This window comes from Colossoma macropomum, unplaced genomic scaffold (assembly GCF_904425465.1).
Source record: "Colossoma macropomum unplaced genomic scaffold, Colossoma_macropomum, whole genome shotgun sequence".
In the NCBI taxonomy this organism is placed as follows: Eukaryota; Metazoa; Chordata; class Actinopteri; order Characiformes; family Serrasalmidae; genus Colossoma; species Colossoma macropomum.
In genome coordinates, this window is record NW_023494800.1 from 21,634,685 (window position 1) to 21,923,042 (window position 288,358).

Sequence of the window (288,358 nt, forward strand, 5' to 3'; positions counted from 1 at the left end):
AATTGTTCAAAGCTGTGTTTGCTAGTCATGTACTGGCTGTTGTTTTTTGAGTTTTGCTCAAAATAAGCTAAAATTGCACTACCAAAATAGTCAGTACCAAAACATTTGTTAAAGTTTCAGTAGTGTTATGATTTTGTTTTGTTAGTGACAAAATGCAATGCTCAATGATTTGTTTTAATAAAACAAACTTCATTAAGGTTTAGTGTCACTCAAGCAAGGTCCAAGTCCGTTAAAAGTCTGAAATGTGTTTTCAACTCTTTATTAATCAGACACTCCACTGAACATGTCAAACTAATCATGAGTTTGTGTGGCCTGCGTATGTGTTTGCTCAGGGTAACACAAAAATCCAACAAATGTTTTCAAGTATTGTTTTACAGTTCTTTACAAACACAGATACAGTACGCAATTCATTAGCACTACAGACACATACTTAATGGAAACATCCAGCAGTACCTTTTCATGTTTTATGTTGCTTACATACATGTACTCAAATTGAGAAAGTATCCATCTAGTGGGGACCTTGTCCATTTAACTTTTTTGTTAAATTAATTACTTAATAAATACATAAATATCAGGCCAGATTAATATATAACTAAATCTATGCATGTAATGAAATAAATCATGTGTAAAAAGGGGGATAGTGACTGTCTACTAGAAAGAAAAACACTTTTTCGACTAGGACTAGGCTCTGCGTCTGGAAAGAACAGGCCCTGAAAGCTTCTATCCACTGTTGCGCAGCTGAATATTGAATGTGCTCTATTCTTTAGACTGACTGATGAATAATACATATGAATGTCATTGCAGTTAGTTACAATGGTATAAACAAGACATATTTTTCTCATCTATCTATATCCCAGTCACACCCGTGTGAGTACTGCCATCATTTCAGCTCCTCTGATGAAGCGCTAAGCTCTGCGGTCTCCTGCAACACAGACACATCATTAGTCCCGAAGCGAATGGAGAGAGGGCAGCAACACACATTCACGAAGCTCAGAATAAACCAGCAAAAAAGAAAAAGCGCACTGATTGGGTTAAAACAGAAGGGGTGTACAGGGTCCAAGAGTAGCATCTGTGGCTGTGTGATTCCTCTCTGAGGTGGTGCAAACCCACACACTGATGTGTGATGACATGTGTTGATGTGTGGCTTACCTCCAGCTTCTCCGTTTCTGGCTTCGCCGGGAGAGACTTCTGTGGTGTGTGAAAGGCCTGAGGCAAGGAGTAAATGATTCATTAGACAAATGGAGTTAGTATTAAGGAGACTTCAAAAGCACACTCTCTCGCCCAGTCTGTCTCCCTCTCTTTCTCTCTCTCTCTCTTTCTCCCTATCTGTCTCTCTCCTTTTACAGGTGGGCAGGGTTGAGTAAGTACCCACTCCAAAGGGTTGTCTACCCACCCAATGAAAAGTTGGGGGAAAACAAAGTCTTTGCTTTTTTCTATAATGGACAACTGAAAGAAACCACCAGCGAAACGATTCTCCCCTTAAAGGCAAAGTGGGATATGAGACGTACTTGCAATGTGTAGGTGCGAGCAGGCGGGGAAGGTTGGAGGGAGGTTAGACAGTTGTTCTGCTGATTGCTGATGGTGAAACAACTCTCCTCTTAGAGGCGCCAACATCCACGCTACATGGAGAGGGAAGCCAATTGTCTGGGGTGGCCAATCGGATTTCAGTGGGAAGAAAACCCCTTTAGAACTGCACATGGTGTTACCGTGTTGTCTATGACTGTAGAAAAGATGCATGAGGCTTCCTATATTGTTGGATGTATTGTGATGTTTTTCCTGTGAGAAAGTGAGCTCCTTCAGAGCACAGTGGAGATCAGTAAGCATTTAGTGTCGACTTTATAAGAGTAAAGAAGAAACACGACTGGTGCGCAAAAATGTACAACCCCATTTCCAAAAGAGTTTGGACACTGTGGAGAATGTAAATAAAAATAGGATGCAATGATATGCAAATCATATAAACCATCTTTTTAAAGGAAATACTACAAAGACAACATATTGAATGTTGAAACTTAGATATTTTATTGTTTTTTGAAAAAAATATTTGCCCATTTTGAATTTGATGCCAACAACATGATCCAAAAAAGTTTTGATGGGTGCATGTTTACCACTGTGTTTTATCACCTCTTCTTTTAACAACACTCTGTAAGTGTTTGGGAACTGAGGATACTAATTACTATAGTTTTGAAAGTGAAATGTTTTCCCGTTCTTGTTTGATATAGGATTTCAGCTGCTCAACAGTTCTGAGGCTCATTTGTCATATTTTTCATTTCCTAACCCTCCAAATGTTTTCAGTGAGTGACAGGTCTGGACTGCAGGCAGGCCAGTTTAGTGCCTGGACTCTTTTAATACAGAGCAATTCTGTTGTAATACATGAAGAATGTGGTTTGGCATTGTCTGAAAAAGACGTCGTCTGGATGGCAGCATACATTGCTTCAAAACATGTATAAATCGTTCAGCATTAATGGTGCCTTCATAGATGTGTGGGTCACCCACGCCATGTGCACTAATGCACCCCTATACCATCACAAATACTGGCTTTTGAAGTGTGCACTGATAGCAAGCTGAGTGGTCTTTAGCCCGGAGGACACAGTGTCCATGATTTCCAAAAAGAATTTTAAATGCTGATTTTTTTGGACCACAGGACACTTTTCCACTTCCCCACGGTCCATTTTATATGAGCTCAGGCCCAGAGAAGGTGGGAGCGTTTCTGGACCATGTTTATGTACAGTTTCTTCTTTTTAGAGCGTTTTAGAGTTTTAACTTGCATTTGTGGATGCAGTGATGAACTCTGTTCACAGACTGTGGTTTTCAGAAGTGTTTCTGAGCCCACACAGTGATTTCCTCTGGAGAATCATATCTGTTTTTAATGCAGTGCCACTTAAGGACCCAAAGATCATGGCCAGCAAATACTGGTTTTTGGCCTTGTCCCTTGCATACAGAGATTTTTCCAGATTCTCTAAATCTTTTAATGATATTCTGTACCGTAGATGATGAAAAGCAAAAGCTCTTTGCTATGTTACGTTTAGAAATGTCATTCTTGAATTGTTGCACTATTTGATGAGGCAGTCTTTCACAGAGTGGTGAACCCCTCCTCATCTTTGCTTCTAAAAGACTCAGCCTCTCTTTGATGCTCATTTTATACCCAATCGTGTTACTGACCTGTTGCCAATTAACCACCAGGTGTTTTTTTTAGCATTACACAACTTTACCAGCCTTTTGTTGCCCCCGTCCCAACTTTTTTGGAACATGTTGTTGGCTTCAAATTCAAAATGGGAAATATTTTTCAAAAAACAATTAAATTTCTCAGTTTCAACATTTGATATGTTGTCTTTGTACTATTTTCAGTAGAATATAGGGTTTAAATGTTTTGCACATCATTGCATTTTGTTTTTATTTACATTTTGCATGGCATCCCAACTTTTTTGGAAATGGGGTTGTAGTTTGTGAGACAAAAATCTACAAATTTTCAGTTTTGTTAGGTCACTTTCTTTTCGTATCAAATAAACACAACAACAGCACCGAGAAATTGCATTATTAAAGGAGGAAAGAAGATTAACCAGAAGAAATAGGTGCTTTTTCCCATCTACTTTAAAGGTCAGTTTCCAGCTGGACTGCTAGTTTGCTAACACTGTGCTTAACTTTTGTTGTGTGTTTAGATTTCCTTCTATCTTTTCTTTCGACAATTAAGAATAAATACGGCTTATGGCTTATTCAAAAACATGTACAGAAATCTCACTAATTCTAAAACATACAAATAGTGCTATTTACATCTGCATCTCTAAATCCTAACAACACCAATCCTGCTCCTTGCTCTCCCTCTCTCTTTCACTCTCTCTATCTCACTCTCACACACACAGATCTCTCACTCTATAAGGGAGATTTGATGTCATGTCACTAGGTGGTGCTGGACAGCCACAGAAATGATTCTTAAAGAGGGAGTGACACATACTGGCCAGACAGTGGATATCTTGACTTAACTCTTATTTAAATAACCACACTTAGTCTCTATCCAAAAACACACAACTACTTGATATTTGACTTTGATTCAATAAAGGTCAATGATATGTCCTGGCAAAAGTTTGGTGAAAAATCAAATTTATACAATTCTCCATATATCCCTAATATATTTGCTCAGGCAAGACATGTTTAGAGTTTTTTTTTGTTTGTTTGTTTTATTTTGCTTATTTAGTTTAGTGCTGAAAGGCTCATGTTGCTAACAAACACTAGAACTCAATAGTCACCCAAATTAACCAAACCATTTCCACAAAAACACATCACTGAAACTTCTCTGACCCCTCTCAGATTTAACTAACTAAGGTCACATAGGCTCTTTACAGTTACAGGGCAGCCATTTCAGACAATGCCAGGGCTGGTATTCACAAAGCATGTAAATTAGAGGACTGTTTATGGATCAGATTCCATTGCCACTTCTACTCCTGAGGCGGTCTGTGAATACAGACCCTATTATTTCAAACAGCTTCCCACAGCATTCATCTACATAGTATGGTTTTGTTTATTTTTCTAGTTTACATTGTCCGAAACCATAATGGCAGGTCTGTGGGACTTTAATTAAGACCTGGATGCAGTTTAAGTGGGTTGAGAGATGTTTTGGTGATGTATGTTTTCAGAAACAATTTGGGCTTTTTGGGTGACTATTACGTTTTAGTGTTTGTCAGAATTTGGACTCAACATGTCTTAATGCAAACATGTCTTGGCTGATTGACTACATCTAAGATAGGTGGAAATATGTGTAAATGTGTTTTTTTACCAAACTATTCCTTTAAAACCTGCATTGGTTACTCTTAGTAATGTATTGGGTATTAGAGTGAAATTAATACAACTACAGTATAGTGTCCAATGGAAATGGGCTCCATTACCTTTTTGGCTTGCTGCACCTCATCTGTGGACTTGGACCTGTTTTTGACCGTCTGCTTTTGTGGGGAAGTGGCCGATACCTGCAGAAGAAACAAAGCAACCTTGCAATACCTCTGACGATGAACACTGTACCAAATCCTTATGGATCTCTGGCTTAGCTGGAGCCCACACACCACTGTGGCTCATCACTTCAGGTACTCAAGCCCACTCCACTCACTTTATTCTCTGCTTGTTCCATGACTGTGGTCTTCTCCCAAGATCAGATCAATCAGGTGAGGCTCTGAGACCTGTGATGTGCCAGCAGGCGGTTCACTGTGAAGGAAAGACCAAAAAAGATACAGAAGCACTGGGGGTTTAACCAGTCATCTCTAAAGTAGAGATGAGCCATGGACTACATGCATCCAGTGCTGGAAGTAATTGGCCCACAGAGATTCCTGTCAGCCTGGTTTAGTGGAAGTTTTCAAAGAGTGACAGTTTACTCTCGTTCACTTGCTCTAGTGCTTGGCCCCACTGCAATGTTTGTCACCCAGTAAACTGATTACGAACCGCTCATGGCACATAGTCCAAAAAGGGTGGGTTAAATATGTATCTGAAATTTTCATGTGACCTATGAGGCTTGGCCAAGAGGAAAATAGTGCGCCCTATTTATCCCCATATTGCAATATACAAGGATCATACAGAGGCCATATGGAGATAAACTGCTTTTGGTGTCCTCCAATCAAGGAACACCAGATTCAAGTAATCCTCATCCCCATACACAAATCCTGCTCATAAAGGCCTTGGTATTTAGTTGGTGAGGTGGATCAGCAGTGTTTTGGCAGAGAATAGTTAAACAGGGCACTGGGTCCCAAAGACTGGTGCTGGTGAAACAACACCCAAAGAAACATTGAGCTTCTAGGTTAGTGGTTCCCAACCCTGGACCTGGAGTTCCCCTAGTCTGCAAGTTTTTAGTATTATGCTCTAGCACACCTGATTTGACTCATCAGCTAATTAACAAGGTCTTTCTGAGTTGACGTGGGAGTGTTACAGCAGGGAAAACATTAAAATGTGCAGGGAGTAAAGTGTTGAGAACCACTTTTCTATTTGAATTAAAATGGAAGGCCTCCGTCAGGGTGAGGAGATCATGCTAGGATAGTCATTTAACCGTTATGTGGATCATAAAAGATGATCTGCATCTGATATTTTAGGCATATTTGAATTAACATACATAACAATGCAACACTCATTGTGAGACATATCCATGTTGTCATCTGTTTGTGTCTCATTACTCTTCAGGTCTATTGCATGTTCAATAAAAACATTATTTACAAATTACAATATAATACAAGGTATATTTCATTCTTTTGTAGACACTGTGTGCATTTATGTGTTTAGACAATACTGTGCAAAAGTCAGAGACCATTCATTTAATTTCAGGTCAAAACAGCTATTAAGTACATGTTCCAGGAGATGTTTCTGAGGAGATTAAATAGGAGATAATCCACTATGAAAGAGGAAAGTCAAATGAAAATTAGTGGTAAAAAACAGGAATTTCCAAAACAGAAAATGATTAAAATATATAGAGAAAATGGATAAAAAGAAGGAAATAGATTAAAAAGAAGAACATTTGCAAATGAAAGAGAGAAGTTGCTGGTGTTCTCAGACCACTCCAAAGGCCAGAATCTCAACATCACTGAATGCATTTGGGATTATTTGGATTGTGTGAAGCAGAAAATGAAACCATGAGTAGAAAAATATTTCTGCAGATTTTCTGTTAAATACATGTTTTCTGTTTTTTCTTGATGCTGTAAAATACAACTTCCACTTAATGGCTGTTTTGACTGGAAATGAAATTAAATGAAGGATGGTCTCTGACTTTTGCACAGCACTGTAAATGGTATGGATACCCCTTTATTAAAATAACCATGCTCATCGGTAGTTTCAGTAGTACTGCACAGAACAACCTGAAAGAAGAGAAGATAAGAACTCATCCAAATAACCAATTAATATGACTTTTAAGAGCTGAGTGCAATTGTTAAATCGCTTCTGATTCAAATGACCTGACAAACTGAAGCAGATCAGCCTGTGAACAGATACCGCTGAGGTGATGAACCTGACCGTACAACAGAGTGCACCTTGCTTGTTGTGAATAAACCACCTCTGACTTTGCAGTGCTTCTTATGACTCAAGCAATTCATACTGCCTGTTGAAAATGTTCGAAGGGCATTCACATCCAAGCCTCTGCCCTGTTCACTGTGACAACACCTAGCGCGAGCATTGCAGGTCTGGGCTGTATGCGGTCTTTCTGTACATGGCACTTAGTGTTCAGCAGTTCCTTCAGAAGTATGAGTCATCAGCATTCACTACTCTCAAGGCTATTTTCTTGATAGCTCAGCAGCAGCTGCATGCTTAAGCACTTTATTGCAGTTCAAGAGCTTTGAATGCATGTGGTGGATATATAAAAACTTCATTAACGTTGCATGAAGCAGTGTTTTAGAATAATACAGTTCCTGTTCCTGTTCCTGTGACCTGAGGCAGTTGCAGTATAGCTTTTTGTGTATTTGCCTTACGTTGACTTTTAGATGAATTTTGAGTGAGTTGACTTCCAACCAATTTTAATTTTGCTTTTGAGCAGGTCTTAAACATGCTTTTCAGATCAATGTGGCTATTTTTAAGTTATAAGAGCTGCACTGAACAGCTTCAAATCAAACAGCTCTGGCATGCATTCAAATAGGTTCATGTATGCTTAATGCAGAGAAAGGCAATAAAAATCAGTCTGGGCAGCACCAGATTTCAATGGCACTTCACAATGAGCAGTCGAATTCCGTGTGCAGAGGTGAGTAATGCACAAAGCAAGAAGTTCATGTGCACGTCACCGTCTAAAAGAGGATGGACAATGACTCATCTACCCATTACCTCCTCGTACAGCACCAAACAAGCTGTGCGACAGAGAGAGAGAGAGTGAGGGAGAGTCTACATTCATTAGCTTTCTCACTGTGTTGGCACAGTAAGTGCCAACAATGCCATTCAGCGGTTATTCCAAACACAAATATGTCAGGTCGCCAACCGAGCCAAAAGCCCAGCCAGCGATGGTGCCAATGACGAGTCTCCGAACAGCCTGCATCACCAGACGGTATCACCATGGCAACAAGCAGGCACCCGGAGTCTGACAGATGAAGGAACACGAGTGTCAGGCGCTGTCCCTCCGGGGCGCATTTAGAAGACACCGACCCCATCTCCAAACTCTTTTTTCCTGCCTGACTGACTAATACATTGGGCGTACTAGAGACTGGAACTTGTGGAAGCATGTTGATTCATCTTTTGGAGAACTTTTAAAAGTCCAGGTAGCTCTGTGGGTTGGGTTGGCTTTGCTAGAAGGTTGCCAGTTCTGTTCTGGCCAAACACTAGACATAACTGACTTACAGGGTCTAGACCACTGTTCCATTCAAAAGCTCATAAGAAGAAGACGAAGGGGTGTTTTACAAAGCTTCTCTCAGCCAAAGAGCTCCTACTGGATAACCCTCAACTTTGAGCTCAAGTAACTAGCTTGCTGTTTATCTCCTGGTCGGAAATAGCAGAAATAATCAGACTTTTTTGCCCAAATTACGTCCAACTCTTAGAAGAGTTATTGGTAGAGTTATTTGAGTGTTTCCCAACCCAGTTCACCAAACAGTCCACATTTTTTATTCTAACCTCATTCCCAACACATCAGATCAAGCCATTTAGAATACTGAATACCTAGTGAAGGCATACTTGAGTTCAAGTGTGGAAATGTGGGCTGAGAAACACTGATCTTGAGAATGAACAAGGCTCTTAAGGCTAAGCTGCTCCAGGGTAGGTGTTCTTTCACCACTACCCCTGACATCTGGAATTTATTTCTGCTTGTAAAAAGAAAAGAATATGGTCTCCTTGTGCTTTCCCTATAACATGAAGCTCAATGTTTCTCTCTCTCATTACACATAATAGGGGTGTTCAGTTCTATCCTGGAGGGCTGGTGCCCAGCACAGTTTGGTGAATACTTTGCACAAACACCTGTGCTAACTGTCAGGTTTAGTGAGTGCATTTGAGCAGGGAAATCACCAAACTGTGCTGGACACTGGCCATGCAGGACTGGAGATGAACACCCCTGGCGTATACTAGTGTGGACAATGTACCTCCAAATTAAACCTCCCTAAATGGTTCTTTGCTTGAAACTGTGATTCTAAGAAATATGTTTTGGTTTAATTGGTATGACATGGAGGTTCTTCAAACACTAAAAGTTTCTTCCTACACAATCATCTCCTTTACAAAAATGACCATCCATTAAAGGTTCTTTAGGGAATCTAAAGTGGTTCTTCTGACAATCGCTCCAAAGAATCCTTTTTGGCTTTATTTAGGTGTTGGTCTGTGAACGTTACTATGCAATCCAGTGTTGGGTGGTGGATAAAGACAGTCAAGCCACAGTGAAACTGGAACAAAAATGAACAGGATTACAGGGATTCAAGGGTGGCAAAAGAAATTTCTTCTAACTCCAAAGCAATTCTAGCTCATGTTATGTTGAGAGCCAGGACCTTCATACTGGCTGACATTTATTATGTTCTAAATCACAGGTTAGTCCATGAACTCCACTAGCTCTAATCAAGGGTCTGGGCAGATCTAGCTGAATAAATACAAAGCCTTCCAGGAGAGCTGTATTTGAAGCTAAACTGCAGAAATGCCTTTTATATTTGATATATCTAAATCCATGGAGGGAATTATACACAGCCAAAGTTATCTGATCTAACAGGCTTTGATTTGACATCCAAACAACCACAAGAGAATACAGCTCTGGATTTAAACTAGAAATTCCAAATTCATTTAATTGAGCTGATCCAAGTATCAGTCTAATACCTCTTCAAGACTGATGGCCATGCTTTTGCAATGTAGCCTACAATCCAGTCCAATTCACTATGAGCAATAAGCATGTCTACTGAAACCTCCAGCACAACCTGTATACTGAGCACTTCCAAAACACAGGAAAGCAACGTGTTTCTAAACAAACTGCACAAAAAAATTGCCCAATATTCATTCAGAAGTGCAATATCCAAAGTAAAGATCAGAGTAGATGTAAATTGCTACCAAGACACCTGGCTCAGAGAGGGTGTACCTAAAAGAGTTGTACCAGCAGTGTGATGCATTTGAATGCATGCAGGAGGTTTTCCTAAATTTCAAAGAAGAAAAAGCACACAATGACAGCAAGCAACCATGTGGAAATCTGCTCATCTATCACTGTCTCATTATAGTTGCATTCAGCACAGCAAGACCATAGCAGCAATTATCACAAGAAAGCAAGCGGAGTTGACGAAAACCACTCAAAGACACTTATGTGTTTCTTACTGGGGAACAATGACACCAAATAGTGAACTTACAACACCAATAAGTTTTGAACTGAACTCTTACCTTGCTGAGGCTGTGCTGTTTAAGTCTAACTTGCAACTAGTGAGAAGTAGAGATGGAGACAGCACAGTGGAATGAGTCTAGCACAGCATTTAGAAGTGAATTGGAACAGTGAGTTTGATCTCTATGGCAAAATGCTAAATGATGAGAGAAAGAAACCTCACCTTACAGATACTCCTTCCTCTCTCTGTAACTCTCTTCTGCTAATCTCCCTTTCCTCTTTCCCTCTCTCTCTTTCTCCCTTCCTGCCCCCACCTTCCTCTCACACTCCCTCGCTCCCTCCCTCCGTCAGCTGGAGAACTGCAGGATCGTCTGAAGCTGTGAGGGTTGATTCTTACTCTGAATTTGATTAAGCCTTACCTCCTCTTCACTGTCTGTTCAGGGTGACATGAATATGTAGAGCAAAGAGACTCTCCTGAAAATGACTTTTTTCCTAGGGACAAAAAAGTGCTCTGCTTTGTGACTACTGAGAGAGAGAGAGAGATAGATAGAGAGAGAGAGAGAGATAGAGAGAGAGAGAGAGAGAGAGAGAGAGAGAGATAGAGAGAGAGAGAGAGAGAGAGATAGATAGAGAGAGAGAGAGAGAGAGAGAGAGAGAGAGAGAGAGAGAGAGAGAGTCTGCATTCCTGTGTCCGTGTTCTTGTGTGTGTGTGTGTGTGTGTGTGTGTGTGTGTGTGTGTGTCTGAGTGTGTTTTTATGCATTATCAGACAGGAAAGCGCCACAGGCAGCCATCAGCATCAGCCTGCCACCCAGATCACGCACCATCCATTATCTCTCTACCTCCTCCACTCTCCTCATTCTCCTTCTTTTGTCCTCAAGCGGTTGCATGTGAAAGAAGAGCCATCTTCGGCAGGACACAGGAGGACACATGCAACAAACTGTATTATGTAGTTCTGTGCAAAACCCTTTCTCTCTCTAGTCTTCTGCAAAGATTTCTGCTCTTGCACCTTTGATGACCCTCCATAAAGTAAGGCTACAGTTAACAGTACATAAAGTAAGCCTTCAAGTAACCCTCCATAAAGTAACCCTACAGGTAGCCCTTCAAAACAGGTCCATACAAGTAACCATTCATAAAATAAGCATACAGCAAACTCTGCATAAGGTAAACCAAAAAGAAACTCTTGATAAAGTAGCCTTCCATAAAGTAACTCTACAGACAACACTTTATCAAGTAACACTATGCATAACCCTCCATAAAGTGACTCTACAACAACACTCCATAAAGTAAACCTAAAAGTAATCCTCCATTAACCCTTGAAATGGCCAGGGCCCACCGGTGGGCCCAAAGTTTTGTTATACATTCCTTTAACCTAAGAATAGCTCAGCATATTTGCATTGACGTCCCTGTAGATACTGAACAATAAGCCTTAGTGTGTAATAAGCCTGTGATTTTAAGGAGTTACATAACTGCAAATAATCCTTCATAAAGTAACTCTACAGATAACCCTCAATCAAGAATACCTACAAGTATCCCTACATAAAGTAACACTACAAGCAGCTATCAATGGAGTAATCCTACCATTAACCCTCCTTAAAGAAACCCTACCAGTAACCTCTTCATAAAATAAGTTCTCAAGTAACAGACATAACCTTCCTTCAAGTAACCCTACAAGTAACCCTCCATAAAGTAACCCTACAAGTAACCCTCCATAAAGTAACCCTACAAGTAACCCTCCATAAAGTAACCCTACAAGTAACCCTCCATAAAGTAACCCTACAAGTAACCCTCCATAAAATAACCCTACAAGTAATCCTTTATAAGCCTAGAAGTAACGCTCCATTAAGTAACCCTACCAGTAACCCTCCATAAAATAAAATCTCAAGTAACACACATAACGCTCCTTCAAGTAACCCTACACGAAACCCTCCATTAAGTAACCCTATAAGTAACCCTCCATGAAGTAACCCTACAAGTAACCCTCCTTCAAGTAACCCTACACGAAACCCTCCATAAAGTAACCCTACAAGTAACCCCTCATAAAGTAGTCTTACAAGTAACCCTCAATAAAGCAACACTATCTCAGTAAATTTACTGAAGGACTGAGGCAAACCATCTATCAGGGATCCATTATGACTTCAATAAAAATCAAAATTCCTGAAAGACATTTCAGACGGAGTCTATTACAATAACTATTGCAGCAGAAATTTTCAAAAGGAAATACAACCAGTGTGTTCATCAAAGCAAAGAATATATTTGACATTATGATATGTTTCAAAATAAATACAATCAACTGAACATTAACACTGTCCCACATCACATCAACTGTAAACATCTTACAACATCCTCCAAAGTCCAAAAAGGTCTTTACACGTCCAAGTGTCCTCCTTCTCTAGAGATTCACATTCCTGAAGCAATCTCCATGTTCAGTGCAAGTAGTCTGAAATAAGACATCCATTTGGGCACATAGATGGCTAAAGTTCATACGACAGTTTCCCGGGCAGGGTTAGAACACTGGTTTTCAGATCTTTTCCTGTCTCCTGGCCCTGTGGAGCAGAGTGAAGACATGGGGGAATCTGTGGAGTCTCCTTCTAGTGAAGACATATTGGAGTTGGTTTCTTCCAGTGAACTCATTTGGTCTTCCACCTGTTGCTCCTCTTCCTCTGTCTCCTCCAGGGGGAGCTGGAGGAACTGAGGCAGCATCAGGTGCTCTTTGCTCAGGAGACCTCGCTGGTCATCAGCACTGCAGCACTGAGCTCGATTCAGTAGCTCCACCAGCCCTGCAACAGTTTTACCCAAAGCAGACATAGCAGAGGTTATTTATGGACAGTAGATACTAGCAGGGCTGGGCAAGATGCCGATATTATATTGCTGCTGTCAGTTTTTGGTATTATTTAAAAATGTCTGTTGCTCTTTACATTGTGTGTAAATTTCATGATGAATGGCCCAAAATGACTTAGAAAAAAGGTCTGGTTCCATTGACTTACACTAAAAGTAAAGTAGGTTTTTTCCTGTTCCTGTAAAGTTATCATTTTGGACAAGGTTTTCTTCCACAACAGCGATATATTTTCTGATTATATCATGCGTAACATCAGTACTTCTACAACACTAAACAACTGTATGTATCATTAAAAAGACACATTTTGATTAATTTTAGAGAGCATGTACACGACAAGCAGTGTATTTAAACTACAAAAATTGCATAGTAACAAGTTTGAACATTAAAATTATTTTAATAATTTTCTTTTTACACATTTTTTTACCAGTTACCAATTTTTCCTCCTTTTCCTAGCTTATTTAAGCTAACATTAAGTTAAAAAAAAATAAATGTGACTTTTTTTTAATATGGCACTACTGTTTTGTATTTTCCAAAAAAATCATGATACATATTAAAATGTCTTCATGTTTTGTGATAAGGCGATCTGAAATTGTAAATTTTTACCTTCCATATCGTAGGTTCTCCGCACGATAGGGTTCTTCTGTTTGGGATTTGATCTGTAGACACTTGAGGGGCTCATGTCAATATCAACAGCACCTCTGCGGGCCTGGAAACAAATCAAAGAAAAAATGGCACTTAAAGAACATATTTTCATGTTTTCAAGATAAAAAAGGTGAATATACAAATATACAAATATTGTCCTTAGTGAATTTACTATTTAAATTAAACTGCAGTTGTATTATTCAGTTATTGGTCTTAATCTTATAGGTAATTACTATGAAACTATTGTGTTTCACAGTGTGCTTCAGTTAAGGTTTAAGGAGTTAATTTGTCTATTCAGATAATAAGGATTAGTGCTTTTTCACTATAATACTATCAGATTCACCTGAAGAGCAGGAGCTGGAGTTGCCTTCAAGCTGAGGGCCTGGTCAACACCTGGGAAAGAAATTCATTAAGAGACAGATTCTAGTGGGCAACGTTTCCTGTGGACTGCATGCATGTGAATTTTACAAGTATTTATTAAAAAGATAATACAGAAACCACTCCAGTGTAGTACAAATAGAGTAGTGTAGTATATAAGGTTTAGCTTTGCACAGGGACACAGTGGAAGGGCTCCAAACAATGCAAATTCATGGTGACATGTGTGCTACACAGGCACTCGCTCCTAACCCTCTTACATGGTGGAGACAAACTACTAGCCCTACTGCTGTTATGCTCAGGCAAAAGATAAGCAGAAATGCCAAGAGACAATGCAGTCCATTTGCCAGTGGATTTACTGATAGACGCAAATGTGTCAATGGGAATCTCGGTACCTTAAGGCTATGTGGTAAGACTGCAGTGAGAATTCATGTCAAGAAAACTGTGGTCCTTTCTGGTGAAATCAAGCCATAAGACAAATTCACAAATACCTTTTATGCTGTCCAGGGTTAGTGTCTTGTTGGCCAGGTTGGTGACGATTGTGTTCATGTTTATAGGCTCTTTGTTTCCTTTCTGAAAGAGCGGAAGAGAATAAATAGGATGAGACATGAAGGAAAATTTCTACAAACATATCAAACATTTAAGCCATTCCTTGCATGCTGTACCCATTGAAAGATCTGTCCCATATAAACACTGTTCTGTTTTCTAAAGATCAAAATCCATTAAATGGAAAAAATACAAGGACATGAAAAAGCAATCTCTCTGTATGAAAGCTTTGTTGTGCTAAGGAAAGGTCAAATTGCTTTCTTCGAACAAAGGACTGAACAAAATGGTTTGCTCCAATCATTCGCAGGAAGTGCTCACCATGGTGATGATGGTGTCCTGTGGGCGGAGGCGGTGCTTTTGGAGCACTGAGGCCAGCGCCTCCTGGAGGGTCTTATTGGATTTCACCATGATAGCTATCTGCTTACCTGTGAATGCCACCTCCACACTGTATAACACACAATACGCAAAGTTAGTACCAGAAAACTACTAAACACTGTTAAAGAGAGTCATCTTAAATTGTAGACTTTCTCACAGGGTTAGTTCCATCCAGTCCCAATTAGCTTCAACTCTGTCTCATGTCTAATTAACAAGCCCTTCATAAGTTGAACTGGGTGTGTTAGATCAGGGAACAGAGTAAAATGTGCAGGACAGGGGTACTCCAGGACCAGACACCCAGACTGGCTAGAATATATTGATATAGCAATGGTACAGTCTTCTATTACAGACTTTGAATCTAGTTTCCCGTCTAGTTTTTCACAATCCCTGGTAGTTAGATGGAAATTCCATCAATTTTTCAAAATGTCCTCATAATTCAATCATTGAGATGCAAACAAAGTCAACCAGAGTGGTTTGATGTTACGCAGTGCATTGTAGAGCAGCTTACCAACCAGATTTCTGGTGATAAGGACCAGGGGTTGCAATGTCTACAATGCAAATATGGCCATATTGCTATCCAAAATCCAAACAGTGACCCTCCACGTTTTCTGAGTTTTTAGATGTAACGCTGATAATAATAAAACAGTAGTAAATCCGAAAATAATGCGAACCCCTTAAAATCCCAGGCTTATTACCTACTAAGGTTTATTATTCAGGAACTATAGGGACTTCAATGCAATCTTTTGACCAAGAATCGTCTGAGCAGGGGCACCCAAACTTTTGGATACAACTGTATTTTTTGTAGGTTACATGCTCATGGCATTGGGATCTTTTGGGAATGTTTGCATGTTGGAGGAACGTGGCAGGAAAGTCTGTGGAAGTGTTACAGTTCTTATCGTAATTTAGACCGTGTCAAATGTGATCACAGGTCATTACATGCTGGTTCTTTTTTTTACTGTACTTGTTTGTCCTATAAGTTAACATGCTTACCCAAAATGCACTGAATGTACAGAAAGGCTTTCTTAGATTTTCAAAGATTTGGCTCGACAATAATCAGACCTACAGATATACATTGTTCATAGTGAAGATTTGAATAAGCTGTGGTTCATTTCTATAGTCAGAAACAAGCTTGTCTTTTTATTGCAAGGGCGAAACGTTTATAGTAACTCATTCATTTAAAAAACATGCGCTGCTCCAGGGTGATTTGTTTGCTGATAACCGGAACTCAAAGCGGAAAGCTCTCACGTTCCATTAATTCCTCTCTTCCAATGGCACCAGATCAAACTGTGCACTGCAGAAGTAAGTGGCTGTCTTAGCTGACTGAGCTATTTTTTTAGGTCCATTAGCTGTAGGAGTTAATAAGTAACTGTAAGTTTAGGTAGGGGGTAAACACTCACGCAAAAGTCACCCGTAGCTCCAGAAACACTTGCTGGTCCTGCAACACTGAGCTATCTTGGTCCAGAGACAGGGGTTGCTGTGAGATTTAAGACCAAGTGAGAAGTTAACAAGGCAAAGTGAATATGATACCTCAAACAGGATCCAGAAAAAACAGGAATATTTTATACATAAAATACATTTCAAATGCATTGTGTTTTATTCCAAGATGCATTATTTACACTAATACACTGTACAAACAATGAATCTCCAAGCACTTCTTAAAGGGCACAAAATCATGGATTTTCCTAGCATTTTATTGTTTTCTCTGAGGTCCATTTATCACATTTGTGTGGTATTATGTACCAAAAACAGTTGTAACTCATGTTTAAATGACAGTTTCTCTGTTACTTTATGACTGCTATATGCAAATGAGCTCTATTCTGATTGGCTATTCTGTTTTGTGCCTCAAAATGCAGTCTGGCCTGAAACAATCCTTTATAACTTCTGCATTATTCAGCATTAATTAAAACTGTCTGTTTTAGCTGCTTAGTCTCCATACATGGACAGTAATATAAATAATAAATATATTTTACATAAGTAATATATTATATAAACATGTACAAAATCATCCTTCGTAGAGTACTTTTTACTGGGAGGTGTCCAAACCCTAACCCTTAAACTTCAACTTGCTTTCATGTCACTACTGAAACACACAGAGTTTTAGTCCATAGGTGGAGCCTTAGTTTAGCCACACCCCTGCATTTTAGAGCAGGAAGACTGCATCCCTGTCCCTCATGGCCACATGGTGAGCAGTTAAATCCCATAGTTTTGGAATAAAAGTGTCCCACAGTCTGAAAATTTGAGTGTGACTTGAGTGCAACACACACTTTCTGTGATCAAGTCATTTTTTTGCTTGTTTTAATTAAGAATTTTGTAATTTTATGTGTGGGCAAATGTTCACAGCTGTGTTTGCTAGTCATGTACTAGCTAACATTTTCTCAAAATAATCTAAAATTGTCACTTCTGAAACATTTGTTAAAGTTTCAGTGATTCAGTTGTGATTGTTTTGTTGGTGGCAAAATGGAACGTTCAATCATTTGATTTAATGAAATAAACATAATTAAGACTTTCTGTCCCTCAAAGCAAAAGGACTTAGTCTTAAGTCCAAGTCACTTAAAAAGTAATTGTATTTTCACTCTCATTTTGAACCAATTTGGCAGAATGATCCACATGTATATATCAGTATGTTTTGGCATGAACATTCAATATAGAGACCACTGGCATATGTAACGACCCCAAAAAGTATTTGGACACTTTAACGTTTGGTAAACTTTCTAAGTTTTTTCTAAAATCATTAACAAAATGATTTAGTTGTTTTAGTGAGAAACACTTTTAGCACAACATCAAACTGATGGTAGGCTCTTTGTGTGGAGAAAGCCAACCAGACTGCACTAAGAGTACTATAAAGCACAGAGGATGAAACATCAAAGCCTGGGGCTGTTATTCTTAAAGTAGTGGCGGAAAGCTTGTGTTCATTGATGGAATCTTGAACTCAGAACTGTACAAAGACTTTTTGGACCCAAATCTGCAGACAATTGCAGTGAAACTGCTTAACCTATATATATCTGAAACACATCAGCCATTTTTGAAAGAATACTTCAAATAGAAAATTACAGACTTTGAGTGATTCATTGTGTTTCTTAACATACACTTTTAAGTATGGCACAAGTACTTTTTAAGGCCAGTGTAGTGCAAATTGTATTTAATATATACACTTCTATAAATCCACTTCCAGATATGTATCTATTTATTTCTTACCGTATATTGTTCTGTATTATCAGTGCATTAAGATGAGGCCTGAGTCAGACTCACCTTGTCTTTGCCCTGCAGGTAGATAATGATGTCAGAGAGAGGAAGACCTCTTTTCTCACACAAGCCCGTCAGCATGCCACGAATAGTGAGGCCAGGCCGGGCAGGGGTCAGTGAGGCTGTGCCATCGGGCAGGAACACGCAGCAGTACTTATCAGCCCCGGTCTTTGCTGAACTGTCAGCAGAGCGAGCCACTAACTGCACCAACATGCATACACACAGATAGCAGTTAGACACACTCTGTCTGGATCTCCACTGAGAATATACAATTATTACTGTCAAAATGTCTGATAATGTTTCATAGAGCAAAGTTTGGGTCGGGTCACCTCTGCATTGTTAGAAGATCCAGACTTCACAATAATCTGTGACTCTGTAAGATAAAGATCAGTGTAAGGGGTGGGTTATTGTGTTAGAATATGCCATTTAATCTTCCCTTGACAATAAAAGGTTGAGATCAGTGGGATAAACTTATCCCGCCTTTTTCACAGCAGTCATAAAATTCAATTTCTGACTGTTTTAGAGGTCTCTACGTCAAACTGTTCTTTCTTTCTTTAAAAACACTTATGCAGTATATTCTGATGGAAATGTGTATGATTTACAAAACAAGAAGCAAACTAGATTTTCATCCTCATAGATGGGCAAGCAAGTCAGCATTTATAAAAGTGTTTTTATCATGTTTTTTTTTTATGTTTGACATAGAAACACCTGAGGTTAGGCTGTCTCTTTTATCTCTGCACCTTTTTAAAATCTCTTTAATCTCATCTGTCTTTGTGTAGAGATGTAAATCGTTTTCTTAGCAGGGGGACTCTCACCCCCACCCTTTCACCATCATGTCCTGATAACGGAGTTATGGCAGAAATGGTTTTGCCCTTGGCCTTGAAGACTCATTTCTTTGATATCTTAACTCACCTCCCCATGATCCTCTCTTCTCTTTGCGCTTCTCCCAGCCTATCTTCCCCTGCAGAGGGCCTTTCCTCCTCTCTACCACATCATCAGCTTCTCCTGTTGCAGTCTTGCCAAGCTTTACCTTTAACCTCTGTGAAAACAGAAAACAGAAAAACATACAGAATACCAAATGTCTAGGGTCAATGGATACATGCAGGGTATTTTTTTTCCCATTTTAAATTGATTTTACTCATCCATTCAGGATGTTCAAAAGGTTTAGGCAGCCAAGAATATTGTTTACAACTATTTTGGCCACAAGTGTGTTTTTTGCCACTGAAACACTGTTTAACATTACAATAACAAAAATAAACATAAACACAGGAAACCTGTTTTATTAAATGTTATTCATATATTAGTTAGAAGAATACAGTTTGAAGAATACAAGTATGGTTCCTGATTTCTTGGTGTTCTTTAGCCATAGATTTGTGAATTTCCAGCACCACATCACTGAAAAAATCAGTCTCTACCTGAAATTAATTGAATTATGGAAAGAACTTCCAGACAAGGAAATGGATTTCATTCGAAATAAGGCAATTTTGTTGATCCAATCTTATTAGAATTAGTTTAAAAGTGTTGACTAAAATGCCCAGTCAGTAGAACCACACTCAGCAACAGAGAATACTGTAACTCACTCTTTCAGCCAACAATAATGTGGCTAGGCAATTAATCTAAATATAGAACACAAGCATACTCCCAAGGAGAGGTAGCCTAGGAGGAAAGATAACATAGAGGTGGTAAGCAAAACAAGGGCAAAGACACGCCCTATATGCAAATATATAGAGCTGGAAGCCAATGGGACAGATGTGTGATTTATTCAACAAGATTGTACTGACCAAACTAATATCATCAAGCAAATGTCATGGTGTTCCATTAAAACAACTAATTTGTTAAGTAAATCAGTAGCAGAGAAATTATGAAACCAACAACAGTGCAGATTTTGAGTGGCAGTTTTCAAGACTCTCTCCAGCTGCTAGTGGTAACAGACTAAATTTCAACTCAAAGATCCCATCTGAATGTATGAAATCATTAAAAAGTCCCCAAACTCAAGCTACAATTGAAAAATGTTAGATTTATTCTGTTTTAAGTAAAATAGACATAATTAATTTGGGTTTGCGACTTGGAAAAACACAATTTATCTTTTTTATCTGAGATGACTGACTTTGATGTTATTAACTTAGAATAGTTTTGTCTATAAATGCTAATAGTATACACACATTTTAAAAATGAAGTAATATTAACTTGATTTGTTTTCTTAACATGTACAAGAGCCAGTTCTGTTTTTTGAGTGCACCTGATTTACTTTAATGAAGGACTGATTAGCTGATGCAAGTGTTGGATGTAGATATTAGACTTCCTTGAGGAGAGGTCTGGACATTGTTAACACACTCACCACGTAGAATCAAAATGTATTGTTTATTTGGTAATTGATATTTGCTCTAACAATTTTTTTCCCCCAAATAAATACTCACTGCATCAATAAGTCACTTCACATATCATCTCAGGTGCCTATGACAATTTCACAGTACTGTAGCTCAATGCTTCAGTTTAGTCTTTGCAAAGTGTTGGTATCTTGTACAGCACTGAGTCTGTTTTCCAGTATAGTTACCATACTGTATGTTTTTTTTGTTTTTATAACTGTCCCATAGTTATGAGTTTAAGCGTCTCTTTGCCTCTGGACTGTGTATATGACAACGATTCTTGGTTTCCCCCCCTAATAAAGCCAACTTATACAGGCATCCTTCCTCTGCTTCACCATGTTCATTACAAAATCCTGTTCATTATTTGGGGCCAGTGGAGAAAAAGCCAAGTAACCCTTTCACTTCAAAAGTGTGTTCCAAAACTATGGCGCATTCTCAAGGACTGATGTCATGGGTGTTCAGGCTGGACCTGGAGGAGCATAGTTTGGTCTAAAGCACACAAGGTTAATCTGTTTGTTGGTTAACTGCTAGGTTTAATTGTGTTTGAGTCAAAAAATCAACAAACTGTGCTTGACTTTGCAGGACTGGTACTGATGTACTTAGTTCATGTTTCACTTGAGGGTCTTCTATTCCATACCTCTTTAGGTTTTTGCTCAGGCTTGGGCTGTTCTCTGGTTAAGGGGCTGCTGTGTCTAGTGGCAATGGGCAGTTTGGTGCGCTGACCAGGCTCCGGCAGAGGCCTGCCTTCTACGTTAGCCAGCATGCAATTCTGATAGAGGTGTGAGCGCACAAAGCGAGTGTAGCTGTCAAACTTCATCAGCTTGAAGATCTGAGAGAGAGAGAGAGAGGGAGAGGGAGATAGACATAGAAAGGTGAAAGAAATTGTTAGAGAGCACCTCAAATTAAGTGGGTCATGACATGGTTTTATTATGATTATGTCATAACTGTAAGAGACAGAATTGTGAGCGCTTGTGCCGAGGTGGTTTTCTTCACAGTGTAAAGGAGAGGTGGGTTTTACAAAGTCATCAACATTAAGACCCTGTAATGTGCACTAATGCAGCGCTTCCTAACTAACATCCAGAAGCACTTTCTGCATGACCTAATTTTGTGTTTTCCCTGCTTTAACACATCTGAATCATATCATTAGCTAATTATCAACCCCTCTGTTGAGCTTAATCTAGCGTGTTAGTGAAGTGAAAGTACTTAATCAGTGGTTGTGTCCAAAACTGCACACTCCCATTCTAAATGGCATGCCAAAAATATTAAACTACCATTAGAAGAGCATTCATTAGTGTAGTATAAGAACAGTATGTGGTTTTGGATGCAGCCTAAATCAGCCCCTGTTTGTCAGATTGAGTAGTTTACTTCTAAGTCACTTTAAGTTCACAAAGGAAAATTAAATGGTTAAGAAGAGTGAAAATTTGAGCTGCAGGGGCCAAGTTGCACATTTCATACATTAAACTAAGTAAACAATGTACAATGTGTTACCATATTCTCATGATATCTGCTACTGTACAAGGGAACATTACAACACAAAAAAAGCAATATTATTAAGAGGAATTACAATGTGGATGCTTTGTAGTGTCGATAATCATGTAATGTTGATGTAAATGCAAGGTAGTGAAGTGAGCTGCTAGGCCACCTGCTTTACTAAGTGCTGCTGCACACATTTTCATTTACATAGTCACCCTCTGTTTTAGCTTATAATGTCCATGCAGTTTAAAGGTAAATATTCTCAATAATATAAGCTGTGTACTTTTTGACCCCCATCCATTTACTCCCCCCAACCCACAAAGCTCAGGATTTCTAAATGTTATAAAGGGATCTGTCCATGTTAGATAAATTTGGTTTGCTAGCATAAGCTAACTGCTAACCTAGGTGTGATTCAAAAGTGTCTTTTTGGTAATTTGTCTTTTCAGTTTAGTGCAAAACATTTTGTGTTTTTCAATGTGAGATGATATTACCCATAAACATTTAGACCAGTGGTCTTGAGCCCTGGTCTAGAAGAGCTACCTTTCCGCAGAGCCTAGTTCCAACCACAATTTGCCAAACCTACTTCAACCAATCGGTAACTGGTATTAGAGTAAGAAGAGGGGTAGCTTATTGGAGACAGGTTGGAACTAAACTCTGATTTAGAAGGTAGCTCTCCAGGACCAGGGTTGGAGACTGATTAAGTCTGATTAAGACTCTAGAGAACAGTACATTGTATATGGAGTAAGACTACAGTGTGTTGTATGCGAATTGAGACACAGGAAATTTCTTCATCTTCCTTGTGAAGACCTACAGCCATTCACTTTTTCAACTCTTCTCTACCCCAACACATCTAGTCCAGCTAATCAGCTAATAATCAAGCCATTTATGAGTTGGATCATGTGTGTAGCCATCAGATTAACCCCTGAAATGTTTTATTATACACTTCTATAACCTAAGAATAGCTCTGCCAGTTTGTATTGAAGTCCATGTAGTTACTGAATCATAAGCCTTAGTATGTAATAAGCCTGGGATTTTAAAGGGGTTAAAAAACATTGGACTACAATATGCAGTGCAGTAAGGGTTCCAGGGCTGGGTTGAGTTGAAAAGCACTGCATTAATATATTACTAGTGCATTATGGGAAATTAGGCAATGGGTTGGCCATAATCAGAGCTAAATGAGCATAAAAACATGACACTACAAATGAGACATAGTTAAAGCATAGTTTCCACTAAGCAGTGGTGTACAGCATGATATGGTTACTAATCCATAATCATATATTTGTCCTTACTTTGCCAAAGAACCATAGCGTAATGAGCAGTCATAATTATGCTCATGCAAGGTCCTTTTAAGAGAAGAAAACAGAACAAACCAGTCCAATCAAAACAAGTCACATCCTGTAAGACATTCTTTTACCATATATTACCAGTACTCAGTACGCTGTTACCATGATACCATGATATATTCGGAAAATATTGTGATAATGAGTTTCATTAGTAGCGCCCAGCACTAACAGTAATAGTTACTCCAACGGTGAGGGTGTTTCACTATGAACATGACACATAAGAAGTCTCATAGAAAAAATGTCTACTGTTCAATTAGCAAGAACGTCGGAAAACTTGTCAAAAACAGCTGCAGACTGAATAACAGAAAGTGCACTCTGCACTCCAACACAGAAACACGCAAACATTTCCCTGAAATCCCATATCAGTGTGTGACAAAAAAAAACACCTTTGAAGCGTTCAAACAGGAAATGAAAAAAATCTTTAGCAGTTTTTCGTTTCTTTAAAAAGAACACAATTTCTACAACTCCTAGCCTCGTCACCATGACTGCTTCTCTTTTTGTGGCGTTTGAAGGACATGTTCGGGTTACGTAAACACAGCTCTCTGTCAAGACACTTGTCAATATCAAGGTGAAAAACCATGCCACTACTTTTCAAACGGTTCAACCTTAAAGCAGAACAATTGAACCTCTCCCTTCTTTATGTGTCAATGCACTTTGTGTAAGCTTTGGCCTAGTTTATGTTTGAAGTAAGTTAAATATAATATGTACAGAGAGCCACTCATACAAAGCTTGCATATAATATTTGCTGCTAGCTGACATTTTAGGCAGTAAAGTAGATTTCATTGTTTTCATTGTGTTGCTATGAAATACATTTCTTGCTAAACTGTTATCATTTCATCTCTATATATGATCAGAAACTGCAGCTGGTTTTCAGAACTGGCTCTCATCACTGTGATAACAAAAACCAATAGTGTCTTTACAGTAGAAAAAAAGCAGGAAATAACACTCGGTACTTTATTGTACTGCGCAAGTCAGACACCACCCTTTCATTTCTTCTATTTCCAGTCAAAACAGCTATTAAGTACATGTCATTTTTCAGTGTCAGAAAAAAACAGGAAACATACATTTAACAGGAAATAACACAATCCTCAAACGCTAAGTATAATGTCAAATCTATCAGTATTTAACTTGCCCACTCTTTACGCCTGTGCACTCTACTGCCACTTCCACACAGCTGTGTCCTCCCAACAAAAGCTGCTCCCAAAGATCTCACTGACATCCTCTTCAATGAGATTCACACAAGCAACTACACAAACACACCTCGACTGGCCTGCATATTTCTCTCTCATGTGCAGCTAAAATGTCAGAAAGATATATTTTTGAGATTAGATATTAGATAATCCTCTTGCAGAAGCAAAAAGAGAGTCAAATTAAAAAAATAACTAAAAACAAACAGCAAAACCGCAGCAAAATTTATAAGATGTAGAGAAAATGGGACCCCTAACAGCCTTGCAAGGCCTGGTAGACCACCAAAAATGCCACCATCACATAAACAGTACTTAAAGCTTTCTTCTTTGAGAAAAAGATGAAAATCAAGCTTCACTCTTGCTTCAGATCTGAAAAAATCTGTCTACAGCTGTTTCTGTCCATTCTTCCACTGTGAGAAGCCAACTCAACACTATGAGTCCGAAAGGATGTGTAGTTGCCGAGAGGGCAAATTTCTTTGAAAAACTGAAAGAAAGTCTGAAATAAAGGCAAAGGGTGGACACACTAAATCCTAAACAATGATATTATATTCAGTTATTGAAGCTTCTATGGAATTTTCTGTTAAACATACACTTTCTACTTTTTTACTGACACTGAAAAGCGAATATCTTAAGTACTTAATAGCTGTTTCAGGTGAAAATTAAATAAATGAAAGGATGGTCTCTGACTTGTGCACAGTGCTGCATGTTAAAATAAACAAATTTTATTTAACATTAATTTTGGACCATTTCTATTGGTCCATTTATCATGAAATGCTCCCATAAAGTAAAGAGGAGCAGGCACTTTCAAGTAATGTTTAAAAATAAAAAGAAATAAAAAAGAAAAGAAAAAGTTAGGTTTCAATATGACAGCGATAATCTATAAATTCGAGCTAGTTATTCCTAAAATATCATAGCTATTCATTTATTCTGGTGGTCATGTGCATATATGAGCTGATGACTGTTTAGGAGTGTAAACCATTAAAAGGCCCATTACCTGTTGTTGAGCCTTCTGAAAGACATCAGGGTGAGGGTTTTGGATGTCCTTTTCTTCTACTCGAACTCTGTCATCAATATTAATAGGAGTGGTTGCGCTGTCGGACAGGTAACTGTTGTAGATTGAGAGAGCCTCCCTGCTTAGCTGAGACAATGCAAAACGAAGAACTGAAGTTAGTCTAAGCATTTCTACAAAAAGCACTTCACAGTATTGTTGTAACTGATCATACGTGGGCAGACAGTATAATGCAGTGTCTTAGACATGAAACCTAAAACCAAATATTTTGCATATGATTCATTGTAGTATGAAAAAAAAATCCTTTACCTGTTCAGTATTACTGGCAGGTATCTTGCGGAAATTCTCACATGCGAGCCAGAATAGGATATTTTCAACACTGACCTCTGATTTCAGAAATGCCTGTGAGATTATAAACCACATTCAGATTAGATGTCCACCGTACACACCACATTAACATTCAGCTATATCACATGAATTTAAAGTTTCATAAAGAAACTTAAAGGAAAAGTAAGACAGTTAGAAAAAAAACGTAAATTAGCAAAGACATGTTTGGGGGTTAGTTTTCTTCTGTGGTTTTGCACTAGAGCTACGAGGCTAATGTAGCTAACAAGTAACAAGATTATCACAGGCTTATTACATATTAAGGCTGTTTATTTAGTAACTACAGGGACTTCAATGCAAACTGGCTGAACTATTCTTAGGTTGAAGAAGTGTGTAATAAAACTTTGGGCCTGCCAGTGGGCCCTGGCCATTTAAAGGGTTAAGCATTCTCTAATATGCTTATGTGGTTTCTGACACTGCATGACATTCTCATATGTGTAAAAATAAATAAGAGTACAAAGCTAAAAATATAGCAGCATCTACCTTGAAGCTTGTCTCTTTGTCAGTTCATTTTTATAGATAACAGAATGTTTCGCAGTATCCAAAACCACGTAAACATATCTATTTAAGATTGTTTAGCTACGCGTGCAGTTAGCACAGAGCTAATGGGGTATAAGCTGCCATTTTCTGTAAGCTACATTAGCCCCGTAGCGCCAGTGCAAAACTAAAGAAGCAAGACAACAAACTGCTGATTGATCTAATTTGGAGCAAAGGGAAAAATTTTTTACATTTGACTGTTCTCAGAACTATTCCTTTAAACAAATAAGCATAATAATTTTCAGTAATTTCAGTAAAGATAAACACAATTCCACTCTCTTAATCGTTTATAATGCTTCAGAGTTTCCCAGTCATAAGTGCATGAAAATGTGCTTTTTTTCCCATCATTTCCCCCCACAACAGGTGTCCCAGCCCCCCTTAGCAATCTGCACACCTCCACACTCCACCACAATTAGCATGAGTCATTATGTGGGCTGATTCCTTTTCTCTCCCTTCCTCCAACACATTTCCCAGTCTGTCCTGATGGATAAACATGCGTTGTAAGGCTGGTGTTAATATGGGAGCTGAAAGACTTTCTGATGGGAGTTGATCAGCTCAGCAGGGAAACCCCGGTCACTCTTAAAAGCATAGAGCACGGTTCAAATTAAATGACAAGTAGACAAGTGCGTCATTTAGAAATGCAGTGCTGACTCACTTTGAAAAGGAAGCTTTCTTTTCCAAGTGCTCTGTAAAAGGCTCACTTAGAAGTGAATTAAAGTGATTGATCTCCACTCCCTCCGGGTAAACGTTTTCATACAGTCATTAAAACACTCCAGTTTAGTGTATTGTATATCAGATGCACTTCCCACTCATCAAAGAACCATTGTTGAATTGAACCCAATGTTCAACTGAACCTTAATGTCCATTCAGACTCTAATGATTCATCTTTAAGTACACTCATCTTCAGTGTATTCTCCTACACTCAGGTACTCTCAGTTCATTAGGGCTCCTGAGAAGGCTTCAGGGTTTGAAGAGGGTTCAGTCAATGAGAGTGTCGTACACAAAAATGATTATTGAAGGAGAATAAGGGTGACTCCCATTGGTAGAGTTAAATTAGTGTTCATTTGACTCCTTATTTTGTTTTTACAATATTTTTCTTACTCCAGATGCATCATTTCATCATCTAAAACATATTTGGCATCTGAAGTTTGCTTATTTAGTTTTGCACTGGAATTAATGTAGCTAACAAGCAATGGAAGCCTATAGCCTTATATGTAGAGTTGTTAAGTAATCTCAAATAAACTTGTTTATGTGGTTTCTAACACTGTATGACATACTGTTCTCTATAAAAATGTAAGAAAGAACATTGCAGCTTGGTTCCCTTCATCCGAAAGGAAATGACACATTGTTGCAGATTAGCTGTAGTCCGCTTAGTGTTCACACTGACGTATTCGACATAAAACAAAAGATGTAAACAAAAGTCATATGAGTAAAAAGCCACACCTGATTGGGAAAATTTTAGGGCATGTATTTTGCAACAACAGCTGTGATAATATCCACTGAACTTTTAGAACAATGCTGGACTCTGGTCTACCTGAGCTTGGGGGTTTTATTTGTTCTGTTTTGTGTATTTCTGGTGATGGTCTAAAGAAATAACCCACTCAAGTTTTTGGCAAAAAAATACAATGACACATTCAATTCCCAGTTATAGCACAGCAATCTGTGGGTGGGGGCCCAAGAAAGCCTTCCCTCTCCCAACATTACTCAGTGCAGTGCTAGCCAAGGTGGGCTAATGTAACAGTATTGGCAGAGAGTATTCTCCTCCAAGTGTGTTTAACTGATGGTGAGTTAATAGCAGTTCAAAAAGATGTGGTGCTTCACATGATTCAGAGGAAGCATGTGCTGCCTTCACTCTCCCTAGCTAGCAAATGGAATTAGCCACCAAGGAAATAAGTGAATAATAATCACAACTGCAATAAACAATTCTTCTGGCAAGTAAAGTGGTTTGTTAACTGTTGCTTTAAATGGCTTCAAATGTGCCTCAGAACCATCTGTTCTTTAATATCCCATTTACCGCTCATTAAGAGATAACAAAATGCTCTTATATCAGAACAGCATTAGAAATTTGTCTGTGGTCTGACGTTTTGATGCACATCAGGGTTCAAATGGCAGATTACTCACTTGTCCTTGCAAACTTGCACTAACAGAGCAAGCAGGGTTCATTTTAACCAAACCAAACCTGCCAAGTGTGAACCTAATTTAAGAGGTTTTTCATCTCCTGAACGGTTCCTTGAGGTTTAATTCCTTTGAGGAAGTTTAGCAATACACCACAGAATAACAACATTAGAAGAAGTCTGGTAGTTCCTGGTGTGAACTGTGAGACAAAATGCTTCATATTTGTTCAAGTCTGAGATTCAAGACACCATTTATGGTACACCAAAGAAACGGCCTCCAGCTCCTCCTGTCATCAAACTGTGATGAGGAGATGATGTGACGGGGCTTCTTTTGGGTTATCATGTAGAGAATCCTTATGTGCCAGTTAGAACTATTTCTTGATTACTGCTTCAGGTGCTGCTAGAATTTCGAGGACTCTTCCTGACTTAAAAAGAAGTTTCCCCACAAGAACAACTTGAAAAACTCTCACATAATTCAATGCCACTATATAGGGCTTTTCTGATAATGAAACGAATCAGAAATGTTGTACTCACAGTGAAGTAGCGCACTCCCAGCGGGTCTTCTAACAGCCTCTCGAAGCTGACGGCCCAGCTGGCCACCTGACCCACTCCACTAGCCCCACCACTGGGCACACTGGGCAGGCTGGAGTTACTGTTGGAGCAGTGTGTGCCGGCACGCTTCTCTGGCTCCAGTACATTCAGCTCTTGTACCATCAGAGAGATACACAGCAATGTTAATATGGCACTAAAACAATGAAGTACTTTGCTCAGTTAAGACAATCAAGATGATTTTTTTTACCCTAGAAACATTAAAAATCCACATTTGGCCCAAATTTCAATTTCTCAGTGTCACAACATACATATAGGCCTTATTTGAGCTGGATTGGTGTTACCTGGGGAGGTACTGTAATATAAGTGCCACCACTAAAATCTGTAATTTTAGTCCAGTACAAATATGGAATGTCTGTAGTTTTTACAATACCACTAAATAATACTAACTCCAGAGTGAATATCTCAAAGTCTAAGCTCCTTCATTAATAGCAGTCCTGTTCAAATCAACCTAACAATACTAAGATAACAAATCTGGGTGATAGACATCAGCACCTCTGTTTTTGGGCAGATGGAAGACAAAGCTAATCACTAAAATGTACTCTTGACACAGTTTGTTTGTCCTCAAGCTCAACAGGATTACTGTAAGCTACAGACTTTTGGTGATGAGCTAATTAGAAAGAGAATGAAATGAAACATCTGAAGGTGCCTCTCACAAGACACAGCAATTTGTTAAGCTAAACGAGTCCATTTTACTATCCTAATGCTGTTGTATCTGGTATTAACCACGAGATCATTTTTGTTGCTTGTTTCTTCATTTTAATGATTGTGTTAATTCTAATCTTATGCTGAAGTGAAAGTCCAGGCTATCCGAAGTAATTTGGGAAAAGTACACAGATACATTATCCCATGTGAATTGGCCTGTCATATTCTTTACAAATTACATAGACATGGACTTCCTGTGGTAAAATTAATCCAACTTGAATGGCTTTAGTTTCATAGTAGTTACAGAATACTTCATAGCAATTACTGAGTAATAAGTGTTAAGATTAATAACTGAAGTTCATGCATATGTGGGTAAGCTCTAGAATTAACTGAAATAAAACTGTCCAAAACAGTCCAAGACTTGATTTTATCATGTGGGTAAATGATGGAAATAGCACTAGGAATGATAAGAATGGTCTTAGGTTGACCCTTCACTCTAAAAAGTGATGTGTTCAATTCCAACACACCTTTGTGTTGTAACATTTATGTTACTTTTAACACATTTTGCTGAACACACCGATGTGTTGAGTTAAGAACAAAATTAGTTGTTTTGAACACCAGTTTTAAGAGTGTTCAACCATCCATAGGCTGAAGCCCAGATGCTTGCATGTTTCTGCTATGACTGACTCCAGCCCATTTGTTTAAATGGAAAGAAGTGCCATAAATTAAACCAAAGTTATTTCTAGTTACTGCTATGTCACAAATTTATCACTGAAGTATGTCGAGTCTGAAGTGTTTTTTATGTCTTCGACATACTGTGCTAGACAGTGAGAACTGTAAATAAATCAACAACCCACAAACTAACAAAAGCACAGGGGAAAGCTCTGGTTCCCCTTGAAATATAGCGATATGAAAGCGAGAGGGCTCCAGTCATGGAGAAGTTGAAATATGCAGCTACTGTTGCCATTGCTGGATGTTGGTGATGAAAATTGCATTCGCCCTGTGAAAATCACATGGTTTTCAGACTCTGATGAAGCTCACTTTGTCCACTTAAAGTGTTATAATAAAATGATATACTTATTAACCCCCCTTAAAATCCCAGGCTTATTACATACTAAGGCGTCTTATTCAGTAAACACATGGACTTCAATGCAAACTGGCTGAGCTATTCTTAGGTTATAGAAATGTGTAATAAAACTTTGCACCTGCCAGTGGCCATTTAAGGGGTTAAGCGGAAAAATCGTTCTCTGGGGTCAAATTTGAGCAAATAATGTTATTACATGCGAATATCTACACAAAATAATGTGATTGGTCATGATTCTTTATTTTAATCATTTGACAGCCCTACATAGGCACCTATTCATGCTGTGATTTAAAACTCATACCTTTGAAAATCATAGATTCTAGCTACAGTTTAACCCTTCAAACTGCAGGCTTGGTACTGAGTTATTGATTTTAAGACTTCAGAAACTATTTAAATTATTGGACTAGTTTATTAACTACTCTCAAGTAAATATGCACGTTTTGAGATTATGAAAGAGGAGAACTAAAATGTGGGCCCGCATATAGATGCTTAGAGTTTAAGGGTTAAAGATAGCAGATATTGTCCCAGTGATGGCAAATCACACTGAAGAATCACTTGCATGTGTTCATGTTCATATAGTGTTACTTGAGTCAGCAAACTAATCATGTGTCATACTGTTTTGCAAGTTCAACATTATAAAAAGGACACTTTTTCTTCCTTAGATGGTGACAGACATGCTTGCATTTGTGACTGTGTGACTCAGATATGATTTTTTGCACCACTGAGCTGGCTTCTCTGATTAGCATTTCCGCTAAGCCAAAATGTGTTCCTGGAAATTGCTCTTTGAAGGTCGATCTGAGATTTTGATCTGACTATATTGATTATTGTGCATTATAACTTTGTGAACGGGAATCTACTTAGCATAGAAGGACAAATAATTAAAAGTATTATTTTGCTATTTTGAGGCATCAGAAAGACTTCAAAGATGATTCGATCAAGAGCAGTGGTGGAAATGCTCTGGTATTTTGGTAGCGTAATATCAGTAGAGCAATTCATGTTATGAATCCAATTCTGGATAGTCACATGGTTTCCACGAGCTCTGTCCATCAGTCAGTCTGTCTGCCTGCCTGTCTGTCTGACTTTCTCTCCCCCACATTGAGAATGAATCGATGAGAGGAAGTCATTGTGGTAACACCTGCACCCCAAACAGGATGTAAACAGGTCAATGACAGAGTGAAAGACTCAAACTGTGACTTCTAGAGTGCAGGGCACAAGCCACATGTGAAACATGAAAATAGTGTATACAACAGTATATACTTAAATACCTATTCATTCATAAACTCATTGAGAACTGATATATACACTAAACCAAGGGGGTTGTTTGATTTACAAACTGAAACTGTGTCAACATTAAAGAGTTTAAATGGTCTGTAGCCACTACTCAGCCCAAATGAATAATTTAGCCAGTTTGCATTGTAGGCCAAGTATTTACCTAGTGAAACGCTTTGTTACTCAGTAATGAGCCATAGAAGTTCATTATTTGCATTTTATATTGAGGTAAAAATGTCTACGTATGCTGACCCAAATCTACTTGACTGCACTTTTATTAAATTCTCTAACTGCACTTTAAGTCATTAGTTAAGCCATAAGAATTGTGGTATGATCTCAGTCCCTCATACTGAATGTCACTGTATCAGCTGTACATCACAGTGTAAGTTATGCAAGTTAAACAGCCTAAGAATTAAAAAAAGCACTAGTGATTTTGCTGTATAGTGGATACAGTGGATAGAGTGGAGACACAGGGTAACATATTGCTTGTTCTCTCTGCCAAGTACATTATTAATTCATAACTCACCTCCATCTGAAACAGCCAGTGTCTGTAGGTGGGGGAAAAAATTACACTGGATGAGATTGAATGACTCATAGGTGTATGTCAGTGCATTAACAGTAGTCATTAATCACATACGAGCAATGCATGGTATTCTGAGAGAAACCCAGTCTAAGTAAAAATACCCTTTTACACACAAATAACACACATTTCTGCTTAAAGCTGGCAATGAAGTAAAGCAGACATGCGGCTGCTCTTAATATAGCAGCCAGACTAGGTAGAAGAAGGAGAGAGAGAGAGAAAGAGAGGAAGAGAGAGAGATGGCAGAGACATGGGTGGGAATACATAATGATCAATGGTCTTCTCCCATGGGTTCCTTACAAACATCAAAATCTAATACAGAAATAGAAATGGCCTTATCTGCCCAGCAGTATGTTAAATCTTATTAAAAAATAATCTCTTCCCCGAGAAGGAATCAACAAATAAACAACTATAGAAGAATCCAGAGGCAGAAATGTGGAACTGGTATAAAAAAAACATCAAGCCTAGCTTTGGGTGATATACAGTCTATTGATGCCACCCAACAATACTGATTCAAATACTGATTTCTATGAATTTGACTTCTGCATGGGGAATGTTTACAATATTGCATATTGTTGCTGTCGAAAGAAAACTTATCCCCAAACAGGAGAAGTAAAAACTAGATGGTAAAAAATGGAAGTTAATGTAACTTTTTGCAGCATTTATGTTAGTCCGTTCATCATAAAGTGTGGGCTAAATGAAAAGAGCAGTTGGCATTTTCAAATTATGGAAGAAAAAAACAACAAAAATTGAGATACAAGATTTCTTTAAAATAGTTGTACACGTCTGTGAAATAAAGGTGACCATGTATCTTTGTGAATTTACACTCTATTTCTGTAAATCAACAACAGCAGCAGTGTCAAAATACAGTATATGGATGGTTTATTTACCTGCATTTATCTTTCTTCTTCAAAAAATGGGTATTGACCCATTGAGTATTGAAGTTTACAGTACTTTGACGGTGTATATACTTTTTTTTACAGTGTTCATTAAACTAACTTAAATATCAACTAATACTTTTATGATGTGATATATTTGGAAAATATTGCAATTCTGAATTTTATCAATACTGCCCAGCACTAATCACTAAACCTATCTGTAACACAATAAACTGAACAAAATAAAGTTCAGACAGGCCTTTATCACAGTAAGAGCTATCAGTTATTCCATATGGGAATATGTAAGCTAATAATGTGTTCTAGTGCTGACGCTATAATCTTCAGCTTAACACTGTTTGCTATGTTTGCTATTTGAGAACATGGTTTAACTGTAATGATTATATATTTAAGCTAATAGATATTGTGAAATACATCCTGCTTACAGTAACATTTTCGTGTACCATCAAAACGTACAGACACACAGACGAACGCACAGAAGTAAATGAAGCCCTCTGAATCATACCTTTAGTCCACCGGTTATACCAACGTTATTCAATTTCAGAGACATAGCCTTGGCTCCAAACGATCTTTAGGTCCTATACAAGAGCATGAGCAGTCTCCAAAATATGCCTGAACTCTGTCGTCTATGACCAAAATGTAACTTCCTGCTAGACCAGGAAGTCTTGCCATAGCAACTTGCCGCAAGAGGAAGTGTGGGCACCCATTATACAAAAACTGCTGAGAAACTAGTGAACACAACCCCAACGCAGTTAGATAATCATCCAGCCGACATATCAAATACACTGATCAAATGACCAAAAACTCAAATTGCAATAACAGATAAAGCAAAGGTCTGATAGCTGAGGTCAAGATATGATCTGGAAGCTCTGAGGCCGACTACAAACACTACAAAGGCTGCAAAAAAAGGTTCCAGCTTTCATGAAGATAGAAACTCTACATTACGTCGAGGTTCTTTAGACTTTAAAAAGGCCCTTCACACTCACATCTCGTTTACAAAGCAGTTCTTTAAAGTAACATCCACCGAAACATTCTTTAGGGAACTAAAAGTGGTTCTTCTATGGCATCACTCTAAAGAAGAGTGTAGGCCAATGCTGGAAATAACCACAGGGGGAAAGTAACGTCTGCATTAACACGCTGTTAGGGGTAAAAAAAGAGAAGCTTTAGCTTCAACTTCACGTTGGAGAGAAAAAAAAGCTTTTTTTTTCAACTGAAAGCTTCTGAGCTAAGAGTATTACCACTAAAAGCTTATCTGATGAATAAAAATGCTGAATGTTTAAGAGCAGGAGGACTGTAGGCTTAACTGCCTTAACTGCAAGAACTTGCACAGTCGTGTGAAAATGTTTGAGCACCCCTTGACAAGTTACATGTTATAGGTGGAAATAAGTGAACACATCCTCTCCATGTTCTACAGACAATTCGGCACATTTTAAAGCACAATTACTGTTTACTGAACTGAACAAATCATGACTAAAATGTGGCCTGTGCAAAACTTGGTATATTTTATGTGTAATTTTTTTTCAAATATGTTAATTTTAGCAGATAAATACAAGTTGTGTGCAAACATTTGCAAAAGAAATTGCACATTTCAGTTTGTGTAGAAGATGTGTGAACTTTTTTCACTTAGAAAGTCAACAAAACATGTTGCATGCAAGCTGACCATGGGTGTTCAAACTTTTGCATTAGACCATATGTGTGTCCATACTTCCTCATAACTAAATAGCTTATCTAATAGTATTTGAATAATTTGAATAATCTATAGTAATTACTGAATAATAAGTCTTAAGGTCAATAAGCAAATGTTCAGCCTGCAGTTCAAATGAACTATGTCTTACCTTAGTGAGGGTGAGTGGTCTGCTTTCTGTGAGTGTGTTGTGTCTGCCCAGTCGTCTACGTAGAGAAGCACGTAGGCCAAAGTGAGAGAAGCCTCTTGTTATTTCTTGGAAGCGCATAGCTCTCTGTGAGGAAAGAGAAACAAGGTCAAGGGGTAAACAAATATGATTCCATCAACATTGACATACAGCACTGCATAAACGCAATTTATTTTATTTTACGTCAAAACAGGAATTAAGTAAGAATTAAGTTATTCATTTCAAATATATTTCAGTATTTAGTGTGTCCTCTCTCTCTTCATTACAGCTTCCATTCTTTTCAAGAGACTTGCTTTCAGTTTCAAAGAAATCGAAGATATATTTTTCCACATCAAAGTTCAGTCTTAGAAGTTGGTTACATTTTTTGCTTTTCACACATGCAGTGATGCTGAGGTCTGGGATCTGGAGTGGAGAGTCCACTAATGTGAGAACACCATTGGCTTTTTTGTCAATTTTTGTCATTTCTCAGTAAAGGCGTCTTGACAGCTACACAGCTTTTTAGAATCAAGAGTTGAGATTCTCTCTCTCCAAGATGAAAGCTTTAAGGGCTGTTTATCTGATGGTGACAGTTTCGGTGGTCTACCAGGTCTTGTGTGGTCATTAGGAGTCCCATTTTCTCTACATATTTTGATCATTTTTCAAACTGCAGTTTGGTAATCTCCTGTTTTGTAACTTACTTTCTTTTGACTTTCCCCTTCTTATGCAAGTGGATCATTTTACATATAATCTCTTCTAACTGCTAGAAATTTAAATAAATAAGGGGTCATCTCTGAATTTGGCCTAGTACTGCATGAGAAGCAAATAAACAACCACTGATTGTATTTATCTTCTACCTGGACCATTTCACTGTTTTTGCACCCCACCCTGCCACCCTGTCACGTCTTTCTAGTAGACCAAAAAATTGCTTATCATGTGATGGACATACCTCTCTTCAAATGTGCTTTACAGTGCTTATGTTTTGCTTAGATTCCTACTGCAAAACTAAAAAAAAAATGTTATTAAAACTTTAATTAAAAATGTAAAGAGCTAACAATGTTCACACACTGTAATATTTTGAAATTAAACTACCTCCAAAGGTCTCAAGTGCACATCAATGTTGAAGTGAAGGAACGTGTTCAGAAAGAAATGAGCATTCCACACATAGCTGCACAGAGGCCTATAATGTAATGATGGGAATTGACATACCTTTTCCCTGGAAGGGAGAGTGAAATGTTGTTGGTGGTGGAAAGAAACAGAAGCGTCCATGGTGGAACAGTAGGCTGGCGTTGTGTTGAAGAGAGAGAAGCTGGTAAGGGAGTTATGGTAGGTTCCTCAGCTCACATGAACTGCCTATCACTGTGTAAACACCATCTCCGTCATAAAACACAGCTCTGCCAGGTATAAAAGTCACTCAGTGGGAAAACATACTGATCATGCAACTGGTGACCTGAGAAACCTTCAGGCAGCTTAGAGCTAGCTATTATTGGCTAACGCTAGCTAAAGACGGATTAAATGTTATAATTTGAAGCAAAGCATTAATCAGTCATTGTATGGAACTTATATACATTCCAATACTTCTTCAGACAAAGTGTTTCAAGTGTGTTAAAGGTTTTTTTTTTAGTTTTTTTTTAAGTTTATTTTGTTATAACTTTAATATGTTACATTTTGGATATCACAGCTAGAGACTTCTATATTAGTTACACTCTTCAAAATAAAAGTTGCTCAGTGGTTCTTCAACTGGACTTACAGTTCAAGGAAAAAAAACATTTAAGTAGTACATTATTTGAAGGTTAAATAGGTTATTTGGACATGCACACCTCATTTATGGTTTAAAGAACCAACCATAAAAATGATCTTTAGGGCATCAAAAGTGGTTCTTTTATGGAATTGCTGGAAAACAAAAGCCTTTTTGGCACCTTTATTGTTGAAAATCTAGATCCTGAACTCAAACAGCATCTTAGCTAGTGGTGATTTTGCATGTGGTTGCAGGTGACATTAAAACACAAACTCACTGTTCAGTCATGTGGATCAAATCTGCAGGCCCTGAGAAGAGGCACGATACGTAATACCTTTATAACAGCTGAATGCATTTGTCTTGGCCTACCATGGAGCTAAACCAGCCTCTGCAGGCCGAGACCAGCCGGCAAACCAGAGGCAGCCGGATTCTCCTCACCTTCTGAGACTGACACCTGTTCCTTTCAGATCGTATGTGCAGTGATCCATGCGTGGCCATAAGCTCACCGTGCTACACGCTGCTTCAGTTAGTGTACCGAGAGTGGATGGCAACACAAGCATTTGCTTTACCGCACATTTGGGGAGAGCAAATAAGGTAATCAGCAATGCTGACACCATCGCTAGGGCTGGCAGGAAAAAAAAGGGAAGCTCTGAGATTGCACACGTCTTTCCAGATATTCCATGAGCACTCATAAATCTCACGGCACCTGGTTGGAGACAGTTGCAGCAGAATGGAAATATGTATCAACGTGTAGTGGGATGTCTTCCAGGTGGAAAGAGAGCCTTCAGTACAACTATAAAAGCTGGATTTTTTACTATAATCACTAATGTTCTCAAAAGGTGCCAAAAGGGGTTCTTTGCCAAAAGGGGTTCTTTGGAGTGAATCACCTTTCAGTGGATAGTTAAAGAATCATGTTTGTAAATTAGATCCTTATTAAAGTTTAACTAACTTAATATAAATGTAATCTTAATGTAATCTATACCAATTAAATGTTTTTTTTCATAGAAATGTATTTTTTCTTCTATTTTATTTTTTTCCGTCTTGGGGTCCACTTATGACATTTGTGTGCTTTTATGTACTGAAAACAGTCATATGACCAAAAAATTCATTTTTACCATTTTTGAGCCTCTCCTTATGTTTTAGAATTAAACAGGCTGTTTTTTTGTTACTGTGCCTTTAAGACTGATATATATGTAAATGAGCTCTGTGTTCTGGGCTGCCCTGTATTGTGTGTATCATTGAAAAAGCAGTCTTGGTTAAAACATTCTTTATAACTTCGACATAAATGGGCGGCGCTGTAGGTAGATACATTTGAATGTGTTGGGTTCCGTGACACCACAAAAACAGTGGATTTAAGACAGGCTGATTTTGCAGTCTTCAGATCTCATTAGGAAAATTTAGCTTTCCATGATATGGGCCAGAAAAGTGTTTCAAAATTTTTAATAATTAAGATGTAAACAAGGTTATTCTTAGTGGTCAGAATTGTTTACAGTGGTGGTGAGTTTCATTAACCAGATGGCTGAAGAGTTTTAATGCATCTATAAGCTCAATCACAGAAAGTTTTTATATGCAATGGTTACAAATGACAACTTTGTAATAAACATTTGGCACAAAACAATTTTTGAGGTAGATGCATTAGATATAAAAATGTTACTGGCCATTTTAGGCAGTATGTTGGTTCAGATAGCAAATGAGATGTCTACATTTTGTGTTGTAGATATTGTGACCCCTGGTTCCTATCACCACCACTGTAAAGACGTCTGACATTGTAAGTTTCTCTCTAAATGCACCATTTCATATCAAACCACTCTGACTGATTTTGTAGTCCTATGTAAAATGTCTGCCTGTTCCAAAACATTGTACTTAGGCTTTGCATAGATACTAGCATGGCTCCTTCCACTTTTACACATTGGACAGTAAAGGAAAGCATAGTAACTCCATATGTTAGCTACTTTTGAGGAGTAACTTTGTTCATTAGCTTTAACTTCTGTGTTCACTTTACTGTTTACTACATGAGCCTGTTTAGGCAGTAATTGTCAGAAATTCTGCTCCAAAACATGTCGGGAGGGAGTCGCCACAGGAAAGAAACAGCTAACAATAGGGCCAGTGGTCGATCTGGAAGCCAGTAAAAGGGCGATGGAGATTTAGCAGAGAACAGACCTATTGTGAGGCTGGCTGTTTGAGTGGGCCCGGAATGAAGATGCCCCCCATTGTCACTTATTAAGTCTGCGACTCCACTGTGCCACAGCGGACGCTTTAATCCCCCAGAGAGATGGTCTTTTGAAGGAAAGATGAAGTGGTGATACCGGTGTGTCTCTATGGATATCCCTTTACCTGACTCACTTCCAAAACCCCCAGTAACTCAGTAAAAGCTTTTGAAGTCTATTACTAAAAAGGACATGCTTTAGCACAGAGTATGCTATCAATTTATCCATATCTAATTAAACCACTTTTTAGCTACATATTTCAAAAGAGGTAACAAATGGAGGATAAATGTATGACACTCAACTGTCCAAGACTGCAGTTTCAAACTTTTACCCCTGAGGTCAAGTGGCGAACTCACAATAGACTCTGAAACTTGCACATACCTGAAACATTGGTGATTTCTCTCCCTTTCTTTCTCCAGTTTGTGACTTGGAAATTAATCAAGTTCCACTATCATTAAGGATGTATTAGTTCTTTAGATACAGAGGAATCCTACACCTATAGCTAGGTCTGTGGTACAATTTCTCTGCTTCCACCTTGTATTTATTTTGGATGATTGCAATCCGTGTCATTGGGATGTTATTGTGAAAGAATCAGGAAAGTTAATTAAACAGTTGATGTGGCTGAATTTCAGGTAACCATGCTCATGTGATGCCACCCATCCAGACTTTTCCTGGATTGTCCTGAATTTAGGTTGTCTACCCAGGAAATAATGTCTATATAAATAGTCCAATCCTAGATGTCCTGGAACACAAGCATTTTCACGTTAGCATTTCTTATGAATTTTAAACTGCATCTTTATATCCAGCCCAACAATTTGTCTACAAAGAATGGGTCTGAATGGTTCAGATTACCTTCAGCATAGGGAGAGTTGCACACTGTTCAACTGAACTGTGCTGTTGGTAATGTTTCACTAACAAATCAAGCCACTGATCAAAGGAGCAGGAACTTTACAGGGCTGAGGTTCAACCCTAGTTGATAATATTGTAAGTGTTTAATAAAACCTAACCCTTTACACCCAGTAGTAGATGATGAAAGGTGATGGTACGCCATTTGACAAACATATATAATTCCTCAATCCTCACATCTTATTTTTGTGTCTTCAGAAAGAGGAGCTAAGATGCGAGGACGGATAACTAAAGATATGGGATGCACTCATGCTCTCCGTTTTGAGATTGGAAATGCTCATTTCAGATTGGATCCTATTGCCCTCTGCTGTCCGGGAGCTGCAGTACACTGCACAGAAGACTGAGTTTCAACACCAATCATCAGGACCTGCTGATGAGCTGCGTCAGGTGTGCTGGGGCAGGGAACAGCTGAAACTGTTCAGGGCAGTCAGTCCCCAGGACTGGAGTTCAAAGCCACGGCAAGAGAATGCAAAAAGAAAACAGATACAACAGAACATTAATGATTTCACCTTATGCACTGCTAGTTAAGGTCTTATTATGGTTAAGAAGAAGGAAAGAAACCAGTAAAATCTACATACAATAATTAAATTGATGCTAAGCCTCAATTCTGAAATCTGGATAGTATTTCTGTGATTATTTTCAATAAGTGTTTGTTCCAATAAGTCCCATAGGAGTGTATTTCTTTATTGTACACCTGTTTATTGTTATGTTATTTGTCTGTTGTGTACAGGTGCAATACTTTTTGAACAATATGTTTACCAATATGTCAAGTCCAGCAAATAAACAATAATTGTGCATTAAAATGTGAAGAAGTGTGTTCTTTGTAGGAGATGTATTCATTTATTTTCATTCAGAAAATCAACAAAACATGTAATTCGACCAGGGGTTCACAAACGTTGCATCTGACTGTAGATAAAGTGAATATATTTCTTTGGCACACGTATACAAGACACTGCATCATTTAATACAGACAACAAAATTCAATGTAAATCATGTAAAATGACTAACAGCTTAGCAGTTACAGAATGAAGACATATGTAAGAGGTTACTCCTTTGGCCTACGACTATAAATTCAGTAGATGTATTCTAATTCTGAGTTTGAGAAGATGGGGAAAGAAGAGCCCAGTGAGGAATTGGGAAAGAGAACCTGCTGCTTTTTGGGTGTCAGAATGAGAGAGAGTCAGAGAGAGCGAGAGAGAGAGACAGCAGTGTCAGGGCACTGTTCTGAAGCAGGTGGTAGGGAGGGATAATCCAGGTAAGTCCTTAATGCAGGCTGGAGGAGGTGAGAGGAGGGGAGGCGGGCGGAGAGGTTGCTAATTGTGGCCTGCTAATCCAGGCTGGGCCTTCCCCTCCCCCTCCTCCACTGTCCTACTCTTCCTATGGCACGGACAGGGAAGACCGGGTATAGAGGCAGAGATAGACGAAAAGAGAAAGACTCCACCCTGCTAAGCACGGTCTGAACTGTGTTAGAGGGGAAGGAGGACTGACGGAAAGTGAAGATCCGCGTCTGACTGCGGGCCACCTGGGCAACCCAATACCCACCAGGATACATACTGCGTAGAATGTAGCTGTGGTATTCTGCATACTCTACAAGTAATACCACCATGGGAGAAGTCCAAAAGGTATGCATGCTCACATCTCTCAGTAGGTGCTGCCATAATTCCAAGAGGCCCAATCCATCTGGGCCAAAGCCATCACTGCTTGTGCAAATTTGTGATTATAGGCATGAACTGAATACACAGTGTAGTTTGATATAAGCTGCTGGATATTATATATTATATATTATATATCTTCAATCTTCAGCAACTTGGAGAACATTTGAACTGCAGATCATTAGAGTTTGACTTTCTCCAAATTATGATGATCATCCTTGAAACCTTGATTTACAATGTCAGGGTGATGATGTAATATCCACTGAGTCTTTGTTCTGGTTAGTTTCAGCTTCAGTTGTATGCTTGTTTTCAGGGACCTAGCACTATTTATTTTAAATATGTTTCAATGTAATCATGAATTATGCTCCTGCTTTTCTTTCCAGTGACCCAGATCTCTTTCTTGTTTAACTCTATGAACCCCAGGGCTTGTTTTCTGTCATTGAGAAGCTAAAAGGCACGACAGAACAGGAGCTTCGGATAGTCCTTCTTGGTCTGGATAATGCTGGGAAGACCACCTTACTGAAACAGCTTGCCTCTGAAGATGTCAACACTATCACCCCAACCCAGGTAAGACATGGCAAAGGCCTTCTGCTACACATAAGTTCAAAATTCATCCAAGCTCTGGTTTCACAAGACCCAAATCCTTAGGTAGCACAACTTACCTAACTGCGAGGCATTAGGTTATGAAAGCAGCGTGGCCTGCTGCCATCACAAGGTGTTATGCTTGGTGTTTATCTAATGCTGGACACATTCAAGGCAATTATGGTGGAAGAACTGAATACAGGGTTTTTTTTAAATGTAAAAAGCATTGTATTGCTTATGATGAGCAGGAGGAGGTGAATAGTTCAAAGTGTGTTAGCAGCTACAGCTAATGGTGGTGTGCTCTGAGAGTGAAATTCTATAAGTGCAGTTAGTGCAGTTATATTGTTACATTATCATACTTTCAATGACAAATTGATGTATTTTTGCATCTGACTTGCTAATTATTTATACAGGTTGTCATTATGGAACTGAAATAAAATGTAACGGACTAGAACGACACACTTTCCTCATTCAGCTTATGATTTCAACCATGTTTCTGATTTTATTCTGAAATTATTCTACCAAGGATGTGGGAGAAATGCCCTACAAGTTTACCCTACAAATAAAGGAAGCTGGCAAATCAATTTTAGTGATAGTCAAATGAGAGACAGACTAAAGAAAGAAGTAGCCAAAAGCTCTCGACTGGGGAGGAATTACACATGACTCATAAAATTACAGTCCTAAATCACATTACACTGTGGGACAGAACAGGAAAGACTTCTAAAGAGCTTTTCCTTGAGAATCCTGGTGAGAAGATAACTGCCATGTACAGAGAACATAAGGGCAACACGCACCTAAATAACAACAACTTAGATGGCAGCACACCTGGAGGTGACAACAATGCTATTTTGTTCAAAACTAAAGTGGCTTTTTATGTCACCACTACTGGAACAAAACCCTGCATCTAGAAAAAATGGTATCTTTTCAGCACAATGAAAAAATTTTCTTGACTTTAATGTGAGTTTATGTAACAAGATTTTATTTCAGGTAATTTTAGACCATTTCTATTGGTCCATTCATCATCAAATGTTCATATAGAATAAAAAAGCAGTTGATCTGTCATTCAAGAAAGTTTGCAAAGGGATCAAAAACATGAATTGCAGACTATGTACATTTTTGGAGGTGTGAGTAGATAGGCAGTTGATGTAACTGAAGCTATAAAAAATCTTACGAGAGGCCTTGGTCAACGTCTTGAGTCTCAAGGCCAATCCTTGAGGTCTAGAAAGACAAATAAGTGACTGACTAAACTGTTGACTCTTGAGAGGTCAGGGTCATGACAGGGCATGGCTGTTTGTGAGGCCTATTTCTGTCTCATTCTAGTCCAAAGTAAAGTCAGCAAAGGTCCTGTGTGGCTGACCTTGTTACCAATTTATTTAACGTTTAAGACCTGCTTATGTGGGGCTGGAGCTTCTCCTCACTCTATCAGACAAACCTGGCTTGAGAGTACACTCTTTTTTAATGTGTGCCTTTATATGCTGACTTATTTTGCTGTTAGAGGGAGCTGTTAGGACAGCAACACACCAAGGAAAAGCTTTTGAGTAGAGTGGATCCTGTCTAAGTCCAGAGACCTGGCCGTGTATTTAATCCCACGGTTGAAGATTACTTAACAATAAAGTCAGAGAATTTGGAGGCTACTTATGGGCCAGCTAAATATAGTTAGCACCTCTCTTGCTGGCCATGGTTAACATCTGACCCAATCAAAAACAAGGCATTGTTTATTAAGAGTAAAGACTCAGCAATTATGCTGTCTTTCATGTCACTCATGCCATTCTTTTTCTTTTGGCTGACTCCTCTAGGGCTTCAATATTAAAAGTGTAACCTGTCATGGTATGAAACTGAATGTGTGGGACATCGGTGGACAGAGGAAGATACGTCCCTTCTGGAAAAAATATCTCGAGAACACAGATTTGTTGGTATGACGTCATGTTCATTTATGAAATTCACATTGTTTAAGGTTGTAATAATCAATTTGTCAGATGACATATATGTGAAAAAATCCCTTTGATTGAGCCATTCTTGTAGGTTTTGGATTTTTCACCTAGCATTTTTATCAAGTACAGTAAAATGAAAAAAGGTAGATGGAAATAGCAAAGTAATATAAACTGAGAGCTTGAGTGTTGACAGGTGGTTGCACAAGGCTATGGCTTCAAGCTTAATTCAGGATGGCTGAAATCATAACTACAAAGGAGAAGATCCACTTGAAAGGAAATTGCCTTCTCTGTCGGAAAAGCATCAACCCAAACAAAATTTTCTCTAACTTTTTTCCTTCCCCTGACAGATCTACGTCATTGACAGTGCCGACAAGAAGAGGTTCGAAGAAACAGGCCTGGTGAGGAAACGCAAGAAACTATGACACTATATATATATATATATATATATATATATATATATATATATATATACACAGAAAAGGCACATAAAGAAGCACCAATCAATGGGGGAGGTCACAACTAACCACTTACTTCACTCTGACGGTAGACCAACCCCCAACACAAATAACACATGGACACTTAGACTAATAAACAACATCATTAACAACAAGTCCTTTTGCTGGAGGGCACGCACCTTCCATGTTCTTCCTGGCATTGCCATCAGCATGGCCTTGCCTCACTAACTTGTTGAGGCCTGTGCCAGCCAGTAGCAGATTGGCTACATAGCCCCCCTTTAAAGGTCGACTGTCCTCAGATCGAGCCAAGTCCCTGGGTGCAGGCACAGTACCAGCCAGCATTAACACTGCAGGGCATTCGTTCCTATGCGGCAAGCGCCCCATTCCTCACCCGTGAATGCTTCCTCGCCACCACAGGTCCTTCTGCACATCATAACTTCCCCCAGTACACTACATAAAGTACTATGCAGCTGAGGGCGACAGCCGCCAAAACAGCATTCCACCATCTGTTTTCTCCGCTGCCTACTATGCCATTTACACTGGCCTGAACACTGCTTGTGTGAATCCTCCACAGCTGTTAATTGACTTGAGCTGGACAATGGTCGCCATCCAGTCATTCGATATGCCCCTGTCGGTGTGTGTGAGCACACCTGGTTGCAGTAGAGAAATGACGAACCCGTGATGGAACAAGAAGAGCCGTCTGCCATCCACACTGCACTCAACACACCGCAGGCACCGCTGAACCTCCCAGCTGGTATCTTTTTACCCGCCAGCCCAGGCTTGCAGCACCGCTCTGTCTGCAGGCCTCCCCATGCTGGTTTCGCCATTGAGCCTTGCCGGACGCCTTTCATATGGAGCTTCGCAATGCTGTCCAAGCTGTCTATCCTCATGGTCTATTGCCAGGCTCTGCCTCTCTCGCCATCCACTCTCGAGTTTGTGGAAGCGCCACTCCTCACCAGTCCACTGGGAGAGGCACTATCTAACTGCTGACACCAGTGTAGCATTGGCATAGAGTAAGACACAGGGGAGATCATGATTACACCACAAAAAGAGTTCTTTATTAAACAACAGGGCAGAAAGGCACATACAGAACGATCAACCCTCAGGGAGGTCACCACTAACCACAGGCTTTACCCTGACAGCAGAGTAACCACATATCACAAAACACACTAACCACCCACATCCCCTGACAAAGAATAACACAAATAACACACATACACACTGATAAACAGCAACATTAACAATAACAATAAATCCTTTTTACGGAGAGTATGCGTCTTCCATGTTCTTCCTGGCATAATATAATCTATAGACCATGTACATAATATACTTGCTACTATATATATATATTGGAAAACATTTCTGACCTTTTGCCCTGGTAGGAGCTTTCAGAGCTGATTGATGAGGAGAATCTGAAGGGAGTGCCAGTGCTCATCTTTGCCAATAAGCAGGACTTGGCCACAGCGTCCCCAGCCAGCGAGATTGCAGAGGGGCTCAACCTTCACACATACCGAGACAGGGAGTGGCAGATCCAGGCCTGCTCGGCTGTATCTGGAGAGGGAGTACAGGTGAGCCATTAATGATGGCATAAGGAGGAAGAGGCCTGTTAGAAAAATGTGTTAAAGAAAAGTTAAAAAGCACTCCTTACACCTTAGACCCTTGATCAGCCAAGTAAGACATGTTTGGAGTGTGAAGTTGTTAGCTAACAAGCTGTATTGAGTAGTTATCTCAGATAGACTTGCCATTGAGGTTTCTGACACTGTATGTTATACTGTTATCTACAAACATGTCATTACATATAGCTAAAAACTGAACATACCTGAAACCTGAATTTTGTCTGTACATTTGCCTATTTTTATGGACAACTGTATGTTACATGGTGTCAGAAATCAGATAACCACATGTATTTTGACATATCAACTCAACACAGATATAAGTATGAAGCATGGGCTCTGACTGACAGATACGCTTCTATTACTTGTCAGCTGCATTAGCCTCACAGCTCCTGTGCAAAAATTAGAAGCAAACATTGGACACCAAACATGCCTTGGGCTAAATTTGGGGAAGGGATAAATGGTTTGCATTTGATTTTTTGCTAAGCTATTCTTTTAATCAAGGATTTGTATTAATTATGGCCAAACAGAACTTTAAGATGCATAGTGCCCTCATTATTTTTTTTTAAGTCCTTGGCCTAAGGCCATGTTACGTGAATGATGTAAGTACATTACCCAAAATCAAGCAAATAGAGTCATCTGATCTCATTCACTACCCATTAGAAGGCATGAAATCAAAGTTATGTATCATTTTGCTGTATTATGCCCTTCACACAGTGAAGAGATTAGTGCTGTAAATGACGCTAAACATTTGTTTTCTTTCTTTTCTCAGGATGGAATGAATTGGATCAGCAACAATATTGTAAATAAGAAGAAATGAACCTGCTTGTGAACATCTGTCATTTTGTACAAAAATAAAACCTCTCCGATGTCTGAGTATAAAAATAGCCCTGCTAAATCATGTATGAGACAGATTTCATCGGGCACTCGCTTTTTGTAACGTTTTGTAAGTTGTGTAAGATGAATCCTAAACGATGAGCATTAAGCAGCCTTCTTCTGTTTGACATTCATTCTCTGTCCAAGACTCTTCTGAGTCTACTATCAAAAAAAGATAAGGAAGGGGTGTTTCTGTTATTCTGACCAAATAAGCTTGCTTATGATTTGTCTCTGGCAGTATCTTGGTGACCTTCCAGATGGTTCTGAAACATTTGATTTGACAGTAAATAATGCTAAAACAGAACTTCCAGCCTAAAATGGAACGTCCTTCAGCATATCAATCCCAAGAGAATTTAGGTTTTAGCCTAAAAGAGTTCTTAGCTTTAGCTAGTTTTGAAGCCATGTGTTGGAGGAACCATTCAGAGAGGCTCTGGGCTGAACTCCTGCTCTCTCTTCAAGCTCAGGAGACTCAGTTATGTTTCTGTGTTCTGCTGGCTCACATAGCGTTGATATGATAGACTGGTGTGTGCATCATTTGTGTCATTGTGTGAAATGATCTATTGTGACAATAAAGTTTTCTCTAGTTCTTTACATGGAATCAGTGTTGCTTGAAACACAAAGCACATATACAGATCAGCCATAACATTAAAACTGCCTCCCCGTATCTACACTCATTGTCCAACAACTCCACTTACCATATAGGTGCACTCTGTAGTTCTACACTTACAGACTGTATCTGTTTCCCTGCATACTTTGTTAGCCTCCTTTTACCATGTTCTTCAATTATCAGGAATCCCCAACAGAGCAATCCACCATAGAGCAGGTATGATTTGGGTGGTGGATCATTCTCAGCACTGCAGTGTCACTGATGTGGTGGTGGCGTGTTAGTGTGTGTTGCGCTGGTATGGGTGGATCAGACACAGAGTGCTTTGTATAGTAAGAATAAATGGTTTATATAAGACTAGAATCAAGCATTTCTGAGAAATCAAATAGCATATTTGCCATTATGTTAGGAGGCATGGCTCCAGGCTGAACTGGTAAAACTGCACACAAAAAATCATGGCGAGGATAAATGTAGTTATGTTACAACTGAAGTTTGGGGGGAGGAACATGCCTGAAACCCCTCCTTCTTCCTATCTAACACCTGATAAATTCATCCTCACCTTCCCTTCCTGTGACAAAGTGTTCGCAATCCCCACCGCCAACCAATCTCCTCCCTGTTCCTCAGTCCTACATCAGTCATACTACAGCATTTAACATGAGAGTATGCTGAAACAAAAAAATGATATTTTGCCAAGAAAATTACATTTATGAATTAGAAAAATAAAAATTAATTAACAAAACCCAACCAAACCACTAAGAACGCTGGGAAGTATTTTGGGCAAAACGACTCTTCAGGGTGTAGGACTCATCCACATTAAGTGATCTTATCTAGATTTGCCTTGGTAACTTAGATTTTTATTAGTAATTTTAGCAAAAAAAAATTGTGCAATTCTTATGTTTTAAAGTGTATGCAACCACTTTTTCTCCACTTTAGCCCTGAGGCACAAAGTTCCCATCAAATCTCTTCACAAGAATGACAGAGTACACTTGAGAGATCTGGAAGTTAGATAAAATGAGTGAGGGATTGCAGGGATAACAGGTTTAGACTTCTAGGCTAGAACATGTAGCATTTTATTTCCAGAGAGAATCTCAAGATGTGATTGTGAACCATGAGGACAGACTTAGCCATGACTCAGAGTGTACAGCTAGCTGCCTCTCAAGTTTACTGCACCTTCTGTGACTGTTGGTATGGATCATGTTTTTATTAGAGGGGATATGGAGGACCCCTTGTGCTAATCCTAGTCCATTAACATTACAGCACATTCAGCTCTATAATAAGCCTGTGATCTAACCAGTACATGACTGAGGGTCTGTCGCTGTCCCAGGCAAACATAAGAGTTTGTGCTTTAGGGCAGATCACATCGATTCAGTCCCACATCAATATAGGAGAAGAGACACTCCTTTCATAAACAGGTAAGTCTGGCAGCGAAGGCTTAGTAGGTTTAGCATATGAGCATGATACCTTAGAGAATATTATTAGTTGCTACTTTATTTGAAAGATCACAGCATGTAAACATCATTCAGCCTTACCAAAAAAAAGTTTAGAATCACCATTCAAAAGTTCTGAATCACTGTTTTGAATAATATAAAATGGATTTATTGTAGATACACATATGAAGTGCTTCTGATTAGGTATTATAATTATTATAATAATTAAGAAAGATGTTTAACATAATAATGAAGTTATGATGAAGAAGAACAGTTGTGTGCAAACATTTAGCCTCTGCAGCAAATTATTTTCAATATATAAATACATATTTTTCTGTGAATGTTAATACATAAAGGAATTTTCACACACTCTTCCAGAGCGCTTCCAGTTCTGCAATATTCTTGGGTCATCTTGCATGCACAGCACGTTTAAGATCTACCCATAGATTTTTAATGATGTTCAAGAGACTGTGAGGGCTGTTAAAAAAGCTTCAGCTTATACTTCCTGAAGTAGGTTGTGGATGACTTTGAAGAATGTTTTGGATCATTGTCCTGTTGTAGAAACCATCCTCTTTTCATTTCAGTTTCCTGTATCACATTTGCTTCCAGAAATCGCTGATATTTAGTGTAATCCATTCCTCCGTCCTTCCATGCAATGTTTCTTGCGCTACCACCCAACCCCAACGCATAACATCCACCCCCTTGCTTAACAGTTGGCAAGGTGTTCTTTTCATCAAATGCTGTTTCTTTTTTTATTACAATCATACCTTTGGTGATGGTGGCCAAAGACTTTCATTTTTACTTCGTCAGTCCATAGCACTTGTTTCCAAAATGTATCTGATTTATCTAGATGTTGTTTTACATACTTCAGACTTTTCAATGCAGATCACGTTTCTGCAAGCAACACTGCACAGTAGAACAGTGCACCACCGCTCCTGTGTCAGCTAAACCTTCCTGCAGGTCCTTGTTATCCTATGGGGGTTTTGCTTTGCCTTTCTGGCCAGCATAAAAATGTTTTATTATGTAAAGTAGTTTGCTGCGGAAGGCTGTGTTTATTTCTTTTTACTTCAAAAACACAATAGGTAATTTGGCCAGATGTGCCCAAACTTTTGCATACAACTGTACATACATAACCACTGATATGTCACTACAGTGCACTAGTTATCAATTAATAACTCCTTGTTGACCTATTGAAATATTTAATATTTTTAAAATACTTTATAGTGTAGTTTGTTGTACATCTACACTGTGTTAGTTATTAATGTATAAAATAACAACAAATATTAATATGACAAGTGATTCCAAACCTTTTAGAGGTAATTTAGGAAATCTTGACCTGAGTTCTAAAAATATGTCACCCTTTTTAGTTTTCATTTTTGAAAACTCAACCTACCCAAGTTCATGTACCTTAAGTTAATGATAGATACTTTTTGGACAGACAAAGCTTTCTTGTATCTCAGCAATGATTATGTGGGTAAGAAGAAAAAGAGATCCTAACAATGTATTACTGAGTCAGTAAGTATTCTGAATGTAAAGAAATGTTACATTATGTGCTGCTCTGTGTCTTAAGCTGTTTCACTGGTGAACATTGCTCAGGTCATCATGCGTGTGCTGTACACTGACCTGGATAAAGAGAAACAGCAGCAGGCTCTGGAGCTGAGCTTAGAGGCACGAGGAGGTAAGTCACAGCAGATGCAGCCCAAACATCTGCAGAGCAGACAAAACAATCTTTCTCAATTTTTCTAAATGAAAAACTGAACTAACAATTAAATTGCAAAAAAATTTCATTAAAACTCTACATATTGCTAGTGTCCACCATGCCTCACCGGATGTGGTAGGAGTTGGTAGCTGAAGCAGTATGAGGGCGTGTAATGAAATATCACGGCAGGGATCTAATAGCCTTCATCTGGGGAAGATGACTCACACCTCCATGATTGGGCAAGAACCGGAAGCCTCTCAAACATGAGCTGATTGCGCAACCAGCAGGCACTGAATATGTCCAGACACCAGTGTCAAATTTAATGATTCAATTGCTCTATTAGACTTGCAGTGCCCAAGCTCAGACAGCCAAGACGAGACAGGCTATGGTTTCAAACATGCCTTTGATGTTCAACCTTGATGAAACTGAGAATATAAAATAGAGAAGTGTCTGTTTTCACCTCTCGGGCTGACATACACTACTGTAATATTAGCATACTGATATAAATATGTCATCTTTACTGATGAGCTTGCTAAGATAGCTTACACATTGTGATAATGCCTGTAACAACAGGGGCATTCATCTCTGGCCTCACAATTACTTGATTCAGTTAGATTCTGTTCAGTTATGATTCTGTAGGAAATGATTCATTACATTGTGAAATCTCAAGTTTTACTACTATTCAACTGGATTATTTCAATATGATTGAGAATTATTCAGACTGAATACACAAATGTGGCTAGAGGATCTACAGCACTTTGTGAAAGTGAAAAACCACCCTTCATTTCTTTAATTTCCAGTCAAAACAGCCATTAAATGCCAGTTTCATCAATTTTTCAGTATCAGAAAATGATAACAGGAAAGTTATACAGAAGCCTGAACAACTAAATATAATTTCAAATATTTTTAGTATTTAGTGTGTCCACTCTTTGACAGCTTATGCTACAATCTTTTCAGACCCATAGAATTGAGTTTTCCTCTCACAGTGAAAGGAAGGACAGAACACCTGTGGATTTTTCTGAAGTGAGAGTGGAGCTTGATTTTTCTTTCAAAAATGAATGTGCTGTTTCTTTTAATATGGACAGTTTTGGTGTTCTACTAGGTCTTATATCGTTATTAGAATCAGTAAAACTAGTTGATTTAAATGAAGTGCATTGGCTATCTCTACTACATTGTTTGCCTTGGATTGAGTAGCAATGCAGTGGAGAAGAGTGGGTTTTGTTCCATGTCAAAAAAGCACTTGTATACAAATGTAAGTAAAGTACATTTCATAGTTTTGATCTCCACTCCTTATCTGTCTCTTTCAACAACGGTCTCTGCAGCACAATGACAGCAGGAATCTGAAGAGCTCACTTGTCGAGTTTTACATCTTGTTGGAGCCTCTATGGCTGGTTTGGCTGTAGTTGAATGTTTTGTTAGCCTCTAAGTGGTTGTGATTGTGTGTGTGTGTTTAAAAATGAGCTAAAACTACACCGTGCATGCCTGACACGAAATTTACTAAGGCAGGGTGTTTAAAGTGACCAACAGGTTAGGGAACGAACCTCGTGACCGAAAGGTCGCTGGTTTGATCCCCAGAGCTGACAGTACATGACTGAGTTGCCCTTGAGCATGGCACCTAACCCCCAACTGCTCCCCAGGCGCTGTGGATAGGACGGCCCACCGCTCCGGGCAAGTGTGTTCACCGCCCCCTAGTGTGTGTGTTCACTAGTATGTATGTGGTGTTTCACTGCACGGATGGGTTAGATTGTGGCTGTTGGTAGTGGTGCATTTTTTATGACTATGAAATAATGAGCATAGTATTGGGCTAATACCCAATGCCAGTATCGGTATCAATGCATCCTTCATTATTATAACTGATAGTAAAAATTGCTGCAGTTTCATTGAGATCTTCAGATTGATACATCGCTCCATTTTAATAACTAATAACTATCTACAAAATACCAGAAGATGAAAGAGTTTTTATATACATCGCTATACATTCTAACGCCAACCTGGTTCTGCTCTAAATAGCATTCTTTGAAACAACATCAAGTTTTGAATTTCTTATGCAATCTGAGGTGCCCAATGGACTGTGAAAGAGGACAAAGGCTGCCCAATTTGCTAGTGTTTCAAAGGCAAAATTAGGATGGATTCTTTGAAAATATGTCTCAGGAAGGAGCAACAATAAAGTCTGACATGCAGTATAGCTGCTGAAAACAGCACACTCGCCTAATAAATTACCACAAACACGGATGGAAGCCTCCCTGACCGCATTACAACCGAGTCTGGGCATCATTAAGCTTCCCAAAGCTCATATTTATGATGGGACTGTCATTTGTAAACCACTTGTTAAAAACAGACTTGTGCACTGGGCATGAACTGTGAAGCAGAAAGGGAATAAGGGCTTTTTTGACAGCTTTTCTAGAAAATGGATGGATTCTCTAATGAGCTTTCACATTCATGTTGCTGTATGTAGTGAGAATACTGTTCTTCATGAATGATTTCACTACAAGTTCTGTTTATAACAAACATCTCAAGTACTAAATCTGTTGTAAAGACAAACGTTAGCACATACATTTATGGCTTTGCATATAATCATTTTGTGCATCATTTAAATATTTTTTTTTACCATAATTTAAATTGTACCCTATACTGTGAGGCACAGGCCACAAATACATTGAGTTATTTAATTTTTTTTTTATTAGAAAATCTATCTTGGCCATTTTTTCAAACACCTACGAAATATATGCACTTTAAAGGTTTATAGTTACTGACTGTAGCCTGTCTGATGCTGCACAGTTTGACAGGTCCCATACCAACTCATCAATGGAAAGGGACCACCACAGGACCACTGTTGATCAGTTATTATTTGGATGGTGGACCTTTCTCATCACAGTAGTGGCACTGAGAAGTTATTGGCATGGTAGTATGTGTGGCACTGGTACAAGTGTAACAAGAACCAGACATGAATTACTGACCAGGCTATCTGGACCAGTGCCTAGCTGCCTCTGAGTGCCAGGCCCTCAGAGGAACCACAATACCACAATGCTTGAGGGGGCTAAAATACCTAGGAGAGTCCACTGCAGATGTGAACATTAGCTTAATAAACAGCTCTTGAACTTGTACAAACAATTAAATAAATGGAATAAATGATGAAATGTTATCTGTTTTCAGGCCAATCAAGTTTCATCTTATTATCAACTCATGGGATTTTGTTGTTGCCATTCAAATGGGATGTTTTAGATGGTGTGCAATAGTTGCGGTTTACTTTTTCATGCCTTGATTTGGTTTGAAAGAGAATGAGAAAAAAAAAAATCATGCTTCAAATACACAAAAATCTTCACATCTTACAAAAAAACATAAACTGTTCTGTTGTGAACACAATATATCACAGTCTAATTTTCTTTGCTCATAAAACAAACAAAAAAAAAAACAAATTCCCATTTGCTTCTTTGTTTGTTTATGGATTACTGTTGGAGTGTGGAGGGGTGTATTCTGAATAAACAAACAAAGAAGACAGATTAAATGTTTAGACTAAAGTTAATTGGTGCAATGGCAGATGCTGTGGATTTGTTGCTTTTTACTCATTTAGCACACTTCAATGAAAGCAAATGATTGCATGCATATGAATGCATTCATATTTATCTTCAAACAAAATGTTTTAATCACAAAAATATGAACACTGCACAGTCCTGTTTAATCTGCAGCTAAACTAAGAGATGCTAGCTAAATGATCTTATTTTTCATCAGATGCTATATTAAAATGGATTTTAGGGAATACAGCAGCCCAGACTAACCTTAATTTATCTTAGAGGCTTTTTACAGGTCTGACATCAACCTGTAAATGGTCTTCCACACAGTTTCATCTTCAGGAATGAAATGGAAACGTCATCACATTTCCATTTCATTAGTAGGCAGTGATCGGTTAAGTGCTGTGTCGATCATTATTTCGCAAATCTAGTCAATTATGGTGTGCAAGGGGATGTTAATCTAGAACATGCAGTTCATCTGGTGGACCCTGGACTAGAGGATGACTAAGATAAACTGGCTATGAAAAAGGAAGAGCAGCAGTCTACAGCTATATACATACAAAATGCACCTACACAGTACCTGATAAAGTTCTGTGTAGATTATTATCTACACCAACCAGACACTTCATTAAGTTCACTTCCTTGTTTCTATACTCTTTGTCCATTTTATCAGCTCCACTTTCCATATAGGAGCACTTTATAGTTCTACAATTACAGACTGTAGTCCATCTGTTTCTCTGCATACTTTGTTAGCCCTTTTTCACTCTACAGTGTCACTGCAGTGCTGAAAATGATCTATCACCCAAATAATACCTGCTTTGTGAAGAACGGACTAAATAGAGGCTAATAAAGTATGCAGAGAAACAGATGGACTACAGTCTGTAATTGCAGAACTACAAAGTGCTCCTATATGGTATGTAAAGCTGAAAATGGACAATGACTGTAAAAACAAGGAGGTGTATTTAACGAAGTGGCCGGTTGGTGTATATCTGTGTGTATCAGAGTGCTTTGACCTGGGAAAGAAGATCAGCATTCCTCAGGATGTGATGATGGAGGAGCTGAAACTGCGCTCAAACAGAGGCTCCAGAATGTTCCAGGAGAGACAAAAGAGAGTGGAGAGGTTCACGCTGGAGAGTGTTGGGGGAAGATCCGAGCCTGTGAGTTAACGTCACAGCACTACGCACCATATCATTATTACATACACATTACCAGCACACTTTCAAACAACATGGACAGCTCATGCATTCAGCTTAATTATATGGCTCCTCACTGCCTTTTCTGCAAACTAATGCTGACAATTATAGCACTTAGAGCTGAATAACTTATATATATTTGCTTTTTCAGGCCATAGAGACTAGATTTGGCTGGTTCCATTATATACAGTGCCAGTCAAAACTCTGGATGGACCTGATTGAATGTATCTTAATGACATTAAAGAATGGATACATACATACACACCCCTTATCAAGTAGGTTTAGTGGCCAACAAGGTCTCAGCAAAATGTTGTGGTCCAAAGATAAACATGTGTCTCCAACATGGCAACTTTCCCAGCTAGAAATGTTTGTTCTAAAAACGTTCTGAGAATATTACACACATGTTCTATTAATTATATTAATATTAATATAATAATTAAATCATATTTCACCGGAACGTTCCTGATGATATCCTTAAAACATGCTGCAAATGTTGCAGTTAAAACATATAACATATATGTAGCCTTATAGGCACATTATTTGAAATGCTAAGAGATTTTATTTCAAGCAATTGTGGAGCATTTCTGTTGGTCCATTTATCGAATTGTAAAGGGCAGCTGATTTTTTTTTTTTTAATTATGTTAAAAAATTAACAAATATAGGCCTTTTTTTGGACAGTGACGATGTGTGTATCTTCAGTCCTGTTGAAGATATATGATTTAAAAAATGTAAGATTTTGATTCATCACTTTTTCAGTCACAACATAATTGTATTTGTTTTGTCTTGACTATTATTCTAAAATGTGTAAAACAGAACAATAGCAGGCATAGCAGTATGGAGATGATGGTATAGTAGTATGGAGATGACCTCAGCAGAAAATGCTGGATCGGCTATCAGAGAGACAAAAAAAATTAATCTGATCCAATTCTGTTACAAATCAATCCTGAAAAGAAAATCAGATCTGTATCAGCCGATACTCGCAGTTTCAATATCGGTATCAGAAAAGAAAAAGTGGTACTGCCCCATCCCTATAAATAAGGAAACCCCCTTCTATAAGAGTGACCAAACTTTTGGTCTGTCTATGATTGTCAATACAGAATGTGCAGAGGTTGTAACGAACAAAACGTACTGTACAATGTACTTGTGGCCTTTTTTTAACCTCTTCCCTCTTTGCAGCTCTTACATGAGGAGACAGAGGTCCAGCAGACCGATACCAACCCACCCGAGACACCCAAAAAAGGAAATCCAAATGTTCTTGCACCAGGTGACTAATGTCAGTCTGTTCATGTCATGTAATAGCAAGAAACACTATATGAGCAAGAAGAGAAGCATGCAGCGTAGCAGTTACCACTTTTCTGAGGGTTCACTGCAAATGCTTTGTAGATGCTTCTCTTGTCTATAACATACATACTACATCCATACATACAACTAAATATCTGCTGAATTCAACTTTTCACCAATCTTAACACTCACTCTAACCCTAACGCTGTTTGTGATCAACCGAGTTCCAGCAGACAGTATTGGTAACATTAGCATTTGGAATTAAAACATAAATATAGTGTAGCTGCTTACTCAGCAACAACCACCTACTATGCTAATCCATCTCTCTCAGGTTATTCTGGGCCCCTCAAAGAGGTTCCTCATGAGAAGTTCAATGTTACAATCGTCCCCAAGTCCTACTGCTCTCCCTGGGAAGAACCAAATGACAGTGTGGCACTGCTAGCAAGCATTAATGCCAACCTGCCGGAGCCTCCCCAGAAACTCACCTCTGCCAGCTACAAATGCTTCAACAGGTAGTTCACCACCCTATAAGTCACTAGAGAGTAATAACAGGCTGAAGAGATTCAGAAACTGAATCTTTTTGGGATCGACTCCCGGCCCTAGACAGCTAAAACAGTAATAACAACTGTCTAGAAGCCTGCATTTAGTCCACAAGTTTGTTTTATAGATAACAATGTGTCAGACACTACCTAAACAAGTCTGTTTGATAATACTGAAGAACTCCGAATGCTTTGAGGTATTTGTGTGGGGATTAGGCATGAAGCTTCCATAACAGGTTAGCCACATCAGCCTCATAGCTGCAGTGCAAAACTAAAGAAGGAGACTTTAGACACCAAACATGTCCTGGCAGAACATGTGCAACCTGGGTAAGGGGTAAATCAAAGATATTTTAGTAATTCTAGTATGTAAAGACCAAAAAAGTCAGACCATTCAGTGGGAACACGTTTTAAGTGTGAGAGGGACAAATGATTTAAAGGTGCGGTGTGTAAGATTTAGTGGCATCTAACGGTGAGGTTGCAGATTACAACCACCTGAATACCCCTCCCTCACCCCTCCCTTTCCAAGCATGTAGTAGAACCTACGGTGGCCAAAACTGAAGGCAGCACATTGGCGCTGACACAGGGGATTGTGGGATATGTAAGGCAGTGAAAGAAACAGCCTCAGCAGGCAGCATGTTATACAAACAGTTGATTCGGACGTGACTGTGTGCTTTCCTGCCTCAGAATACTGTACGAGTAGGCAACGCTTGCTACGTTTCAGCACAGCTGATGGTTTACCCTCCCTTACTTTTGCCTGTGCTAAATAACAAGTGTAATCCTCTATTTTTCAAAATTTTGGTTCTTAAACTTCTCGCAACACAAAATGGTTAGCCAGCACTGCCAGCAACCGCTGATTTTCTTGATCTTCTTTCTATGCCTTCCGACTGGTGCAATGGAGGCAAATTAAAGTTTATGTTAAAGCGGCAAAGCACAAAAAGCACTCTCTAGAGCCAGGGTTTGATTTGTCTGTTCTAGGCTGCTGTAAAAACATGGCGGCACAACATAGCAGCCTTTGTTGGAAGAGAACAGGCTCCCTATGTAGATATGATGGGCTCATTTTAAGCATGAAAAAACTATTTGTAGTTACAGGTGATTATACACCAATGAAAATATGGCTTGTATACTACATTACATTTCTGCTAATAGATCCCCCTAAATCTTACACACTGCGCCTTTAATGTGATTGGCGAAGGTAAAATTTATGCAATCTGTACCCAAGATTCGGACCTAGTTTACATCAAAAATGGAGAAAACAGTGAAGTACGCTACTGTTCAAAAGTTTGGAATCACTTGTCATAATTTTTATTTTATATGCAATAATAACATATACCATGTGGGTTTAAATTTTCCAAATTAAAAAAGTTTTAGTTGTTCATCTTTTAATATTTTAAGAATTATGTTGTTATTAAAGGATAAATAATACACAGTATTTATTTATAAATCTTCATTTTTTTGTCAAATTAACTGTTGAAATGTAATGAATTCTGGATATTAATTTTACTGTAACTCCCTTCTCAATGCTGTACAGCTTTATCAGTCAATTGACAATCACTATTACAAAACATAATTGAAAACTTATTACAATGGGTTTGAAACATGGCATTTACATATTATTCCTAAGACCTAGTTTGTACTCTTTGTGCCTACATATAGTCTAATTACAAGAACAGGATGTTACAAAACATTTGCACACATAGACTTGATCTTAAAACAACTGCATGTGAAAATGTATAAGATATGACTTCAAATGTGAAGTTTTCAATCTGACAACGTGCAGTGGCAATGTCAATGGGCTACAGTCATCACAGCGTGTGGTTCGTGAACACTGTTTTTATAAACCATTTGAATGCAATATTAAGAACATATCGTAAGAAGAAATTTAGAATGAAATTCAGGTACATTTTAGAAGTAACACACTATATGCCTTATGAGCCAGGCAATGTTTCAATTTCTCTGAATGCTTACTAGCATATTCTTTCCAATATACAAAGCAAGTCCTGTAAATGGGCAAATGAAATGTAAACAAAAATCATTTTAGTGGGAAACTGAATAAAGAAATGGCTTTTAGACATTGCTTTAGACATCATTTCACCTGACTACACCACTATCAGAATCACAGATGTAGGTTTCCTGGTGCTTTAATAGACACAAACACTAACCAGCATTCCTCGTTTTGACAGAGCTCCTATGCCTTTTGAAGGGACAGCAGGTAGTATGAGGATGCTGCCTCTGCCTGGCTTTGAGATGATGCAGACTTTCACAGAGCCCAAGCTCACCTGGGAGAGAGTGTGTGACCGACCCAACTTCAATCGCGTACCTGCAGGATGGAAAGCTCTATGCGAGACAGCCGATCTCTAAAAACTGCCCTAGAGAAGAGCTGTTGAGAATGTTTGCACACGTTGGGTGCTGACCCATCACGTGGACATGAGATTCTGCAGACTTCATCCGTTTGCATATGTATGGAATGGAATCACATCAATTGCAATCTGAGCCAATGGGCACTAAGCAATGCCTGCTAATTAAAGTTTACATGTGTGGTTTCAATACAGCTGATTCACTTTTTTCAAGCAATGTTTATAGAATTGCAAATTTCGAACTTCAGCATAATATGAGAAGCCAAATTTAATTGACCACCAAATCTTACAGAATAACCTTTCCAAAGAAACTTGAATATTTAATACTGTCCATTTCCACTAAGGTGACAAATGCATTCTAAAACATGGAATGGAAAGGTTATGGAAAGGTGATCCTCATTCATACTTACATTGGTCACTGAGTGCTGAGAACAGAAGCCTATAGACTGCTAGCGTGGTCAACAGTGGCCCCATGTGGAATTTATTGGTCATTGCAACCAACTCTTAGCTTTTTAAACAAGACTGTATAAAAAGCATGATACACATGTCATTAAAAAAAACATACAAATTCAGAATTACCCTTTCTACATACCAAAGCTCTCTAAACAGACTAATAAAAGGTAACAAAGGTAGACATGAGTGAAAACTTTAAAAAGGTCCAAATATAAAAAGCAACAAAAACGGGAAAACAAGCTTCCAGACTTTTAAAATTCTAAATTAATTATTATTTTAAGCTAGTTATGTTTCATTACATATTTGCATGAAGTCTAGAACAGTGTCAACAAGTCCATAAAAGGTTAAAGATATAAAAGGACTTTAAAAATGAGGACCGAGGCAGAAAGGCAGAGCACACATCAGTGAGGTAGTTTCCAGATCGTCTAGGAGCCTCCATGGCGACCAGCATGGGCACCCATGCGCTGAGGATCCTGGGAAGGGTAGTGCACCTGGCCAGGAGGTCTCATGCCCATGGGAGGAGGCATAGGAGGAACAATGCCATCCATGGAGTGGTACATAGGGGGACCAAAACCTGCAGCGCAGCAAGGAAGTCAATCAACACAGGGAATTCACATTTTATAATATAATGGACTGGAATATTCTTATGTTCAGCCTGACCAATGTGAAAATTTGGTTGCAGATGTTGATATCGATTTTAAGGAGCTGAAGATTCCGAAATCTACTCAGAGGGTTATCAGTCAACGTTATCTTATACAGTCACAAATTAAACAGAGTAGATCGTTTTATTGCTTTACTGATCTGTCAACTTACTGTTCTGTTGTTTAACATCTGAACAAGTCTAAAAAAATAGTATAAATATAATGGAACCACTTATCGCTTCTCGTTTTTTTTTTGTTTCCTCAATTCTAAAACAAGCCCCAGCAGATTAGGGCTTAATAATTAGTTAATAATTAGGATCAGGCGTAGTTGATGAGGGAGAACACAAAAATTAGCACAAAGTGGGGTCCCCAGGACTGACACTGGGAACCACTGAAATCATGAACTCATGGTAGCAATATGACATAAATATACATCACAACACTTCAGTTTTAAGGGTACACTATATGCATTTTCTGCATTTTCCATATGCATGAGGTTTAATTAGACAAAAAAACAAGTAATGCAACATTTCAACACAATCAAAAAAAAGAGCACAATGATTTTTATTCATCATTTCCAATCAAATAAGGACTAATTATGATCATTTTGTAATGATACATCCATGTTTTGTTTCACTATAGGTGAATTCCACTGATTTTTCATAATTTCTGTGTCATTCAATTGTTCAAATGAAAGCAAAGTCATTCACAGTGGTTACATGTGAAATGTGCCATCCTAGAGAAACCTAGGAACTAGCCATGTGAAGAGTTTAAAACCTCTAAAAGTGCCCTCAAAGAAAGTTATTACATTAAATGATTATAAATGAATATGCTGCTTAACACTGGAGACTGTTTTATGATAGTACCCAAAATACTACCCAAATGAAACTTTTTTTCCTGATTTACCACTATTTTACCATATCAACATCACATAAACGTTTAAGAAGACATGCTCAGATCGACTGGTTGTTATGGATAGTACATCAAATGGCTGTATTTGCATTGTAGAAATTGCAACCCATGATTCCCATCACCACCACTGAAAATAAGTCGGTAAGTTTCGACACATTTCACATAAAAACACTTTATATGTCAATGACTATATTATGCAGGAAATTTGAAAAATCAGTGGAATTCCCCTGATGATGTGCTCAGACAAGCATATTGTGATGTCATTTATTACAATAATTATAAATATTGTCATTTTGCCCAGCCCTAAATGAGAGGGGGACATAGAAATAACATGAACTCTCACAATTCTGAACAGTATGTTTGGTAGTTCAAAAGAATATCACATTTCTGATTGTGGTTTTCTTACATAAGAAAAGAGACATTATTTCTCCTTTATCAGTGGGAATTTCAACAATGCCCTTAAATCTGTGGCACAAACAATGTATTGGTTGGTCCTTATTCTAAAGCCAGAGAAACACATACCTGGAGGTGGAGGCATGGCTACGCCAGGTGGAGGAGGGATTCCTAAATTAATGACTGCAGGAGCACTGTTAGGGCCCAAGTTGAAATAGTTGGCAGGCGTATCGTCATCAGACACGGGGGGCGGAGGCAGTGCTGTTGAAAAGATCACTGAGTTACATACCTGAGGCATATAGCACAGTACAAGGAGACTTTTTGAAGGATTAACATCAAGGTATTACATGATAAATTTGGTGTGGCCTATATACCTCCATCCTAGCTTCCTGAAAAGACTGGTTATTTTAGAAAACTAGTATCATCTAAACCAGTGTCTACACTGACTGACACCGTACGTTTATAATAATAAAAGAAAAAAAGAATTTACTGGCATTGTCCTAGGTTTTCACAGTAGCAACAAAATCCCCTTTATCATTCCTTGCCTTATGTACATATAGGGAACATAATAATCCTTTTAAGAGTCACTGAGTTTGTGTTTGAATGGGTGCCCAGAAACAGGCTCCACAGCTCCTTACCTCCTGGGAGGCCTGGCACAGGCTCCAGTCTCATTCCACTCTCAGTCACGCCGTCCTTCTCTCTCTCCCTCCCTCGTGCTGCCTGGGACCTGTTCCACACAACAGCAACATAGACTTATTCTTAAAGATATCTAAGCACAGAAAAACAAGTCCATCAGTTACACTGGTATAGTCAACAATATTATCAACACAAATGCCATGTATTTACTGTCCATCACAACAGATTTAGCAAATATAGATTAGAGAGAGTGTGTACATACACACACACACACACACGTACACACACACGCACGCACACACGCACGCACACACGCACGCACGCACACTTCTTTCCCCAAAAAGGTTAGTTTCTGAACTTTCATGTTACATAATAATAGAATTTTTAAGTCATTGTTCACAAAAAATGCAATTATAAATCACTTTAAAGGGCTGGTGACCACTTCACTAAAGAGTATTCATCATTAAAAATTCGATTTAGTCTAACCACAATGAACTGAATGCAATAGGTCAGTAAGATAAAATACAGTATTTAAAAGCTTAAAGTGGTTTATTTAAATTTCAGAAACTTCAAGCTTTCAAACACTGTATTGTATCTTACTGACTGTTAGGTATTGCATTCAGTTAATTGCACTGCATTCTGTTCGATTTTAGGGTGATGACATCCTTCCAAGACTGGTTGCCACAATTTTTCTGAAACCCCTGATTGGAGAAAGAAAAATCAAGACCACCTGAAGCTGAATGGTTGAAACAGTTCTTCATACAGTGGGAGTAAACTGTTCAGAATTTTCCTCACTGTGCTCGTTCACTTCTTACCTGCCCCATTTGACATTGAGGCGTCGGCCATGGATGATAAGCTTGTTGAAGGATTTCTCTGCAGCCATTTCTGCAGCCTGACGCGTGGCAAACTGGATGAAGGCGCACTGCTGCCTCTGCACTACGGTGATGGTGCGGATCTCCCCAAACTGGTAGAAATGGTTCCTGTGAACAGGCAAGCAGGGTATTCTCAGTCACTATTTAATGACTGAATTAAGAGAGTAGTTACATTACACTGTTCCTCTTATGTTAAAGTGCACTCACCTGAGCTCTGAATCTGTAATGGTATCTCCTAGTCCTCCAATATAAAGTGTGGTGATGGTTTTGTCCTCAGGTGGGTCCAGTCTAGGCATGGTGGAAGCTCGCTTCAAAAGCTTATCAGCCACAGGGTCATTAATGCCATAGTAACGGTCCTTTATGTTTTGGTCAGCCAGTGGGTCATCTGGATCAGTGGGCTTCTCGTGCCTACAGAACCACCAACAACCTCACTCAATACAGTGGTAATACATAACACATAGATGTAATAGACCACTATACAAAGCCAAACACAACTGATGAAAAAATAACCACACCTACTCATCCTACTCATACAAATGTTCAAAAGCTCCGAAAACACACTGTCTCAGGGTTATTACTAAAAGCAGGTCTAATGATGACCACTACTCAAGTCATAACTATGGGTCTAGTGCTTTAGCTCACCTGTAGGGGCACTCCTCTCCTCTACGGCACTCTCCCTTCACCCAGAAAGAGCAGATGTGAGGTCTGTTCCTCTTGTAATAAGGTGTGGTGCGCGCTAACTTCAGCAGCATGTCACTGGCCCCAGGGGCCTTCCCCAGAGCACCCACAGGCCGAGTGCCATCAGAATTAGCAATCTGGGAAGAAGACAGAAATGATGTGATGCAATGTTGTATAGTAAAATGACTATGGTCAAATACAGAGATGTCTCTGCTCAAAAGTGCTAAGATTGCCCAAACGTATTATGCAGTATGAACAGTTTTTTTTTTCTCATTATCAAGCAGAAGGTCAGAAGGAAGATTGCGTTTAACTAATGTTTCTCAATAAAAATAACAACAACAACAACAACAACAGCAACAACAGCAATAACCAACAGTATAAACACCTCTCTCTCCATGTTCTGGGTGTAGTACTCTTTGTTCACGTCTGATTTTGGCACATCATCTTTGACGGATATCCCTGTGTCTCTGACCTGAATAGGTAAACCTATGGAAAAGAAAGAAAACAGAAAAAGCAGGTGCCTTTTTAAAGGAATAAGCAAACAGGAGAGCAGCTTGAATGGGTTAATGTTTCTATTCCAGTAGGAGTTTTGATTTCCAAAATGTCTTTTAGATATTACGGAATGTACACTAGCATGACAGTGATTGTAAATAAGTGTATACCACAAGCAAATGTCAACTGTAGATCAGCTAAACTGGTCTGTTATAAAAGAAGCCTGTTTATTACCATACTCCAGATCCAGCAGGCAGGTCTGACACACATTCTTCATCTTACTGCATGTCTGACACACCTCGGTCTTCTTAAAGCGCATCCTGACCCCTGGGCACCAGCGGAACACAGTGAAGGGACGTGCACAGATCTGAAACAGAACAGGTGAAAATACTAAAAAAAAGCTGTGCGCGAGCTTGGGAATGTTCTGATAAACAGTAACTACAGCTTAGCTTAGAAGAGCTAAGAATGGAAAACAATTCAATTACATAAGTGATATGCAATTTATAACCTTACCTTGCACTCTTTGCCATACTTCTCTTTGGTCTATTTAGAACAATAAAACAAAGACACACACAGTGAGGTGATGCTATTTCATCATGAGGTGATTACCACCTAAATAAAATAAAATGCATTACTATCATTATTATTATTATTAGTAGACGTAGTAGTATTATTATACTATCTTCTGCCCATGCAGAATGCTTGTAAGCTAAATGGCATCTAACCTGAGATTAAATTAAAAAATAAATAAATAAAATGTCTAAAATCAATAAAAACTTCTGGATATAAAATTACCATTCTGCAGTTTGTTCAGCCCTAATAATCCCAAGATCCCATAGTTCCTCCTATTGATCCTCTATGATGTATGCTACAGCGACTCAAAATATAATCAATATTCAGAGCATCCTCAAGGGAGATTTAATGACAACCCTACTGGCATAATGTATACTGTGCAGGAAGTAATGACCAATGCAAATTTATTAGGTCAATATTTAAACTTGGACCCAGTTCACACCTGATCATTTAATTTGTCTGGACTGATAAGATCTGATAAGCTTTTAACCATATGCATTTACATTACAGATGAGTAAAATATCAAGATCACAACTGAAAGATCCGCCAATGTATTGTTATTTTGGAATAACTGTTTTGCAGTTTCATGACTTAAGTAATGTGAGTCAGGTAAGTGCATTCACACTGAATTTGAATGTTGCAGCTACACATTTACCAAAAGCTGTAGCACAATTATGCTCATCGTGGTAAACAGCAAATTGCCTCTTACGATATAGCATCTTATTAGAAACAAGTTATTACTAAAATTATTATTATTGAAAATCGGCCATTAGTCAATTTGGCTGTAAAGAAATCAGAACTGGCCTTAAAGAAAATTCAAGATTGGTGCATCCCTTATTTGGTAATCAAAGGCATCTGAGATCTGATTGGTGACTAATATGTAAATCAGCTTATATACAATAACAAAATCACCTGTGCTGTTCCTCATGCTTTCTATGACCTTCTTGTTTGATTGATTGGTGCTTTATTTTAACTAGTTAGAGCCTTTGAAAAAGAAATGCACATCACGAGCAGAACTGAAGGAGCAGCGATGCCTCTGTTTATTGGTGGCAGTCCAGAGGGCATATTTCATCCACATGCAGAACAACAGAGGAAGGTGCCATCACAGTAATTAAGAGAGGTTTTGGTTGTCGAATGTGGCTTGGAGAGACAGATGCATTTATACTTGTCTAACACCTGGCTAAATTGCATATCAGATTTAAACCTTGATATTCAAGACACATCACATGACAATGTGTAAACATGGCCTTAAACACTCCAGACTTACCATTCGAATGTAAGGATTCTCACCCAAACATGTTTGACAGAGAATAGGGAAGTCCTGTTTCAGCAAAGAAAAACGAGAGTTAACAGTCATGATATTTAAAATAAATTAATAAAAATAAAAGTAAGAATAAAAGTAATACTAAGTAACCTAAACTATTTGTATAAACAATATATGAATTTATGATTGTCAAGCTAATATAACACACAGGGTGACTGGAGACCAGTTTTTTAGACATTATCAGTAATGAAACAGCTCAGTGTGGCACTGAGAAACATTTTTGTTTTCGTGTGCAATCTGCAGAGACAGATCTGCAGAAGTTAGATGCCTCCAATTTTACATTATTCCTCAAGTAGCCGATTTCAGTCACTGACTGCTAATACACTATATGTCTGGGAGTTTGTAGACACCAAAATCAAAGCTATTAATAGTCAGTTTGTCTGTCTTTACTGCAGTCTTTGCTCAACTTTTCTGGGAAGACTTTACACTAGATGTTGGAACATTCCTGTGATGTTTCAAGGGAATTTGATTGCATTCAGCCACAAGAGGGGTCACAAACCCCTCTCCAAATCCCAAACGTATTGGATGGAGCTCCATCACTCCAGAGAACGCAGGCTCATGTGCAGCTGCTCCAGAGCATCTCGTTCTATTGGCAATGTTTTCCATGGAGATAATACAAGCTGTGTGTGCGCAACTAAACTCTTGTGTCAGTAACGGGGTAGTTGCATCTTAAAGTAGCTGGAAATAAAATAGAAATATTGTGTCTCACTGTTATGAAAAGTGTCATTGTGCGTTTCCTTGGTAACTTTATAGCTCATTTACTCGCCGACTGGCTCAATGCCCACTCTGCTAAATAAACTAACCCCATACAGTACGCTTTATAAACAGATTTCAATGCACTGATTGGTATTATATTATATACCATTATATTATATTATATTATATTATGGTATTATAAGTTGTTTTCTTTTCCAGCTCCGTAGCTAGAGAAGCTAATACGTTAGCACCGTTAGCGCAGTGGCTAACGAATACCCGCAGCAGACTAGCTAACCGAGACAGACAGAGCTACGGAGAAATGTTCCGTCCACTAGTGTATATTTCTGAAACTGTTAACCTACAACAACCGGAATATTATAGCTACGTGAAACTAAACGTTTTATACTCACCGAGTCCTCCCAGTTCTGTCTGTTGTACGTGTTGGCCCCTAAGGATGTCGCCATTTTCAGATAGTTAACGTAGAGCGAGTGGAAACAGAAATGCTCTTGTTCTTCAGTCGTAGCTGGTATGAGGGCTTAAAATTTCGCCGCCTACTGTATGGGAGTACTAAAACTAAGCCCAAAATCTGTTTAGCAGTGTTGTTTTTCTTACTGACACTGCCATTACTAATAGAATTATCTAAAAATACAAAATAGAAATTGGGGCGTACTTTGCATTTTGTTGCCGTATGGCAACAATGTGCGACGGAGGAACTGCAATCTGGCAAGAAAATAACAATGTGGCTAACAGTCAAACAGGCGGAAATGTAGTAAGAATCCAGAAAAGTATTTAAATAATTATATTGCTTGGCAAAAATTGACATAATTGAACATAAAAAATCTCATGGTGGTGTATTGGTTGACTCCCACTGTGTGCACTGTAGATTATTACATTGTCACATTGTTCATTTTTGTTTCAGTTGTTTCTTGAAGTTGTCGTGTGTAAATGTTGAATTATACACAAAATTGATGAGGCTTCATAAGCCAGGCCTCACCATGTGATGAAAGTGTGAAAAAATATGTACATACTGCAAAAGGAAGGCATGCGATTAAAAAAATGGATAGCATTTTACACATAAAGCCTTCAGTTGCCAAAGGAAAAATTTATATTGTATTTAGACAGAAAAATAATAATAATAAAAGAAAGTACTTGCAGTAAAGGGTTAAAGAAAACAGTATTGAGCTTTATGTGAGGATCAATACTCAAAAAGAAGGAAATATCGACACTTTGCTATCGATCCGCCCACCCCTAAAAAGTTAAATTAAACCGTATTGAGTGTAGTGGTGATCTCATCTTACGCCATTGCATTAAATTCAAAGCACACAGCAGTTTAACGATATATGACAGAATTCAGGGTGGACTGTGTAAAATCTATTGCTGCACAAGAGATTAAATGTTCTCATTCATTTCACATCCATTTATCTGCATTGCCTCAGGAAGAGCCAGGCTGAATTTCAGCGATTAGGAATCATCACTAATGGAGACGTAAGCCTGACTTAGAGTGTACTTTATGTTATGATCAGTGGGCAGATGTATTGGGGGAGGAGGAGCTGAAGAGTCATCCACTTAAAGCAACAAAAACGTTTTGCTTCCTTTTAGACAAAATGAATTTTTCCCATGGCATTTTCCATTTTTAAGGAAACCATTCTGCAACATGTGTTGCACATTGTTAAAATGAAATAATAATCAGTCTTAAAAATGATGATCAAGGTGAAATTAATACTCACAACTGGACAACCATTAAAGACATAAAAGGTTATAAAACACACATTCTTTAAGTTAGAACTGAACCTGAACATGGCCCCATGGTTTAAGTGCACTGATGGTCTTTCAGAAGAGCATTAGCTCGATGAGCAACCACAAACAACAAATGAGTTTAAAGCATGACTACTTTGCACTACTTTGTCAGCAACGCACATCACTGCACATCAAAACTAGTAATACTCCAGAAATTTTTATAACGTAATATTAAGGATTATTACAGAAATACTATACAGCACTAAAGAATTTGTATAGTTTCCTGTATTACAGATATTTTTGTTCCTTGGTGCAGTTTTGTGGTCTAATTACAAAAGGCCTCCAATTATTAAATATTCCAAAATGTTAATATGTTAAAATGTCTTGACACAAAAATAAAGGTGTAAAAGTATTGGTTCTTGCGTTCTCTTTTGATAATACACTGCAGCAGTCATCCAATATCTTTTCAAGCACAAAAACCTTTGAGTAACAGGATACGTCCAATGTGGTTTGTTTTAGAGGTTAGGTCAGTGATCAGATTTCTGCAGCTGTAAAGCTGTGTAAGGGTGAAGAGGTCAGTAAGCTCTATAGTGAGAAAAGATGGGCTCTTTGAGACAGCACAGTTGAATTGACATACTTTGGGTTAATATACATCTGTCCAGTTTAAATATGAATCAGACTAAAGGGAGAAAGAGTTGTCTAAGTGTTTGAATTAGCGAATTCAGCTACTTTATGCTTGTTGTGATTCAGAACAGATTATTGAACATCAGTACATGACCTCACCAATGCTCTTGTGGCTGAATGCAGTAAAAGGGGGGGGGGTCTCCCAATTGACACCCTTGATTTCAGAAGAAATGTTGGATGAGCAGGTGTCTACAAACTCTAGGACATATAGAGTAACTTGGGGAAGAAGCTCCTTCATGGTCAGATGCTCCTTCATGGTCAGATCAAATGATAGAGCCAAACTTAATCTAAACACATTTACTGAACAGTTATGGTCTAATTAATGGTCTAATTATATTATATAGGTGCGTTTAGATTAAGGTGTGCAATATACATTGTTAAAAATAAATGATTATGCATTTACCAGTTAAATGCTGAATGATATTTTGTTATTGCTATTATTGTTAATATAATAATATTAACAATAACAACAATAATCATAATAATTGTAATGAATTTTCATATCACTATGTAATAATATAATAACAATGACAAATTGATGTACAAAACTGACATTCCAAGTGTTTCCATTTTGCTATCATGTGTTTTTGTCATAGCTTACTAAACTGAAGTCATCATTAACACAGACTAGAAATGTATGTTCTGTGAAACACTGATAACAAATTGATGCTAGATTCATTGGGGGCTTCTTACCCCTGGTAGAGGTAATATCAGATTTATTTATCAAGGTTTTTGTGTTTTAAAATAAACTTGACTGCTGTTCCTGCTTATTTGGGGAAATAAGCAGGAACAGAGGTCAGTTTATTTTATAACACAAAAAAACTGTGTGAAGGTTTTTGCATCATTATTGTGTACATGCTAAAGTCATGCAAGTATGGTTTAGCCTTAAAATAAATTAACACTGTTCTTAAAGTTGGGGCATTTTCCTCCCATTACCCCATAGTGTATCAATAAAGATGAGTGTCATCCACAACGCGCAAAATGTTGGGTGTTGTTGGGTTGAGAAAAGTAGGATTGTAACAGAAACACTATTGTTAATTCATAACCCTGTTCCATTTTGGCACATATACAATCAAGTTCTGGCAAGATTCTCAAGACATGTAACAACAATATTTCAACCGATTTATCTTTACGTTTTAAAAAAATGTATTGTTTGGATTCCATCATAATTGCAAGAATCAATTCTACCTTAATTAATTAATTTACTGATTTTTCAAGCACTGTTTTATGGCAATTTAATTTTTTTGTTCTATATTTAATATTCACAACTGCAAATTTAGTGACAAGCTTGTTACTAAATTTGCATTAGTGAATATAGAATTTAACAAGAAAAATAAAAAAAGCAGGAAAAAAAGCAAGAAAAAAAATGAATTGCCTTAAAATAGTGTTTGGGTTTTCAAACGCTAGAGAGGCCTCTCAGAAAAGGCTTCTCTCAGTCTCTGTCTTGGAATTCAAACACTATTTTATGGCAATTAAAAATTCAAAGAACGAAAAGGCTATAAAAACTATTTCTATCCATAATACATATCTAACTTGTCCTCTACCCCATTGAAAAACGTTTTCTATTTTATCCTTGTCCTTATGTCCTCATGCTTCTCTGCATTGATGTGGTTATTACCCAATTTAAAAAACCTACTGCTAATTCACTTAGTGCTGCTGACTGGAGAGTAAACTGTCGCCCTCTAGCGCCTCGCCAGCGCAGTGCAGCTCTTCCCCTCTGGTGGAGTTTGTAACGGTGAGCTGGAGCTGAGAGAGGGAGAGAGGGAGAAGACTTATCTCTGGGTCTGCCAGCAGGAAAGCCTCTCCACATTTAAACCGGGACGCCCCACTTCTGCTGGAGTCGGAGGAGACGCAAGCGCACAAATGCAGCTCTAATATCATTCATTTCCCCAGACTGACTGGATATATTCAAGGCATTGCATCCAACTGCTTCTGACAAAGACAGTGAATGGGTGAGCACAACGGTCTTTATGTTTTTTGGGTTTTGATTGAATAGCTGTGTAGCTGCTTCGCTAGCAGGCATACGAGCAACAACCCGATTCTGTGGGAAACGTTAGCAGTCCGTTATGTTGCGTGTAGCATTTCTGGCTAACTGGCTGCTTTAACAAATGCCAGTGCTGGCTGTGGCTCTGGCTCTGATGAATCCCTCATCAAACCTAGCTAGCCTGCTAGCTAGACTGCCTTCGTGAAGGAATGAGGAGAGAACAATGTGGAAATCTGCTCATAGTCTAATCTAACTGAGGACCTCAGGACCGGCTAACTTAACACTGCCGACCTCCTGTTTGGTGCTGCATAGTTAGGCAGCTGTCTGGCTTCAGCTTTGAAGAACTGTAAGCAGCTAATGTCAACTAAATCGCTAGCTTAGCTGGAAAGGAAAGTGTAGCTCTTCCAATCATCAGCTGTGTAGCTCTGGATTTAAGTTACTTTTTGTTTGTTCGGCTAACTGTCTAGCTTCTGTAAGTCTGTTTAAAAAGGGCTGGTTACTCAGCTAGCTAGCTAGCTAACTCCCTCTATGTTATTCAAACACCTACTTTACACCAGCGTTAAGTAAAAGCTAAGAGCTGCCAGAAACCATTACCTTTACAATGGGTCAGACACGGCAGGTTTAGCATACGAGCTAGCTGCCCTGTTCAAACTTTGGTGTGTTAGGTTAGTAACCGTCGAGTTTTATGCTTCAGCTAGCCCACATTAACTAGGCAGCAAGTTAGCAAGGTAAATTAGCCCCTAATCTCTCGCTAAAGCACGGACGTTATAAAGACACCTTAACTAAGCTCATTCTTTTGGCAGTCTTTCAGTGAGCTTGATGTGTCTAAATGTGTTTCACGACTGGCTGAAGTGTCTTGTTAGAAGTTAACTGTTACTTAACGTTATGTGATCGTCCTCTGTGTTGTGTCCTCACTGACTTTGCCTTGTTGATGTAAAACTAACCGATTTAACAATATTACATAATTAAAGTTGTTTGTTAAAGGGGAATTTACCAGATTTTTCAAAATGTCTGCATAATTCAGCCAGCCAGGCATAAGCAAAGTCATACAGAGTGTTGTGATGTGAAATAGTTAATTGTAAAGAAACTTAAACACTCATATTTCTTTACAGTGGTGGTGATAGGAACCAGGGGTCACAATGTCTAAAACACATATATATCCATTTTGTTTGCTTTCCAAAATTAACTGTGAACATACATGTGTCATTTTAGTTTTGTACATACTGCTGATAATGATAAAATAGTGGTCAATCTGAAAAAAGGGTCCTGTTTAGCCTTTTTTTCTTCCGACTTTGCCTTAAAATGCCTCTCCACCCTGAATGGTTTGCTTTGAAAAAAAAACTTGTTTTAGGCCAAAACTTCACCTCAAAACATTGTCCTGGGCAACATATTAGTAACCGTTCAATGTAAAAGCTGTAGCTTTAAGAGGCATTAATATTTATTAAGATGCCATCTGGTTCCTAACACCACCACTGTGATCAGTTCTGACTCTGAGAATTTCTATAGAATGGAGCATTTCACAGCAAACCACTCTGAAAGGCTTTATTTACGTCTAAACAATTTAATCATGCAGGAATTTTGGAAATTTTGTTGGATTCCCCTTAAATGAATGAGCTTATAAATGTGTGTCTATGGGCTGTTCTGTGGAGGGTGTGGACCATTTTCAGGTATATTTTCTTTAGTTGCCGTCACTGCTGTGGTGCAGCTGTTTTGGAAAAGCTGCCCTACAAAGGTGTAGCCCAGCTCTGTATGTGTTGTTGGTTGCTTGAGGGGATTACATAGGTAACAAGAAACCTCATAACTCTTTTACAAGCGCTGCAAATGTGTTGTCATCCTGATGTTTGAAATGACTGTGCTCTAAACCTGAGAAAGGACTGCCACATTGGCTGGTGCACCACATGTATCAGATGTGGGTGTGATGTATCAGATAATCTGTCTTTGTGGCTTGGAGATATAGGTGTAGGTCTATCTCATTATGCTAACAGGTTTTTTTTTGCTTTTATGCTTACATGACATAATGCTTATATAGCCAGGCTTGGTTCTGGAATAAGCCTAAGCTGCATTATAAGCCAAACAGTAAAGTGCTGATAAAGTAAGGAGAGTCTTAAGGCGTCTTATGAAGATTATTAGATAGACTAAGCACCTTTTGAAGAAGTCCAGCTAGAAGAGGCCTCAAAAACAGACTACGTAGAATAGACCCAACATTTTTTATTCTCTGTTCGGTTCAAAACTTCCACTAATCGAGTTTGATGAACTTCACTCAAGTACTGTTCTAATCATGTTCATGGTTTTATAACCATCTTTTCTTTTGCTCAGCGGACAGCAACGAATTGTCTGAGTGTCATTCACCTTTTAGTTTCTGAGAAATATTGGCTTGAGGCGTATAGCTTTTTAAGTTCCCTGTTGGTGATTCAGTGCAGTGGTAGTCCAGCATCTTTTCATGTATACAAAACTGCGTTTTAGTAACCAGGGACATCCGTGGTGGTTTGTTTCAGAGGTTAAGGCAGAGCTGCCATTTCTTCAGTTCTGAAGCTGTGTAAGGGTCGAAGAGGTTACCAATCTCTATGGTGAGAAAAGATGGGCTCTTTGAGACAGCACAGTTGAATAGCCGGAGACATGAACGCCCCTGCCTAGTTTGGGTAGCTATACATCTCCTCAGTTTGAATGTGAATGAGACTAGAGAGCAACAGAGAGAGCAAGAGAGCATGGAAATGAATGGCTCAGCCCTACAGCCAGCAAGATAAATATCAAATGGAGTCTTTCAATAAAGAAGTGAAGACCCTGTCAACAATGCTACAGGGAGTGTGAGTGAGACCTCCAGTCAGTAATGGAAGATTCCAGACTGCCTGAGGTTAGTACCTCCGGACTCTGAGAGGTGAACTTTGAGTGTGCATGGCTTTTTTAATATAATGGTTGTGTCTGAGAGAATATGCTACGCTTGCTTTTATTTCATCAGATGTGCTTCCCTCCCGAATTGATTTTGCAGAGCATTGCGGTGGGTTCCCACATAAGACGTATGAAATATTCCGTCTAAGCAAAGGACATATCTGGAAAAATTCCTTTAGCAGCTACTTACTGAAATATTGTGAGGCACAATGTGCCCTAGAGCTGTACAGTGTACCATTTGATAGTCATTACTGTGAAATCAGCATTCACAGTAGTGAGTCTGCACTAAGGCTGGGTATTGTTCAAAACGGTTCAGTTCCTGTACCTTAACTCTGATATCAATTTCTGAACAATACTTCTTTTCAATACCCTATTTTAAATCAGAAAAAGATGAGTTGAGAGACTTGCATTGCATTGGATTACAGAGTAATGAAAGGAACACCATGAATTATTTAAGAAACGCTGACATTAACATCACGCATACGGAACAGACTTTGGACAGCCAATCACCAGTCTAGATTTTTGAGCAAGACTGCTTACTGACTCACTGACGCTTATGAGACTACTTAGGTGTTGAAATTTACTATCGAATGACTGTCTAAATATGATTGTTTTTCAATTAATTAGGCTCCAGCCCTTTTTTTGTCCATTTTTTCAGGTTTGAGACTTGAGCGCTGAATGTTGTGCCAGATTGCCAGGTCACAAGCTCTGTGTTATAATGTTAAATTTCCCCACTTAAAACTTAAGACAACTTTGATTAATGTAAGATACAGTTATACATATTGCAACCTATGTGATTTGTAAATTACACTCTTTCAAATTGCGATTTTGATTATAAAAGCGGTTAATCATTCAGCCCCAACCACAGAAGTATTGAATTTCCACCCTAAGGGTGTAATGATTTCAATATGGTATTGAAAAATTTGAATAAAATGAACATTTGACCCAATGGATTGAAATTGAAACTGTGGCCCATATGACCCTTGTTCTTTCCTGAGTGTCTCTTATTTGTGATCGTTCATGGAAGCCACTGTCATTGATCAAAACTACTCAGCTAAATACATCTTATTTTTCATTACTTTTTTTTGTGTTTATAGTTCAATTGCACTGTTTTCTAAGATCACTATTTTACACAAGGACATGCCTCTTTGCAGTCTTAGTCTGTAAGAATCAAGGATTTTTTAAGACGTACATTTTCGAAAATTTAAATTAGATCCTGACCTCGGAATCTAAAATTGCATTGAAACTGAAACCACTTACTGAGTGTTTGAGCACTGTGACTATCCTGACCACTCATTGATGTTCTTTAGATGTTTGGGGGAATTAAGGCAATTACTTTTCAACAAATGTAAATCATTTCAGTGAAAATAAGAATGCTGTCTAGTCTTCAACTTTGTCCCATTAAGGTGTTGCTGTTGTATTTTTAGTATATTACAAGGCATATGACAACTGCAGTATGCGTATAAAAACAGTGGTATTTTGTCCATATTGTGATTTAGAAATCAGGTCAATATGCTGTGTCCCTGTCATATGCAATAGCCTTTCATTTGGCTTCATGCGAGCTGTTAAAACCAAACAGAAACAGGTTGCCTACAACATTTTGCATGTGCAGCACTGTTCTATACAGCTGGGAATATTCTGACCTCTTTTCCTCCGAGGTTAAACCCCCCTTTGGTATAGGATTGGACCCAGCCAACCTCAGCCAGCCCTCCAATCTGTAGCCCCACTAATACTCTTTAGCTCTTGCTGTGCAGCACCATGGGGTTCACCCCTCATGACAACACAGACTGAGGGGGTGGTCTGCCGTGAGCAATCAGGCAAATTGAACAGGGCAGAGAGAATCTGAATGCGTTTATAGCACCATTCGACTGAGACTCCTGCAGCTTTCCTTATAGCACTCTCCCTGTTTTGCCTTTTCTGTGGTGCTGCATAGAGCATTTTTTGTGTGTAATGATGGCAGTTGATTTGTAAAATGCACTTACATAAGAGATCCAGGAAATTATTTTGATCAGTATTATCACTGTGACTGTGGACATTATTGAGATGGAGCTTTTTTCTCCCCAGGACATTAATGGCAGTTGGGGTCTTATATAATGCACTTTGGAAAACTGAAAATACTGATTTGACACAAGGCTGAACATTTGTTAAATCTCTTTCATTCTTGATGTCTGTTTTTGAATGTTTTAGTAATGGTGATGGTCACACTGAGGGCCAGTTTCCCGAACATGGATGGAGTCTATGGTCTTGGACCGAACCACCATTAGAAATTGATATTGGTATCAGGCAAATTACGTCATGATCGTATTCTTTAGGGATGCACTGTGCTAATGGAATCATTTGTTTCAACAGGTACTTGCTTAAGATACATGTTTAGATATTACCAATATTTCAACTGATATTAGGTAATACATTTATTGTGTTCTGGAAGAGCAGAATGTTTAGTTGACGCTGGGCTACTGTACTAAAATTGCTGCATTTCATTAATTTTTCTTCATTTGTAATACTCATAAATAAATGTTGTTATAATTTGTAATGCCGGTCAATTTAGATAGAGTCCCAATTTCTTTGTTAAAAATGTTAATGTATCAGCATCGGCAGATATGTGGATGAAAAATATCGGGTGCATGCCCACAATTCCCGTATCGGTGCATCTCTGTTGAGTTAAAAATTACATTGCAACATTGTGAACCAGTTAGAAGCACATGGAAGTGATAATCCCAAAAATAGTGCTTAGAATCAGTGATGTTTTCTTCGGAAGGGGTGAGCAGTTCAATAAACTGGAACTAATCATACTGATTCTCAGTATTAGCTGACGTAATTAATGACGCACTCCTTTGATGTTGATATCGGCCTTCAGAAATGACATGGAGAAACAGTCAAGGAAGTGCAATCTAAAGTTTCTCTACTCCCACATAAGTTACGTATGTTAAGTTCCATTCTGCTTCTGCTTTTAAGTTGAACAGGTCAGCGTCAGAATTTCCTGAATGGCCGTCATGTCTTTTACAGTGAGCGTAGTTTGGTGGTGTTCTTTCAGGAACCTTTTTTTCCCCTGTACCCTTCCAGCCTGCCTAATTCAAGAAAATTGCCAGCCCGTTGCATGACAGGAGTGCTTTCCTGTTTGATTAATGTTTCCTTTTTACAAGCATTTTGATTAGCTGACGTGAAATGCTGACATGAGTTAATTGCTCATCAGTAATTAAAGGCGTCGCCGAATGAAGAGACGGATTTCCAGCCAAGTCACAGGCAGCAGAGCTTAGAAGTTTGTGCTGAAGCAGACTAATGGATGGTACAGGCGCTGATTTGTAGGACAATAAATTTTACATCACAAAACCTTCTGAGAGATTTCACAGATATGACATAGTTTTCAATGACTGACTTTTTTTCCCTCCACTTTAAGTACGTCAGGGTTTGCTCATGTTTTAAATTATCTTGGGGAACTGCTGCGGTTATCCATAAGCATTTTTTGCTACACTTCCTGTCACTTCATTGTAGAAATAACAACAAGGCATTGAAAATGCTAGGTGTTCGTGGCTGTGGTAAAGCATTTTGCCCTTTGCTGCATCCTGGAGGCTTTGTTTTTCGGGTGCCCTTTGTCTGGGAAGCGCCACATCTCCAGCACATGAAGACAAACAGCTCTGGACTGTAGTATTGGGAGAGGTTTGAGTATGTAGGGCTTGCTATTCGAAGAAGGAGAGAGTTTAAGAGGGTGGAAATGGGTGTCTTCCTGTAGACATATTTTCAAAGTCATAAAGGGATTCCTTTGAGCCGGTGCCATAGCCCTGTTCTCTGTTGCACTGTGGGAGCCTTCTACATAATGCTGTTTTACTACAGCACACCACTGTGTTACAGTGAAAAATATGACTAGTATAAAACAGACAAATGCCCATAGGATACTGTACATTACCAAGTTCTACAGCTGAGAAGCTCCATGGTGGTTTTTCTGTGCAATCACTCATAATGGCATGGAAACAGCAGGGAATCTCTCTCTTAATCCTGGGCCGATGTCTCAACTCCAAGTAATACAAGCAATTACCTCTATTGCTCTCTTACGGTGGTGCTGTCCATGTAATGGACAACCGACTGCTTTGCTTGGTAATCCTTTAATGTTACTGGGAATTGACTGGTAGCTTACATTATGCTTAAGTGGCTTTCATAAAACACTCTTATTATTAAAAATCCTGATGCAATTGATTATATAGATGGAATTAAATGTAAACATTTTCTAGTCTGTTTTCCAGGGCAAGGCCGGATGCCCCATCTTTATATTATGGCTAACCCCTCCCATCACCAGTGGTGAGTTTAAAGGAAGAGGTTTCTAAATCCAGAACCGTGTTAGGGTAGAGTGTTTTCTAATGTTACTTCCCCATCAGTTGCAAAGGAATGGTTGTGCTGAAACAAATACTTATCAGGGCTGGAGTGATTGCAGAGACTGTAGGAGAGCACTCAGGTGAGATATAGGCTAATCTCTGGGCCTGTGTTTTGAGACACCTTTATTATCTGTGCTCCCACAGACACAAATGAGCCACTTTTGCATGCCCCAGACTCCTGTCCTCACCGCCCTTCCTCACTTCTGCGAATAAGCTCCGTTTTTATTTTTCACTCCTCCAGCAGGGGTGCTCAATAGATCAGTGGCCGGTATATAATTCATTGTTAACCGGGAAAGTAAAAAAATAAATTTGTGCATCAGACGAATGTGTAGATTTTGCCAGTATTTTGAACTGATATTAGATGATGTATGTATTGTACTCCAGAAGAGCAGGATGTTTAGGCGTTTTGCGATTAAAATATCTGCGTTTTATTTGTAATACCCTTTTCAAAATAATATAACATTTCTCTGTAATTCTAATCTGGGTGGATGTCGTCCCAGAATGTGAAAAATATGGGATATCGGGATCGGCCGCATCTCTTAATTTAAGTGTTACTTTGAGTCCAGTATTGGAATTACGACCTGTATTTGGTGTTCTAGTTTTAGCTTGTGCACACACTGATGTATGTGTAGTCGTTCCATTCTCTTCAAAATGGTTCTACAGTGTGAGCAAAACACTCCTTCATTCGTTAAAAATGCAAACAGCATTTTGAGTTAGGAGCACCAATGCAAGTACAGACGAATGCAAGTCGCTTACCACCTCATTATCAGCATTTATTGTGCTTGAATACAAACCTGCAGATTTTTTTTCATGATGTGTGTCACTGTCGTTGAATGATGCTGTATGAACAGGCTGTGTAAGGCCCCATCGAATTACTGCCATGTATGTTGATTTAGCAAGCTTTAATGGCTTGATATTAAAAACCGGCTGACCTTAAATGATAATTTGTAATGTTGTTCAGGTAATCATCAAGTCCTTGGACCATGTAAGAAAAATCTGATTGCTAAATTGAACATACTGTGATATGAATAATAAAAAGAAGAGAATAAAAAAAAAATGAAGTTTGTGCTCATAGACTTATCTGTGTGCGTCTGTTTATTTTAAATTAAAAAGCTAACTGTAGAATCCTGCATAGTGGATAACGCCACCATCCCACACATGGGAGCCGATTCCCTGTCTAGGCCAGAAAGCCACTTTTATAGCAAACACTGGCAAGACATCTAACAATGCATTTATCATTGTGGGTGGCTCTGGACCTATGCGAAATAATATATTTTGATATAATAATAATAATAATAATAATAATAATAATAATGATAATTATAATAATAGTAGTAGTAATAATAATAATATAGATGTTTATAGTAGTTGTCATGTCTGTTTTAGCTTTGTCATGCTAATGTAAATGAATCAGTGATCCAACCTTTAATCTTTGCGTACACGAGTTATAGTGTGAGTTCCTTTTGAAGAGTAAACAAATGGTTGTTACTGGTGTCTGTAAAGGTCAAAAACGTGTTAATTATCAATTGTTTCACCAGTCCAGAAATTCCATATTGGTACGTCCTTGCTCGAAACGTTCCTACCAGTCCTGCCAAGGCAGCTTTGATATCCCCTTGCAGTGCTTATCTTTGGGGGCACTTGGTTGGCTTCCTGCTCTCTGGGTGCCCGCTGGCAGACGTTAAGGGCCAGGCTCCTAGCCTTCACTGCCGGTCACTAGGTTTCTCCCCTCCAGCGCTCGTTCTGTTAAGCACGCAGAAAAGAGTAATTAATCTCCAGACGCGGTGTGCCAAATCAGGAGACTGCATAACAATTTGTCTTCTTTGCAGGGGCTCTGCCAAATTCTGGCCTTCTTATCCTTCCCCCCCTCCTCCGAATCCACTGGAACCAACACTGAGCAAGCTGTCGCTTTGCTTCTCCGTCAACACGGCCGTGTTTGTGTTCAGCTCGCCCGAATATCAACTCCTTGTCATTGGAGTACATCAGCAGCTGGGCGCTTATCTCCTGGCACGCCTGAGACGCTCCACTTCATTAATAGGCTGCCTGCGCGGTTACATGCAAGCGCCGAGGTCAAAACACAACCATCGGCACTTTCAGCGTGATACAGACAAACTTCAATCGCAGCGTTCTTATCAGCACTAACAGAAGTGCTCAAATCTTGTATTTTATTGTTCTTTTTTTCTCTGCTACTTTAGCGTGGAGGATGTTTGTTTAGAATTTTTTATCCTGTTCATTATATAATGGTCAGTTTAGACTCTTATGAGCGTATCTACACATTCCATGACAGATAACTATTTTTTTTAAAGCTGCAAGACTGTTTTCCTTGCTATATTTAGACGGATTTGATTCCTTTCTTCGGCAGCAGCAACAATCAGAACATATTAAATGTTAATAGTTAATCCTTGCCTGATGAAATCTTTTATATTCCAAAGCCCAAAATTAGTAATGCAGTGGGAAGGTTCCAGGTCCCAAATTTGTCCAAATTATGCCATCTGGTCATCGTGTTTCTTTCCTCTCGTTTCCAGCAAGCTCTTCAGTCGCAGATTGATTTCATTAGGAGAGCTCAGACAAGATTCTCACCAGCCAGTCTGTGCTGAGTTAAATTTGTCTTTAAAAACGCCTTCACATTTCCTGACAGATGGGCAGCATTTTGGATGACAAACAACTGCTCGAGCTCCGAATTGTCATAAAGCAGTTGTTTATATTCTGGTGCATGTCAAGATGTCTGTGGCTGTTGACATTGTAAGGAGATGAACCAACTCTTTGGGTGCCGGCTCTTTTTGCCCCACAGAAGCAAAACCTTTTTCGTCATCACCAGTTACACCTGCACTTTAGACTGGACATTATATATCAGGGCTGTCACAGTTCATTGATTAAACTTGATAACCTGATTCTTGGTTTGCAAATCATCAGTTTATCTATGCAATCAATCTTCAGTCATTAGTTGGCTGTAATAATGCATGTTTTAAAGAGGAAATTTGCCAGTTTTTAAAAGCGTCTGCATAATTCAACTTATTAGGATGTAATCCAAGTGTTTAATGGTGCTAAAAGCTCCATTACAAAATGTTTTTACACACCTCTGGATGCCGGAGACATTGTTACAGTAACTTTGAAATAAGCTTTTGGCCTGAAATGTGTTAAGTACATTCATGGCAGATACATATAAGAGAGGTGTTGTAAGGAAAAATAAAATGACACTTGTTGTATGCAAAAGTTTGGGTGCCCCAGTCAAATTGCATGTCTTGTTGATTTTCTAAGTGAAAATAAGTTAACACATCCTCTACAGCGAAGACTTCTGCACACGTTAATGCACAGTTACTGTTTATTTGCTGAATTTAACATATTGAGGGAAAATACTAAAACGTGGGCTGTGCAAAAGTTACAGTGCATTTTATATTCTTTGTTAAACTCAGCGAATGAATACAAATTGTGCACTAAAAATTGCAGGAAAAGCCATATTTAACTTTTCTCTATAGAGGATATGGCACCCAAACTTTGGCATATGACTGTATAATTGTGCTTTAAACATCATGACACCGGTTCCTGTCACCGCCACTTTAAATGAAGTTGAGTTGGTACGTTTCTCTACAATGTACCATCTCACATCAAACCATTCTGACTTACTTTATTTACATCTCAGTGACAAAATTGTGCAAAAATGTTGAAAATCAATTAAATTCCCCCTTTTAAGTCTCATTTTGGCTTCACTTGGTGTACACTCACAGAGCTTGGTGTACGACCAATTTAGATGCAATGTTTGCCACGTAGTGTTTTTTTATTTATTTATTTATTTATTTTAATTTATTTACGGTTCCTAGTTATCTTTTTCCTCTGAACTTCTTTGAAATGGTTTCTTATTGTTCAGTTAAGGCCGTTTTTATAGTTTGGCTTTCTTAAAAAAAAAAAGGAAACTCTGATTACTTAATAAATTGTCAAAATAATTAGTAGCTTAGTCGATTACTAATATAATTGATGGTGACAGCCCTATTATATTTGTGGGGTTGATTTTAATTGTTACATTTCTGCCTTTGTGTGCCTCCCTCTCTGTGTCTGGCTCTTCATCCCCACGCTCTTTGGCCCAGCTCCTGTAAGACAGATTTGTTTCTGTTCCGGCGGCTGCGGGCTGATGCCTGTCCAAGGCTTCTGGAAGGATGAAGCAAGCCAGATCTTCCTGTTGGACCTGCGAAAGGCAATGCTGAACAAAAAAGGCACATCAGGTCCACTGATGTGAGAAAGCTGTGAGGATTCAAACACACCTGTCTGTGTGTGAGTCTGCTGCACCACCCAGCTGCAAATCTGACACTGAGCGATAAATGTTTTAATCTGTGTGTGATCCTGTAATCCACTAGGTATGAGCTGTGCAGCTCAACGCCACTACAGGTGGCATCCACTGACATCGCTCGTATTAGCTGTGCGTCACCGCTGACTCCAAACAAATCTCCCAGGTGTGTGAAAATGCACCGATGACTGGGTAAACTCCTGATACACGAGACGCGCCAGGAACGGGGCGACTGGCATTACTGTCATTGTAGTGTACCAGTATGAAAATCTGTCATCACATATGACTTGTACAAATGGTGAACAGGATGTGATTAAATGCCAGTACAGTGATTTGGACCGTGGACAGTTGTTACTGACTGAATGATGGCCCAGATCCCCTATGAGACAATGACCTTACCATATAGTTCACTGCTTTGATACAGCGTTTAAGGAATGACCATAGATTATCAAGCAGAGGAGTTCATGACCTGCTGGACAGTACATACCAAGACAATTAATTTAAACTGAATACCATTTGAACTGAACAACATTTTAGTCACATTATCCTTTGTACTAGTAATATAAATTTTTGAATACTTTTCTAGATTACATGAAAAGGGTTGCGTGATTAGATATGCAAATTGCCTTGCAGCTTGTGCATTTTTGAGGCATTTTTAGAAGTCAATAGGAGTCTAAATGCCACATCACTGGTGCTAGAATTGGTGTAAAACTGTGTTCCATTGTCATAATTTGGTCATGGCCCCCTAAAACCTGTTTAAATCTGCCACCAGAGCAGTTAGGATTTCCATGTTGGCCACAGTAAAATGTATCAGAATGTGCTGTTTTAATTTTTCACATTGTGCCACTGCCATTTTCTATGCTACTGTTTTTCCATCACTGTATAAAAGATGGATTGTTGGATGAACTGTGAATGTGTTTGTACGCTCTCTCTGAAAAAATCTAAGTGCGGTTCAGAACAGTTAGCACTTATTATTGACTGGGTTTATCAGAGCAACGATAACACCTGAAGTATGACTTCTGTTCCTCCTATTCATGAGTTTTCTCAATCAAAAATGTAGTTTGTGAGACCAATTAAAATCTACAAATGTCCGACTTTGTTACTTTCTTTACATGTCAAACAAATGCAACAACGGCGTCAAAAAGCCATGTTATTAACGAAAAATACAGATTAAACTGCGGAAAGAGCCACATTTTTATGTTGGCTTTGAAGAGAGTGGATCTACTAACATGACCCAAATAAGGCCCATCATAATAAAGGTTTGACTCGTTTGGCACAAATAATATTGAATGGTAGTTTTACTGAGAGATATTGTACACTCATAAAGAAAAAAAACATATAAAATGAAACCATTTGTAAAAATATAATACATTAAAATGCCAGATTAGTTGGCCTGGCAAGATTTTAGATGAATTGATTTATTAAAATTATAATGCACAGTCAGTCAGAAATGATCATTTGTTGCAGCTATAGAAGCATCATGTTGCAGGAATCTTGGAGAAGAATTTGGTGGAGAAGCTGTTACAGCAGAACAATGAGATTTCATAAATGTTCAGTTCTTGTCTTTTTTTTGTGTGTGTGTATTATTTTTTAGTAACCTTTGCACGGTGAAGGGTCCCATCAAACACCCTTTCATCATGTGCCGGCGCGCTGTTTCACACTGCTATACTGGATGTTCTTATCTTAACTGACAAGTGTACAATAGCTTTGCAGGATTTCAAACCCCATGTTCCCTGGCTGAGGTCTGCGACCTGTTCCCTCCAGCTGCTGATGGTTTTATTTCAAGACGTGTTTGAACGTGTTTTTATTTGTGCCATGGTATTGGATCTTGAACGAGTCGTCCTTTGCAAATGGGGCGAGATAGATGAAATATATTGCAAGGTTATTTATTTGCAGTGGCGTGGTGTTTTGCCTTCCCCTTAAGCTGCCAGTGTCTTGTCATGCCACAGATGCAATATTTCGCCCAGCGATGTAGAGTTCTTGTTTGTTTATATCAGGCCTCAGGTGTAGTGTATAGCATTGGTTTTCTGTGTTGTGCCACGCTGGTGAAATTCAGTCTTCAATGAGATGGAAATTGTATATTGTGAAGCTTAGAATAGATTGTATGATGAGCACAACAAGTGGCACAGTTCTAGCAGAAGGAGCGTGTTTACATCTCTAATGATGAGCGACTAAAGTGTCCGTGAGTCCATGGGCATTAACAGTCCACAACAGCTGCTGCTTTTCTTGTTTTTGTAGTCAGTGTGGTCTTCCTTTAATTAAGTAACCGTTTAATGATTTGTCACGCTTTGCATCGGAATTATGCAGGATTGTGCCATATTTAGCGAAGTAATAATGAGTTCAGATTTTGTCCTTGGTTCGTGATGTTTGCCTAGTGAAGTTGCATCAATTTGTTTACACAGCTCAATGGCTTTGGGGAATGAAAGCATCCTAAGCAAGTCAAGAAAAGGTCAGCAAACTTGCTTATCATTGAAAAAAGCGGTCATTCAAGAGCAAACCGAATGGGCGATGCACTGGACTGACACCAGACCTCGGTGTCCTTGCTCAAATACGTTATGGCTCAGAAATGGATTATGTGCATCATTATCCATAAAGAGCAGGAGAATAAGCTCAGTGTTTACTGCCATAGAAGAGACTTTTTTTGCTTGCCTGTCAGCCCAAGTGGCAGTCTTTACACTATCCTGGCACAGAGACACTTTTAATTACTTTGGCAGAGCAGGCGATTTGAGTTCAGATGTCAAGAGCGCTGGCGAAATAAGTGACTTGTTTTTCTCCCTTGTCGTCATCGTTTTTCTGGAGAGCTGACAAATGGGTGAATTGTTATGGCGAGCAGCAATGAAATGTGAATAGGGTGATGGAAGCATTCAAGTCCACTGGCCTTTATAAGAGGGAAATCTCTGTTTGTGTGGCTCCCATGCTTTACTGTAACCTTACGAGCCAGCCATTCTCAGCCCCTCGATTTTATTTTGTGTAAAAGTTTGGTTGCTTGTGAGATCTGCAACAGAGCTAGTCGAAAGGAAGCTGAATCAAAGTGTTGAGTAAAAGTGAAACCGCTGCTTCTTCTGATGAGAAGTTCTGTGATGGTGGTTTTTAACGGCAACGCACCGAAGTGAAGATCCTTGGCCAAAACTGAAATTCAGGGCTGAAAACCGGAAACTTAAAAAAAACTGACAAGAAATAAAAACAGTTTGCATAAAGTAAACTTACTAAAATGATTACAGTATGTCGGTTACACTATGGGCCATGAAATGTCCAGTGTCCTCAACAACAGAGAACGGTTGTTCATCCAAGTCAATGAGTCATTATTTTTAGCTGTTCTTTGCACTTTGATGCTGTAGTTTGTGAATTTTTGTCATTTCAAGAACTGTGACTATAGACGACTTCATTCACTCTTTTCTGCAAGGAGTGGTCTCACCTGTAGTAGTTAAGTTCTTATGTGTTGTGCACTGTTTTGATACTTGGCGTGAACAGTTATTACAAATCTCTTGTCTTATGTCTCGTAGAAACCGTAAAATAGTTACACACTACCAACATTTTCCCTGCTTCTGCTCAAAAGCACACCTCTGTGCTGGCCAGTGTTTTAATCACCATTTCTCTGTTTCATTACCATTTAAGATTATTTGGAAAGACTGAGATTTTAACACTTTGTTAAAGACCTGTTTAAACTTTGTCTGTCAACATTTTCAGAAGTTTTTCTCTCACCAGTGGCCGGTGGTTACCAGCTCTTCTCCTGGAGATCTGTTTTACTGCAGAGTTTAGTTCCAACCTGCATCTAACATGCTGCCCCTTCTTACCTAATACTAAAGCAAATGATCCAACCAGAAGAAGCTGATGAGCTGGAGCAGGTGTGGCTGATTGTGATTGGAACTAGACTCTGCAGGAAGGTAAATCTCCAGGACTGGAGCTGGTGACCACTGTTTTAGCAGGACTTTCATTCCTCTGTGGCTCCTGGGCTTCTGCAGCAAGGGAAACCTCTGTACTCATTCAAATCAGCCAGTTCCTGAAGGGCTCATCAGTGCATGTCTCCCTGATCTCTTCATTAACTCTATGTAATTATCTCCACCACCATCCCTGGAGACTCCCGTTGTTGCAAATTAGTGGTTGCTTAGCCGGCTTGCAGTCTCTCTGCGATTTAGTCCCAATACCCAAACACAAACACAGCGAGGCCTGGATAGCCAAGTCTGAAGCCTAGCTATTGAGCTATCCATTTTTTTAAAATTGAAATAAGCTTGAATTGTCAAGTAAGTCTTTATCCTCTGCCTTTACCCCAACATCTACGCTTTGTGCCTTGGAACTGCTGATGCGAGGACCGTTTTCTTTTCCCCATCTGAATTTTTAAGTGTCTGCCTTTGTTGTTCTAGTTTCCACTGCCCTGCACCCACAGGCACATCCGATATGAAGCAGCATCAGCATGGAGTGGGTAATTTCTCCTTTCCTCTGCTGTCTACATTTGTTAGGGAAAGTGTAAATCTGCAGAAAGGAAGAGAGGGGTCTTACTGCGTTCGTTCGCGAGGTGCCGTGAAAGCCTCTAAATGTGAAATCTAGCGCTTCCCACTTATTTACAGCCATTTTAACCAACCGAGGTGGAAAATGTTTCTCATCTTGAGTCATCCAGAAGAGGCTCAAAACATGGAGATAGGAAAAAGACTGTGATGGTGTTATACAAAACACCTTACATTTTAGTTTTTGCACATATTTTTGTAAATATTGCATAGCTGCAGAACGATGGTCATGGAAGATTTGAAGCAAGAAGACATGGCGAGGGAAAAGGTCTGACTCATAAGGACAGGCACGAAGCTTACAGACGCTTTTGGGGCCATATCTCTAACTTCTCCATGAATCATTACCATTAGCTAATAGAGGAGAGTTTGTCAAGCACTAGTCTTGGCCATTCCCCCGTGTGTCCTGCAGCACCGAGCTGTTAATCAGACCACCACACTCTCATCTGGTAGAAAGTTTATTCTGTTGGGATGGCGTGCGTAGGCGACGAGTCGCGATTCTCAGAGTTGTGAGCTACCAAAAAATAATTAATTCATGAACATGCATCCAGGCAAGTCATTAAACTATGCATGCTTACATGCATGTCTCCAAGCCTCTTGCTAGATGCACTGTGAAGATTTTTTTGGGGGGAAAAAATCTCACTGGAACAACGCTTGCAATGCTGCAATATGAGAAATGCAGGCTTTTTTCTGTTGTGGCAAACAAGCTCAGTCTTCATTATCAGAAGTTACCTTGTCTTCGTTAATATCGTAATTTGAATATGGTGGATAAATTAATAAGAGGTGGTCCTGCTTCTCTCCAAAATGTGTTCTGAATGTTAGAGTTACACAGTAAGGATGTTTGGCCTTGAAGCACAAGCCTGGCTCTCAAATGGATAACGTCTCTTGTTTGTGCATCATCCTTACTAGTGGTGGGAATTGTCAGGTACCTTACGATTTGATATGATATCCAGCATTTCCTGTTTTGACTGTTTGGTCTTGTTGGGGAGTACATATAGTCCAATATCGGTTTTTAGTGCTCCTTGTTGTTGCTGTTTTTCTTGTTTTGGTATTGATTGTTCTTGTTTCTCGCCCTTCACAATCATGCTAAAGTATTAATGATTTACAATGACATACAAGTGTGGCATTGCACAGTTTTTGTGACTAGAAAAAAGGACTAATTAGACAGATAGAAATGACCCTATGTCCACCTTCCCCCTTAAGTATGCCTGTTTTAGTTTTGCTCTGGAGCTATGAGGCTAATATAACTAACAAGTAATGGAAGTTTATACCACTACAATCAACATCATGCAAACTGCATGCCTAAATATGGTGTCTATGACAATGGACAGTGGCCATAATTGGGGCTTTACAGATTTTTTTTTTTTTTCCTGCAGTTTTTTGCTATGCATCATACTTTTGTTGGAAAAATGTTTTGTGAAGATGCTGCCAGATGTTTCCTTCAATGGTCTTATCAAGCACTGCTTCACATTGGTTTCCTCTGGTTTATGAATGAGTTGCCGAAGACCTTTTTACTTTTCCACTGTGCTTAAGTATGTTATCTGGGTGGATCTCCCTGCGGTGTCGTAAAGCTCGGGCAGGGCATCGTGACTCGTGAGTGTGCATAAAATAAGAATTTCGGAACCTGGGTGAGGCTGAGGAGTTGGGAATGGGCCAGCCTCCATCCCAGAAACGCAGGGAGAATGGGGGGAGGGTTCTCCGAGGCCCAGCTTGAAGCATGTAAATGGATCCTGCGCTGTCAGATCTCCAAGTGGAGCGGCAGGACGGCTCCTGCAGCTCTGTCCGCCCCTCCAGCTGCTCATCCAGCCAGACAACTGGGAGATGCATTCCACGTTGGCTCTGGGGGGGGGGAGAACCATTAGCCCTACTCCTCCGCTGACATCCGAGATGGGTATTTGCACCAGGAATGATTTAGCCAGCTCTCCGAAGCCTACAGTGATATTACGATAGGCCTTCGGTATCCGCGCGTTCCCATGTGCACCCTCACGGATTGTCTTCACCGTGGCCAACCCACTGCAAGAAGACAAAAAGAAAAGAACTTGAATTACAAAAAACTTTCTGGCGCTCGCTGTCTTATTCCCACTGGTTTGCTTTCTGTTGAGTCGTCCTCCGGTCATACAATAGGTAATGAAAAACTTGGAGCGCTGCTGATGGAATTTGAAATTGCAGCCTGAGGACACCATTCATGACATTTTGTCAGCTAAAATGTCTTTCTGATGTGCAAAAACACAGTTTTTCTTCTCCTAGTGGCAGCACTTTGCTGATGCCATTGTAAAGAAAAAAAGCTGTAGCTAACGTTGTTTTGCATCCAAACGTAGCTGTAGTTTTAGAGCATCACACCCATACAGAATTCCTATGCTGGAATGTCAGGGCTTCTCTCAGCTTTGGCTCTGAAAAAGAGCATGTGAAACCACTCGGTACAGATCAAGTAATAGAAGTGCGATGTTGTCCTGGCTTTATTGAAATGATCAGCAGTAATGGCTTTGATGTTGCTTTGCATTTAAATGCATTACGCTACGCGTCCTCTAAACCGTTATCTGAAATTGTAATAGGATGGAGTGCTTTCTATCTTCCTCTGCTTGTCATAATCTCTGTGGCCTCTCTCACGCAGAGCTGATAGCGGTGCCGTTTTGAGGAGTGATGGATGGCTCGGGTGCTGTGCTGTTCAGAATTTATTTTTTATTTATTTATTTATTTATTTTATTTATTTTTTTTTAAATCTGTATCTCTTTCACTGCACGAGGAACATCTCTGCTGGGGAAGAAATGTTCAGTGTATCGAAATGCTGAACATTTCCTCAAATTTGTTGAGAAAATTCCGATTTCAACATACTGCAACCTCAGGACAAACCTCTGGACAAACCCTGGAAAAATCCTTCCTGTAAAAGAAACCAAATTTGAAACAATTTCAGGAGTTTCTAGGAACCTGTCTATTCTGAGCTGTTTTTTATGTCAACATATTGATTTATCTTGATATCTTGCTCTTGTGTTTACGTTCCTTCTGGTTTACAGACAGTCTCCCAACACTTTGCACCAGTGGGGGTAGTCAGTTTAGCAGGTTATCTACTGAGAACATCCATGCAAATGAACACAGACGCAGCTTTATAATTAACATATGATCAGAACAACATAACCAGGTGTTTATCGCACGTGTATGCAAGCACGTTTCCACCTCCACAAAATGGGGAAAAAGGTTTGAACCTGATTCAGGTTCAAACTTTGACTCATTCACTCAAAATAATGACTTAAAGGAAAAAAGGCATTAATTTGTCAGAAACTTTAAGGAAATTTTGTTTTTCCTTTACTTTCTGTTTTGAAATGTTTATTTTCGGTTGAATTAATGAGCTGAACTATAGTTCTGTGCTGAGCACGTTTGTAAACCATGTGATATTGTGTAATCCCTGTTTAATTTCACTAAACGCATCCAGGTCAATCGAGAACTATGGTTTTGAGAGTGACCTTTAAGCTACCTGAAAAAATGGCTGTGACATTTCTTCTGTGTGTGCACCTAAACCACAGAATCCACAGAACAGGAATAACAAAATAATGAGTATCTTGTAAAACCTGATAAGCTCAGTTTCCTCAAATGACTTGAGGAAACTCTTTGCCTAAAATGAAATGTTTTAATGATTTGAAATTTTAAATGGAATTGAATACACACATTCTAAGTATAAGCATACATCACAAACTATACTGTTGGAGAAATCTTTTAAGGAAACATTACATAATTTAATTTATTACTTTAAGTGATCCAACCAGTTATACTGTAATAATCACAAACTGAGATCTAAAAGAAAACTATTAAAATGACAGCTTTGAGAAAAACTACTTGGCAATAAATTAAGTTGCTAATTTACTACTAACTACTAAGCAGGGACACTAAACACATGATAACTAAACATGTACAGTGTATCCAAATTTATATTTAACCTATATAGAAGTTGTGAATGTGTTGTTTGTTTGGAAAAAAACTGAAAAGAAGAAAAATAAGAACTAATAAACAGAAGTCAGCTAACCCGCTTGGGTTATCAAGTCGTTGTTTAGGCAAAACCTGCTCTTTAAAAGTGCTGTAAATTATACCCAGAGTATTAGGACATAGTCGATTAAAACATTATTTTTTAACAACTATTTGATTAGTCTTTTATTTCAGCCAGGCAAGTAAGAATAATGTGGCATTCAAGTGTTTTTATCGTAAACAAATAAATGTGTGTTAAAGAACTGTCATTTTTTCATTGAACTTAAACAGTGACCACTATGTTGGCCCCAAAAATAAGACATGTTTTTCTCAGGTGTTAAACTATGCACAGTCAGTTTTTGCCATCAGTCTTAGTAAAAGGATATATTTAATTCTGTTTATTTACACACAGCATATAATCCATTTATAATGGCGTTGTGTTATTTCAGGGATTCAAGTTTCAGCAATGCGTGTCCAGCAACTAACCTAACCTTAGTAGAGATAATTTTCCGAGTGCAAAAGTATCCAAAGCAGTACAATTTAATTTGGTTGTAAATGCAAAGCACATTAAGGACCTGGCTTATAACTCTCTCACTCACTCACTCACTCACTCACTCACTCACATTTAGCAAGGCTGAAGATTCTCCACAAGGGGGCCCTATTAGCACTCCAGTAACTTTTGGGCGCTTGTTATGAGTGGTGTCTTATCATTGACATCTTGTGCGCTTGTTCTTGAGAGAATTTTTCTTAACTAACGTTTTTTTTAAGGGTTCTTTAGTAAAGGCAATGGTTACATATAGAACCAACACAAGTCCAAAAACATTTAAGTGATTCTTTGCATGGTTTAACGGTTCTTGCCCATGAGAGAGCTGTATATGGTTCTTGAAGGAACATTTTAATTTTTTACCCGATTTTTCTCCCCAATTTAGTCGTCTCCAATTCCACCCGCTAGTTAGGACTCCCCCAATCACACGATGCTATCAACACTAGGAGGGCGAAGGCTAACACAGGCTTCCTCCGAGACCTGTGAAGCCAACCACCGCTTCTTTTCGAACTGCCGCTCACGCAACGTCACTGGACAGCCGAACGCGCTCGGAGGAAAGCGCCAACCGCCAGATCTGTTACGTCAGCTAACAGACGCCTGCGCTGACTAGCATCGCGCTGAGTGATGGGGGGAGAAGGAGGGGCCATCCTACCCACCCAGAGAGAGCGAGGCCAATTGTGCTCTCTTGGACTCCCGGCTACGGATGGCTGTAGCATCACCAGGGATCGAACTCGCGATCTCCTGATGATAGGGCCAACGGTTGCGCCACTCGGGAGCCCCCCGAAGGAACATTTTTAAGAAATGGTTCTTCATAGCACCAAAAAGGATTATGATATTGTTATGGGTCATTGAACTGACCCATAAGCCTAACCTTTATTAGGGTATAGAAACAGCTACAGAGCTCAGACCTGTGCATTTGGTCTTCATACTGAAACAGCAGAAGCTGCATTGGTGGTTGGTATGAAGGATGGTCTCAGCTGTTTAGACAGGCACCAGTGAAGTGTGACTCTGTTATTGTTGGCTGTCTTCCTCGCTCACCTCTGCTGTTTTCCGAAGCTGCTTTAAAGTGACACATGCCAGCCAAAGATATAAGGGTCTTGGCCCTGGACAGCTGCAATAACCATTGACTGAGTCTGTGCGCTCTCCTCTCCTCTCCATGGGGCTGATGATGTCATGTTACTTTGATTGTAATCTGTCACTCAAGCACCCGAACTGTGGCTCTTGATTACAGCAAGAGGAATGATAGCCTCATCTCAGTGGCGCGCCATTTGTGGAGCACTGTAATAGGTCTTCCAGGCTGGACGGTCAGGTAGTCAGGGGATGCCTGATGCTTTGTTAACCCTTTGAACTTGCACTCAACACTGGCGATAACAAAAGCATTGTGGAATTTGATAATTATTTTTCTCCCTTGGCTCATAAAAACAGGCAGAGAAATGAGTGAGCAGATGATGATGATGATGATGATGATGATGATGATGATGATATTTATTTTGAATGTGATTGTTACTGTTGTGTGTTCGGTTTTGTTTTGCAGAAAGAAAAACATCCTTTAAAATGTTGATCTGTTTTTGTTGTCATGACATCAATACAAACAGGAGAATCAGATCTACAGACTTGAACCTGGCAATCTGGAATGTAAATGAACATAATTGTGTGCCTATATAATTACTACATAATTAATGATATGATTATGCAATTATATTTGAAATGTGCATGACTTTTGACTTCTAGGGGTTAACTTAACTTACTTAACTAAGGTCATCTCACTGTTCATTGTTCCTTCAGGACATGTTTAATAAAATCATGGTTCAGTTATTTAGTAATGTATTTGTTTAGATGTAGATGTCAAAGTGTATCTAGGATGCTAGGTGTAGCTAGGATAAGGATAGGTTGTGGGGTTGATACAGATATCTGATATTTTTCATGTACTTATTTGCCGATGCACAATACAGTAGTGGGTGTTGTAGCGGTTGAAATTCTTCCTAACTTGTGAGCTTTGTCAAAACCTTTGTTCCTGCTGATGATGTAACTTGTAGACAGTATGAAATACACTAACATTAGTGCCTTTAGCTGGGTACTGGGTCCTCGGCTGTCAGCAGGTATTGTTAGTGTGAAGAAATAATATTGTAGTACTTATAATAGGTAACCAAATTCCAGCAGTCTCTTGATCTTAGATAAATGTGTAAGAGTATGGAACGCTGAATGAGACAAATGACAAGAAATCTTGACGTGAAACAACATTTAGCATCGTTTTAGCCGGACCCAGAGAAATCGCTGAATTTAGGATTAGATTGCAATATTGACAATATGGAGTTTAACTATACATTGTTAAATTCAGTTCTGGATATTTTGCGCTGTTTTGCAATGTTTCAGACTCTTATTAAAAGTGAAGGGGTATCTCAGACTGTTAACCAACAAAAATAGGTTTGCTTAAACTGAAATTCCACATTTTTTTTCTGCATAATTCAGTCTTTGAGATGTAAAACAAAGTCATTCAGAGTGGTTTGATGTGAAATGGTTCATTGTAGAAACTTACCGGCTCAGGTTAGGATACAGTGGTGGTGACAGGGACCAGGGGTCATGATGTCTACAACATAAATATAGCCATTTTATTTACATAATGACTGGTGAACCTACACTTGTCTTCTGATTTTTTTTTTTATGTGTAATGTTGATAATGAAACAAAATGGTGGTAAGTGATATGTACCTTTCTGCCATTAATGAATTTTAAAAAATACATTTTAGGCCAAAAACTTTCTCAGAAGATTGTGAAACAGTGGCTCAGGTACCAGACTATGTATTCATAATCATTTCATGCTGTAATTTTAATGTGAGGGAGCTTCTAGAGGCATTAAACACTTTGGAAGTCTTGGTTTCTGTCACCACCACTGTGAACAGTTCTGAGTCTAGAACGCAGCACTTCACTTTAAAACAGAGTCATTCAGAGAGGTTCAAACATCTTATAGGTATACAGGGATTTTAGTAAACATTTATAAAAACGTAGAAATCAGGGTAAGATTCACTTGCACATGATTCCTATGTCATTATGCATCCCTGTGTGTAACAATTTGAATATTTTTCTGTGTTCAGTCCAGAGAACTATGAGTGCACTATAATAAAACACTTGGTATCAGAATTCTGATATCGTGAGAGCCCTGTGGGAGTGTGTGGAACTTGGTGGAGCTCTTGCCTCGTTGCCAGAGGGAGAGAGTGTGAGCTGAGTTCTCTCCCTGAGAGCAGGCTTGGCTGTGCTCCAGAGTCGCCATTGCTACAATGCTTCTGCCAATCCAGCCATGGCCCTGATCCAGCTGCTCAGATTCCTCTTTTCTCTTCTTCACTCACGTGTAATGTGGCCACGCTAAGACATATCTTTCGAGATAAACCTACACCTCTTCTCTGATGTTGCCACAACCCCTTGTTCTCTTCTTTGCTTGTCAAGCACTGTAAAGGTAGCAATAGTTCATACCTGGAGGCCCAGTTGAAGGCGTTTCAGGACTGTTCAGGACAGCGCTCTCGCTACTGCAGTAAGGAAAGCACAAATTGACCTGTGATTGTCAGCGCTGTTGAACATAAGAGCAGGCTGGCTACCTGAATTATGAACCATGCCTCTAGTCACTGTGGCTGCTTATGAGGTGTCTAGATCTAGATTTTCAATCAGCTTTTAAAGCACACAAAATTGTAAATGTCTAAGTGATTCATTCACTGTTGGTTTTGACTGTTTTTGCATTGTTGATGAAACAAGGAGTGCTTTGCTTTGTGTTGTGAAGTAATGCCTTTATAGCACAGCTGCATCATAGAATAAGGATATCAGCTTTTCACCTTAATAGTTGAAATATTTTAATTAGCTTATATGTTTTAGGCTCTTTTTCAGCTGCAGAGCTGAACACTAGTCTCTCACAGGCCCACCTGCTGTGTCTGTGGAACGTTCTCCAGTGTGTACTCCTGTCATTGTGTGCCTAATCGATGGCCTGTGATTTGTTTTGCAGGAATGCCTGCGGCGTCTCCGTCTCCAACACAGATTCAGAACTCATCCGAGGGCAGGCGCTTTTGATGAGATATAAGAAGAAGGACCTCCAGCACACAGTCATCAAAAAGGTAGGCAATAAGCAGTGCAAGGTCGGTACACTATGTTTGGTTCATAAAGACCTGGAAGTGGTGAAATAGTCAGACTGGCATAGATAAAGAAAGACGAACACATTTGCAGCACCTTAGAAGTCGAGAGTTATTACTTTTATTTTGCTGTACTATTCAAATGTAATTACTAGGGCTATCCATTAAAATAGTATTTTAATCACATTGCTCAGATTTTTTTTCCATTTGAAAAGGAGTGCATTTTGTCACAGCTATAAGAGTTACACGTTTTGTTGATTTTCTAAGTCAAAGTACAGAAATTTAACATATCGGGGGAAAAAAACAAAAAGTGGAAATGTTATGGCAGGTTTTTGTACTGTGTGTTTTACTGTCTTCCAATATGTAAAACTTAGGAAATAAATAAAGAAATTGAGCTCTAAAATTTGCAGAAAAATCCCATATTTAGATTTGTGCTCTGTAGAGGATGTGTTAACATTTTTTCACTTAGAAAATGAGCTAAACATATAATTTGACCAGGGGTGTTCAAAGTTTTGTCTTCAACTGAATATATTATATCATATACAGTGTACAGTATAGTCTTACTCACGTTCATATAGCTTTTGTTTTCTTGTTACAGGGGAAGCTCTTAAGGGCAACTGTAGCTTTCGACTTTGCTCTTGCTTGTTATTTGTCCATAGGTCTCCTGCCAGCACTGCTCAGAGTAGTCTGCTGAAGGGACAGCCGGTTTTGCTTTAAAAGACGTTTACAAGCTATATTTGTACAAAAGGGCTACAATAATTGATTCTGTCGTCATAACATACAGTGAGCAAGCAGCTGGGTTTCAGCCCAGACTACTATAAATAGTTTGAAGAGTCAAATTAGGAAAATACGTTGAGTGTTAAAATTATTGATGTTAATTATTTAACGTGTCAAGGCGTTATTAACATGTTATCTCTGACAGAATTATTAGTATTTACATAATTGCGTATTTAATTTCATAATGTGAACTACGTTTACATTCTTTTTCCATTCTGTATGTTTCACTGTCTAGCACAAACAAGACTGAAGACACATCAAGAACTTTTAATCAAATTCAGATAATAATGGAAATGTCTCCTCTTCTGCTTGCAAACACTAACTGAAAGTTTAGGAACTGCACTTCAGCGGAATTTCTCTGCTTGTTTCAACGAGCTTCGAATAAGAAAGAATTCATATGAAATTACCTATGCTTGTTGTTATCACTGACGATAACTGTGACTTCTAAGGGTTAATGGAGTAGTAGGAGGATTTTTTTTCTCTTTGCATGGCTTCTGATTACATTGGAGGAGGAAGTGTTCTGCATGTTCAGTACCCTGTGGAAAAGAAAGGCATTTTCCCAGCTTATTAAATAGCACAATGTTCATTCTTCTTATTTCTTGTAAAGTTTCCATCAAAAATAAAGCAGTGCAACAGCAGGAGCCTTTGTGAACACTGCAGCATACAATAGTTACGTTGTTCGTAAGATCACTGCTAGCACTGTAGTGGCGGTGTGGCTTTTACAGGAATTTGTGATTTGGGCTGTAATGGAATGCTCCTCTTAAGCTCTTAGATGCTACTTCAGCAGCTCATTATGCATCGATAAAATATCTACGACATAATCCAACCCGCTAATGTGTTCTCGCTGGTATTAGCAACTCGTGCAACCACACATGCTTTTTAGATTGCGGATCTACTTGTCAGTATGAAGGTTGCTGGATAGTCTGCTATCTGAAAGGAGCTTTTCAGAGGCCTCACGTTGGTGTCTCAGGTAGAGGCGGAAAAAAAGTGTTGCTGCTTGTCCTGCTAGAGCTGAGAGGATCTGAGATTGAAAGTAGCAGTTGTGAAGCAGTTCCTCACTGTATGTGTTGAGAGTGGAGCACAGAGACGGATGTGTATCAGCAGCACTAGGATGTAGGTGTGCGCGTTCCCATTAGCAGAAGGCTCAAAGAGAGCAAGATGTGCTCACTGCATGGGGCCAGACTTCAGAAGAAGCAGTGCAACACACTGTTCCCTTTATCTTGATGAATTTGCTTGGTAAAGATTACATTCACAGGAGTGAATGAAGGACAGCGCACCAAATCATCTGAAGCTTGTGCAAATATTGATGTTGGCAATTGCAGCCAGTGGCAAAGGTCCCTGTTTTGCTCTGTGGCAACTTGAGTGTTTGTCTCGTTGTCAAATGTGCTTTCTTTTCAATTGAAACTCTACATTCTCCACAAGCCTTTGACTTGCAAGAACCTTCTTTTCATTGAATAAGTTGGCCGGGGAGTTGCAAGTACGTTGGCTTTTTAAAATCTGTGCCCGCTGAGGCTGAGCAATGTTGGAGGTAAAAGGTACATTGTCATTTTTCAGATGGTAAATATTGCAAATAATGAAGAATAAAGAAGGAATCAAAACGTAACCAAGGTAAAGCACTCCCAAATATAGCTAAATATCACTCTAGTAATTGTGTTTTGAGTGTGAAATAAGCAGGACCACCTTATGGCTGCCTGATGTTACAGTTCACAAAGTCATAATTCAATGTGATACAGTGGTGTCTAGATTAAGAGCAGAATTTAGATTGGGAAGAGTTTACTACTGATTAAACCAATCAGACTAACAATATAATATGACTGACATGTGACTTATGTTCAACAATTCATGTTTAAAAAGGTCATTTTTGACAAAACCGAATGAAATTTTTAGAATTTTTAGCTTTGTTAGGTCACATTCTTTAAATATCAAGCAACAACAGCATTGAGAAATCACGTTCTTGAGGGAAAACAGAAGATGAAACTGCAGAAAAAGCTTATGTAAATGCCTTAATTCATCCAAACACCTTAAGAACATCTGTGACTGGTAACGATTCTCACAGCACACAAAACAATCAGTGATTGGTTAGAGGCTCATTAGCATATTGCACACTTCTGCAATATCACTCTTGTCGAAAACACTTAGCAAATATATTGTGCAGCCGTAGCAGCCGCTGAGAGTCTGTGGATGCACTGCGAAGAGCAGGAGTGTTGACCGTTTAATGGAGGCCTGAAGATCGCATGTAGCTGCTGGGCATCATTGCTCCCTTCACCGACTTCTCCTTTTCTTTTCACCTTATGGAGGGAAATTGTGGTAGAAGATGAATTATAAACTTTTATGAATAATTGAAAGCAATCGGCGCGATTGAATTATTAATAGGTGAGCGAGGCATCTCTTAGCGCGGGTCTGCTGTGTAGGGACTGGCTTACATGAGTGTGTGATCTGCATCAAATCCTGCTGGCTGAAATCAGATTAAAGCAGTTCTGAGAAGTGAGCGTTCAGATTCTGGCTGCTCATTTATGAGGTGTCGCACCTCTTAATTAAAGTCCTCTGGTAGCAGAGAATGGCTGTATTGTCACACCGCTTAATTACATCATCAAAAGGATCCTCCGTTTACGCGTAAACTTCAAAATAACATTGATGCATGACCTATAAATTATACAGGAGGTTCTGCTGGGAGGTTTTACAGTGGGCTTGCTCAGGTGGAAATGCAGATTAAAGAGCTACGTGTTGTAAGGTCTTATGGCCTTGTCTTGGTAAACAGGAAATTAACTATCCATGTGCACTATACATTACTTATGCGGAATATGTGAATTTGATACAAACAGGAGCCCCCCTCCTTTTAGAGGAATGGTTTGATGTAAAATAAGGTTTACGCTGTTTTCCTCTTACCTCAAATGTTGTTGATCAGCCAAGACATATTTGGTGTCTGAAGTTTGCTTCTTTAAGTTTGCCTTGGAGCTATTAGGCCTTTGTAGCTGACAAGTAATAGAAGCCTAGCTAGTGATCTACTGATTTGAAAGTCCTGGGATGAAACAGAAATTCAACTGAACTGACAAACATTTAATTTAAAAATGAATGTTTAAATTATTTCAGCATGTACTGTATGTGCCTACAAAATTCAGCGTTCTTAACAACAGATAAAGGTTGGTCATCTAAGGCATTTTTGTTTGTTTTTGTTTTTTGTTTGGTTATATTTTGCAATTTTTTGACAAATTGTGACACTTGGTTGTATGCCTATTTCATTTTTGGGGGAAAACATTTTGGCCTTTTGTTCTCTTTTGGCAAAAACAAAAAGCACCATTTTTTTGGCTGTAGATTTACGGTGGCCAACATTTCAATGTATTACTAACTCTAGCAAACTAGATCTAGCAAAATCTCATTGACTTGTTAAATAATCTCAAAAAAAAATATGCTTATGTGGTTTTAAACAGTGTGTGACATACTGCAAAAGTGGACAAAAGAACTTTGCAGAGCTAAAAACACTTGTAGAAGCCTGAATTTTGTCTGTACTTTTGTCTGGTTTATTTATTTTTTTATTTTTTTAACAAACTCTCCCTTTAACCATATTTTCTGTGTAGATAATAACACCGGCAACCCAATCCTTCCTCCTCTTATAATACGGATATCTGGAACACCTCCTGGATTAACTCTGCAGCTAAGATCATTTACAATGAGATACTGCTGGTGCCCAGAGCACTGGGCTTGTCCAGGTCCTCTGTTAGTATGTTGTTGTTTTTTATTTTTTGATGTAAATGTAACGCAGCCTCACAGGTGTTCCGGAGCAGAGCTGGAGCATGTGCGTGAATACTAATGAATCAGAGCTTTCAGCAACTTGATTGTGTTTGCTTTAGCTCCAACCACGGCCGCTGACAGGTGGGTAGTGGCCGCCCAGTACTCGTTTATGTTACCCATGACGCCTTTTTTCTTTTACGCTCTTCTTTCTCCCTCTCTTTCTTATCCTCCCCCCGCTGTCCTCCTTGTGATGGGCTAATGTCTGATCCATGGCTAGGCTGTGTTTACGATTCGCTCCCTCTCTCTTGCAGTCGGCTGCTCTGGAGCACGTCGGAAGTGTGTATGGTTCTGTCCTGTGTGCATGTGTGCGTGTGCGTGTGCATGTGTGTGTGTGTGTGTGCGTGTGTGTGTGTGTGCGCGCTCCATCAGGGAAATAACACAGTGAAGGTCGGAACTTTGAGGAGCTGACAGGTGCGTGCCTGTCGGCTTTCAGAATCATCCACACACATGCAAGCTGCCTGTCAAAAGTTTGGAGACACCTTGCTTTTTAAAATGTTTTTAGTGCAAATGAGTTTTCTTTGACAATTTGCAGTAACCTGACATACTAAAGTCTAAAGTGATGTCGAGACATAAATCATCCACATTCATCCACAGCAACCAGTCAGTGTTGAAGATGCCTTCTCTCTAGTCTATTCAGAATTTTTGAACATTTGAATTGTCATGAACGTTTACAAAATGAAATGGTAAATTAGGTTTTTTGATATGCAAATCAAAGCTTCTTGCTAAAGTTAATCATTCTCATATAAAAGAGAATGATATGTCTGAACTCTATACACCAGAGGGCAGTTTAGAGTCTGTGTCTTGTGTTTTGGTCAGAGCTCCTTATTAGTCTGAAGAAGAAAGCAAATGCTGCTGCAAATCTACAAACGTTGCATGCAGCCTGCTAAAGGCTACTGGACACTGGACAAGAAGTGCCTCGTCATGCTGGCACAGGGTCTTTGGCACAGTAGCAGTAGTACAGAGCTCAGCTATAGCACATAGGAAGCAGAAAAGCACCAGTGAACAAGGAGCTCATTGTAGACTTTGCGCATATAGATTTAATGAATAAAAACTGTCAGTCGTTTTGTAAATTTAGAAAATTTGTTATCAGCTAATGTTAACTAACACTTCACAAGCTAAAAGGTACAAAATGAAATCTGATATAACTAGGTCAGTTATGTTGGTAATGTTAATGTTAAGGACAGCTAGACCTTAACCTTTGTCTTTAAGATAATGACTTTAATTCGACACCTTTCTCAGCGTGAATTTCAAGCCACTTGTCATCCACTATGGATTTGTGTGGTTAATAAGGTACAGTAATATTCAGATACCAAGTGGCACACAGTAGCCCAGCACCACCTAAGCTTTCTGCTGTTCCAGCGTACAATAAATAAGTAATCAAATATTGGTTTAAAACATCGGTCAAATCTAAACATCTCACCATTACCTGCAGATACCAGTATGATTCCCATGTCATTGTACATCGATAGTTACAATATATGTGATAGTATAGCATTTTGTCCCCCTGTTATGATGTGCACTCATCAGCACTGAAACCTTTCAGCTGCTTAAACCACCTTTGGGCTGAAAGATTTTCAATTTGTGCTTCTAGCAATAGCTCAGGAAAGAAAACTCAAGTTAAACCTGCTGTTCATAACAAGGAAAACCATTTAATTAACGTTTAACAGTAACAAGTAACAGTGAAAATCAACCCTTTTAAAAGAAGGCGAGGTGTCCTCAAACTTTGAATGGGTAGTGTACATTGCATGTTTTGACAGGAGGCAGGTGGCAGTGGTTTTTGTGCTGTGTGACGGTTGTAAAGTGCAGGGCTCAGTGTGTTGGCTCCCCCTGACAGCCCGACACCCGAACTGACATTACCCTCCTCACACGAGCCTGACAGAGGTGCAGGGAAGATGGAGATAAAGCGGCAGTGTGTCTCCACACAGCCCCATATCTGCATTTCCCTCATTTTCAGCCTCGTCTCATGCACAGCTCATCATTATAGCAATATCTATAAGAGTACATAATCCATACAGGCGCATGTAGGAGAAATGCAGATTAGAAAGAGAATCTGATTCTGGGATAGATTGGATTAAATGGTAGATGCATATATATTGCTGGATTTAGGAGTAAAACAGGCTGCCGGTTGAAAAGTTATTGCGGATGAGTGATGAGGGCCATTTCTGTGGGCCGCTGCTCTGAATCTGCAGGATAAATATTTTTCAGTGGCGTAAAATGCCCCCTGTACTGCTGTGTATATACACACACATGCGTGTGTGTCTGTGTGTGTGTGTGTGTGTGTGTGTATGAGAGGATGCTTTGGAAAGGTGGTCTGTTAATCATCAACTGTTTTTTATTAGCTAAACTTTGTACTCGTCGTGAGCACTTGTTTCTTGTTTATCAAGTGGAAAATTGCGAAACAGATGACACAGATGATGTGTATGTAACTTGGCATGTGCATTCCATGTATTACTAAACTAGCATTTTTAAAAACTCCAATCTTTTCAATACATAAAATCAAAATCATCATATGATGTTACAGAACTTTATAGGTTTCAAATAAGGATGTACAAGGATATAAGGATCAAATCAGTGTTGACAGGTACATGTATGAATCTAACGATGCCGATATACATAAACATTTACAAAATTGGGACATTGACTCTAAATACACTGGAATTATCAGGTTATTACGTTTATTTCTGTAGAGTTGCAAATGCAGTAGAATAAATAAAAGGCAGACATTTCAGTGTAGTAACCCAGCGTCTGAACATTGTGCTCTTCTGGAGTATTAATAACCATCAAATACCAGTTTGAAATATCAGTCAAATCTAAACATCTGTCTGATGCGAATAATAATATTTTAAACAATTACCTGCCAATGCTGATATTTTTGACCAGTATTTCAGGCGAGTATTTGATCAAACATTTTGTTCAGGAAGAGTACAATGTTTAGTTGACACTGGATTACTGAGCTAAAATATCTGCAATCAATCATTTTACTGTATTTGTATCCCTACAAAAAATTACATTTCCCTGTAATGCTATTTGAAGTGAATTTTGGCCCTATTTCTATGTTTTCATAAATGTTTATGTATCAGCATCGGTATTAGATTGACCAGACATGTACATGAAGAATATCAGGTATTAGCGTTGACCCCAAACTTCTATATAGGTGCATACCTGGTTTCAAATAATAAAAAGCTGAAGATTTATTTAGATGTCTTTAGAATGATCAATGTAGATGATTGTAAAATGACAGAGAAAGCTTTATAGCATCAAGAATGAAGTTATGATAATGTGTCTATCCAGAATGTCTCAGACTTACAAAGCTATGATAATCTTGGGGCACATGCATGATGAGAAATGGCAATGAATAGATAACTGCTTAATCGATATAATCAAGAATAAGATGACTAATAGATATCCTCCATAAGAAAACTTTTATTAGATATTGTAAATTAATTATGAAACACCTTAGACACTCAAAACATCTTCAGAATGTTCAATATTATACAATCAAACATAAGACTCTCAATATAACAAGCAATCCCAAATTTTTAGTGCTGGTGTCTGTCGTTAAAGACTTTTGTAATGTTCAGTGTTGAACGCAGGCCTGACTAACCACACTTTTTTTTTCAATTTACAGTAATTGCAATATGACATTATGTAATTTTCATTTTTTGTTCAAGTTGCTGTTGTGCTATAATTAAGCAATTCACAGCCTGGTCAGAACAGTGTGAGAATGGTGAATGGGCCCTTTTTTCCTATCAGTCATACAAAGTGGAGTCCTGTTAGCAGTTAGTAGTGGGTTAGAAGAATGAAGATGGTGAAGAAGGGGGGAAAATAGAACAGGGCTGTGATGATGCATCTTGGCTAACTGTTCACTGGAGCTGCCGCATAAATCACAGCACATGGAGTGTAAGAGACAATTATTTAAGTGAAATTTAATAGGCTTTTCTGACAAGAGATCAGTCGCTCTGACACAAAGCCCACTGACACTTGGCAAGCTGCAATTATTTATTTATTTATTTTGAGGGACTACAGGAGAGAATTGTGTTGGGGGGGGGTGTTTGGGTGGGATCTTGGGGCTTAAGCTGGTTTACTCTGAACATCAGCATTCTGTATGTTCTGCCCTGGCTGACAGCAGTCTGGCAGATGGTGTGTATCCATGTGGAGTGTGTGGGTGAGGAGGGATGCCAGCCCATGTCCGCTGCCGGCTCCTGCCCGCTCCACTGACCTCTGGCCCCCACTGGTGCACACCTAATTGATCGGTTCCATCTCCAGTGGATCGGCCTACTTGTGCTGACCAGCGCCTAGGGGAGCAGGCCAGGTAGAGCGGCAGATCCTCGCCACCTTCTGCCCCCTTGGTCCACTCCAATTGGCTGAGCGCTGAGGACCACTGGGACTCTGACCCAGTTTACAAAAACGAGAAGTGTTTTAGCTTGTTTTATGGTCTATTCTGGCTTCTTAAATGGAACAAGCACATGGTATTGATAAGTGGTTTGTGTAAGATTTGTAGATGTTGCCTGGTTTCCCATGTGCTCTGACACACGGCAGGGCGGACGTTAAGGTAGATTTGTTGCACTACTGCAAAGAGATCTGGGTAATAATTTTTTTTTGCTTGGAAAAACACTATATAACATTGAGATAAATACAAGTAAAGGTTCTTGATATCTTGTGTAATGAGTAAATGAATTCAAGTTTGGTTCTTGGACACTGGCCATTGTGTGGATTTGTTAAAATCCACATCCAGCACACCCAATTTAAATTTAATGAATTTGGCCCCACCAGGTATTACTACAAATACTGAGCTTACCTGAAGAGAGGTTTGGAAGTAGTTAAGCTTTTTCTGTTAATATTTAATTATATTTATTTAAATGTTAGTGTTTTAGATACAGATGCACTAAAATGGCTGAAAATGATCAAAAATGGTGCAGATTTTGTTTCTGGTTTCTGCTGAATGTGCCTCTATTTCGAGCAAGGATTTTCATTTTGAGGCAAAAATCAGTGGCACAGAGCAAGACAAAAATACTACAAATGCAACCGAGTAGAATGAACAGGGTGAATGTAGTCAAAAACACATCCCTTGATGAAACAATCTCTGATTGGTCTAATTTTCAAATAGGCCCAGATAACTCACTTTGTGGTTTTGCATTTTGAAGAAATGTGAAAATTACTGAAATACATGTGTATCTTTTTTTTTTAAAGCAAAATACCCAACACATACATACATATATGCATTTTCTTTCACTTTATCTGTTTAGATACATAGCATTCATTACAGTTTTCACCTAAAATATTTGCGCAGAACTGTACCTTTCTGTGATCCTCTTTCTTGGTCAAAAAAATATTTAGTTTGGATTGTAGTGAATGAGAGCAGCTTTATTTCAGATCCAGGGCGAAATGGCTGGGAAGTATGGCAGAGAATAATGACATCTGGCCAGCCACAGCCTGTTCCAGGTCTGTAGCAGCTGAGGTCATAACAGTCTACCAATTTTTCACTTCTAGTTCTGTGTGACCTGGTTCACCCATTCTGTGATATTAATCATTTACTGCATATTTAAAGAACAGCGGAAATCATCTGTGTATATGCATGGCAGTGAGGCCAAGTCAAGCCACGGTTCAGGCTCAAACTTGGGTGCTTCTCTGTCCTGAGGGTTTACTATGATTTGTTCTGTCAAGCTTTCAGCTGACGTGGAAGGCAAATCTCCCTACACAGTGCAGAGTGAGTGAAGCTAGAAGACAGAGTATCTGCAGTAATGTGGTTCCATGAGGAAGGCTGGGTGCATTTGAGCAATGCAAATTTCACACAGATCTGTACAGATTATTACAGGAGAAATGCTTTGTGTAACTGATGTCTGTCTCAGTATCTACACAACTCCAACATCCCTATTTTAACCCTTTAAAGCGAAGTCATGTCTATTTCTGCCTTTTAACCTTTTTTGTCACATTTAAAAACATTTAGTATATTTTTATTTTGTCACAAACCACTGTTTTGAGCAAGCAAACAAATGCATAGGAATATGCTTCACATGTCAGCTCCTTTTATTATTAATCGAAACAAACAACCTGATTTTAAACTCTTCTACACAGTGAAACTTTCATGCAACTTCAGTTGCTTGAATACTACTTGAAACTCAATTGCACATGGTTTGCATAATGTAAAGTGTCCTGCAACTCACTTGAAGCCTTAACAGTTGCAAGCGTCTCAACGTTCAAGTTTCATAAAACGTCCAATTAAAACAGCGCTGACGCATTACATGATCACGGCGACCAACATACTGTTAAACGGCTAATTTCACTGGATCATTTGACATGAACTTAAAAAAGAAGATTCATTGGGTGATTGAAACGAGACTCCCTAAGACTGACTGAAGCTTGGTAGTTTTTCAGTTTGTCAGTTTTCTGAGCCATGACAACAAACAAGAGTTTCTCAAAGTTAACGTTTCTCTAAACAGCTGCATTAACTAGCCAGCTAACACTAACAGCTGCTTCTGTCAGTTTATTCTTCTTGATTAACTTGCTGTTATTTACATGGCTAAAGTGACTAACTCCTCCCCTATGCCTATAATGGCTACTTTAACAGTAATTTTCAAAGGCACACAAAAGATAAAATAACTGAAATATATAGTAAAGAAAACAGGATGGATGGATGGATGGATGGATGGATGGAATACAATACAGATGTAGGCCTATAGATATGGAAAAAAAAGAATAACAGTTTTAGCTGGAAAAAAACACTCAAAGATGATAAAAATGCTCCAGATGTAAATTACATCTGGTGGATGACTTTACATCGAGAATAATGAGGTGTCTCAAAAAATATGATGCTGATTATCTGCTAGCTGTCACTGGCAATTATGTTGCAGGCATCTCTCAACATGCAATAAGTTGCATGAAAGTTTCACCATGTGAAGCCAGCGTAAGCAAAGTTTCACAAGAAAAATTACATTCACCGCACTGGAATGCTCCGTGTTTCACATCACCGACTTCTAGGGAGAATGAATTTTACATGCAGAACTTTTGCGTCGATTTCAACTTTGGTGAACTTTGACATGCAAATTCGCGTCTTCAACCAACAGAGCTACTGCTTTGGCAATGTTGACATCTAAAGGGGTGGCACGTCATATAGCAGCACTACATATCCAAAGTGGAAGAAACTAATTTAACCAGTGAAGCAAAAAGCCTTTTTCCCCACTGGATATAAATAAACACATGAGAGAGAGACTGCAGTCAGTCAGGAAAGTATTATCTTTACTTTTTTGCTGGTGGCCAGCCTGCTAACTGACATGTTAGCCTCTTTGTGTGGCTGCGGCTGCACACAAATCATCCTTGCCACCAATCGTACTGCTTATATACACTTTTTGTTATAAATCACTGTGTAGCACTATGCTGTGGTGACTATATAATTATTCGATGCAAGTATGTTCACATTTGCGTTTTTTAATGTCGAAGTACATGTGTTGTAGCTACTCCAGGGAAGGAGCTTAATGAGTTAAAGAGGTCAAAGCCAAAGTATCTCAGTGTTTCTTTGACGATACAGTTGATAAAATGGAGTTAAAAAAGCAAGTGCAAGCTCTTACAACATGACTGGTTGGAGGGAGAAAAAAAGTCTTTTGAAAGTGTTTTCCTGAGTGAGGCATCAGAGCATGATGAGCAGAGCAAAGTGTTGGAAACATCGGTGGGCCATCAGGGGAAAGTTAGTATAGAGATCTGCGCAGATATTCATAGTCATTCACAATTAAAAAGTGCTTGGTGTCCAAATTCCAGGTTCCCTCTGTGGACCTCTGTGGAGGAGTATGGAGTCTTAACGACTCAGTCTGCTCTCTTCACGCTCCAGGGCGATCGCTGGCAGGCCACGCAGATGATTACAGAAGTGCAGCACTCTCCGAGTGGGGTGGAAAATAAAGAGGCAGCAACTGGGACGTGGACATTTTTCCTTTACTGTCTTCTGCGATGCTCAGTGACAATGCTTCTCGCACTCTCTCTCGCTCTCTCTTTTGCTGTTCCCCCAGCTGCTGTTCAACTCAATTATCTGATTCGCTGAGTAGCCTGCTCTGCTCTCATAATGGGCTGTTGCATTAGGAATTCTTGGCATGCTGCAGGGGAATGAGGCCTTCGGGGCCGGTCACTGAGAGCCATCCTTCACCTGGGAGAGCTCCAGGCTGTCACCAGAGAAAAGGATCTCCTCTCATTCATTTAATCTTCTGTTCTTCCTTGCCCGATCTTTACACATCTTTCCCCAGTCTGAGCTGAAGCTTTGTCTCTATAGGTATTTGGTCAGGAATTGTTGTAGATTAGACCATTCTTCTGGTACAGTCTAGAGATTGACAATATTGTCCTTCATAATGCATATAAGGGTCTAACTGATTTATTAGTTGGCTGAGGATATTAGCTGAAATTGGTATCTTTATTGATGAAAATACTTATGATAAAGCGCCAATGTTTAATGGTTTAATAGCATGTTTAATAGTATTGTAGCTGTACCGTTGCGGTCAAGATCATGATACGTTCCAAGTCAAAACAAGTCCAAGTCAATACAAAGGCTTAAGCAAGAAGCATAACCAAAAGGCATGCTTGCAGCGAGCAGCAGAAAATAGACTGTAAGGGCCTTTACACATCAACCATGATATATTTGTGATTTTTTTTTATTTTTTTTTAGGATGTCAGTAACTTTATTCGAACACATGTATGACTGATGGCTTGCACACAAAACCTGACATTATTTAACGTGTGAAGGTTAAATTTGTGCAGTCTCATTCTAATGGTAGATGCATGCACTTTTGACATCTGCAGATCCTGTAATAATATTTTGGGGCTCTTCAAGACTTCTTTTAGCATCTTACTGTCTGCTCTTGGGTTAAATTTGCTGGGCTGGCCTGGCCTGAACATGTTGGCAGTGGTTTTAAATCTTCTCTACTTGTAGATGATCTTCCAGACGGTGGAATGATTGATTTCCATTATATTGCATATCTTCTTGAACTCCGTTCCAGACTCATAGGTGTCTACATCTTTCTCTCTGAAGGCACCAGAGAGCTCTTTTGATCTAGGCTTGATAATACGACACACTCCAATAACAAAGAGCAAACCAGACCAGATATGAGGTTTGAATGTAATTCAGGTTCCTCCCACATATTCTCTGACTTTGTTCTTAATATTAGCTCCTGATGAGGTGCACCTGATTTCAATTTGACATGTTTCAAGTAGTGATATGTTGGAGTGTATTTACTTTTTTTATATAAATGATGAAAACAATGTTGATTCAAAGTGTTCATTGTGCAGTTGTATCACATTTGTTTATCAGCACTGTTTAAATGAAGACTTGATATCTGTGTCTCCAAATATGTTTGAAAAAATCTTACGGGGCGTACTTACTTCTTCACATGACTGTAACTGTGTTCTTATGGAAAAAAATAATATAATACTTGGCTTGTCTCGAAGACAGTTTGAGTCCTCACTACTCTGAGATCTAGACAAGACTGAGTCGAGGTCCAAGAGCACTAAATTGTGGTCTTGATCATGAATGCACAAAACATTAATACTGGTTACTGGTACTGTTCATATTCATGCACAACCTCATTGATTTTTGAACCTTTATTCAACTTCCTTAACTAACTTAAGTACTGCTAATTGGAATATCTGACATTACAGTTGTCTGTTTTCCTCTCAGTTACTACTTCCTATAAATCTATCATCATCTACCCTATATGGAGTGGTAAAGGGACAGTTAGTCTGGATGAAGTCTCCATTTAAGCACACTGTGCTGACAGGTGGCCACATAGCACTGATTTATGTTCCCCCGTGACGCTGTAAGCTGTTGTTGTGACAGTTATGGCCCCTGAGTGGACTCCTCCCTCTCTTAGGGAACCTGCTGTGCCCACGGTAGCCTGAAAGCTGGACTCAGCATTGCAGTGCTCCGGCTGTGGGGACCACTTAGTGGACTTCAGCTTCTCAAATGTCAGCACAGGACTCCTGAGGTGCATGCAGGAGTGATGTGATTTTGTGAATATTGTGTTAGGCTTCCTCACTCAGGAGGAAGTTATTCTAGGAAGGCATTTTTTTTAAGGGAAATGTGAAACTGTGTCTCACCAGAGTCATCACTAATGAGGTGATTTCTGAAATGGCAGCTTGGTTCGAAGCAAACCTTGGGTGGTGGTGTGTTTTTTTTTTTGTTTTTTTTTTGTTTTTTTTTCCTCCTCCTCTCTCTTCACCTTCTCCCTTTAGAGCTATACTTTAGTAGTTCATCGTAATCATCATTGAGAGGTGAGAGTTTTTGTGAATTTCTGCCTGCTAAGCTTTAGCCAAGTCTAACAAGAAAGGTTTTGCATCAGTTTGATTGAAGGAAGCTGGAGTGCTAGACTTTGCAGTTGGGGCCAAAGGTCTGACAGCTGCTCAGTTAAACGATGCAGAAGAAACCCTTTTTTGGTAAATTCTACTAAGAGAGCCATACTGGTAAAGTGTGGTAGGATTCTAATTTCCTGAGGTAACCAAACAAAATTAAAGTCACAGAAAGTCATAGAAAACTGAATTTTCCGTAGATTTTTAAAAATTCCTGGCTGTCAGGAAGCAAATGCATCATTGCAGCCTTCCAAAGGATCCAAACCTCTGAAAGAAGTGGCTGGGTTTTTTTTTTTTTTCCCTCATTTCCCAGCGTTGTTAAAAGATTTCAGCCCAAATAGCTTGTTCTATACATTTAAGCCCAGACTACTCTGAGAATAAGGCACAATACAGAGTAGGCAGTGAGGGCAGATTTCAAACATCAGTCTTGAAGAAACAGTGGCAAACAGCTTGTTTAATTCTAATGGATAAAAAAGGTTGGAAAATGTTTGTAAGTGGGCTTAAGGGGAAACACTAAAATAGAAGACAAATGGTGGATATGGATCCTTTTAAGCAGCAGCCTAGACTGGGCACGGTTTGAAGGAGCTTGTGGAGTGAAAAAAGTGAGCGTGAGGAGCTCATGCCCCACTTGTGGATGTTTCAGTTTAAGGTGCTGAGCGCTGCTGGAGCCGTCTTTGGTGCCTTACAAACATCTCAGACTCCAGAGGAGATGGCAGCCACAGCCCCCCTGTTGAGAGCTAGGACATGCACGGTGATGATCAAGGCCGTGCAAATGCTGCGACGCATCAAACGGTACCCAGAACGCTGTCTGCTGGGAGCCAAAAATACGATGCGAGGGAGTAGAAAAATTCTGGATGTTTTGCACGAGGGCATGCGAACTGACAAGCGTCATTATGCAAAGGCTGCTTATGTAAGGACCAAAAACACTCATGCATTTCTTGAACGTTGTCCATCAAAAAATTTTAAAAAAAAAAAGAAAAGGGAGATGGAACTCAGTCAAAGAGAAAATGATGTCTGATAAATGTATTTATGTATGTTGTACCCTTGCCTCAGTAACGCCAAGCTGCTTTTGCTTTGTATCTCTGCCCACGGTCTTTTTTTTCCTCTTTGAAACTGATTCAACTGCACTGAGTCTACGGTGTAAAATCCGAAAGCGCTGTATTGATTTTTCTTTTTTATCCCAATGAAGGAGCTAATGAGCTGCATGCCTTAAAGCAATACTTTGGCAAAAAGTCAAATTTACAAATTTACCCTTGCCCCAAATGTAGCTGATCAGCCGAAACATGTTTGATGTCTGAAGTTTGCTGCTTTAGCTTTGGAACTATGAGGCTAATGAAGCTAAGAAGCAGTGGAAGAAAAATGGGCAAAGGCATAAACACCACTCGGGCTTTAAAATGACTTCTGTTACTGTTCTTCATATGAAATGTACTTTTGTCCATATTTATGTAGGGAGCTAATACAGGCACATTTTTATGGATCAGTATTTGGCTATAATGAGCCTGATCAAGTTCCAATTCTTTGTTTCTTGCTTTTGCTTTCTACTTACACCACTGTCCCAGAGGTGATGTAAACAAACATTATCTACAATCTACAGAAGTGAGGTGCGGTAACAGTAAAAGCGTGTTCAAAACCAAGAGAAAGGAGCAAACTACTGCACACGTGTTGGAGCAATTTTGAGTGATAGTGCAGAGCGTTATAATTAAATAAAGGATTATAGTGTGTTTGCATTGGAAAATGGCTATTATGCATAAGTAGTTAAAAAAAAAACTAAATATGTGAGTTCATACATTCATGAGATTACATAGTAAAGCTATGTAACCCCTTTTTTGTTGATTTTTTTTTTCTGCGAGTTTCAAACACGGTAGTTGCCCTTTACAATGTTTAAAAATTTCATAAATAATGGACCAATAGAAATGCTTCAGAATCACTTGGAATAAATCTTCTTTACATTAACGTACAATAAAAGTTAAGACACTTTATGTTGGGAAACTTGCAGCAGAGATAGGGGAAAATTTACTCTTGCATAGCCTAATAGCATAGCCTTATTAATGCCCCATAATAATCCATTGTTTCAGTAAAAGGGAATGAAGCATTGCATGTGTGTATTTTAATATTATTTTGTAAGCTGTTAAAAAGTCCTCTGTCAGTTCTCTTTCTCGGTACGGTGATGATCGCCTTTTAAAATATTGTCATCATGTTATTGTCATAATGGTCATGCCAAAAAAACAAATCAGTCCAGAATGTCACCATATGCACATAATAAAAAAGTGTTACCGCATTGTTAATTACCATCCTAAAATATCTTGCCTCTGTTATGTGGCTATAATATTTATGAAAGCAAAGACTGTTTCGGTTTTGGTCTATACTCAACATTAAAGTACTCTGATCTGATCTATGGGCAAAAAAGGGACAGTATTGGGCCATCCCTATTTTTCCACATCAGTATATCATACAGTGGCAGAAATCACATAAGTAAGCCTATTAGAGATTACTTTACAACTTGATGTGGTTTAAGGCAAGTGTGTGATGATTTTAGGCCTGCAGTTTGCATGTTGCTAAATTGTGGAGGATCCATTACATGTTATCTACTTTAGCCTCATAGTTCCAGTGTAAAACAGAAGAAGCAAACTTCAGAACATGTTTCTGGATTTTGTCGAATCAGCTACATTTGAGGGAAAGGATAAATTGCATAAATTAGATTTCCTGCTGAACTGCAGCTTTAAATTACAGTGTAGCCTTATGAATGTTTGATATGATACCTAGTAACAAACTTCTACCTGTCAGATATGCAACAGTTTCAGATACACAGCTGTTCCACTATCTTGTATTAGCTTTCTTGGTCACTGTGTTTGTCAAGCTGTGCATCTAATAGTAAATTTCGATCAAGCAGTCACATTCATTTGCACTCATTATTTTGCACCAGTACACACACAGAGCTCTCCTTGTGGTCCGGCTTATACTCATGACTTTCACCACCTGGCATAGCTGACAAAACTTGGCATTAGAATGCCGAGGCATTGGCAGGTGCTAGCGGAGTCAAGTGAAGTGGAGCTGTGTGGAGTAGTGGGTCAGGACGCAGGTGACAGCTTCTGCAGGTGGGGAGTCTCACCTTGAACCGGTTCACAGGTCATGTGTGCACATTGTTGACGGACTTGTTCAGAGCTTAGTGTAGCATGTCCTAATCTAACCCACCCACTCCATTTACTTTTGTAGTAGGTATGTCTTATCTTTCCATGTCAAAACTAAGATAAGTGAGCGCAGTGTGCTGGCACCCAGTCCTTCTTTCACTCCGGCTGCATTTAGGCTAAAGGCAAAGCTAATCAAAATCTTTTTGGCGTGGTGGCCTGCTCCGGGCTAGACGAGATTTGCACCCAAAGTGATGCTGAATGTTTCCTCTTAAAAACGGATTAGCAGACGTCGTCAGGTAGACATGCTAATGTTTGCTTTGCCATCTGCTTTAGTGCTGATTATTCAATTGCCCTCCGAACACGCTGAAACTGCCATGTTGGCATCTGCCAAACGACAGAACTTGCTCTGCGCCCATCAAAACAACTTTGACATTTCTGTAATTTTCATGTGCGTAATCCTGCATCAAAGTTAAGCATGTGTACATTTCTAGGCTGTACCCGGTTTTCCTTGGCACTGCATCTGTCTATGCTTACATCTTTTTAGGAGCAGATGTGCCCCCAAGTTAAAAAAATGTAGAATCACAGTCCAGCTGGCATGTTGAAGTACTGTAACGCACCACTGTTATAAAAAAATAACTACATGTAAATGCATAAATTCATTGGGATTAACTTGGGAGGGGAAACCATATTAATCAAAAATTACTGAAGAATCCAGATATGTTGGAAAGAAGACAAAAGAAGACAATACTTTGATTTATAAAACATTTTTCAGTGACACCAAAGAACACGTTGTAGATCTTATAAACATGCTATAATCAAAATTTGTGAAAATCTGCAAGACAAAAATACCAACAAAAATTCTTGTTGGCTTATTCGGTTATAGGAATAATTATTATTATTGGTCATATTGCATCTAAGGCAATCTGTTGGGCAGTCTTTATTGAGCTTGTATTGTGATAGTAACACTGCTGTTACATACTGCTTCAGTCGGTTGCATTATATCAGGGTCAGTTTTCTGCGGTCTTTTTTTTGGGGTGGGATGGCCCTCCCTTCTTTTTGTTCTGCTGCATTTAAAATTTAAAGCTACACTACAGTGGAGAACTTGTAACGTCCATTGTGTTTCAGACCCCTTGCCCGAAAGATTCAGAAAGTTGTTGTTGTTGTTGTTGTTGTTGTTGTTGTTGTTGTTGTTGTTGTTGTTGTTGTAGTAGTATTCAAGACAGCTCAGTCAAAGCTAGGTGATCGACATGTCTTGCGAGGTTGTAAGTAAATTAACAGAAAATATGCCTCGTTCGTCATTTTAGATATCTAAAGCGCATGAATGTGGCTCATTTACACAACCAAATGTGGCTCATTTACACAACCACATGTGGCATTCTAAAAGTTCTCCAGCAAGGAAAGAACTATTAGCTCCCAAGCCACTTTTGCATTTATTGTTTAAGTAGAAGAAACAGCAAGGAACCCACACCAGCAGAGACTCACGAATGCACAAATGTTGTTGCTCAGCATTATATTCTTTAATATATGGTTTCCTTCAGATTGGGTTGTTATTGATGAAACGTTTCTGATAGAAAAATAAACACAAGCTATTAACAACATATGACACAGAACAAAATAGTCAAGTAAACATGTAGTTAGATTATATGGTGAAACAAGACTTAACAAGTGCACAGACTTTGTGTCATTCAAATTCACTAAGCTAGTTGAACTGATTGTAATGTAAACCATAGAAATGATTGTACTCTAAATCATATCAATTTCTGAGGTGCCCAGAGAAGACCTACATGTATTTTCACCTTCACTCATGAGAATGTTCACTCTAAAAAAGGCAGTGAATTGCTTGCATTGTAGAGCCTGAAATTGTACCCTCACTGAATCTCAGTTGTGCTGTGCGCTTCTTATGGTCTGCTGTCCCTGACTATCCGGGCTTCGTACACAGCTGTTGAGACTTGTTCCACTCAGATTGGTGATACTGTTATGTAATAGAAAGCCCTAATACATTTGTTACTGTGACTAAGTTGGAAAAAAAAAATGTAAAAATGAATTAGGCATTGCTAAATAAAAAAAAAAGAATATAAAAGTGAGTTTGTTGTTACATTTTCTGTAGCACCTCTTAAGATCTTCTGATTATTTTCCTTTGTCCTTTTATAGCCCAGACATGCAAGAAAGTGTTTCCAGGAAAATGCAATAAGGCCATAGCAATTACAGAGTGTTGCGAGATGGAATAAGCTCACCACATGCGGACGCACACACACGTGTAGATATCCCCACAAAATTACCCATCCTCTTTCCTCGCTAGTTAATCTTAGCTGCAGGCTAATACACTTCTAGTGTGGTTTTTGCCAGCTATAGTATATTGTGACCATGTAAGCATCAATTAAGGTATACCATAAGGTTTGACCCTTTAGAGATCGATGACTTGGACTACTCTTCCCACCTAATTGGTAGTCATTGTGATAAATCTCTGCGATGGCCAATCCTATTTGTTTCCGCTGAAATCCAATAGAGCAAATTCACCCTCCCTCCACTCTCCACCCGTGTCAGCGTGATGCATTGTGCCTGGCTTTGCTTTCACTTTTCTCTCGCCCCTCCTCTCCTTCTTCTTCACCCCTTTTTTCCCCTTCCCTCCCCCCCTCTCTCTTTCTTCTTATTTTCCAAAAGCCAAGGGGCATATAGAATATGCCGAAAAGATTCAGACACTAGTTTTTTTTTTCCGTCATAGGTTTCCACACAGTGAGACTTGACCACGTTTTCATCATCTTACTCCAGACGGCTTTCTTGGCCTAAGCTTTCAGTCATGTGCAGTGTACATTCCACATTCCTCCATAAATCTGTGTCATTTCCTTCCTTATATTAAGGCAGAGTTAGGCCTGCACAATGTGGACGAAATGTAATATTGTGATTGTACTGCTATATATTTTGATTGGTCTACAGAAATTCATCTGGAACAGACAAAAAAGAACCAGTAGTGGCACATTTAAAAAAAATATATCAAAAAATATGAGTATAAATTACTCAGTGTTTGGCAAACTGCACTGCACTAAATCCAATTAAACTAATTCAGCTCTCCTTACAATAAAACAGTTGTTTCAGTAGTACCACGAATAAAAACACTTATCAAAAATATGAGCATGAATTATTCAGTGTTTCACAAACCACACTGCACTAAATCCAATTAAACTAATTCTGCTCTCTTTACAATGAAACACAGTTCACTTTGAGTATTGACTATATCCACAATATACTCAGAGAGGTGTTGTGATATAATTTATTGCAGAAATATTGTCATATTGTCCCTGCCCTGTAATCAGTACACAATTATTTGAGCTGGCCACAGTTGTTTGAACTGTCTGCAGCTTAAACACAGCTTACTTTCCAAAGTTGCAAACTTTCACAGTCATATGTTTATGTAGCAACAAACAAAATGTTAATAAGTGAAAGCAGAAAATGTGTTTATTGATACGGTGACAACAAAAGTTCTGAAAGTTCTTTTGTCAGGTGCTGTAATGTTTATGTGATGTTTAACACCTCTAAGGGGCAGCTGTGAATAATGTTTGTTTATTTGTTGTAACATCTTTAGAGGACAGTGTTGAGTAATGTTTTATTTATTTGTTAATGTCTTTGAAAGCCAGCAGAGCGTAATGTTGATTTATTTGTTAACATCTTTAGAGGGCAACTGTAATGCTTTGTTAGTTTGTTTGTTAATAGCATCTTTAGAAGGCAGCTGTAAGTAATGTTTGTTTATTTGAGCTTAAGCTGTGTCTGTTGTCAGTTTGAAGCTATTAATTACTGGCAGCTAGGAAGCAAATAGCTAATTAGCCAATTTGGCCCATTTTAGGTTTATACTTTAATAGCTGCATAACATCACGATAACAATACCATATTATGCAGTCTTAGGCAGAAAGGACAGTAGGTGATTTAAAGGGCTTCTCTTCAGGCTTATTTGCTTGGAAATAATTTATTTTTGCGTGGGATAATTTTGGTAATAATTAACAGGAAGCTGTTTTTAGGTCTGAACAATTAGCCATGCTTGATATTGCAATTAGTAAATCACAAAAATATAACTCATCTGTCATAGTCAAGGGTTTCTTGTTGCACTGTGCACCAGTGTGTGAGAGAAAACCAGAATAATCAGAATTTCATTTTGAGTATGCTGACATTCTCAAATGTTCTCATTGAATGATTTGTTAGTGTTGTAATCACCTGCTACTCAAACGTCCATAGAGGGGTGAAAAGTTCAACAGCTGCTAAATAATGTCTGCACATCTTTCACAGTGCGTGCTAATCTTCCTCTAGCACACGTAACAAGGCGCAGGCACCGCACTGCTAGGTGTGAGCTCTCTGCTGACTGCGTCTTCAGTGTAGTAGACTTCACCAAGTTGTTAAGTGTGAGGGTGCACTGATGGCGGTAGCCCATGCAGACGTAAATCATGCAGTGTGCCTGGCGTAATTGGAGTAACAACTTTTAATAGAGCCTTTTGTTTCCACTTTACCTGATAGATAAGAAAGGGATGAGACACCTTTGACATGGTGTCTGAAATAATTTAACCCACACAAGCACTTCAGCTGTTTTTTCACTGTTCTATCAAAAAAGTTATTTGTTTATTTATTTATTTTAAACGCTATTTGAAAATACCAGCTGCCCCTTACATTGTGTGCCATAATGCAAATTAAGACAAACTACTGTCTTCTGCAGAATTGTCACGATATGCAGTATTTCTGTGATCCAATTTCAGTTACGAAGTAACGTGAGCATCACAGAGCCTAATACCATAGCTTGCATTTAGTAGTATGATCATTTTTATCGTTATCATGATAAATTACATCACAATATGTCACAATGTGCATTTTGTGGATATCATCAGTACTTAAAACACTTCCTAACTGCATGTTTAGTTATCAGATGTCAGAACAAAGAAATATAATATTGTGTATCGTGAAAAGTGTCTTGATATTACATTTTTGCATATTGCCTTCCTCTTTTTGCATTTCTACTTATGGCGGTATACACTGATAACTTCCAGTGCTTCTCTTTGTTTGTTTGGTTGTAAATCGAAATACTGCCAAACTTTGGTATTGGCACCTGTCTTCTGGTCAAGCTTGTCTGTTTTACTGTCGACCAGAGAGCTGATCTCCAGTAGCTCATTTCAGAGTCTATTTGTTTCGTTTGCTTGTTTCCTAGCATTTTTTGGCAGCATGCAAGCCTATGTTCTAATCTTTCCATGTGGCATTCAAATTATGTATGTGTATAATTACTTAGTGATGTTCTGTTTGAATGGGCTATAATTCAGTGCAATCTTTTCTATTGTATATATTTTTGAACCAACCAAAGATTGGAATAATTGTTAAGAGAATGGTTAAATAAAGGTGAAGCAATAGAAAGGTAGACTGTTGAACATGAAAGAGAATGACAGAACATCAGTGCATAAAAAGCGGCATTTATTTAAATGATCTCGATGACACATAATATCAGTTATCAGCCCAAGGTCATTCTGTGCCCCCTCACATTTATCATTTTATGGCAAATGGACCAATAGAAATGGTACAAGATTATCTGGAATAAAATATTACATTAACTTACATTAAAGTTAAGAACTTTTTTAGCTCCTCTAAAGTTACATTTTCAGTGATAAGACATTTTCTTAGGACAACTTTCCTTTAAGCGTTCCTTTATCTGCAAAGGGTTTTAAAGCCATTTTCTTTTAGCACACTGTGAGCTCTAATATGATCTGAGTCTTGTACTTTTCACATAAGTGGCCACAAAGTCCTGTTATGCTGATTCATTCTTGTAATGAATTTCATGTCAGTTGACTGCATGTTTGTGTAAATGCTGAAATTGACAGCGTCTATTTAATCAGCTTTCTAAATGCGACGCAAGAGTAAACCTCTGAACTTTTCAACAGAAACAGAGTACGCAAGGGAGTAGACCTAGCAGTTCAGTCTATTAGGAACAGCTTTTTATTATTGCAAAACCCAAGGCAGTGGTTTTTGTGCAGCAGTACCAGTTAACTAGAGCACTGAATAAACTGACACAGGCAGGCAATTGTTGTTTTGTCTTTTGAGTAGAGCTTTAAGCAGCTATCCTATTATGTTCCAAAATCTGGACAGCAGTGCATATCTGTCATCCCTCAATCCCTCCCCCCATCCCCTCCTCATACTGAGAGCAATCCAGTTAGCTTCAATCATATTACACCTAATCTAATCACAGCTAATAAAACCCTGTGCTTCACCACATCTCCCTTTTTAAGCAAAGGTAAAAGAGATGTGTAAGCTATTTGTGCAGCTGTCTCGGATCAATAGAGTGCAAGCCAGAGCGGGGAGATTACACAATCTGTTACATCCGTCTTTATGGCACCATAGACAGTGTGTTCGCACAGCCTGTGTGAGGCAGGGCCATGGCCACGGATGAGCCATGTGGGCTTCTTCCTTAAATAGGGAGCCTGCTGAGCTTAGTTGAGGAGAGAGAGAGTGCAAAATCAAGGACACGGGCTAATACACTCTTTTATTCTGTCTGTTAACCCTGGGCTATACTGATGGTATATAAATTAGGCTGTACCAATTACACATTTTCTCTCCTGATACAGATTCCAGTTGTGTTGGCCGATACCAAGTAATGATATGTGCTATTTGCTTTTTTATTTGGGATGCACCAATATCACTTTTCCCTTCTGATATGTGATCCTCACTAATAGGTGGACCGCGGTCCGAGTCCGGACCCAGACGCTGGGCTGTGCAGACCTGGACCTATAACCGATAAACTATGGAGAATTATTTATACTTCAGTATACAGTATATGGCACTGAATCATGATGCAAAGTAGACATTATGATGTTCCAGACCTCTGCTTGAGGAAATTTTCTCTAACTGGACCTTATTGAATTTTAATTAAAGACCCCTGACTTATACTAACCCTATTAAACCTAACTACTCAGTAAGTGTCTTTAAATCCTGATGTTTATGCAATTCCACTTATTAAATGTTCCATGTTCTGTGTCTCAGGTTATCAGACTTGAATGAATGGCCCCTTCACTTTTAATAAGAATCATAGTAAACCACTGAAGGAAATGTAGAATATTTTTATAATGTTCGAAAAAGTATTAATAAAAACAAAACTGAACATTATAAAGATAAACCTATGTTGGGTACATGTGAGCAGGCAGCAGCTTCTCTGGCTCAGCATAAAAGGTGCTGAATGTTGTTTCACAATCAAATTTCTCAAGTCTTTTGTCTCATATGCCTGGTACACTCTCACTTAAATCTATGACCGTCAATCACTTCTGGAGTTTGGTAAATATTACAACATTCACACTATCAGTAGCAGCTGTTTAGCTGCAGTTTCTTGGCTGATTGTGAGCACCAGGCCCTGAGACTATGCTGCTGTCTGATGCAGCCAGTGAATGCTATGCTAAAGGCTAACCCTAAGCAGTTTCTTCCCTATATATCTCTAATGTTCGCTCCCTTGATAACAACCTGGACTACCATTAACTCTGCGACTAACTACAGAGCAGGAGATTAGGGATTGCTGAAAGATATCTGACTCCATACAGCTGAACAGACTAACGTTAGCATGATTTGCATTGTTTATGTATTGCTTTATCTGGCTTGTTTATGGCATACTGGTGAAACTAATGGAAGACCTTCAGTCAGTCTATCACCCACTACTAGGTCCTCCCCTTGAAATGTTGTGTGACATATTTTGCAATGACCATTTACACTACTGCTTGTTTCAAATGTGAAATTATCCCACACTGCAGATGTTGCTTGCTTCAGTTATAGTCTGTCTACTGGAGCCATCACTCAGTAGCATGCCTCTGTGTCAGAAATTGCTTTGTGGTATTGCTATTCTTCATTGCCAATACCAATACTGTCTTTGAGTGCCTGTATCGGTGGTGATACCGGTAGATTACACATTACTTCTCAACTATAAAGGATATTAAAAAAAAAAACAAATACATAAGATAATAAATAAAGAGTCTGCCAGCGTAGTCTACTGGATAATATGCTGTACAATTTTGTAGCAACTGTGAATAAGAAACAGTGTAGCTTTAAGCCAATTGCTGATAGTAACGGAAATTGTGTTAATGAAAGAAATCGCTGATAGTTTGCATCTGTCGCAAGTTGAAGTTTATATATGTTGTCTGGCTTCACAACATTCTAAAGCAGAGTGAGGCAGCACTGTAGACATGCTTATTAAACAGATAAAGCTGTACTGAAGCCTTTCACTCTCTGTATGTTTTCCTTAACAAAACCTGAACGTTGGCTTAACTGTCTGACGGTCCTTCCAAACCATGCAAATCTAAGAGGTAATTTAATGTAGCCCAGCTTAATAACAGTGGTAGGTTACAGTAACAGCAGCATATAGAATAACGCAACAGCACGTTTTAGCCCTTTCAACAAGAAGCAATTTATAGGTGGTATAAGATTTTACCGAACATTATAAATACAGTACCTTTAGCATTCTTTCCTGTGACGTTACCAGATTGCTTACCATGCTGAAACAGGTTGTTGCAGAAAGGTGCCGCAAATCTGAAGTGAGAGGCTCCTCAATCTAGGTTAATATGAGCCTCTTGGTAAAGCCACCTTTTTCAAATGCGTGCTGGAAATGCACAATTGATTTATTTGTTCCATTTCCCCCACATAATCATATTGGCAATAGCTAGGAGGTGTGGTTGGATGATGGTATAGTGCACACGGTTTTACAAACCTATATCACTGTCAATACCAATACAGCATATTCTGTTGGTGCATCACTAGTTTAAAAAAAAAAAAAGGATTGCTTATTACATCAGCAGGACTATTTCCAGCATTTTAGAGATTAATTGTGCTTTTGTATTTCAGATAATATTTTACATTTTGTGTTTTTTGTGTGTATTGATTTCCTAGCAAAGCATATGAGTCACTTATTTCCTGACCTAAGATAACAAGGCATAATATTTTCCATACACAGTTTGCGGTCAGGACCAGACAGCATGCCAGTGTCCCCTAAAATAAAGGTGACATTCTCTCTCTCTTACCCTCTCCAGCTCTTTGGGTGCCTTCGGTAGTTTAAGGGGCTAAAAATAGCTGCGGCTCTTGCCATGTCGCGCAGCCTAATTAAGAGGAGAGGGACGAAGGTGCTCCCAAGCATCTGGGCCCGGCATGTAATAGCTGCCCTTGTTCCCGTTCGCTTGTGGATGCGTATCGCTGCCAATTATCTTCTGTAGCATGGCTTGCCTGTTCTTCCAGTCACAGAGGAAAAATCGTAGAGGAGCTGACTGACTACAAATCAAAACTTTCACCCATTCCAGTTCCCAGCGTGCTACTCAAAGTGCTCCTCGGAAGAGAAGTTGCGTAAGCACTTTTCTTTCCCACCAAATGCCAGTGTGAATGGGCTGAATACTTTTACTTTGGGAATTCGAGATGCTTGATTCTTGTTAGCGGAAGTAGTCAAGAGAATGCTTAGCTTAATAGAATCAGGTGGAAACGTTCCAGTGGGAATGCGATGAAAGTGGCAAGTGTCTGGTTACAACCCCATTTGGGCCTACAGTCCCTTCCAAACCTTCCCTTGCTACAGTCTTGAGCTTGTACCACTATATCGCTGCTTTCATAAGAAATTTTATAGCACCTGTATTTCCCTGTATTTCACCATTTGTGAATGCCAGCAGCTTTATGATTTAACATTTTGTGACAGATGGACCAGTGGAAGTTACTTTAATAGATTAAAAATGTTTTCATATTCTCCTGTAAAGTTATCGTTTCAGGGATAGAAAGTTTTCTTACGAAAGAACGTAGAGTCCAGAGGCTGATTTTCAAATGCCACCATTTCTCCTTGCTGAGTTGTTAACATTATAGATTGGCACATGAAATGAAATCAAAGCCAGGCTGACTTTGTAAGCGACTGGGTCAAATTTGCGCCATGCTTTTCTCTACTGAACCAGAATTGAGCTGCGTCGAAAGGAGACTTCAGCTGACAGCTCATTGATTTATTTTGGTTTCTCTGTCAAAGACACGTCTAAAATGCCTCCATCAGAGAGCCGTCTTAAGGGTGTTTTTTTGCATCGAGCTGGCGTGCCGGGGCTGACGGCAGCAGATGAAAGGGAGGGAGGCCCCGTAGTGATGGAGCTTCCTGTGGGCTTTAATCCAAACTGGCACGTCTCGATGTGCTTGAATGACTCAGGATAGCGGGCCTGCCGCAGGTACAACTCCGTCTACTATGAAAACGAGATGCACTTGCCAGTCGATTTATTCATGCGCTCTACATGATTCTGATTGGTTTAGCAGCATCCTCGCTGCGCACCGACCAAGCACTCTTTTTAGATTCTTCTCACTTCTCTTTGTTTGTTTACTCCTGTGGCTGCCTGGAGTCTGGGTAATTGGGTAATTTCGGTTGATTATAGACGTGTTAGGCTGACACCTGCTAAACGATTGTTCTCGACTTTTTTTAGCGATGGCTATCGGCCTCGCCTTTCTTTTTGATACTTGCTGAAGCTGTTAGAGAGAGTGAAAAAACAGCAGTGGACTGAGCGAGATTCAGTTTTTAATCTCTAAAAGACCAGAGATTCTTTTTTTCCCCTCCCCTCCTCCATCCTAATTTTCACAAGACAAGCAGGATACCTCCTCCCCTTCTATAATCCACTGTCCATGGGGTTGGGCAGGGCCCATAGGGTGTGATTACAAGTGGGGAGGGGGGTACAAGCTCTCAGGGTCAGCGTGGTCCCAGTGAAACGGGAGATTAGGGCCACTGATGAGAACGGACATTAGATAGGCAGTGTACTTGGTACACAGACACGGGCCGAGCACTGCCCATGTTGTGCGTGGGGGGGGTGGCATCCGCTCTTTGCCAAGCCAGCCTGTCTCAGAGTCTGGCACAGACAGCAGGACGGCAGAACGGTGGCCGGCACACCGTGTGCAGGCCGCCCCGACTGTTTACCAGCACACTTTGGTAATGTGGACTGAGCTCCGTATGTGCGTGTGCAGGCCGGGGTGTGAGAGCACACAGGCAAGCTCAGGATGAAGCCCAGAACACACACCGGCTGGTCTGGCAGGGGACGAACACGAGGCTCTGAGTGCACTGAGAACTGACAGAGGAGATTGATTTCCTCCTCTGGCACTCTGCTTCAGAGCTCAATATGGTACAGCAGCAACTTCTGGTCCTCCATTTTTTTTGAGTGTCCGAAGCTGCCATGGATTGACTGACTCGTAGCTGATGTCTGAACTTTTTCCTTCTCCAGTACACAGAAAACAGCTTTAATCAGGCCTCAAATGTGGGTCCAAATTTGAATACAGCCTGAGAATACAGCCAATCCAAAAAATTTTGCTCAAGCTTGACATGACCCGCCTTGAGCCACACCAAGTTTTAAGTCAGAAACTAACAACAAAATTTTGTACAAAATTGCCAGATAAACCCTCACATTTTCAGTAATGGCACCACTTACACATAATTATATATTAAAGCAATCACCCTTTCAAAATTAAGTTTTAATTCACACTTTAAATAACTTATTCATCCAAAAGTGTTTTAAACAACATCCCAAACATTGTCAGTCTGGGTGAACTTTCCACACTGCTCTGTTCTCACACTGTGCCCTGCTGATATAGTGAGATGTTACTCGTCACCTGTATAACTTGTTCCGTACATAGGACATATTACACGTAACATAAAAATATGTTTTTGGCCGAACAAATTCTATGCATCCTTTTAACTGCACTAAACTATAATCTCCTGAATCGATTCATGTTTTATTACTTAGTATCCATTTTCTCACGAGCGTGGGCCTTTGCTAAATTCTGTCATCAAGTGGTATTGTGGGTAACTCCAGCATGCCAGATTTAAAAACTCTTTAAGATAAGGAAGTAGGGGTGGGTAGGAATAATGTGAAGAGAAAAACGAAAGCAAGGAGAGATGCAGAATAAAATCTGTTAAAATTGGAAGGTTGGGCTGCGAGTACCCAAATGTGAAATATGAACCCAACCTGAGCCTGGTGCAAAATTGAGAAACGGCATCCGAACCTATTGAGTACAGACAAATATTTCAAGCTCTAATATAGACCTAGAAAAGTCGTTAATCAAGCGGCGTGTTATAAGTTCTCGTACTGTGGTGATATCAGGACAAGTTTAGGGTTGACAGCTGTGTCCATAAGCTTTCAAAACTTGCCTAGATTGTTATATATCACTTTTGCCAAGACTTAAGCCTTACAGACTTTCTGTAATGGACTCGCTGTATTTTTTTTCCAGGAATGCACCCAACATGAGGTCAGGATCTTTTTTTTTTTGGAAGGGGGTGGGGGGGCGCATTTGGTATACATCTATTCATTTGCACATTTGGTACAGCCCAGATAAACAGGATTAGGGATTTAGGATTACACTTCCCTGACCTTCTCCAGATTGTCCAGTGTCTAGACCCTTGGGCATCTAAATGCTTTTTGTCAGTTCAGCCTCTTATGCCCAGAGGAGTTTGCCCACCCTGCTATCACAAATGGCTCTTTACCCTTTGAACCAAACAGTCTGCTAAACACAGCTTGAGTTTGTATGTGTTTTATATCCCAATTCTGTTTTGTCTGTCCTCCCATCTAACCTAAAACCTTTTCACTTCCTCCCCATGTGTGCGGTTCCCTTACATCATTCTTGGGACTGTCATTGGAAATGTGTGCATCCTGAAATGAAGAATATTCTTGAGAGGAAGAGGTGAATAATAGGTCAAACTGAAACCGCCATGATTAAAACATTAACCCACCCATGAGTCATACCTAAGGAGAGCTCTATTATTTTTCAAAATTTCTGCATAATTCAAAGAGTTTTGTTTATAAAATTGTGAAACAGAGAGTAGTTTCATGTGAAATGCTCCATTCTAGAGAAACTTGCTGACTCAGAATCATTCATAGGAACCAGACATGGGAAGTGTTTAATGCCACTAAAAGTTGCATGAAGTGGTTATGAATATGCTGAAAAGGCATTATTTTCAGTTTTTTACATATATATATATATATAAATATATTTTATATATATATATATATATATATATATATATATATATATATATATACATATATATTATATAATATATGTGGGTTGTTTTAGAATAGTATAGGTCTGTTTTTCCACCCTTTGAAGTCCTTATAAATTTAAAAATGTCTAATGTAGGTTGGAAAGTTAATTATAATTTTTATGTAATTATTGGTGGCATTTCCCTTGTTTTGGGGAGTTATAAATATAGGACTTTGGTGATAAATACTAAACTTGTGATTAAAATAGCCGCTTCAACATTCTCTTATGCACTTCTGGTTTTCTTCCAATGTGAACCCATTTTAAGGTCATTTCTACCCTAAATTCAAGAGTTACAGAGGCAATTTGTTTCACTCTGAGCCTGACGGGAGTTATTTGAATGTTCCTCAGTTACAAAGCCTGCTGAGGCTAATTTGCAATAACCTACAGCTGGTGATTTGTCACTTTTACAAAATTAGAAAATTCCATTTTTTCCTGGTAGTTTTGTCATCGTAATGTATTGTTATTAATCACGGATTCAAGGTGCTTTTCATGCACAAAGTGCTGTGTTTGTTTTTCCTTTCTAGGATTACCTGAAACACCTGTTATAATTGCAGGAGGTTTATAGATCTCACTTCTGTTGCTTCTTTATGACCACGATCATGAACTAGGGCTGACTACAGTGACTCTCATCTCCACCCATACAGTGAAATCACAAGCAGTTAATTGAGGAGAAAAGTATGCTTTTGTCAAATCTTGAACATTTTCAAAGTTGTAGGTGGCATTTTAGATGGAACAAAGGGGTGGTGGCTGGAAACTGAAGTAGCGTCAGTCTGCTGACCCTTCATGCATGAACAAGGCTGAACTCCTGGGTTGCCATCGTTGTGTCTCCTGAACAATGTTGGTCATTGTAAATGTGAAATGGCACTGTACCAGTCAGGGCGGGGCTCTTTGGTTCGTAGGTCCTCCTGTGGTTAAGACTTTGGAGAGAGTAGTCCTGTGCGGCAAGGCGTCCAAGACTAACTGCCAGGCATTGTCCTGCAAACCCTGGCATGCACAGCAACAGCCGCTTGCTTCAGGAAGTGTCTGGTGTCTCTGAGCAGCAGTCAATGCCGCGCCGATGTTCCGAGCTGTTCAAGCGTGCGTGTTCCTTTTTTTATCGTTTCTTTATCCCACCAGCCAATCTGCACCATCATTCCGCTTTGAAATAAAACAAGAAAGGATGGGATTGAGGAAGCATAAAGGGAGAGAGAAGGAAAGCTTTGAAGGCTCTAAATCTTTGTACCCTTTTTTCTTTCTCTGCTTTAATTGCTGATGCAGTCATTCAGCTTGTCGCTCAAACACTCTGCCTTTTCTGAGGCTGTTGATTTCTTTCTTTTTTATCAGAGGAATTCACTTCACTGAAGTTTCATTCTGTCTAGGTTTGAATTGGTGGCAGTCAGTACCAGCCACTGTATACTGGGATGTGTATTCTGACACTTGCCTAGTTTGTAGTGGCAGTATAGCGCCGCTGCATTGTGACTAATTTTGATATTTGAGTATCCGTAACAGTTCATAAGCGGATAATGGATTAACTGCAGAGAAGAAAATAAAAAGCCGAGTAGTTCTTACTCATAGCAGTACCATGGAGGGAATTTTAAGCAGGAAACAAAGGAGTATGTGTAAAAACATTTTATTATTAAAAGTAACAAAAGGAAGCCAGTAGAATGTCATGTCTTAAAAGGCCCGAGTAACAGAGAGTGCCCATTCAGATGAGTTAATGAGTTTACGCTAGAATTAACCGGTGCACCAGCAGATGGTTAAGACTTGGTAGCTTCTACATTGTGGAAGATTTGGTAACATGTTAGTTTTTAAACGCAACGTTAAGAACAGAGAATATTTTTTTTTATTGGTTAATGTCAGCTGAAGTAGTTGCCAACTTTTAAGTGGGGAAATGTCACTTACTACCATGCACCATTGTAAAATGCATGAGTCAGACCATTGGAAAATAACCAAGCGCTGATGTGCTGTGTACATAATAACAGCAGTATATGGCAGCATTCAAGCCCCAACATAATTTTTTTACCTTATTTTGATTGTGTTTGTTTCAGCTGTGCGTGTATCGTTGGCTGCTTGGTAACAGATATGATGCAATTTTTAGGGTTTAGGGTTTGCTAACTTGAGAACGTGCTATTAGATAAGATAAAATTCCTCAATTAAAGAAAGATTTGCTTCTGTAATAAAATTTTTTGAAAAAAAGACTTCCACCAAATCGTTCAGGCACACCACTGTTATACATTTCTGTAAGTATATTTAAAGGCTATATGTAGTGTTTTTGTTTTTCCTTGTTTTTTATTTTTTTACGAAAACCTTTTTGGTTTTATAGCCTTCATCTTGTAATTGGAGGTCGGGATTATTGTACCCCATGGGAGCCTCAATAGCAACCAGAACAGATTCTCAATTTTGGTGTTACAGATGGGTGGTTAATAAAAACTGTCTGCAGTGTCTGATAAGGGTTTGTGGATCTACCCTGTAGCTATTTTATCTAAGAAAGCTTATTCCCTAGGGTCAAAGGGCAATGATGATGTAAAAGGCCAGCATGATATGTAGTATAGCATTCTGCTTTTAGCATAGGTAAGGTTTTCTAGCTTTTTACTGTATTCACTTCTTATTATTTTACTATACTTACTATTATCTTATTATAACTACTAAGAACATGCTGTTGATTAGGAATGAGCATAACTGTCAAACTGTTATTCAGATGTGTTGTGTCACCCACAGTCTTGCAGAAAGGGGTCTTAAAAAAAATGTAATGCAGAGGTCAGTTTTTGGCTCTTGCAGATAAGTGCATTTGTGCATGTGCAAAGTAGGTCAAAGTGTTTGAAGCTCGACTAGTTCTAAAGGCTACAAAATGAACAGCATGTTGGTTTTACTTTGGCATGTGATTTAGCTTATGTTCTATTGGATTTGAAGGAAAAACGCTGGTCACACAGCACAGAATTTACTGCAGAAAATGAAGGTATGATACAGCATGCTGTGCCCTTGAGACAGGGTGTGTTAAAGCTACACTGCCATCAGAAAATAGGTTTCATACCTCCCAGACAGGGAGCTTTTTTTCACACATATGTTGGTTGAGAGTGGGACTGTGAAAAAAGGAAAACAAAGATCTAGGACAGAAGGAACTTGCTAACATGGGAGATGGGGACAGTCCTGTAAATGTCAAGGTCTCTATTTTTCCATGCCTCAACACTTTTGTTACCACTTTTTCCTTTCGTATTTTCATTCTGATATCTCAGCATTCTGTTATTTATTTTATTTGTAGTGTTGCAGTGCTTTTGACAAATGTAAGGTTACAGAAAAGCCATTTCTTTTTATACATGGAACGATACTTGCTTGGTAGGGCTGTGCAAAATAACTACTGCCTCCTCTGGTAAGTAGGCTTTTCTTTGGTTCTGATTCTAGCCTACTAGAAGATGCTTTCAGCACAGTGTCCTTGTCATTCAAGTGTTCTTGCTGTAAGGTGCATTTTTGTCCAACTGTAACTTTTTTTTTTAAATGGATGCACAAATAAGGGAATTGTGGGTCAATTTTGGGTGTTTTTCCATGTACATATCTGCTGATGCTCATATTTATAAAATGGAGAAACTGGGAAAAGATTTACCTTTAGCATTGCAATGAAATGTCTTTATTTGAAGAGTATCATAAATGAGGTAAAAAAAAAATAAAATGCAGATGTTTTAGCATTTCTGGAAACACACCATCAAACATTGATCAAATCTAAACATCTGTCCAATGCCAGTACTTTTTTAAATCAAATATCTGCTAATTCCAGTTGAGATGTCAACTAAAACTGCGGTTAACTAGTACAACACTGGATGCTGATGAGGACTCGTCGCCTTACACAAAGTATTTTCTCCTCATTGGACGATGTTCCATGTTAGTTTGTCAAAGACTTTCTGGACCTGACTAACATCGACTGAAAGTTTGACGTGCTACATCAGCCTTCTCAATCCTTGGCAATGCATTCATATTAAAGCACTCGTTTCAGAGTGGCAAACTTTAATATACAAACTGTTACTACTGTACTCAATTGTTAGTCTGTATTTCCTCTGTTTATTGTGCTCAAATAGAATGAATACCTGAATCGCGATCTCAGTATTTGAATACTAGCTTTTCAAACAGCTAACTGGAACTTGTGTAGCCATTCACATACGTAATACCGATATGATTCTGATATCATTGTGCATCACTACTTGCAGTTGAAGTCACTCACTGCTGTTCAGGTTCAGCATTAATAAAGGCACATCATTGAGTTCTGTGTTGATCATATTGGTAGTTCTGGAATTGCCTGTCTTGGCTCCTGCATGCTTCCTGAATCATTTCAGTGCTGTATTTCGTTCATTCCCCTGACACAGAAGACAAATTTATTACACAGTGAAATGGGGTGTGTAAATCCTTGTGCATCCTGCCCATTCGAAACTCCCCGAGATCTCTCTTAAGTGGAACTATGCGGTGTGTTTCATGTCCTCACATTTTTATTGGGTGTAGCCTATCCCTTCTGCTGCACATGATGAATGCCTTATGTCATCTGAATCTTTACTGTTATGAGAATGCCGAACACAATGGGCTGGCTCCGCTGTCTCGGCCTGGGGTGACTGGCGCATATTAAAGAATCGGGCTGTGAATGGGAGAAAAGCTTTGGAGCCGTAATCCAACCTCTGACGACACTCTGGCTGCCATTCTTGTTCCTCTGCCCGGCACAATAGAGCTCCAGTGACAGGTATTGTGGCTTGAGCTTAAGCCTAGGGTGGAGAGGCAGGGGATATTGAAATCCTGGAATCACTGGGGGCATCATCCAGACTATCCCTTGTGGAATTTGGCCCAGCTTCGTTTTGCTTCATAAATCCCAAGCGCTCCCTGCCACATGCAGCCCTAGCCACCATACGCCTCTAAAATTCCTGGTGGTGATACTGGATCACGCAAACTGACTACAACACCAACAGCTGTGTTTCAGTGTTGTGGGGGGGGGGCGTATTCCCGTCTCTCTTTTGAAGTGATAAAATGGCTTTCTCGGAGGCTCCCCTCCCCCCTCCCCCCCAACCACCATCTTTTTTGAGTTGTACTTTTGTGCTTCTGCTTTGCTTTGGTATTCATGCATTTTTCTCTCAGTACCTGAAACGCTTTGATTCTTTGTTCCACTCTCCCTTTTCACGTAACCCACACATTACGTGGATCTCTTGATGCCTTTGAAAGTGGACCTGTATTCCACCCCAGACACGCCATGTCTTGTCGCTTTGCTTCAGTCTTTGCCTCAGCAGCCCTCTGCACCATTGTCAACCACTTCCCGTACTTAAATGTCCATGCGGGCCAGTGCGACAACCATGTATGTGCAGAGCTTTAATTCACTGAAAAGGCCTTTATTAAATCAGACAAAAACTAAAATGACTGTAGACATCAAGGGAGCCAAAGTTGCTGAAAGTCCATACAGCGCATGTTTACTTATGCCTTTACTTTCTGATCTGAAAAGGGCCAATAGTTACTGACTTAAACATTTGCTGAGTTTTAGAATTCCCTTTCATTCTTCATTTTCCCACAAACCAGGGTATACATAATTCAGCTGCTCTTAAGTTGCACAGGCAGGTTCAGGTAGAACGGCCTGCAGCAGAAGCCTGGCCCTGATGAGAAGAAAGCAGAAAGGGTTTCCAGGAATTTGGCACATGATCACATCAAATTCCCTTTTATAGCAGCTCATTTCTGTCTTCTCCTTTCGTACTGTGGTGTCCCCCACCCTGTCCAGCCCTAAATATGCCTTATGCCCTCTCAGGGGCCTTTCCATTTCACCAAGTTTGTTCCTTTCGTCAGTGTTAATGTAAATCCTCTTCAGTCACTCACCTGAACCACATTTTATATTGAATGCCTCATTTGAGATGAAAAGATGGAATGACTTTTGCACTTTGAAGTGCTTGAAGGAGAACGAAGATCACTTTTAAAGCCTTGGCTAATCAATGCAAGCCGCCACCATTATCCTGTAATCCATGCATCGCCTTTGTAAATTCCTCCCTAGATCCTCTTGGTATTCAGTGAAGGGAGCCATCCTCTACCGTGTTCTCACGGCATCGCTTCTTCAGCATTGGGATGAGTTTGGTTTTTAGTAGTCATCTGACGGAGAGGAAAAAAATGCCTGCGTATTGTGTAGTGCTTGAAACTGTGGCAACTTAGCAATGAGGTATTAGCCTAGTAAAATTAGCCCATTTTTTTGTAACTCACGGCAGTTGTCACAATTAAGGGCAGCTAATGAATGAATCGAGTCATTAATAGTTGGGGTGAATATGCTAGCAAACAAAACGTTTTGGTTTCTAGTAAATAATGATGAAAACAAGAAATAAATAAATAAAAACATTCTAATCCTCTCATAATGTGCTGTTGTGATGAACTGGCTCTTTGTTACTACATTGTTAAACAATAACTAGAGTAAAAGAAGCATTTTCCAGGACACTTTTATTTGTGCTTAATTTGTCCTAGTTATAGTTTATAATGTAGTAAAGCAGCCTGTTAATCACCAAACACTACCTTGTTAGGCTTAATAAGCGCATTACAAGAGCATTATAATGTGTCCTTATGTTGAAATGTTACCAAATATCTTTCCCTGCTTTTAACTGTTTGCTCTGTTTGTGTTTTTCTCCCCTCTAGACTACATGAAAAGCTTGGCTAGATTACTTCGGGCATGACCCGTCTGGAGAAATTGTCTGTGCAAGAACAGTTTGCCCTTCAGAAGTCATCTTCACCCTACCTCCAGGCCATCTTCTTTTCCACACTGGCTCTGAAGATAAGGACTTAGAGAGGGCAAAGCAGGAGGGGTGTCAGGGTGTTGGGCAGGGGGCCGCTGGCGCACGAGGGAGGGGCAGCGCACATCTCTGGAGGTGAGTGGGAGCCCACCCTCGCACATGCCGTCCCCTGCCCACACCGGTCCTGCCGCCCTCTGCAATGGTGACATGACAGCAGACGCCGCGGAGGACCTCAGCTTCACATTGCCATTTTTTTCACTGTCTTATCTGACCCATACAATAGACATTGTAAATCGCTTTTGAACAGACGACAGTGTGTATATACTTATCCGAGTGGCTGCAGGGTGATGATGCTGGTGTGTGGGCGCATGAGGCGGCTCTACCGGCAGCTCACGCTGCAGACCAGCCTTCTGCTGCTCTTCCTCTTCTGCATGGTCAGTGTACTCATCTCAGCCTACTTCCTGTATGGGGTCAAACGGGAGCTGGAGCCGGCAGGGGTCGGTGGGGTGGAGGGTGCGGAGGAGGGCACCGCCAACTGGGAGGATCCACAAGCAACCCCCTCCCCACCCTCAGCCAGGGTTCTTCCCGCAAGAACTGCCAAACCTGCAGACACGTCTCGCACAGACCCTGTGGTGCTGGTATTTGTGGAGAGCCTGTACTCTCAGCTGGGTCAAGACATCGTGGCCATCCTGGAGTCGGGCCGCTTCCGCTACCAAACTGAGATCGCCCCTGGCAAGGGCGACATGCCCACCCTTACGGACAAGAACCGTGGCCGCTTCACACTGGTCATCTACGAAAATATCCTCAAATATGTCAACCTGGATGCCTGGAACAGAGAACTGCTCGACAAGTACTGTGTGGAGTACGGAGTGGGCATCATTGGCTTCTTTAAGGTGGGACCTTTTACCATCATATTACAAATGCTACATTGATTTGTAAGAATGCTTATTGCAATAGTTAGATGAAAAATCATTGCCTTATTCTGTTCAGTATTGCCTTACTCCACTCCACTTACTTACTGGAAGCTTATACCTCACCACCTAGCATCATGCAGGCTGCAATTTTCTAAATTTCTTTGTAATTCAGTCAATGAGAAAGTTATTCAGTGTGCTTTGAGTTAAAATGGTGCATTGTAGAGAAACTTGATTCCTTTGCAATGGTGAATCAGGGGTCACAATGTCTGTAACAAAAATAGAGATTATTCACAGTCCAAAATGTCCTGTGAACCTACACGTGTCTCATGAGTTTTTAAAGATGATGCTAATGATGGAAAAATAGTGGAAAATCTAAAAAGATTTCTTTGAGGATCATTTTGCCCTAAAGCACCTTGCATGTACCTCTCCACCATGAATGGATTTTGAAAATGTTTTAGACCAAAATCTTATCGCATAACTATCATAAAACAGTGTCATCAAGTAGCATGTTTGTAACCATTTCACGTAGTAAGTTTCTAAGGTAACTTGGATACATTAAACACTTTGGACATTTGGTTCCTATCAGAACCACTGTGTACATCTCTGACTCGGTGAGTTTCTCTAGAATGTTTTGCATCAGCCTACTCTGAATGACTGTGTTTATCTTAACCATTTAGTGCAGAAGTGTTGAAAAAATCAGTTGAACTCCTCTTGAATCATGACTCAAACTGCGTCAAGTTCTTAAATACACTTACAAATGCAGGGATACAGTGGCTTCTGAGACTTTGGCATGCTGTTATCTGTAGAAATGGATGAAATCGTGTCTTACAGGTATAAACTGTACAAGCAGCCATTTTGATAGCATCGAATTGACAGCACCTGACTGTATAACGTTGACCTGAAATACACATTTATGTATTATTCTACACCTTGTAGTGATAACATGACAAATGTACAATGTTTGTTACCACCAAGTAACTCCTCAGCTTTATCCACAGTACATCAGTTAAAGGAGGATTTATTTTTACAGAAGCGTCTCTGCCTTCAGATCTGTATCAGTGAAATCCACTGATCCCCCTCTGCTGTGTTGGCAGTGTCTGACATTTTTGTAGTGAAAGTTGATGACTGTGTGTGGCCATAGGCCTGTTTTTAATCACTTCATTATCTGGAGGGGTAGCACATGTGAATCACTCCAGACTGCATATAGTCATTGTTTTTTTTTTAAAGGTTGCAGTAGTGCCACTGCAACACTGATAAACGTCTTTTAGCTTTTTCAGTTTGAAATTTGCTCTTTCATTTTTTTGATGGCTCTAAGAATGGTAGATAGGCCGCCAGCCAGAAGCTGCCATGACAGCATTTACAATGCTTGAGACAACGGTCACATTTGTGTGTGTGTGTACTCCGAAATGAAGAGGCCTCTTAATTCATATTTTATAAAAAGAAATGCATCAACATCTTCCATGCCTAGTACATCAATTGATGCAACAGAAAATGGACCAGCGCAGGCAAGTGAGGCTCTATTATGCACAGAATGGCTAGCAAGTTTTCTCCTTGCTTTGAGTACACTAGAAAACAAAAGGAAATTAATATTTAGAGCCAGTGCAGTTGATACTAAATACTTTTTTACTTAATTTAAAACCTCACTATCCTCACTGTCTGAAATAAAAGTTTGATGTGGTTTTTAAATACTGTTGAAGTTTCAAAACATACCCTTTGCTCCCCAGTCTATAGAGTCCATATAGTCAGTATGTGGAAACAAAGCTGCAAAAACAGCCTTGTGTATTTCTGTTTTCATGAAGTCATGAAAACCAATAATGTGTTTACATATTTCCACCTAATTAGCCTAAAGCAGTTTAGCCCAACTCATACACACTGAAGTTATGAAGATTGTTTCAGCCCAGACTGTCTTTTGAATGAGGCATAATACTTGACAGCCAGTAAAAGGGGTTAAAAATGATTATATCAAAAAGAATTGTGAAAAGTGGACTTCAGGGGAAAAAATAAAATGAAGAAAAATGTATGATATGAGCCTTTCAAACACAGCTCCCCTCTTTATTTTTATTGTTATTTTTATTGTTTATCCAGCAGTTAACCTGCAGCTGATTTTCTCAGCCAGAACAGAAACGAGGGGACGTGTTTTAAAAGCATCATCATGCACTTGTTGTTCTCTTGATGCATGATGCTCAGAGAGCTTTAAAGCTAATTCAGTTACATTTTACCAGTGTTCACAAAGCTGCATGATGCCTACATAAGCCCTTCATGACAACTGACGTAGACCTACATGAACACCTACAAAACGCATTGCAACAGGTATCATTTGTCATAAAGATTTCAGTTACTAACTTTAATGTCAAGTTGACACAGCATCTGTGTCAGGTGACATAACATCTATGTCCGGTGACAGATTTTTTTTCTGACATGTCATGACACTTTCTGGGGTGAAATGACAGACTATAGCTCACTTGATGCTGATTTGCATCTTGGCAAGTCAAGCTAGCTGAACAAAAGTATTTTTGGTGACACTTGGGTAAGGTGAGTTTCATTTTACCATTTATAACATTAACCTACGTCACATCATCAGCATTATACTGTGTTATACACTAAGCTACAAAGTCAGTTGTTATAACATGCTATGTCATTTCACCCAAAACAGTCGACAACCTAATGTCAGAAAAAAATATCAGAGTTGACAAAAGCCGCATTTATGACAGACGGCGCTTACTGGAATAAGCCTTCACAAACGTTTATGCAGGTTTGTCAATTGCCGTGGCAAGCCTATAGGTGTCATGTAGGCTTACAGTAAAGTTTTACCACTAGTTCTTCTATTGAAATTGATGAGGACATGCATCCAAAAAATGGCCAGTTTTTTTTTATTTTAGTTGCTCTATATTATGATTTTATGGTGTAAATATTCATACCAGCTACACATTGAGATTTTATGATGTAATTTTATTACTGTTTTGCAGTTTTATATATGAATATATAGAGCCATTAAATATATGAGCCATTTTATGGTGTAAAAATGTGAGCCGTATGCCTTGGGCAGCTATATAGTCAGTCAATATTTGAGATGGTTAAGAGCTTGTATGTTTCCTAACACTGAGTTACTGTAACCTGCAGATTGTGAGCTTATGTTAAAGAGCAATTAAATAACATTTTCCTTCTTGCCTGAAAACTTTGTCAAATGAAAAATTAGCCAAAACAACTGTTATTCAGCCAATTTTTTTGTAATAAAATTAGAATTTGATCAGCACGGTTTTAATTTCTATGTAAGGCTTTGTTTCTACATCACTGATAGAAGTATCTCATCTCTGGGTTCCTCGCTGGCTGGCACTGCTGCTGCTTTCTTTGAGGATGTTAGCCTCTCTGCCTTTCCAGGCTGTAAGGCCTCAGTGAGTGAAAGCTCTGAACATTTCTGATGATAGAGCCTAGAGGTGCATGGCTCAGAAGACTGAAACAGTTCCCTGTGAGGCGGACAGTGGCTGCAGGTCCCTGTCTCTCACTCCAGTAATGTGGCGTGCCTAATTTCTTCCCCACCAAGTCTAGACTTGCACCTGTCAGGGCTACAGCTTAGTCACAAGCGCCCTCATCTCCCCAGAGTGTGGAGCTCTGGCTGCAAGCACGCATTACCATGGAGGACACTAGCGATTCAGCTTGTAATTACACATGGCTGTATCAACTCATTTAAGCCCCTCTTCGCCTTCCCATTAGTCCTCCTGCTTAATCCTGTATCTGTGTTGTTAACGTGTAATTGGAATAAACCCTCCTCTCTTAGCCAGCACTTGGGTCAGCATAATCTTCTGAGGCTATATTAAGCGCACAGCTTTCCGTGGGTCTTCCTCCGTTCTCCTCACTCTTTTGTGGCCTTTTAGGCCAATTATCAAACATTTTGTATGGATTGCTCTTTGACATACAGGACTAAATGGAGATGGGGAATCTGAAGTGGAGAAGCAGTAAAGTAGGAATGTTAGTAGACTGGACAAAGTGGAAGGAATGATTAGAAAGTGATGGAGCAAGAAGTGTGTTTGTTAGGGAACGTGTATTGTGATATGCTTCCATCACCACCTTTTTTTTTTCCTTTTTAGTCATCACTCTAAAAATTTTAAATGAGAATTTCTTCTCCTAGATATTATAAATATACAATATCTATGATACCTAGGATATGTAATTATATATTTGCACAGTCTTGATAAACTCTTGATAAAACCAAAGTTATTTACAGCTACAGCAGTGCCATGGATTTGGTTATCAGTGATGTACGTCTCTGAAGTATCGTTTACAAGCAAAACATACTGCTGTGGATAAGCCAATAAGCAGCAAACTAACAAAAATAACAGCAAAGTAGAAAGCTACAGTTCTCCTCAAAAACAAAACAACGCAGTGGTATGAGGGCAGGGGGCTACAATCGCAGAGCAGTGGCTCTTGCTGAATGTCACTGATGGAAATTGAAAATTGTGTTCATCTTATTTTCATGCTCACTCTGCATTCACATGATTTTCATGTTCAGTTCCTCTGAAGCCTGCGTTCACATGATGAAAATAATGCTAACAAATTAATAAAAGTAGTAAATACATTCTGATGAAGCTCACGTCCACTTGGGTTAACAAAAAACACTACTTTTTAAATGGAAAAATCTGTCTTTAGGATCAAATTTGGGCAAATAAAACAAATACATTGAGTTATGATTAACTGCACAAAATAATGTGATATTTTAATTTAGTTTGACAACCCAAGTAAACATACATAACTGATATGTAAGATATAAAGTTATGACCGTGAAGAGTTAAATTGTGGGCTAACATATGGACCCTTAAGGTTTAAGGAGTAATAAGATCTGTGAAAGAACTCACATTTCGGTGGCTCTGTGTAAGCCAATGCTCATTGTCTTCATTGTACATAAAGTGCAGTTTATCATCATTTGATCCACCCTCACACGGTCTGCTGGCCAGAGCGGGTTAGCAGAATGTGAACGAGTGGCGAATACAGAAGCATCCTAAGACTTTCAGCCTCAGGGGTACCAGTGAACCTCATTTAAGAGGAAATACCGTTTAGCTGCAGTTTGATGAATGAATGAAGAAAAATTTCAACTTTTTTGTACTTTGCTAAACTTGTTCCATTAATGAAAGTGAACTCTTTCTCTCTCTTTTCTTTCTTCCTCCTTTGTCCAATGCTCTTCTAAAGGCCAATGAGAACAGTTTGCAGAGTGCCCAACTGAAGGGTTTCCCCCTCTTCTTACACTCTAACCTGGGCCTGAGAGACTGCAGTGTTAACCCCAAGTCCCCCCTGCTTCTAATCACCAAAGCCCTTGAGGTAGAGCGCGGACCCCTGCCCGGGGACAACTGGACTGTCTTCCAGTCCAACCACTCCACCTATGAGCCTGTGCTGTTGGCCCGAGGCCGGGCGGCCGAAGCCGGGGGTCCACCTGGTCCCTTGCATGCAGCAGTGGTCCAGGACCTGGGGCTTCATGACGGCATCCAGAGAGTGTTATTCGGGAACAACTTGAACTTCTGGCTGCACAAGCTGGTGCTGGTGGATGCGGTCAGCTTCTTGACAGGCAAGCGGCTGTCTCTAGCACTGGAACGCTACATTCTGGTGGACATTGATGACATCTTTGTGGGCAAGGAGGGCACACGAATGAAAGTTTCTGACGTGAAGGTGGGTATCAGCATTCCACGGGATGAACGTGGTTATATGAATATGATTTTTGTCTTTGTTTACTTAATTCAAATAAGGCAAGAGTAATTTGGAATAGTATTAGGTGTTATGCTGTGAACAGTGGCACGTGTGAGCATATGGGAGAATGGCATATGTTGGAGCTATATGTCTGTAATGGCACTTATGATTTGAAAGAAAGAGAGATGATGATCTTACATCATCCTGAAATCAGCACCGCATATAATTGTTACTAATCCTAATAGTTGTCATTTGCAATTTTGAATTAAATATTAATACTTCTGTTAATGTAGCTCAAATTGACCCTTCATTAAATTAATGTGTGTAATATTTTTTTCATTTAAGTCATTTAGTGTTAGTTTCTAAAAGTGTTTCCTTATCAAAAGCAGCACTGTGCAAAAGCAGGGCCATAACCATAAACCACACTGACAGATATACTTACTACACCAAATGCCAGTTCCTGATCTGTTTTTCACCCTTGCTTCCTTTTTCTATTTTCCTATAATGCTTATGTACCTATTTTGTTTGTTTATTTCCCCCCATTTCTTCCATAAAATGTTATTGCTCATTCATAAACTCTTTAAAGTCCAGTTAGGCTACTTAACTTGATTTATTTGGTTAATTATTTAAATATTGTTTATTTTAAGCTGATAATGTGTTGTATGCATAAATACTAAATCTGTTGATACTTTTACTTTTTTTGATAGTATCCTCATAACTACGGCCATGTGCAGAAAACAGATCACCCTTCATTTTTTAAATTTGAATGCATAAATACTAATAACATTAGCGTTAACTTTCTAACTAGCTTATGTCACCAGAGCAAGGTCTTTAGAAAATAATAATTCTGAAAATAGAAATCAACACCTTTACACATCATTCTAGTTTACATTCTGGTGCACCTCTTGGTGGTGATGTGTAGTACCTGGTGACTTTGTCTTGTTGGCTTCAGCTGCAAATGTTAACAAAGACAGAGGGAGACCCAAGAGTACCTACAATGTTTTATTGTCGTCTGGATCATTTGTTATTGTCATACACAGCATGCTTAAAGAACACTGACCAACTGCAGGTTTCAGTAAAAAGAGAGCTAAAATAATCCTGTTTGACTGGACTTAGTACAGCACATTATGTATAATAATGTAATATAATAATCATTGTATTCATAGTTTTTGATAGCAGTTTTTAAATGTGACTGTTCGAGAACATTTTGTCTGTGTGTAAAAATATCATGATGCATATGCGTGTTGTGACAATTTCTCCGTATCGCCCTCCCCTACGTGTTGGCACCAATCTCAAGCATAAAACTGAGTTCCAAACTTTTTCCTAACAGCAGCATGCTGAAGTCTATGACTCAAAGTCCAGTTAGGACTTTTAAAAGTAGTTTAGCTATCTTTGAATCTGCCGCATAGCAGTTCACTTTCAAAATTTCCCTGGAAATTCACAGAACAGTCATGTAACTTTGGTAAATTATGGCTGTGGCAAGGACTATTACAAGTTGGTATTATACAGTAGAACCTTAGGTCCAGTATACTGCATTTTTAATATGAATATAAAACCCCATATGGGCGAGTTGTTTGCTAGAAGGTTGTTTGCCAAAGCGTTTATGGAGGCGGGCCATAGCATCCTGCCCGGAACAGTCCTGTGCGACGAAAAACGTCGGCCTGTCCACGTGCGTTTTTCCAGCAAGTCTAAGAGGCGGTGTGAAAAATGAAAAAAAAAGAAAAACTCGCACCCCTGCCAGCAGCTCAGTACAGTAGTGTGAAAACCAAATGACATCATAGAGCTGTAGCCCCAAGAAACGGAGATGTCCTTGACAGCCTGCCCACTCTGTCCTCCTCCTTTCTTTTGTGTCTTGTTCTCTCTCTCTTCTCTTTCTTGATCTCTCTCTCTCTCTCTCTCTCTCTCTCTCTCTCTCTCTCTCTCTCTCTCTCTCCCCCCCCCCTTGTTTTGTTGTTTTCTGACTTTCTCTGCTTATCTCTCTCTTTCTCTTCTGGTCTTCTGGCTCTGATCCTAGTGCATACAGAAATAGACAAAGATACACGGGTGGGAAAAATGTTAAAAATGTACAGAGAGAAATATGTATGGAGCGCGAAAAAGAAGAGACAGGGGGAAAGGAGTGAAGACTGGGGAGACGAGGGGAAAGCAGCAGGCGCCCAAGTCTCTCTCTTTTCTCTCTTCTGCTTAAAAAGAAACTCAGAAGTAACACCCTGAAGATGGGTAAAGCTCAACCAGCGTCACCATCGATCAGCTTCTGGCCCAGATGACAGCCCCTTTGTCGCTGCTTCTCAGACCAGACGGCTTTTCAACCCTCCTGCCTCTGCTACTCTGCATCACCTACTCCAAATCCCCCCACCCCCTTTCACTCTTGCAATCTCTCTCTCTCTTCCACCACCCCCTTTTTCTTTTTTTTTTGGATGACTCTTTGTTCAAAGGGCATCCAAAAACTAGCTGCAGGCATGAATACTTCAAACCTGCACAGCTTTCACGTATTTGTTTTTGCTATTTCTTTTTTCCCCTCTTTCGCCCCCGTTTGATCCTACTCGTGGCTTTGGTGCGGCCCAATGCAAGTGTTTGAGGAAAGAAACAGGGAAAAGGGAGCAAACATAATCAAAGCCTTCCTGTCTGTCTGCAGACCTCCTCTGTGTTAAATATGAATCGGCTTTTTTGATTGAGTCACGCGAGTGGAGGAGGCAGGCAGAAAAAAACAAAAACAAACCCAGTAAACAAATCGGACGAGAGGCATATGCAAGCCTAAGACCCCCCCCACCCCACACACACATCAACTCCCAGCACAAGAGGCTAGGCTACAGCTGTGTGTTAGTCATGTGTGGATGATTTTGGGTGTGTGTGTTTGTGTCTTCAGGGAGTTCTGAGGGTCTATATGTGTGTGTGCTTGTTTGTAAAGACTTTCTCGTTTATCGTTAAGGCCCTGCTGGAGACACAGAATGAGCTCCGAACTCATGTACCCAACTTCACTTTCAACCTCGGCTTCTCCGGAAAGTTCTTTCATGCAGGTAAGAAAAATACAGCTGAACTTAAAAAATAGAGGTCCCAAAAGGGTTCTTTGGAGGGATGAACCAATAATGTTTGGTTCTGTAAAGAACCTTTCAGTGCATGGTTGTGCAAAGATCCATTGTTGTAAATATTACTAATTACGGAATACTGAATTTAAAAAAGTGCAATTTTCACATCGCAAGAGCTGCAATTTTTATTATAGCCTGTATTATCAACAGTGTTGTCTTAAGTTTTAAGTGGGGAATTGTAACCTAATAACATTGAGCTTGGGAACTGCATGTAAATGAGTAAAACAGATCAGAAGCTGCCACAGAATCAGAACCGGACCAGAAAAGAACCTTTAAATTAGAAACATATTTTTTATTCTTCTATCACAACACAGGTCTAAATCTGATTCATTGTTATCTGTCATTGTACAGGACAACCACCTAAATTTTGAAAACTAAGAAAAGCTAATCTAAGCATATGCTTTTAAGATTCTTTTTTTAAGGTATTAAGTGGCTCTTTGGTTCTCAGCTCTTCAGGAAGAGAATTCCAGAGCTTTGGGCCTTAATGACTAAATGCAGCCTCTCCACTCCTCAGCCATGTATTAGGGACTTCCAGCATATTGCTACCAGATGACCTAAGTGCCAGAGTAGGAACATATCTGACATTTAAAAGCCAATAAAAGAATTTTGAAATCAATTCAAAAAGACACTTAAACCAATGAAGTAATTGGAGTGCTGGTGTAATGTGGTCCCCCTTTCTCTTGTGGGTCAGGACTCGAGCAGCTGCATTCTGAAGGTATTTGCAGGTATGCGAGCGAGCTTTTGGGTAGGCCAGATAGGAGATCATTACAGTAGTCTAGTCAAGATATAATAAAGGAATGTATAAGTTTCTCACTATCAGCAAGGGTGGAATGTGCCAGACCTTTGAGATGTTATAAAGGTGATAATAAGCTGTTTTGCAGACTGTATTCATGTCTTTAAGCCATGCTCATCATCAAAAAAAAAGAAAAGAAAAAATAATTAATATGCAGTCAGTTCATTTATTTCCAAAGACTTTGTGTGTGACCAAATACTTCACAGTTCAAACTGGGCCAAAGAATAGTTTGCATATATTTCTGTAGAAATGTATAAGAGTAGTGTTAATAATTCCTTAAACCAACACTGAATACTGTATGCAATGTCAGATCTTCAAGAAAGTCCACATAGGTCTGCTTTTGATAAGTAGGGCTTCAAGAATATTATAGAAAGTTGATTACTTACGTTGGCAAACATCCTGGAGGGTGAGTTCTCGCTGGTTATAGTCGTCTATAAAACAGCAAAGATGAAAAACCTTGCTTGATTCTGATGTCCTTTCAACACCATTTTTAAATAAAACTACTACTAATATTACTAATATTTCAGTTTGTAGAAAAACTGTTTCCTTCAAGAACCAAGAAAATCAGTGATTTAGTGCTGTGATAAACTAGAAGTAAACGCTGCTCCTCTGACACAAACCAGCTTGACTGCCACAGACTGTTGTGTCATACCTTTATTTCAGTGATCGGTTCTACGCAGACATGGGATCTAAATTAATGAGTTTTCCATTTTAATTTCACTTTTTTCCACATTAAAATACCACATAAAACATGAATTCTAAGCAGCAGCTTTAGCTTGCTAATTACATCTAAATTTTTGCATCTCTTCCAAGTCTGGCAGCACATGAGTTTATTTTATGGCAGGAGAACTTTACACAGTATCTTTTACAAAAACCCCTAAGGAGTCATCCACTGAAAGGGAACCAAAAGTGGCTCTTCTATAGCTGAGTGTAGAGTGTATCGCTTAATATGAGGAAGAAAATGTTAATGCTCTTCATCTGGCAACCTTGAATTTAAGTGTTTGTGTGTGGTGGGGTCCTCTTTTTCAGGCACTGATGAGGAAGATCTGGGTGATGACCTTCTTCTATCCTACAGTAAAGAGTTCTGGTGGTTCCCGCACATGTGGAGCCACATGCAGCCTCACCTTTTCCATAACCAGTCGGTGCTGGCTGAACAGATGCTGCTCAACCACAAGTTTGCTGAGGTTAGACTGAAAAAGAGAATCCGCTGGTACAGGCTGTTCATCAGCATGCTTGGGGAGATGTATAAGCTTTGTGTATCGTTAGAGGGACCCTATTGTTAACTAGACTCATTTTCCTTATGATTTGTAATGCTTATTTTCTCAATCATGTAGCATAATCTCTCCTCACTGTGAGATTTTCAGTGAACACATTCTGGTCTCATTTGTCTTCACATTCTGCTGTGGCTCAGTTTAAACTTAAAGCGACAAAATTAAATTTACACAATTTCCCCTTACCTCAAGCTACTCAGTCACCCAAGATATGTTTGGTGGATAGACTAACGTGCAGACGCAATTCAAGCTTCAAGCTATCCGCTGTGTCATTTACTGGCTGGATAACTTCATTTAAATTTCACAGATTTGAATGGTTTCAGAGCAACGAAAATTTGCTATGCTCTGTCCCATGGTTTATCTTTAAATGCTTAATTATATTTTATGTGTTTAAGTCTTTGCTGGCATATCTCACCTCAAATACTGCCATTATAGATTATGCAATAAACATTTTTACTTTGGCATGTCCTAGACATGTTATAATTCCACACTGTTGATGGAGCTTTTTTCAGTTAAGCTCCATTTCAAGCATCACTCAGTAGCTCACGTGTGCTTCATAGTGTCAGTATTCTCTATTACGGTAGTTATTTAAGTGCTGATCACGAGAAACACTGAAAAGAACCCCTCTGATCATGTATCTTGAGGGTGTCATGAACCGATCATAAGTTTTTATGCCGGAATTTGTTTTCTTTACAGACATATTGGCGAGGTTTTTATTTATTTAATTAATTAATTAATTAAGTGGTGTATTTAGTGTTTGTGTTTATATACATATGGGTCATTGACATGACATTTTATTTTTTGTGTCCGGGTTCATTATTTTCCCAAAAAATAAATACATGACATATGCAAAATTATTCAACAGTACCTCTAAACAATTATAGTGCATTCATATAAAAAAAAATTCTTTTTGCCTCGAAAGTCTAAAAGTGTCAGGTGGTGCAACAATCTGAATATATATTAAGTAAACTATCAAAAAAGGTAATTTAGTTATAGAAAATTCTAAATAAAGTAGTTGGGCATGATTTTATGTTTGAAAGCTTCAAAATAATGTGTTGCAAAATAATAGAACTTTAAAAGTACTCAACTCATTAAAGAACTATTGTCTACAAGTTCTTAAGCATCAGGTGGCATATATGCATATTCATTAAATACTAATATAAATAAAAATCAAAATATAAAAAAATTAATAAAGGCAGCTGGCTGTCTAGTACAGTGACACGTGCAGTAGCCTTCAAATACAGTGCAAGTGTATGTTATGTACATTGTGAAACTGTGACACAGCTTGGCCAGAATACTAATTATAAATTGGCCAGTTGCTTGTTTGGAGCAAAAATTGTCTGATGCCCCACCCCTACTTCACTTGATTTGAGGTGATTGAGACATAATTAGTGGGTTATAAGCTTCCATTACTTGTTAGCTGTTGTAGCCTTATAGCTCCAGTGCAAAACTAATGAAGCAGACTTCAGACATCAAACAATTCTTGGCTGTTCCCTTACATATTTAAAATTGTGTAGATAAGCTTGTTCTTTTAGCTGAATCTCTAATGCCTTTTACTAATTTCCCTCTCTCAGGAACATGGCATCCCCACCAACATGGGTTACGCTGTGGCTCCTCACCACTCCGGCGTCTACCCCATCCACATGCAGCTGTACGAGGCCTGGAAAAAGGTGTGGGGCATCAAGGTGACCAGCACAGAAGAATATCCCCACCTCAAACCCGCCCGCTTCCGCAGAGGCTTTATCCACAGTGGCATCAGTGTAAGCACACATTCCTCTTACCTCAGAGCAGTCTGTATGACCTAGTTGCACAGCGATTGCACGACACATACAGTGTCAGTATGTGTGTATATACATCTCGCTACTCATTACTGAATGCTGAAAATATACCTACATAACTGCGTATGACTAAAAATGTAAACAGCAGTGTGTACTATAGCATGGTGAATTTAAAGACAAATTCCAGCCAAAACGAAAAATGTAACCATTGCTGCATCTGTTGTGAACATGCATACTCGTCTCCTACAGCGTGCCAAAGTAGTTCAAGAGTGAGATTTTCTGATTTAAAGACTAGGAAATAGGAATGCAGCAGTAGCACCTTTCCCTGCGGATACAAATACCTGATTTTCAAGTATCTACCAATTTTAACTCTGTTTAACCTAACTACTCAATAGGTGCCTGTAAATTCTGATATTTATACCATCCATACCATATGGTTATATGTTGTATTAGTGTAATGCATGCTGGGTGTTATAGTGAAAGAACTCAAGTATTCAAAATCATGAATTCTGTCAAACTGATGAGGCTGAGGGCTGAAATGCTGCACTACAGAATATTACATAAAATGATCAGTCTTAAATGCTAGTTTTAGGCTGGAATGCCCAATTAAAGGGAATTCGAACATTTTTTTCAAATAATAATTTTGCACAATTAAATGGTTAAGATGTAAACAGTTGTTCAGAGTGGTTTGATGTGAAATACTCCACTCTTGAGAAACCTACTGAATCAGAATTGTTTACAGTGGTGGTGATAGGAACCAGATGTCTGTTTAATGTCTTTGACAGCTCCTTCTTGGAAAGTTACTACATGAAATGGTTATAAATACTCTGCCTGATGCCTGGGACAGTGTTTTACAATGACAATGTTTGCGATAAAATTTTGGGCAATTTTTTAATTCATTCATAGCAGAGAGCTACATGCACTGTGTTATACAAAGTAGGCCCAAAATAATGTTTTTTTTTTTTTCCCCTTTACTATTTTACCGTTATTACATATAAAAACTCAGAAGACATGTAGGCTTACTGGTCATTTCGAAAAAGTAAATGGCTGTATTTGGGTGGTAGCACGTAAGTTGTAACCCCTGGTTCCTATCACCACCACTGGTGAGTTAATCTAAAATGCACCATTTCACATCAGACCACTCTAAATGACTTTACGTTTCAATGACTGAGTTATAGAGAATTTTTAAAGATCTGTGAAATTCCCCTTCAAGAGGGCCACACAGTTAAAAAAAAATTAAACAGTAGCCCCAATCTAAAATAATTATGCAGATCTAGCTCCCTTTGAAGATCCTCACAGGTCAAAGTGTTGCATATACTGTCAGTTTTTCTTTTAAAGTGGCTCGGCGTTGAACTCTTATCTGGCTTGGACAGAGCTGTATACAAACCCCTGGCTATTCCATTTACTGTTTGATGTTGGAATCCCAGGAGGAGGTTATGGGCAAACTGTTTATGAAGGCACTAAGTTTTCATTTTTGGTTTGTTTTACCATTTTTGTCTTGCTCCAGGGCACAACATGACGAATAAAGACTATAACAGTAGTCTTGTTTGAGTCATGACAAAGCATTGGGAGTGTGTATGTGAGTGTGTTTGCTTGCTGGCGGGCCTGGGCAGTTAAACGGCGTCTGGGGATTAAAGAAGGATGACTGAACTAAATGGATACCTCTGAGCGCAGGCCTGAAAAGGGAGAGCAAGAGCCAGAGAGAGACGTAACAGTGACCTGAACCTTTCGCAAACAAAGTGTAGTTTTCTCGCTGGAACATTTTCCTAAAGGTTATCCTAACTAATCTGCAATTCAAAATGCCAAGCGACTCACTGTCTATTATGACACTGAGCAATTAGCATAGCAGCCGAGAGCCGCCTGTGATTTTTCTCTGTGCTGCACTATGAACCCTCTTCTTATTACTGCACTGTGGTAGAAATAATATTGATGTCTTTTCCTCATACAGATGTATAGTTTGGGAAGCGCTGAGGCTGGCACATTGAGTCTATGCTATATGTAGCCATTTCTGTTTATTATTTATTTATTTACTTATTTTATTTTTATTTGTTTGTCTATTTATTCTGTCTGGCAGTTGAGTGTGATGTTGTCACAGTGATGTTAATTCCGACCTTAACATGATGGCGAGAAATATTCACAGGGAACTGGGCTGCCTTGTCTCTGAAGTGCAAACATTGATTTTCCCCTCCCTCCCTCTCTTCCTGTTCCCACTTCCCTCTCTCTTTTTTTGCCATAATCAGCATTCTTCTGTGCTCGATTGGATGTTTCACCCTGCGCAGCATTTGTGTTCATATAAGGGGAGAAAAGCAAGGAGCTGGAAAAGGGGGAATTAAGTGGAAAGTGTAGTTAGCCTAAGTGTTAAATAAACATTAAATTTGCACAAATGTTTAAGCAGTATGATCAGCCTCCATCCACTCAGTCTAAGTCCAAGTCCAGCTCTGGTCTCTATACGTTATCTCTGATAGAACGTTTTCATATCCCTTTATTGTGCTTAAGCAACATATTTTGAGGCTGAGGTCACTCAGTTTCCACTCTAGTTTCCAACACGGCCCAGAGCAGCACTTAAATGCTATTGCATATTGTGGCTAACCAAATACGTTTTTTCCACCCTAATTTGTCATGGTGAATGTGGGACACAGAAGCTTCTTTTGTCCAGCATTACAGCTGTGTTTTGCCTGAATTTATACAATTCAGAGCTTGAAGTGGGATGTGTTAGCTCATGTTTTGTGGATTTTTCCATTCTGCTTTAGATGTGGTTTACAGTGCGGGCTTTTCTGCTCCTCAGGTGTTGCCCAGGCAGACCTGCGGCCTCTTCACCCACACCATCTTCTACAACGAGTACCCCGGAAGCCCTAAAGAGCTCGACAAACTCATTAACGGTGGAGAGCTCTTCCTCACTGTGCTTCTCAACCCTGTAAGTCTCAGAATTAAGGAAAAAATCCCTAAAAATCTAATTTGCCCAATTTTCCCTTTACCCCCAATGTAGTCGATCAGCCAAAATTTGTGTATTTGCAGCAGTAGTCAATAATACAGATGTATTAAGTCAAATATATATGTAGACACTCATGTATTAACATTCTTGGCCTGTTTCCCAGACGTAGATTAAGCCTAATCTTAAAGTAAACAATATTTTTTAACAATGAAACACCATTGGTTTTTCAGTCTAGTCCAAGACTATGTTCAATCCATGTCCACAAAACCAGCCAACAGTGTCAGTATATGAGTGTATATTGTCGTTATCCAAAGCATGTGTCTCTGTGTTTTTTCCTTCCAGTTATTACTTTTCTACATCATTTGAGCATGGCAGCTGTCCTTTACATCGTGTGAAAATTCAGGATGAATAATGACTAACAGAAATGCTCCAAAATGTCTTGAAATAAAATCTATTTGCATTAACTTGCATTGAAAGTAAAGAACGCTTTTGCCCTTACACACTACTCTTCAAAGGTTTAGAGTTACTTTGTAATAATTGCTGTTATTTTATTCAGTAATAACTTAAACAGTGCGAATTGAAATTCTATAAGCTAGTCACACTACAAGGTATTTTCATGTTTTATAGAAAATTTCTGGAACATCAAGAAGTTATTCGATAAAAAATGACATACTATAATTATCTATTTATAGTCCTTTCTTTATATTCTTGTTAGCTGCTTCGAGGTTTGAGCACCTTTTTTCTAATGCATTCTGGACATTACTTTTGTTATAACATCAGTCTGTTATCCAGCTTTCTCAGTCATTTTATAATCATTTGCAGCTCTGTCCATCTTTCTGGGCACAACTATTTTTTCAGATTCCTTCAAATTAGTTGAAAAGTTGTAGAATAGTAGCTCCATAATAGAATCATTTTATACATGTACCTGCAACAAAACCAATATAGCGCTGACAACGGTGATTACAATCTTTTAAAGAGCGATTCCAAACTTTTGAATCGTAGTGTGTATGTTGGTTATACATCTCATATTTGACTTAAAATATCTCATTGTTGATGTGCTTTAAGTACATAAATGTATTTAAACGTCTACGGCTGTGTATACCTATGTTAACACCTTTTAAGGTTAATTTAGCAAGTAATAGAAAGTAATGGAAGCGTACAGCTACTGATTAGCATTGTGCAAACTGCCGTAGATCATCACACACTTCCTCAAACCATGTTGAGTTTGAGTTAAGATGGCTGGAACTAGTGTTTTCAGCTGTGCTGTATACTTTTGTCCATTTTTATAGATAACAGTATGTCATACAGTGTCAGCAAGCACATAAGCAAGTCTGTTGGAGATTACTTTAGGCAAGTGTGTGATGATTTAGTCATTCTGTTTGCATGATGCTCATTAGGGAGGTTTAAGCAGGGCTGTTTTGAAACATTTGGGGGCCCTGAGTGAAATACTATTTGTGAGCCCCAATCATATAAAGTTATTTTGAATGCAACAATGAAAATGAATTAATTTTTAAAGGGGAATTCCACCATTCACCGAAATTTTCTGTGGAATAAAATGGTTAAACAGTCTTTTAGACTGGTTTGATTTGAAACATACTATAGAGAAACTTTCCGAGGCAGAACTCTTCGCATTGTGGAATCTGATGCCTTTTATGACAGTTTTAAGATAAGGTTTTGGCTTCAAGAGTGTTGAAAATAGTATCCAAAGTAAGCTTTTTTTTTAACACTGAATATAACTTAAGTTGTCGTTGGATAATAAAATTGCTGCATTTTTGTTGTACACATTGTGACGCATAGTTCTTATCACCACCACTACGAAGAAATCTGCATCAGTTAATTTCTCTAGAATGACCCATTTCACATCAGACCACTAAAACTTTGTTTACATATCAACAACTCAATAATGGTAAAATTTTCAAAATCAAAATTTTGTTTCCCTTTCAGTTTAGTAAATGCTAAAGGAATTATTTTAAAACAATAATTAACGTACAAGAGAAGCAGCATCTTTAGATGGAAAAATTGTCTCTATAATTAAATAACACATTTCAAAAGATGTGTGCGGAATTTCAGATATATTGATAATGGAAAAAATAAATGATGTCTTCAAAAAAATATATATACCTTCACGGAGCCTCTATGTGGCTTGGCTGCCTTTAGTGTGTACTTGTACCACTTACAGCAAGAAACAGCTCTGGGTGGTAAGTAAGTAAGTTTCCAATACTTGTTAGCTACCCTAGCCTTGTATCTCCAAAGCAACCAAAGAAACAAACATGTCTTGGCTGATTTATTGCATTTGGGATAGGAGGAAAATTGTGTAATGTTCATTTTTTGATTCACTGAAATATTGCTTTAGTACACTGTTCTCAGCTTTGCTATGGGAGTAGTAGATAACTTCAACTTTCCACATTTGATCTTTTGAAACTGCAGAATTAGCCCAGCAGTTTCCTTGCAGGACCTTATTTGACGTTTCTCATTCCTCTGACCTCAGATCAGCATCTTCATGACCCACCTCTCCAACTACGGCAACGACCGCTTGGGCCTGTACACATTCAAGAACCTGGTCAAGTTCGTCCAGACGTGGACCAACCTGAAGCTACAGACATTGCCACCCGTGCAGCTGGCCCAGAAATACTTCCAGATTTTTCCTGAGGAGAGGGACCCCATCTGGCAGGTGAGAGAAGGATAGGTCTCTTGATGGAGTTAGAAATGTGTTTTAGGAGGGTTGAGGTAGGGAGCGGTGCTGCTCTAATATGTAGTGCTCACTGGAGGATTTCCTGATGACATTCTCCATGACATGCGCCTTCACTTTGACGAACACCGAGCGAAAATGGCTTTCCATGTCGTTTGCCAGCAAACCCGAGAATGCTATTTCTGAAATCGTATCTTCCGCACTGCCTCGCGCTGCCAGCAGAATTATTGAAACCATAGTCATATCTCTTTCGCTTGCTCTCTCACACACGCAAACGCCTCTCATTCCTCCCCTATTTCAGTTTATCCTACTCCCTTATTTCTTCTTGTCTCCCTTTTTCACTCTGTCTAACTCCCTTGTTTCCTTTCACCCTGGGAAAGAGACAGAGACAGTGACTTAGCCCTAAATCCCTCTTTGATCCCGCTTGTTTCCTGTCAAAGTTGAGGTCCCATCTTTTCACTCTGTTCTCCAGTGTTCCGGAGATCGCTCTGGCTCTGAATAATCTCCTTTCCTTGGCACTTGCTTTCCCAAGACGTCCACAAAATACTTTTTTTGTGAGGATCCAAAACTTTTTTGTATTTGCATGAACATTTGTTCAGTAGAATGTGATGCTCTTTATTATAATTTACCAGCAATAAAAAAAAATGTTTTAAAAAAACAGTAGCTACATTCCTGAAACCTGATTGGCTGAGACACTTTTGACGCCACAGATGTACAGAGGCATGACCACACACATCAAAGACACTGTATTCGTCTGTTTCGATCATGTGACTTTTTTGTGCAGCGACTGGATCAACGACATACTCCTGCGTCTCTTTGAGAGCGATGGTGGAGAGTTGAAGAAAAGTGAATACCAGTACTAAATAAACAACATGTTCAAACAGCAAAAAATAATTGGTCTGCCCAAAACTGCCCAACACATGGGAGACCCAAGTTTTTTCTCATTGAGAAGAAGAAATCAATAAAAATACTTTTGCAGGACTCCTCGCACTACACTGGTGTACCCTTTTAAAATTGTATAGATAAGAACATCCGCTAAAAATCTAAATGTAATGTTTATAGACTTGTTGTACACAGTCCTTCCCCGTGCTCTGTGAAAGCCTGTGAAAACGTTAATTAAAATAGACGACTGACGCCGCTGCGGATACTTCTCGTCCTAAAATCTGTTCGTCTGAGCCGCGTTCTAAGCAGTTTCAAAATACTGAATATACACACTCCTATAATCTCCTTACTACATCTGAATTCACTGTTTGTGCACAAGGTCATTAAAAACCTTGCTGTGACTGAACTGTTATGCTGCTCTCGTAGACCACTGACTGTGATGACTAATAAAGTAAGAGCCTGCTTTTGTTTCAGCTGAGGGTCTTAACAACTAGGCTAAAAGTTAGCTAACAGGATAAACACCTTCTCCATTATTATTCAGTGTTAGACTTTGAATTGAAGTATTTACTGAATGTTTATCAGTAAAACTGCAATATAAAAAGTAAAGAACATGTTACTCGAATTACATGGTCTTACATGCTTCAAATGTTTGGGTTTTTGGAAGATCTACCTTAACTAGTATTAAACCCATTGTGAAAAAACAAATATGTGGAACTGTTAGCTTTATGCTAACACAATATAGGAAATCACACAAAACTATTAGTCATCGTAATAATGTGGTGAGCAAAGTCTACTTATCAGGCAAAGGATCCTGCAGTAAACACTGCTGTATTACGATAATTTCATTGTTATATGACAAAAAATGAAATTAAATGACTGCAATATACTGGCAGCTGTGATAGGTGACTAGAAGTTCTTGTACTCCTTGTCAGCAGTCCATGGTTGCTTGTCAACAGTAGCCTACTCTAAATATATAGCTTATTGTAAATAAAACTACATTTCTTGGTGGAAGAAGTTTATATGATTATTATTAATATTAACTAAAGTTAAATAATTTATTGTATGTTGTCCCATTGAAATCAATAAGCGTATATATTGTGTTGTATTACACCCCTTACCTCTGATAAAATCACAGTAACGCAAAGCCTCTCATGATTTACTGCTTTATTTTATTAATATATTAAAAAATTAATGGAAGATTGGTGTATTTGATCAGTTTTTAAAGGCAAGAAGCCACTCGAGGTATATTGTTTTTATGAACTGGCTTTAAAATACATGATAAAATGCATGTTTCAGTGATTTTGCCGCCTTAAGCGCGGTAATATCACTGTAATGCACAATCTTGAGCGGGTTATTGCTTTAACAGACGGCGTTTGCAGTCTGAGCGTGTCTCGCTTTAACAGTGGTGTGTATTGAAGCAGCACTGTTATTAGTCCAGCGGTGCTGGCGATAACGGTTAATCTCCTCAATACAGCAGACAGATGTTGAACGTGAAGGAGGCCTATCCTATGCATGGCCATCGTGTTGATCTGCCCATGCAGCATTAGCAGTAGATTACATTACTGCCCATTAATCTGCACACCTCAGTCCAGATGTGCCCACTTTAGCTGCAAAGAGTGCAGGTCAAGCCTGCGGATCATTAGAGATTACGACTCCTGTCTGTCCATGATGAATGAGATCCTTGAAGCGACTGCCTCCGAGCTCCTAACACTCAAGGCCACGTAAAGCTGTCAATGTCTGGATTCTGTGTTTTGGTCTTGATTATAAATCTAGTAAGGCTGTATTTTCAGGGATGTTGTTCCAGCCCGTAAGAAGCTAACCTTGTGTTTATATAGGCTGCCTTAATAAGATGCTCTTCAGCATGTTTGAAGATGTGAGGTGTTCGATTTGTTTATTTTGATTTCCACATGTAACAGCCGCCCTGTTTTCCCACCCGCCGATAGAATTGTTGCATACAGCCAAAAGGCGGAGAAAAAGTGGTGGCTGTTATACTGTTAACAGCAATAACTCCTGGTTAACAGCAATAACTCTGCAGGCCAGCTCTGTGGTTTATTGAACTTTAATGATAGGCTGTCCCCTGCCAGATATGAGCTCCGAAAGATTTAAACGGCTGCCTATTTGGATTGTAAATGCACCCGCGTGCGCATGACTAATGCTCTGTATTGGCTTGTGCCTCAGTTTGTTGTGGTTTTGTTAAGTGATTTTGTCTCGAGGCTGCAGTCTAAGTGGTGCCTATGCCACCCTATAAACTTCCTGTCTGCCTGTCTCTCCAACAGGACCCCTGCGAGGACAAAAGACACAAAGACATTTGGTCAAAAGAGAAAACCTGTGACCGCTTTCCTAAGCTGCTCATCATAGGCCCACAGAAGACTGGTGAGTCTGACCCTCCACCTATTCAGTGCACTCTTCAAGCAGGCATACATTAGCGCCCTCTAGCTGTCACTGGCCACCGCCAATTCTCAGCCACATTGTTGGAACAATGCTTCAACTGTTTTAAGTCCTCATAGCCAAGACCAGCACTGTATCCCAGCAGATTCCAGCAGCTCTGCACCTGTGAATCAGCAGATTAAACCTCTGATTGGCCAGAGAGCAGCTTGGGAGGTTTGGAGCTATGTTTTACCATTGTTGGGTTGCACACGTGGCAGTGACTTAGTCATTTATGGCATGTCAGCCAGCAGTTTTATTTCATTTACTGGATCAGTGCAGAAGCAGGCAGGCAGTCAGTCTCAAGGCCTTTTTACTGCAACTTTCACTGCTCCCCGGTAAATGGGAATTCCAGGTTTACTGCGTCGACTAATTAAACTTCTAAAAGATGTCTTAAGGGAGCAATAGCCCACTCTCTGAGCGAGTAGTAAAATGTCTGTGTTAATCTTTTCAATAAAAGCCGGATTAAGGGGTTGGGCCTGGAAATGAGTTAAGAGTTTTTTTTTTCTTCTTTTCTTAAAACACTTTGTAATTACCTCAGTTTCTTGGCTAGGCTATTAGATGCTCTCATAAGACAAAGCTGTTTTGTATTTTTTGAACCATCTTTCTCCTAATCACAAGGGCTTTCCCTATCTCTGTGATCAAATCAAAAATCAAATAGGAGTAACCAAAAAATGCCTTTCACATTCTGTAGTAAAACATTCTAGGAAATTATCTGTGCTGCCCCTTCACACCTGGCTGTTGGTGTATATCTGTTCTGTATGTTCCAAATCTGGACCATGAACTCTTTTTATCTGACTTTGTTCCAGGAACGACAGCGCTCTATCTGTTCCTGGGTATGCATCCTGACCTGACCAGTAATTATCCAAGTAAGGAGACTTTTGAGGAGATCCAGTTCTTCAACGGTCGTAATTACCACAAGGGCATTGACTGGTATGTGTCTAACATCTCTCACTCTCTCTTGCTCATTCTCTCTCTCTCTCTCTCTCATTACCACAGAATGTCTCCCCCTCCCATTTTCAGTGCTTGCCTCTTCAAGGCAGCACGCCTGAGTTATATTCAATAGTGCCTGTAAACCACTACAAATTACACAGATAGTGAAACTTTGGCATGCTTTGGAGTCCAGCACATTAAACACAGTGAAAGCTAACGTTCCCTTGAAAAGAAGCAATTTGTGCCGTTTCAAAACATGCAGCCCTTTCACCACAACTCTCCTTCTGTCAGATAAAAGTGTAGCTTAACAATAAGCAGGTGTATAAGATCACAGACAAGCACTACCTTACTCCTTATCAGTTTCTGTCAGTGTGGGGAAAAACAGCAGTGGTAACAGGAGCGTCGTGAGTAGCTTGAACAGGAATGTTTGCTTTACAAAGCTTAGTGTTGTTTACAGTGTTAAAAAGCCCCCTCGTGGTGAGACACGAAGCAAGGAAACGCCACGGCAGGCCCTTCACAGGTGTTCGGGCACCTACCCAGACAAGCTGCCGTTCTGCCTAATGACCTCTAGCCATCATGAGGCCATGTAATAGCTGCACAACACTCTTAACACTCTTCCTGTAGAGGTGCGAAAACTGTATTTAGGAGGTGAAAGGAAAGAAAAACAGCACCTGTGCAGTGTTCACCTAGTTTTCCTTAACTGTTATACACAGGAAATTCCTTTCACATGTAAGTGTTGATATTGGAATAGGCTGCATGTTGTTGAATGATTACTTTTCACTCCATAATAATATATTTTCTTCTGTCAGGTATATGGAGCATTTCCCTTTGCCCTCCAACACTAGCTCAGATTTCTACTTTGAAAAGAGCGCTAACTACTTTGACTCAGAGGTCACAGCCCGGCGAGCGGCAGCCCTTCTTCCCAAAGCCAAGATCATCACAATCCTCATCAATCCAGCCGACAGAGCCTACTCCTGGTACCAGGTCAGTCTTTCTAGACACAGAGTTATATTACTGACAGTACTGTGCAAAAGTCAGCAATCACCCTTTATGTATTTAATTTCCACTCAAGACAATTATTAAGTACTAAGTTATTCATTTTTCAACTTTAGGAAGAAATCTGAAAACATATATTTAACAGAAAATTCTCAGAAGCCTTAACAACTAAATATAATATCAGATTTCTTCAGTATTTGGTGTTTCCACTGTTGGTTTTATTACAGCTTCCATTCTTTTCATGAGGCTTGCTTTTAGTTTTTTTAAAGAAATCTGCAATGATATTTTTCCACATGTCCAAAAGTTCAGTCTTAGTTTCATTCAGTCTTGGTTGCATTTTCTGTTTCTCACAAAGCAAGTAATCCCATTTTCAAATCTAGACTCATCCATAAAACATCATAAAAACATCAATCCACATCTTAAATTTAGTGCATTTTTTTCTTTTTGTCTCTTTCATTTTTTTTAAGTAGCAGCTTTTTGTCTTCTCTTTTTTTTTTACTTTCACCTTCATTTTGCAAATGAATTGTCTTATAGTTAAGCTTGTAGTTAGTATTTTGTTACTTATTCCTAATGGCTGACTTTTGCACAGTATTGTACATGTAGTGTATGCACAGTAAAATGCTGTAGCTTGTGATGTATGAGCATGTAACCCTAAATAGTGATGAGTGGTGTGTTTGTTTGTTGGCTAGGGCTGGGTGTTGCTGAATAGCTCACAATATGATACTTTTACATGTGCCACAGTTTATACTACAGAGCGTCTTGATTTCGCTGCACTGGTTCTGGACTGGTTTAATCTCTGTGGCGAATGTGAAGCCAATGCCAAACCAGTTGTAGAAGCTGTAGAAAAGGCCTTGTGAGATTTGAAGGTGTTTCATAGCTGCTGCCATCTATAGGCATTAAGGAGGTACTTCATACACACTGGTTGAACTATAGGAACAGTTATTAAAACTCAGATAAAAATGAAAAGATTTAGATGCATGGGTTTAAAGTATTGATGCAAAGTAATAAAAAATAGTATTATAATAGTATTAAATAGTATTATAATTCACTGATTAATCGTGGTCTCAGCACAGCTCAGTTACTGAATGCACTGCTATTTCTTCTGTGTTCCAGCACCAGAGGGCTCATGACGACCCTGTAGCCCAGAAGTACACCTTCCATGATGTCATAACCGCTGGCCGCGACGCCCCCATCAAACTAAAGGTGCTTCAGAGTCGCTGTCTGGTGCCTGGGCTGTACGCCACCCACCTCCAGCGATGGCTCAACCACTACCATCCCAGCCAGGTGAGCGTGTGAATTGTTGTTTGTGTTTATGTCTTGATTCATGAATTCTGCCATGCTTATCTAAATCTGTTTCCTTAGATCCTGGTTTTGGATGGTCAGATGCTGCGGACAGAGCCTGCTTCAGTCATGGATAAGATCCAGAAGTTTCTTGGCCTCACGAACGCGCTCAACTACCACAAGATCCTCGCGTGAGTCTCTCGACTTGTCTATCTGACAGCTTCGCCTCAAACATGCTCATCAAGTTTCCTTCATTTTCCCATTCCTCTTTGATGATTCACAATTAAAACCGACTTTAGGGCAGTAATTACTGGTTTATTTATTATTGAGCACCTGGGGTGTTAGGTGTTTGTTTTTTTAAACAGCTTTGATGTGTTTTGCTGTAATCTGGTCCTGATGGATTCCCTTTCTCTTGTTTGACAGGATCAGGAGAGTACTTGCTGATTCTCTTTCATTTCTTTCACTAACATACAGACCTATTTTCATATTTCTTTGTCTCTGTGTCTCTCTCTCTCTCTCTTGCACGCTTTCGCTCTCTCTTCCCTGCTCTGTCTCTTTCTCATTCTTTCATGCCTGACCACATAATCACTACACCCAGCTCATAAGCAGCAACATCTGTTAGCCACATCCCCCAGTGGACAATGGGCACGGTTTTGTCCCTATGCCTTTTTTTCCAAACAGACCTAGCTGCACACCATCTGTTTGCCATACTCTGCTGTTATTAGGCTGATGTGGAAGCTGCTTCTTCTAATTTCTGCTGACCTGCCTCCATTTTGTTTCCCCCTCCTCTCCTTTCCCCTGTACTGCAGGTTTGATCCTAAGAAGGGCTTCTGGTGCCAGCTGCTGGATGGGGGGAAGACTAAATGCCTGGGGAAAAGCAAGGGGAGGCGGTATCCTGACATGGATGTGGATGTGAGTGTGGAGCGTAATTCTTGGTTCAGGAACGCTGTTCATGAGGCTGCATGGCACCTAAATAAGCACTTCACTTCATGACTACTGACTTAGACACTTAGGTGTCATTTGTCATAAAGGTTGCGTTTGCCAACTGTGATGTCAAGTTGACATAAAATCTGTGTCTTGTGACGTTGTGTCTTGTTGACAATAGGTTGCCATGACACTTTCTAAGGCAAAATTAGTGTTGTAGTACTCAGTTCTTGTCTCTATCTTGTCTCGATTTCACATCATTTTGTCTCAGTCTTGTCTCAGTCTCAGGGGTAATCTGGGCTCAGAAATTGTTCTGGAGACCTGCTAAGTGCGGAGCCTCCACCTGAGGTCACTGAACTGAACTTTTTTCTGTCATTACTGAATATTAACGAAATCTTCAAACAGAATAAAGCAGACCTTTCTGTACACATTTAAATAAAATCGTTTCACTGCCGTTGAGAATCTAATAGATCATTTTCGTGATGGCTTAAATCGATATTATTTGTTTGTTGAGGATCATTGGTTTTAATATTCATAAATTCCAGCAGATCGGAAATGTTATTATATTATATTTTACATAATATAAAATATAATGTTATTTATTAATAAATATCCTGTATAATGAGCAATAATGATTATATGGTACCCCTTTACTGTAGGGTAATGTTCATAAGGCTACATGACTCCTACATAAGCTTGTCATGTCAACTAACATAACCATACATAAACATTTGTAAAGGCTTATTTCAATGCATGTTGTCTGTCATGAAGGCTGCTTTTGTCACCTTTGATGTCACGTTGTTGGTATAAATGGTCAAATGAAACTCAATTTCCTCAAGGGCCTCAGAAAATGCTCATTTTTGTTCAGCTAGACTTGGCAAACTGTCATATCAGCATCCTGTCAGTGTAACATACGCTGAGCTAAAAAGTCTGTCATTTCATCTACAGTTGTAGTCAAGTTAATTAGAAGTGAGTTCAAGTCAAGACTGAGACCTGGACACATCAAGTCAAGACCAAGACTTTGTGGCAGTCGAGTTTCGAGGCAAGACTGAGACAAGATAGAGACAATATTAAGATTTTTTCTGAATATATAAATGAAAATAAAGGGGAAAACCTTACATTTGTTCATGCATAAGCACTGACTAACACATTTATAAAGCAATGCTTGAATATTTATGAAATGTTTAGTTAATATTTATAAACCGCTTGCCCCAGTACTCGTAACATGACATAAGATGTTTTATGAAATTAAAGATATTGTATTGACATAAGGGGCTTTTTTTTCCATTTATAACACTCTTGTAAAGCATTATAAGGCGAAATGCGTAGCCCCTAATATGATCATTGTCATTGATATTTTTCCCTTATAGATGTTATTTTGATGAACAGGTTCTATTATGGAGTCAATATGTCTGGTGATGACTTGGGAATGATTACTTGTTACTGATGCTTCATAATAGTGTTATAAATGGTACAAAGGTCTGTCACTTTAGTTTAAGGCCTCTAATGTCAATACAATGTCATTTACTTTATAAAACATTTTGTCATCTTGCGAGTACTGGCATGAGCTGTTAATAAATACTTAGTATTGCTTTAATACTTAGTATTTGCATTTGTTATTTAATACTTATGCATGTGCCATGAAGTGCTTATGTAGGTAGCCTTCAAATAAAGTTGGGACCTAATCCATTTTATCAGATTTGACCTAAGATGTACTTTGTGTAGCGCACACTTTATTCACATCGATGTGTAGTCAGATCGATTTAGAGTGCTGACAGGACCGTGTCTACCACCTCCCTCAAACAGAGCTTTAGCAAGTGCCAGGTAGGACTACTGTCCTGCATGTCCTTTACAGAGTCTGACACAGAGCAGCACTGTAGTGTGTTGAGGTCCTTGACATTACCTTAAGGCTTCTTGGCAGACACATCAAAGTTAATGAGGGGTGGAAGGACAGGCTGATGTGTCCTGGCTGTGCAGCAGCGCTGTGAGTGGCAGCGCTCCTCCAAGCCAAAGCTACAGACTGTCTGGCTCAGTCCAGACACACAGACACACACACACACACAACCGGCTACCAGCAGCTGGCTTCTCCTGGCAATGGCATAATACCTTCTTTTGAAATGAAGCCATCAAAAACATGTGCTGTAATCATCTGAAAAATGATAGCCCTTTGATCATTTCTGATAGGTAGATAATGGTAGTTTCTAATGTGAATGTCTGAAACTGAAACAGCATTTATTGCATTTGAATAACGGTCAGACGATTAAACTTTTATTTTTATCATCTTAAATCAGAATCTTCTTCAATTAAAATGTGTTCTTGTCTGAATCTTCTTAAGGCAAGACACTGCCTGTAAATAGGGCATTTTTAACATAATTGATAGTCTAATAAATCTTTTTGGTAGGATTGGATGTTTTGCATTTACATTACCATTTAATATGCAAATGAGATGTCATCTAATCAAATATGCATACATTTGCATGTTTTTAAAAACCAGAAAGTTAACCTTTGGAGCATGTTAAAATACTGTGTGTGTGTGTATATATATATATATATATATATATATATATATATATATATAAAATATGTGTGTGTATATAGGTATGAACATGAACAATTTCATGAATGCAGATGTTCTAGAAGTGAGAGAACTGCATTTAAAACATGCATAATTTGTGAGAGTTTTGTAATAAGTACACAGGGAATAGACATACATGGATCATATCTAGTACGATTCTGTTGTGTTTTGACTTTTTATGGTTACAGTTTATGGGAACACATGTTGTAGATTTAATTTATCCAAAATCTGAAAATGATTGCACTAAAAATCATAGTTTCTACCTGTAGTGTCTTGCCTTAAATGACCACTGTGCACAGAACCTGATTTCATTTCTGTTCCCCCCAACAGTCGCGCAGCTTCCTGAGAGAGCACTACCGCGATCACAACATCGAGCTGTCCAAGCTGCTGTATAAGATGGGCCAGCCGCTGCCCAGCTGGCTGCGAGAGGAGCTGCTCCACAGCAGGTAGCCAGAAAAGGGCGCAGGGTGCAACACTAAGGACACACTCTCACTCCTCCCTGCGCTCCAGAGGGCACGCTACCTCTCCACCCCGGCCCCCTCCCCACACAGAATCTCAGCTACTGTACCTGGATAAGCGAGGGCAGCCCACGAAGGCTCTCCAGCGTGAGAGGGTCTGGGCTCCAGGAGAAGAGAAATGGAGAGGAAAAGCGGGGTGCCACAAGGATGACCCTTTGGTACTTTTGTGTTTTGCTCTTCGGGAGGGCAAGAGTGCCCAGGAATGTTTGTCGGTACGCACACACAGTGGAAGCTTCTAAAGACTTCTTTTCTTTCTTTTAAATACACTCTTCCTGATTGTATGTGTGTGCGTAAGAGTTCAGCTCTACGTCATGACTCATAGACACCCTTACACACGATTTCAGAGAAGACATGAAGAGGTAAGAGATTTTATAAATAAAAATAAAAATTGTGCCAGTTTGGACAGCACACAGGCCAATAAAGGATGAACAAGTGCCAGGGTGGAACCTTCAACTCAGTTTTTTTTTTGTTGTTGTTTTGTTTTGTTTGTTTTTGGTCAACTGTTTTAAGCATTCTTTCATGTACACTTCATGCTGTGTTGCAAACAATGTAGGGGGCAGAGTAGCCCCCTTTTTTTTCTTTTAAATTGAGCCCACTCATTACACCTACCCACTAAGATGAAATGTGACATAGTGACAATTCATTATGATATATTTATGGCTTTTAGTTGCAAATCATGGTACTTTAAAAAATACAAACAAATAAGCTACATCCAGAATAAATGTGAGTGTAAATATGGACATGTAGAGTACCTGGGTATCCTGATATGTGCAGTAATTGCCTTAATGCAACTTTATGAAATCTGTTACTTTTAATTTGTCTATGATATCCTTGACCAGAAGTGTTTTGATATGCCTTGAGGGGATGGTCTCTTCATAAGTCCAAAGATGATCAACATCTTTAGCATTTCATTACCGGTCCCAGTGGAGAAGTAGCCAGTGTTTCACAATAGTATTACTGGACAGTTAATGATGTAACGCCCCTTTTCATTATAAGTTAGAATTTCTAAGAATGTTTGTATATTATTTGTCACAAATGATTGTCCTAGCATTTCATAACATCACATCATATGTGAATGGTTTGAGTTGGTCATTGGGATGTATTAAAGAATGTATTGCTTCCTTTGGGAGAGACACTGGCATTTGAGGGCTGTCTCATTGAAATGATTTTTATTTAGCGATTATGGACTGCTAATACAGCATGTAAATTACACCCATGAATGTAAGCATGGATATTTTATTAAAGGTATGATGCCTTTTTAGTGGCAATCAAAGTAGGCAGTGGAAACATACAGCTCCTGTTCATAGTGTTGAAGTTGGGTAGCCGTTTTTTGCTGCTGTATTTACAGTAATGAAAAACTTCAGTCCTTTTTTGTTTTGTTTTCGTTTTTGTTTTTTTTTTTCTTTTACTGTCCTCCTTTGATTTGGATATATTCTCAGCTTTGTTCAGTTGGAGTTTTAGATTTTTATGGACTTCATCCTCCACTGCCACACTCAGTCATTTAGAGCTTGTGGCATCTGTGACCTAATTTCAAGCAGCCTCTATCTCAGTGCCCCTCTAACCTATACTGCAATACGTTCTCAGACCTGACGAGCAAAAACATGTTTATATTCTGTATGCCTTTGGATCCAAAAGATTTTTGTGTGCCATTTGTGCGTACAAAAATCTTCTTTCTGAGGCGGCAAAAACCACCTCTTATCTTAGAGCATCTCATTTCTGTTTGCTGATGGTTGTCAGCATAGCTTATGGTTCCAAAACATCTTATCATCTTTTCTTTGCATTTGCTTAAAGGTAGACTGAAATGGGTTTTTTAATGAGTCAAAGATCTGAAGGCATATTTGTCCATAATTGTCCTGAAGAAGAGTGCTGACTTTGTTTTTGTCACATTTTGTCAAATGAGGAGCTGATCCCAGCAATCTCAGCTGCTTGATACAGTAATATTCCTGTGTTTCGAATGAAGTTTCAGTAAGAAAGTAAGGATAATGTGCTGATTTCACAGCATGGCAATATTTTCCACTTGGAGTCTTTAGTCATTCTTTTAGAAGCAACAGTATTTCTCATTGTATTTTTTTGAAAACTGTATCTGTACAAACTGGCTCTTTGTTTATCTCAGAGCATGATGCTTGAAAAGCACAATGTTTTTCTTTTTTCATTCTTTGACCAAGGATTCTAGGAGATAATTACATACCTCCTGTTAAATGTATTCTTTATCAAGCAGGTTTTGCATCAGTCCACAATTTTTAGGATTCACAGAAGATTTTGTACTAGCACTCTTTAGTGGAGTCTGTTGGGCCCTTGTTGGAAGCGCATGTCTGTGGTACTGACCCATGCACCTTATATGTACTGTCTAGTTCTCAGTTTACACTCTTGAAGATGAAGGTTCCTAAATGGTTCTGTGTTTGGATGAACAGTTTTAGGAAAAAAGAAGGTTTGTCACACTTATGTGTCTCATTTACAGCCCTTTGCGAAAGTCAGAGACCACCCTTTATTTCATTTCCAGTCAAAATGGCCATTAAGGAAAGAAAAAATTACACAGAAGCCCCAACAGCTAAATATACTATCAACTGTGTCCACCCTTCACCTTTATTACAGCATCCATTCTCTTCAGGAGACTTGCTTGCAGTTTTCAAAGAAATCTACAACAATAGTCTTCCAAAATTCATTGTTAGAAGTTGGTTGCATTTTCTGCATTTCACAATCGGTCATCCTTAATACTTTCAGTGATGTTGAGATCTGGTCTCTGGGGTGGTCAGTCCATTGTTCTGAGAATATCAGCGGCTTCTTTTTGATTCTTTTTTGCAAGTTTTCTTCTTTGTCAGTTCTTGAACTCTAGTTGTGGAAACTCCTGTTTTGTTTTTGTTTTGTTCTTTTGCTTTTGACTAATCTCTGATAATAATATCTCAAGGAAATTAATAACTTGTATTTTAATGACTGTTTTGGGTATTAAAAAATGTAGGGTGGTCTCAAACTCTGATCAGTACTGTATGTTAATGGCTCTTCCAAGAGCCATTGAAAGGTCCTTTAAGGAACCAAAGTGGTTATTTTATAGCATCAGCTTCAAAGAATCCTTTTTGACACCTTTGTTTTTAAGAGTGTAGTTACAAAATGACACAGACAACACCTTCATGCTGCTCACTTATCAGTCATATTGTCAACAATAACACTTTGATTTGTCATGATTTAGTATTTCTAACGGCACCCTAACTGACAACTGTAATAACAATGCAATATGATCTTTCCTGGTTAAATGGGAAGTTTTGCACCAAGCACAAATAATGTTTATTTAAGCTTTCTTTGTGGAGAGGATGTTTGTTGTGGGCCAGAAGAATAGAAACGGAGAGAGAGTGAAGAGACTATGGACTATGAAGTTCTCTTCTTTTTGGGTTCCTTAATTTTCACCACACACACACACACACACACACACACACACACACATACACACACAGTGGTCCCCATGAAATTCACACTGCCGATATTGTGCTTTCTGTATCATAATGTAGGATATCAATAGATAGTGATCTAATGAAATAACTGTAAGGAAAATAATCATCTGGACTGTACAATCAAACCTATCGTTGTTAATATTTTTTATTGTTGGTAGCCAATATTTTTGTGATTAATTTGCAAATAAAGAAACCACTGTCTTTTTAGTTTGTTCTTTATTATTATTTGCATGTACAGAAACTGTGGAGTGACATTAAGCCACGTTCTCTCGAACACTTCATTGCAAGCATGGTTAAAGAACAACACATTGCTGCCTATATATGGCTAATAATAGGACACACTGCAGTGTGGGAGGAGTCATGCATGTGTGAGATACTTAGTAAGATAAATGTATCAAGCTGGAATGAAATTAGAACCCTACTGAGCCACATTATGAGCTACTTAGTTGTCCATGGAGAGCAGAATAACTAATGAAATGGTAATAGATCAATTAGCTTCTATTAAAATTTGAATATTCTCTAAGCACACAACTCTGTGTGTGTGCACTTCCTGTCCAAAGTTTAGGACACCCAACTTTTCAAGTGAGGTTTATTTTGAAGGAAAAAAATATCACACATGTAATTATTAATTCAGTGCCCTCCACAAATACTGGTGCCCCTGGTAAACATGAGCAAAACATGCTGTAAAAAAAACATTTTCTTTTTTTATTTTTCATTCAAAATATTAACAGAAATCTATTGATTTGATTTAAAAAAATTAAATCTTATCAGGAGTTTTTTGGCTCAAATCTATGTGTGCCACAATTATTGGCACCCCTTCATTTAATACTTTGTACAGCCTCCAGCAAAGATAACAGCTCTTAATCTTCTCCTGTAATGCCTAATGAGACTGGAGAACACATAGTAAGGGATCTAAGACCATTCCTCCATACAGAACTTCTCCAGAACCTTCAGATTCTAAGGTCCAGATTGTGGACTCTCCTCTTCAGCTCATTCCACAGTTTTTCTATGGGGTTTAGGTTGGGGGACTAGGGTGGCCATGACAAAACCTTAATTCTTCTGTCTGTGAACCATTTCGTGTTGATCTGCTGGAAGATCCAAATTATGGCCTAGTTTAAGCTTCCTGGCTGAGGCAATCAGGTTTTGATTTTATTTCTGTTGGGACTTAATGATACCATGTATCCAAATAAATTAACCAGGGACTTTGAAAGAAAAATAGCCCCACAGTATCACAGACCCACCACCATACATCACAATGAGGATGGGGTACTTGCCTGCATGGCTATCTTTGTGTCCAGGCTAAACTCACCTCTGCTGTTTGTTGCCAAAACCTATATTTTGGCCTCATCTGACCACAAAATAAGGTCCCACTGAAAGTTCTGTGCATTGCTTGATAAACTGAGGAGCTTGAGTTTGTTGGTTCAGGACAGCACAGGCCTCCTTCTGGCAACCCTCCCGAACAGCTTGTGGTCCTAGACAAACGTAAAAATTATGGTTCTTCAAGGGTTCTTTAGTATAGAAAATGGTTCTATATAGAACCATGAACACTCAAAGAACCCTTTGCATGATTAAAGGGTTCTTTGCATCATGAAAGGGTTCTTCACATTGATGGAGAATGTGCTGTTGATGGTTCTATATAGAACCTTTTTGAAAAGGGTTCTTCTATTGTAACAACCTTGACATTGTAACAATAGAAGAACCTTTTTTGGTGTAGAAGCCCCACCTTTTCACTCTGAAGTTATAAGGAGTGGTTCAATACTGGCTGCTTTTGAATTAGATTCAACACAGGGCAGCAAATCAGGACAGAGGTAATTTACATATATCAGTCTTAAAGGCACAGCAACAAAAACAGCCTGTTTAATTCTAAGGGATAAAGACAGGTTGGAAAATGCTCATGTAAAATGAATTACTTTTTTATTTTCAGTATATGAACCCACACAAATGTCGTAAGTGGGCCTCGTGGGGAAAGGTGAAGGAATGAATGAATGAATTCAATAAAGACCAGAAAATTATTAGAAGATTAGAAGACATCCTGATGTTCATAGCAAAATGGAGCCCACCCTCTAAAGCAGTTTTCCCGGCCCTGGTCCTGGAGGCCCCCTATCCTGCACATTTTAGTGCTTTCCACGCTTTAACACCCACTTCAACTCAGAGTTGTTAATGAGCAGATTTGTTGGTTTAGGTATGATGTGAGAATAGCAAACATGAAATTGTGCAGAGCCTGTTGGATGTTTGGGAAACAGTGATCTAAAGCACATCAGTACATCAATACATCAGGACCCTCACTCATAAAAAACTCTCTAATCACTTCATCACGATGGCCTTCATCAGATGAAGGTCAAAATACCAGGACATACTCTCCACTTTTAAACAGCCAACACAGGTGACAAACAACAACAGTGTTTTGCAGGTGGATACACCTTTTTACAACATCATCACGGAAATGTAATGTTACTGGAAGAAGCAGTGGAAGTGGGGAGGGAGACACCACAGCTGATTAAACTCCACCTAACCAACAGACTGAGCTTTGGGGATCAGCTGTGGGGTCTCCCTCTTCACCTTCCACTACTGCTACCAGTAATATTAATTTCACTCATCATGCTGCAAAAATGTGTTTCCACCAGTAATCATTGTTGCTGTTTGTCACCTGTGTCAGTGTCACTAAAAGTGGAGAATATGGCTAAATCTCAAATGGCTCCGCACTCCATATGTAGTGCACTATGTAGGCCATAAAATAACGTCTTCTCCACCAAAATAATGCATTATATTACATTATATATCTAATATATAGCAATTTATATTCAGCTATAAGCTTCACGACTCCTTGACTAATATTTAGGGCACTATTTGAGTATAGAATCCATAGTTTTGTGACCTCTGCAGTACATTGATCCATGTAGGCTGGAACATCAGCACAATTTTAATACTGTAGGGTGTTTGAGAAATGTTTTACGTGTTAATCCCAGGATATGTTTTCTGCAGCATTTATTCGTGGGGTTATTCTTCTAAGGACTCTTATTCTGGAGAGCGGGGCTAGCCAGCTGTCTGTGTTAATGTATTAGAGCAGGAAGAACCAAGCTGGCCAGAGATGAGTGCTGATAGAGTACAGACATGAGCTGAGTGTAGAGCTTAAGTTTAGAGTGAACTGTTAGAAACCTCTCTTTGTGTATGGTGTGGCTGTGGCCAACTACAGCTGTTAATAAAGCACAAAGACTTGTGCACAAGCTTGTCTCCTTCAATAGTGGTGAACACTATGATGCATTAAGTGATTAAAGAGTTTGTATAAGAAGTGAGAGTTGCACCTTTTTGCTACTCTTATTCATGTTTTTTAAAGGCAGCACCTCGACTCGAACCGTTTGAGCCCAACTTTTTCATAATCAATGTATGTCCCATAAGTGATCTGTGTGCTGTGCATTAGTGGGTTGACAGATAACTGCGTCTCAATCTGTCTCTGTTGGGGTGTGTGAGCATGGCTTGGTGCCACTGCTGCAATTCATCACCTCTGAGTGCACGGCAGCCAAAGACACGTGCTCGATCATTCTGACACTGCCAATGAGCCGCAACATTAACTGCAGTCGACTCATTTGCCTTTGAAATGCTGAAACACTGTCTGAAAACAGAGGTTCGTACAAAGGTTGTTTATGTACAGAGTAATGTGTGCAACCCTGTACACAACTTGGACAGACCCCTGAGGATGTGTCGTCATTTCGCCCAAATAAGAAACTACAGGTCTTAGGAAAAATCACCACTATTACACTCTGTGGTAAACAAACATGTTCCAAAGCCAATGGGGCCATTAGGTTAGCTGTGGTTTAGAGTTTAACCGGAGTTTAAACCTAAATGAGTCAGGGTCGTAGCCAGAACCTTGTCAGTGGGGTGGCCAGGTTAGTGACTTTTTTTGGGGTTGCAAACTACTACACTCTTAAAAAAAGATGGTTCTTCAAGGGTTCTTTAGTAAAGATAATTGTTCTATATAGAACCATAAACACTCATAGAACAAATAGACAGTTCTATATAGAACCTTTTTGAAAAGGGTTCTATATAGCACCAAAAGGGTGCCATCATAACAGTAGAAGAACCCTTTTTGGTGTAACACAGAGCTCTTTTCAGAAAGGTTCTGTATACAACCATCTACAGCACATGCTCCATCAATCTGAACGTCCCACCCCCACCCCCTGGCAACTTCCAAAATGTACTACAAGGATGAACAATTAAAAATGATTTGCAATGACTGCTAAGCACGATGAACTGCTCGCTGCGTCTTCAGTCTGAGGTCCCTGTGCAGCTCTTTGCGAGTCCCAACGAAGGGCCGAATTTTGGAGCCCTACACAAGTTTCATCATTTAAAAACACCATGCCACTGGTGTGTTAGATCTTTGTATTAGATTTTTTTAGAATTTTTGTGTGTATCTTTTGTTGAAGTGACAATATATTGACTGACAAATTTGAAAGCTTAAATAGCAACATATCGCTGTTGTCTCCGAAATGTTAACTTCACAGGCGAAGCAAAAAACCTACTTTATTTTTAATGTAAGTCAGTGGAACCAGACATTTTTCCAATTCATTTGGGGTCATTTCTTTTAGTCCATTCATTATAAAATTTAAACACAATGTAAAGGACAACGGATATTTGCAACTTATGTCAAAAACCGAAAAACATCAAAAATGGAGATAAGAGGTTTTCTTCCGACAACAGCGATACGTTCTTTTGATAAAGTATTTGTTTCAGTTGGGCTGATCATGATGTAATTTCACAGCACATCTGTGCAAATCGGTCTGGTGAACTGGAGATACTAAATTGCCCCTAGGTGTGAATGTGTATGTCTGTGTGTCTGCCCTGTGGTTGACTGGCGGCCTGTCTATTGTAGAACAGACACACAGGCATAAACATTCAGGGCGTTTCCTGCCTTCTGACTGATGGGATAGCAGCACTCCAGCATCTCTCGCGACCCAGGAGGATAAGCGGCTTAAAAGATGAATGAATGAATGTTTTATCCTTTGATAATATAGTGCTGTGACCCACTGTAGCACAGACCCATATACCTGCAAGGTTTACAGATAATTCTTCTAACCCTTCATTAATTTAAAGGGTCCAAATCATGGAAACTCAATTTTTTGGAGTAAAGGAGTTTTATGTAATATGTGAACATTAGTTAAAGATCCATAATGTACAGTTTACTCTCCAGTCTAAATAGTCTAAATGTGTAAACTGAGCTGCAAAAACAGCCTACTTCTCCGCCTCCGACTGGTCCTTGCCTGTATCTCAAGGAATGTTTGGTAAGAGGCCACATAAGTGTGGTATGCGTCAAAGGCAGTAAGAACGCACAGAGGGCACTTGTGCTCATTAAATGGCAATTTTTTTTATATAAAAAAACATGTGCACCAAATGGGACACAGTTATATACGGTGTATCGCTGTTTTCAGAATGGTTCACTCATAAACTGTTTCACTATTCACTACTTAGTATTTACTAAAGTTACTAAAGTTAATTACCATGAAATGACCAAAAGATTTACTGAACAACATTACAGCATGGCTGACACCCTTTAGAGAAGATCATGGATTCACTGACAAACAGAAGACAACAGGTGCGGCTAGGAAACACATCAGACAAGTGGACCATCAGTACTGGAGAACCACAAGGTTGTGTGCAACATCTCACCCCTTCTCTTCATTCTCCACACCAATGACTGTGTCTCTAAGGAACCAGCTGTGAAGATTCTGAAGTTTGCAGATGACACCACTGTGGTCGGCCTCATAACTAATGGAGATAAGTCTGCCTACAGAAAGGAAGTCGAGCAGCTGGAGTCCTGGTCCAGCAGCAATCACCTGCTGCTCAACACACAAAAGACTGTATAAATGGTGGTGGGATGCACAATCCCCCTCCCTAAGCCCCCTCGAACATCCAAGGCTCTGTGGTTTACATTGTGAAGTCACTCAAGTTTCTGGGCACCACGAAATCCTAAAGTGATAAGAACCTAAAGTGGGAGAGAAACACAGCCTCCATCGCCAAGAGAGCACAGCAGAGGATGTTCTCACTAAGATAGCAGAAGAAATTCAACCTGCCCCAGAGTCTGATGATCCAGTTCACAGTGATCATAGAGTCCATCTTCACATCATCCATGACCATCTGGTTTGGTTTCTTCACCTTGCATGAATGAGCCAAAATCCAGTGCATAACCAGGATAGCAGAGAAGATCATTGAATTCAGGACATCCACAACAGCAGGGTGATGAAGCATGCTGGCAAAATTACAGCTGACCCCTCTCATTCTGGACATCACCTTTTCCAGCCACTCTGGTAGAAGATTCAGCACCATCAAAACCAGCACAGTCAATGCTAACAGCATTTTCCCCAGAGCTAACCTCCTTACTGTATTACAGTATAATCTCTCTCTCTCTCTCTCTCTCTCTCTCTCTCTCTCTCTCTCTATATATATATATATATATATATATATATATTTTCTTTACAAATGTTCATTTTATTTTTAAATATTTTGTATAGTTATGTTTTCTCAAACCTGCAAATGTACAAATGTTCGCATATCTATTTAGCTCCTTTCACATCGGGTCCTTATTATCTACTCTCTTAGTACTTATTCTGTTTATTCTTTTATATTTTATTTGTCCCTTAGTTAAATACTTGTTAACAGTCTGTGTGCTTTGCTGGTCTGTTCAGTATACATGTGTCATGCATGTCTGTAGAAGAGACCGTGTTTTGTCCAAACAAATAAAAGTTTAGTTAGTGGGGAGTGTAGTGCTTTTTACTTTTTTATTACTTAAAAAGTTACGAAAAAGAAAACGAATGAATTATTTTTTACTCAACTTGTATTTTTAGAGTGATACTTGGTTAAATACACGGGTCTACTTTTCATCTCTCGGTGAGACTTTTATTCTGTGCTAATCACTTCCGTGTGTCCGGGCTTCGGAGTTGAACTTTCATCCCGGCAGCGCTTCCTTCTTCCTTTCCTGTTTCGGCCTCGATTAAAGACGCGCAGAAGTAAGAGCTGAGAGATTAAATCCGCACCAATCTGACATTATTTCATCAAATATCTCCACATTTACCATCTCACTCTGCTTATTATAGTAAAATCCAGCACTATCGGTCTGTATTAGTGAGATAGTGTGTGTCTGAACGGTGTAGTTTGGCGTGATAGTTGGTGTGAGTTCAGCCGCGGTCCGAGCGGAGGATCAAGACCGTTAACAGAGCTTCGTGTAGAGACGGAGTGAAAAGAGTGAAAAGCTCAGTTTTCGTGTTTTATTCTCCTCGTGTTTGTTTTTGTGTGATAGTAGGTTTGCTGTGTGTGTGTTTACGTACCTAGTGTTCGTCTTATTTGGGAGTAGATGATGCTACAGGCTGCTAGCAAAGCCGTTCATGTTGTGCATTTCGGCGTGTTTTGTAGCTGAATCGTGACTTTATATCTCAGCGCTTCATTTATACCACGAAATACATGATCGAGCTTGTGTAAATGTGATGTGTAGTTACTGGTTTTCTTGGTTGTTTTTAATCAAGAATGTGAGATTCATCAGCCCGGGTGTTGTTCGTTTAGGGTGCATGTGTTTTGCATCCCTAACCAGCAGAAGTAGCGTTAGTGCTTTATTAGGGCTTTTCTTTGTAACCGTTGTCAGCTTTGTTCTGGGCATTAATAGCTGTATGCTTTCCCCCCTTCCTAGCAATGGCACCTCGCAAGGGTAAGGAAAAGAAGGAAGAGCAGGTCATCAGCCTGGGACCCCAGGTTGCCGAAGGCGAGAATGTTTTTGGCGTCTGCCACATCTTCGCATCCTTCAACGACACCTTTGTGCATGTCACTGACCTCTCCGGCAAGTAAGTGACCGTTTAAGTCTCACATGGGACTGTGGCATGTTGTACAGTCCGTACAGTTCAGTGCAGGGCATCCCAACTTGTTCATGCCAGGACCCAAGAGTAGAGCCTGTTTTTCAAGACCTGCTAAATGTTTTATGTCAATATAATTGAAACTTATTTTTTTCTTGACTTGCTTTCACACACAGCATCACACAGTTTGAAAATCAGTCATTTAGAGGGCTTTTTAGGGTTTGTAACCTGAGCTTAGGTGAAGTATGGCTGGCTGAAAGGATCTTTTCTTGTGCTTGTAGAGAAACAATTTGCCGTGTGACCGGTGGGATGAAAGTAAAGGCCGACAGAGATGAGTCCTCTCCCTACGCTGCTATGTTGGCGGCTCAGGATGTGGCTCAGAGGTGCAAGGAACTGGGCATCACTGCCCTGCACATCAAACTGAGGGCCACTGGCGGTAACAGGTGAGTCTTTATCTTTGAAGACATTAGTATGAAGGAGCGTTTTAAGCCTCCAGTTGCCATTTTTTCATTGTTTACTTGAGCTGCAAAATATTTTGCAAGTTATTGGATTTCTGCTCATCTCAGTATTGGATTTTTTAACAATGCCACAATAGATGAGCATTCTGTTGTTTTATTTTGCTCCCTAGACTATTCTCACGTTTGCATTGAGTGTGGAGGAGGAGATGCTGTAAATGTTTCATGCAATCTGACAAATGAATTATTTTGACTTGAATGAGCTCCAGCCAATCACCATGTGACTGATGGTTCTGCATGGTGACATTTTCCCCTACCCCACATGTAGTTTGTCAATCAAGAATTGTCAGTCTGCTTTAGTTTTGTGCTGGAGCTATAAGGCCATTGCAGCCGACATGTAAGAAGCTTATTCCAAATCCATAGTATCACTCAAATTGCATCACCAAATCATGAGGTAGTGTTATTAAAGCAAACATATAAATTCCAGGCCTCAAGATGAATGCTAACATTTTGTGTTGAGCCTAGTCCAACAAAACAAGGCTATTTGAGATTGCTTGGCTATAAGTTTCCATTACTTCTCAGCTGTGTTAGCCTTAAAGTTCTAGCACAAATAAAATCCACCAACTAAACATATTGGCTTATCAGCTGTGTTTGGGGTAAGGGGAAAATAAATTTGCTAGTTGTTGTAAGGGGTCACTAGTGTGTTCTTGATGGACAAACTTTTTTCCATTTTGTGCTTCAGTACTTCTGCATGTCTGAGTGGTTTGTAACCCTCCAAGGCTCTCTTGAAATCTGGCTGTTTGGGGAGTGTTAGTAGTAAACCTTTTAGGATTTAGTTCAGGTCTTAATTTTTAAAATATCGTTTTCAGAACCAAGACTCCAGGACCAGGTGCACAGTCTGCTCTCAGGGCTCTGGCTCGCTCTGGCATGAAGATTGGCCGCATTGGTAAGTCAAAACCTAGAGACCTGCGCTCTTTTAAAGAAGGACGTGAAAGGTCTGACCAAACTAAGGTTTATAAATCGCTGTATAACCTTTGCTCTACTATATTTAAGAATGATTTCAAAGAAAATCATGTTGCGTTTTACCAGTTTGAATCAGAAAAGCAGGAGACACAAACCAATTACAAAACAAGTCGAGTGCCTAGCCATTAATTTAAAACCAGTCTGATTGGTTGTGTCCCCAACACATGCAGAAAGAAAACAGTAAATTCTATCTCTTCTTAATAGATTGCTTAATTTGATACAATACAACAGTGAATTTTCGGAGAAACTTTTTCCCTCACGTACATTCCACTGCAGTGCTGCTATTCAGGTGGTAGTTTGCTGTGAATGAAGGCTTCTGTGTGTTATTGTAGCTAGATGGCAGGCTGTTCCTTTGCATCAGAACTTGTGCCACTGATAACAGCCATGAGGGAGTACAGTGAGCTCTCATTAAATTTCGTCACCTAGTTGTGGCTGTCACTGAAACGTGTACAGTTGCAGACAGCTTTCACTTAAGTACAGTAGTACCATACCTCAGTGTCAGAATGAACCTGTTTTGAGGATAACTTCCTCTTGGATGGTCGTGCCACAATTTCACTTCCTTCAAAAGCAGTCGTACACAGATGACTCCAGTGCTGGATCACTTAAGCCAAAGTTTCCTGTTTTAATTTCTCTACAAATGGGCATTCCTGTTTTAATTTCTCTACAAATGGGCATTCCTGTTTTAATTTCTCTACAAATGGGCATTTTGAACGCTCCACATGGCATTGCACAGTGCAGTGTGGTGGATAATGAGAGCAGGCCCAATTTCTTATGCTCTCTGAAAATGAATGCGTCAGTGTTGAAGTGTAGTGTTTGTGCCTTGTTAAGCTGTCATGAAGTGGAATAAGTCTTGACTCCAGCTTCCATTTGTTTCTCCCTTCCAGAGGATGTCACCCCTATTCCATCAGACAGCACCCGCAGAAAGGGAGGTCGCCGTGGTCGTCGTCTGTAAACTGTTGTGGATTTTTCCGAATAAAAATTCAAAGTCATCTTGGAGTCGTGTCTTCATGTTAAAGCATTTAGGCAAATGTATTAGAATATAATTAAACCAGTGCATTTTAACTCTGAATTTCTAATCCTTTTTTTGAGCTGAGAGTGGTGTTGCAGCAGGGAAATGAAAATGCGGAAAACATTGGAGCCACAGAACTGAGACTGAGAACTGTGGTGTTAGAGCAGTTCCTGTTTAACAGAGTACACCAAGTTAATTTATACTCTGCCTTCATCCAGCTCAATTACCACAATGTTGGTCCCTGCCTTAGAAAGCATTATATCAGATTAGTTTTCTGAGGTTTATATATTCAATATAATCTATTAGCCAATCATAGTAAATCTGTCCATAATATGAAAAATATGCTGATATTTGTCATCAATGATAAATTGTCACAATATGATCTGAGCACACCGTGGATATAGTCAGTGCTTCAAGAACAAAGACTGACTCAATGTTTCACTACAAAAATAGTATCTTGAATCTGGTTTAATTGGATTTGGTGCCGTATGTGAAACATTGAATAAAAATCACTGAAATCAGTGTTTATGTATATTTTTCAATTTGCTAAACCTCAGGAAAAATTAGATATCGTGATGTCTTTTGTGTATTGATAGGACGTATTGCAATACAGTGTTTTTGCCATATTGCCTACTTCTGCATTACACTAATATTGGCAGCAGTAAATAATAGCGAATTTCTGTGAATTAATGTGAGTTCAGTGGGCGGTTTAATAAGTGAAGACATTCACATGATCTACATGATGTAAATAATGTTTAAATAAAAACACAGGCTAGTCAGTCACATTAGGGATTTCCACTGCCTTTAACACATCGAGAGGCCAGTGTAATTGTAGTATGATCTTTTTAATTATACTGTGCTGCCCTGCTGTCCAGTACTGATTGTTGAAGGCTCACGTTAACCCAGATATATTCAGACTTTCTGATGAGGCAGTCTAGTTTTTGAGAACTCGTCGTCCCAACCATAAAAAACAGCTTCTTCTGGAAATGAGGCTGTCTGGTTTAGAAGGATGGTTAACTGACCTGTTGTCACAGGACACTTTTTGATTTTAAATTTATTAATTGCATAAAATAAAGCAACATTAAGTTGGATTGTGAAAAATAAGGTCACAGTTTTAGAACCACAAAAAAATCCTCTTACTGTCATTTAAATATATAAGTTACTGTTCTTCGTAACCTTCTTATGATTCTACGCTCAAAATATAAAATGTTTCTCGTCCCACAGTTTTCGAGCTAGAACCATGGAACTTTGCAGGATTGTAGTACCCATACCTGATTAGGTTGCTTGTGGTTTTCTGAGAAATCCGACGTACGGTTTTCGGAAAATTAACGTTCAAAGATGATATTTTTTCCCATAATTAATGAATGGGTGGAATGTTGGCGACATGCCACACGTGATGTCACAATGGGCACCTCTCACACACACATGCACACTCATGCATGGAGCACAATGTCTCGCATGCTCTCAGCCTAATGCTCAGCAGTGTCAGCACAATGATTTTTAAGGTGGAATTGCACTTAGGTAGCACTAAATTTAAGGTGGAACCTCAATTAACATAACATTAAATTTAAGGTGGAACTTCAATTAACATAACACTAAATTTAAGATGGAACAGAATTTAAGGTGGAACTTCAATTAACATAGCATTAAATTTAAGGTGGAACTGCTATTAACATAGCACTAAAATGAGCGTGGAACAGAATTTAAGGTGGAACTTCAATTAACAGCATTAAATTTAAGGTGGAACTGCTATTAACATCACTAAATTTAGGGTGGAACAGAATTTAAGGTGGCACTGAATTTTAGGTAGAACTGCCATTAACATAGCACTAAATTTAACGTGGAACAGAATTTAAGGTGGAACTTCAATTAACAAAGCATTAAATTTAAGGTGGAACTGCTATTAACATCACTAAATTTAGGGTGGAACAGAATTTAAGGTGGCACTGAATTTCAGGTAGAACTGCAATTAAGATAGCACTAAATTCAAGGTGGAACTCCATTTTATGGTATCACTTAAATTAGGGTGGAACTTCATTTAAAGTGGAAAAAATTTAAGGTGGAACAGAATTTAAGGTGGCACTCCATTTAAGGTGTACGAAAATTAATTTGGCACAGAATTTAAGGTGGAACTGAAATTAGCAAAGCACTAAACTTAAGGCGGCACAGAATTTAAGGTGGAACTTATTTTAACGTTGCATTAAATTTAAGGTGCCACAGACTTTAAGGTGGAACTTCATTCACGGTAGCACCTAGCAACGAATTACCATCCACCACAGGTACTGCAGCTTCTGCTTAGCAACATTTTGGCAATATTTTAACAACTATCAACAGTCTTCGACCATTTTAACGTTTTAAAGTAATTAACTGGCTTTTTCAAGCCAACTTAAAGTTCGTTCACGAACTTTCCCTTTCTGGTTATATACGCTGTTTTCTCTCTCACTTTTCACCCGCGCCCCTTGCAATTCCTCAGCGCACCACTAGGGGGTCTCCACACAGGTTGAGTACCTGTGCCCTAATGCATGACGGTACAAGAACAACTGTTCAGCAGAATCAATACTGGTATGTGATCTGTGCTGGAACTCGTGGCTTTGCCTAACTGGTTTGACTCGGTACACTTACTTGGCCCTGGGGAACACCAAAACATCCAACTTACAAAACTAATTTCCTTGTGAGATACAGTTTTAAAAAAAGCTGAAGGTGAAATGACTTGTAGTGATGGTGTAGTTAAATGTAATTTCACTTCATCTTTATGTTACGTAACTGGACTTTGGTCCTGGTTCTGGATTACATGTCACTGTTAGTGGTGATTCTTTTTTTCCTAAACACGGAACATCAACCAAATTATTGGCACAACACGTTTTATTGGCGATTTCTCAGTTAAAAAATCTTTTCTTTCATATATTATATTGTGTTCCTCGTGTATAGTTTAATGTCACTTTTAATAGCTCTTCAGTAGTTTTGACTCTGTAGGTGAGGAAACAGAGTCAGGTCTCACTCCTCCATCATAAAACAGACTTTTACCCGATTATCGGTGAGGACTGTGTCTGCCACCACCTTCATATTTTATAAAAATGATGGATTTTACAGTGAAAAGCTGTTTAAACTCAGTTGACACAGCTGCTGTGAGAGACTGGCGGTTTATGAAGACTTCAGTATTAAACCGACACTGCTGCTATCAACTGATGACGCGTCCGCTCTCAGCCAATCAGGAGGGCAGAATCCAGTCTCAGTAATAAAGTCTCAGCTGGTTTGGGACTTTCCTCTTTCATCTTCAGCGTCTCTGGATTCGCTTCTCATTTTTACAGCCTCCTTCACTGAGAGAGTCTGACCAGCTGCTCATTTTTCGAGTGTAAATCTTTTTGGTCACTTTTACCAAAATGTCTGATCCTCAAGATGGACCCCTGCTCCGGACTCCCAGTGTAACAACGTCAACAGGGTGAGACCCCCTTTCTCTGTCTTTCTTTCTTTTTTTCTTTCTTTCTTTTTTTCTTTCTTTCTTTCTTTAGCTTATTTTCTTTACTTTAATTACGCACATTTAGTGTTGACAAGTCTTATAAATCTTGTAGGAAAATGTTCTTGTAAAATTTATCATAAAATAATTAAGAATGCTTAAACAACTGCGCAACATACCTGTCAGCTGAATAAAGCACTAAACTGTACATGTTTTTGATGCTTGTACAAGTTACCAATTTCCACTACAGAATGCAACATGATGTGACCAAAAAAAAACTTGCATTCTGGGTTTTGTGGTTCTGTAGACCTGATTCTAAACGCAGGCCTATAAACATACAGACTATTTCACTGTGCATTCATACGTATCACTTCATTTCAACTTCCTGTTAAACTCATCAGCTCATTAACAATCCCTGCAGTCCCGTAGAAAAAATCTGAGATACTGTCAGATATGGACACATTTATATGTATATTAATGTATAATGTATATGTACATATATTTTGTGTACATATTGTGGTCATAAATGCATGATATATGGATCATACATATCTCTGATACATGGCTGAACCCATCCCAGTACAGTTATAATTGTTCCCATTACTATTATCTGTTTATCTGTTTGCTTTTAAGTATTAAATTATTTAAATGTGTCAGGGGACAATATTTCAGTTTATTTCATGTTTTCATGATTTTATTGCATAGCTTACCCTGTGCACAATAGAATTTAGTTACATAACTATTATATGACTTTTCACTACATTAGGATGTATGTTAAAGAAACAAAGACGATGCATAAACATCTTTTACCACATGAAGGTAACATGAATAATATATGCCATCCATACATGAATAACATTATCTATCACATATGTTTGTGTATGTTGAAATCCGTCTGAATTAATTGTCCCATATTTAAAAAAGGCCAATTTCATGTATGTTGGCACATATGTCATATATTTGAAATTTATATATTCCATATATCAGTTTTCCGAGTACGTTTTTAAAGTTTCCCAAAGCAAAATGTATAAACATTCTCACCCGTCACGCTTTCAGACTAAGTTTTGTTTTTTTGTTTTTTTGCCTTCCTTAAAAGTATTAAAGGAAGGACTCGTGTAAAAACATTATGGCAATTTTATTTTAGATTTGTTTTTGTCTTAGAAGTTTTTAGTTTGTTTTATTTGTTTATTTTTAACATTTAATTAGTTAATTAAGTATTTGATGAATTAATTAACTGTTGTTCGTGTTGTTACTTACCTTTGTTAAATATTCTGCTGCCTGTCTTTTTTTAAAATTTTTGCTGCCCTGCTTCGGTGATTCCTGTCTTTTAAATGAAAGAAGGAAAAAGAAGCCGCGCTTAAGGTCACCATGACCGTGCCACAGTAGAAATCCAGGAGTACGATTAGAAAACAACAACCTAGAGCAGTTATTTGGGTAATTGGGTACCGTTCCTTCTGACCTGCCTCTTCAAACATTTGTATATACATATCTCGGGTAACTCATTCTCGCTTCATTTTTAAGCACAGCAGTCTTTACATTTGCTTTTCATTTTTGCTTGTTAAAAAGGAAAAGCTGCATTTGCATTTATTTCACCAGTTACATTCGGCCTCCACTGTTCACACATTTTGCTGTGAATAAGAGTCAAGCTAACTGAATAAGGTAAAGGTAAATGAGCAGCTGGGCTGATGTGAGCACCGTCCAACCAAAATAATCCTGATAAACATGTCAGTTCAATTCAGTAGCAACTTAAACTTATTTTCTCTGCTCTAACTGTCCATTTCGACAGGGCAGAGCAGGGCTGAATGTGAAAGAGATTATTCTTTCAACTGTATTTTCATTTCCTGTTTTAGGAGCTCCAACAAGCAGGCTCTGAAGGTGACGGCGCTGACCCTGCTCGCCACTCTCCTTATCGCAGGCCAGGCTTTCACCGCCTACATGCTGTTCAACCAGAAGGAGAGGCTGAGCACTCTGGAGAGCCACTCTACCCGTCTGGAGGAGCTCGGCCGCAGGGCCACAGGTCAGTCAGCTCCCTATGACCCTGCCTGTGGACGCAAGTGACCATTCAGAGGTGCTGCAGTGAAGAAGCAATAAGCAGCACTTTCAGTGTTTCCAAAAAAGATTGGAAAATGTGGAGATTTTTCCAAAAATGTGGAACATTGTCCAAAAGAATTGTTTCTTGTTTTGTAGCCGAAAGCACATAAAGTTCAGAGCATGCAGTCCAAGCAAGTTGGTGTAACACTAAACAATGAATGTGATGTTTAAAAAGTTGCTTATTTCTTGCTTTATCCTGATTCTGGAAAATATCTGGTAAATGCTGAACTCGGTTTTAACAACAATACAGATATAAACACAAAAATGATGAGGCGTTCCTGTCTAAATTGAAGATCTTGCTTGTTAATATAATTAAAAATATACTTTGTCTTTACTTCCTTTTCTTTCTTCAGCCATGCGCAGTCCCATGAAGATGGCACTGCCCATGAACTCTCTCCCTCTGTTGATGGACGACGCTGTCACTGAGAAGAAGGTGAGAGGGATTTTCACTGTGTTGCTATTACAGTACTCAGCTGCCAGGTGGCAGCATTGAACTAAAATACCATACAGGATGAGGAGCATTCACAAAGCAGGACTTTTTGGTTAGCCTTTTAACTTCAGCCAAAAGGAGCATTCCTTACTGGACAATCCTCAACTTTAGGCTTAAGTTATTCAGCTTACTGAGAAATCCTGTTTTATCTGGAGTACATCTGCGCTGCATATTGTAGCAGTTCAATGCGTTCTAACATTCTGATTTTCTTTTCAGGCCCCGTCCACTCCTGCTCCCAAGAAAGGTGAACTGTCTGTCCACATCCTTCACCACACTGCATCTGCTTATTCATGTTTATATACCCTACCTTCATTCACATGTCATTAGAAGTGGATGATATGGCTAAAGTATGATTTCATGACAAAGACATTTTTGCAAAATACGATACGTATCACACTATTTTGACTCACAGAGATAGTACACAATAGGGCCACATTCAACAATAGCCATCAAAAACTCTCAAATTAAACAGGGCTAATTATGCTCTCTTTTCAATGCAACATGCACTTGGCCATCATTGTGTTTTAAGTGTGGATGATATCCACAATATGCTCAGAAAAACATGTCACAGTAACAAAATCTATTACTATAACATTAAAATATCATCTTATTATCCACCTCTACATGTGATTAATCTTTTTGAGTTCTTTAGTCAATAACAGCTAACACAGTGTAGACTGAGATATTGTAAACTAGAAATTAAATGGGTATTTCTAGATGATTTATTCAGTCTTCATATTTTTGTTAACAACAAGAAGTTGTTACATACTAAATATTGTACTCTAATTGTTTATTAATAATGTCTTGTTGACTTATCCATATCAGTATAAGTCTGTTCATCACTCTGGACACTAAAACATATTTTTTTCCACCTTCCCATCAATTTTTTTAGACTTCTGAAGTTGCAGTACCAGCATAATATTCTGTTACACACATATGTGCAACAAAACTGGTTTTATATAAACTTCTAAATAGTTGTGTCATTATGTAAGCTAAGAACTCTCAGCACCCGGGTTATCATGACTGTGTTGGACATTCCTGCACTGGAAGGCTAAATTCAGATTTTTCCCTCAGAACTGACCCAGTGCCAGCAGGAGGCTACAGGTTTGGTGGACGTCCGCATGCACTCTTACAAGCCCACCTGCGATGAGAATGGAGACTACGAGCCTCAGCAGTGCTGGGATGCAGCCAATAAGTGCTGGTGTGTGGACAAGAGCGGAGCCATGCTGGAAAACTCTATGGCAGATGGCCCTGCTGACTGTGGCAAAGGTAAAACTTAATCATTATGAATAGCTAATAAAGTCATGATGATGTTAGTACTGTGTTATTCCATACAAGGAATTTGTGTGACATTTGTTTGTTGTTAGCACTGTTATTCCAAGGAATCATGGGACCAAATTTTTTAAGTTTTTTTTTTTTTACCAACAGTAAATTTCATGAATTCCTTGCTTGTCTAAGCTGGTTTATGCTGGTGTGGTGCAGGTTTAGCAGCATATCAGCAGCCAAAACACACCATATGTGTTCAGAATAATAGCTTCTGTTGTTGCTGACCAGCATATCAGCATCCCAAACACATGTCGTCGCTGTCAGTACAGAATCTTGTATCTCCAAGATGGTAACTTTACAGGAGAAGGCAAAAACGTTCTTTACTTATAACGTAAGTGAATGTAACAGTTTTTTCTAAGGAATTTCGGACAGTTTCCATTCATCCATTAATCATGAAATTTACACGCAACATAAAAGGCAGCTGGCGTTTTTGTAAAATAAAATGGAAAACAACAAAAAAGTGAGATAATCTTTTGTTCCGACAGCAATTATATGCTGGTTTTGCTGGTGACCAGTTATGCTAGCCTATGCTAGCTTTTCCAGCAAGGAAAACATTATTTGGGTTGTCATAATAAGTAATTTATTTAATTAAGATCAGTGTTTGAGTCTTTGGGTTCATTTCTGTCTCTTCTTTTCCAGCCAAAGTTGGAGCTCTGGAGTAAGATGTGAATCTGCAGCTTCATGAAGATTTCTTTCTCATTTCTTTTTTCCTCTATGCACAACAATGTATGCTACTTTAGTTTTAAAGCTTTAAGATGCAGAGTGCTATACATTTTTATGGGATCATTGAATAAAAATACTTGGGCTTTAGCATTATACATTTAGTAGGATACTTGGATAAAAATACAGCTTCCTCAGCAAATAGATCCTCACTTCTCATCACTTCTTAACTGTGTAGATGATGCTATATTGAAGAGTATGCTATACTATATTGCCTGGTTATTGGTTAGTTATAGAAACTGTCCTTCTCTGTCAACATGATATTTAAGATCAAGTTAAGATCTGATTACTAACCTTTTTCATTTTTGATGCTGTGTGAAATGACAGTGAATGGTGCATGGAGGAAGTAGAAGGATAATGGACCTCGACAATTGGAAAAGGGTTCAAATAAATTTTTTACTAACAATGTGTGTGTTTGTTGGTTTGATTGATGGCTTAAGTAAAAGAGCTGATCTGTCTTATCTTCAGGGAGAATCTTGAGTTTCCTCTTGAGCGTATCCATTCCAGTGGTCAGTGCTAGCGCTGCAGTTTGAGCTGTGCATCACGGTAACACTAGAGACATTCCTGTGCTTTCTCTTTCATAGCAGATTAATGCTAACTGAAACCTTATAGCCACAAATCTCAAAGGCCCCCAGCAAAGCCGAGCAGTTATGGGCCATTTCAGTGGCAACAGGGGACAGAAAGTGAAGGGAGTTCCTTGGTTTTGCTAACCTCAAGTACATAGAAGACACAGCTGAGCCATATGGAGAGAGACCTAGAGCAGTGGTCACCAGTCCTGGTTCTGGAAAGCTACCTTCCTGCAGCGTCTAGTTCTAACCACACTAAATAACTTCCTCAGAACTCCTTGATTGGCTGGATCAGATGCATTAGTGCTAGGTAAGGAGCGAAACTCTGCACGGAAGTAGATCTCCATGAGGAGGGCTGGTGACCACTGCTGCAGAGACTTCAACAGGAAGAGAATATTAAAAATTCATCAAAAGCAACACAACCTCTCACAGAGTCCCAGGACACTTTCAGGAACTCACATGCTAGCTTTTAGCACACAATGAACATTTGCAGGTGCACCATGAGTATAATTAACTACCCAGTCTGACAACAATTGATTGGGTTACTAATTAAATGTAGGAATGCTATAACCAACTGATATGCTAAATTTCACAAAAGGTGATCCATATAACACCTTAAATCTGGAGGGATACTCTGTCTTGTAGCTGGTCACTAAAGCTATTAGCTAACATCTCTCTATGGCCTTGTGTCACTTACAAATGACAGAGAAACAAGCAGTTTTAGCATTTAAAACATCCTACCAAATGCTTTTCACTTTCATGGACTCCCTTTTGTCCAAATCTTTTATTTTGTTCCATGTGAGCGAATTCTTTTAGCTATTGGTCAAAGCACAAAGCACAACAGGACTGATAGAGGCCAGTGGTTTCCTGGAATAGCCCTGTTCTGCATATTTTAGTGTTTTCCTGCTATCTTATTAACTTCAGCAGAGACTCATTAAAAAGTTGATTAGCTGAAACAGTTGTATAAGAATAGGGATAACACTACAAAATGCTGGATGTGGGGGCTCTTAGATCAATTTAAGCCAGCAGTATCAAAATGGGTTCCTTTTGGGCCACAGCACTGACGAGATTACTGTTTTCCCTTTTACTAACACTCAACTCATGCAGGTCTTGCAAATTAGCAAATAGGTCCAATCAGGTGTTTTTAATAAAGAGGAACTCTAAACTCAGCAGAGCTGTGGACTGGGAGGATCTCATTTTGACACGCCTCACTTAAACATTTTTAGGCTGATTTACATAAATCTTCAGAAAGGAGGAAATGTGTGGTTGTTTCAGTTCCTGATAACAGTGATTACAGGACAACTGACAACAATGCGAATGAGGAATTTTTTTTTATTGTTTCTAATGTTATTATTTATTATGTATGAGCAACAGTCAATGGATAAGTGAAAAAATTTGAAGAACAGAAACAGAATATATTTCAAGTAGGTTAAGATTTAATGTCAGACACTAGAAAACTATTACCTTAATTTACACATTAACATATTAACAATTGTGCAAATTGAAGTGGGGGGCAGAGTTTTTATATTTGAATTTTTGTATGTGAGCTGTAGCCTTCTGCTGTTGCTCAACATTTGTGTTTTATGTATTAATGTTCATATTAACTCAAAATTATTCTGTGGATATAGTCAAACTAAACACAAATTATTTTTTTTTATTTAATTCATAATGTGGACCAGAAATCTGGTATGATCTTTAAGAAATTAGTTTATTCATTCAACGACCCCAGTGTTATGCCTTTATTGTAGAAGATTATTATATATATATAGCAAGTCAAAAAGCACACTAAGAACACACTTCATGCACTGAACGTATTTATGTATAAATGTCTTACTACAAGAAAAATGCCATGCAACATTATGTAACAGTACCCATATCAGAACAGCATCTACATAAATAACATCAAATGACAAAGTTAAGAGGATGGCATGCAAAAGAAAAGCTTACAACTTGGCAAAAAGAAGATTAAAAAAAAAGTGCTTACTTTATATCTTGAGATATAATCAAAGCACTGTTTAGCACTGAATTAACAAAGTGTCATTTGAAATTAACTGCATGGCAGTCAATTTGTATGTTCCCTGATAACCTAATAAGAATTTTTGCCACCATTTCATGGATGCTTTATTCGCTATCATCTCAGCAAATCCAGTAGGGCTAAAGTGCAAAAATGCTTGATTGCTCCATGATCTGCTGTTCGAAAGGTGATACTGATTGTGTACAGCACTCACATGCCAGGTCATCGCCCTATCAGCTACACTGGAAGGAAAAAAGGCACAAATCAAAGCTGACTTTGCTGCAATTAGACACTGGTGGCATGGAGGATGCTGAATAATTCAACCACTCTGCACTGCAGCGTTCTGTAGAGGTTGACCAGAATGTTAGTTATGACATTACTGGATATTTAAAAGGAGAAAGATGACCAAATTTTAGTCTGAAGCACCAGAAAGGCTTTACGGTAAACTTTAGAAGATCAGTTTCCAAAAAGTTTTGTATCGGTATGTTTATGTTCAGATCACCACTTTAAGTATCAGTGAGAGTAACGAAAATGATGCTAGTTCTGCAATCACATAATGATCACTGTGTTACAACACTTTGGGGAAACTCATCCCTGAGCTGCCAGTTTATCACTAAACAAAAACTTTCATATTGGCTCCCAGTTAAATCTCATGGAAAATTAAATCACATCCCATTATTTACATTAGCCACTCTGCACAGCAATATACTGGAAAACTGCATGGCCTTCAGTGCAGTGCTTCCTAGGAGGCTGAAGTGAGGAAAAAAGTATGAGATGCATGATTCATTGACTATTTTGTCAACCCTGAGCTGTGTACACAATTCTATTTGCTCTTCCTAAAGGAGCTGAAATAGCCCTTTATGGTCTGCTCAACGTTGGGCACATTAAAGTTCTGAGCAGCATAGATTCCGGTGCAGGTTCCCACAAGCACGCCCATGATGGCTGAAGAGCGCAGCTTCGCTACGATGTATCCAGCCAGAAAGCCCTTGAGGAAGGGAGAGCCCAACAGACTCCCGCCCTGAATCAAAACAGCAGATTTTACATACCACAGGTTACTTATGTCCATATTTACCCCTACAACCTCCATTCCTCCCACAAATATTTTATTGTAGGTGAAACAAAAGCAGTAGTACTCAAATTTAAATGGCAGTCATTTTACATACATTTGCTATCTCAGACACTGTAACAAGTTCATTGTGTTAAAAGAATACTTTGGTGAAAATCTGATTTACACAATTTTCCACTTACAGCAGATGTAGTCAATCAGCCTGAAATCACATGTCTGAAATCCAAATTTTGCTTGTTTAGAACTGGAGCAGTGAGGCTAACATTGCTAACAAACACTAGAATCAGAATCAACACAAAGATTTTTCACTGACCACAGAATTAAGGTTTTGGCACAGTCACACCAGTCTCCTGACCTAAACCCCATAGAAAACCTGTGGGATTAGCTGAGGAGGAGAGTCCACAGTCCACCTCAGAATCTGAATACAGAGAGATTCTGTATGCAGGAATTGTCTCAGATCCTTTGTCATGTGTGGCACACACAGATTTGAGAAAAATATTTCCTGATGAGTCCCCCCCCAATCACTGTACTTCAAATAAAGATTAGGTTCTTCTTAATCTTTTAAATGAAGGATTAAAAAGGTTAAGCAATAAAGATGGTTTTACAGCCTGTTTCGCTCATGTTTACCAGACATCCCAATATTTATGGAGGGCACTGTAAACTTCCATTACTTTTTAACTACATTTGCCTTGTAGTTCCACTGCAAACCAATTAAGCAAACTTTGGACACCAAACATGTCTTGGCTTACATTTAAGGTAAGGAGAAAAATATGCAAATTTTATTTTTTTTGGTAACCAAACAATATTTACAGTGTAAATACAGAGTTATACATGTGGTCAGTTTACCTGAGGAAGTCCAGCTTGCACCTCAGTCTCCACTCGTCGTTGAATGTCATCCAGCTGGCCTTTAAGCAGGGCTAGATCCTTTAACTGCCTGAATGGATCCTAACACACAGACAGCACACAAACAAGCTGGAAAAGTTAGCATCTGTTACTCAACTAACACAAAAACAGCTGCAGAATGGACAGAATGCACTGCTCATGTTTTGATACCACACCAACTAGTATGAAGCACCGCATACCCTTATTGGAAAAACTGTCTGAAATACACTCACTGGGCTCTTTATTAGGAACACCTGTACACCTACTCGTTCATGCAATTACCTAATCAGCCAATCGTGTGGCAGCAGTGCAGTGCATACAATCTTGCAGATACAGGCCAGAAGCTTCAGGTAATGTTCAACCATCAGAATAGGGGAAAACTGTGATCTGAGTGATTGTCTGTGGCATGATTGTTGGTGCCAGACGAGCTGGTTAGATTATTTCTATAACTGCTGACCTCCTAGGATTTACATGCACAACAGTCTCTAGAGCACTCAGAATGGAGCAATAAAGAAAATACATCCAGTGAGCAGCAGTTCTATGGAAGGAAAACGCCTTGTTAATCAGAGAGGTCAATGGAGAATGGCCAGACTGATTTGAGCTGACAGAAAGTCTATAGTAACTCAAAAAAACACTCTGTACAATTATGGTGAGCAGAAAACATCTCAGAATGCACAACATCAACATTAAACCTTAAGGCAGATGAGCTACAACAGCATCAGACCATGTCAGGTTCCACTTCTGTCAGCCAAGAACAGAAAGCAGAGACTGCAGTGGGTACAGGCTTACCAAAACTGGACAGCTGAAGACTAGAAAAACATCACCTGGTCTGATGAATCTTAAATTCCGGCTGAGGCACACAGACGGTAAGGGTCAGAATTTGGCAGCAACAGCATGAACCCACATTCAACCTGCCTTGTATCAACAGTTCAGGCTGGTGGAGGTGGTGTAATGGTGTGGGGAATGTTTTCCTGGCACACTTTGGGTCTGTTAACACCAATTGATCATTGCTTGAATATCATGGCTTTTTTGAGTTGTTGCTGAGCACATGCACCATTTCATGACTACAATTTATTCAGCTTCTAATGGCAATTTCCAGCATGATAATGTGTCATGTCACACAGCAAAAGTTGTCTTAAATTGGTTTCATGAACATGACAATGAGTTCAATGTTTGGCCTTCCCAGATCTGAATCCAGTAGAACACCTTTAGGATGTGGTAGAACAGGGGATTCGCAGCATGAAAGTAAACCTGAAAAACCTGCAGGAATTGCATGATGCAATCATATCAACATGGAACAGAGTCTCAAAGGAATGTTTCCAACATCTTGTGGAATTCATGCAACAAAAACTTGAGGCTGTTTTGAAAGCAAAGGAAGACCCTAGCCAGTGTTAGTATAGTGTTCCTAACACAGTGCTCGACGAGTGTATGTTGCAATGCCAGCCAGCCAGCATGGTGGAAAAAAGGGCTTTGTGCTATGAGTCATGACAGGGTGTGCCAAAGGACCCAAAGACCACAAAATAATCACCAAGATGCCAGAGACAGGAAAACTCTGCACTCAAACAGTCTTCACAGTTTTAAAAGTATAGAGAAATAACTAAATATATGTTAAAAAAAAAAGGTGTAAAGTAGCAGGAAAACAAAACTGAAACCGTGTGAAAAAGAGAATTTACAGTTTACTACAATATACCCAACACCCTCACCATTCGGCACTGATAAACACCGCGCATTAAAACGATCGGAAAAGTTGTTTCTATGACAAAATGGCTTAATAAAGTCCACATAACGAAAACAGACAATGCCACAAAAATATCATATCTAAGTAATTTCACCGAAGACTACGCACAGTTATTACACGAGCTTATAAAATGAAGACAGAGCCTCAAACCTTGTCATCCGCCATGTTCGCATGTGTAGGCTGTGAGCACTGTGATCGACTATGCGTCCTGTTTTGCAGAAGCTAGTTTGAGTTTGATTCATCTGGTCTGGTGTGGCTGCATTTAGCCCAGTAATTTCACTCCGTTGTGTGTGAGGAGGTAGTGATGCAGAAAAACATGTTTGTACACAAAATAGCGTAAATTACAGGTGAGGGACAAGATTTTTGTGAAATAAAATATTTAAATTAACTCTGTCTATCGACAGTTCTGTATCTTAGCAACGTTTTGATGAGATTTAGAATATTTGTTTTATTTTATTTACAGTGACAGTGTGAGGTAAAGTTAACGGCTGCTCCAGTGTGGATTGGCCAGGCAGAAGAGAAAAGGTCTAGGTTTCTATTTCTGTCAGAAGTTTGGGAAAAAATGTGACATTGTGTTGGAATTTTGACTTAATATCTCAAAAAAAATGAGTTATTTGCTTGATATCTTGGCTTATTTTCTCAAAATCTGGACTTACTAACTAACTACAAATTGTGAGAAAATAAAAAATAAGAAAATGCTTATTTAGACTAGCTAAGTTATTGTTTCGACATAATAATTACGATCTAGACATAAGTCAACGTCTCAAGAAGACAAGTCAGTATTTGGAAATAGTCATTATTTGAAATGAAAAGACGTAAGTCAGGGTTTTTGACATTCTGTTGCCATTTATTTCTCCTCTTTCTGGCGGAAACGGGCTTCCACAGAGCTCCACTCTTCTTGCAGCTTTCATAAAAAACACAGACGCTCGAGAGGGAACCGGCGTTGCTACGGCAACCAGCAGAAGGCGAGATGGATGACGCAAGCGGAGGCTGGACCATGACGGACTATGGACGTGGTGACAAGTTAAGGTGGACCAGTGTATTCCTCCTAACACGCACCCTCTGCCCACTTTATTAAGGAGATAATGTGCTTCAGATCCTTTTTGTTCTTTTTTCTGTTCCTTTTGCTTATTTTGAAGAAAAATCTGCATATATTTCTTCTTAGACTCAAACAGCTGAAGACATTACATACAACAGCTTTTGCACATTTGGGTTGTTGCACATTATCCGTGCACTACTGTTGTGTCCCCTGTGCAGTGCTCACGACCACACACACACACTCAGCTTGTGTCATATTACATATATATTTTTTGGACTGGGCTTTGAAAAAACGCCTCAGCTGGAGAAAAGTGATCCCCAGCCTGCGGTGGTTTGACAGATGGAGGTCTTCCACTCTCTTTGTGTGGGCCAGATTGGTGTCACTAATCTCTCCTGTCACGGAGAGATGCGCTGTGTTATAAATTGAATGCAATCTTATTACATTCTCATAGACATGAAAGGTCTGTATAGCAATTAATGTTCCCTTTTTAAAAATTGTTATCTGATTCACCTTTTCTGTGTCGCTGTATGGACTGTATGTCTTCTGTGTTTTCAGGTGAAGCTGTTCTCCTCTGATTGATACTCAGTCGTCCTTAAGGCATCACCATCAGTGCCAGGGGAGAGAGAGCAGTTGAGACAGAGAGAGGGAGAGAGAGAGAGAAGGGGGGGGCTTGTCGCTGCAGGCGTTACTGAACACAATCCAGAGAGCACAGAGAGAGAGGAGGGGTAGCAGCAAACAGCATCACTCCGAAGAGAGGAGAGGAGAACGGCGTAGAGAGAGAAGGAGAAGCTGACCAGTAAGACAAAGAGGTGATTTTGTTTTGACCACTGTTAGTTAGGAGTTTAATAAAGAGGAAGGAGACTGAGCTATCAAGGCTGAGTAAGAGAGAGAAAGGGAAAGGGAATCAAGAGAGGCAAAAGAGAGAGAAAAAGAGGAGTAGAGATCCTGTAATCTGCTTGGCATGCGAGTGTGTCCCCGGCTGGTTGGCACTGCATGCAGCGGCCGGCGTGTGAGTGAGTGCGGGCGAACGGTGGGACAGTTTGGACTGGAATGTGTCTCAGCTAACCTCAGGAGAGTTCAGGGAACATTTACCTCACCATGCTGGGGAAGGACTACATGCTCGCCATCATCATAGTCAATTATGACGGTGAGTACACCTCTTGCTCTCTCTCTCTCTCTCTCTCTCTCTCTCTCTCTCTCTCACTGTGTATCTTTATCTCTCTCTTTCTCTCTCTTTTTTGGCTATATCAGTCTATCTTTGCCACTGTCTTTCTTCTTTCTTTCATCTTTCTCTCCTACTCTCTCTCTCTCACTCCACCTCTCCTTTGTCTCGTCTCAGAGCAGAAGGCAGTAAAAGGAGCGAGAGAGGGGGCTTGAGTTGCTCTGTTCTGCAGGTGTTCACAATTGAAATCCCCATTGTGTACCATTCACTGATTCACTGTTCATCCACAGCAGTAGTAACTACAGGTGCTGTGTCATACCAGGCGAATTCAAACACTTACTGAAACTCTAGTTCAGACAGCTGAGTTAGTTCCTATTGCTCTCCCTGCATGTGTGTTCCATTATTAAGTCCCTCAAAGACTCTAATGACTGACTTGGCTCATAACATCTCTGAACTCCCTAATGTTAATACGGTGTAAACAGACCACCTGTGTAGGGCTGTTTCTGAAAGTGATCCTATTGGCTACAGGAAGCTAACTGGTCACTGAAGTGTATGTGTAATGCACTCCTAGGGCATCAGTCTATATTATTAGTCTTTTATTACAACTCTTTAAAGGGGAATTTTAAATTTCTGCGTAACTATATCATTAAGGTGTAAATGAAGTCATTCAGAGTAGTTGATATGAAATTGTTTATTGTAGAGTCATTTACCAACTCAGATTTCTTTACAGTGGTGGTGATAGGAGCCAGTGGTCTAATGTCTACAATGTAAATGCAGCCATTTTATTTACCATCCAAAAGGACTAGCGAACCTACACATCATTTGAGTTTTAAAATATAAAGTTGAAAATGAGGATAAGAAATCATATGTGAATACAACACTACAGTTGAAATTTTGAACTGCAAATCTATAATTAATTTCAGAAATCTGTAACTTGTAACACAAATTGCGCATGTGTGATTCGTTGGTTACGTTTGCTATTTTTTATTCATATGTGTGGTTTGTAGATCTCCTCTCTAGCATGGAAGCTAACTATACATATATTAGGCATTAGTGGCATTAAAAGCTGACATCTGGTTCCAGTCACTACCACTGTGAACAATTCTAACTCAATAAGCTTCTCTAGAACAGAGCATTTCACATCAAACCACTCTGAATGACTTGTTTACATCTTAACCAATTGATTATGCATACGTTCAGAAACATTAGTGGAATTCACCCTTTAAGACTAATAATTATGAGAGTGAGATACTTAACTGTGGACCCACATACAGAGTGAAAGGGGTTAAGCATTAGATAGATGCAGCATTAAGCTCCTTCGCTTTGTGAGATGCTGTAGGTGAACAGAGAGGCAGTTGACGGTTTAATGTAATTGCCTGAATGTACTGAGTAAGCAACTTGGTTAGCTCCGCTAAGTGTTTGTGTGTGTCATCTCAGAGACTTTCCCCCTAGCAGCATTTGATTGCTGTGCTGTAGGTGGGTTGTCTAGGTAACTGTTGCCCCTAGGTTCATTCGCACAGCTAGCTGAAGCCCCTGGAGGATAGGGGCAATATCTAAAGTTCTGTGTTTCACATCCAGTTGGATGTGTAGAAAATGTTCAAGGGAAAAAAACGTAAGTCAAAAACTGAGGATTTCAGAGCTTTTGAACACTCAAGTCCATTTTGTTGTGTAGAAGCACTGATGTACATATTTCACACTCACTAGACTTCCCTTCTTCTCTAAGCAAAGCAGAATCTGCCTGTGCTCTGCACGTCATCCCTCCTAAAATAACCTCCCATACATGCTTTGAGTGAGAGAGACATAGAGTGAAACCTAAGATAACCTTTCCAAACAAAAAGTTGTTGGCCAGGTTGACAGGAGGAATACTACAGATGCTGCAAGAGAGTTTTGTTTTCTGTTTAGTGTTTGATGATATGACAACAAATTATACAAAACATTAATACAATCAATATTATACTTATCATGATAAATACATTTAGCTATTTTGAGAATAATGTGGATATTGTCAGCATGTCCACAACACTGACCAACTGCATGTTTTATTAAAAAGCTTTCACCATTTTGTTGGGAGATAAAATCCCAATGTAATGAGTTCATGAAACATGGACTGTGTTTAATTTAATGTAGTAGTGCACAGATGAAATATTAAATGCCAAAAAAAACACTTGGCTGTTTTTACCCAATTTTACCCCAAAAACCAATTCCCACCCGCTTGGTGTGCCTTTATCGTGCAATACTACAAAGATGGGAGGGTGAGGGCTAGCACACGCTTCCGGTGTGACATGTGAAGCGCCATTGCATCTTTTTTACTGCCACTAATGCAGCGTCATTGGACAGCTCATCACACTTGGAGATCGCAAACTGCCAATCCTGCTACATCAGCCAACACAGGCCCATGTTAGCTAGCATTGAGTGATGAGGGGGAGGGAAGGCTAACCTTCTCACCCACTGAAAGCAAGACCGATTATTCTGTCTTGGACACTCAGCCATGAACGGCTGTGGAATCAACAGAGTTTTGATAGTATTTTTAAAATATGCCACTGCTGGCATTTTATGTCTGTTCCAACTTATCAGACCTCTATTGTGCATCATGAGAAAAAGTTTTGTGATATGTTGTACATTTTTTTTGCCTATATTGCCCACCCTACTTGTGTTTATGAGCTAACTTTGACAATCTTGTGCTGGCCACCAAGTTTGAATGGATATATATTGTCTCTCCGTTCGACTTGGATGAAGGCTGATTGATGTTTTGATCCTGCCCCTTAATCCCCTCAATCTGATCTCCCTTGCTCCACGGCACAGGGATTACTCTCCTCCAGATGCAGTCATTCACGTCAGGGAGAGAAAACGGTGCCCTCTTTGGATATTCAATCTCATTCGGTCATTAAGCCTCTGTAGTCTTTCTTCTCATGTTCCTCTGTCCTTATGTTCTTTATTTAGAACCTATTCCATAACTTTCATTTACATCTTTCTCTTTAAGCTCTCTCTATCCATCCAGTCTTTTCTCTTTTAATCACTCATGCGGCTCTTTCTAGCCCCTACCCGGCCCGGCCCCTGTCAGGTTCGGGGCATTGGAAGGATTGGACGAGGAAAAAGCTCTTGACCGCAATCAGAGTGATCACGCTGTCTCAATTACAGCTGTCTCAGTAGACTCGCGGGAGCCAGGTTGTTGAGTGCTGATTGGCCACTTGAGAGCTTTCTCCCACCTGGCAGATTCGGTCTGACTGAACACTTTCGTTGTTACGGTAAAGGCGTCTACAATGGCTGCTTAGACATGCCATTGAAATCAGAGATTCAGAATGAAGAGGAACTAGTTGTAATATCTTTACTGCTTTCTTTCTCTGTATCTTTCCCATGCTTGTGGTCTCTGTTAGCTTAAAGTTCTTTGTGGTATTGGGCATAATTCACTGGCAGATGTGGACTACTAGAATCAATACAGTGAGACACGTGAAACTGTAGAGTGCAGATTAGCACTGAAGTGTCAGACTTGAGCCCTGTTTGAGCTCGAATGGTTTTACTTGGTGAGGTGTCTATAGTTCCCGTAGCTCCCGAGTTTGACAAGTAACACTTCCAGAGAAAAGATGGCATGATACCACTTTTTCTTTTCTGATACTGATATTGAAACCTTGAGTATCAACAGATACTGATATAACTTTTGTCTTCAAAAATAATGTGCTTTAAATATAATTATTTAAATGGGAAGCACTTCACTTAAGATGTCTAAAACTTCCATGCTCGCACTGCTTTACAGAAATACAGTCTACAGCTAGGTAGTAGCTGCACATTGCTCTTATCTTAATCTTAGTCTATTTGTGGCTACAGTTGATTTCCTATCTATCATTTTTGCAAGTATTGAGTCATCACTTATACTGGATATAATATTGGTGCTCTACACCAGAGTGAATCAGCTGCTGTAGTTAGCTGAGTCTCCTCACTAACAGCTGTCTTGTTTTAATCGACCTCATGGTAATGTAATAACAAAGCCTGCCAATAGATGTGGCCGTGTGCTGTGTTGTTATTGTTATTGAGAGTGGTGCCTGTAGGGTAACGCTGACGTGTGCATCCAGGCTATTTGTGGTAATTTGTGAAAATTGCACAGATACTTTAGCCTGTATGAATTAACCTGTCATATCCCTTACAAATTACATTACAGGACCTACTCTGGGAAAACTAATCCAGTTTGAATAGTGCTTTAGTCAACACTGACAAGATAAGGACGATGTAGTTTCGGTACCAGACGGCTTGTGTTCCACAAGAACATCTGGTCACTGGAAAACTGAACTGCAGAAGCAGGCATAGTTGAATCTGCTTGCTTGTGACGGCTCCGACTGCTTGCCTGCCAGCAGGACGTCCTTTATGAGTATTTACCAGTTGCTCATGAATCTCTGTTTGAACCCCTGCATCCCTTTTGATCACACCATATCTGACTAAGAGCAGCTGCTTTTGAGGGCCTGATCACGAAATGCAGGTCTGGTTCTCCCTGGGGATCATCAATAATTTACAAAGCTTCTTTCCTTCTCTAGCTCTCTTCACTTCTTTAGCTCTCCATATCACTCTCTCTGAGGATTAATGTGTGCCCTTATGGACTCCTTTTTGAGATACACATCCAAAGTACACAGTACTTACATATTACATACATAAAACTTTCTGAAGATCTGTCTTGTTTTTTTTGTTTGTTTGTATGTATACACTTTCATGTGCAGAAGTATTGAGAACTTAGCTCAAAGTTGTTCATATCCTATTAAGGGCATTGCCACAAATACAGTTTATAATACTTTTTTAACAGTTTTTTAATACTTTTTGTGTGTTTTTGTGGATTAGGGGTGTACTAGCCATTGCATCCCTGAACTAGAATCTTGTTTGGAAGAAAGCAGAACATGGTTTTAAACAGATAGTCACTGAGGCATGAAGAAGCAATATGTTCCATCCCTTAAATTTTTTATGTTGCATAGGTGACGTCTAGTAGTCACCAGACTTTTAAACAGTGGGCGCAGTTTGTTCATAGGATAATGTCTCAGCATTTTCATATGAATGTTTTCTGAAAACGCATTGTTCATGGATTGCACGCTCTAACGTGGACTAGCACTGTAAAATGAAACTAGCATTGAACTACTCTCATTTTCACAGGAAATTCACTTTTTATAAATCAGAAATTTTCATGTACAATCATTTTAAGATCCGTTCCATGTGTACATGTGTTTTATAAATAAGACCCCTCGTGCTTTTCGTGATTCTCACTTTATTCAATTTCACACTGCAGTAGCTTTGGTTACCTTTTTGTATTCCTAGCATAGTCTTTGTAATTGTGTGATTTTTCGCTGAAATTTGACAGATATTTCTCTAGATTTACCCTGAACTTTTTTCATCTTGTTTTTTATTTCAGTTGTGTGTATGATTCACAGTATTCACACCTATATTATTTTAATCACCCTCTTGTTATCTGTAATGTAGCACCATTTAGATGCATGTAACCAACGTCACAGTGACAGCTAGCTGGGCTAGCTGGTACAGCCTCCACACAGCGGGTTAACAATGACAGCGTTCCATATCCCCCTCATATACATTAAGAACACTTCATTTTTTAGAACTTTCATTTAAAGATTAATCAAATACCTGCAATATATGTCATATGATTAAAATATGTCAGTTTTTGTTGCTGAGAATTGTCAGTTATCAATCATAAATTATTTTGTTGTCTAAAATATTTGCCAGTGTTTGATACATCGTCTTTCTCTAGTCATATTAATTTTAATGCATGTCTTTTTATTTTGGTTGGAAAGCTCATTCAAAACATTGAATTTTGTTGAATTAATTGTGTTTGTATCAATTTACCTGCCTTTCTAGCTAATGTTGCAGCAGGCCCTTCACTCTGTTATAGTTAACCCTGCTTATGGGGAAAGTTCTAAAAATCACTCTTACTCTACTTTTAGCTTAATTGTGCACAAATGGGATGTGGTCAAAACAAAGTTTTCTTTTGTAGCAGTGATGTGTAACCAAAATATCACATTATGACTTTCCTACATGGAATATTTTTAATCATTTGAACTGGTCCTCTGAATATTTTGCTTAATTCAGTTAATACTTGGAAAATTTGCTTGGAAATACCACAATTCCAATACCAATTGTGTCACCAAAGCGAATATTTAGTGCTATTTTACTACTATCAGCACAACCTTGGCTGGAAATAATATTGCGCAAGTGTGGTGTGTGGGTATTTAAATTTACACTGAGCAATGAGGATGGATTCTCATTAATAAATCATAATACAGCCGAAATGGATGCTCAGCTGTACAAGGCTTGCGCTTTGCAGAGGAACACTTTTGTTGTGTAATTTCAGACTGAGCAGATGTCATACTGGGGCATATCACTGACAGCTTGAGTGACAACATGGATTATTATGTAGTGCTGTTCTTGCTTTCCTTAATATTTTCTCATATAGACACAAAAACAAAAAAGCAATAAGCACTTATACCTGCACATCTGATACAAAAATAAGTTATTAAAGCTGCCAGTCGCAATAAAAGCTGGGGCTTGTGGCCTCGAGTGTACATACTTTCAGGCTGAAGCTGGACGTTATGGATTTTGCCATTTCTCCAGCCTCTCTCAGACTCTGCTTTGTCACGGCCTACTGACAGTACAAACAGCATGCCGGCCCAAAATACTAAAAACGTCACGACGACACTGAGTGGTTATTATGGGCTGTCAGGAGAAGAGAGGCTGTGTAAAGCTGGAGAAGAACAGAGAGGAATTCGAGCTAGCCTTGATGGATGCTCCCTGGGGAGGGGGTGGAAATCCTGTTAGAACACACGCACAGATACACACAAACGCATACATACACACATTTAAACATCTAAGAGTAAGAGAGTGCAAAGACTGCACTGAGAAAAGTGGAGGGAAAGTGAATCATTAGAAGCAGCCAGACTCCATTTTGACTCACTGCTGTAATTCAGGGATTATTGACCACAACACACTACCCAGGTGTGGGCTTACGTAACCACTTTGTGCTTGTGTGTTGAACATGTGTGTGCAGGCATGTCTATATGTTTGTCTTCTCTTTCATCTCTGAGAAGAGGATTAGTGTGAGTCTGACTTGTTTAATTGAAGTGAAGTGGATTTGAGGTGGTAAAGTTGGGGGTTAAGCCTTCATTCTACATGGTTTAGGATTACAGAGCTGTCACTACTGTGACTCAGACCGTCACTCAGTCTGAATCTGTCAAAGCTCTGCATTTTGACCCAGGAGCAAAGCTCTGTGAATATCACCTCCTTTAATTGAGCTAATGGCATTATCAGTTCCCTTGTTTAACCACAAGCGTATAGCTTTTACACCAGGTCACTGCCTCACTGAGAAATGCAGGCTGCAGGTTTGTACATTTTGGGCCTGGTTTTGTGCAGGAGTTGGGGGTTGTTGTTAAAACCTTTGCTGCCTACCCATCATACACTGGTAAGTCTGCAGTAATCTTGTCACCCAGTCCCACCCTCAAAAGTTGACTAATGCTATGTGACATTAAGATTCTGAGATTTAGACTGGACATTTTATTTAAAAAAATATTTACCTTGTAGGTGTATAGTTAGCAACATGTGTTGTCATGCATAATTCACATTAGCAACTCTCTTGCCCAGGGGTGCTTTCCTGAGGTCCTTGAGGGCTGAGGTCTAGCACAGTTTGGTATTTGCTCTACTCGTACATACCCACTAAGCCCACTAAACCTGGCAAGTAACAGATTGGTTGAATCAGGTGTGTTTGGGTTCCAGACATCCAGGACCAGAGTTGGGTGCCCTTCCTCTAACCCTTGTAACAGCGCCACTATGGATGTAATAATCCAGTGTTTCGTACTGTATGAAATTGTATGGCAACATGTAATAAAAAAATAAATAATAATAATAATAATTATTATTATTATTATAATCTTTATTTATATATCACTTTTCATGATGGTGGCAGCTCAAAGTGCTTTAGACAGGTGATTAAGCTTAACAGTAATACAAGAAATTAGTATTCATTTAAAACCGCCAGAGTTTTAAAAGATAAAAACCAGGAGATGTAGACTTTTAATTAAACGCTAAGTTAAAGAGATGTGTTGTTCACTTTTTCTCAAAAGTGAGCACAGCTTGACCGTCTAATATAAGGTGGAATTGAGTTTCACAGTTTAGAAGTATAATAACTGAAAGAGGGCTCACTGTTTTTTGTTTTTTTTTTTGTTTTTTTTTTGGAAGATATTTGCAGAAGACCAGTATCTGCAGGTCTAATATTGCATGCAAGAACATAAACAGACAGATATTCTGTGATGTAAGCGAGTGCTAGGCCATTTAGAACCTCAAAAACTAGTAGCCGAATTTTAAAATCTATCCTGGAAGATACAGGTAGCCAGGAAGCGATATGAGCTTTCTTTTTTTTGTTAGGATCCCTGCTGCCTCATTTTGTACAACAAGTTTTCTTACGGAGCCCAGTAAGGGAAATAAATGTAATCAACTCTGCTTGTAAAAAATGCATGAACAAGTTTCTCTGCATCGCTCTGTGATAGAAAAGGCTAAACTTTAGCAATATTTCCCAAATGCTAAAAAACTACTTTAGTGACTGTGTTTACAGAGCTCAGAGTCTAAGATGAAACCCAAGTTTCGTAGTACAGGTTTGGTATATGAATCTGAAGAGCTGAGCTTCCCATAAAGCATTTTTTTTCTGAATGTTAATACCAAGGTATCAGAGTTTCAGTTTTTTCATGATTTAGTTGTAGAAAATTGTGTGACATCCTCTGAGAAATATCTGACTCACAGCTGGTAAGCCTGTCAGAGTCTTGATTATCAGAAGGAATTGATATCATGTTTCCTAATGACTTCACCTTGAGGTAGCGTACAAAGAGAAAAGCAAAGGCCCTAAAACTGAACCTTGTGGGAAATGTTGCTTTTTTTGCTGAATGATTATCCAGTGAAACTAAGATCTATCTATTCACTAAATATGATTTAAACCATTCTAAAACTGTGCCCGAGAGGCCTACCCAGTATTCAAGATGGTTGATTAGAATCTTGTGATTCTTGTGAATCTTGTGAACGGTATCAAAAACCACGCTTTTGCACAACGTACCTGAATAGCATTATTATTATTTTGTGGTTAGTGTGTTAGCCTGGGGCTCGAACATTAAATCAAAACACTGTAAAGCACAACCTTTGTTTCGAATATTGTACTTTCATAATGTTGAATCCTAAAATAAAAAAATGGAATTGTATTATAGGTATAACAATTAATGATTAATAATTAATGTAAGGCACATTTTAGCCACTTGCTATAGTGAAAAATGCATTGAGTCAAAACACCACTGTATTGTATCAAATTCTGTCACACACTATCATGCCATGAACATGTCGGTATCACTGCTGTGCTGAGAATGGTCCACTGTACAAATAATATCTGGTTAGCAGCAGTCTTGTGGTCAAAAACTGGTCAGTGATGAATGGAATAGTAGTGAGTAGTTGTACACCTTTATAGTGAATCTATAAGTAGGTATATATGCTATATGTGCTATGCCTGTATATCTATAAGGTAGGCCTGTACATGCTGTATTTACAGACTGTATCTTAGATCCACTGTAATCAAATTAGTCTGTACTTGTGGTGATGGTTGCACCCTAATTGTTACCCAAAGCTGAAAATACCTCTTCTTTTGTTCAGCAGTGTGCTCTTTGCTGCCCATATAGAGCAGTGATTCCTAACGCTATTCCTAGAGTATACTCAGCTTTGAACTTTTTTAACTGTTTTCTCTGCTTCAGCTCACCAGCTTCAACTCAGGAAGGACTTCTTAATTAGCTGATTGGTCAGATCAGGTGCATACAGTCCCTGTACATGCATGGAATACATCTCTCTCTCATTAAAGAAAAAACACATTGAAACTAACTTAACATCTGTCAGATGTATGTGAAATATATCACAGGCTACCACAGGGAAATGCAGTTAATGTAGCAATTTAGTGGACAAAAAGTAAGTGCTCCCTGTTCACTGAAAGCATTTTTAAGGCTTTTAAGGCTCCAGAAATGTATTAAAGTCTTTTTTTGGAGATATCTGCAATTCTGCCACAGCCTTGAAGCATGTAACATCTGCAATAGTGCATTCCTGGCTCTCATAGACCTTATCTCATTGTAGCTTAGTTAGAAGATCTGCTGTCTTCATCAGCTGAACAGACTGGGGATTCCGTCCTTTGTTCAGACTGCTGTATGAGCAGATGTGTGAAGGAATATTACACTCACGTACTCTCTCAGATTCTTTCAGGTTTTCTCTTATTCTTTCTGAGACTCCCTTGCTCATGCTCCTCTTGTGACTTTTAATTTCTCTCTGTTGTTTTTTTCTCTCGCAAATATAACACTTAATATTAGTTAAGATCTTGCCTCCTACTTCATGTTCTTTCCCAAACTCTGTCTCTCTTACTCCCTCTCTCTCTCTCTATTCTCTACTCTCGCTTTCTCTCTAACTGCCTCTGACACTGTCTTTCTCTTTGACTCTCTCTGTCTCTGACACTCTCTCTCTCAGACTCTCTCTCATCCTCTGACCCCCCTGCCCGCCCCCCCATGCCCTCACTGTGAGGACAGCTTTGTGGCGTGGCTCTGAGAGGCATCCTCACTACCCGTGCAGCCTCAACCTCGTGTCACTACTGACCCACTTCCTGTCCACACACATACGCACTCAGTGCCGTCCCCTCCAGCCATCCAAACTGTGTTATTTGTGGAATGTGAGTGGACTCTTCATGCATCATGCTAAATCATTCCCTCAGGCTAAAACTCCTTGTCATAACTCAATACACACAGCTGCTCCATCACTGCCCCTGATTCATAGCACTTATTGACTGAGGCAACGAGGGAGTGAGAGACAGTGAGGGCTAAAAGGAAAAGGCTGAGGTTGGATCATGTGGTCAAAAATGGTGAGCTGCAGTGGATAGTGACCTTATATTTGGCTGTGTTACATACAGGCGGATGAGAGTGCTCGCTCTCTCTGTCACATGTGACCCTGCTCTGTATGTGTGTTTGTTGTGCCTGCAAGCTAAGTCTGCTCTTTTCTCATGTTTAAAATGGCATATTCTGTGTCTCTTCCTTTATTTTTTGTTCTCATCAGCTACTAATGTGTGCATGTTTGAACAAAAATTAAGGAATTAGGAAAATTAAGGAATTATTTCTCAGATTACAACATAATATATACCATATTAGTCTGTTACAATTATATTACTTTATATTATAATTTTATTTTATTTTAATTATATTATTATTATATTATTATTTTACAATTATATTATATTTCAATTATATTATCTATTATATTACTATTGTGTTACAACATACTATGTACCATATTAGTCTACAATATCAGTTGGACAGTCCCACAGTAAAGAAAAAAAGGTTAAATATTCAGACCTTGGATATTTACAGGGATTATGTTATGTTTTTTTAAAACCCAATAATTGAAATAGTAATAAGATAAACATATAAAAAAAAATACAATTTATAGGGTCATTTCTATTGGGAGGTGAGTGTCCCAAACCCCTAACCCTGGAATTTCAAGTTTTTTATATATCGCAGGTTTCGGAACAAAACCTCGTATCTCCATTATTGTCATTTTTCATTTTTAACCTAGTTTGAAAAAGGCAGTTGCCCTTTATGTGGTCTCAAAATTTCATGATGAACGGACCAACAGAAATTGTGCAGAATTACTTGGAAAAATATATTTCTCCGTTCACTTCCATGTTATGTGTGTAGAGTTGTTCAAAGCTATGTATGCTATTTATGCAATGGCTAGCATTTTTAAGTTCTGTGCAAAATTGATGATGCAGTCACTAACAAAACATTTAATGAAGTTTCAGTAGTGTTATGATTGTTTGATATTGACAAAATGGAATGTTTATTCATTTATTTTAATAAATGTAATTAAGATATATGGCAAAATGATTTTATTCTGAAGTCTGTGTTTTTCTAAGCTGTTTTTTCACAAATGAGAGCTTGTAGCTTATAGTTGCTTTTGTGTGCATCAGTTAAAGAAATGAAAATGGCAATGAACCACATGAGCAAGATCATGAACCACACCAGTCACAAATGTCACGTTCTGGCAAGTAGCTGCCTTAGACAGTTGCCTATGTTGTCAATACCAGAATCCATTTCTGGCTATAGATACACTCTGTCTGATGCATACAAGTATTATTAGTATTACTAGTAGTAATACTAGTATTAGTAATATGTCAGATGTACTGTGGTTCAAAAGTGGAATCACTAGTCATATAAATAATTTTTATTAATGTATGCACAGTAATATACCATGTGGTTTCAACTATAAAAAACTACACAACAGAAGGTACTTTTTAGATGTCTTTTTTATTATTTTGAGAACCACATGTTAAATGTTACTTTTTTTTTTACAGATGATATCTGGAATGATCAGAGTTTAGCGTTGGACTCTGACCTGCCTCCAGGATGGCGCACCATACGGGACAGCTCCGGCACCTACTACTGGCATGTGCCCTCCGGCACCACACAGTGGCAGCACCCCTCATTCAGCACAGAGGAGGAACACAACACCATCGACGGACTCACAGCCAACCAGCTCAAAGTGAGGGTCCTCTCTCAGTGTGTGTGTGTGTGTGTGTATGTGTAGGTTTGCAGGTATGTGTAGGTTTGCAGAGTATGATGTGGTCTGTTTGTTGAAAATTCCTACTTTTGTGTAGGAACTACATACACGTGGTGCAGATTCTCATAACACTCTCAGGGCTTGATGTATGAAGCCCTTTACACCAGTTTTGATCTCAATTCAGACTAATTCTGCCTGTATGTGTAAAACTAATGAGCCTAAATGTTCAGATGTCCTCATATGCATTTAAAGGAGGATTGTGTAAAACATGGGAGGATCATGCAGAAAATGGGTGGAGATATTGGGCAACTAGCGGTGGCCAATTTTGTGATGAATTTTCTCCACCTTTTAATACCAAGTGTAAATTTGGGGCAGTCTTTCAAACATGTTTTTCTTTCTTTGTGCTTTCCTGGTGGGAAGCAAATAGCAGCAGCAGTCATAGTGCCTAAAATGAAATTACTTAAAAACTGTAAGTTAAAAATGTCCAGAAATAAGTAAAATTTTCTTATAATAAGCTCACAACAGTCAATCAATAAAATTTTAGATATATCAACTATATTTAAGATCATTTCACTTGCCAGGATACCAATTTTTTGCAGTGCTCCCAGGCATACTTAGGCAGGATCAATACAATACATAACATACATGGAGGCACAAGCCTTGAAGACGTACTGACAGAATATTTCCCTTCAAAGTAACATTATCAGATGTACATATGCGAGAAGAAAATGTGTCTTGATGCCGCGATATGCGCTTGTAGGCCATATAGCTGTTTCCCAAATAGAATTCTTCTTTGTTTATTGGATGTAGAATTTTTGATGGGAAATAATTTCTCTTCATTTCTGAACTTTCTTTTTCTCTTTTGTCCTGAGATTTTTGAAAGTTCCACTGGTTTATTATGCCTTTTAAACCCTGTGCCTCACAAGCTTACAGTAGGAATCCTGTTCGGAGTGCATGATTAGTTTAACCTTACTAAACTAAATGTTAATTTTATGCGCACTTTGAAAGCATATTGCAGTGGCATCAAGTCATATTTTGCACTGTGCCTGTCCCCCAGTGTGACTCACAAACACACCTAATTTACATGTACGTGGAAGCATGCGTGGGAGTCGTGAGTGTGACAAAATCTGTGTAGTGAGAAAGACTAGTGTGTGGGAGTGTATGGATGTGTGTGTTTATATGTGTGCTTGTGTTAAACTCTAGGCTAATTATTCAGTAACTACTGTAAAACTCTGTAAGGTATGTAGTTATGAGAGAGAAGAATGAAAGTTTGGGGTTTAAGTTTAAAACGTCTCTCTCCTCTCAGAGTGATGGAGCAGATGGCAGGCGTGAGTCCAGAGGCAGGCTAACAGAAAGGCCCATGACCTCACTCAGTGACCAGTGAGTTCTCTCTCTTTGCACTGTCAGCAAAACCACTGCATGCACAACACACATGCATACCACAATCAGAAGACCATTTTGTTTGCTTTCAGCATGCATTAGGGATGTGCATGGCAGTAAATTATAGCCCTTTCTGTACCCGTGTCATTGACACCCAACTGGACCAGGTTTGACGGATACTGCTAAATTTGAAACCCGAACCCACTCTGATCCCACTCGCACGCATGAACAGAGATGGATTATCACAGACACAGTTTTGTAGTTTTGCTTTGCTTTGTTGCTAAGTACTTGAATTGATCGACAGACAAAAAAATTCTATGCTGACTGACATTGACTTAAGTGGTGTAGAGACGTACCCTGCAATTTGTTTTTGGCTAGCGGCTGCTTTCACAGTCTCAAACACTACGCTGTACATGAGAAAGGTGCTTTTATTGGTTGTAACGACCAGGTCATAATGTTACCACAGTGTAGACATCTCTGACTCATTTGGAATTTCAAAATTTAAGTTCCTCTTTTGCAAGGTTTCTTTTTATTTCACCCATTGTGCAGTTTTTCATACTAAAATATATTAAAGAGAGAGAACGTGCAGGAGAGGACTTGTAAATATGCAAAATTTAGGTAGGCATGTTCTTTCAAATAAAAACACATCTACTATGTAAAAAAAATCACTCATTAGAAAACAGTGCCATGCCCCAACAAAGCCTGGTGTTGTTTGTGAAGAATCATCTGGTACCCTGCCCAAAACCCAGTATTTTGTTGGTTAGCAGATGTCTAGTGTGCATTCACATTTGCTACCTAATTTCAGTTATTTTGCTTGTTTTTCTAAGAAGTGCTGGTTTTTATGTTTTCTCTTTTGTTAGCTGCTATAATGAAGCCACTAGCCTGCTCATTTGACAGCAAAAACACATGGATACACCTGAGGGAGAGGACCTGGCACTCCCCTCAGCAGCTGCCATCTCTACTGGCTGCTAATAGTGCCAGGAGCCCTACGTTGGGCAGACTGTTATGTCTGTGTGTGTGTGTGTGTGTGTGTGTGGTCATTAATTTAGCTCTTTGTGAGGACCAGCTGTCTGCAGAATGCTACTAGAAAAATATTACATTTTTAATGTTGTGTGAACATTTGATTGGTCCCCAAAGGAATTTATCTGTTTATGTAAATAACAAAAAGACCGTAAATAACAAGATTTGCTTTTGGGTAAGTTGGGGGAGGGGTGATGTTAAGGTTAAGGCTGGGTTAGGTGTAGCATAGAAGCATTTTGCTATAATAGAAAACAAAACAAAGGAAATATACCACAAAAACAGAAATACAAGCTTGAGAGTGTGAATGTGTGTGTATGCGTGTGGGGGGCCCTGACCGATATGAAGATTTTGTGGCAGATACTGATTTGCTGATAGAATTCTGGACTTGATAGATTCAATATAAGGCCAATAACAGATTGTCCAATAATTTTAATTAAACAGAGCATTACTGATAAGATTGCCAGTTGACAGAAATGTTGGATATGTCTATCTTTTCTCAGTGGTCACTTTTCTTGAAGTCATACAAACAGAAGCAGAAGCACATGGCCTTAAAAATACATGAATATTGTAGCACTGGGGGTGAAGGCACCCATTATTTTGGTTTCTGTTAATTTGGATTTGTTTTCTATTGATTACCCCATTTTTAATTTTTTTTATCAGTTCTCCTCATAGAAAAAAATGTATTATAAACATGTTCTCTGAAAGTTAGTTTTGGATACATTTTGCATTTTTTTTAAAACCATAATTGGATTTTGTGTGCAGGTTTACCAATTCCATTGTTTATTTCAGGAGACTTAACATTGTATTACAACTAACCCTGCGATATAACGTTTGTACTTTAGCCTGGCTAGCTCTCTCTGTGAGTTTTTTAAATGCTTCATAATGAATTATGCACACTGACGTCACACCTGTCAATAATGTCTTTTGTTAGAATTGTATACAAACCCATACTGATCTATCAGAAGACATTCTGCACTGTATGCCTAACAGTCTGTGCCTCTGGTGGGAACTCATACCTGCAAATAAACTGAATGTTCCATGAGAATCTACGAGTTGTTGTAATGTAACAGTTTCACAACAATAACATTATGCAAAATAGAAAAAAACACAGCAGGTATAGTAAACACACTGAATTATGTGTAACACCATCTGCAGTTTGATTTTCAGCAGGTTGAATGTCGTGCCATGCTTGAGTACTTTATTATTCTACTATTATTAGTCTGTCACCCCTTGCCACACCTCCACCCCACAAAAACCAGTCACTCAGCCTGAGCAAATAGAACTGTGAGGTAGTGAGGTAGCTGATGCTGAGCATTTTATAGGGCCATATCTTCAGTTGAAAAGTCTGGGACTGTTCTATTTCATTCATATAAACAGCTATGGATAACATTAGTCGTGGAAATACATTAAGTGTGCACACAAACACCAATACACAGAAAATGAGCTATTGTGAGTCAGTCTCTTCTCTCTAGCAACCACTGAACAGCCACCCACTTAGCATCTGCTGGAGCACAGCAGGACAATGCAGTGAACATTTTTTCTAACGAAGCTTCAGTTCACAACCAACCCAATCAAAAAAGTGAAAACGAAAATGTTGGATGAAGATAGTTGTGCCCCCTCAGTGATTTCTTTTATGCATTCGATCTTGCTACCAGGCCTGATCACGACTAGAAGTTGTTGGAAAAGACAAAGAATTTGCCATCTTGCTAACGTTAGCTTGATTGCACAACAGAAGCATCCTAATCCTGTCCTAATAGTGTGACCTTTCACAAGCATAATAAATATCATTTGACATTAATAACACACTCAGAATTTTGCTCTTGTTGTGAAAACTGAGTTGTGTGCTACAATTTCTTCTTATAATGATGTTTTGGCCAGTGTTCTGCAATAACTTGTCAGCTTTTCAAAAGTTGCTACAAAAGAAAGTATTTGTATGCAAAGCATAGATAGATCTTTGGGGATTGCAGTTTTAGTTAATGTATTTAAGCCACATGCTAACGTTTTCTCTCTCTTCCTCAGAGTGTCCTGGCAGGAAGAGTACTTCTGCACCAACATGGACCCAGACTCCAAGGTACCATTCCACTGAACCTCCTTCATCATATTGTCAAAGTCCAAAAAAATAGAAGCTTTTTTCCCCCATTGTTATTGTTCTACATCATTTGAGCACAGCAGCTGTCCTTTATATTGTATGAAAATTTTATGATGAACGGAGCAACAGAAATGCTCTAAAATTACTTGGAATAGAACCTCTTTACATTCCGTTGCATTAAAAAAAATAAAGAACATTTTGCCCTCTCCTGTGAAGCTGCCATTTTGGAGATACTCGTTTTCCTTTGGACAATGACAATATAACTAAGCAATAGAACGTGGGATGATAGTAAGTCTATTTGTGATTATGCTCAACCTCGGGTGTTCTATTGCTTTTATACAACCGTTCAGCAAAATGAAGAAAAATGTAAAGCGAAGGAGCCCCAAGCATTGTATCAAATGTGTTGCAATATTGCAAATTCCTCCCTCTACAAAAGTATTAACATTTTGCTTTACAGGTAGAGCCATAAAACTGTTGCAATATCAGTTTCAGCTCAACTTTGAGATTTACAAGATTAACCTGAATTTCCTTTTGTACTAGTCAGTGAGTAAAACATTTCACAGCCCATCTTGTTTTTTTAATTGTATTCTTTTTGTTTCTGGCTAATTCCAGTTTGTTTGGTTGTTCCAACATCACTGCTGCAGACCAAAATCTTGCTTAGGAGCAACAACAGGTTCAGAATTTGATGTAGGGCTGCTCTCACACTCTTCTCCAGAGTCTAACCAAACAGGCTGCAGGTCAAATATTATCTTAAAGATGTTACCTAATATATTCCTTTTTCTGTTTTTGTAAGCTCCAGCGTGAGTTGTTACTTAGCAACCAGTACTCAGTGGAATGATACAGTGATTGTGAAAAAAGGCTTCTTTGTTGGGACTAACTGTTGTATGAAGCTCTGTATGGGTCTGTTCTGTCACTTAGTGCACATGTTCAGTTGAATTGAATGAATGTTGAACAGATGCTGAGGTAAAGGGTAAAATATGAATGCTTTACTAGTGCAGAATACAGATGGTAGAAAGCGTGAGAAGGTGAGATTAAGGACAGAACATGGATCAGTTTGTGTGGATGTCATTTAAGTATGTATGTGTGTGTGAAGGGTGTATACGTGTGTACTGACCTCTAAAAGGATGAGTGAGGAATTACTAAGGGCAGAGCTCCATTAAGTGCGGGTAAGAGGATCCAGGTCACAGTGATGACAAACACAAATAGCCTCAACAAAAAGTCATATCTGGGGTATCGCTGGAAAGAATTGCATGTTCCGATGCAACACAGATTTTGCCTTTTTATTTATTTATTTTTACCTCAGCCACTAGCAGCCAGCTGGTGTGATTTGTACTGTGTCAAAATAAATAATGAACACATATTTTTGGCCACGTTTATGATGGGGCCAAGTCTGTTGTGTTAAGGAATAGTACTAAATTCACTCCATAACAAAAACAATACAAAAAAGTCCAAATTTAAAGTAATCTTACAGTCTACAAGCTTTTCTTTAGTGCTTTCTAAAGACATTATAAATAACTGAGGTTACAAATCTGTGTTTGTGTGTGTGTACGACAGTGTTTTGCGGTACGCTCGCTGGGCTGGGTGGAGATACCCGAAGAAGAACTGGCTCCAGGGGAAGAGCAGCTTAGCGGTCAATAACTGCATTCAGCAGCTCTCTCACAGCAAGGCTGAGGGGCGTGACGCTGTGGGCGCCTGGGGAGAGGTGAGTGTCCTGATCATCTGAAGATATGGTACTGTGTTTTGTAGCAACACAGTGTTTAAAGGGTCCATGTAATAAATATGCAATGTTTTTTTTGCTTTTTTGAGATTAAAGAATTTAATGTACGGTGGAAATATTCTTAGTTTCAAAAGCTGTCCTTCACCTACCCTTCCTCAGTTCATACAGTTTATGTAGTAAGAACTAAGCTGCAAAAAGCCTATGAATAATTGATCATGGTTATGATGTTGCAAACATAAGCACATTTTAAAATGACTGTGCATTCAGCCTATAGCAGTATAGCTATTTCAGTCATGTTAAGGGAGTGACTGCAGACAGTCTGTAGAGTTATTGGTGCAGAAGATGAGGGGGAAAATGATAAAATGTTGTAAATTTACCATGGCAACTTGGGCCACTGAGCCAATTAATCTTGAGGCCAGAATAATAGAAACATATTTATTGTATGTACATTGTATTTACAGTTAGGAAGCATGCTACAGTACCAAAAACCAGCCAGGTGTTGCTTTGAAAAAAGAAATATTTATTAAAAACTTTACATTAATAAGAACATTGCTATTGTGGTGACCACGGTGGTCCCCCCACTGAGCTGGTCTACCCCGATGTCATCCAGTGCAGGTTATGTTATTAAGTACTGTTTAGTTACTTCCAGTTTATTGAACAACTTATTTTCGTAAGACCATATTTTATAGTGATTTTAGCAAACTTTAGACCTCAGACCAGCATCTATGATGCCAGGCAGACCAACTTGACAGGGGGACCAGCAAAGTCACCACACCGCCACATTAACCATCATGGTGGTTACAGTTCATGAATTGCAACAAAATCTGATTTGTCTGGTTAGCTCCATGTCTGACCAAACAGGTCGTATTTAATATGCACTTGTATTTAGAATTTAATATGAACATATTTAATATGAACGTGTTGATTGTGATTGAATGTAATGGGTAAGACTTCAGTTGTCGTTTCAGACACATTCTAGAGACTTTTGAAAAATGTATGTATGTATGCCTCTGTTTGTGCGCATGATAAGGGTCAGGATATGATGATGGTTCTGAAGAAGGACACACTCAGCCTCCTGGACCCTGTAGACCGCAGTCTCATCCATTGCCAGCCCATCATCAACATCCGAGTGTGGGGGGTGGGCTGCAACAGTGGCAGGTCAGTACTGTAGGTAGATCTTCATTTGTTCCTATCTTTCTTTTTACCATTTCTTCTTTTCCTCTGCTCATTTGCCTTCTCTGCTACTAACTCACACTTTTGGCTTTTATTATTTCTTTAATTTCAGTCCTTGTTTTTGTGTCAGTGTTACTGCTGTCAAACTTCCATATATTAAAAAAAAATCTCAAAGTTCTCTTAGGTCTATTTATTTACAGAAACAGAACTGAAAAGTAAGCCCCCCATGGCTGTAGACTTGAAGCATTTATAAGACAGTTTTCCTGTTTCAATAGTAGAGTGCAGATGAAGGGCATTCATTGTGGGAACAAGAGGGTCCTTGATTGCAGACCTGCTTGTGTCACCACAGCTCTTTGGGCCAGCTGACAATGTGATCAGACTGTTACATTAGGTGCTCATGTGAATCAGAGTACTGCTATTTTTGGTCACACTCACCAGTGTTTCCAGGAAAAAAACGAGCCACATAGCCTGCCTGATATTTATCATCCAGACCCACTTAACCTGCTTTTACTTGGCTTTGATTCATATGCCTGGAAAATTGTGTTACATTTTTAGTATATGGGACTCCATATAATAGCAATAGGGCAAAGTAATTGCATACCCTGACAAATTGATGCATTGATCATCATCATGTCATCATGTCAACACATTTATTCCCAACAGTGAGTAAACCAAAATACAAAACTGTGTTGATGTAATATATTTTATTCAGAGGGAAATTATGTATTATGATTTGAATCAAGTAGATCAAGCGTAGCTAGATCAATCAGTTTCTGCTTATTTTTCCCGTCATTCTTAACAATTAACTTTCTTTTCCTTTTTTTTAAACCGCCACTCGTGAGTACAGAGACAGGTAATTACTGCACCTTTTTCTTTCTTAACCAGATCAAGTGAACATGTCATTTGTGGGATTGCAAGCTTGCATATCACGTAGCCTAGTGTGGGGCTCAGTAGTTCTGTTGTATTTCATGGCCTTGTAGAATTCTTTCATTTTCTTACCGTCATGCTTTAATTCATGTACCTTTGCTTGTCCGAGTGCCAGTCAAGTGGGAATTAGAATGGTGGTGTTGGTTCTTTCCTTCTCTTTCCTGTGCATGCCCCAGTGAACCTTTCCTGCAATGAATTTCAGAGAAAAACCTCCATGTCCCAATTCCCAATCCTTGATGCTCTTGCCTACCAGCAAATGCACGTCATTCAGTGCTGCTGCCCCTCAAATGCAAATGACTCCGGCCTGACAGACCAATCAGAGTGTCAGTATTATTGAGTGATGTTTTGAGGATGTAATTCATTTTAGGCCAGGTCCCACTGGGCCTCCTCCGAAGTGAATCCTGACAAATCCATGCAGATTTAATTACAAGCCACATTGATTAAATCCCTACAGAGCCACACAGAGGACACACTGATGTGTAAATTAAGTTTTAATACAACAGAAAGGGAAGAAGCCTTTGCTTTGAGTTGGATAGAGCGGTATAGCTTGCTGGGTCACGTCCAGCTGATCGTCCTTTGTTGCATTAAAAGGTCAGGCAGAGTGTGTTACGCAGAAAGGTCAGAAACATCAAGGTCAGTTCTGGCAATGTGAAATAGATCTACTATATTTACTTCCTACTCTTATCACTTTACACCCAAACAAAAGGCATCGATTAACTGTCAGACAGAAAAAAACACCCCAACCAGAACTGGAACTTTTAACAACGTGTTCATAGTTGTGAACTGTGATGAACTTTTCAGCCTCTTTGGCTTCAATCAAACAACCTGTGAAACTGAGAAAGCAGCAGAATGTATATCCGTATAGGTTGAAAGGTTTTACATTTATTTCTGCCAAATGTACACAAAGACTTTACTGGCACATTATGTAATACAGTGCAGCAAAAATGAGTCATATTATTTGCAAACCATAGCCTTCACACTGTTGAACAGCAGTCACAGCAGAAACACTGTGGGCTTGTGGTAGAATAAAGCACAGTCACTACAGTTTCTGCATGGTTCTTCACACATAGACTCAACACAGAGCAGCTGTCAGAGCATATAATGCAATTTAAAAGAATGGCCTTTTCCTCAGCTATAATGTTCTGGTGCAGTAGCTAAATTTCCAAGACAATGTGACCTTAACTTATTAGGCTATATTATATTGCAGACATCACTTCACATGTTCGGGTACTGACAACAGCATGGTCAAAAGTTTTAACTCAGTGTTATCAGTCAAACAGAAAAAGCAGACAGGGGTCTCTAAATCATGGATTTCTCACGGTCCCCCTTGACTTAGTAACAGAACACAAGGCATTCGGCGAAAAGGTTTCAGCAGGAAATTACTTGCCATCATACTTGACTTTTAAATGACTTGGACTTCTGACCGTAGCTTTGGATGAGCATTTTCACTGAAATTTAAAAGATTTACATGTTCATTAAAAAAGAAAACTTTCAGTGCAGTTCAACTATGAGCTTTTGTTTTTATCAAAAGCAGAAACTTGGTGTAGCGTAGTGGGTAATACCACTGCCATCCAGGTAAGAACCTGGTTTGGTTAAACTGAACGGCTAACAACTATACATTGTTTGATTATATGATTATAATTGATTATATGACCAAAAACCAAAAAGTTAACAAAATGACTTAAATATACATATATGTCCCAATATACCTCAGTAAGTCTCGAAAGCCGTCGACTTCCCCACATCCTTCTCTATAACTTTGAACACGTGTGATTTCCTCACACGCTGTTCATCACACTTTCTCTTGGAGAACATGTAGGAAAGTTGTCTGTGTTATTGCTTGCAGATATGTACTTTCAGTATGGTACATTGTTGAAGTTGTACTGTCGTTCTCACGTAAAGTGGTCCCAAACACCACTATTTATAGCTGCATGCTTTATTTTTAGTTGGCTTGCCTAGCAGAACCAAATGCTGTTCCCCTTATGTGTACAGTTCAACAATGTTCCTCAATTTGAATGATAATCCCACCTATTCAGGTGGGAACTGTTGTTTACTGCAAATTAACTACATTTAAATAACATTATTTTAAACGATAGCAGTGGTTGAACAGTTTATTTTAGGTTTAACAGCTTCTATTAGTAATCTATTAATTGTTTACATCCCTAGTCTGAACACTAGATTAACAATGAAACTTACTCATGATTTTAAAGAGAAATACAGTCTAGATTGTCTTTGAGTTGTTTGAAATCATTTTTCATTCTGCATTTAATTATACAAGTTTCAAAGTTGGGGCAATTCATATGTCTGCCTGGCATTTCAGAGTTACAGTTACACACAGTTAACTGGTACACAAAACTGAGGGACTCTAATTAGCATGAGCTGGAGTATAGACAGAGACTGGAGTGTTTTTGTCCTGAGATCTTAGGACCTTCACCACGGCTCACTGCCTGTTCTAGAGGAGGATTCTCCCTCTCACTCTCTCTTTCTCACTCTTTTTCTCTCTGCTGAGTAGAGGAATTCATTTGCTATTCTGTTTACTGTTTAACTTCAGTGTTTTCGCTTAATAATTGAACAGCTGCTGGTGCTTGGACTTCCACAAGCAGCAGTATGCTCATGTGGACCCAGGCGGTGACCCACATGAGGCACTACTCACGCTACATTTTCAGCAGTTTCAAAAATATCCAATTCCAGACAGCATTCTCAGATCCATGCATCATAGAGGAGACACCAGTCGGTAAAGAACCACAGCCATTTTTGGATTATCACTGCTTTCTCACTAAGTACAGGAGGGGGACAGAACATTGTATTTGGGAAATGCTGAGCATCATGTCTGTCTGCATGGATCCTCTTTATTTATAGCACTCAGACATCTGAGCCTACTGTCTGCAATCAGCTGGGGGGAGGCAGCTGGAGGTCAGTGTAAAGACACACAGTGAATATCAGGTGTCATAGAGCGGAGTGATGGAGCCTGTTAGGCATCACTGTATAGCTTGTTTTCTGTAAGTTCCTTTCAGCTCAGTCTGTTTCATCAGGACCTTAAAGATCTGTTGGAAATGAGGTTCTGTATTATGCTGATGAAGCTGTGTAATTTCATCCTTATGGTGTCGCAATAGACTTGGGCTGTGTTCTGTTATGCACCATTTTGGAGTCTGCCATTTCGTTGTGGTGTCTAAAAACATACAGTACTGTGCAAAATTCAAAGACCACCCTTCTTTTATTTAACTTCCAGTCTAATGGTCATTATGTACAAATTATTCATTTTCAGGAGATATTTGTGAGGAGATTAGATATAAGATAATCTTTCTAATCACTTGCATAAGGAAGGTCAAAGGAAAATAAGTGCAAAGATAGGATTTTCCCAATTATTATTGGGAAATTATTATTATCCAAAACTATTAAAAGATACAGAAAATGGCTTGGTAGACAACAAAACTGTCACAATCAGATAAACAGCTTTCTTATCTTATCTTATCTTTAAAAGAGAGAGAAGAAAATCAAACACCTTTCACTTCAGATCTGAAAAATCCACAGGTGCTTCTGTCCATCTTTCCACTATGCGAAGATATCTCAACACTATGGGTCTGAAAAGATGTGTAGCTGTCAAGAAGCGGTTACTGAGAAAAAAAAAACTTCTATGTTGCAGATTTCTTTGAAAAACTAAAGCAAGTATCCTGGAATAAACAGAAACTGTAATAAACGTCTGGACACATTAAATACTGAAATATTTTATATTATTTTCAGTTGTTGTGGCATCTGTTTTATTTTGTGATGCTAAAAAATGAATAACTTGTACTTAATGCCCATTTGGATTGGAAATTAAATACATTTTCCACTGTACTGTACTTCTTCACAGTAGTGAAGAATATCTGGTGCACTCTTACAATCCCACAATGCACCACGATAGGTAGTATGCCCTAGCGGATACCCATAATGCACTGTCGTATGCAACAGAGTGTTACTGCTATGGCAGAGCGATGAACAAAGCCATATAACATTGGTGTGCAAAACCGTTGACACATTAATTTCCCTATAATAATGTCCTGTCTAGTGTCCCTAATTTTCTGATAGTGATTAGCACACCATTTCTGTTCATTAGTGTACTTCAGTGCTCCTGAGTTTTATTTTTAGTCATTTTAGTAAATAGTGATTAGGGGATCATAGTGAACACTAAAGTGGAGAACAAACGTATTCTTGTAAAAATATTTATGTCCACATGCTGGATCTTACTGAAAAACAAAGCAATTCTGAGAACTACTTTTTAGTTTTAGCAAGAATCAGTGTTGGCCTCTTATTGCAGTCGCTCAGTTTTCATATTCATCTCATAAATAGCTTGCTGACATCCCTTTATTTTCATTAGTTGTTACTCTATCTGTGGCTCTGTCTTTAACGTCTCATCAGTCTTTGAACGTAGGTCATAGAAGTCTAGACAGAGGTGCTCTCCTCCTGAAGATCTACCCAACCCTCCTCTAACACAGTCGGCTAATCAGCCTTTACAGCTTCTTTGTGGTAGATGGAAGTGTGTTAGACTAGGGTTTCCACAGAGCAGTAGATCTTCAGGGTTGGGTTTAGGCACCACTTGTCTCTCCTGAAGCTCTGAGTGTATATGGAGTGATGAGTATCGGCTCTGGCCTGTTATTCCACTGTAGGGATTTTGCCTTCGTGGCCAGTGATAAGGACACCTGCATGCTGAAGTGTCACGTGTTCCGGTGCAACGCACCTGCCAAGACCATCGCCACTGCCCTGCACGAGATGTGCTCCAAGGTCAGGGTTTGCTTCTTGTTTTTGTGAAGCTCATTATGAGGGGTCAGGCCTTCCACATGAAACACAATGAATTGAATGGTTTGATGAAGCTGGAGGATTGAAGACAGCACAAAGTGTAGATTTGTCATGTTTGATTGTAAAAACACATTTAGATCCCCAAAGTCATCTTATTCATTTCAACACTGTGTTGAAAATGGCTACATAGTCTCAATTTAGAGGGGAATTGCATTTTTCAAAATTTCTGAATAATTCAGTGGTTGAGATGTAAATAAAGTTATATTGGTTTGAAATGAAATGGTTAATTATAGAGAAACTGAGTTGGAGTGGTGTTGATAGGAGCCAGGGGTTATGATAGTGTCTTGTGAGTTTTTCTATATAATGTTGATGATCATAACAGTAAAAAAAATTAAATGTTAAAAAATGTGTTTTATTTTGGTACTGTTTTGCCTTACAATATATTGTAAAAGATATGTTTAAGACCCAAATCATATCTCAAAACTACTGAAAAACAGTGTCTCAGGACAATGCTTTTGTCTCAGCTTTCTCTGTGACCTGCTTTTTGAGGTATTAAACACTTCTGAACTCTGATTCCTATTACCACCGTAAAGAATTCTGGCTTGGTAAGTTTCTGTAGCATGACATATCAAACCACTCTAAATTAATCTGTTTACATGTTATGCAGAAATTTTGAAAAATCATTAGATTTTTATTTAAAGACCTTCACTATTACTGTATGTGAAAACCTCATATATTTGAAATTAATTTATTAATTTATATTTAATTAATTTATAGGAGAAGGAAAAACTCACAACCTAGTTATTAGCTTTTTGTATGCATTCTCAGATCATGGCAGAGAAAGCAGCGATCCACCCATCTATGGCACGCTCAGTTACAATGGAGAGTATCTCCCCTGAGGACCTACCTCATCAAGGTACCAAGCTCAGACAATAGGCCTTCATAATCTGGATATATGGATTGTAAATCTATTTAAATACATGATTGTTTTGGTTATTTTTTTGTGTGTTTGAGCATATGGTCCACTTGTCTCACATATGCATGCTATCTTTTATGTGTTTTTAAGTCAATTTCCTGGATGCAGTGAGGCAGAGGGTTCAGAAATTTGACGTGGAGTACATTGGGAATCTACCTGTCTCCAGAGCAATGGGTGAGTCTAGGCACAGAGCAATGGGTGAGTCTAGGCACAGAGCAATGGGTGAGTCTAGACACATTCAAAATCTCAAGCCTTCATAATAAATATGTCCACATTTGAGAATGCTTTACCATGAGCTTAAATTTAGCCATGAGGTTAAATTCAGCCTTTCATTCAGTGTTAAATCTGATCAGAACTAAGCCATGAAAACTCATTTCTAATCTGCCGCTTTGAGCTAGGAGCCTACAGTGCTGATAATAGAGTCGGGGCAGAACTGCAGAAGATAAGGAAGTGATATTCAGAGATTGAACAGACATGGTTTAGGGCACAAAGACTGGGCAGAGCTTTCTTTATCCTGAGTAAAAATGCATGGTCACACAGCGAGAAGCTCTGCTTCGCCCAGGGTCAATGTGGCATTACTGTGTCCCTGGGCTCCGCCTCAGCGTGGGCTGCACTCAGAGAGAACAACAGAGCGTTCCTCAGCCTCTGCTAAACAGAGCCATCCATCATGCTCCCTGCGGATAGCCCATGCTGTAACGACTCACAGTGTGTCTCTGAGCAACGGTCATGTACAGACAAAATGGGAGATAAAGACCTACATGCTCAATGACACTGCTGTGGTACAGCCTCCCATATCTTCCTTCCTGCTGGTGCTGGTGGCAATTGTGCTGATCTGACAGCAGGTTTGTCAGTTTGCTAATGGTAGAGAATTGGTCTGAACAGTCCCTCTAGGAATTTGCATTTTCACCCAACGCTCACAACATTTGCAAGTGTTCACAATTTTGTCCCGTCACCATATTATTTCCACATTTAAATGTGTAGATCGTGCTTTCACAATTTATGTAAGTGTGAGTCACTCGTGCTATATGCTAGGGGTGGGAATCTCTAGGCACCTCACGATTCGATTCGATTACGATTCAGAGGGCTGCGATGTGATTATAAAGCGATTATCGATGCATCTTGATGCATCTTTTTTTGCTATACAGGATCTCTATTTTCTTACTGTCTGAGGACTTGGTAGTTTTAAAACAAAGTATTTGTAATGATCCATAATGCATTTATGTCCAATATCTTTTATTAATAAATCAAATGGAAGTGATGTGGCAAGTGAACTAGAAGGCTCTCATTCACTGCTATTTGGAGCACATGAGACGCTGCTGCCACTCATCTGCGATAAAATGCGCTGTTACGGTGGCATAAGATCCAGTGGTAATAGATGTCCATGCAGCACATTACAGCTATTCTACTCGTTTTCTTTACTGATTTTATAACTTCGGTTTTGGTCTCGTTGTAGAGAGCGGTGGGATCTCTGTGTCAGTAAAATATCTTCGAGACAGGGCATGTGCAACATAGCGCGAAAGCCCTGGTTCTCAACGGCTGAGAACTGGCCTGCAGACTGCAGGTCACTCAGCAAAAATTCTTGCCTGGCTAGCAGCGAACGAAAAGGCGCAGATTTAAGATGAACATTTGGAGATGAATGGACTTATTGCATTTATAAGCAGTGCAGTTGGTTTCCTGGTACGTTAAATCTGCAACGAGAGACTGTCAAACACTAAAAGTCGCAAAGATGGAGTCGCTTCTCTTTCGAATTTTCCCGGTCCACCTTAAATGCTGCCGCATTTACATTCAGCGCCTCAGGCAGAATTTAAGGTGGAACGGGAAAATTCAAACAAGAAGCTGGAGAATGAGAAGCGACTTCAGCCTCATAAAACAGTCGAACGATGAGAGACATTTTACAAGAAACTGTTCTACTTTTAAGGAAACGTTTTCTGGCGGAAAGGGGAGGAAAGCGGCTATAACTAGCTAAAGGTTGAAAGGACAAAATGGCTCTTCTTATCATGTGGGTTGTGACTCCTGACCTGACCTGGCTTTTGATGCAGAGGGAGCCGGTCGGATTTCTCGCGCATCCAGTTGTGTATTTGTTATGTGCCGCCACAGAGTGTCTGGGCGCTGCACTTTCCCACCTCCAAGTTCCGCCTTTTGCGTTCCGTCAACATTACGTTAGAAATTAAATATTTAGAAAATCGTTTTTTGACATTTGTGATTCGATTCAGAATCGTTCATGTCCGCATCGTGATGCATCTAAGAAGCGTTTTTTCCCGCACCCCTACTGTATGCTGTTTGGGCAGGGGGCAGAGCGGTATATTCATTAATCCCAGTTTTTTAACACTAAAAACACACCCAAGCCTACTTCAGAGGCACACGGAGCTACTGGATCTTCTGCCAAAATAAGTTTAAGAGTACTTTATTTTACTTCTTTTCCCCATCTTTCCTGAATATTTGGCTGTAGAAATACGGTGCTTGTTTCGCATATAAGCAGCTTCATTACCTTATTTTAATATAAAATACTGAAAACTCTGTCTGTCTGTATGTTCCCGTTTCTCAGAGGGACTTAATTTCCATTGTGTTTCTCCCTTGTTTTTTATCAGAAACTAACTAGGTTACTAGTTACTAGCTTTATTGCAAAACCTAAAAAAAATCCCATGCAGATATTACTGTAGATATTGAGAAAAGCCCACAAAAAAACAGCAGGATCCCAGTGTGACTGATAAAGGAAACAGTATCTGCATCAGTGTAAAAACATCAGTCATCCTGGAGTGCTTATTTCATTTAACATAAAGATAAAAAAGAAGCACTGACAGTCACACAGTTCAATGAACAGTCAGACTGTCTATGGTACTGTTTCCGTTGTTTAATTCAATTAAATTCAGTTCATTTGTATTGTGCTTATTGCAACAGTAACTGTTGCAAAGCGGCTCTCTGCCACCAACCCCTCTTGTCAAAGATGCCAGTGGCAGGAAAACTCTCTAAGAACATGAAGAAACTTTGAGAAGAACCAAGACTCAAAGCCTGTCCCAAGTTTAGATACAAGAGAGCAAGTAAGATTAACAGAATTGTTCAGGATTGTAGGCTTTTGCTTGGCTGTGTGGGTCATATAGTTCTAATTATTTATTTATTTGTGTTCCTGGCAGGGATGGAGGTGCTGAACAGAGCCATTGAAAGCATCATGCACTCCAGAGACAGGGATGAGTGGGAGCCCATTGTCATCCGTGTGTCAGACACACTGCTGTCTCTATGGAGAGGAGAGGCAAGTACCACAGAGTTTAGGAGAGCAGTAGATTTAATAAACACATTGTTTTGTAAAGCAGCAAAGCTTAGAAGCCATTGTTTTTTAGGGCCATACAGTCTGTTCCAGACATCAAATAGGTCCACATTTTTGTTCTAACCTAATTTCTAGAACACCTGTGCCAGGTGTTTAGTGTCCTTAATGGCTCACTGACCTCCTTGCCCCAGCACACCTAATCCAGTGCAGGAAGGATTGATAATGACCTGATAAGCTAGATCAGGTGTTTTTTAGAAGGGAGGATAGTTTAGGACTAGAATTGCAAACCATTCCACTGTTGGTCAGGATGCTCGTGTAATTATTAGCTAGATTAGGTATGTTGGGGCAGGAAATAGTTGAAACTGTGCATGACAGTGGATCCTCAGAAGTAGGATTAAAAAACACTAGACTTTTTCAAGGTCATCTGAGGAACAAAGCATCTTAGTTGCTCTTTCGTGCTCTTATTTTCTTGGATTCTTCTCTTCAGGATGGTGAGGACCCTTTCTGGGAATGCCAAGTGCGCTACTTGACCTTTCTTGGTGTCGGTCATGACACACACACATTTGCAGTGATAGTGGACGCCGGCACACAGCGCTTTGAGTGTCACGTCTTCTGGTGTGAACCTGATGCTGGGATCATATCCGAGGCAGTGCAGGCTGCATGCATGGTGAGAGGCACTGAATTTAAACCATTTTGAAGTACTGATCCAGAACAATGTGGTCTCTCCACAGTACTAATAACTAACTGATATAGCCAGCTGATATTAGCTAAACCAAGATGTAACAAAAGCTCAGGGTGCCCTGCACAAAATAAGTGCAGTATTATGTAGTAATTTCGTTGGTATGATTAAAGTATTAGGTCTTGGATTTTATGCAGAACCATCCCACATACATTTGTGTCCCCAAACATTTGACAGACATTGTAGCTGCAGCCGGGGTGGAAAATGCTTAAATAATTGTATACTTTCATATTATTATTTAATTTTTATTTTTGAAGAATTGTACTTTAGTTGAGTATTACTGAAGTTGAATATTAGTACTCTTACTCATTTACATTCCCAAGAGTAAAAACAATTTTTATTAAAATGTCCAACCAAATTCGTCATTGTAAAATTTCACTTTGCAAGAAAACTTTTAATTTATTTGTTTAAACAATTACTTTTATATACTTACTGAAATATAATTTTTGGCTCCATACATTGTAATTGAGTAAGATTTTGACAAAGTACTCGTACTTTTATTAAGTATAATTTCTCTGTACTTTTTTTCACCCCTGGCTAAAGTGCCATTATATACACCTTAGGCTCACTGAAGAACCGTAGCTTCCCTGTAAAGTCTTTGTGCTTGTTTGGCGCCCTCTGTAGGTCCAGTACCAGAAGTGCTTGGTCGCTCAGACCCCACCCTTGAGGTCGAAAATGTGGCGAGCTGGCTCCAAAGTCAAACGCGCCAACTCCATGGACGGTGCCACCTTTCCGCCCTGTCACCAAGGACACACGACACCTAAAATGGCCTCCTCTAGTGTAAAGAAGGGCATGCTGGCATTTTTTGAGACGTTCAGAAATAAACCATCCGCGGTGCCTGCGCCCTAGCAACAGAGCTCAGGGGAGGGCTGGGGGAGGGCATGATGGGTTTTGGGGGGGTGGCATGAGGAGGACAGGAATGAAAATAGAAAAGAGAAGGAGAAAAGCGAAAGGAATTATCCAGTTATCTGAAGCCAGCTTTTGGTTTCATTTTATGTTTAAAAAAACTGTTTACTTTCCCCAGGACAACCTTAACAGTACACGGAAAAACCCGACTACACCGGTCTCTCCTGCAAGTACTGTGTTTGTGTGAATATACATATCTGATTACAGGTTGGTGGAACATCTGTTACAGGAGAACATTGAGGTGCTGTGCTCTCACATTCCACTCGTGTTGAGGGACAACCAACCCAGATAAGTGTTGTCTTTTTTTAATGACTCCCCTAGGAAAGTCTTAATCCTATTAGAACAGAAACCTTGAGAATGGTATTAATGTAGATCAAGTGGCAACTTCAGCACTGCAACTACCTGCACCAATGTTAGAAATTTAGCAAAAATGTATCCCACCACCAGAAAAGATCTAGATCCCACTGCTGTAGAGCATCAATCCTGGGAACAACAGGATATTGTGCAATAATGTGTCCATCAGAACTGATTCTCAGTATGTGACTTCTTCTTGATACGTATCAATGTATAGACTAGCGACCTAATTCTGCTATGATAAATGTTTTAGAGGTTAGAGATTTTCTGTTTAGGCCTCTCTTGTGTTCAAACAGTGGCTCGTGTTCAAATAGAGGAGCTTTCGCTTCTGTTGGCTTGATAACTGTCATCCTGCTTTTATAAAGGATGACATCCGCTGTTCTGACACATTGCCACCTCAGATAGCAAATCAGACTAATCACATGGAACACTCCTAAATATCCCTCAGCCAATGAGAGGTTGATTGACACCACGTTTAATGTTCCACTGCAACCAAATCCGTGGTATGGCCCGTGTGCTATTTCTGGAGGAGACAGTGTTTTGAACACGTTTTTTTCAACTTGCTTACAGATATTGGGAAAAAATCTCCAAAAATGAATAAAGGTCAAAGAAAGCATTGTTTGATCAGATTTCTGTTGCTAATTATCCCTGAAGTTTAGGCACAGTTGCATGATTTTGTACATGCTTGAGAATGCAAGGCTTTGCAATGGGAACCTTTAAAATCCAATTATAGAGATTTACCGGTTATGGCCAAGGAATAACTTGGATATGTTACAATAATGAACCGTAGCTGGCACGAGTCAAACACTTGATACAATCATGTTAAACACCAAAAACTAAAACGCTGAATATTGAACTATTGTACTTTGGCAAAGTAAAAAACCTTGACCTTTTCCACCTCCACAAACTGAATGTATAAAATAGGCTTTCTGAGGGCACTTGACCTTCACGCATGTCGATTTGAGATGTCACTCAGCCACTTGTATGCCCACTGGAATGGCACTATGGAAAAGTTGTGATGCTACAACTTATATATGCAACTGCTCCTTTCCCTTAAAAAAATCTTGTGTTATATGACAAACCAACTCAGGTCTCCTTAATGCTAAGACACCAGTGGAAACTTGTAGGAATGGAAAACACTTCCAGCATGTAAGACCTTCGTTCATTGAGAAGCCTTGTCAAGAGAATTTTTCAGAGATACTGTCATTAAACTGGTCATGTAGCTCTTTATACTCTCTGTAAAGAAATCTCCCTCTTATATATTTGCAGTTATTTAGCACAGAAATAGGATGTCATGTATAATTGGAGTTGTTTTTTTATTGTTATTGATATTAAGTTGATAGTATTTTTCGCACTGATGTACCAAACTGGATTACACTTGTAGTGGTTTGGGTTGGGACAATAAAACTGCTTGAACCTCTTGTTCTTCCTCTTCTGTTATATTTACAAATCACATTTACAAACCATCAGTCAATTACAGTGAGTTTTCATGTTCCATTAATATTTCATTCACTTGGTTCTATAATTAAAATCGGACACAGTTGGACTATAAACAGCTTTCTGGGTTTGGGGAAAAATGTCTTCTGATTCCATCTTCATCCATTTTCTTCAGTGTGAAAGCGCAGATTCCTGTAGATATCTTTATGTGGGAGAAAGAGAAGCACTGTTAATAACCACTCAATGTTCACTTTATTAGAAACACCTACTCTGTACTTCCTTTCATTAGACACTTTACCTTATAGATCCACTAAATAGGTATATTACAAACTGTAGGCCATCTGTTGCTGCACCATTTGTTGCCACTCTGTAGCCCATTCATGACAGGACAGCTACTAACTATTACTTGGGTAGTGATCATTCTCAGCACAGTCTCGGTAGTGACTTGAGTGTGTTGTGCTACTACAAGTGTATCAGGCACAGCACTGCTGCCAGAGTAATCACAATGTGTGGATGGCAGATACGTAGTCACTAATATCAGCAAGGTGGACATATAAGATTGGTGATTCTAATAAAGTATATAGAGAATAAGAATTCTTGCCAAAGTGAAATGCAATCACCAGAGTGGAGAAACGTCAAATACAGTGCATAGATGACATTAGTTTTCCGATGTGACATACAGAACGTGTTTCAAAATGAAAGCAGTGCCACTACTACATTGTTTGTACCTCTTCTGCATTTGCATTTAAAATCAAAATTCATGTTAGAATTGAAAACAATCCACCTTGAAATTTAACCAAGGCACAACTATATTACGTTCCACTGTGAAATGCACTCATATCAGTGAAAAACGTGAAATGCAATGTACAAATGAGATCGCATTTAATCAGTGACATGCAGGATGCAGCAAAATGAACAGTACAAGATCCATTACATCCCTTTAGTGGATTGATAACATTTCAAGTCAGACACAAATATTCCGCATTTCATTTTTAAATGCATGTGTTCCGCATGCCACTATAGAAAAGTAATGTCATGCTTGCATTGTAGTGATTGCAGTTCAGTTTGGCACAAGCTCCTCTTCATAGGAGTATGCATGTCACACAATAAGTTATGGGTTTTTTTTTGTTTTGTTTTTTTCATATAGAAGTGTTTCAAAATTCGATAATTTCAGCTCCCTTTGTGTTGTCATCTGTTTAAAAAACAAAAAAGTTACTAAAACAAACTCATTTGCAGTAGAGAGTCAGCTGATATGGCTCATTCTGTTGAATTGGATCAAAGTCGGAGTTCAGAACACATTCCAGGCTTTTAACTGACTTGGACTTTAGACTAAAATCATTTTGCTTTGAGTGACACTGTATCTTACTTATATCTATTGTATTAAAATAAATCACTAGACATTCCATTTTGTCACTATGAAACCAATCATAACACTACTGAAACTTAAACAAATGTTTCAGTAGTGACTGTTTCGGCAGTGACAATTTTTGAGCAGAACTCAAAAACGCTAGCCAGTACAAGCAAACACAGCTTTGAACAGCCATACACACATAAAATCATAGTACTTTTTTCTTAGAACATAAAACGTTTACTAAATTGCAGAAAGCATGTGTTTCAGTATTGACGATTCTTAATGTTACACACTGATTTTCAGACTTTGGGACACATTTACTTCAAAATAATGGGATCTTACTGCTCATCATGTGGCCTTGAGGGACAGGGATGCAGTCACACTTCCTGCTCTAGAACGCAGGGGTGTGGCTAAAATAAGAATCTATAACAAAATAAGACTAAAACTGTGTTTTGATAGTGACATAAAAATGTAGGACAGCATTTTCTTAAAATGTATTTTTAATTAAAAATAAACTGATGATAAATATAAATATTTCAACTTCACTTTAAAAGACATGAAAATTATCTTTTTAAAAACAACATCAAAAAAAAATGTAGGTCTTGGGTTTAATTTTTTATTGTATGGTCTGAATAATTCATTGTTTTTTTATATAGTTTTGTTTACTGTGGGAAGGCTGTTTGAAATAATTCAGTAGAATGGTCCATATACAGATTGACAAAAAGAAAATACATATAGTCCTCTATCCTCTATCTTTCCTCTGTGTAGTCATGCAACATGGCCTTTCTTTATATGCACCATTCAAAGCTTACCACTTGAAGGTCTTGATAGAGATTCATACACATCTGCTTCTGTTTGAGGTCCATCTACAGCACAGGGGGAAAAATAAATAAAATATACACATTGCTCTGAAGACATTGCTTGAAAGCAGCATGACTACGTATATGGTACACAGAGCTACAGAGGTCATTTGCTTATAATGTGTCTTTAATAGAGTGACAGTTTTTGAACGTCAGCAGTGCAACAGTTACCTCTTCTGATTCTTTGATGTGGGTGATCAGTCGAGTAGAGTCCTGCAGTGGTTTCTCTATACGCCTGTGTTCTCTGAAACACATCAGGCCGCCTGGCTGACGCTGGCAGCCTTCAAAGATGAACGTTAGCGAGAAATGAAACTCAGACATTTCACAGAAACAGTGTCCATTTTCTGCTTGGACACGTAGTTCATAGCATAAAAGCTGGTGAGGTTCTGCTTAAAGAAATGGTTCTCAGTGCTGATGGTAGGGAGCCTGTGCACTGCACATTTTTATTTACAAGGTTCTGACATACTTGGTTCCAATCATCAGGCAAGTTTTAGTTCCTTTATAAGCTGAGCCTGGTGTCTTGGAGGCAGGAAATACAAAAATGCAGAGCACTGATAGCACTGCCTTAAATATATGTTAAAAAACATTACTAAGAGTATGTAAATGTAAATAAAATAAAATCCAAAATGTTACAGTTTAGCTTTTAAACAGAATAAATATACTGAAATGTATTCTTAAAAATAAAGAGACCATGAAGGTGCTTTGATACAATCCCACTGAACCACATTTAGTTCCCTAAAGAGCCTTTCACTGGATGGGTCTTCAAAGAAACTTTTCTGTAAATGAGACTGGTGAGTGTGAAGAACCTTCACATACAGTTGTATGCAACAGTTTTCTAAGTGAGAGTAACACATCCTCTACAGAGATCACCTTTCTACACATTTTAATATATGATTACTGCTATATATATATGTATATATATATATATATATATATATATATATATATATATGTATATAAGAATTAAACACCATCAAAAATTAAACGTGAGATGTGCTTCACATTTTATATTTTTTTATGTAGATTTTTTACTAATATTAAATTCAGCAAATAAACAGTAGTCATAGTTTCTAAGTTTGTATATTTGTATGTCCAAGTTTATAAAACTGTGAAACATATATAACATATAAAACATGTTGCTGAAACTCTGCTTGTCTCCTTGCAGTTCTTGAAAAACCTTTTTTAAATAATTTTTAAAATTATTTCATAAATATTAAGCCTCAAAGTTAATTAAATGGTGAATGTTTGAGTTGATGGGGTCTTAATCACACCATAAACATTAATTTCATTCATTCATCCAGCTTTTTTCCCTTCTTTCTCCCAAAGTAAAACATATTGGCCTAACCCTAGAGTCACATTTCTGATATAAAACAAAACCTCATACGGCCTACTGGTTAATCTTACTTGCTGGGACAGTTCGTTACAGTAGCTGGTTGCTGTGAAACCTAAAGGACACCTACCTAAAACTGACCTCTGCACTGGACAAAATTTAGTATTTAGCACTGACCTTTATACTTAGACAGCAATGCTTTTTTGAATAAGAAAAAGATGATTTGTCCTAAAACATGAAGTACATCATGTCAATAAGTTAATAAAAATAAATGCCATAAAAAAGGCATTAAATTTCACTTTCTGATAATGAAGACACTCTCCTACAACACTAATTTTATCTTTTAAAACAAATTATGAGTAACCTGTTTATGTTCCTTGAAAATCATTGCTTCTTTTCATGTTTTCTAAGATAGAACCTTATAATTCCAAGCAGAAAGTGAGTTCTTAGGATTAGAAGGTTCTATCTGCATTTGACCAAAAAACTCTTTGAAAACATTTGATAGGATTTTGATATTGCACATTTGGAATACATTTAGAATACATTTTTTCATTTTTTAAACAATGTAAATATATTTATATACACAAAAGGCTGTCAGTGACTATTACCTTGATTTTAGACACAAGTGTCTCCCAAACAGGCAGAGAAAGAGCAGCAATGCAGTCACACTGAGCCACACTGCGACAGCAATGCTAATGAGAGACTTCTCAGCTACTGAACTGCTCAGTGTGGTAGGAGATGCGCGTTCTTTTGTGTTTGTAGTTTCCACTGTTGTGGTCATCAGTTGGGAGTCATTTGTTCCTAGAACTGAACACACTCTTAAATGGCTTTATCTGAGACAGTGTTAGTAAAGACATACCAAACACACGTTAAGGGAGTATATCATAAAGTAAGAATGGAAAGAGTGGAAAATTAATCAGATTATCAGATAAATTAATATTATATTTACAATATACAATATTATGTTTACAATGTAATTATTTAAAATATATTGTTCCAGTGTATTGATATATATCTTTATAATATCTTGTTTCAATAAGTATTGAACTAAGTACCATTTAGTAAACTGCAATAATTATATATATATATATATATATATACACAGTAAGTCAATTTTGGGCCATTTCTTTTGGTCCATTCGCCAAGAAATTTACACACATTTTCAGTACATATATAAACACCACTGACTGATAACTGCATTCAGAGCTTTATTTATTTATTGAATGATGTATGTGACTTTCTCCTTCTATTACGTCTATTAAAGAAGACAGAAGGAGAAAGTCACATTCAAGTTATTGACTCCAGTTACTGACTAAAATAGAAGAACAAACTGAATGTTGATTTCTTACCCTGTTTAATTTGTAGATAGACTTTTTGAGTAGTCAGGATTTGCTTCGGAGAGCTTAAAACACATTTGTAGAAGCCAGCATCGTCCTCCTGTAGGTCACTGATGACCATGGAGAAAGTGCTGTGCTCTGAACTTCTTGCTGGAAAATGAAATCGTCTTAACTTGGTCGATAGACATTTCAAAGTTGGTGTGACAGTACCAATCAGCTGCTCACAGTCCTGGATGTTTTGACACTGGTACCATTTTAGCACCAGTGAGGAGTCCAAACTGCGTCTTGGTTCTGCATTACATGCGAGTTCAGCAGTTTCTCCGACAGCAGCGCTGATGTTCAGAACAAGCTCTGCTGTAACAGAAGCATTATTATTTTTTTATATCATTATGTACTTTTATGTACTTTAATGTCCAGCTTTAATACTTTAATCTACTATCACCAATGTCAACTTTACTTACATAAGATTTGACATTTCTATATATCATAAATAAAAAGAAAACTAATACAACTTTTATAAAGAGGGAAAATCAAAAGTCTTACCAGAGTTCATTTGAACAACTTGCAACAAGAGCATAAGAAGCAAGAAATAATAATAAATCATTTTGGTCCCATGTAAAAAATGCTGATGTCCACAACAGGGGGACAACTGAGTCAATGTCAGTAAGCTTCCTGTGGGTGAAGGGTGTCAAATGTGCCCAAGGTAATAGTGTAAGAGTCAGCTGGAAAAAGTGCAATTCATTGCAACAGCGAAGTGATGCACAGTACACACTTAAAAATGATGGTTCTTTAAGGGTTCTTTAGTAAAGAAAATGGTTCTACATAGAGCCATGAACACTCAAAGAACCCTTTGCATGATTAAATGGTTCTATGCATGGTGAAATGGTTCTTCAGATTGATTGATAATGTGCTGTAGATGGTTCTATATAGAACCTTTTTGAAAAGGGTTCTATATAGCACCAAAAAAGGCTCTTCTATTGTTACGATGCCAAGCTTGTAACAATAAAAGAACCCTTTTTGGTGCTATATAGAACCCTTTTTAAAAAAGGTTCTACATAGACAATTTCCATCAATCTGAGAAACCCTTTAACAATGCAAAGAACCCTTTAATCAGGCAGAGGGCTCTTTGAGAGTTTATGGTTCTATATAGAACCATTGTCTTTACTAAAGAACCCTTGAAGAACCATCTTTTTTAAGTGTGTAGATTGAACTTACAGATTTACTTATTTACACATAGGCCTAAATAGAGGAACATCAGGGGTCCACAACTGCCCTCCTCTGGACCCCATACTAGGTGAGCCAAGGCCTTTTTGTGCTTTGTCTCATCTAGTTCACCTGATTTAACTCATTAAATAAATAACAAGCTCCTCATGTGCTGGGTCAGGAGCTAAAGTAAGGAAAACACACAGCTTCAGCACTGGGAGCCACTGACCTAAATTAAACACTTGTTTATTCATTTGTTATGAGTAGAATTAATTGTAGTAATGCTCTTTTTACTGGGCTTCCCAAAAAAAACATTATAACTTGTACTAGATCCAGCAGCATGGATTCTAACAAAAACAAAAAAGGAAGCTCTTTTTAAAGTTCTTTTAATTTTTAAAGCTCTAAATAGCCTTAAAACACCTGTGTTACGTCAGAGAACATCTGTGTGTTTATATTCCAACACATGAAGATTCTGGCCTTGAGCAAAGAGCTCCTGTAAATTACAGACAAGTGGAGAGGCCTCTTTATGCTATTATGTTCCTGAACTGTGAAACTCAGTTCCATCTTTATTAGGCAGTCTGTACACTTATTGTGAGATAAATTTCAAAAGTTATCTCTTCAGTTTAGGTTTTAATTAAAGTTCTACCCCTTTATTCATATTTTTCATTTGATTTATGTCTCAGTTTATTTTATTTAATACTCTTTCATTCACTCCATTTCATTTTTTTTTTGTTGTTGTTGTTACTGAATGTTGTCACCTGTCTGAAAAGCACTTTGAGCTGCTACCTGTATGAGACGTCCTTTACAGTTATGAAGTTAATTATTATTTTTATTAAATGTAGGCTTGCATTTTATCACATGTCCCAGTTAAGTCTATTGTGGCTTTAGCTGAATAAATGTTTTGCTTGATATTGTTTCAGAGAAAGGCATTTAATAGAAGTGTTCAAACCATCCAGCTGAGGGTCATCACTGTAGTCTATGACTTGACACAGCTTAATAGTGGCTTGTCTGTCTCTGTGATGATGTCAGAAACACACGTCTTCCAACTTTCTAACACCTTTCAATATCAGTGAGGCAAAAAGTTTAGATAGAAAAGAGGGGGCACCCGGATTTGAACCGGGGACCTCTTGATCTGCAGTCAAATGCTCTACCACTGAGCTATACCCCCTCACGACTGACACCGTTCACTGTTAGCTAGTTGTTTCTACATGAATCCTTTCTGTCCGCCAATAGGTTTTTTAAAAATATACATTTATTCTTTCAACAGTATTAAGGCTGACATTTTGTTTTATAAATGTAACAACGATAAAGCTGCACTTAAAACTGCAAGAACAGATCGCCGTCAGACCAGATGTGACGACAGATCTTCACCACATGATAATCGTAATTCCGGAGTCGAACAGGAAGCTGCCAAACCGCTTTAACACAGAACTGTTTGAAGGGACTCCTCAGAAAATGGTACCGTGATATCGACTTAACTTGGGCTGATTTGGTATCATTAATTAACCGTTAGTCATAATGTATTTAGTGTTACTGATTATCCTCGCGCTGATTTTATCAGATGTGTGTTAACGTGTCTGACGAACGCGTTTTATTCGTGTTTAGTGTTCGCGAATAGCCGCTAGCCTTTAGCATATCAGCTAACGTTAGTTACTGGTACTGTTAGCTGTCGAGCTAACTGGGAAACTGTGAGAAATGTGCAGCTGGTTACGTTTACATTCAGATTTTATCACATTAATGTACATAAACTCCATTGCTACCGTGTTTCTGAGAGGTTGTTTTATGAATGGTCTGTTGTTTAAGCAGTACTGTGTTAGCTTTAGCTATTTGTGATGCGTCATTGTGTTGCTGTTAGCTAAGAACTTTCTGTTTTGCAGCGCGGTGTAAACCGAAACAGAAATTATATCAGAAAACTGGTCAAAAAGTACATTACAACTAAATTATAACAAGCGGAAGGATATATTTTATCTGTAAGGATAGCAATGTTAGCTAGAGAATACTCTTATTTGTTTTTTTACATGTCAGTGTAGCCATAAATGTAGGTTGTTGTGGAGTGACGTGTTTCCATAAGCATCTTTAAACTTTAGCATGTATAAATTTATATTTCATTATGTTTTTTTTACAAATACAACATGGAATACAGGAATATGAGTTAAAAATAAGGCGAAGAAACTAAATTCGCTAGTACTGGTCAGTCCGCGATATCATGTAGCATCTTATTTAACTCGGTCAAATTTAGTTTAATTTAGTCTAGTCGTTAATATTACATCCGGATATTTAGCGTGAGGAATGAAAGACCAACAGCATCAAGGCGGCTAAACTGATCTACCCAGTAATTTCGCTCCGCATGAACGTCGGAACCAAACCCCATGTCACATACAATTAAAGCAACACGAGCAGCTCTCTCTGATGGGACTCTGGTTAAAGGGAACAGGGATTTCAACTTTGGACAAATTCTGGGAAAAATTAGTTTGTGCTGTTTAACATTGTTTCGTCCTTTTTACAGAACACTCGTGGTCTTCGCTCACAGCTAAAGGACAGTGTCCCAGTGGCAGGTCTTTGTCCGCAGGCAGGACCTTACGGTGTACAAGACACACTTCGTAGAGGGTAAGGATGATTTAGTCTTAGACCGGTTAGTAGATCTGAAATTGCCTTTACTTTCTTTTACATGTATTCATGATCACTGTTGTGTCTTCAGGTTCTCCAGTGTCAAAAATGAGCTTCTCCCAAGTCATCCTCTGGAACTTTCTGAGAAAAATGTGAGTTTGCTGCCTTATGTTGTGCTCAAAAAGCTCTTGGTGTGTTCATGCTTTTTGCAGTAGCAACCAGATATTCTTACTGTGAAAACTTTCAGCATAGATACTGTTGTTTATTAAATCTACATATAATTACTTTATCAGATATGTGATTATCTAGATACACTTATAACATGATTTTGTGAATTTGTGTAATTTTTGTGAATTGTATTGTCTTATTGCTTTTTTCTGTTTTGTGCCCATAGTTCCAGCTTAACCAGGACAAAATGAATTTCACCACACTAAGGAACATCCAAGGACTCCATGCACCACTGAAATTACAAATGGAGTACAGAGCAGCCAGACAAGTAGGGAACCGTTAAATTTTCCATTACATCACATTATATCCAGTACATTAAATATAAATAGTGTATACTGAAAAGGATTCTGTAGTTCAAATAGCAAGTATAACTGCAACCAGAATTTTATACTGTACCAATAAAAAGTTGATAACTAGAAAGAGAGTGTACTGTTATGAAAAAAAAATCTGGAAGGTCAGATGCTGGACAGTTTGTAATTTTGGCACTTCACAAGCTTAAAACATGTCCATAATTTTTCAGATTCAGCGTTTGCCCTTTCTGCCAAGCTCAAACCTGGCTCTAGACACACTCAGAGGCAGTGATGAGACCATTGGCTTTGAGGACATTCTTAATGGTAAGAATGATGTCTGTCTAATCATGGCTCACTCATTTCATATTACCTTATTGTCTTATTTTTTCTTGTTATTGATCTGAATGAGATGGTGTGGACCATTCTTACTGCAGTTAGAAAGCAAGGCCCTGTTCATACCTGCTTGAGTGTTTTGATCTGAAGTGTCCAGTGAGATGCGTAGTCGTTTACACCTGCCATTTTCATGCATCTCCAGTGATCACTTAGAATCTGATTTTGAGAGTAGAAGTATTGTGGAGTTCTTGTTTGTATAAATATAAGAGCTGTTAGAAAAAGATCAGATAGGTTGCTAATGTAACTTCTAGACAAAAGAGAGAGGAGACAATGGAACAAGCTATACTGCTGCTCTTGTCTCTGCTGTGATGAGGCAGTGGATTGATGTGATCCTTTGATGCTGTTGATAACACGTCAGGATGCTGTAGCATTCACAGTATAAATGTTATATGGTCTAGTGATGCACCAGAGCCACTTTTTTCCTTCCAATACCTGCTCCTCAAGTATCTGCCGATCCTAACTTCCTCTAAAGCATGACTTATGAAATTAGGTTTTCTAAAACGGAGAGTGCCACAAACTTAACGTGTTTCTCAGAATGTTTTGTCTTTTTATCGTGACGGAGCGCACACTAGACAGAGAAAGAGTATAACGCACATGATGAGTTTCAGCTATGAATAAGAACGAAAAATCCCAGAGGGAGTTACAAACTTGATTGAATGCCATTTACTGGTTGGTTTGAATGTTTTCGGGGTGAAGAAAAAGTTGCTGAACTCTCTGGCATGATTTGTCTTTAAATGCCTTTTTAAAATCCCTGCTGGTCATGCCTCCCCTGGAAATACTAGTGTTATAGATTTTGCAGTGAACGTTTTTAGTACTGATTTCAAGTATGAAATAATCCCACGCTGCCAGCATGTTAAGCTCTATCGACTGGCACGCATGCAGGTGTCACTCCGTGGTGTGTGTGCATCAGAAATTGGTTCATGGTATCTGTGCTCTCTATTATCGATGCTGTAATTAAGTGCCAGTATCGGAGCCGATACCAATACAAAGCACTATACTATAATCAGTCGTATGCATCCCTGATCACCTCAAAAACTGCTTTGAGTGATCAGATCACAGTGCAATTACATTCACACCTTGTACCACGCTCTATCCACTTATGATGTCGCCCAAAAAATGATAATGGCAGGTATGGACGGGGCCCTAGTCCTCAGTGGAACTGGAGTAACAAACTGTCTCACTTTCTTGCTTTCATGTCTAATCTGTTTATGCTTTTTTTCTGCAGATCCTGCACAGTGTGAGCTTATGGGAGAGCCTCATATTATGACAGAGTATAAACTCGGGCTGCTGTGAGTTTGTGAGCACACTGACTGGTTTCAACTTGTCCCTTTAGATTATGATGAGCTTGCTTGTTCTGTTTCTAATAAAAATCGAAATATGTTTATGATGTTTGAGAATGAAACTTCTTACACTTCTGTAGCACTTCAGCAGTGACTGTATTTTTTTAGAAATAGGTCAATTTTTTTTTCTTAAAGCCCACTCAGAGTAAGTAGACAGATTAACACAGGGTGTCAAACAGAGTTCCTTCTGGGCCAGAACTCTGGCAGAAATTAGCACTTTCCCTCTTTTAACACATCAAAGTCCAACTCCTGAAGGCCTTGTGAATTAGCTGACGAGCTGAATCAGGCACGTTTAAAGAAGAGGAATACTAAACTGCAGAGCTGTAAGCCCGCCAGGACTGGAGTCTGACACATGTGGATTAACGCATTGTGAGTCTGATTGTATTGCATACATACTGGAGACAGCAATAACGTGTGATTATGATGTTAGGCAGTTATGGTTTTTCAAAAGTTCCTTCCACCTTCTAGACGCATCATTAGTTGGGAGTTTTAGTCTTTAAACCACATAACGTAAAGCTAGAGAGTCCTTAACAAATCATACCTTCATATTTGGGCTATTGTACCTGAAACGACAACATAACTGGTTCAGTGGATGCAGAAAATCAGATGGAAACAAGGAATGCTTTTTTTGAGCAACTTTAATGTACAGGATATTGTATTTTTCTTGAACTATTACTGGTTTGAATATACTGATTGTTTTAAAGAACATTTTTTTTTTTTTTTACAAATTCACTCAACATGCTTAAAACTAAAAACACAAAATACAAAAGCAATAAGCTAGGCTTATTAAAATGTCAAATATAAATGTTTTTATAGATACACTTAATGTATCTATCTAATATGATTAACAAAGGTTAATGTATAACACCACACAGATTTATGTTTTGAAATGTAATTAGAATACTGAAAATTACAGTATTTAACTATTTACAGAAATAAAAGCATAGTTATGTAAATAAAAGTTAAGGTCCAATTCCCTTAGTCCAGCTTCTCCTCTTGGAAGAAATCTGCGGCATTGAGGTGTTCTTCAAACTCGTCGTATTGCTATATGGAAGGAAAAGAGATGATCACATGACTGAAGAAAAACATACAAAAGAGAGCACTGTAGTATAACAAACCACGCTAAAGGCAGCATTTGTATGAGGCAATGCAGAAAAATATACAACAAATAATTATGAATGTCAACGTGAATACGTTTCTCTCTGTGACATTTCTGATTGAAATACGGTATCAGGGAGGGCCTTTAACCTGTGAGAAAACATTTTTGAGGTGGGCATTTTAATGGAAAAAAGAATTTGCCTTGGTATGGTACAGTCAATCATGCTTAATTGACCAGGGACTTGAACTAACAAGATAAGAAAAAAGGTTCATTTTGATTTCAGGTTAACCTCAAATTTGATCTAGGATCACATTTCTCACAAACAATTATGCTCTTTCTAAATCTATAACGTGATCATGCAAGTGCTCTGGAAGTTCATGGCTGAAGGAAGCGAAAATTGTATCTCATTCTCCCTTATACAGACTTTTTTGATCATGCATCCTGGTTACTGTGACTGTGACAACATTCCATACAATCAGTGCTGCAATCAAAAACATATGCTTCTATATTATACATAATACACTGGGGTCCTGTGGGGTTCTCTGGTATAGCTCTGGTAATTATAGCCCTGGTTAATTCATTTGGCCTCATTCACCACTCTCTTCCAAGTTTTTTCTTAAATTTGTTCTTGAGAAACTCAACCCATTGGTGAATACCAGAATCTTCATGAAAGCTGTGAAAGAGGCTTTCAAGAAAATTTCTTCCAAAGAATTGTTAGTGAATGAGGCCCGTTGTTATTTGTAGGAGCAGTGGCAACCTTAATGCTGCTTCTTTTCATGCTTTAATATAATTTAATTTAGTAGAATCTTAAATATTAATGGCAAATAGGCAAAGACAGGTTAAAAAAAGTACTAGCATGAAAACAAATGATAGTGGGATTGAGGAGGAAAAAGGTGAAGTGCTATCAAATAATTCTCTGCTTGGCCCTTCGACCTTAGTTGTGTTAAATGTCAGCTGTGTTACCTGTCAGTGATGTTAGCAAAGCCAGTGACTTAGACAGCTACAGGTTCTCATAATACCTTGTATTAATAGCAAGTGAGCGTTCAAATGTAGTAAATGAAGCCAAACTATGAACCTATTAGCTAACAGCTCCAAATCCAACTTTTTTTTTTTCTCAATTTTCTCCCCAATTTAGTCGTATCCAGTTCCACCCACTAGTTAGGACTCCCCAGTCACACAATACCACCAGCGCTAGGAGGGCAAAGCCAAACACAAGCTTCCTCTGAGTCGTGTCAAGCTAACCACTGCATCTTTTCAAAAACGGACAGCTGAACAAGCTTGATCCAAGCAGAGGGCACAGTAAGTGCTCTGGAAGTTCATGGCTGAAGGGAGTGAAAACTGTATCCCATTCTCTCTGACAATCTTTTTTGATCATCCATCGTGGGCACTGTGACAACATTCCATACAATCAATCAAATGATGCAATCAAAAACATGCTACTATACTATACTACGCCGGGGTGCCCAAACTTTTTGTCTTAGGAGACTGAAGTGCAAAGTTTGTGGATCAAGGACCAAAAAGACAAAATATTATTCAAGTAAAGAAGGTAGGTAGATTTCATATTGAGTTTTAAACATATAGGCCTATATATAACATACTAAATACATAGTAAGTAATGCTATACAGTACAGAATACTAAGTAAATATATAGTAAAATATGTTCTCTAATAGGGGGAAGGGGTGGGGATAGGGTGACTTCTGGTGACCACATCAAACATCCTCACAGCCCTGTACTATATTAATGAATGCACTACTAATTGTGGTGGAGCACTATTTTAGAATGGTAGTTTGCGGCTTTGGACACAGACATAGACTATCATCATTACCCTTTACATTATTGCACATGCATCTATTCTTCCTATTCAAGATCATTTCAGACATGCGTGTTGTCACTAGGCTGCACATGTGAGACCTACATGCATCTTTGCTGACCAAAGGCAACAAGAATTAAGTTCGCTTATGTCTGTAAAGCAATAGTAGTCACCATAAGCTCACAGGGCTTGAATACAGTAGTCTGTGGTCCTTAAACCTGTCCACAGGGCCCACCAGTCAGGACATATTTTTAATCTATCCCAATTCCGAAGTGGGTTCCAAGAAGAAATTTCTACCTAAGAACAGTTGCTAAAGCCCATTGTTATTTGTAGGAGCAGTAGCAACCTTGATGCTGCTTCTTTTCATGCTTTAATATAATCTAATTTATTAAAATCTTAAATATTAATGGCAAACAGTCAAAGACCCCCTTGACAGGTGAAAAAAAACCTAGCATGAAACAAATGCTAGTGGGATTGAGGAGGAAAAAGGTGAAATGCTATCAGATATTTCTCTGCTTGGCCCTTCGACCTTAGTGGTGTTACCCGTCATCTAATGTATATTTTTACCTTTAACCAGTGATGTTAGCAAAACCAGTGACTTAGACAGCTACAGATTCTCCTAACACCTTGTATTAAGAGCAAGTGAATGTAGTATGAGCATCAAGTCAAAACAAACTATGGACCTGTCAGCTAATAGCTCCAAATCGAACTTTTTTTTTTTCCCCAACAATTTTCTCCCCAATTTAGTCGTATCCAGTTCCACCCACTAGTTAGGACTCCCCAGTCACACAATACCACCAGCGCTAGTAGGGTAAAGCCAAACACAAGCTTCCTCTGAGTCATGTGAGGCCAGCCACTGCATCTTTTCAAAAACGGACAGCTGAACAAGCTTGAAGAAGAACGCTAACTGCCAGTTCTGTAACTGCCATCCTACCACCCAGAGAGAGCGTGCACACTTGGACTCCAGGCCACGGATGGCTGTAGTAGCACCGGGGATCAAACTCGCAATCTCCTGCAACTTATACAACTCACTTCTCCTACATTAATCATTTTCTCCTCATCTGTTTTTGTTGAGGTGAAAAATCAGCAAGATGCGATGTGACGCATCCAAAATAGAAATGGGCAGGGTGTGGACATCTTCACTGATTATAAAGGGACTGTTCTAGTTTTGTCGTTGTTGCTTGCTCACTTTGCTTACTGTTAGGACAAGAACTCCATAAATCACGATTCCAAGAACTTCATAAATCACAATGTCATTTCAGGCAACACTGTTTTACCCTTCACTTGATTGAAGCCATACGCTTTAGACAATGCGACATTGCTCTGCCATATGCTAGGTTTTTATTAAATGTCACCACTGGACCAAGCCACCAGCTGTGCGCTTTTAATGGTATGTGCATTGAAGAAATAAAAACGGACACAAAAGATTCTTTCTGCATTCTATTCATACACACACCTCATTAATCCAGCCTGCTTCCTGCAGTTTAGTGAACACCTTGTTGACTGTGTCCTTCACAGGCTCGTCTTCTTCTTCCTCCTCCTTCTGTTCCTCTCCCTGTTTCTGAGCCTCCAGTGCAGTGCGGCAGCGCTCAAACAGATGGTATTTGAAATGCTTCAGCGCGTGGTACACTTCTGTACGGCTGGCACACACTGAGCCGACAAAGAAACTCTACAGTTTGCAGGAATACAAACAGATGTTTTTTCTGTTAGAAACTTAAGTTACAAAGAAAGCTATTCGGAATAAAAACCACAATACTTAGGTCATAATAAAGCATTTCAGAACAAAACATTCAGAAAGCACCACTCTCTAAATGTTTTTAAAACTCCAGAAGAACACAGCTCTGAATGCAACAAAGCAATAAAATCTTAAACAAATCTCAAACAAATGTCATTACAAATCAGCGGGTGCTACCTGTGAGTCATCGGGCATGAACTGGTCCTCTTGCAGGGTGTTGCAGTGATACAACTGCCCAGAGAGACGCACATTGAAGCGGCCATGTCTGTGGAGCTCGCAGGCTTCGCAACCTTTAGTATGAGTGTTTACCATGGTAATCCGCACTTTGGGATAACACTCCACCCGCTCCTTATGGGGAACAACTCACATTGCTCAAACTTTTCATTGCTGAAACAATAAAACTGTGTTTTGTGCAGGCGTGTTTCTTACTTTGTAGCGGTCTTTCCAGCGGCTCCGCTGCTTCAGGTTTTCTAATCGTGGGAGCACCAGTCGCTCATCAAAGTGGTGCAAAGACGACTTCATCTCTTGTGCATAACGCTTCGTCCGCTCACCATCTGCAATGATACACAAATCAATTAGAAGAACAAATCTTTTTGCCAGAACGCACCACCTTCATTGTTTCCAGCAGAACAAGAGAGGAAATAACAGCAGAAACGTACTGTAAAGAGACTCGAGGAAGGATGCGTCCAGTGCGTTGATCAACAAAGCTTTGACCACCACCTGAAAGTGGGTGAACTGCGATCCAGTGATGACTATGAAAAACAACAAAGAATGAGTTGTTAGACCAGTTAGACCATTAAATACGCTTGGAGAAGAAATGACATGTAGTGTGGAGCACATGAACATTAATAATTCACACAATAGTGGGAAATCACAAATTATGCGATGAAGTAAATATACCCTACACAGCAGTGTGGTTTTGTCTAAAAACCAAAGCTCAGCAGAATGCTAACAGGTTAACCCCTTAAAACCCCAGGCTTATTACATACTAAGGCTTATTACTAAGTAACTACAGGGTCATAAACGCAAGTGTGAGCTATTCTTAGGTTATAGAAGTGTGTAATAAAACGTTGGGCCTGCTGGTGAGCCCTGACCATGTAAGGGGTTAACATGCTCCTCCAATAACATTGGAGGCTTTAAGTTGAAATATTTACTCAAAGATTCAAAGTAAAAATAGATATCAATGTTTAGGCTAGACCTATCTTATGCAGTATTAGATCCAGTGTAGGAAAACAAATGTACACTTCTGTTAGCATGGTGGAAATCCCAAAAGGCAGCTAGTGGGTATTTTGAGGAAGTTATATAGATAAACAATGGCTGCTCATTAATTAATTACAGGTTTGTACATCAAACTGTCACTGAAAATAATCCGTGTAACCACTGTGAACAGAACACAAACCAGGGACCTGTCCTTTACATTCTGAACCAGAGGGCTTACACTGGCGTGGAAGGTGAGAGAGGAAGTCCTTGTCCTTTGGTTCCCCCACATCCTCCTCTTCCTCCCCCTCTTTCTTTTCTTCCTCCTCTACGATGAAGTCTTTCAAGCTGTCACTATCTGCCTGTTTTTCCTCTTCACTGCTGTCCATCAGAGGGTTAGCATCCTCCTCACTGGAGCTGTCTTCAGAATCTACAGCTTTTTCTTTGTCTTCAGCTTTGTCTTCTTTAACTTCTTCCTCCTCCTCCTCCTCTTCTGAACCCTAAACAGGAACAGAGATGGAACAAGTGGTGGAATAGACCTCTGAAGTATGTTTCGTGCCCACGTAACAAACTATGTCTAAGCAGCCTTTCTCTATGAGAAAAAAATTTATGGTGTTCTCCAAAATCACCGCTATCGCACACTGTGGTAAACAAAAATGTTTCAAAGTTGATATGTTTTGTCCTGTGTACAGTTTCCCCCCCTGAATGTTAGTGGATCCTCTGAATTGAAGAGGTTGTTCAGTAGTTGAAATGCAAATATTGTTAGATCCATAATACAAAAGCAAGAAAACACTCATGCGCATTAAAATGATGTGGAGTGAAAGATACATTTACTGTACATCATCACCCTTAACACTGTTATATGACAGCTATATGATAAGCTATTCATATTTGGACTAATTAACAACCTTGTAATTCTGAGGATCCAGTAATATTTGGAAGGAATAAATGTTCACAGGGCAAGTTATTCTCATCAACTTGACGAATACTGGGATGTTTAAAATGACTCAAATTTAATGTTTTATTTTTTTAGATATACAATCAATGATGTCTGGCTGCATAATGTAAAGTAAGCCTGAATTATTTAATTGATTTTACATTGAACTTCAGAAACATCTTCCAATTTCACAACTTCAGTGAACAAATTCTTATTACCACAGCACAGAAAGGTTTGAAGATGTATCTTTTTAAACTCTAAAAGATTTTTTTTTACAACTTCACAATCGTTATGCTGTCATCAGACTAAGCATTTTAAAGCTAATTATAAAAATATATATTTCGCAAAATGTAGTGTTTTGTTATTTTCTCTCATTACCATTCACTTTTTTTTCTTTTCACTTGTGCCGCACACCGTTTTGTTGTTTTGGTTCACATTCTTACAGTTTGCAAAGAAAACACTGAAGTATGAGTTTCAACAATTGAAAGTAATACACACTATTTTTTTCTAATTAAAAATGTGAAAAAAATGATAAAAATGCTGGTAAACTTTAAAATGGAAAAATGAACTCCACAAACTTTTAGTGTTCCAACTGTTCTACTAAATAATATGAAAAATTTTATTTGCCTGATGCCTATAACACTCAAATGTCTATGGATATGTTTTCAGGCTGTTTTGAGAATGACCTGGGCATGACTTTGAAGAACGCCATTATTTTTCCTACATAGAGAAAAAAATGAAATCCTTCTCGACTACACCATGGTAACATGGCTTCAGAGTCCTGCACCAAACAGCCATAACACTAAAATCACCACCTTCTTTCTACACTCATTGTCCATTGTATCAGCTCCACTTACCATATAGGAGCACTCTGTCCATCTGTTTCTCTGCATACTTTGTTAGACTCCTGTTACCCTGTTCTTCAGTGGTCAGGACCACCACAGAGCAGGTATTATTTAGGTGGTGGATCATTCCACCTGTGTCCACTCACTGTCCACTCTATTAGACACTCCTACCTTGTTGGTCCACCTTGTAGATGTAAAGTCAGTGACAATAGCTCATCCGCTGCTGCACAGTTTGTTTAATCATCCTCTATGGTCACAGGACGCTGCTCACAGGACACTGCTGGCTGAATATTTTTGGTTGGTGGTCTATTCTCAGCCCAGCAGTGACACTGAGGTGTTTAAAAACTCCAGCAGCACTGCTGTGTCTGATCCATTTAGACCAGCACAACATACACTAACACACCACCACCACATCAGTGTTACTGCAGTGCTGAGAATGATCCACCATCCAAATAGTACCTGCTCTGTGGGTTCTGCGGTGGTCTTGACCATTGAAGAACAGGTAAAAGGGAGCTAACAAAATATGCAGAGAAACAGCTGGACTACAGTCTGTAACTGTAGAACTACAAAGTGCACCTATATCGTAAGGGGACCTGATAAAATAGACAGAGAGTGTAAAACCAAAGAGGTAGTTTTAATCTTAGGGCTGATCGGTGTACAAACTGAATGTCAGCTCTTACCGCCGTTCTGCGCCTGCGCCGCGGAGTGACTGTCTTCCTCCTGCGCGCGAGCTCCATCAGTTTATTCTTTCTCTCTCTCCTCTTCGCAGCTGCTTCTCTGGCTTCCTTCAGCTCCGACTCTCGCTTCTTCTCCTTCAGAGCTTCGTCCTCGGAGTCGGGAAGCTTCAGGCGTTTTTTCTGCTGCGCTTTTCGGCGAGGCTCGGTTCCCACGTCGCTGTCGCTGTCGCTGGACTCGCTCGAGTCGTCCTCCAGAGCCGCGGCGCTGGCCGCTCTCTTCCTCCTCCGCCCGCGGGACACGGCGCTCTTCCCTCCCGCCTCGCTGCTGCTGCTGCTGCCGCTCCCGCTCTCCTCCTCCTCCTCCTCTCTGCCGCTTCCTCGCTTAGGCCGGTAGGAGCTGTCCGAGCCGTACGAGCCGTCGTCGTCGGACTCTCTGTACTCGCTCTCCGAGCTCACGCTGGTGGTGCTGTGGTACGACCCTTCGTCGCTGTCGTCCAGCAGCTGATCCAGCATGTTCACCCGAGTCTTCCTCCGGTCGATGCGGGACTTGGGCTGCTCGGCTTTCCGCCGCATCCCGAAGAGCTTCCCTACACTCTTAAACATGCCTGCAGTGATAACCTGACTGAGACCAGAGAAACGCTCCGCTGTTAGGCCATTTGCAGTCCGTGCTCACATAGAACTGGCTGCTGTTTCACTGCGAGCTAAATTAACTTAGCAACTGCGTACAGTTTTAAACGAGAGCATGCATTAGTGAAAGAATCATAAATAAACACGCAGTGACGTACAGCACTGACAGCTGGTTGTGTTTTTCTAGTGTGTCTTTTTAGCTGCACTGCTAAACCACAAGTCCCGCGTTTGCTGAGGGGCGTGTGTGTGTTTTGCTTTTGCAGTTCTACGCACTTCCTGCGTAAACCGCTCCTGTAATCAGGGCAGGCGCCATCTGGTAGTGAGGAGAGCAGCTTCACTGTCACAGTACAGTCTTTCTAAAACATTTAGGGGCCCTAAACGACATCGGCTCGAGGGGCCCCCACTAGAGCTGGGCAATATTAAATAAAATAAATAAATTACACCACAGTATCTCACAATAAGCTTTTCTGATCACATCGTGGATACTTAAAATACTTAAAAATAACTTAAGAACTGCAGATTTAGTGCAGCACAGTGTGTGTTGGATACAATTGGATACATAGCTTTTGATGGTATCTTTCAAATGTAGCACTGTTCTGTCTATTCTTACTTATCACGTCAAAAAAAAAAAAAATGACACATCATGTTTTGCAAAAAACCTTGAAGTGTCTTGATATTGCATTTTGCCATATCACCCACCCTTAGCCCCAAACCTTGTGACATTATTTTGTGTGGAATGGTGAAAATAGATTTGAATTGATAAAATTCAGTTTTGTCAGATGTTTAATGAATGCATAAATAGAAGCTTCAAACAACAAAATGTTCTATATAAATGAAAAATAAAGTTAAAAAAAGTGTGTTAGAATGGTGCCTCACTTCTGCTTTCTTGATTTTATTTTTTAAGCAAAGTTGTCAGTGATGTCTTCATAATAGTTTCTGACAATATTAGACAGTAGTAGACAGTATTAACAAAAAACAACTGCATACTCTTGGGGCCACTTGTAGCTTGGGGGCCATAAGCGACTGCTTGTACCACTTACAGCAGGAAACGGGCCTGATAGCAGGTCTTGTTGCAATTTTGTAAATGTTTGTTTTTTGTTTTCATTGTATTTTTTTAAACAGTTGTCAAAGTTGGACATCAGCTTAAATAAATAAAAACGATAAGGAAACATGTTTGAAATCTTTATTTTATATGGCTGCTGCAGTATAATTAAAATACACTATTCAGATAATCCTAGTAAAAAGGAGGAGAAACAGTTACTTGGTTCAGTACATTTTATTATATATTTAACAGCAGACATTCCATACAGGTAAGATTTATATAGCTCTGGTTTTCTGTTTTTACAATGATTGGACATATGTTTTATTATATGCAATTATATCATATTTTGATCATTTATGGCACACGACTGAATTTGTGAATTGTGCATTTATACAACAGTCTATATTATACATGGCCTATAAATCTACTTTTATCAATTTGTAGCATTTCAAATATTATGACCAGATGAAGATTTCACCATCAGAGCCTGAAGATAGTAAATATTCTCCTTTATGGTCAAAAATGACACTCTGAACAGCATCATTGTGCCCTAACAGACTGGACATGTGCAAAGATGCCACTTGCACCAGCTTCACTGAGCCATCGTTACTCGCGACTGCCAGCACCTGTCCATTTGGACTGAAGACCACTTGGTTGCTGGGCTGTGGCCCGGTATCCACGGTCACCATGGCTGACACATTCCTCACATCCCATAGTTTCACCACACCATAGGAGTCACAGGAAGCCACGGTGTCTCCCAGAGCATTGAAGGTCGCACTGTTGCATGAGTGCTTGTGGCCATAGAAGGTCTGAGCACACAGTCCAGTGCGGGCATCCCACAGAGAGAGGGTCTTATCAGCAGAGGAGGTGAGGAGAATGTTGGAAAAGGGCAGGAATGTGATGCTGTTCACAGAGTCGACATGGCCCCTCAGGGTGTAGCGGCAGCGCTCACTGTTCAGGTCCCAGACTTTGGCTGTGTTGTCCATGGAGCAGGAGGCCACAAAGTCTCCACAAGAGTGGAATGAGCACCCCCAGGTGGCGTGTGTGTGGCCCTCCAGGGTTAGCACACAGCGGCCTTTGGCAAAGTCCCAGATCCTCACTGTGGTGTCACCACTGGTGGTGGCCAGACAGGCCCCACTGGGGTGGAAACTACATGAAGACAACCAGTCAGTGTGGCCCTCTCCGGTCATTATCATCTCACCTTCTGGCATCCCCCAAAGCCTCCAAAGGTGATCATCACTGGCAGAGGCCACAACAAATTTGCGAGGATGGAGCGCAAGACAGCTCACAGCCATAGTATGAGCTTTGAGGGATCTGGTCATGGAGAAGCTGGATACTCTGGCGCTTTGAGCAGACAGGGCTTTAATTTGGGGCAGGAAGGGATTAATGTGTGTGCCAGCAGGGAACTCAGAGTCCTTTGGATGTTTAGTAATGGTCTTGGTTGGATCTTTGGTAGGGTTATAAAGAGCTACCCCATCACCTGATGGTCTGGTACTTTGCTCTGGACTGCGCTGGAGCTTCTCTAGTCCTTTTTGAGACTCTGTGGGTCCTCTGCGAGTCCCTGGTGAGGAGTGTGCATTACGTAAGGTGCTGTCCAGGTTGTGAACTTGTCCAATGACTCTGTCCCTTTCAATACTGACCAGCATCTTCTGCCTCAGAGCTGTCTGGTACTTCTCTTTCAGTTGTCTCAGAGCAGGTTCATAGGATGCATAGTGTTTCTTTAGCCGTTTAATGTCCTCGATCAGCCTGTTCTTCTCTTGGACCACACGCTTATGCTGCAGGCGATGGAAGTCCCTCTCCTTTTGAAGCTTTACAATGGTCTCTCCAGCTTGCAGTGCGGCCTGCTTATAGCTGTCTCGCTCTCTTTGCACATTTTTCAGCTCGTTATCTAGGAGCTGGTTGTGGGTGTAGAGGTCAGGTACGAACCCCACCTCGTCTGTTTTGAGCTTGCCTTTTTGTAGCATCTCAAACCACTCTGTTTGGAAGCAATCCAGCGTTCTGCTCATACCCATTTTAACAAGAAAGTTGCGGAGAAAATCGTCCACCACTTCAGGGATGTGGGTTACTGGCTGCTTGGCCGAGCCTAGCCGCTCTGTCAAGGGTACAGACTCAGAGGCTTCAATGCGGTCTCGTAATGCTTTAACTGCCGCTTCCAAATCCTCTTCTCCTTCAGTTACACCCTCTTCTTCGACAGTAATCTCCTCATACTCAAACCCATCCTCGGAATCCTCTGGAATGGAGACTTTCTCGAGATAGTACGGCCCATCAACCGACTCCTCTGCTAACTCGTATGCTGCCATCTCCCACTCTGCTTACTTTGTTTGTTAATATGGCTTGTGTGTACTGTTACCATGGTCACGGGACCTGACAGCGTTTTTTTTCCCCCGCATGTATTCTGACATAACCCCGCCTCCTGCGCTAGGATTGGCTAATAGACCATCTCACAAGCTGCCTACTAACCAATCCCAGCACAGGGGGGCGGGGCTTCTCTGAAAACGCGCGCAGCAGTTTATTGGAAACAGCTAATTTGTGATGAATTGTTGTGGAGTTTTAGTTTTAAACGCGCTGCTGTTGGCCTCGTATTTTATATGCACCAATAATTCGTACGCGCTTCGTTGCAGAGCAGAGATGAAAATGACAAACTGTTTCATTATTTTAGCCCACAAACGAATACAGACAAAAATCACTACATTTGAAAATGACGAGTCGCGAGTCCACACTCTAATCAAAAGCTTCATAATTGAAGTCTGCAGTTGAATAATATTATTAAAAGTCCACCCTTCCATAGTTACGTATGTTAGTCTTTCTTTCTTTTTTTCTTTCTTTCTTTCTTTCACTGCCTGTTGAAAGATGAGAAAGAAAGACGAGTTTGGGGTTGCAATATCTCTGTTTGTACAGCAGGGGGCGCGCGGGCCTCACGTTCACATTGGCGCTGAGCCACATTCAGCACCGCAAAACATTTTGATCACTTTCTTCTGTTAATGTTCTTATTTTATTTGGCAATAACTCACAAGCGTCTCGAGTGTTTTTGGGCAAGAACTTAGTGTAGGCTGTGATACTGAAGTAAAAGTTAATGTATTAGCAAGTTCAAATTACAAAGTAAAGAAATTCTGGATGTTAAATTTATTATATCTTCAATGTTGTTGTTTTTCTGGTGAAGCATCATTTCTGATAATTGTGGATGCATCTAATTATTTTTTATTATTATTATTTTGTTTCTTTCTTTAATTCACTACAGCTTTTTACTTTTAAGTTTTTTGAAACATGAAAACTAGAGTTATATCATATTAGAATAATTGTTTGTTTATCATTAAAATACAGTTTTAAAATGTTTGGCAGTGTGATCTTCTTAAAGCCAGTGAATTGACTGACTGACAAAATGGGTGGATGAATGAATGAATGATGTCTGGACAAATGAATAAATGGAACAAATTGGTTTTACAGGGTGAGAATCATGTTTAATGATTTTAAGTCTATACTGGAGAGACAGCTTAATGTTTTCATGCTTGATAAATGTCCGGATGAGGGAACAGGTGGGTACAGAGAAACAAAAGATGGAAAACTAAATAGAGTTTTCCCTTCAGCCGTATAAAAGTCAGATATAAGAGTCACCCTCGGAGTCTGACACGTGTCTCTGAACTTCTGTGCTCTGTTGAGTTCTGGTTGGTATCACAGTAAGGGGGGAAGTAGAAGCCGGACTGATGAATGCTGACCGGGTCTCTGCGTCCAGCTGATGGCGTCCAGCCTTTCTTTGGTCGTCCAATCAGACGAAGAGCCTGCGAGGCTCAAACATCAGTAGCCTACAAATGTCAGAGTGAACAGGGGGGCTGCAGCGCAGGCAACAAGTCCATAAGGGAGTGAGAGAGCCACTGTCACAGCCCCCCATGAGCCCCTCAGACATGAGTATGAGCGCTCAGGCAGAAGATGAGCTCCGCGACCAGGCAGACTGCAAGTGGAGATCGCCGACTCTGTTCTCCTCCTACTGCATCGAGAGCATTCTGGGCAGGAGAAGCCCCCTCACAGTCAGACTGCTGGGAAAGCAGAGCGTGTCGGCGCCGCTGAGAGAGGAGGAGCGCGCCGCCTCAGGCCCAGGTGAGTATCAGTCCGGAGCGCTTTAGACAACTTTTACACATCCTGCATCCAAAAATAACCCGACACTCACACGGATTACAGTCCTGGACTACACTGAAATGATGAGACACCACTGGAGATTATTTTTATCCTCCTAATATTGAAATAACACCTGCAGTCTGGATTTAACACAAAGTGCTGAATTAAAGGGAAACTCCGCCGGATTTTCATAAATTCTACCTAATTAAATGGCGGAGATGTCAAAAAAGTAATTCAGAGTGATTTGGTGTGAAATGCTCTGTTCTGGAGAAACTTAGAGAGTCAGAACTGTTCACAGTGGTGGTAATACGAACCAGATGTCCACCTTTAAAAGCTCCCTTACAGATATTTAACACACGACGTGGTTAGCTATATGCTGTCTGACGTCTGAGATATTGTTTTATGACAATTTTGTGATAAAGTGTTGGCTGAAAATGTATTTCACTCTAGTTATTTTAACCCATTCGTGGCGGAGGGATACATTGTGACGCATTTTTCAGATTCATGACTATTTTACCATCATCAACATTACATATAAAAACTAACAAGACTCGTGTAGGTTCACTGGTGGTTTTATATAGTAAATAAAATGGCTATTTTGTGATTTCTGTTTTTTATCACCACCACTGTAAAGAAACACGAGTCTGTAAGTCTCAAGGACTGAATTCTTCAGAGATTCAGAACAATTGGTGGAATTCTCCTTTAACGCGTACGCTCTTTATCTAAGTCCAGTGAACACTTAAGAGTCACCGATTTAACTGTAGCTGAAGTTAACGGTTCTCTTCTCTCTGTGCAGCAGCTCCAAAAACACGCTCCCCGCCTCCACCGGACATGCACGTCCCCCCAAAACTGCGCCGCCCGTTCAGTCCCTTACACGCGGCTCACGCGCACGAAGTCGAGCCAGAAGACGAGAGGCTCGCGGAGAGCGCGCGCGAGAGTTTGAAGATCAGCCACGCGCCTCCGGTCAGCATCAGCCGGAGTAAATCCTACCGCGACCTCGGCCCCCTCCAAAGTCCCACCTGCAAGAGCGAGTCTGGAGACGGAGCCGCAGCCGGACCCGGAGCGTGGCGCGAGAGTATCGCGTCCCCGGGGCGCGAGGAGGAGAGCCTGGAGGACGAGCAGGTGAAGCTGAGGGACGGTGAGGAGGGCGCGTGCTTGTCGGCGGGCAGTGACGCCGAGGACGGGACGCTGAAACGAAAGCAGAGAAGATACAGGACTACTTTCAGCAGCTACCAGCTGGAGGAGCTGGAGAGAGCCTTCCAGAAGACACACTACCCCGACGTCTTCACAAGGTAGACCGGAGCCGAGACACGGGCCGCGTCCCGATATGTGTGCACTGTGATCTAGTGCACCTAGCTGGCGTGTAGGACTCGGGCTGAATAAATAGGCTGCTGGTGGTTCTGAAACTAAGATCTTATGGGCCCCTAATAATAATAATAATAATAATAATAATAATAATAATAATAATGGACACCTCCAAAGGAAAATGATCTTAAATAAGTAACAAAAAAGAAAACACAAGTTGCTTATTTACTTGTTGTTGCTAGTAAAGTATAAATACTTTGTTATTGTATCTAGTGATGAGTCATAGGTCTAAATCAGATTAATATAAGTAGTCCAATGAAGACATCAGGGGTCCGACGAGACCCCCATCACAACTGACCCACCTGCACTGCTGATGCTGTTGTGGAACCATTTAATGAGCCAGAATTCTCTTCTAAGCTCTAGCTAAGTGCTCTAGTATGAACCCAGGCGTTAGGGTTTAGGGGAGTGTTTCAGCTGTCAATTCTGTGCACTAGTTCTTGCTGAAACACAAGGATTCTGGACAGAATTCTACTAAAAGTATTGTAGCACCCAGACTTTAGGACGGTGCTCTATGAGGACTGTAAGTAAGTCCTGTAGTGGCTACAAGTGTTTTGGTGGCCAGAATTCTGCACACTAGCTGTAATAACTTCGACATATTTGCTGAGCGGTCTAGTCAAGTGCACACATATTGGAACACAGCCATATTATCATTTTGTCTCTATGGGTCTAGTTTCTTCATTTTCCAGCCCAATTTCTGAATTTGTGAGTTTGTAAGTTGCGTTTGCAGTTAATAAGACCAACATTGGCCCATATTTATCAAAGTTCTCAGAGTGAATGCTGATTTGGGATCAGCTCATGTCTTTTACAATGCACTCCATGACATGACTTTAGATTAGTCATGTTACTCTGAGATGCTTGATAAATGTGAGACACTGATTGTAAAAGTAATTAATTGAAAATCTATTATTCATTCATTCATTCATTTATTTATTTATTTATTTATTGCTGGTAATAAGTTAAAAGGCATTATGGTGTCCAGAAATGAGGGTCAGTTTTGTGAGGGTGAATCGTCCTCCAGTTCGCTCATAACAAAAGGGCGCATCAGTCAGATGTATGATTGCACAGTAGTCAGATGACTGGGCTACAGAGAGGAGAACTAGTGTAATAAAAGTTTAATCATTCAACCAATACAATGCATTAATGTGTATAAATGTTAGAAACATGTAACTCACTGAAAACCCACAGCTTTAACAAGTTCACTAATTTACCCCCTTTACGCTTTCTTTCTTTCTTTCTTTCTTTATTTTTTTTCTTTCTTTCTTTCTTTCAGAGAGGAGTTAGCAATGAGGCTGGATCTGACAGAGGCACGCGTGCAGGTCAGTCACATTTCTCATTTCTCTGTATTGACACTCTTTTACTGTCGGAATAATATGAAAATCAATTCATTTAAACGGAAATAAATGGAATCCCAAGGAAAAGCGGTAATTTACGGACACCACTAAACTGAAACTGAAGCTGTGAGTGCTTGGTGACAGAGAGGCAATAAAATATATTTTACACATATTTCAGGTCAGCATTTCGCACATAAACAGGGCAGGGATGTGATGAAATATAAGTGTTTGGGATACATATTCAGAATACAGAAATTCAGTTTCTGTATTCAGTTCTATTTTGTAAAGGCAGTATTCTTTTTACATTTTATACACTTTATAGTCAAGTTTGTGATATTTTGTTATTGGGATATGGTGAATTGTTGGCTTAGGTTATGAAAGAGCAGTGGAATTATGGGAGCAGCAGAGGACAGAAGCAGGTAATGAGAGACAATATAATGTTGAAAAATTTGTATTAATTCTTATTTTAATTTGAATAATTAAAGTTTTCAAGAAACATATTATCAGAAGAATCACATAAATAAAACTGCCAACCAGTAACAGCGAGTAACAGTGTGAATTAAATGCAGATTTCAGCATGATTCAGCAAGATTTGAACATTTTTCCCATGTACTTTATCAATTTGTATTCTAAATGTATTCTGAATTTATTCTGCAAACATTACTTTGTACTAATTTAATATATTTAGGACAGCGTATTCACTATTTAGGTATTCAGTCTTCACAACTATTTCAAAGTATTGTGCCCAACTCTGCACATAAAAACACACCAGAGTGAATGCCTAGTATTTTTGGGGTTTATTTGGTTATTTATTTCTTCACTGTTCCTTGAAACATTTGAAAGTGTCTGCTAAATGAAGAAATTAATAAATATATAAATGTGAATGATTATATTTTGATTAGTGAATTCTGACGTGTTCATCACTGGAACAGATTTATGCAGATGGAATATAAGCCGTATTAATAGTCATCTCACCCAAGTGTGATACTCATCCCTTTCAATTTGATCAACCTCTGTCTCAATTTAAATCAGATTAATCAATTTAAACAAGTAGAAACACTTTATGAACAAGCCTGTTGTGTTTCCTTTTAACTTTTTGAAGAATTCAGTGTTGATTAGAATCTATTATCTAGATGTGCTTCACTGAAGGAACTGACGAACATTAAAACTCACACCTGACTGAATAAGACATTCTCTCTCTAGGTCTGGTTCCAGAACCGACGTGCAAAATGGAGAAAAAGAGAGAAGGCTGGGGTCCAAGCCCACCCGATGGGTCTCCATTTCCCTGGACCCATCACTGCAGCACAGTCTCTGTGCCATTATTTGAGTGGGGCTCCGTTCACCCCCACCCCACATCCAGCCATGGAGTCAGCCTGGCCTGCTTCCCTCCATGGACTCACTCAGAGCCTCTCCAGCCCCGCCTCCCCCCACAGAATCAGCTCTCTGCTCGGGGCAGCCATGTTCAGACACCCGGCCTTCATTGGGCCCACATTTGGAAGGTGAGCGCTGTTTGGTAATTTTCTATTAAATAGTGGCTCCTGCTTTAAAGCAATGGTCAGAAATCAAATGTACACAGTTTTCCCCCTTTACCTATCCACTCACTTTGTAGCTGATGTTTGGTCTCTGAAGTTTCTACAGCTACAAGGCAAATGTAGCTATAGTTTAGTTGTTGAGTAATTTCAGACTTGCTTATGTAGTGTCCAATATAAGCTGTATATGTATGACATACTGCTATCTAAGAAATAGTCAAAGGTACCTTGCTTAGCTAAAACAGTGTAGCATTCATCTTGAAACCTGAATTTTCTCTGCACGTTTGTCCAGTTTTATAGATAACAGCATGTCATCCAGTGTCAGAAGCCACATAAACAAGTCTACTTGAGATTACTTAGCAGCTTAAAGTGGTTTGAGACACATCTGTGATGATTTAGCTATGCAGTTTGCACGATGCTAACAGGTGGGCATAAGCTTTCATTACTTGTTAGCTGCATTAGCCTCATGGCTCCAGTGCAAAACTAAAGAAACAACCTTTTATCAAATGCCTTGGCTGATTAATTGACAACTGAGTGAAGAAGAAAATTGTATACATTTGATTTTTGGTATTTAAGTGAAAAAGTTTAACTCCTCAAAGGATCTTCAAATCGCCTTTTTGTATTCCTGCAACACTGTATATCACTCTGAATTAAATTCCTTGTATTTTGGCCTCGTCTTTTTTTGCTGACTAACTAATAACATCTCTCTTTCTTTTCAGGTTCTTTACTAGCATGACTCCGCTGGCGCTGCAGAGACTGCCCCTTCCAGCCATGGAGAGTCTGCTTCAGTCTCCCCCCCACATCCCTGAACCACCGTCCTCCTCTTCCTCGACTCCATCTCCCTCTTCCTTGCCTGTGGATCGCCGTGCTTCCAGCATCGCAGCTCTGCGGCTCAAAGCGAAGGAGCACTCAGCTCAGCTCAGCCAGTTCAGCGTCCTTGCAGCTGGCGCAGCTGGAAAGGAGGCCTGATGTCTCCTCCGTCTTTCCAGCCAAGGCACGAGACCAAAGCTGAACTGCACTACAGTATAGAGAACTTGGAACCTTGGAACTCTGGAACTCTGGCAAGCTTTACTGACTAAAGGAGCTTCATGACGGCTTTTACCGATGGATGCAATGCCAAAGTTTCAATTGCAGTGAAAAAGACTGCTCCCCCATCAGACACCTGCATATCTTATAGTTTATTCAAATGGTGCATTTATAGTATTGACAGACAGAATATGGGTAGAAAATGCCCTAATGAGTGGTCTTCTTGTGTTATTAAACATTTTATATGTTTTGTTAAGGTTTTGAGCCAATAATGGGGAAGGAGAAGTGAGCACTATTTGTTTTCTATGGATTCTTTGTGGTGAGGACACCCCAAGGGACCCAAAGAAGCCTTCTTTCAAGAAACATCTTTTGTAAATTAGATGTACGATCATGAAGAACCCTTTTCAAGTTTAATGAACTTCCATGTAATGTTCAAATAGTTCTATACTGGTTCGAGGTTTTTCCTGGAACCGTACGTCCAAGCCAAAAGGCATTTAGGAAACTTTATTTATAAGATTGTAACTGCTGAATGAGCCAAGGAGAATGTGCTGACATGAAAGAAAAATAAAGCTGTGATAAATTGAAGCTGTATTGAAACAGATGGTTAAAAACGGGAAAGGGGCTGCAAATGTTAAATAATAAGGGAATGGGTGAAGAGGGCCAAAAGATTTTAGAAAGTTTACAAGCCTAGATATCAACAGTCAAACCTTTCCATGTTTAACTGCTGTATACTTCCAATGTTACCTGATAACAGTTTAACCATTTGTTTTAATACCTAATAATTAATTACAAATTAGTAATTAGGGCTGCAAAAATGTATTGTTTGTTAATCATTTGGGCATTTTTAGTTTTCACATTACCGATATTGCAGAAGGATGCAAATGAGCTATCTAACTAATTTTTCACTGTTGTATTTATTTACTTATTTATGTTTGGGCAGGAAGCACTAATCACACATGATCCAGATCAGTTTCTATGGACATAAAGGAAACAAGCAGTTCATTAGGTCTGAATGTTGGTGAAAGCAATTCAGGCCAGTCTTGAATCTTGCCACATCAAGGTTTCATGAATATTTTTTCAATATAATGCAAAGCAAATTGCAAGGCAAATTATAGTTTACAGTGGTACCCCCCGGACAAATGACATATTTTGTTGATTTTCCAAGTGTAAACATGTTAACATCAAAGGGAACTTAAATATGGCATTTTTCTGCACATTGTAATGCACAATTTTTATTTATTTGGTAAATTTAACCTATTGGCAAAAATAAAACTTGTTAAATGTGCTGATGTTTGCTAAGGACACATTTATGTTTTATTTGTTCTTTCAAATTGTTAAATTCCACATTTGTGTCTTAAAATGTGCAGTGTTCTCTGTAGTGGATGTATTAACTTATTTACACTGAGTAAATCAATAAAAACATTTGACAAAAATTTGATTACAACCATGTATCAATATAGTACAATATGCTATTTCTATTGTGTCTACTTTTAATATACATTAACTTGAATTAATACATATATTATAGCAATATCTTAGCTAAATATTAATATCACCTTTTTAAATAATTACTCCAGCATTCAAAACTTTGTAATCAACATTCAAAGGTTTGGAATTACAAATTTGTTGCTGATGCAGGCTCTAATGTGGTGCTAGTCTTTAATAACTTCACAATTCACAGTTTAAAATTGTAGATGTTTCTAAAATAAACATCTAGTTAAACATTAAGAATGAAGTACTAAAAAAATGAATATCTAGAATTTATCATAGTTAACAAGTGGCAAACAAGTAACACAGCAGATAAGTTATCTTAATATCAAAATATCATAAATTGAAAATAACAAGATTTCCCACCTGGGCAAGCACACCATACTATATTCAAAAGTTGTTGGGCAAGACTCCTAATGCTACATGCACTTACTTCACTAACAAGATTTAATTGTAAGACACTGTGGACAAAAGCATCTTCCAAATGCCATGAATGTAAAAGACCTATAATTTAAATAATTTTGGTGTTCCCAGATATTTGATATATTAAATAAACAATTTAAAAATAACTAGATTAGTTTCATATTTCAATCTACGCTGTTTAAGTTATTTCTGTATACAAAATTACAAAAAAGATTGATTAGAAGCTTTTGAATGGCAGAGTATATGTGGTGCTATGGCCCATTATTGGAAGGTGGTGGTCAGTAGCTTCAGTTCCGACGGGCTTCACTTTTTATATGCTCCCTTAAAAACTAGCTGATGCTTCAAATTAGGTTAGTCAGAGGATAATTGTTCTACCCCAGCCTTGTAGATGAAGTTTTTAGACAGAGCAGGAGTGTCAGTGTGTGTCAGTGTGGTTGATGATGTTATCAGAGAGCTGAATGACAGGATTTGTAGCCTCAGCTCCTTTACTTGCGTCCATGTAGTCTAAATTTGTTTCGCCACTATTCACACACATTAAGAAGCTTACTTTGTTCTCAGCCTCCGGCTTTGCTTTGTCCCCCACAAAGGGTGGATATCGGGGTGAATGGTCTCTCCTTGTAATCCCGGACTTCTTCCAGCTGGCTTAATTCCTCCGCACTTAAGTCATCATCCAATTAGTTTGGTGTATAAAGTGATTTGTCATCTCATAGACTTCCATTCAAACATACAAGGGAAGCACTTTGTCCTATTAGTAACTACGTTCCCTTACATCCAGCTAATCTGCAATGCAATGAATAATAGGAACTGATAAGTACAAATCCCCCTCAAAGGAGGTCTTACATAGTGTTTTGTCCAACATGCTATTCAGTGCAGAGCATGTGAAAAGGTGCAGGGCTTAACATAATCAAATGAATCTAACTAATCTATCAGGGTGCTCAACTTCAAGCTAAAGCTGATCTCTGGAAATGGACATTTTCAGCAGTAGGATATTGTTGGTGCGAAAGGAGCTGGTGACTTATGGTGTGGAGTTGAGGTATTATGGCCTCTTATTGAAGTGCAGGTGTCTCTCTGTTTAAAGCTCCTTAAACAATAAGGACAAAAGAGTGTAACAGCTAGAACAGAGTTATAGAGAAGTTTAGATGAACCGAGGAACCTGAAGGCTGGTGCCGGCCACAGTATCTAAACCCAATCCAACAAATGATAACAATGATCTTTTCTAGTATTGAGTGATTCAGATTCATACTTTTCTCTTACTCTTACAGGCTGGTTGAAACAGCACCATACAAACCAGACATCCAGACATAACAACATCTATGAAAAGATCTAGTCAAAGCCTCTCTTGAGTTTGATATCCAATCAAACAGAAAGAGACAGCATTGACTCAGTATCTTGGAGGGTTACTGACTTTCTCAGCAGGTTTAACAAAAGTAAGACAGTTTTCTCCACCTTTCAGGGATGGATTACTGAACAGGCCAGTAGTGCCAGTACCCAGGGGCTTCTAGCTGTCAGAGGCCCAGGGGGCGCCTCAAAGAATAGGGCTTGAGATGGCTCAGACCTGGGAACAGTCCACTGTAGATGTATACATCAGATGAACAAATCACCCTTGAATATGTACAAATGACTAAATAAATGAAATAAATGAAGACACTTCAAGTCTTATATTGTTCTTGCCATCCAAACATGGTGTTTTAACATTTATCCTTCAGTGTGTGCAGGGATACCTTTTGAATTATGACTCAGTTTGGCTTAGTTGGAAAAAGAGAAGAAATCATCATTCGAGTTTGTCTTTTGTCTTTAGACATACAGTCGAATGCCAAAGTTTGACCCCCACAATCAAATTATATATTTTTTTTAATTTTCAAAGTGAAAATAAGTTCAAATCAACAGAGAACAAACAACTGTACAAACTGTAGAACAAGTAGAACACTGCATATTAGAGAATAAACAATTCTGCATTGCTCAAAGTGAACACAAACATGCACTATTTCTTTTTATTTAGAAAGAGTGTGGCATAACAACTAACAAGCCAACAGCAAACAGCTCTTGATACAGATAAACAGAGAATGAAAGCATATCATTCAAGACAGAAAATGTCCAAGAGTGATTTTTCTCTATTGTAAAATAGACTAAGGACAGGAAAAAGTAAAAAAGATACACTATCTTTTTTTTTGGTTCTTGCTTATTTTGAAGAAGGAACAGTGAGACATATAATACACTTTTCATATTTTCCCAAATAGTAGCTTGGAAGAAACATTCATAATTTTTAATGTAACTTAACATAACACAGTTTTATTGAAAGTAATTTTGCATTTCTGCTTCATTTATCAAGACAAGTGAAGTGCAGCTGGCATGTGGTGTAAAATAACACACACACACACACACACACACACACATATATATATATATATATATACATGCAGATGGTTCTTTGAGTGTTCATGGTTCTGTATAACCCTTGAAGAACCATCTTTTTTAAGAGTGTATGTGATGGTCAGGGTTGCTGAAGAGAAATCTGAAACCAAACATGTCCTTCAAACCAGCTCGAACTCTTTTTCGAAAACAAGAAATTCTTGTTACTTTTTTATGTTTATTTTTTTCTAATGAGATGTGGTGTTATACTGGCAAACACATAAAATATAAAAAGATTTTAAATACCACATTTGAAATGTTATATATGAAAAACTGCACTAAAGCTCTTTCTTTGTGTCTTTGCTTTGTCTTTATCACTTTGATCTTCACCACAAAACTGCTCAACCAGTGCTTCTGTCTCTCCTCTGTTGAACTGACCACATCACTTGCTCTCTCTCTCTCTCTCTCTCTCTCTCTCATGGTATTGAAGCTCTCAATTGTCTCCACTATTGCTTCCTTTGGTTTCACTCAGTGCAAAGTACTGCATGTTAATTCTCACCCAAATCACAGCAATAGCAGGGATCTCTCTATTGGCTTCCTTCTGAAGAGGAGCAATCAGACATAATGGAGTGCTTTTAAAGGCGTTCAGTCTCGTTCAGCGCCGGTCCGCCCAACCCCTAATCGTCTTTAAACACATTGGGGTTTTTTTTGTCTGTGGAACAAATTCCTGTTATAATTTGACTTAAGTATATTTGAAAATCACATCTCCTTTGAGGCAGGATGATTGAAATCAAAACCCTTTCACGAGCACTGACATTTTGACACCTCAATTGAAATTTTCAGTTTTGGATAAATAGTGGTCATTTATGCTTTTGAATGGGATAAAATTATCCACAACAAAATGAGAGCTCAGTGGGAACTCACACCTCTGTTTTCAGAGTAAAGACTGAAATATTAATTCTCATGAGGAATCTGAGCTGAGCTTAGCTTTATCGTTCCTTGTGCTTGGAGTAATCTTTAATTACAGCTTTCTGTTATAAAATTCGTCTTAAACCCAACAGCATCGAAAGCTTCCATAAATACTCTCTACATTTTGGAACATCAAAGTCTCAGTCAGGACGCTTTGTTTAGACAGAAACACCACTTTTGATTTGTTCCTGCCTGGCAAGAGAATTTCCTCCTCATTGTGACTCTAACAGTTAGCATGACATGATGCTACAGTGAAAAGGATTTCTCAAAGATCAGATTTTTTTTTCTGTGCTAAAGCCAAACAAGCTCTCATTCGTGAGGACTTCAGGAGCTGAACTGAAGGCCTAAATCATTTGAATTGAATTGCACAGAATGGGAATGATTACATATAAAACATCACTGTAGGCCTTCTGGCAGTCACTGACTATCCAAGTGTACTGACTAACAAGCAGTAGTCATACAGGTTTCGGTCAGTTGTTAGAAATAAAAGACAGCAGAGGCAGATCTATGTATTTGTGCATGGCGCGTGGGCAGGTCAGTTGCCTATTGATGTCCAGAAAGGCCAGTATACTAGTGAGCAAGTACACAATAAATTCAACACTGTTAAATTAACCTTTAGTTATTTCTACAGGGCTGAATCAGTTAACAGGAGTTCCTAAACGGGTGATTGCACTGCGCAGTCTGACAACCGCTGAGATATTTGCCTCTATATGGAGGGTGACTACCTGGGAATTTGCAATCAGACTACAAAATAGGACCAATCACAGAGGTAAGAGAGAGGAGGTGGTAATGATGGTGAAATAGGAGCGCAGTCTCAGGATAATTCCAGACATTATTTTAAAAATGTTAGGAATAATTGAATAAGAATCAGTATAGCGAAGAGGCCATATCTCACTGAATGGACCTGGACCCAACTGAGACCGGACGGAAACACTATTCAAACAATTTTCATCAAGGCCTGTTTTGGAAAGTGCACACTGAAGTCATATGTTCATCAGAGTGAGAGGTAGTCCTGATTGGTGTCACTTGGGTTACATTCATTCTCTGCATGGATTTTAGTAGGGAGCTCTCTCTCTCTCTCTCTCTCTCTCTCTCTCCCGCGCACACACACACACGCACAGATATATATATATATATATATATATATATATATATATATATATATATATATATATATGTATATATATATGTATATATATACATGTATATATATATACATATATATATATTCAGCAGGACAAAATGTTGTATTCCCATTTTTGATGTTAAATTTTTTGACAAGCCCTTTATATTATGTTGAAATTTCATGGTTGGATGAACCAATCAAAATGCTCCAAAATGACTTGGAATAAATAATTTCTGCATTAGCTTTCATTAAACGTGAAGAATGTTCACTGATGACACTGATGTGGTGGTGGTGTGTTAGTGTGTGTTGCGCTGGTCTGAGTGGATCAGACACAGCAGTGCTGGACTGAGAATAGTCCACCAACCAAAATTATGCAGCCAACATAGTCCTGTGGGCAGCGTCCTGTGACCACTGATGAAGGACTTACCCGAACTGTGCAGCAACAGATGAGCTACAGTCTCTGACTTTATATCTACAAGCTGGACCAACAGTGTAGGTGTGTCTAATACAGTGGACAGCGAGGTTCTGTGTGGATCCTGATCATTAAAGAACATGGTAAAAACGGGGATAAAGTCTGCAGAGAAACAGATGGACTACAGTCTGTAATTGTAGAACTATAAAGTGCTCCTGTATGGTAAGTGGAGCTGATAAAATAGACAATGAGTGTAAAAACAAGGAGGTGTACTTGATAAAGTAGCCAGTCAATGTATATCATTGCTATTGTAACAAAAGCTTGTGTTTCTGCAATTGGATCTTTACAGGAGAAGAAAAATATTCAAAGCAATTTTGGATCATTTATACTGGCCCATTTGTCTTGAAATATTCACACAAAGTAAAGGGCAGCTGGCCTTTTCAAATTGTGTTAAAAAAGGAAAAAAAAGAAAACTGTAAATTTGGTTTTGATTAGGCAGTGAAAATATTTAAGTTCGCTTGTCATTTCAAAACAATGCATCTTGTTTAAATACAGCAATTCAATTACATCTTTTATGCATCATGTGTTTTGTCCTAGATTTCTTCACAACCTCACATAACAGGAAAGAAGTGAGGGAGCAATTGTCATGAATTGTGTGAGCAGATACAATATGATACAGATACAAAGTGATACAAACCTGGTCTACATGTAAAACTGCTCTGCTGTCTGCCCATTCGCAGTCTGTGTAGAGTTTATCAGAAAGACAATATGAAACACAGCATGAGTCTTCAGTGTGAGTGTTCCCTGAATAGTCAGAATCACCAGTGTCAGTTCTTCAGTTTTCATCATTATTCTCATTTTACTGCCTCACCATGCACTGTGACAATGAATAAATATTTGAGTCGGTCTGATATGCATATTAAATGTCAGTCCTGAAATGCTCTTTATAATTTCACCATAAATGGATGCAGCTAAACAGCTGTAGTCTGAATGGACAGATATATATCACCAAAACACTTTGAAACATAATTTCTATGTACAGACCATATGAAATAGGGAATGGAATGGAATTGAAACTGTTTACATATGACAGCAAACTCTTTCATTTCACAAAAGCAAGAGAAACTTAGTTTTCCATGATAAGCGCCCTTTAAAGTGAGCTCTATGATTGCTAGGAAACTAATGTGCAGCTGAAGTAATGTAGTTAAGAGAAGGAGTTGAAATGTGGGCCAACATATGAGTCCTTTCAGTAACTGTTACCACTGAGATAGCTAACGTGACAGCATGGCGACTGTGGTGCCTTGTGTCGTAGACATCCGTTGGTTAAAGTTTGCAAATATCACTCTGTGAAATGCAAACTGTGCAGCAACAGATGAGCTACTGTCTCTGGCTTTACATCCACAAGGACCAACAAGGTAGGCACTTCTAATAGAGTGGACAGTGAGTGGACACCTTGTTTAAAAGCTCCAGCAGCACTGCTATGTCTGATCCACTCGTATCAGCGCAACACACACTAACAAACCACCATCATGTCAGTGTCACTGCAGTGCTGAGAATGATCCATCACCCAAATAATACCTGCTCTGCTGTGGTCATGACCTTTGAATAACATATAAAGTGTTAAATAGGCTTGTGTTACACTGAGAGGCTGCCACTGCAGTAGTTTGGCAGCAGTAGCTAATGACATGACCTAGATCAGATGACATCAGGTTACCACAACGGCAATGTGCTTATTAATGTCAAGTTTTTAACTAATTCATTTTTCAAAGCATCATTTTCGAAGCATGTTGGTTAGTTGTACACACAATATATATATAAGATAAACGTGTTTCTATTATTATGGCCACAAATTTGGCTACACCTTTGAAAAGGGTTCTTAGGGTAAATGGAATCATGTATAGAAGCGGGACAACTTCAAGACTTATTTGGTATTAAATAAAAGTAATATATCATGATGATGATGATGATGATGATGATGATACTATTATTATTACTATTATTATTATTTAGAACTCTTTTGCTTAGGGTGTATTAAACTTGGTAATGGACACACACACCCCTGGGATCTGATTACACACAATTAAAGATTTTTTCTGCAACCATATCTATAAGCCAAGAATATTTTAGAAACCTTTGTTCATGTACACACTGTTGATAATAGTTCATAAACATGTTTAATCTGTGTAATTACACCAAGAACACATGTCCCTGCACTGTGCACACCTTCCATTAAGATTATTCATCAGTCAACCAAACTCAGTTCGTCTTGCCTGAGTTAGTATTACAGCATTAAAGCTAAATCTGAACACTAAGTAACTGATCTTTCTTTCTTTCTTTTCTTTTCTTTCTTTTGTCTTTCCTTCCTTCTTTCTCTCTCCTTGATCTTTTTCTGACTTCCACTATTCTCCATTTATCCCTTTTTATGATCAGTGTCAGTTTTAGCGAAGTCGAAATCATCCTCGGTTATTTATTTTCTGTTTCCTGATATTGGTTTCCTGTTCTCCAATTTTCTGACCATTTACTTTTTCCCTTCACCATCTGTGTATCGCCAGCCGCTTGCTCATTCTCTTTTGCTTTAGAGAAGCTCATTTGATTTCTGATATGATCCCTGCTGGGTTTTCAAGCATTCCAGAAGGTGATAGTACACAAAGCCTCCATCATTCACCACCACATCTCCTCCAAAAGTAAAATGACATCACTATGTCTTCAGGGAACAGTATCAGGATGATTAGAGGGAGCTTGTCAGATATCTTTTTGTGAATGCTGTTAGATGGAAGCTGGTCTTGAGCCTCAGCCCTAAAACTTGCCTACTGTGAACTTGATTAGGTCCTTTGATCTCTGGATCCATTTCATGGGTGGAAATGTATTGTATCTCCACTCTTAAAAATAAAGGTTCCTCAACGGTTCCTGCCTGGAGCACATGGTTCAATACCTTTAACTGGTATAGAAGGTTTACATTATGTGGAGAAGCTTTAAACTTTATGAAAGTTCTTCAGTTTTGTGCATTTCATTTGCAGAAATGAAACAACATCCATTGAAAGATTCTTTAAGAAACTAAAAGAGGTTCTTCTACGACATTGCTCTGAGTAACCCTTTTTGGTCTTTTTTAAGAGTGCATGTACATCAAACCTCAATGGGTTGACAGGAAAGACTTTGTGTATGTTGTCACTGTCCAAAGAAAGGCAAGTATGTCCAAAATAGCAACTTTACAGGAGAAGGCAAAAACTATTCTTTACTTTTAATGTTAATGTTCAAATGTTAATGGAAAGAGTTTTTATTTCAGACAATTTTGGACCAGTACTATTGGTCCATTCGTCATGAAATTTATGCATAAAGAAAAGGGCAGTGGACTTTCTAAAATTATTTTAAAAATGGAAAATGGAGATATTTGGGGGTTTTTGTTTGTTTGTTTGTTTTGGACAGCGACAAAATATTTTTAATGCTATGATTTAAAACTGTAACCTTGTGGATATATGAGACATTTTGCCACTACACTATTGCCTGTTTGTGTCATTGCTTTCAGCCTTCTTTAAAACCTCACTAGGTTTAAAATTGAACGAAGTTGCATTACTTAGTCAGGAGGAAAGAAAATGCTAAAATCTGATGTTCATGGGTTACCCTGGAAAGCCTAGAATAATTATGGGAAAGTCAGAGGTGTTGTGTCGGATTGTGCAGGAGTTTATCGGACCACAAACACAAAATCAACATATATATGATGAAGATATGATTACAATAGTAAATAACTCACTGACATTCTTGTTTAAGTTTTAAATGATTTCTCTTTGAATACTCCTTCAATGTACTCACAATCATCAGATTCATCCACCCAGGGAAGGGGTGCAAAGGGGTAGAAAATGTTCTTACACAAGTAGCGTAAATTACACATTTCCACCAGAGAGGTCTCCAAATCCCCAAATCTTACATAGCGTAGCTTTTAATATAACTATTTTTCAGGTTTGCATGACTTCGACTTCAAGTTTATCAGACTTCAGTGAATGCTTCTTAAGTCACTAATTCAAAAGAAGTTGGTTCTTTATTTTGTCAGAAAGAACATCATTTTAAGGCTGTTAGAAATGGAACATATTATGGAGACAGATCTGCAATTGACCTGCTTGCATTGCTTCTTTTGACCAATGGCATTTTGTACAAACCATAATATTTTATACACTAGTGAAAATTACTGATTGAAGTTCTGATTGAGTTTGTGATTCCAGAGCTTAAGAGAGATGTTAGATAAAAGATATTTATTTTCAGATTCACCAGGTCTTAATTGTTGAGGCCAGTCATATCAGTCAAATAATAAAACTATCTGTCTTAATTTACCCATGTAACAACACCAAAAACTCATTTAGATCTTTTTCCTTCTAAAATGTGGTTGAAACTTAACGTCTTCAACACAGTGACTGTATTTTGGATCACCAATTGCACACCAATTTGAGTATGTTTCAATTACTCTCTGTATTTTGTAGAAGCATTATTAAGGTTCTCTAATACCAAACGCCCAGCTTTCTTCATCACCCAACTATTTTTCCATTGGCTATTCTACAGGTTAAATGTCAGCACCTTATCACCTTTTGTGAGACCGTTACAGGCAGGGACCGAGAACAACTGAGCCCTCAGCTCACTCTTTATGGCTCTTTTTCCTCTCAATCTCACTCCTTTCCAAATCAGTCTCCATTGTAGCAAATGACACCATTTCGCTAAGATGGAATCATTTCAAAAGCGATTGCCAGTCTTTCAAAATCAGAAGCGGCAAGTCAATCAGCTGGAGCACTCAAACACACTCTAGTGTGATTATCCGCGAATGGGGAATTTTCAGGGTTAGGGGTCCTAAAGCTCTGGGAAGGTTAGTTAACACGCTTCTGTTCAGTTCTTTTCTAGTTCGGAATGAGACAGTAATGGCAGCGGGTCATGCCAGTGGGGGAATTTTAGAGTAGCCATTGCCTAGTTGATGACAAATTTAACACTTGTTTGAAAAGGCCTGGATTCTTATGCAAAAGAAAAACTCACAACTTGAGAGAGGGGCGAATATCTTGATATTGGAAAAGCAAACCACTAATCCATCAGCCTGTTCCAGTTCCAATACAACCTTTTGAAAATCCCATCAGTACAGCATTTCCCATGTAAACAAGTCTCTTCCACTGAAGAATCATAAGCATTTCAAATGTTTCATCTGGTTCAAGACACAATCTTGGAAGAAAATGGCCTTGAAACGGGTTTGTACCGCTCAGGCTGAACACAAATATGTTTCTGCGATTGACATTTGACTCCATCTCATGTATATATATAAGCATACAGTGACAAATTGTGTTCAGCTTCCTTCTATCTAGTGAGGAATGGGGCAGAGGGGAGATGGCGAAAAAAAAAAAATCAATTCCAGCACCTGTCAGCTCATTGGGAGAAAATAGCTCCACAATTGCATAATTGCGTCACTCAGCATCTAATGCAGTGAACATGGACAGCCCTGCAATGCATTCCGCCCCATTTAACCCAACAAGTGAGCCATGTTTCACACCAAAGCCCATTCAGAGCAAACCACCAGAGGTTCTCTTTCGCTTTTGCGGGTTAGATTTTCTGAGAGCTTCTTAAAAATATATTTGATTCGATATAGTGGTGTCTCGATTCAATACATTTTTTTGATATAACAACAATAAGGAGTGGAAAATGTGGCTTTTGTTTCCATTTACTCATTTATTAGAGCATTTGACATTATAAACGTACAATATCTGAAACAAAAGCTGTGCTTTATAGTGTCCTGACCTAACACTCTAGCCACAGGCTAGTATGTTATCCCCAAGCTAACACACTAACCACAAGCTAACATGCTAGTTACGATACAACAATATGATATGATACGATGTCTTGATACAACATGATAAATAACTGAATAAGAGAGCTTAAAATATATACATAAACCACAATACTGATTCATTATAAACACTGCATCACTCAGTCTGTTAAACTGTTATGTGTGTGTCATTATACTATATCCTCATAAATGTACAATGACAATGTAGTTGAAAGTTGAATTTAACTATATAACAGGGCTGTGAAAATGTATCATACTGTTGTGAACCACTACTGGCTGGCGTGATCTCTAGAAGCTAGTGAGGCGTGGCCAGGAGGATCATGGGAGGCACGCACCCTCTGGAAAAGGGACTATTTGTGTTGACATGTTGTTGTTCGTCAGTTAAAGGTATGTGATGTGTATTTAGTGTATTGTTCTGTGTTGGAGAGTGAGTTTATTTAGTATGGGTGGGTGGTCACCAATAAGGGTGAAGTTGCATGGTTAGTGGTGACCACCGCCATGAGTTCAGTACTTTGTATGTGCCCATTTTCCCTGGTGTTTATTAAAGAGCACTTCTCGTGGTGAAATCATGGCCTCTCCTGTGTTCTACTCTATGGAGGCACTACAACACTACTTTGCAATATATGGCATAATAATCCTGTGGCAAAAAAATACCAGTGAATGTCATTGGAGGTTATTTTAAAACTTAAAAACGCTCTTCACTCTTGCACATCTCATTTACAAAAATGGTTGAAAAAAACATCAATTGAATGTTTTTTTTAGAGCACCAAAAGTGGTTCTTCTGGAATCTCTCTAAAGAACCCTTTTTGACACCTTTATTTTGAAGAGTGTAGATGCTGAAGATCTAAAATCTGAACCTGGTTGGTTGATGTACTATTTGGTCTTGCTACAGCCTTAGAATCTGCACTGTTGGCTAGGTAAGACTGTTTGTTTGAGCCTGTGGTTGGTCAAAATTAGTTTGACCACGATACCTCAATTTACTCAGGAAGGTCTCCACTTTTTTCTGAACTTTTCTGCTTAGAACTCTGTGGACCGACCAAAAATATGGTCTTTGATCCTTTTGGCTGCAAACACCAGATCTATGTCCAATCCAGCCAACCAATGGATGTAATATATAAGCTCATTAGATAAGCTGAAGCCTTGATTGCCTGGCGAAGGAGGCCTGTTCTTGCCTCTCCTTTATCAACCTCCATCTATTCATCCATTTGCCCTTTCATTCACACAGGATCATCACTTTCTTTTCTCCTTCTCCCATTCCCTGCCCCTCATCTTTCCCAGCTGCTGTCCGTGGGTAAACTGCCGTAATTGCCATAATTTGTTAAACACCATGGCAACCCCTGTTAAAGCGAGAGGTAAATACGCAGCTCTTTGTGTGCTTGTGTTACTTCTCCTGGACTAGGCAGGGGCGTACATGTGCTAATGCATATTTACTTTCACTGCTCTCAGAATAGCAGCCTGCTGATCGGGACTGTAAAGGGGTGTCCAGTGGTGCTAAATCGCACCACTGATTAAATAGTACACTGCCTTTGGACAGGGCGCTCTGCAAACAGACCCAAATATGCTAACTGTCACTATGTAAACGTCAAGCATGCTTTTCTCTCTCCTATAAAGGAGGGGGAGGGGCGTCTGAAAACATGCCCTCTTCATCTCCATGATTAGCTTTCTTTGCCTAATTTGTCTCCATTCATTATCACTAGGCAGCATTCCCATGCACAGGAGAGATTTGAAGGCGGGGCCAGTTGTGCAACAGGTATATTATTAAGCTCCTTTTAGGTGACAGTCTGTTTATCTGGTCAGATTCTTGTGCTTTCTACAAGTACACTCTTAAATATCAAGTTACAAAGAAGCGTTCTTTGGAGAAATGCAAAGGAAGAACCGCTTTTGTTCTTCAACCCCTTAAAACCCAAGCCTATTACAGCCTTAAGTCTTATTGCTTAGTAATTACATAGGCTACAGTGCAAACTGGCTGAGTTATTCTATGATTACAGAAGTGTGGAATGAATTTTTGGGCCAGCTGGTGGGTCCATTTAAGAGGTTGAAGAAACCATTTTTGTAAATGAAATATAGAGTTTTGAAGAACCTTTGAGCCCCACCATGAATTTGCAATCACAAATTCACATGAATTCATCCAGTCCTCTGAATATTTGCAAGAGCTCACAGTTAAGTTACATCATTTCAATATAAAATATTGTAGCATTTATTGCTATTAAAGAAGGAGATCCAGCTTATGAACAAGTTGTTGTGCTTTATTAAATAGCTGTAGTTGGCCACAGCCACACTGTACAATAGCAAGGTTTTTGGCTAACAGTTAGCTTCACACACAGCTCTGGTCTGAACTCTCTTGCTTCTGAGCTCCGACTGACCCAGTTCTTCCTGTTCTAACAGATATTTCTCCCATATTTCCCCAAAGAAAGCTAGCTTCACCTTCACAATAAGAGTCTCCATCAGAATAAACCCAGAGAATAACTGCTGTAGAACAATCAACCCAGAATAACATGTGTGTGTTTCATAAACATGCTACAGTATTTTGAACAGTCCTATAGCATTTTAATGTTGAGCCTGTAGCCTGTTGTTTGTTCTTGTTTTTCAGAGCAACTCTTAATTTCCCCTTTGTTTCTCCCTTTTTTATGAGGCACTAACAGGACTACAATCAAAACAAATGGAATATATCAGGCTTACAATCATCACAGATTTCTACAGCTTTATGCAAACACTGAAAAGCCACTGAAACAAAACAAACATTTTAGACTGCAACGGTCATAAAGACTGTAAGATTCTGGTGAGGCTAAAGTTTAAAGGACCTCCATGTAATGTAAAAATTCTATACCAACAAAATATTTTTAGAATTGTACAACCAAGCCAAGAACCATTTAGGAACCTTTATTTTACCTTTATGTAGTGTAATTAATTGGTGTCCTTTGGCCTACTGACCAGGAACATCATGAAGAGTTACAGACTCTTTTCATCTGAGGAAATCTGATCTCTGGCTGAAAGAACCTGAACATGTTTGCTCATTGCTCAGGGAGGACATCATAACTGTCAAGTTTTTGTTTATGGATGCTAACAGGTGGACACTAACAGCTCTTTCTGGCTGATCATCAGACACCGGACACACAAATTTACTGTCTAGTTTGCATTCTTGGATTCTGTGCTTGTTTCATTGAGCATTATTGCGATCATGTCAGGAAACTGTAAAAACAAATCAAGCTACATTAATCTTTTCATTAGGCCTGAGCATAACACTCTAACTCTTATCTCTGGTTAATCTAAACTACACCAAAACCGAGAGAGATCTACTGTGGTACAGTTTTTTGTGGGATATGTGCTCCAGTTACCACTATGGGGAACCAAGAGCAGCACTTTAGCTACCATAATAACCACAAGTGAGTGATAATTAGCATGTAATTCATTCTGACATACCTAATTTGGGTTAGTGGACCATAACTACCTACATAAATCTGACATGTATACTTTTAGAGCCACAAAGTGATCCAACAGTGATCATAAGCTCTGACTGTTATAGCTTGTATGCAAGTGTGTGTATGTGTGCGTGTGTGTGTGTGTGTGTGTGTGGTGTGTGTGTGTGTGTGTGTGTGTGTGTGTGTAGGTGATGGGTGGGTTTGGGGGGCTTCATACGATTGCTGTTGACAGCCTGCACGAGGTCCAGGTCTCCATTTGCAGGCACTAGATTAGCACCATTATTTCTGACCAACATAACCCACCTGTCCAAATCCTTCTGTTCCGGAGGTCACCCCCATATACACACACTATACACAAACAAATCACTTCCAGCCCCTAGAGCCCCCCTCCCCCGACCCTGGTTTGTTTTTAGACAATGTCAGAACATGTGGCCTATCCATATGTAATAAGAACTGTCATTAACACTTTATTTGAAGGCTGCCTACATAGGGACTTCACAGCACATGCATAAGCATTGAATAATATATAAAGCTGTACTTGAGTATTTATAAACAGCTTATGCCTGTAATCGCAAAAAGACAGCATTTTTTCTGAATTAACATAAGGACCCTTAAACTGTTCCCTTTATAACACTGTTATGAAGCATGATGAAGTTCATAAGGCAAAGGCCTAATTAAGAACACCATATAACCGTTCTATATATTTCTACTATAGTCTACTGTACAAATGTATAGCTTCTGTTAAGGAGATCTGTGTTGCTGCAGATATGAACAGCTAAACCAAAACAATACAATATAATAATATGATAAATATTATAACTTAAGTACTTTTACTGTTGATGCTTAAGTACTCAAGTACTAAATTAGAAATACAGACAGTGACTTTTATTGGAGTAATATTATGCTAAAAGATTCTTTACTTTTACTCAAGTACAGGATTTTTGTACCATATTCATATTGTACTATATTGATACACTGTAAAAAATAAGAGTCAGCTCAACTCAAAATGATATAGTAACTGATTACAGGGCCTTTCTTGAGTTGCCTCAACTTGAGGACACAAGAGTTCACCCAACTCAAACCTCTTAGCTGAGTCAAAAGTTCAATTTTTTTTTGTTCTGCATCTCAGATAAATAAATAAAAGAAATTTGTGTTTTACACTCAACTTCTCCAATAGCCAGGACTCTTTCCGTCACACAGTCATAGTAGATATTTTTTTCTCTTGAGTACACACTTACAGATGCTAAGGCATTGCTGGGGTTCAAACTCACAACCTCCTGTTGAAATGGCGGTTTAGTCCATTGCACAACTAGCACACATACTGTCTCTGATTTTGTGTCCTTAAATATTTAATACACTGTAGACATTATTTCCTATTTTAACTTTGAGGTGTTGCATTGTCTTATGTGGTGCAACTGTCTAATAATTTGTCCCAACACCGAGAGGCTGTGAGTTTGAATCCCTGCAATGCCACAGCTGTCTATGAAGCCCAAAAAGAAACCATGCCAAAGGGGCCTGTGTGATAGAAGGAGTGTCAGCTAGTGGGGAATTTGAGTAAAATGTAAGTTTGATTTTGTTTATCTAACTGAAATGCCAAACTAGAAACAGTAGCTTTGAGAATTTTTGACTCAACTAAGAAGTTTGAGTTGGGATCCAACTCAAGAAAAGCTATGAAATCACTTACTATAAAATTTTAAGTTGAGCAGACCTCTCGATTTTTTACAGTGTATGGGAAACATATATGTAAATTATTACTAAATTTTGAAGGCATCAAACCTTCAGTTGAACTGATATAAAGGGGCTCTTATCGTATGATGTGGTTTGAAAACATCCTGCAAAATTCATCCCAACACCTCTGACTTTCACATTTTTATTTCAGGCTTTCCATGTCAACTCGTTGCAGCGCATGCAAACCATATTTTAATGTGTTTATTTCTCCTGACTCAGTAATGCTACTTCTTTCAGTTTTAACATTAAAACAGTAAAGAAATAATTCCCCATTTTTCTCTACCTCAGTTGAAAACCACAGCTGTCTCAGAGTAAAATCTCTGTACATTCATTTATGCTAAAAATAAATGTTTTTGTCTTCTCCTTCACAGTTACCAATTTGGAGATACTTGTTCTTTTCCTATTTTTTTTCTCTGTTTTCCTTCAAATTCAGAACATTTGTGTCCACAAAATGGATCAAACCAAACACAGAAACATACATAAATGTCCACTCAAAGCAAATACACAAAGCTTGCGCTCCCTTCTCATAAGCAGTTCCCCCTAGAAGAAAGACATTGTACATCTATTTTGGTGAGCCATTCATCACAGAGAAAGCATTCTCCCACATGACAGGACATATCTGACAAATTTGGGACAACACAGAGATGAGCTCTGGCACTCAAGCAATGGAGTAATGTGCATCTGCAAACATATATGTTGACAAGGTCAGGTTCACTTGAGAGATGATTGTGATGTGAAATTAAAACCTCTTCAAACATCTCTATCCAAAGCCTTCACCTTGAAAACTAACACGTACAGCATGTATGTATGTTTTAGGCTCTGCAGGCTTGACAAGTGTCACAATCCAGCATTACTGTCCTTCTGTTTGTTTATACTACATGCTGTATTCACTCTTGAAAATAAAGATTCCTTAAAGCTACACCATGTAAGATTGGGGATTTGGAGACCTCTCTGGTGGAAAAGTGTAATTGCACACATTTTGTATCATCAATTGTGTTTCAGGACCCCACGGGAGGATGAATCTGATGAACACGAGAGAGTTGAAAGAGTATTCGAAGAGGGCTCAGTCAAAACTTGGTGAAGGACATGTCTTTGAATGAATTATCTAACAGTGTCATCATATCTTCACCAGTATAATGTTGATTTTGCATTTGTGACCTGAACATTGAGCCGGACCTTCTTTGTGTGTCTGTATGTATGGCGTTAACACATAAGACGTATGATGTGGTTTGAAAACATCCTGGAAAATCCGTTCCAACACCTCTGACTTTTATTTTGTTATTGCAGGCTTTGCAGGTCAACTCGTAGCAGCACATACACACCATATTTTAATATATTTTTCCTCCTGACTCAGTAACGCTACTTCTTTCAGTTTTAACAAAAAAAACTTACTAAGTTCTGCTATTTACAAAGTTCAATTACCGGTGCATACCCAGGTAACAGTGCATGTGTGAAAGGAGCTTAAGTGTCCTTGTTTGTAAAAGTGATGTGAAAGAACCATTTTAAAGTTTAAAGAGCCTCCCTGTAATGTACAGTCTTTAAAAAAAGTGGTGCTTCAAGGGTTCTTTAGTAAAGAAAATGGTTCTATATATAGAACCATGAACACTCAAAGAAACCTTTGCATGATTAAAAGGTATTTTGCATCAGGAAAGTGTTCTACAGGTTGATGGAAAATGTGTATGAATATGCTGTAGATGGTCCTATACAGACAGTATCTATACATCTTCTACTGTTGCAAGCTTGACACCATAACAATAGAAGAACGCTATATAGAACCATTTCCAAAAAGATTCTATAGAGAACCATCTACAGCACCTTTTCCATCAGACCAAAGAACCCTTTCATGATGCACTGAACCCTTTAATCATGCAAAGCGTTCTTTTAAATGTTGGTGAGAAACATTTGATTTTGCAGTTGAGTTTTCAGAGAAAAGAGAGAGACTGAATTTTGTCCATGATTCAGACATGAGGGAGCTTATGGCTGTTTATGCTGAGGATTTCACTTCTTGTTTACCAGGGATTTCGTCGCAAGCAGGAACACGTGCAACCTGGTAAAATACAGTTTAAGGGTTGTATGTGTGAACGACACAAAGCCTGAACATTACCGGTAAAAGCATCACTTTAATGTCCAGAGTTTTATGTGTGAAAAGGGCTACAGTGTCTTTGATGCAGCTAATGGTGTCCCTTGTAGAGAATCTTCAGCATTCTAAACATGAGTGAGTGAGTGAGTCCACAAGGTGCTTTGCAACTAAAAATGGTTCCAGAGAACCATCCAGCACCTTTATTTTTGTAAAGACTGTAACTGCTCTCTCATAAAGGCCTTTAAACAGGCATAGGTAAAGCTAATTCTGGATTGCTACTGCTTTGTTTTAGTGCCTGTCTGCGTGTCTGATTTAAGTATCTTTACTGTCTCTAACTCAGTTAGGTTTTACAGTCTCTCAAGTCCACCAGAAAAGCGCTCACAGCTTGAGCATGTCACCTGTCAGTAGCCTCAATAAAGAGGGTTGGAGAGAGGGTATAGTGAAGCGAGAGGGAGATATGGTCTGATGAGTGACAGCTCAGACCCTCTGTCCTAACGAGGTAGACAGGGTGACAGGAGATGGTGGCGGTGAAAGGATAATTCGAAGGCAAACTTTTAAAGGAGCCAAAGAGTCAGTCTGTAGTACAGAGTTAGGTTTAACCCTCCAGAGTATAAACATAAACATACACCTTGAAGTTCCTTGTTTAAGTATTGCTCACTTGCAGTTCACTGAAAAATGCATAGAGATTCTGTCAAAAGTGCAGATTCTAAATTTGACACCACGTTTGTGGTTGTAAGAAGAAGATGAGACATTTTAATAACCCCTTAAACTCTAAGGACACACCTGCAGGTTTAGACTCGCATTCTTCACTCTCATAAAAATGTCATTGCTGACATATAAGAACCTCCAAACTCCATTTGTTATTAAGATTTTTGTTACACTATTTAAAATGTTTCTCTTTACATTGTCTGGTCATGGTTTAACAGGAATAGTCCAAAGTAACACTCTTAGCAAAAAGGGTTCTATTTAGTACCACAAAAAAAAGTTATTGTATGTAGCAATAACAATAGTGCAACAATAGTTTAACAACAGTGTAAAAATAGTGGAACCCTTTTTGGTGCCATATAGAAACATTTTAAATGGTTTCTTAAAAACCATTTAACAGGTTTTCCATTACAGAGAAGAACCATTTAAGCATTCAAGGGGGTTCTTTGTGTTGTCATAGTTCTACATATGATCATTGCCATTACAAAAGGATACTCTTAGCCAAAATGGGTCTATATATCAGTGAAAAAGTTCTTTGTCTTGTAACAATAGCAGAACCCCTTTAGTGCTATATACAACCATTTTCAAATAACCATACACAATATGTTTTCCATCATTATACCATGCAAAGAACCATTTGTTGTTGTTTTTGTGTAATATGCTGAAGTTCTACATATACTTACTACTTTTACTAAGAACCTCTTTTTTGAGGGAGGACTTTTGAAGAACCCCTTTTTGGGATGTACTTGAAATAAAAATCTCATTACATTCATTTACATTGAAATTTAATTTTCTCACAAAGTTCTCTTACAACTGTGAGGGTAGGTATTACAGAATTATATATAAATAATATTTATATAATCATAATAGTTACTGAATAACATATGGTAGTTACTGGACAAGGACACTTGGAATCACTAAACAAACAGAGGCTAAAAGTTATTGTTGTGCACAGTGTCTTGTTCCGCAGAACATTTGGCCTCGTTCACCAACCGCTCCCAAGAAGAAATTTCTTCTTAAAACCCACTTACGCAGTTTCCCCGAAGTTTCTAACATTCACCGATGTTTTCTTATTTGGGATTTGTACTTAGGTAAGAACGGAATCTACACACACTCAAGAGCACGAAGATGTGAACAAGTGTGCTGTTTAAGGACACGTCATAAACTGGCTTTGTACTTAATTATGAAGTATTAATTATAGAATCACATTTAGACAGTACAGTGAAACTTCTAACCCCTAGACTTCTAGGGGTTAACCATTACAGTGACTGATGCCATGCCTCCTCTTCCTTAATGAGCACGATGTAAGTCAGCGCTGACTGACTCTGCTCCTCTACTAACACTGCTAATTAGATTCCTCCACAGTGTAGAGCATGTTAAGTTGGCCCCACCACTCATTAACCTCTCGGTCCGCTCATCCAGCCACTGAGAGCATGTTTCATCAGCTCCAGCAGCTGAGACACTGTGAGGGGAGGGAGAAAACAAGGAGGGAGACAGAGTGAGGGAGTGATTGAAAGACAAGCAGTTTGACCGTGGCCTGGGAATGCTCCATGTCATGGGGGGTGGGGGTGTGACGAGGTGCTACTTTGAACACATGCCCAACCGCCACATACTGAGCACAGCACTACGGCTGGGAGGACGGTATGGAGGGGGGGGACTCTAAGAGTCACTGTGTCGGAGCTTAATGGCCATCCGTTAAAAGGACGCAGACACTTAAACTCTCTGATGTCACATGGTGGGGCTTTTGGCTGTAAGCCTATGAGTTATATCTTTATTACTGAAAGAAGCGAAGAGGTGCATCTAGTTTCAAATAAGCAGATGCAAATAGGCAGCTATTTGCACTTTCATTAGTAATGAGACTGAAGAAATGTTGACTGAAACAAGTACCTTTATCTCAACAAGTGGCTTAAAGTCTATGTGCATTATGAAATAAGGGTGCTAAAAAGGGCTCTTTGGAGTGACTCTAAGCACAAAAGCACTTGATTCCCTAAAGAATCTTTTACCCCTGAAATGGCCAGGGCCTACTTGCGGGTGCAAAGGTTCCATAAACTGCTGTTGGGCTTATCTATACAATAATACTAATTCTCTCTCATTCTTTTTTTGTAACAAATTCACCTCTGGTGTACAGCCACCAGGACTTGCAGCCAAAGGAAGGCCATTAAACCCCTGTAGAGGAGGGGGCGCATGTTCGGGCAGTGCGCTCATGGAACCCAAACTCGCTGTGCGTCTGCAAATCCCCAGCAATTCCCCTCTTATTCAATACGTTCAATACAGCCACCTGGGACAGCTATAGTGGCAAGAGAGGCATGCTGGCACTGCCAATGCAATAAATCAACATGCCACAGGACCATCTCTCCACCGCTCTGCCCCCCCAAACCCTCTACCCTCCCACACACACACTCAATGAAGAGCAAACACAGTAAAAATAACACAATGCCATGGACATTACATAGAATGAATATACAGACCACATGCCAACTCGGCATTCCTTAAAGATCAGCGGTTGATCAAACACAGCCCAATGCTACTGTTCACTACTTGTGAAAAGATTTTTAAAAAGGCTCTGTGTAAGGCCTAAAACAGTTTGAATTTGAGTTATTCATTTCCATGTCTGTTGCTTTGCAGTGCTGTGCAAAAGTCTGAGACCACCCCCCTTCATTTATTTATTCTCATGTCAAAGTACATGAGGTAGACGTCTGGGGTCTAAGGCAGTTGTTTTCTATTTAGTTTTGCTCTGGGTAGTTTTGGTTTTCCCAAAACCAGCTCAATCAATCAAAAATGTAAAAATGTGAGCACGGGGTCTGTACAGCGGGGATTGGCCAGTGTTCAGACAGCACTTCTTAAGGATCACTTCTGAGAGCCAATATAGTGTTTTTCATTGGAATATGAAAAGCTTTAACTGATCTTAGATCAGCATTTTCACTTTAGGAAAGAAACACCAGTGATCACTTGCATAAAACATCTTAAATATTTGTTCTAAGTTAAACACTTAAGGGACAAATGAGAGTCTAAAATATTCACAATTATGTTGGGTTTTTTTTCCCATGATTTTAAGAGGTATTACCCACCACACTTAAGGTAAAAAGAAAAATTAGTGCCAGAATTCCCTCAAGATGCTTTATGCAAGTGACCAATTTGTATGATTTATGATGGTCTTTAAATTCCTATTACATCAAAATAACCAGCCCATGAAGTAGTGGAGAATGACAGCCCTGTCTGACCTGCCGTCTATGATCCAAACATTAAAAGGGAATTTATTGATTGTTGTAAATACATGTAACACACCCAGTGATATTTAATATGGCGGGCTGGCAGGCTGACTCAGATTCATCAGCAGCGTGACTTCTCAGAACATGCCCGACATCATCCACAAATGACTCGCGCACGGCTTTTCTAGAACATGATGAATGAGATGGGGATCAAGGTTATAACATTGTTACAATATCACTTATGCATGTCTCTCACCCCCAATTTGTTTGCTTCCTGGAAACCCAAATGGCACAATTTGTGGTTCTGAAAACTAAGGGCGCATAGCTGGTGAATATGAACGGGCACAAGGTGTCGAGGAATGTCCGTGGTCGTCATTTCTCCGGCCGGACCCACCTCTCCTTGAGACCCTTGGCAGCCGAGTTATAAGCGCATATGTGGTTTACATTTTCACGACAGTTGCTGCCACTATGAGGATAATCAGGCTAATTTAACTCGGCAGCGGTCTGCCAACATACCTGTGGCTAGAAGCCATCCATTGTAAACTTCACTTAATTGCTAGTCTCCAAACTGACCATTTTAAATGGTCTTTGGGGTAGTTACACATTGTGTACATGTAGAAAATGGGACAAGGGTCAGCTTTAGAAAAGTACATTTTAGAAGTGTTTGACTCAACTTAAGAATATCCAACCTTTAAGCAGTTCTTGGAAAGCTGACATGTTGATTGATGGGCTTTTGGCTGCCTGACACAGCTGCCAAGGTGAACAAACATTTATGACTGCTATTCTGCCATTAGCATCTCATGTCTCACCACTGTTCCAGCCCATCACCTCTTTTCAGGAAAGCATTGCTCTCATTCTTCCATTACATAATTGTTCTGATACCATTTGAGATTTACGCTACCAATCATGTGTTAATAATGTTTCAGATCATGGAGAGCTGATATGAGGAACATGACAGCCTCATACTTCCTCAGGAGGGCCAAAATATTGTCTATACACCAACAGCAAAAAGTGGAATAGTCCTGATCTGTCTCCTTAAACAACATGTCAGAATTCTAAGAGAGATGTAGGCCACGCCATAAGGGAACAACACAGTTCTGGGGAAGACCTGGTCTTTCTGAGAAAGAATTCCGTCCAGTGGGCTCGTCCAATTGGAGCGCCAATGAGGTGCCAAAAAGCCACCCTATTAATTTAGATAGCAGCTTGTTCAACCCACTTCCTCGAAGCTGGTGGCACCTCAAGCCACTTCAGAGTTGCAACGCAGCCTAAGGCCACTGCTAAATGTGGCCGGTGAGTAACTCTGGCAGGTAATTGTGATAATCTGCTCTGCTAAATGTTCCACGCTGCGGGGATGCCTCAGAGACACACTAGGGTGGCTGACTGCCATTTTACTTCTGAAAATGACACAAAGCCATAGAAGTGAGCTTGTGGTGCTGACAAGGGCCTTTTAAGACAAATTGGTGACCCAAATTTTGCCTATGGTGATAGAAATGATTAATAGATGGGGCTCTTATTTAATCAACACAGCTGATGTGGCTATTTTCATCTTTTGCTGACCTGCTGCAGCAAAGGACATGGCACTGGAGGCTATATCATATATACATTTCTATCATAATATGTCAGTGTGCAGTGTTGATAACATACACATGCCAAAATATGAACACTTTTCTCTGGCTTCCTGTGTATATAGTGCAGTTTATTAATTAATCGAGCAATATTCTAAGGGCTTATTGGAGAACCCACTTATGTTTCTTTAAAGAACCTTGAAGAGATGTGTGTGTATGAAGAATATTTTTGAAGAACCTACACATTGATCCTATAGATCTTCTATCACTTCAAGATTTGCCCTCGATAACTGAGATCATTTAAACTGGACACACCCAGGCTTGACTACTGCCAGCCCTGTTTAATCTAAATATCACTTAAACAGAACCTTTCCAGCAATGTGAAGTAGGCTAAAAGGTTTCAACAAGCAGCACATTATCAGCCATGGTCAAAAGAAATTCTGAAAGAGATGTGAAAGAATGTTATTGAAATATATCAGTATGGAAAGGGTTACAAAGCCATTTTTGAGGCTCTGGGACGTCAAACCACAGTAAGAGCCATTATATTCAAATGGAAAAAAACTTGGAACACTGGTGAATCTTCCCAGAAGTGGCTGGACTATGAAAAAGAACACAAATGAACATTTTAAGGAACTGCTCAGCTCAGATAAGGTCAGTGTTCATGATTCCACCACAGGAAAGAGACTAAAATTCTATTTGTGGGAGAGTTGCAAGGTGAAAAACCACTGCTAAACAACAGGAACACAGAATTTTGTCTCACATTTGCCAAAAACAGCCTGATTGCCCCCAAGTCTTTTAGAATAATGTTCTGTGGACTAATGAGTAGAAAGTGAAGCTTTTTGGAAGATAGAGGTTCCATTATATCTGGCATAAATCTAACATAGCTTTCGACAATAAGAACATCATACTGACAGTCAAACATGGTGGTGGTAGTGTGATGATGTGGGATGCTTTGCTACTTTATGGCTTGGCGACTTGCCATAATTGACAGAACTATGAATTTATCATTCTACTACACTCTTTAAAAAGAAGGTTCTTCAAGGATTCTTATGTATATAGAACTGTTACGACCTGGTCTAGGAACCTTTTTGAGATCTGACACACAGCAGGTTAGTCTGTCTACAGAGTCTTGATCATCAGAAGGAATGGAAATGTATAACTGGGTGTCATCAGCATAACTATGAAAATTTATATTATGTTTCCTTACAATGTCACCTAGAGGTAGCATGTACAAAGAGAAAAGCAAAGGCCCTAAAACTGATCCTTGGGGGACTCCAACAGGGGAAACAGCAAATCTGTTTGATGAATGACTGCCTATTACCTAAATATGATTTAAAACATTCTAAAACTGTGCCTGAGAGGCTGACCCAGCATTCAAGATGCTGGATTAAAATCTTGTGGTCAACAGTATCTAAAGTATACATACGGTATATATACATATACATATATGCACAAGGAGTGGCCTAATCAAAGATCTGACCTGAATCCTAGTGAGAAGCTGTCGCAGTAGGAATGAAAGATTAATTGTATTTACATCCAAATTATCATTTGAAAGTGTATTTTTCAAATTGCAAGATCTCAAATTTTTATTATTGCTTACATTAACAACAGCATTGTCTTAACAAATTGGGGAACGAAAGTGGGGAAATTAACACAATAACATGGAGCTCATTATTTGCTTTTAGATGAATCAGACAAATAAAAAAAAACAAATATGACATCTCAATAGCAAATGGCAGACTAGCGCACTACATTCAGCATTCAAACTTCATGCCAGAAGAACTAAATTTGCTGGTGTTCTTGGCCAAAAAAACAGGCTTTAATCTTGTTTTATAGAAAATAATTGCAGTTAAATTAAATATTTTCTCCAAATTGTTCAGCCCTATGTCATAGGACTCTTAACGAGCAGTTCACGCTCAAAAGCCCTCCACTGTGGCTGAATTAAAGCAATTCTGCAAAGATGAGTGGGCCTCCACAGCAGTGTAAAGACTGATCTCCAGTTATAGGAAGCATTTGGATGAAGCTGCTGCTAAAGGTGGAACAGCTAGTTTAGGGGCATTTTTTTACATGGGTGATATAACTTTTTTCCGTCAATAAATGAAACGATCATCTATCATTTCCTCATGTCGTATATTAAATTCTGAAAGCATTTAGTGTCACAAATACACAAACAATAGAGGAAATCAGGCAAGTTGTTTTTCACAGCACTGTATAAGGCTCTTCGACTGATGTGGACTTGCTTTTGTTTGGTGAGACGTTTTAAAAACAGGTGCAAACATACCACAGCTGATTGTTCTGTAACCTCACGACAACAGAACGTAGCAAAGATGTCAGCAAAGTAATGGATACTGCAGTAGGACAGTATCCATTGACAAGAGAGCTCACATGCTGTTCTCCCGCTGGATTTCTCACCTTCTCCCTCCTCAGTTTGTAAGGGTCAAGCATTTAAAGTGCTGCATCCATAATGTTGCCCATAAAAGTGTTCAAATGAGCAGTTGTGTAGAAAAATGCTAATGTCATCTTATATGAAGAAAACACCAATCAAACACCTAAACACTTCACCAAGATCAAAGTCCCTACGTTGTGTGACTCTCAGCCTTAGAGAAAGAAAAAAGGCACTGAGAAATCACAACAGCACTGTAAAGCTACTGCAAATGATAAACAGTTGGATAAATCAACTGAAGTGAACAAATGGATGGATGATTCATTTGACTGTCAAATAAATCATCATTCCAATAAAGCTACTCTTTATTTTGATAGTCCTCACAGATTTTCTATAGATGTTTAAACTGTTAATAAACTAATTGGTAAAACACAGCTGGCTATCAACAGTGTTGGAGTTAAGGTTAGGTTTAGGATTAGGTTTAAGTCAGGTATTAAGGTAGGTATTAGGTATTAAGATATTAAGTCAGAATTGTTCGCAGCAGTAGTGATAGGAACCAGATGTCTCAAGAGTTTAAGGCCTCTAAAACCTATATCACAGGAAGTTATATACTCAGTCTGATGTCTGAGACATTGTTTTACAGTAGTTTTGAGATAAGTTTTTAAGTTTTCTAAAACATATTTTAATCATTTTTTCTAGTCTGTTTATGGTGTAGGGATATATTTAGAGTGTTCTAAGGCAAAATAGTCCTCAAAGAAAAGTCTTTTTTTTTAGATTTACCACTATTTTGCTATCATCAACAACACATATAAAACCTCAGAAGACTTGTGTACATTGGTGGTTTTAAATATTACATAAAATGGCTATATTTATGTTGTAGACATCAGGATCCCTGGTTTCTATCACCACCGCTGTAAATAAGTCAGAGTCAGCAAGTTTCTCTACAAATGAACTATTTTACATCAAACCACCCTGAATGACATTGGTTACATTTCAATCACTGAATCATGCAAAAAATTGGAGGAATTCCCCTTTAAGTCGACAATTTAATTTATTTACACCTGCAGGTTAGGATTCTCCTTATATCCTCAGATTGGAGTTGGGGGTTGGGGCAGGTAAGAGGCAGTTGTCAGTTAGAGACAAGTGGATCTACAATGCATCTATGAGGGGTTCTCAAAATAAAGTGTTAATGCATTCTTTAAGCCAACCCTCCAAGAACTTTCAGTAATAATGAGTATCTCTCTACACGTCCCTTCAAGAGCCCCCTAATGCAGCTACTACACCTCTCTGATAGAAGTGCTGTGGGCTGCTGACATCTGCTGGTCATATGATCCTCATGCAGCCTAGAGATGTGATTTACAGCATCTCTTATCAAATATTCTCACATTTTCCTACAACCACACATTCTGCATAGAACCACAGTTCTACATAGTGTCCCAATACACTCTGTGAAATAGTGTTTTCTAGCTATAATTTTCAAACGTTTCTGAATATAAACCACTTCATTTCTATCATTTTTTTCTGCAAAGTAATAGTGATGCATGATTTGAGAGCAAGTGAGCAATAAGGGGACTTACACTCAATATGCAAATATCAATATAACCTCAGTTATTGAACACTCTTAAATAAGAATCCTTTTGTAAAGAAAATAGTTCTATATAGAACCATGAACACTCAAGAAAACATTTGCAAGGTTCAAAGATTCTTTGCATCATTAAATGGTTCTACAGAGTGATGGAGAATGTGCTGTAGATGGTTCTGCATATAGAACCTTTTTGAAAAGGGTTTTATACAACACCAAAAAGGGTTCTTGTTGTTATGATGTCAGCCTTGTAACAATAGAAGAACCCTTTTTGGTGCTATCTAGAACTCTTTTCTATATAGAACCATGTAAAATACATTCTCTATCAATCTGAAGAAACTTTTCATGATGCAAAAGAACCATGCAAAGGGTTCTTTGAGTGTTTATGGTTCTATATAGTACCATTTTCTTTACTGAAGAACCTTTGAAGAACCATCTTTTTTAAGTGTGAATAAGTAATCAACATGAGTAAATAACAACCTAATGAAGTGAATAAACACACACACACACACATTTTCTAAGCTGCTCATCCTTCTGAGTCTCAGGGGGAGCAGGAGCCTATCCCAGCAGTCAGTAAATGAACAAACACATAAAATTAAAATGAAAAAAATTAATGTCATTTGACTGGAGCCCTACAATGGACTGGCAACCAGTCCAGGGTGTATCCTGCCTTCTGCCTTAACCCAGAAAGATAAGCAGCTTAGATGATGTGTGTGTGTCTTTGTGTGTGTGTGTGTTTGACTGGAGCAGTAAGGAGCCTGTGTGGGTGAGTAAGTAAGTAAGTAAATAAATACAATAAGTTTCTTTTACTCTCTGGTACGACACACATGGAAATTTTAGTTTATAAGATTATAATCATAAATAAAAAGTTTTCATTATTTGATTCTCCATTGTTTTTCATTTAATTATTACTTCAAACTGCAAGGTG

The 288,358-nt window shown here is 39.1% G+C and overlaps 13 protein-coding genes, 2 long non-coding RNA genes and 1 other non-coding gene across 20 annotated transcripts; 8 read left to right on the forward strand and 8 right to left on the reverse strand.

Annotated features, from left to right (window-relative positions):
- Positions 1-229: 229 nt before the first annotated feature.
- On the reverse strand, positions 230-10,493 carry LOC118820203. The gene is made up of 6 exons (XR_005008237.1): positions 10,434-10,493; positions 10,273-10,308; positions 5,093-5,187; positions 4,878-4,955; positions 1,150-1,206; positions 230-922 (listed from the first exon to the last, which is right to left on the reverse strand). It is a non-coding gene; the product is annotated as an uncharacterized LOC118820203 (long non-coding RNA).
- A 1,949-nt stretch (positions 10,494-12,442) lies between these two features.
- rgs14b (regulator of G protein signaling 14b) lies at positions 12,443-37,812 on the reverse strand. Of its 2 annotated transcripts, XM_036588999.1 has the most exons (17): positions 37,748-37,812; positions 36,781-36,930; positions 35,560-35,682; positions 32,775-32,796; positions 29,176-29,345; positions 25,916-26,008; positions 25,592-25,735; positions 21,232-21,423; positions 19,141-19,267; positions 18,558-18,601; positions 18,235-18,429; positions 16,383-16,459; positions 14,929-15,055; positions 14,556-14,637; positions 14,033-14,082; positions 13,651-13,753; positions 12,443-12,988 (listed from the first exon to the last, which is right to left on the reverse strand). In XM_036588999.1, exons 2-17 carry the CDS (start codon positions 36,838-36,840, stop codon positions 12,690-12,692), a joined length of 1,908 nt encoding a protein of 635 aa, XP_036444892.1. In that variant the 5' UTR covers positions 36,841-36,930; positions 37,748-37,812; the 3' UTR covers positions 12,443-12,689. The 2 variants fall into 2 exon arrangements, with proteins under 2 accessions (XP_036444892.1, XP_036444893.1); XM_036589000.1 differs by lacking the exons at positions 35,560-35,682; positions 36,781-36,930; positions 37,748-37,812 and adding an exon at positions 34,230-34,557.
- A 4,214-nt stretch (positions 37,813-42,026) lies between these two features.
- arl3l1 (ADP ribosylation factor like GTPase 3, like 1) lies at positions 42,027-47,475 on the forward strand. Its single transcript, XM_036588523.1, has 6 exons — positions 42,027-42,044; positions 42,498-42,641; positions 44,453-44,569; positions 44,935-44,985; positions 46,425-46,610; positions 47,428-47,475. Exons 1-6 carry the CDS (start codon positions 42,027-42,029, stop codon positions 47,473-47,475), a joined length of 564 nt encoding a protein of 187 aa, XP_036444416.1.
- A 1,954-nt stretch (positions 47,476-49,429) lies between these two features.
- LOC118820295 (myozenin-2) lies at positions 49,430-60,795 on the forward strand. Of its 3 annotated transcripts, none has more exons than XM_036588581.1 (6): positions 49,430-49,547; positions 51,133-51,240; positions 55,773-55,927; positions 57,140-57,227; positions 57,576-57,756; positions 59,964-60,795. In XM_036588581.1, exons 2-6 carry the CDS (start codon positions 51,165-51,167, stop codon positions 60,139-60,141), a joined length of 678 nt encoding a protein of 225 aa, XP_036444474.1. In that variant the 5' UTR covers positions 49,430-49,547; positions 51,133-51,164; the 3' UTR covers positions 60,142-60,795. The 3 variants fall into 3 exon arrangements, with proteins under 3 accessions (XP_036444474.1, XP_036444473.1, XP_036444475.1); XM_036588580.1 differs by having other exon boundaries at positions 51,159-51,240; XM_036588582.1 differs by lacking the exon at positions 59,964-60,795 and having other exon boundaries at positions 51,159-51,240; positions 57,576-57,760.
- On the reverse strand, positions 60,593-68,317 carry rbm22 (RNA binding motif protein 22). Its single transcript, XM_036588579.1, has 11 exons — positions 68,218-68,317; positions 67,055-67,108; positions 65,728-65,757; positions 65,449-65,581; positions 65,108-65,208; positions 64,687-64,859; positions 64,252-64,452; positions 63,988-64,152; positions 63,175-63,263; positions 62,666-62,797; positions 60,593-61,164 (listed from the first exon to the last, which is right to left on the reverse strand). Exons 1-11 carry the CDS (start codon positions 68,269-68,271, stop codon positions 61,016-61,018), a joined length of 1,281 nt encoding a protein of 426 aa, XP_036444472.1. The 5' UTR covers positions 68,272-68,317; the 3' UTR covers positions 60,593-61,015.
- A 3,636-nt stretch (positions 68,318-71,953) lies between these two features.
- On the forward strand, positions 71,954-164,506 carry ndst1b (N-deacetylase/N-sulfotransferase (heparan glucosaminyl) 1b). 2 transcript variants are annotated; one of them, XM_036588601.1, is made up of 16 exons: positions 71,954-72,180; positions 96,726-96,834; positions 134,493-135,480; positions 140,683-141,156; positions 144,101-144,188; positions 146,080-146,234; positions 147,896-148,081; positions 150,885-151,013; positions 153,520-153,702; positions 156,879-156,975; positions 157,836-157,959; positions 158,769-158,943; positions 160,069-160,239; positions 160,318-160,427; positions 161,046-161,148; positions 164,066-164,506. In XM_036588601.1, the coding sequence occupies exons 3-16, from the start codon at positions 134,935-134,937 to the stop codon at positions 164,183-164,185; spliced, it is 2,661 nt and encodes an 886-aa protein (XP_036444494.1). In that variant the 5' UTR covers positions 71,954-72,180; positions 96,726-96,834; positions 134,493-134,934; the 3' UTR covers positions 164,186-164,506. The 2 variants fall into 2 exon arrangements, with proteins under 2 accessions (XP_036444494.1, XP_036444495.1); XM_036588602.1 differs by lacking the exons at positions 161,046-161,148; positions 164,066-164,506 and adding an exon at positions 160,660-161,005.
- Positions 164,507-174,597: 10,091 nt separating this feature from the next.
- On the forward strand, positions 174,598-177,995 carry rps14 (ribosomal protein S14). The gene is made up of 5 exons (XM_036588689.1): positions 174,598-174,694; positions 175,369-175,519; positions 175,810-175,971; positions 176,853-176,929; positions 177,891-177,995. The coding sequence occupies exons 2-5, from the start codon at positions 175,371-175,373 to the stop codon at positions 177,956-177,958; spliced, it is 456 nt and encodes a 151-aa protein (XP_036444582.1). The 5' UTR covers positions 174,598-174,694; positions 175,369-175,370; the 3' UTR covers positions 177,959-177,995.
- Positions 177,996-181,268: 3,273 nt separating this feature from the next.
- cd74b (CD74 molecule, major histocompatibility complex, class II invariant chain b) lies at positions 181,269-186,502 on the forward strand. The gene is made up of 6 exons (XM_036588574.1): positions 181,269-181,454; positions 183,320-183,486; positions 183,914-183,993; positions 184,267-184,294; positions 185,125-185,319; positions 186,016-186,502. The coding sequence occupies exons 1-6, from the start codon at positions 181,396-181,398 to the stop codon at positions 186,036-186,038; spliced, it is 552 nt and encodes a 183-aa protein (XP_036444467.1). The 5' UTR covers positions 181,269-181,395; the 3' UTR covers positions 186,039-186,502.
- A 2,247-nt stretch (positions 186,503-188,749) lies between these two features.
- Positions 188,750-192,575, reverse strand: LOC118820603 (SLC35A4 upstream open reading frame protein). The gene is made up of 3 exons (XM_036588979.1): positions 192,513-192,575; positions 190,589-190,687; positions 188,750-189,694 (listed from the first exon to the last, which is right to left on the reverse strand). The coding sequence occupies exons 1-3, from the start codon at positions 192,525-192,527 to the stop codon at positions 189,500-189,502; spliced, it is 309 nt and encodes a 102-aa protein (XP_036444872.1). The 5' UTR covers positions 192,528-192,575; the 3' UTR covers positions 188,750-189,499.
- Positions 192,576-194,047: 1,472 nt separating this feature from the next.
- Positions 194,048-227,898, forward strand: apbb3 (amyloid beta (A4) precursor protein-binding, family B, member 3). Its single transcript, XM_036588936.1, is given in 14 exon segments — positions 194,048-194,548; positions 206,952-207,139; positions 208,464-208,537; positions 211,577-211,628; positions 213,201-213,257; positions 213,259-213,348; positions 214,394-214,521; positions 215,384-215,389; positions 220,110-220,224; positions 221,068-221,155; positions 221,306-221,389; positions 224,347-224,462; positions 224,965-225,144; positions 225,841-227,898. Coding segments are annotated over 14 exon segments (1,452 nt in total). The 5' UTR covers positions 194,048-194,499; the 3' UTR covers positions 226,066-227,898.
- Positions 227,899-230,090: 2,192 nt separating this feature from the next.
- LOC118819681 lies at positions 230,091-232,239 on the reverse strand. The gene is made up of 3 exons (XR_005008196.1): positions 232,063-232,239; positions 230,296-230,405; positions 230,091-230,130 (listed from the first exon to the last, which is right to left on the reverse strand). It is a non-coding gene; the product is annotated as an uncharacterized LOC118819681 (long non-coding RNA).
- Positions 232,240-235,090: 2,851 nt separating this feature from the next.
- trnac-gca lies at positions 235,091-235,162 on the reverse strand. The gene has a single exon. It is a non-coding gene; the product is annotated as a tRNA-Cys (tRNA).
- A 164-nt stretch (positions 235,163-235,326) lies between these two features.
- On the forward strand, positions 235,327-238,896 carry LOC118820218 (proteasome maturation protein). Its single transcript, XM_036588416.1, has 6 exons — positions 235,327-235,452; positions 236,501-236,601; positions 236,693-236,753; positions 236,996-237,097; positions 237,350-237,443; positions 238,738-238,896. Exons 1-6 carry the CDS (start codon positions 235,369-235,371, stop codon positions 238,803-238,805), a joined length of 510 nt encoding a protein of 169 aa, XP_036444309.1. The 5' UTR covers positions 235,327-235,368; the 3' UTR covers positions 238,806-238,896.
- Positions 238,897-239,472: 576 nt separating this feature from the next.
- ccdc82 (coiled-coil domain containing 82) lies at positions 239,473-248,052 on the reverse strand. Its single transcript, XM_036588415.1, has 7 exons — positions 247,157-248,052; positions 244,936-245,194; positions 244,157-244,249; positions 243,927-244,051; positions 243,675-243,845; positions 243,219-243,431; positions 239,473-239,896 (listed from the first exon to the last, which is right to left on the reverse strand). Exons 1-7 carry the CDS (start codon positions 247,754-247,756, stop codon positions 239,831-239,833), a joined length of 1,527 nt encoding a protein of 508 aa, XP_036444308.1. The 5' UTR covers positions 247,757-248,052; the 3' UTR covers positions 239,473-239,830.
- A 1,095-nt stretch (positions 248,053-249,147) lies between these two features.
- LOC118820193 (sperm-associated antigen 16 protein) lies at positions 249,148-251,157 on the reverse strand. Its single transcript, XM_036588365.1, has one exon. It carries the CDS (start codon positions 251,120-251,122, stop codon positions 249,278-249,280), a length of 1,845 nt encoding a protein of 614 aa, XP_036444258.1. The 5' UTR covers positions 251,123-251,157; the 3' UTR covers positions 249,148-249,277.
- A 1,359-nt stretch (positions 251,158-252,516) lies between these two features.
- On the forward strand, positions 252,517-258,166 carry LOC118820136 (aristaless-related homeobox protein). The gene is made up of 5 exons (XM_036588285.1): positions 252,517-252,914; positions 253,729-254,224; positions 255,568-255,613; positions 256,832-257,127; positions 257,877-258,166. Exons 1-5 carry the CDS (start codon positions 252,707-252,709, stop codon positions 258,124-258,126), a joined length of 1,296 nt encoding a protein of 431 aa, XP_036444178.1. The 5' UTR covers positions 252,517-252,706; the 3' UTR covers positions 258,127-258,166.
- Positions 258,167-288,358: the final 30,192 nt, after the last annotated feature.

What these genes read in the sequence shown, in the direction of transcription:
- rgs14b (XM_036588999.1), bottom strand. Translation starts at nt 36,840, where the DNA reads ATGGACGCTTCTGTTTCTTTCCACCACCAACAACATTTCACTCTCCCT. An exon ending in CTCTCCCTTCCAGGGAAAAG is followed by an intron (nt 35,683 to 36,780) that starts GTATGTCAATTC and finishes CTTTCCTCACAG; the next exon opens with AGAGCTATGCGCTTCCAAGA. An exon ending in AGGACACCATCATCACCATG is followed by an intron (nt 14,638 to 14,928) that starts GTGAGCACTTCC and finishes CCGCTCTTTCAG; the next exon opens with AAAGGAAACAAAGAGCCTAT.
- arl3l1 (XM_036588523.1), top strand. An exon ending in GGTTCGAAGAAACAGGCCTG is followed by an intron (nt 44,986 to 46,424) that starts GTGAGGAAACGC and finishes TTGCCCTGGTAG; the next exon opens with GAGCTTTCAGAGCTGATTGA. An exon ending in TATCTGGAGAGGGAGTACAG is followed by an intron (nt 46,611 to 47,427) that starts GTGAGCCATTAA and finishes TTCTTTTCTCAG; the next exon opens with GATGGAATGAATTGGATCAG.
- LOC118820295 (XM_036588581.1), top strand. Translation starts at nt 51,165, where the DNA reads ATGCGTGTGCTGTACACTGACCTGGATAAAGAGAAACAGCAGCAGGCT. An exon ending in GAGCTTAGAGGCACGAGGAG is followed by an intron (nt 51,241 to 55,772) that starts GTAAGTCACAGC and finishes TGTGTGTATCAG; the next exon opens with AGTGCTTTGACCTGGGAAAG. An exon ending in TTGGGGGAAGATCCGAGCCT is followed by an intron (nt 55,928 to 57,139) that starts GTGAGTTAACGT and finishes CCCTCTTTGCAG; the next exon opens with CTCTTACATGAGGAGACAGA.
- rbm22 (XM_036588579.1), bottom strand. Translation starts at nt 68,271, where the DNA reads ATGGCGACATCCTTAGGGGCCAACACGTACAACAGACAGAACTGGGAG. An exon ending in CCTGCTGGATCTGGAGTATG is followed by an intron (nt 65,209 to 65,448) that starts GTAATAAACAGG and finishes TCTTTTCCATAG; the next exon opens with GTTTACCTATTCAGGTCAGA. An exon ending in ATTACAGATTCAGAGCTCAG is followed by an intron (nt 64,153 to 64,251) that starts GTGAGTGCACTT and finishes GCCTGTTCACAG; the next exon opens with GAACCATTTCTACCAGTTTG.
- ndst1b (XM_036588601.1), top strand. Translation starts at nt 134,935, where the DNA reads ATGATGCTGGTGTGTGGGCGCATGAGGCGGCTCTACCGGCAGCTCACG. An exon ending in TCAACCACAAGTTTGCTGAG is followed by an intron (nt 146,235 to 147,895) that starts GTTAGACTGAAA and finishes TCCCTCTCTCAG; the next exon opens with GAACATGGCATCCCCACCAA. An exon ending in ACCACTACCATCCCAGCCAG is followed by an intron (nt 160,240 to 160,317) that starts GTGAGCGTGTGA and finishes CTGTTTCCTTAG; the next exon opens with ATCCTGGTTTTGGATGGTCA.
- rps14 (XM_036588689.1), top strand. Translation starts at nt 175,371, where the DNA reads ATGGCACCTCGCAAGGGTAAGGAAAAGAAGGAAGAGCAGGTCATCAGC. An exon ending in GTCACTGACCTCTCCGGCAA is followed by an intron (nt 175,520 to 175,809) that starts GTAAGTGACCGT and finishes TTGTGCTTGTAG; the next exon opens with AGAAACAATTTGCCGTGTGA. An exon ending in CATGAAGATTGGCCGCATTG is followed by an intron (nt 176,930 to 177,890) that starts GTAAGTCAAAAC and finishes TCTCCCTTCCAG; the next exon opens with AGGATGTCACCCCTATTCCA.
- cd74b (XM_036588574.1), top strand. Translation starts at nt 181,396, where the DNA reads ATGTCTGATCCTCAAGATGGACCCCTGCTCCGGACTCCCAGTGTAACA. An exon ending in ACGCTGTCACTGAGAAGAAG is followed by an intron (nt 183,994 to 184,266) that starts GTGAGAGGGATT and finishes TTTTCTTTTCAG; the next exon opens with GCCCCGTCCACTCCTGCTCC. An exon ending in CACTCCTGCTCCCAAGAAAG is followed by an intron (nt 184,295 to 185,124) that starts GTGAACTGTCTG and finishes TTTTTCCCTCAG; the next exon opens with AACTGACCCAGTGCCAGCAG.
- LOC118820603 (XM_036588979.1), bottom strand. An exon ending in TGCAAGCTGGACTTCCTCAG is followed by an intron (nt 189,695 to 190,588) that starts GTAAACTGACCA and finishes GTTTTGATTCAG; the next exon opens with GGCGGGAGTCTGTTGGGCTC.
- LOC118820218 (XM_036588416.1), top strand. Translation starts at nt 235,369, where the DNA reads ATGATAATCGTAATTCCGGAGTCGAACAGGAAGCTGCCAAACCGCTTT. An exon ending in AAGGGACTCCTCAGAAAATG is followed by an intron (nt 235,453 to 236,500) that starts GTACCGTGATAT and finishes TCCTTTTTACAG; the next exon opens with AACACTCGTGGTCTTCGCTC. An exon ending in AGTACAGAGCAGCCAGACAA is followed by an intron (nt 237,098 to 237,349) that starts GTAGGGAACCGT and finishes ATAATTTTTCAG; the next exon opens with ATTCAGCGTTTGCCCTTTCT.
- ccdc82 (XM_036588415.1), bottom strand. Translation starts at nt 247,756, where the DNA reads ATGTTTAAGAGTGTAGGGAAGCTCTTCGGGATGCGGCGGAAAGCCGAG. An exon ending in CTCTCACCTTCCACGCCAGT is followed by an intron (nt 244,250 to 244,935) that starts GTAAGCCCTCTG and finishes TGTTTTTCATAG; the next exon opens with TCATCACTGGATCGCAGTTC. An exon ending in GCTGGAAAGACCGCTACAAA is followed by an intron (nt 243,846 to 243,926) that starts GTAAGAAACACG and finishes GTTCCCCATAAG; the next exon opens with GAGCGGGTGGAGTGTTATCC.
- LOC118820193 (XM_036588365.1), bottom strand. Translation starts at nt 251,122, where the DNA reads ATGGCAGCATACGAGTTAGCAGAGGAGTCGGTTGATGGGCCGTACTAT.
- LOC118820136 (XM_036588285.1), top strand. Translation starts at nt 252,707, where the DNA reads ATGAGCCCCTCAGACATGAGTATGAGCGCTCAGGCAGAAGATGAGCTC. An exon ending in TGACAGAGGCACGCGTGCAG is followed by an intron (nt 255,614 to 256,831) that starts GTCAGTCACATT and finishes TTCTCTCTCTAG; the next exon opens with GTCTGGTTCCAGAACCGACG. An exon ending in ATTGGGCCCACATTTGGAAG is followed by an intron (nt 257,128 to 257,876) that starts GTGAGCGCTGTT and finishes CTTTCTTTTCAG; the next exon opens with GTTCTTTACTAGCATGACTC.